Here is a 212,989-nt window from a genome sequence, read left to right as displayed (position 1 = left end):
GGAGATGGCGGAAGTGACGGAGAATGATGTGTTGGATACGTAGGCTGGTGGGATGAAATGTGAGGACAAGGGGGACCCTGTTGGGTCTGGGAGGGGTGGGGTTGAGAGCGGAGGTGTGGGAAATGGCAGAGATACGGGTGCGAGCTCTCTCGACCACAGTCGGGGAGAAGCCCCGGTTAGAAAAGAAGTTGGACATCTCAGATGTCCTGGAGTGGAAAGCCTCATCATGGGAGCTGATGCAGCGGAGGTGGACAAATTGAGAAAAAGGGATCGCGTCCTTGCAAGAGACAGGGTGGGAGGAGCTGTAATCGAGGTAGCTGTGGGTGTCAGTGGGTTTGTAGAAGATGTCGGTGGATGAGGAATCTCCTGAGATGAAGACAGAAAGATCGAGGAAGGAGAGAGGGAGGTGTCAGAGACAGTCCAAGTGAATTGGAGAGCAGGGTGAAAATTTGTGGCAACGTTTATGAAACTGTTGAGTTCCACACGGGTCTTTTCATCTCCATTTTTTTCCTCTCTCTCCTTCCCTTTGACCCATCCCCCGGTGGATCTGCTCTCCCCTCCTCCCCCGCACCTGCCTATCACTATCTCTCCCCTGTGTCTACCTATCACCACCCTGTGCCCACTCCACCTCCCCTCTTTTGTCCACCTATCACTGCTCTGCTTTTCCCTCCTATATATCGGGCTTCCCCTTTTCCTATCTTCGGTCCTGAAGAAGGGTCCTGACCCAAAATGTTGACCGCCTGCTTTTCTCCACGGATGCTGCCTGGCCTGCTGAGTTCCTCCAGCATCATCGTGTTTTTCAATCCTACTCTAATCCCATTTTTTATTCTCCCCACCTTCCCATCAACTCCCCCCACATTCTACCTGAAAATCCTGGAACTTCTCATGTGGCAACACCCCGGAAGTACCTTCGACAGGTGGACTCAATCAGGTCTTGGGGCACGTCAGGTGGGGAATCAAAGGCAAAAAACGAGCTGCTGGAGGAACGCAGCGGCTCAGGCAGCATCTGTGGAGGGAAATGGAGAGTTGACGTTTCCAGTCGAGACCCTTCATCTGGACTGAAGGAACGGAGGGGAGAGAGCCGGTATAAAGGGGTGACGGGGGAGGATTGGGGCAAGAGCTGGCAGGCCATAGGTGGATCCAGGTAAGGGGGTTGATTGGCAGATGGAGTCAGGTGGGGGAGGGAGGAAGGGTGGGGATAGAGACAAGAGGCTGGGAGGTGATAGGTGGAGGCAACAAAGGGCTGCAGGCGGTGGAATCTGATTGGAGAGGAAGGTGGAGCGTGGAGTAAAGTGATGGAGGTGGGGAGGGCAGAGGGCAACAGTGGGGGGGAGGGGACCCAGTGGGAGGAGTGTGTGGGTGATGGGCAGATGGGGTGGGTAGGGCAGGGGAAGAAACTGGGTGATGGAGGGTGGGGGGGTGGGGTTTGATAAGAAGGGGGTGTGAGGGAGGACCTGGGTAGATAAGGAGAGAAATGGATAGGGGGATTGCAGATTACCTGAAATTGGAGGTCAAGTTCATACCGTTGGTTTGTAGACGACCCGGGGGCGTTGGGGGGGGGGGGGGTTTGTGAGGTGCTGTTCCTCTAGTTTGCGTTTGGCTTCATCCAGGGAAGGAGTCCGAAGGCAGACAGCTCGGTGTAGGAATGGGGAGGCGAATTAAAATGGCCGGCAACTGGGAGATCAGGATGGCCACGGTGGACGGAGGGCAGGTGCTCGGCAAAGCAGTCATCCAGTCTGTGCTTCTCTCACTGACTGGAGGACACCATGCCCCACACGAGTGAATCTCCGAGGCAGGTCAGTGAGGGTTCAGCCGGGAGGGGGACTTCCTTCAGGAGAGCACCAGCGAAGACCAGTGGTATTTTCCCCTCAGTATAAAGGAACTCACTTTACACTGCAGGGTAAATAAAGTCCTTCTTAAGGTCTTTTACTGTTTCCACCCCTATCCTCGGCACAGTGGCGCAGCTAGCAGAGCCACTGCCTCAAAGCTCCGGAGACCCAGGTTCAATCCTGACCTCGTGTGCTGTCTGTGTGGAGTTCGCACGTTCTCCCTGTGACCGAGTGGGTTTTCTCTCGCGTTGCAAAGATGTGTAGGTTAGTGGGTTAAGTGGCTGCTGTAACTTGTCCCTAGTGTGTAGGTGAGGGGGAGAATCTGGGGGGGTAGTTGCTGAGAATGGGAGAAGAACTAAAATGGGATTAGTGTAAGTGGGTGTACGTGGGCTGAAGAGCCTGTTCCCGTCCTGTGTGACTCCAAGACTCTGACTCAACGACAAATTTTCCAAACTTCTCCAAGATGCCTTAATGTAAAATATCAGTTCATGGGTGCGTGGAGTTCACAGGTTTGGAACGGTGCAATCAGTATCATCTGGAAAAAGCAAGGATAGTTTGCAGTGAAGGCAGACGCATCAGCAGAGCTTTTGCAACAACCTATTTTAGGTGATTCCTGTGCTAAATATTTACTTCCTCTAGCCCTGTACTTGGTGTGTGGGCACCATCCAACGTCAATGCAGGGAGCGTCTGAAGGGACCTCTGCACTCTTCCAATTCCCATTTTAAGTGTCCCAGACAAGCTGAAGTACAGTAACCTTTCCAATAACATTTACTTTATTAAACGGGGTGCTTAAGTGATTTGCTGAAGCGTTGCCTGGCAACCTGTCTATCCGTGTGGCATAGAGGATCATTACCTTGTCAGTTCCAAAAAGAAACAGCCGTTCGCTGACAGCTTCTGGCCTTCCTCCTTGCTTGTGACTTTCCCTGGGAGATTTCAGTCTTCCTGTAGGATTTTGCTTTGATGGATTTTTATGGGACATGCCTCAATCATAACTTCATCATGAATGTTTAATGATACTTCATGTCTCACCCTCCTGTTTACTGCATTCTTTTATCATCGTAGGATAGCTCCAAGGGTGAATATTCCCTTTCCGATTCTTCCAGCACATTGCTGACCCTCTCCATGGGTTTCGGGTCTGTTAATCCTGGGAGGTGGGGAGTCCCAGACTCAGTGCCTCACTCTCAGCCAGCCGTGTCCCAGGGATCAATGGCTTCCAGTGGCTCGTGCAGATCCCACTGGACAGGGAGCAGTGACACAGCCTCCTCCTCCCATCCACCAATCAAATCAGTGGCTGTGATCTGCCCCCCACATCTGAAATATGCGTTAATACTTAATCCTGTAGCTGGATGTCAAAACTGGATGTTAGAACATAGAACATAGTACAGCCCAGAACAGGCCCTTCGGCCCACAATGTTGTGCCGACATAGCTAATCCCTCCTACCTACAGAATGCCCATATCGCTCCATCTTCCTCTCATTCATGTGCATGTTCTGGGGCATCTTTTGTTCCCTTCAAGTTGCTTCTCCCTGCCATCTCACCGGCTGAAATTTAAACAGCCGGAGAATGATTGTGGAGTGCTCATTGCCTCAACAGTGAGGGTTGACGTTCTCCACACATTTCCCATTGACTTTCTTCCATTGGTTTTCTGTCCATTTCCCTTTATATCCATCTGGTGAACACCTCTTCATCTTGCTTCTTCTTCCACCTGTTTCTCTGTCCAGTCTCTTGTCCAATTCAGTCACTGCTTCAGAGTGAACGTTACACTTACACCGTGCCTCAGATCATCTACCAGACCTCAGTAAGCATTCTGATAAATAATCTCGACTGTTCCATTTAAACATGTAACCAAGCTGAGTTGCTCGAGTATTGCCAATAGGCACATAAATAATTAGTCAAACTGCACAACATTACTCTTCAGACAACCTCGCCATTTCCAAATATTGCCTGTGCCAATACTTACAAGATGATACAAAAAAGGATCAGAATTGTATCATCTTATTAACGTTGGTCATTGATGTGGAGCCCTGCTCCAACACTGATCTTTGGGCTTCTGCCTCATTCTCAGAACTAACTTAAAAAGTGCAAAAAAAAGGTTTACAAGGATGTTGTCAGGACTCGAGGGACTGAGTTATGCACTCAACGATTCAGAAGCAGCTTCTTCCTCTCTGCTGTCAGATTCCTGAACGATCCATGAACCCATGAACACTACCTCATTACTCCTATTTTGCACTAGTTATTTTTTTGTAATTTGTAGTAATTTTATGTCTTTGCACTGTACTGCTGCCACAAAACAACAAATTTCACATCATATAAGTCAGTGATAATAAATTTGATTCTCATTCTGATTATAGGGAGAGGTTAGACAGGCTGGGCCTTTCCTCCTTGGTGCGAAGGACACTGAGGGGTGATCTCATAGAGGGAGATAAAATCAAGAGGGGCATAGATAGGGTGAGTGGTCTTTTTCCCAGGGTTGGGGAATCAAAAACCAGAGGGCATAGTTTAAGGTCAGAGGTGAAAGTTCAGTAAGAAGCTGAGGGACAACTTTTTACACAGCGGGTGGTAGGTACACAGGCCAGCTGCCAGGGGAGTGGGTGAGGCAGGCACCCCAGATACATTTGAGAAGTATGTGGACAGGTCTATGGATGACAAAGGGTTTAGAGGGATATGGGCCAAGTGCTGGGAAATGGGATTAGCTTGGATATACATCTGGTCGGCATGGACACGTATGGCCGTAGGGCCTTTTTCCCCTGCTGTACAACTGTATGACTAGTGCAACACACAAAGTGCTGGAGGAACTCAGCGGGTCAGGCAGCGTCCATGGAGGGAAATGGACGGTTGCCGTTTCAGGTCCGAACCATTAAATCCCGTCCATGATCCAGATTTCCACCATCTACAGCCTCTCCTGTCTCTGTGACTCCAATGCTCTTCATCGGCCACCTGACTGAGACGTGTTCGGGTTGTCCCTGGTCTGTGCTGTGTAGACCATGTGGACCCAGGTCCCTGCTCTTTCTCCGTCTCACCTGTTTCTTCTCTCTACTGGATATACTTGGAAACTAGACGGCTTAAATCTGCCAAACTTCTTTGGTATCTTCTTCCCTTTACCTTACCTCCCTGTGAGTCCCAGAATCGGCCTGCTGGAGGAACTCAGCAGTCGAGCAGCATCTGTGGGGGGAAAATGCTGCTCGACCCGCTGAGTTCCTCCAGCAGGTGTTTGTTGCTCCAGATTCCAGCGTCTGCAGCCTCCTGTGTCACCGGAGTCTCACCCTGTCCTGGCTACCTTTGTTACTCAACACTTGCATTTGGCTTCTGGCCTTCACTGGGGTCCATTGGTCCTTCAGAGCTTAATTATACCCCTCCGGGCAGCTCCTCCCACAGCTGGGAGAGCAGATGCCTCACAGTGCCAGAGGCCTAGGTTCAACCCTGGGTCTACGTGGCTTTCCCCCGGGTGCTCCATTTTCCTCCCACATCCCAATGACTGTAAGTTGCCCCTGGTGGTAGTAGGTGAGGGGTAGAATCTGGGGGAGTTGATGGAATGTGGGGAGAATGAGAAATGGGATTGATATAAATGGGTGGTTGATGGTCAGCACGGAGTCAGTGGGCCGAAGGGCCTGTCTCTGTGATGTAGCCCTCCATGACTCTCTGACTCCGTGGCTCCCAATACACATTGCCCAAACGTTCACTCTACTCAGAGTGTTCACATGTCGCAGTCTGTGTTGACTGCTTCCACACTCTGCCCTGCCTCCCAGCGTTCCTAGCCCCATGAATGCTCACTGATCCTGGCCCCACTGAGCCCTCACTGCCACACCCAGAAGGTCCAGCTTCAATCACCCACACCCTGGCCTCTCTGTTCCCTCCCAGGACATCTTCAAGAAGTGGTGCCTCAAGAAGACGGCATCCATCATTAAGGACCCTCACCTCAGTCCTACTCTCTACTCCCCCCTCACTCTCAACCTCCGGCTCCACACCAGCCCCTGCAGTTCCTCTGAAGCCCCCACTTCCCTTGACACCAGCTCCCAACAGTAGCTTCGAGTTGCAAACCACCATATGTTGTTTGCTATTCTCTTGCCTCCCCTTATACAGAACTTCACCACCACAGCAAGGGAACGTGCATGAGAGACGTACGCAGTGGGATGGAAGCAGAAATCAGAGACGAGTAGAGAAACATCGCCATAAATGAGGACACAAGAGACTGCAGATGCTGGAACCTGGAGCAACCAACAATCTGTTGGAGGAACTCAACAGGTCGAGCAGCATCTGTGAGAGGAAAGGAATTGTCGGTGTTTCAGGTCGAAACTCTGCATCAGGACTGAGGCCAGGACAGGGTGCAGGGTCTCGACCCGAAAAGTCAACACTTCCTTTCCCCCCACAGATGCTGCTCAACCAGCTGAGTTCCTCCAGCAGATTGTTGGTTGGCTCCATAAATGACATGTTTATCAACTGGACAAATACAGAGATTAAAATGCAAACAACTGCAGATGCTGCAAATCTGAAGTAAAACCAGAAATTACTGATGGCCTGCAATGTTAACTCTGTTTCCCTCTCCACAGATGCTGCCTGACCTGCTGAGTGATGCAATCACGAAGAAGGCACACCAGCAGTTCTACTTCAGTAGGAGTTTGAGGAGATTTGGTACGTCACGAAAGAATCCTGCAAATTTCTACAGATATACAATGGAGAGCATGCTGACTGGTTGCATCACTGCCTGGGATGGAGGCTCCAATGCATAAGATCGCAAGAGGCTGCAGAGGATTGTAGACTCAGCCAGCTCCATCATGAGCACAGCCCTCCCCGCCATCGAGGACATCTTCAAATCATCTCTCTTGTTTTGTCCGTGTTCAAGGAGGACTGAGCACCGATCCGCCAGCCTCGCCACCTCCTCTCTGTAAGCTGTTTCATCATTCCTGCTGATGAGGCCACCACTGTTGTATCATCAGCAAACTTGATGATATGGTTGGAGCTTGAGTTGGCAGAACAGTAATGGGTCAGCAGTGTGAACAGCAGAGGACTGAGCGCGCAGCCCTGGGGGGCTCCAGTGCTCAGCCTAGTGATTTTTGGGATGGTATTTCCAATACGAACTGACTGTGGCCTTTCAGAGAAGAAGTCCAGAATCCAATTGCAGGTGGAGGTGCTAAGGCCCAGTAGGTGTAGCTTCTTTATGAGGTTCTGTGGGATGATAGTGTTAAAGGCGGAGCTGAAGTCTATAAAGAGGATTCTAACATAAGTGTCCTTTTGGACTGGACAGAGTAGATGTGGTTAAGCTGTTTCCCTTGGTGGGTGAGTCCAGGACTAGAGGGCACAATCTTAGAATTAGAGGGTACAGGTTTAAAACAGAAATGAGGAGAAATTTCTTTAGCCAGAGGGTAGTGAAATTATGGAATTCTTTGCCACGTACAGCAGTGGAGGCCAGATCATTGGGGGTGTTTAAGGAGGAGATTGATAGGTATCTAATTAGTCAGGGTATCAAGGGATATGGGGATAAGGCCGGAAATTGGGGCTAGATAGGAATAGTTTTAGTTTAGCTCATGGAGCAGGCTCGATGGGCCGAATGGCCCACTTCTGCTCCTTTGTCTTGTGCTCTTGTGAAGAGGTGGTGCCTCAAGAAGGCGGCATCCATCACTAGGGACTCTCACCATCCGGGACATGCCCTCTTCTCGTTACTACCATCGGGGAGGAGTTACAGGAGCCTGAAGACCCACACTCAATGATTCAGGAGCAGCTTCTTCCCCTCCGCCATCAGATTCCCGAAGGGTCCACAAACCCACGAACATTACTTTGTTATTCCTATTTTTATGCTCTACTTATTTACTTTGTAATTTATAGTAATTTTATGTCTTGCACTGTATTGCTGCCGCAAAACAACAAATTTCACGTCATACAAGTCAGTAATAATAAACCTGACTCTGATTCTGAGAAATGTGGAGATCTAGTCACCTCCCAGGGACAAGTCCTGATGAAGGGTCTTGGCCCGATACGTCGACTGTTTATTTCTCTCCATAGATGCTGCCTGACCTGCTGAGTTCCCCCAGCATTTTGTGTGTGTTGCTCCAGATTCCAGCATCTGCAGAATCTGTTGTGTCTCTGTGTGTCCAGGGATTATTTTGTTTTATTTCTGCTCTGTCCACTCTTTAATTGACAAACGCAGGGGCCCGGAGCTGAGGCACTTCCCCAGCAGGTCAATTCTTCTCACATTGGCACTGGAGCATCAGATTCCCATCCCGGAATCCCGAGTCGATCCCACTGACGGAAGCATCAGCTGACCTGACAGTAGGTGTCAGTTGCAGTGAGGAACATTGAAGCCAATTCACTGAGCACTGGGTGGTCCCTGGGCAGTGGTGGTGGGGAGAGTGGGGTGGTGGGATGTGTGGGGCTTACTGTGGGTAGCTGCAGTGAATTGGAAGTAGTGAATGATTGGGTCAGGGCCGAGAGCAGGCGTCGGGGAAAGGACTCAGTCAGCAGCACAGGGGTGAGAAAATGCAGCAAGAACAAGGGAACACAAGAAAATAGAGCAGGAGAAGGCCACTTGGCCCCTCAAGCCTACCCCTGCCATTCAATAACTTCATGGCTGATCTGCCCCAGGCCTCCTCTCTTCTGTACCAGCTCCACACAGCCCTCAATTCCCTGCTCTTTCAAAAATGTATCTGTCTCCTCATTAAATACATCCACTGACCTCTCTCAACACCCATGGGGGCAGAGGATTCTAGATTCACCACCCCTGTGATAAGAAGTTCCTGTGCACCTCAGTTTTAACGACTGCCCCCTTCTCTTGCAACTATGTCCCCTCAGTCAAAACTCTCCCACTGGTGGAAACATCTTGACATCCACCCTGTCCTGGCCCCTTGGGATCTTACACATCTCAAGAAGATCACTTTCTAACTCCAAAGAATACAAATCTAACTTTTTTAGCTGCTTGTTATTGGACAACCCTCTCATCCCCGGAATTAGCCGAGTGAATCTCTCTGGACTGACACCAAACCCGTAATATCCTTACTTGAGTAGGGGGACCAGACTTTACACAGTGCTCTAGGTGTGGCCTCAACAACACCCTGTACAAATGGAACAACACCTCAGTATTTTTATCCCTAATCCCCTAGCAATAACGGACAATATGGCCTTTGCCTTCTTAATTACTTTTTGCACCTTCGTGCCAACTTTCTGTGTTTCCCGCACATAGACATCTGGATCCCTCTCCAGGGAATTAGTTCCGAAGTGGTGAAGCAATGGAAGACAGACAATGGGCTTGTAGAAGCTGATGCCATGATCCCAGGTAATGTTGCCCAGGAGAGTCTTTCTCCCAGGGTTGGAGAATCAAGAATTACAGGGCATGGTTTAAGGTTTAAGGTGAGAGAGGAAAGATTTAATAGGAACCTTGAGGGGCAACTTTTTACACAAAGGGTGGTATGTATGTGGAATGAGCTACCAGAGGAAGTGGTTGAGGCAGGTACAATAACAACTTTTAAAAGACACTTGGACAGGTACATGAATAGGGAAGGCTAAGAGGGATATGGGCCAAACGCAGGAAAATGAGACTAGCTTAGGTCAGCATCTTGGTCGGCATGGACTGGTTGGGCTGAAGGGCCTGTTTCCCTGCTCTATGACTCCATGAGAGGTAAGTAAATGGTTGGATCCACATTGGCAGGGAAGGGAATCTATCAGGCAAAGGCCGTCTCCAAATAGAACAACTCTAACCGCCTACCCTTGACATTCAACTTCATTCCTACCACCAACGGCTTGGAACAAAATATTCAATGGATGAGTCACATAACATAGTGTGACTACAAGAGTAGGTCAGAGACAGGGCACCCTGTGGTGAGTGACTCATCTCCTGACACCCAAAGTTTCTGTACCTTCTACAAGACACCGGCCGGGTGTGCGTTGGAGTAACCTCCATTTGTCTAGACGAGTGCGGTTGCAACAACTGTCAGGAAACAACGGCATCCTGGACAAAAGAGCCCACTTGACTAGAACCCTGTCAACCACCCTAAGCATTCACTCCCACCCCCAGTGGTACACCGTGGCTTCAGTGCCCCAAATCCTTGATCTCTACCACCAAGAAGGAGAAGGGAGCCAGGCACGTAGGAACATCATCAATGGCTTGTTCCCCTCCAAGGCCCGGGACAACCTTCCACTTCTGCAGCTTTCCATTGTTCATACTTCCCATTCTCCCAAACTCTGTACTTTCCACCTCAATGCATCTTGTGGTAACTTTCCCATCTACCAGTTTTCCCTCCTGAAATTTGATTCGAATCCATCCGATTATTCATCAACCCCTCTCTTTTATTGCCTTCATCACTTTGCATATTATTCCCCTTAGTTAAGTTCAAATATCCAAAGACATAAATAGCTGTCTTTGGATTTGGCACCAACCCCTGGACTGCATCACTTGCAAACCTTTAATCTGAAGCTTGCGCTTCTTTTCTGTAATCTCACTATTGACCATGGTACTGGCACTGGCTTAATGGAGTCTCTGAGTCGTAAGGTATTAGTGATTGCAATCAAGGGTCTTGAGCACAAAATCTCGACTAATGTTTCTGTGGAGTATTGAGGGCTGCACTGTTAAAACTCCTGTCTTTTGGATGACATGTAAACTGAAACTATCCGCCCTCTGGGTGGACATAGAAGGTCTGATGGAACTACTAAAAAGAACACGTCATTTCTCACCTAAATCTCAGCCAATACTTATCCCACACTGAATGAAGTAAAACAGATTGCCTGATCATTAGTCCATGGCTGACTATAGGCTTGAGCACAAATGTGTGGGTAAATTTCTAACGTTGCTCTGCAAATGTACAAATAATGATTATTTGGAACATCCTGATGTAAATGCTACTTTTTTGCAACTTTTTCTCTTTTTGCACTTTTCATTCCACTTCCTCTGACTCATTTGTTTCCACTTTTCTTTTTCCTTTCCTCCTAATTCACCTTTTATTCTCCCTCCTTCTCACCACATTAGTTTAAACCCCCAGTTAATAATCTACACGACTATCCCTGAGATCCTGATCTTCCACCTGTCTCCTAATTGTGAAATTCTCCCTGGGAAATCTAAGTTCTATTTCTTCCCGTGTTTCTAATTCCAACATAAGCCACGACTTTTGACCACTTCTTATTCTTTCTCCATTTTGTCCGTTCCCCTGTCCCCTGGAGTACAGCCCACCCAGTCATGAATGGAAGATCCAGCTCCAACCTCTGACTGTTGCTCTCAGGTATTTTACATCCTGTGATTTGCCCTTCATTTGATCATCAGGCTGTGGGTTTGTATATAGCTGCCATGTTCTTGCTGTCATAGATACCCACTGTTGTTAGTATTACTGCAGAGAGATTTCTACAGATTCGGATTAGTTTATTGTCTTATAAACCAGGGTGCAATGAAATTCCTTGCTTGCATGAAGCTCACAGAGTAAACAGTGTACAGGGTAATAATAAATATAACAGTAAGTACAACGATGAGAGCAAAACAATGGAATGGTGCAAAGTACAGTAGTGCAAACTGAGGTAGTGCAAAAAGAAATGTTAAAGTGATGATAACGGAAGAGGTATCTGACAGCAGTGGGGAAGAAGCTGTTCTTGAGTCTGGTTGTCTGGGCTTTCAAGCTCCTATATTTGCTCCCAGAAGGTAGAAGAGAGAAAAGGGAATGGCCGGGGTGGTGGGCATCCTCGTTGATACCGTTTGCCCTACTGAGGCAGCGCACAGTGAAGATGGACTGGACGGAAGGAGGTGACGAGCCTGTGACAGACTGAGCGGTGTTTACCTCTCTCTGCAGGTTCTGTTGGTGTCACTAGTCTCCTCTCCTTATCCAAAAGGTGCTCGCCCACCTCCCTTCTGCACCAACTCAATCCAATCCAATCCCCAATCCAACAACTGCCTGGCCTCCCAACTGCTCCTCAGCCTCAGAGGCCTGGAGCTTTCAGAGGCCTGTACCTTATCCCAGGTACACAAAGCTTCCAACATCTAGGTCAGCACGAAATGTCATGTGATCAGCTGTGCTCGGTATTAAAGTTTAATAAACTCAAACAACTTAAGCCATTCAGTTGTGAGCTGAAGCCACCTGCCACTCAGAGCCAAGCTTCACCTTCACACTGCCCTGACCTTCCCCACTTCTTTGCTCCTGCTGCTCTAATCTCTCGAGAATAAGTTCAATTTTATACCGTCTTAACTCACAAAGTAGCTGCCACAGGAAAAAATAGTCAATCAGAGAACAGCTAATCGTATCACTTAATCTGATCAAATAATTGTTTCCAGCTCAAAACAAGCCACAGGTAGAACATGAATCAGTCACAGAAGCAGGCAGCAGAATTGCTTGCCCAGCTGTCTCTGCTTGTCTCTGTGTTTGAACAGACCGGTTGGTACAACGTCCGTGGACTTTCCACATCACCCTACGGCTTTTACCTTTTCAAGTAAATTGAAAGTGGATTCTGACAGCGGATTCCAGATCATGACACTTGCTTCATAGAAAACATTCTTATCTCCTTATTCATTCTGTCTCCATTTCTGCTAAGTGTTTCCTCTGGTTAGTAACTGCCCTGCGAGTGAGAAGAGTTTCACTTTATTTACACCATCAAAAACCTTCAAACTTTGAACAAGTATTACATCCCCCACTTACCTCCTCTGTTCTAAGGAGAACTAACCCAGATTGTATAACTTCCCCCTGTCCTTGCTGAAACTTTGGGGAATTTCTACCAAACTTGGTCTTCCTTCTGAAAGTATTTTTATCTATTCATTTATTTTTGGGGACCTGGGTTTCGCTGGCAAGACCAGCATTTATTGCCTGTCCCTTATTGCCCCTGAGAAGGTGGGGGTGAGCTGTCTGCTTGAACCTCTGCAGCCCTTCTGGTGAAGGTGCCCCCACAGTGCAGTTAGGGAGGGAGTTCCGGGATTTAGGTGCAGTGACGGTGAAGGAAAGACAATGTAGAGATAATGCACCTCCTTATCATATTGTGTTTCACATGCACCTTGTGCATTCTCGTATCCTGAAGTATGTCATCGGGTGCTCCAGCTTTATGTTATAAAATCATATTGGGTTTTCACAGAGAAATTAATGGGTTAAATGACTGGGCAGAGTTTTGACAAATGGATTCTAACATAGGCAAATATGGAATCATTACAATTAGTGTCTGTGGGACCCATACCCCAGTCAGTTAATGTCTGTAGACCTTCACCCAGTGGGTCATTGTGTGGAACTGTACCCCAGGGAGAGTCAGTATCTGTGAGACCAATACCCTAGTGAGACTCAGTGTCTTTGGAATAGTACCCCTGGGAGAGTCAGTGTGTAGTGGACCCGTCTCTAAGGGAGAGTCCGTGTGTGTGGGGCCTGTCCCTAACGGGGAGCTGATGCGTATGGGACATGTCCCTAAGGGAGGGTCGGTGTGTGTGGGACGTGTCCCTAAGGGAGGGTCAGTGTGTGTGGGACCCTCCCTCAGGGAGAGTCCGTGTGTGGAGGGCCCGTCCCTAAGGGAGGGTCAGTGTGTGTGGGACCCGTCCCTAATGGAGGGTCGGTGTGTGTGGGACGTGTCCCTAAGGGAGGGTCAGTGTGTATGGGACGTGTCCCTAAGGGAGGGTCAGTGTATATGGGACCCACAACCCAGGGAGAGTCAGTGTGCATGGGACCCATCCCTAAGGAAGGGTCAGTGTGTATGGGACGTGTCCCTAAGGAAGGGTCAGTGTGTATGGGACCCACAAACCAGGGAGAGTCAGTGTGTGTGGGACCCATCCCTAAGGGAGAGTCGGTGTGTGTGGGGCCCGTCTCCAGTTATGTACGATTATGTGGGGTTTATGACTCCAATACTCAGGGAGGCAGTTACATTCTCAGCAGAATATAACCGACCCTTGCTGGTGAAGGTCCCTCCGACAATAGCAATAGCCAAGAGGGAGCAATGGATTCCAGGTAAGGACCAGCGATCCAGTACTGGGGGTCTGTGCCACAAATTGTAGCTCTGGGATACAGCGACGGAGAGTGAATGGAGAGAACGGGAGTGGACATTGGGGAAATTTGTCCAAACTGCGTGTCTGTGTGTGTGTGCATGTGCACGTACTGCACTATATAACAAAGAGGGATTCCACAATTAATAAATGTTAGCCTCACTTGTAACATATGTAGGTATAACACGGGTATTAAAGTTATCTCCCATCACCTAGGTTATGTAGAGGTTGCACGTTATTTGCAAATCAGAGTTGTCTACGGCTTGAGGGTGAATTTCCAATGCACTTCCCTGTAGCTGTGACACTTTACTCTGTACTCTGTTATTGTTTTTACCCTGTACTATCTCAATGCACTCTGTACTAACTCAATGTATCTGCACTGTGTAATGAACTGACCTGTACGATCGGTTTGTAAGACCAGTTTTTCACTGTACCTCGGTAAAAGTGACAATAATAAACCAATACCAAGTGTTTATATTCTCATGTTCCTGATGCCAATGTACTCCTTGGTGGGTTTGGAAGGTGCTATTGGAGTAGCCTTGGTGAGCGGCAGCAATGCATTGTAGATGGTACATAGTGCAGCCACTGTGTGTTGGCGGTGGAATTCCGGTGATTAGGGTGGTTGATGGGGTGCCGTTCAAGTGGGCTGCTTTGTGCTGGATGTTGTTGAGCTTGTTGAGAGTTGTTGGAGCTGTACTGATCCAGGCAGGCGGGGAGTATTCCCTCAGCCCCTGACTTGTACCTAGTACATGGTGCAACATTGTGCAATCATCAGCGAATTTCCCAACTTCTGACCTTATACTGGAAGGAAGATCATTGAGGAAGGAACTGGAGATGTTCGGTGCTGGGACACCACCCTGAAGAACTGCAGTGACGTCCTGGGGCCGGGATGATTAACTGCCAACGCCCACAATGATCTTCCTTTTCATGACGAATAACTCCAGCCACTGGAGTGCTTTTCTTTTGATGCCTATTGACATTTGTTTTACCAGGGTGATACCACGTGGTCAAACGCTGCCTTGGTGCCAAGAGCGCTCTGTCTCACCTCTCCTCTGGAATTCATTGCTTTGCTCCATGTTTGGAGCATAGCTGTGGTGAGGGCTGGAGCTGAGAAGTCCCGACACAGTCCAAGCTGAGCGCCAGTGAGCAGATTATTCATGATGATGTGCTGCACAGCATTGTTGGTGACACTTCCATCACTTTGCTGATGTTTGAGAGCAGGCAGACTGGCCAGTAATTACTGAATTGGATTTATCTTGCTTCTTCCAAACACAATGTACAGGCAGTTCTGCTATTACGTGATAGTTACATTCCTAAGAAACCTTGCGTTGTAGAAAGTCGCATTATAGCAGAACACCTGTAGTTGCACAGATTTAAACAGGTTTTCCCAGTTGCAAATGCACTATATCCAATGCAGCCTGTATAATGTTTCTACTGTTCCCTCATCCATCAACTGCCTTATAACCAATTTGCATTATGGAAACACATGTTGTAGCAGAACTACCTGTACTAACTGGATATTGTGGGGGATATGCCACTGTTGTAATTGTTGTAAATGAGCACAATAATACATCTGATGTGTAACTGATAACTTATAAAGGGCCTTGCTTTTGAGCTCCATCCTTCCGTGTAATAAAGCCAACAGTTTTCTTCCTTTGGACTGAGGAATCCTCCGGACACAAATTTCATTTTGCCTTACAGTTGCGCATTGAGGAGGATGGAATAATAGGAGGAAAAGTGATTGGTAATTCATTTATTATTGCCACATGCCTGAGACACAGCGAAGAGCTTTTGTCTGCGTGCCATCCAGACACATCATTCACTACAAAAGTACATCGAGGTAGTACAAAAGAAAAAAAAGACAGAATGCAGACTATAGTGTTACTGTTACAGAGAAAGTGCAGTGCAGGTTGAAAAGAGACCTGCAAGAATCGAATTATTTTTATGTAAACTACCCAAGTGGAATGTGGCATTGGAAGAACAACATCTCATATTCTACTTGGGTAGTCTACAACCCAGCAGTATGAACATTGAGTTTTCCAGTTTCAGGTAACCCACTCCACCGTGTTCCCCTCCCACACACACTCACCTATCCAACTAGTTTTATTCTCCCTTTGTTCACCACTCCCATCACCCCCTCCCCCCACCTGGGTCCATCTGCCCGTCACCCCCTCCCTATCTGGTTCCATCTATCACCTACTTGCGTCTATTCCCACCACCCCCTCCAATCCCCAGCCCACTGCTATATACTGGCAACTTTTCCTCTTCCCTCTCAGTCCTGATGCAAGGTCTCGACACGAAACGTCGACTTACACCATTTGCCTCCACAGACGCTGATTGACCCACTGGGTTCTTCCAGTGTTCTGTTTTTTTACTTAATACAACCAGGTCTCCCAAGCAGACAAAATCCTTGCTGAAGTACTGACGCGTGTCTGGGAAGTACTTGATGCATAGATTCATGCACTCTCCCCCATGATCTGGGGAGAGGTAAACATGCTGGGTCATTCAGAGATATCATGACTGTGACCATTTTCAAGAAAGTGATTACAGAGGGAACTCCATACTGTCTTACCTTAAATGGTCTTCTCAAACATTTCCTCCGAGACCAAAGAACTCCTTCCAGAATTGCCATTCATCAGGAGGCAGCAACTTCACAGCACAAGTGAAATGTATGGAACAGGTCAGCCACTGTACACGGCCAGTTTGATCTCTTAACTACCTCCTGTCAACTGAGATGGATTATAGAGGATCCTTCTCAGATGTAACTTCTCAGAGATACATCACCGTCCTCTGCAAAAAAAACCAAACTGCTGGAGGAACTCAGTGGGTCAGGCAGCATCTGTGGAGGGAAGTAGACGGTCGACATTTCGGGTCAAGACTCCTCATCACCACGACAACATGCAAGCTGCAATCTTCACTAACAGATCCATCACACTCCCATCACTGTGCAAACTGGACTGAACTGGACCATGTCATCGCACCAACCTTTTTCTCAGCTTCCCAGCTGTAGCATTTGCCTCACCTACAATAAGTACCCTGTGGGAGCACGGAACATCTCAAACTTCATCACCTCCACTCCACAACCAAAGTCACACCAACCTCGGTCATCGAGCTACACCACATGGACGACGCCTGTGTATCACCACACTTGGAGGACGAGCTCCAAACCATTGTTGATTCCTTCACCGGTGCGTACAAGGGAATGAGCCTTACGCTAAAGATCCAGAAGAGACTTACATTCACCACACTGTGCCCTGACCTTCAAAGCCCATATGGAGAAACCTGCTCACATTCCATATCTCAGGAGCATCCTCTCAGACACTGACGACTAAATCCACCGCTCTCTCATGCCCCAGCACAGACTTCATCCTCCTGAAGAAGAGTGAAGATCAAGACGCAGATGAGGCAATGAGCTCATGGTCCATCAGGTAACAGTGATCCCCAATCTCCTGGAGTGCATTGGAGATACGGATAACTTACAGGAGAAACTCAAAGCCCTGGAGAAGTACATCTAATGTTACCCCTACAAGATCCTCCAAATTCTCCGGTGGGTCAAGTGAACCAACGTCAATGTCATCTTGGGACCCTGATCCCACTTAACCGGCTCCAGTGGGTGGGTCACATTGTCTACGTGCCTGACATTAGATTTCCCGAACACTCAGCTCCAATCGTGATCGTGGGAAGAGATTCCCAGGAGGCAGAGGAAATTCTCAAAGCCTATCCTGCTGTATGCTTTAGAGACATGGATCGCCTACAGTAGGCAGCTCAAAGTACTGGGAAAGTGCCGTTAATGCAGTTACTGTAATATCCTCTATCTATTTGCAGAATAAGTGACAAAAGAAGACTTAGAAACAAAACTAATTTTAGAATCATTGAATGTGCCTCCCGTGAGATCCTGAACACTATTTTGAAATGTCTAGTCAAGCTTTACAGGTTTTTGTGGGGCTGTGAGGGGGTTAGACAGCTTAGTATGTTTTATTTTGGCCAACTGCTCTCTCCAGACCTATCTGGTATCAACAATCTTGCTATTACAGTTGACACATGCTAAAGAGGAACTCCCCCAGCTGTGACAGCTGTTTCAAAGTACAGCTGTCTATAGATCCCTATAAAGAAGTTGCCGATGCAGAAAATGAGACCTACATGTGCTGCTAACTGTATTCTATCCATCGATGCAACCTCTACTGATCCCTGGAGAAAGCGAGCAGATGCAACATGCATTGCTTGCCTAATCTGGCATAACCCAGTGATTGATAGCAGTGAGAGAGCCTACACTTTAACAAATGATCATCAGATGGCCTAAGGCACATCAGAGTTGTTAAGACCATGAGACGTACCGCAGGGTTGCTGTGAAAAGAATCCGAGGACGCAGTGTAACTTTTGGCGTGCGTTGCTGTTGTGGGAGTACTTGTGCTTAAAGTAATCCTGCTGGTGTTTATGTTCTTGGAGCTAGTTGTTGGGAGAGAGTTGGACTGAAACACAGGCTCATGCCTACCTGGGTGTAACTTGCACACTAGATTGAAAGAATTAGTGGGATGCCTACAAGGAAAGGAAGCTGTCACTGTCTTCTCACTTAAGGTTTAGAATCAAACCACTAGACTTCCATCAATGGGATGATTGCCATGAGTACAGAGGAAGCCTTCAGGTGTTGATTACTATGTTTTTGTGGTTACACCTTGGGTAACCCAGCAATGGATGAGATACAAGGTTCCCCAGCTGGTTTATCCTGTCCCTCAGTTGTTTTGCGCCTTTCTCATCTACATTTCCACGGTTGATTGTTGAACCTAAATTTTTGTTCTTGACTCCATTCTGGGCTCTGTCCCTCCTCCAGTTTGGATCTGCCTTTTTCGCCAACTTGCTCGTCAGAGGTGAGTTTTTTTCCTTCTTTATTCCATTCTGGATTTTTCTCGTCCACTGCGCTCTCCATTCCCTTCAGCTCGGTGCAGTGAAGCTCCGATAGTCCAGCAGTCTCAGGATGTTGGGTGGTGCTGGACTGGCAGATTTTCCAAACTATTGGATGTTATTCATATTAAACCCCCAATATATTTTCATATTGTTTTTTTTTAGATGTTACGTAGTGGTATAATAAATTTTTCAGTGAGCCTGTTGAGATTAAAGGAAATGCAGGAAATGGGGCCTTGGTGAGTTTAAAGGGTATTGGCTTATCATTGTCACTTGTACCGAGGTACAGTGAAAAACTTGTCTTGCATACTGATCGTACAGATCAATTCATTACACAGTGCATTGGGGTAGTACAGGGTAAAAACAATAACAGAATGCAGAGTAAAGTGTCACAGCTACAGGGAAGTGCATTGCAGGTAGACAATAAGATGCAAGGTCAAACAAGATAGATTGTGAGGTCAAGTGGGATAACCTGCAGATCTCAGATCAGGATTTCCGAACAATCAGGTAGCGGATTATCAGAACTTCACTGTGCCAGTACCCCCACCTTGTCTAAACTCATCTGTTCTGGAAACCTTTGCTGACCCTCTGTCACCTCCAGATCCGACTATTCTTCCTCACCCAGCCTCCAATGCAAGTGGCTCTGTGTAAAGAAACAGCTCAGGTTTTCAGGGTGTGCTTCTGTGGGAGAGTCACTAACTGTAGAACGAAGTCCATGGTGTTCCCAGTCATTTCATACAGTAAACCTCAGCTCCTCCACCTGCATCCTGACCCACACCAAGTCCCATTCACTTACAGCTCTGTGTACGTTGAACTAATTCACCTACCACTGTTTACATTCCACAACAGGGTGAGGTCAAATGCAAACCAGACGAACAGCACATCATATTCCACCTGGGCAATCTCCAGCCCAATGGCATGGACAGTGAATTCTCCAATCTCAGGTAACCTGCACCCCTTCTGTTCCTTCTTCTCTCCTTCTGAACCACCCAAGTCCTCTCACACACACTCTTTCCACCCCCAGCCCCCTGTAACCCAGTTTCTCCCCCCCCCCATTCCCCAGTTACTCCCCCCTGTTCCCCAGTTCCACCCGCCTGTCACCCACACACTGGGTCCCCTATCCCCTGCCCCTACTGTTCCTGTCCACCCGCCATCCTTCCCCCATCTGGTTCCACTTTTCTTATCAGATTTCACCATCTGCACCCCGGTGCTGTCTCCACCAATCACCTCCCAGCCTCTGTCACTGTCTCCACCCCTCCCTCCCCCACCTGGCTCCATCTGTCCATCATCCCCCTCCCCACTCGCATCCACCTATTGCTTACCAGCTTCTGCCTCACCCCTGCCCCTCACCGCTTTACGCTGGCTACCTCCCCTCTACACTCTCAGTCCTGACGTCGGGCCTCGACATGAGACGTCGACCATCCCTCTGCCTCCATAGATGCTGCCTGACCCACTGCGTTCCTCCAGCAACTCGTTGTTTTCATTCTCATCATTGTTTTTAAATCTATCCATAATCTTTCACATTCCTACCAGCAATCCCATCCTGCCCAGCCAACCCACCCCCCTATTCTGGCCAATCCCCTCCCCCTGTGATTTTCAGTCCTCTCAACTTAACCCTCACCACAGCTCTCTTCTCCTTTAACTCTCTGACCGAGGTTTTGGTCGCCTCTACTCAAGAATCTTGGTGTCAGATGTTCCCCGCTGCCACTCCTTTAGTTGACCTGAAACAGTTTTCTGTGCTAAAGGTGTTTTGTTGATTCAACTTGTTATTGCAATTTCTCTGTAATTTGCCTTAAAATCATAAACTGCTGGAAACCCTCAGAAGGTCAGGTAGGATCTGTGGAAAGAGAAACAGAGTCAACATTTTGAGTCCGAGACCATTCTCCTGACATTCCCTCCATGTCACAGAGCCATAGAGTTATACAGCACAGAAACAGGCCCTTTGGCCCGACTCTTCCATGCTGACCAACTTACCTACCTCAGCTAGTCCCTCTTTCCTGTGTTTGGCCCATATCCCTCTAAACCTTTCCTATCCGTGTCCCTCTATTTCCTTCAACTTTGCCCACCCCGCATATTCTTTCTTCTCCCCATTCCCATTGGGCAGAAGATACAAAAGCTTGAGAACATGTACCACCAGGCTCAAGGACAGCTTCTATACCACTGTTGTAAGACTCTTTAATGGACCTCTTATACGATTAAGATGAATTCCTGATCCCTCAATCTCTCTTATCATGGCTCTTGCACCTTATTGTCTACCTACACTGCATTTTCCCTGTAACTATAACACCATATTCTGCATTCTGTTATTGCATTTCCCTTTGTATTACCTTGATGTACTTATGTTTTGAAATAATCTGTATGGATGGTATTCAAAACAAAAGCTTTTCACTGTATCACATATCACAACATATTACCACTTGAGACTCTCTGCCGCTAAATCCTGCTTTGGATCTTCACAGCCTACAGCAGCACTCCGGCTCTTCCCAGCTCCTACGCCAGGCCTCTTCAAATTTTCTCCTGCTTTCGCTCCGGGTTCACTCCGTCTCATAATCCGCTCCGGGTTTTCCTCCGGTCCAAATCCGAGTTTTCAGCGCCCCAGCTCGGGTTTTACTCGGCCTTCGCTCCGTTCCGGGTTCCGTGGCGGGGTTTGCGCCGCTTCGCAGCCTGCTCCGAGTTTTGTTGGGCGCCGCTCCGGGTTTTGGCTGCGGCCTCGCCAGTGCATCAGTCCTTCGCCTCGGGGACTGCTCGGATCCGGGAGAGACGAGCGAAGCCGGGATCGGGCCCGAGCGCGGCCCCGCAGCGGCGCAGTCTGATCCGGCCCAGGGCCGGCTTCCCCAGCGAGGGGCCTCCAGCTCCCTCACACCCCACCATCTCCAGCCGCTGTCGGAGCCCACCCTCGGTGCCGGGGGTGGTGAGATGGCCGCGATCCGGTGAAGGCGGGGGGAGCCGCTCCGCTCCCGGGGCCTCAGCCCTGCCCCCGGGGCCTCCGCCGGGACCCGCGCCGCGTCGATGAGCCTGGAGCCTGGCTGCCGTCCCCGGGTAAGCAGCTTCCCCTTCTTGCCCCGGGGCCTGGGCCCCAGCTGACGGGAGGAATCCCTTTGTTCGAGGCCGGGGTGAGGGAGGGGAAGGGGGGGCCTGTCGGGCCCGATCCCCCCACTCTCTCCCTCCCCCCCCCGGGGGCTCAATTAACGGGCTGCCCCGGGGGAAGGTGGGGGGCAGTGTCGGTGACAGGTGGTTGGGAGTTCGGGGGGGCGGGTGGAAGATGTTGGGCCGTGAGGCGCCGAGCCGGATCTCGGCAGCCCCTGGAGCCGGCACATGGTGTGAGGTGAGAGCGGGCAGCAGCAGGAAGATGTTCGGGGTGAGGGACACCCCGACCCTCCCCAAATAAACCCCGGCTGCCCCGCCCGGCCGCTGGCCGGCTCCGGCTCCCAGACCCGGATTGGCTTGGCAGGAAGCATTGAACACCGAGCGGAGGCATTGTTGTGGTGCCCGAGCCCCAGCACTGGCACTCAGCGAGCAGACAGAGTCCCTTCTGTTAAATTGAGTCTCATTTATTGTCTGTTTGCTTATCCCTCCCTCTTTCCATGTTGCTTGGTGCCTTGGTGCACTTGGCTCAGTTACAGCACCCTCTGAGTCAGATGATTGTGATTCAAACCTTGCTCCAAGAGACCAGGGCAGACCGTCCAGTTTGGATTCTGTAGAAAGTGAACAAAATGTTAAGTGTTGAAGGTTCTTGCGCAGATGAATGTTTGAAGGTGAATCTTTTCCTCTTACCACTGTGATTTCTTTTTAAACTTGGTTTACAAATTGATTTTTACAAATGGGGCCAAGGGCCAAGTTAAAGGTTTTTGGTGGTTGGTGGGGGGGGGGGGGGGAGGTGTTCTGGACCTTGGGAATACTTAGGGATCTGCCTCAGTTTTAGGTTACGATGCCTCGTGTCAGCCTTGACTTGGTAATAACACCTTCACCTCTGTGTGAACATTAAGTTCAAGTTCTACTTCAGAGACTCCAGCACATAATCTTGGCTGTTATTCCACTTGCTGATGTTGACATTCAGATGAGATTTTAAACCAAGGCTTCACCTGCCTGCTAGGTGGGTGTAAACAAAAAAAATGTTCAGCATTGTTTTGAAGGCTTGAGGAATTCTACTGACCTCCGGGTAACACCTAATGATCTAGTTGCTGTAGGGATTTCTAAAAGTACTTTCTGACTGTAAAATGACCTGAGATTTTGAATGGATTGGATTGGTTTATTATTGTCACATGTACTGAGGTACAGTGAAAAGCTTTTGTTTGTGGCACTATTATAAATGTAAGCTTATTGTTAATGCAACATTTCCGGACTTAAGTGTCTCTTTAAATGCATTTTGCTGTATGCGGAATGTAATTTGCGAAGCATTTGTCAAAACATTTAAGGATTGGAGTTAACAGTAGCACTGTAGTCTTGTTGGTAGCAGATTGGATTAGAGGATGCCCCAGATTGGTTGATGTCATGCTAGAACTGAGTGATCCCACAAATCTGCCCACTGGACAGCTGTTGATGTGAGTCAGCCTCAGTACTCTCCACTTGTTCACTGGGTTTTTATCTGGACTAGTTAGAGAGCTTGTCTGTTGGCAGCAGTTCTTGTGGTGTCACCTATCTGGTAGTCTTCCATTTATAATCAAACATGAGGAATGTTTGCTAATTGAAGCTCTTTAGCAAATGCACAAAGTTAATATTATGCTCTAAATTTTTAGCATTTGGATAATCTATATGGAAAAGGGGAGGGAGTTTTAGTTGTCAATTTCCATTGATTACATCCAGAGGTTTTCATGCAGTTGATGTTTATGTTGTAGTTACTGATGGTGTTTTCTCACTTGGTAAACTTGCTTTGATTGTCAAGGTCATTAATCCATCATTGTTGATCTCATCACATGTCAGACACATGAAGTGTGTGTTGGTTGATTACCACATGAAAGCATTGAACCAATTGAAGACTGGGACTGCCTGTGTGACTTCAGTTAGGACGGTGCAGACTGGATTAAGGAGGATAGTTGGCAAACACTTTGGGCAGCCAGTGAGCTGTACCAGGAGTCCATGTCCCTGGTATTTGCTAAGGATGAGATGAGACTTTGCAGTGATTTCTCCTGAAGCCAAACAGCCAGTTACTGTGCATTGTTACTGATTATGGACATCTGCCATATGTGATGGCAAAAAGCAACAGTACATCAGGGGAGGGTCAATACTCAAAAAGGAAAGGGGTGTGATACAAAGCAAGGCAAGAAAAAATAACAAAAGGATCAAATGTGGATTTTAATAGATTACATTGACTGCATTTTTGCTGAATTACTCAAACTGAACTCCAATAAAGGATGTGTTACTGATGTCTTGCATGGCAGCTGCCTGAATGTGAAAATCACACTTGGGCTCATAAAAGCTTAGTGGTGGATGTTGAGAAAACAATGAAAAATATAATTGCAGGTAATCAAGCACCTGCTTTTCAAAAAAAAAGTTGGCATATCAGCATCCAGGAAATGGTACAGATTGCACCTGTGGGGTCAACAACATCACTTGCTGCTCACACTAAACACATTGTCCAGTAAATCAAACAAATCAGTGCATTTGATCCCTGCCCTGCCTAGCATTGTTGAGTGTTTTCATTGCGCTGGTTCTACTTCCTCAGTGCATCAAATTTAAAATCTTCGTACATATACGATATCCATGTTCCACCTGTCCCTGTAATCTTCAACTTTGCACCTTTGACTGGGCTCCCAACTTCTGATTTACTTTTTATGGCAGAACCTTCAGCTGTTTTAGCTGCACTGCAGACTGGTTAGGCTAACAATGGTGGAGCCAAACTTTGACACTGTGCTGGATAAAGTTGTAATTTGGAAAAATATAGGTAATAAATCTGTTATCATTTATTAAAAGCAAGGCTGCTTTACTAGATTGCATTCTTTGCTGAAGTAACGGAGAGAGTTGATGTGTATTTTGGACTTTCGAAAAGGAACTTGATGAAGTGCCAGCACGTAATAGACCTGTTAACAAAGGCCATGAAGGGGCAGTGGCAGCTGCGTCAAAACTGGGTTAAAGAACAGAGTGGTGGAAAACGGTTGGCTTTCAGTTTGGAGGTGGACAGTGGTGTTGCTCAGGAATTGATGCTGAAGCAGGAAATGTGGACATTCTCAGCGGGTCATGTCTAATCTCACAAAGAAGTCTGATGGACATCAGGTCTCAATTCTGATGGAAAGTCAACAATATGAAATGTTGAACAACACAAGATGCTGGAGGAACTCAGCGGGTCAGGCAGCATCTACAGAGGGAAAGGACAGTCGACGTTTAGGGTCGAGACCCTTCATCTGGACCCAATTGTCCGTTTCCCTTCACAGATACTGCCTGCCCTGCTGAGTTCCTCCAGCAATTTGTGTGTTGCTCCAGATTCCAGCACCTGCAGTCTCTTGTATCTCCATGTGAAATGCTGCCTTGGCCTTTGGGTAGTGTTTTGTTGGTAATCCATAATCCAGTATTTTGTGGTGTAGATTTCCAACTTTGCAGCATTTTCTTTTATATTTGTGACATGATGTTCAGAATTCAAACACTTTAAGCAGTGTCATACACTCCAGGAGCTCGTGGATTGCCTAAATGGATAAATATGTGCCATAATATGTAACGCAGAGAATTAAATGTGCATTCTTCCCACCCTGGTTTCTGTTGTTAATACGCCCTTCGCTTTCACCATTGGTGACGGTTGTCTTAATGGAATGGATTCTTGTAACTTTATGAAGTTCTGATCTCCTCCTCATTTTGAAGGATATTAAAATGTACAACAGGTGTATAAAGACGGTGCCCAAATTGAGAGGTTACGGGGGGAAAAAAATGATCTCTTTTCTCTTGAAAAGCTGAAACCTATTAGTCATCTTTAAGATTATGAACGAATTTATAAGGGTAGACAGTGATGTTTCCATCTATGGGGAAGGGCAAAACTCAGGGCTATAAATAGAAGGTTTAATAGAATAAATGCGAAAATCCAATTGGTAATTCAGGAAATACTTCCTTACTCGGAATTTCATACCACTGGTAGTTTTTGCATGGATACGTTTAAGGATTTATGTAAACAGGGAAAAAAGGAATGGATTCATGGAGTTAGATATAAGAAAGATGGGAGGAAATGTGTGTGGAGCAGAAATACTGGCATTTCCATTTGGATCAAATGGCTTGCTTTTCTTATTGTGCTATTTTGCTGTGAACTACTTGGCTTTTGGGAATCAAGGGAAGTGTCAGTTCTGTTTTTTTTCCCCCTCCCGTACACCCTGCCTTCCATTACTCTCACCCAGGAGAAAATGCTTACCCTATGAATGTCAAAAGGACCATTGTTTGTAACAGCACAGCAGTGTTTTTGTAGTCCATTTATTTCTGGATTGATCTTTGCTTTTTAACAAAAGCCAAGCAGACTCAGTTTGTTATGAAATAAAGCTACTGAAGTGGCTACCCATTAGAAACATTTATTTCCTCTTTTATATATAGATTTGAGATCACCGTTTAAATCCCCATAAACTGAGAGGGAGGATACCATCACTGAGCTTTAATGACTATGCCCATGTTACTGCTGTTACAGGAGCTGGGAAGTCTACGATAATAGTCCAAACTGTTTATTCAACTCGTTGTGGGGAAACACCTGCTCTTTGATTTGGAAAATATACCATCTGGGGAGCTGTGGCCTTGGACAATGTATTGTCATTCTGTGCTAAAGCCTGCATTTAAACCTGTTTTCCAACATGAATCACTGTTATGCATTGAAAGTGCTTGGAACATAAACATTGTGACTTGCATATAATAAGATGCATTTTCACCCTACCTGAATGTAAGAAGAAATGTAAATCATACAATTGTTTTTCTGGAGGAGATCATTTGACTCATTGAGCCCATGATGGCTTGGTGTGGAGGAAACAGTTCAGTCCCATTTCTCACTCTTTCCCTGTTGCCCTGTAAGTTACTTCCCATCTAATATCTTTTTCCCCTATGAAAACCCTAATTCACTCTGTTTCAGACAACAGATTCCACAAATTAACTGAAGTGATCATAACTAAGGTTTTAAATTTTTATTTCTTATCTAATATGTTTAGTATCACCCAATCAAGGTAACTTTCAAGCTTTTAATGAATCAACTGTTGAAGTAAAGGGACTAGGGGATATCACAGAATAAATGCTAGACTTCCATCTCTGGTACGTAATGTTCAAACTCGGTTTAAAATGATGAGCTTAATTTATCCTTTGTCTTCTGCTGAGCTATGAGGGTTTGGCGAAATGAGTTTGGCAGTCTCCCTGCATGCCTGCAGCTTCTACTGAGCTCTAATACGAGCTGATCCTAACAGCACTAAATGGGCATGTTCACTGAGTCTCTAGGGTGATCTGGGTGGGATATAAATAAAAGAACACCATTAGGTGTTTAGGCTGATGGACAATGTGAAGGCAGAGCTGATGGTGCTTTACCAGGCATTGGTTAACAGACAAACAATGAAGAGTAGGAATAAGTGAGCCATTTTGAGTTGGGAGGCTGCAACTAGTGTGGTGTCACAGGGATTGGTGCTGAAGCCCCAGCTGTTCTCAATCTATATTACTGATCTAGATGAGGGGATCAAGTTTAATCTGTCCAAGTTTGCTGAAAATACAAATACAAGTGGCAGTGTGGGTTGTGAGGATGGTGCAAAGAAGCATTGGGGGATGTAAAGAGCCTAATAAATGGGTAAGGAAATGACAGATAGAATACATAATGGAGAAAATAGACATGCATTTTTTTAAATGACAAGATTTGAAAGATGTTGGTGTTCACAGAGATCTGGGTGTCCTTGTACAGAAATCGCTGAAAATTACAGGTACAGGAAGCAATTGGGAAAGTAAATAGTATGTTGGACTTTATTGGAAGACATTGGAGGAGCTCAGCGGGTCAGGCAGTATCTGTGGAGGGAAATGGACAGTTGATGTTTCGGGTCGAGACCCTTCATCTGACCTTCATCCAGTCCAGATGAAGGGTCGCGACCCGAAAGTTGACTGTCCACTTCCAGTCCATGTGAAGGGTCACAACTGGAAATGTCAACTGTCCATTTCCCTCCACAGATGCTGCCATCTTGTTTGTTGCTTCAGATTCCAGCATCTGGTCTCTTATGTCTCCTTTATTGGAAGAGGATTTGAGTATGAGTAGATTTGTCTTGTTCAAATTATGTAGGGCCTTAGTGAGATCACAGCTGGAATATTGTATCCTGGTCTGGTTTCCCTACCTAAGAAAGTATATTTAAGTGATGGCAGGAGAGATTAAGCAGACTTGAAAGCTGAGAGATGATCTCATTGAAACATAGAAGATGATCTGTAACAAGTGGTGTACCACAGGATTGGTGCTGGGACCTTTGTCGTTTGTAATATACAAATGACTTGGGTGAGAACATAGGGGGTATGATTAGTAAGTTTGCAAATGACGCAAAAATTGGTCGAGTCAGATAGTGAAGAAGGTTGTTTAAAGATACAGCAGGGCATAGATCAGCTAGAGAGCCGGGCAGAGTGGTGGCAAAACAAGTGTGAGGTAATGCACTTTGGGAGGTCAAATTCTGGTAGGACATAGAATAAATGGTAGGGATCTTGGGAGCGTTGATGTACAGAGAAGTCTTGGGCTGCAAGTCCATACCTCCCTGAACGTGGGGACAGAGGTGGATAGGGTAGTAAGAAAATGGCATGTTTTTAAGAAAAGGCTGAGGCATTGTATAAGAGTTGGGTTGTCATGTTGTAGTTGACACAACGGTGGTAAGGCTGCACTTAGAGTATTGTGTATCGTTCTGGTTGCCACACTATGGGAACGATGTGATAGCAATAGATAGGGTGCATAAGAGATTCACCAGATTGACTGGAATGGAGGGCTGTAGTTAGGCTGGGTTTATTCTCACTGGAATGTAGGAGGCAGAGGGGTGACTTTATAGAGGTTCACAAAATCATGAGGATCAGAGATTGGATTGATGGTCAAAATCTTTTTCCCATGGCAGGGGAGTCTAAAACTAGAGGGCACAGGTTTAAGGTGAGAGGATAGATATTTAAAGGAGATCTGAGGGGTAAGTTTTTCATACAGAGGACAGTGAATATTTAGATTGAGCTGCCAGAGGAGGTGGTGGAGGCAGATACTATTACAGTGTTTCAAAGTCATTTGGACAGGGACTTAGATAGGAAAGGACTAGAGGGATACGGGCCTAATGCAGGCAAATTGGATTAGCGTAGATAAGCGTCACTATTGGCATGGACAAGGTGGGCTGTGAGAACCCACTTCTGTGCTGTACATTTTTGTAATTCTATGATTCTTCTGGGGCTGACAGACTAGATAAGGGATAATGTTTTCCCTGGTTGTCTAAAAACCAGTGACACAGTCTCAAAATGAGCTGTTTGTGACAGAGATGAGAAAAAAATCTCTTCACCCTGATGGTAGTGAATCTTCCCAAAATACTGTGGAGGCTCATTTTTGTAATATATTCAAAACAGAAATTGATAGATATTTGAAAACTAAGGGAATCAATGAATGCGAGGTTAATACAGGAAAGTGGTGCTGAGGTAAAAGATCATCCATGATCTTACTAAATGTCTCAGCAGTCATGAGGGGCAAAATAGCCTTAATATTGTATTTTTCAAGTGCTCTTCTGACTGTGTTCTTGCAACCATTGATGGCTGACTAACTGATATAAAGCTTGGACCATCAATGTAATTTTCAAACTCAACCTAAACACCCTCTCTTTTTTTATCCAGAGTACAGCTAATGCTGCATTGCTCAGTCTAAGCTATTGGTGACCTCACTTGAAGTGATATTCTGGTTAGTGAGTAAGTTAAGCATATAACCATACTCCATAATATTAGATGGAACCAGAGCACAAGAGGCTCTGGTTGAGCATAATCTGATTTAGACCAGTTGTGTTGAATAATATCTGTTTCTAGAATCTATGACGCTCTGTGTAATGGACTTGTCATTTGGTATTCAGCATCTGTTGTATCTTTATAGACTACCCCATGCCTTTTTCACTTCCTTTTTGGCAAATGTGACTCCATTCCCACTTTACATCTTTCCATCATATTTCATCTGCTATTCTACCTATTCCTGTATTTTGTCAATAATTACTGTCCTTGTGCTTCTGATTCCAGCGCCACTCCTGGTTTGGTAAATGCAAAGTTGACAAATTTGCATTGGGGTTTGGAATACAAATCATTAACGTAAATTACTAACTATAATAGTCCCAGCACAGATCCTAGAAGTATCTGTGACGGAGCAGACTCGATGGGCCAAATGGCCTACCTCTGCTCCTTTGTCTTGTGATCTAACTGGGTCAGACTCCTGTGTGGAAAAAGAATACCCATAATTTCCACCCTTCGTTCAGTTTTACCTTGAATCTTTGATGACTTAAACTTGGTATCTACTTACATGGAACTTTGTATAAATCGACATTCAACACTGTCTGAATCCATTTTGACTACTGTTTTAACATACAGTGTTTTGTGAACTAATCTGCTAGTCAGCATTTCAAGTATTCCATTATTTTACATGAGATGGAGGCAAAAACAATATTCTGATTTTTCTATCCATATCCTTTTATGTGCTCACCCCTGTAGTCTTCTATAATCGCCTGAGATTTTTGCAACCTTGATCTGGAATTCTAACCCTAAACTTTTACCCCTTTCTCCTCCTTTGAGATACTCTAATTATACCTCTGACTAAGCCTTTCATCAATAACTTGCAATCTCTTTCTAACTCCTCTGTAAAAACAAAAACTTTATACTTGTTAATGGCTTGGGATGATGCACCCAGTGCGCCAAGCTAAGGACTTGGAGTTCAATATGTAATGAATGCAAATTATTTTTGAGACACTAAGCTTCTGCATTTCTGGTCTCTAGGGCATCTAGGTGTCCTTTCCTCCACAATTGGCAGCTATGTTTCTTCAGCTGTTTAAATCCTTGGCTCTGTATTTCTTTCCCTAAAACTCTTCCACCTCTCTATCTCTATTTAGGTCAAATCGTAAAATCCAGCTCTGACCAAGCTTTTTGTCACTTGTTCCAACACCCTCGTCTGTATCACATTTTGTCTGATACATAGCACAGTACTGGCCCTTCAGCCCACGATGTGCCAACCAATATAAAACTACTCCACGATCAATTTAAATCTTCCCTCCTACACAGCCCATGACCCTCCATTTTTCTTGCATCCATGCACCTAGCTAAGTATTTTAAATGTCCCTATTGTATCAGCCTCTACCACCACCCCCGGCAGTGCGTTCCAGGCACCCACCACTCTCTGTGTGGGGGAAAAAAAACCTACCTTTGACATCTCCCCTAAACTTTCCTCCACTCAGCTTATACAGATAACACCCTTGTGAAACACCTTGGACTCTTTTACAGCATTAAAGCCACAATACAAACATGATGTTGAATAAATTCTATTTGGTAAATTGAACAATGTAAAATGACTGGATAATGTGTAATTTTTTTTTGTAGAGTCATAGATTTATACAGCACAAAACATCAGCCCAACCTGTCTGTGCCGACCAGGGTGCCTTCCTGAGCTAGTCCTGTTTGCCTGCATTTGGCCCATATCCCTCTAAACCTTTCCTATCCGTGAACCTATCCAAATGTCTTTTAAAAATTCTACCCACCTCTGCCACCTCGTTCCATATACCCCCCACGCTCTGTGTGGAAAAACTTTGCCTTTAGGGTCCCTTTTAAATTCTGCCCTCCCCCCCCCCACAAACCTATGCCCTCTAGTTTTAGACTCCCCTACCCTAGGAAAAAGACTTTGACCATCCCCCTTATCTATACTCCTCATGATTTTATATATCTGTATAAGGTCACCCCTCAGCCTCCTTCGCTCCAGGGAAACTAATCCCAGCCTATCCAGTCTCTCCTTATCTCGAACCCTCCAGTCCCGGCAACATCCTTGTGTTTTTGCTGGGGCATCTATTTTTGTTGCACAAATGTTTCGAAGTTTCGCAGAGTTGCACAAACCCACCCTCACATTCCCAACCAAATTAGTCCCTTCCTGATACGTGAACTGAGCAGATTTCTGGAATGAAATAGTTGTTTTGTTTTTGCTTGACTTGTAAGGCAGGGCAGGGCCTGCCAGATGAAAGAGAATGGGTGTCCCCTGGAGTTTTAGCTCAGTTCTAGATAGATTTATTGCCTTCATCCTATAACTATATGATTTCAGTTGAGTGAGAGGTGGGGGAGATTAAAGAGTGTCTGCAGACTTAACCCATCTTGCCCCTTATACCCAAAGACTCAAGGATGGTAACCACCTGTGCACTCTGCCCAACATCAAGAGATGTAACTGACTGTGTCAAATTTGTCTCTCTGTGATAAATGAGTACTATTTTCCTGGAATCTTGTGCAACTCTGTTTATTAACTTTTCTTTGATAACAATTGGTGCTCCACAAGTTGTCTTCCTGGCTTCCTTAAGTATCCCAGGCTGTAAACACAGGAGTTGTCCATTCCAGGAATGGGTTAGCGTCACTCTGTCCTGTACCAAATATTCCAGTAACTCTTCCCTTTCTTGGGTGTCTCATGCATTATAGGATTATCAGGTTAGTATTCATTGATGCAAGGAGTATGACCAGAAAAAACATTAATATGACTTATCAACAATTTTCCCATCTTTACAAATTTACTCTCGTTATTGTGTGACAAACTTATAGTAGTGAAAGGGACAATAATACTTAGGATATTGATTAAAATAAATGAGTTGCGTAGATCATGTAGAATACATTGGAGAATTGGACAGTTTGACCCACCTACTACATATTAGAGCTTATGCTGCACATGAGCTTCCTTCCACCCCTCTTCAGCTAACTTTATCACTGTTACCTTCTAATCCTTTCTTCCTTGTGCTTACCTGGCCTTCATCTAAATTCCTTTATATCATTCACCTTAATTATTCTTCATGCGCGAGTTCCACACACTGAACACTCTGAATTTCTCATTGGATTTATTGATGACTATCTTAAAAAATGCCAAAGTGGCAAAGACTGCAGATGCTGGAAGTCTGAAATTAAAAAGGGAAAATGGTGGAAATACTCGTGGAACTTCAGTGGGGGTGAGGAACAGCCCTCGTTTCAGGTTGATGACCTTTCATTGAATACTGACCTGCTAAGTATTACCAGCATTGTTTTTATTTTAAACAATCCCTGGTTTGGTCTCCTAACAAGTGGAAAGAGTATTTTCACATATATCCTCTTTCAGGGTCTTGAGGACTCCTCTCAATTTTTTTTTGTAGAGAGTCTCAGTCTGTTTGATCTTTTCTGGTATAATTCCTGTAACTCCTTGAATCTTATCCAGTATATTTCTAAATCCTTTTCATTACATGGAGACCAGAATAGTGTTCAATATTTTGTGCAGACTTGCCAAGATTCCATACACGTTTAACACATACCTCACTTTTTCAATTTTGTTTCTCTGGCAATGATCCCTTGTGCTCTGTTATCTTTAAAGGCCTTGCTGACCCATCTCTGCTTTTAGTGATTTTTGTCCTTTAAGATAAGCCAGTTTACACTTCAGCAAATTAATTTGGTAGCTAGATTCCCAACCTACAGGATTACTAATTAATCGTAATTTTTTTTTGAGTTGTCCTCGTTACTAACGGTACAGTAGCTACTACTCTCACCTAGCCCACAACTCTTTGGGCCTTGTGCATATTTTGAAACTATACCTCCCAATTCCCAAGTCTAACTCATTGATGTAAATGATGAACAGCAGTGGTCCCAGCACCAATCCTTTCGGATCTTCTCTTCCCATTTTTGGATGTCTGAATGACCACCCTGAGCCATATCTTTTTGTGTCTATAACAAGCTTGTTGTTCATTCTACTACGTGTCCCTTGATTGAAATTTATTATGAAATATGATATTGAAGTCATTGTGAAAATCCAAATATATTACATATTACTGCATTACCCGTACCTTTTCTTTCTACTTCAAAGAATTTGTTTGAGGTTGGCCTTGCAAAGCTTGACCTTTCCACTTGAAATTTTGCTGACTATTCATTATATTTTTGATTTCTAGATTAAAGGTTATAGCATACCACAATATTAAAACTTAGCTGGCATTTCGGTTTTGTCAGCTGAACTGAACCTGGAGAAATCCCATCTGCTGGTGGGAAGGTTGGGACACCAAACCTCATCATGGACTTCACTTGGCTCTCACATGAAAGCTGCTGTGTCAATGTGCAAAGAGCATGGAGTTTGACTGATGTCCTAGTTACATTCCTTGCTGACCAAAATCTTTGTTTATCCCAAAACAAGATTATGTGTGCAAAATGGCTGCTGCCATTGCTTACATAATAGTGACTACAATTCAAAAGTAATCCATCGGCCTCGAGAAGTACATGTTACTTCTGGTGGTAAGGCCACCTTGACAATACTTCTCTATCTAGAAGGGTTGTAAAATTCCAGCGTTTCCCATTCCATTGCTATTCTTATTGAAATTGAAGGTGGTGGAGCATTATCCCAACGTGATGTAAGGTTTCGGCCTGATATGTCGACAGTTCCTTCCACCCACCCCCCAAGATGCTGCTTGACCCGCTGAGTTCCTCCAGCAGATTGTTTGTTGCTCCACTCACCCAACTGGCTGCTGGTTAAGTGAATAGGTGACTGTTACAGGTGAAAGCTTAAAATTAGAAATGCAGGGACACACGATACTTTTTGATTAGCTTGCTTATCCTTTCACGTGTCTTGTTCCCCCTCTGACTCTCCCCTAAGGTTTTAGTGCAAATGCTGTAAAGTTTCTCTCTATTTCTTGCTTGATGGTGATCTGCCTAAAAAACAATGCACATGGATGGCTAAACAGTGCAGGTCAATTTGCACCTGAAGAGAAAAATAGGCAAATGATTTGCACCTTGATAAGAAGTAGAAGAGTCATACATAGAGTTATGCAACCTTTCAACCCAACTCGTCCATGTCTTTCTGAGCCAGTCCCATTTGCCTCATATCCCTCCAAACCTTTCCTGTCCATGTACCTGAACAAATGCCTTTCAAACATTGTAATTCTACCCACCTCTACCACTTCATTTGGTAGCTCATTCCATGTACGCACCACTCTCTGTCTGGAAAACTTGCCCCTCAGATCCCCTTTAAATCTTTCCCTTCTCACGTTAAACCTATGCTTTTTAGTTTTAAACTTCCCAACCCTGGGAAAAAGACTGACAATCCACCTTATCTATGCCCCTAATGACTTTAAAAACCTCTGTAAGGTCACCCCTCAGCTTCCTTTGCTCCAGGGAAAACAGTCCCAGCCTATCCAGTCTCTCCTTTAACTCAAACCCTTCAGTCCCGGCAACATCTTTGTGAATTTTTTCTGTACCCTCTCCAGCTTAATCACATCCTACCTGATCTGGGGGACCAGAACTGCACACAATACTCCAAGTGTAGTCTCACCAATGTCTTGTACAGCTATAACATGACATCCCAACACTTGTTCTCAATGCCTGTCCGATGAAGTCAAGCATGTCATATGCCTTCACTGCCTTATCTACCTGTGCTGCTACTGTGCGGGAACTATGTACCTGTACCCCTATGTCTCTCTCTGTTCTACAACACTCACCAGGGCCCTGTCATTCACTGTGTATGCCCTGCACTGGTTTAACTTCCCAAAATGCATCACCTCACACTTGTTTGAGTTGCATTCCATCTGCCATTCCTTGGCCCACTTTCCCACTTGATCTAGATCTTGTTGTAGGCTTAGGTGATCTTCACTGTCCTCCACGCCACCAATTTTGGTGTAACATCCGTAAACTTTCATGCCACCTTCATTCTTATCCAAATCTGACTAAGCAACCGTGGTCCCAGCACCGATCCCTGTGGCACACCATTGGTCACAGAAACAACCCTCCACTACCGCCCTCTGACTCCTTCCACCAAGCCAATTTTGCATCCACTTAGTTAACCTTCTGGACCAGCCAGTCATGTGGGACCTTGTCGATGGCCTTGCTAATGTCCGTGTAGACAATCTCTACTGCCCTGTCCTCCTCAATCCTCTTGGTCACCTCTCCAAAAAACTCCATCAAATTTATGAGATTATTTCCTGCACACAAAGCACTATCCCTAGTCACTCCTGGCATTTCCAAAAGTAGATAATTGTACTCAATGAAGACCATTTAGTGCATTGGTGAGGACAAGTCAGCACGTAAAACAGCAGGGAAAAGGCAGGAGTTCAAATCTTGTGTCTTTCAATAAAGAAGCAACAGATGACTTAAAATTGCCTAAGGGTGGGTTTTAAATGCTAGAGTAAGGGTTAATGTATTCTCTGTGGATTAGTTGAGCAAAGAATCAAATGAGAAAGGTGATGCCTAGACGATCACGAAGGAAGGATTTCAGATTTTCAGTGAGGTATTTTCCTCCAGGATTATTGGGCAGACTCTTGTACTGTTTAGTTTGCCATTGTGTTGTAAATGGGTTTTATCCTTTTTTAGTCAATAAAAGTAGAGCCTGTTCCAAGGTCATGAATTTATGACAATGCTTTCTTGGCCGAGTCCCTCACCTTGGCATTGCTAACTTGTTTTATTTGTACGAGATTCTGTTTAACTAAATTCTGTGGCATTGGCACCATTCATGGTAAACTTGCACTGGGTTAATTGGGATTACCTAGATCTGGAGTGACACAAATCTTTCTGTTCAGCCTGTCTGCTGGCTTCGGAGGTAATTATTGCTTTGATAATATGTTTGTGTCCATCAGTGTTTTCTTTTCTCCACCCTCAATTCACCTGTCATTGGTTGGTACTCACCAGCAGCTGGTAAATTATGCCTTTTCTGTCTCTTGGTGTCTGGTAGATTGGAAACATGTAATTTTTCTGTGTTATCAGTGCTTGTTGGCTCACTGGCAGTATTTTTTTTCACGCACCAACATTAAGTCTGTTTCTCATGCAATTTTTCTTACCTTTTCCAGGCGATGATGTACTCGCACCGAAGGAGAAGTTGTGAGGACACTGCAGTAAGAACCTAACACACCGGCACTAGTCCAGGCAACTGAGCAGAGAAAGGAATCTTTTCACAAGGAAGGTGAATCTAAGATGTCCTTAAGCAGCAGCAGTTCAGCTGGGAAAGGTGTGGATTCGAATGCTGTTGATGCCTATGACAGTGGGGATGAGTGGGATATCGGAGTTGGGAATTTAATCATTGACTTGGACGCAGACTTGGAAAAAGACCAGCAGAAAATGGAGATGTCTGGATCAAAAGACGGGAGCATCCCAGTGCCAAGCGCTGTGGCAGCTCTCCCAGAGAATATCAAGTTTGTCACTCCAGTTCAAGCACCTCAGACCAAGGAGAGCAAATCAAAGGCAAAAAGGAGCAAAAATGCAAAGGAAGGGAGTAAATCTGTGTCTGCTGCTTCTCTCTACACTGTGGGAGAGTCAGGAAATGGCAAGAAAGAAATGCAGGCGCGATCTGCTGATATAGCAAATCCCAGTGGACTGGGGTCATCCAACAGCACGTCCAAAGGATCTGAAAAAGGCCCAAAGACTGTTCGGAATGGAGCCGGATCGAAAAAGGAGAAAGAGGGTGGATCCAGCAAAAGCAAAAAAGATAAAAGTGAGAGCAGCGGAGGTGTGCAACCGCCTCCTGGGAGTGATCCCAGTGCTGCACAACAACTCGGGTTGGGGTCAGGGCCAAAGGGCAGCTCGTTTGAATGTGCTCAGAGCACAAGCTGCCCAGACGGGGCTACGGTTCAAGTGCTGGATTTAGGAAATGCACCACTGGATAGCAACAGCATTTCCAACCTGCTGGGAATTAAAACAGAAACAGAGGAGGTTGAAAGTGAGTGTCGACCACTGAAGAAGATCAAAACCGAGAAGGTAAGAACAGTGGCAGTTTTGTGTTCCCTTGTAAACCCAGGTCCAGTAGTGAGATTGGTGTTTGTTAATCAGACCTTGTGAGAAGAGATCTCTTGTGTTTCATGAAGTGACAAGTCAATTGATTCATCGTGTAAAAATCCAATAAATGACCTTCCTAACAATCTATTGAAGGATCAGGCACTCTTCAGCAGGATGGCTAGAAAGAATTATCAGTCCTTTTTATAGTTATTGTATTTTGTTGAGTTAATTTGCACATGTTTTGTTTGACTCTCTGTGCTCATGACATCATTAAGGGAATTGGCTAAGAGATAATCATTGGGGCTGTTGGTGCACAGGAGCTGAATTAATGTCAGTTGAGAGAACTCATTAACTAGATGGTGAGCATTTAGCTTGCTTGCATTGTATGCCAGAATGCCATTTACCTGCCCGGCTGACATCTGTATTGGACTATGCTCAAAGAGAAATAATTGGGAACTGATTGTATGTGGAGATAGATTTAAAAAGAGTGGTCTTGATGGTGAGCATTACTCTTTGTAAATGTTTAAAGCTTCAGCTAGCCTCGAGAGCCTGGGCCCCCACCATTGAAGTCGTGATTGACTGTAAGCCCACCAGATTCCCTCTAAATGAGGATGGTATACATCGTCTGCATTGAAGTCATTGGAAGCAAGGCAGCTGGAGATATTCAGTTTGATTAATTCACACAATCCTCCACTGATGGACTGTTGCATTGAGTCTGTTTTGGTATTGCCATTGTGATTTCTCAAAGGGGCTAGTGAGTTTTGGTTCATGAGGTTAGGTGGTTGTTCAGTTTTGTGCTCAAGAAAACTGTTGTCATATGCTTATGAATGTTCCCAATGTTCTGTGCCCAAAAAAAATGACAGATAAGTAGACAAATATGAACAAAAACTAATCCCATGAATGAATGTGGTGAGCTGACTTGATAGCAAATCCTGAGCTCTAGTTCTAAAAAGGTTGTGTTGAAGAGAAAGGACTTGAAAGCAAACTGACTCTTTATTTGTGATGGTGCACATCATGGTGTCAATATACAGCACTGTGTGCAGCACTTAGCCTTGTGTTCCCTTTCTAAACCAAAAAGAAAATACTGTCACTGCTAAAAAGCTGAAACCAAACACAAAATACCATAAATACTTGTTAGGTCAGGCAGTGGTCAGGCAATGTTTGTTGACAGAAACAAGAGTTAATGTTTTAGGTCAATGACCTTTGAATTCAGTCTTACTTTTGGTGAATATGTACAGCATTTCGAATCGGGAAGTGGTATCAGCAATTGCTTTACAGCAAAGGGCCAGAGTCAGGTTAAGAATTATTGGGACATAAACAGAGAAATAGAGTCAATATTTCAAGTCGGTATCCTTCCACCACTCCGTCCAGTCTCCCCTCTACCTTCTGCGCAGTTCCTGAGTGAAATTTCTTGGGCAGCTTTTAGCTTAGTGGAAATCGTCTTGCCTCTGGGTCAAGTCTTACTCCAGGATTTTATCTGGCATAAGACCTAAGCAGCCACTTCAGGGCAGACCTGGTAGAATGCTGTAATGTCAAGATAAGGCAACTTCTGGCTGAGACATTAAACTGAGATGGCATCTTTCCACTCAGTTAAGTGTGAAAGACCCAGTAGCAAGATTTAGAGCAGCACAGGGGTGCTTCCGGTGTCCCGGTCAGCATTCATTCTATTACTATTATTACCAAATACAATTCAGTTGTTTATTTATTCAGTAGGATTTCTAAGACCCCACTATGTGCATTGGTTTGTGTGTTTCCTTTCGTTACAGCAGATGCCACATTTTGAAGTGCTTCAATGCCTGTGCAGCCTAAGGCTCTAGAGATGCAAGTTCTTTTACATTACAACAAATTTGACAACTTGCCCCCTGACAGTAATTTTAAATTTCATATTATGACCTAGTCGTTGTTTTCTGCAGTGTCTGCGTTCTAGTTTCACTGAGTGCCTATAAACAAATGAAACCTCTGTCAAAACCTGTATGTTTGACTTGGGACCCTGGACACAGACCCCAGGAGCCCGTGAGTACTCTGGCCTCTTTTTGTAGGACCAACAGCTATATTTTGGGGTGTTTCAGGTTCCCCAGAGCGGATGAAATGGATTGGGTGTCAGATTGGATTTTGTATCACCTTTGACCAGACAAGATATCAGATTTTTATTGAGCAGCAGAGATTTAGGGAGGTCAATCTTCAGGCAGAGGATTGCCGCAAAACTCTCAATCCTCTACACCCAGGTCTATTTACCTCTCTGTATATTTACTGATGACAGAACATATTTTCAAAGTAATATTTGGGTGCCTATTTAGCACAGTGGGGAGTGCATGAATAATGTAGATGCCTCCAAATTGGAGACATAATGAGGAGAAACCAAATATTGCAAAGGCCTAAATGAGAGCAGCGTAGTGAAACGTGCTTGGATAAAGCCAGCTCTTAAATGTGTGGAGCATTGTGGTGAATAATAATCACGTCCACGTTAGTGCCTAGAGATCCAAATCTGAGCGCCGTGTGGGGGAAGGAGTTGGTATAACCATGGCAGGAGGGAATGGAGGGTTGGTTGGCCGAAGGAGAAACGATTTTTGAAGGCAAAATGTAGTATTTGAATTAGTGGAATTAAGCCCATGTTTCCAAGTTCTCAAATGACACGTGGATGGGTTTGGAGAGTTCATTGTTGCTGACATGAAAAATATGGTGTCTGAGTCATGACATATTTCACTGACAGCCTCCTATGGAAAGTCAGTGAGACAAGGGGAGACTTTTTCATTCTGCTTGGTTTCCAACAGTTTGGCAAAACACTTATTTAAAGAGGCACAAACTTGTCTACAAATGATAATTAAACAGCTTGTGCCGTTGGAGTGAAAAAAAATCGCCAGTTCTTATCACTACTCACTTGACAGCCCCCGTTGGATTAGAGTATTTGAAAAGAGGAAGACAGTCTGAATGCTAGAAGCAGGCTTGTTACGACAATGGTGAATGCATTAAAACAAACACCCAAAGCAAGTGTTTTGCTGTTGGCAAACAATGCTGAAACAAAATGATGCAGAATCAAGTCTTTTGGATCTAGCATGTTTGTTAACTGCCAAAAATGGTTTTATTTTCTGATAAGCAAAGAATTGGCTATCCATCAGCTCCCCATCTATCTAGCAGTGGTGCCAGAATGGAATGGAGAAATTGGTTTCAAGTCGAACCAGATTCCTAAACCAACAATGAATTGTAAATCAGTTTAAAGGGCAAAGCCCCTCATTGCTTTGCATACCATAATACTTGCAATGTTCACTGGAAAGTGATAAGAGCAGGAATATTTGTAAAGTATGTGTATTTCTAATACTGCATCACTTGTCAGCCACAGCAGTTTTTGTTCTGAAAAGGGCAGCATTCATTGCCCATTGCTAATGGTCAGCTTGGATGTGATGGGCTGAAGGTCCGGTTTCTGTGCTATGTAATTCTCTGACATATGGAAGTCACCACCTTGAAATGCAGCAGTTCTTCTGGTGAAGGTTAAGAGTAGAGAGGCTGTTGGGATCTTCTGTGGGAGTGGTGTTATGGTTCTGCTTTGGGAGTGGTGTCACGTAGATGTTTGGTTCTACTCTGTGGTGGTGTGTTGGCTGTGAGGACCTGCTCTGGGGACAGTTTTATGTTAGACTCAAGAATCTGCTCTAACCTTGGGTTGCAGATGCTGTTTCTAATTCAATGACAGCATTTTGAAACGTAGCTATCCTGGTTAATTGAAATGGTTGTGAATTTATGGGGTGTCAGTGAACCCTCTGTACAATATGCAAATTGGTTCCTATGGGAACATGTTTTATAAATATTGTTTTAAGAGAAATAAGCTCTTGTATATCGCTTGCCTTCTCCATGTCCATTCTCTTTCCTGAGATTTTGCTCTTCTCATCACAAACTAACCCTACATTGTCTTGGAGAACTACAACATTTTTTTAGTGCTCAGTTCAAATAAAGGGCAACATACTGGTATCGTCAATGATGAGTACATTTTTTGTTCCTGTACCTGTCAGGACATTGAACAGCTGTAGCACTGAGATTCTCAGACAGCTATTATGCTGTAGAATATGCAAGCTCTATCCCCTCCCCTCCTGAATGGATTTTTGTAGGTTCATATTTAACCAATTGAAATCTGACGGCAAGGAATCACTTCAGATTTCACCCCCACATCGGGGACTATTTTTGGGTCTATTATATATTGGTCCAGTTCCTGCCTTACTACATTTAGAGTCTCCTGGTGTTTGGGTTTCATTCTGCTTGAGGTATTTGACTCTCCAGTTAGGCAGGGCAGAGCAGGGTTGTGAGTTTGTGACAATGTCTTGTATGTACCCAGTTCTTCAATGCAGAAACATGTCCCTCTGCTTACAAGAAGTTAGCAAAAATCCTATTTATTTTTCCACAAGCTCCATGAATTTATTTAACCTGCTCTAATTTTAAGAATTAATCCTTTTAAAATAAATGGGTTAAGATAACACTTGTTGGGAAAAGTGGGTTTCTGCTTTTGTTTGTTAGTTGGTCTCTGAGAAGAAAAGGGAGGTTTAACCTAATCACATTTTCACTTGTTAGCTGTACTTATAAGTTTCCCTTGGGAAATGCTGGACAGTGATCAGGAGCAGGACTGTTTTGTGGGAACCAGCTTGAAAAATGTAGTTAGTTTCATTTTATTCAGAAGAAAAGCATGAGTGCATGTCTGAGATATCCAGGGGAGGTCCTTGTGGCCAGCATAGGTGCTGACATTGCCTCCACTGACTTGAATCTGAAACCTTTTCTGATGCAGCAAGGCTGTCTTTGCAGCTAGCTGCCAGCCATAAGCACAAATCCAAAAATGACTGTCTGGACATTTATCCTCACATTAGTATGCCCTTTCCAGTCTCATTATCTGGTGGCTGTTCACCATAGTGGCATGGTTGGTTTGAGGAGAAGCTGCCCTTTGATCTGATGGCAGCTGAGGCACAATTTAGCTGAAGGGCTGTTCAAAGGCACTTGTCCTCCCATGGAAGAAAAGAGAAAGGAAGGTATCCAGGGACTGGAAGTTTCAGAACTCGGAAGTAATCTGTGGAGACTACCAGACGGTGAATCAGACACCATTAGGTCATGAACTCTGGCCTGTAAGCTGCAGGAGCTCTTGTTACTCTGGGCATTGATGGATTGTTTCTGGCTCCCCATTGACTGCTGATTCCATTACCAGGGTTTATCTCTTTAAATAATGGTGCCAAGGTTACAACTGCTTTACACTGAGATGGGCCCAGAGAAATTAGATCTTTTTGACGTTGATCTGAATTATTTGCTCAGTCAGTGTAGGGATTGGCCATCCCCATATCCTTGTAGCCTGGAGCGCCAGACTGACAAGTAGCCTGGACACGGTCATTGTGGGAATAGTGGGATGTGAGAATTATGCTTTATACCGGTACCAGTTATAACTCAGTTGGTTTATCTAACCGGCACTGGAAGATTGGTGAATGAGTGCATCTGAATTAATCGGTTTGGGTGTACATTTTGCAGCGGAATCTCTCACATGGTTCTTGCTGCTCGTTGAGGTAATTCACTGGTTTAGCACTGCACGCAATTGATCTGTTTACTTCTGTGACTCCTGCGTTATTGGTGTCTCTAAGGGCATGAGGTGAGTTATGATGTCTGCTTGGGATCATTTAATACTTGGTCCTGACCTACAGTACAGCACTGAAAGTGTAAGCTCAGTCTTATCATTTTAGGTATCCACCTGCGAATGTGCAATGTGAAACTGACTCTTCTAGTTCCCTGATGTTTTGGGACTATAAGAATTCACTCTGATTCATACATTGGAGGGGGTATTGTAGTCTGTAAATCTGGGTATGTGATCTGTGTGACCTTGTACTGTTTCGGGATGATGTTTTGTCTCCTTGAATACTGCCTACCTTTTCTTATGTGTGATCTATCCACCTGCATCACGTCTCGGGAGAAGGGCAGCAGAAGGGTGAAACTTGCAGCCACGTGCTTAGGAACAGTACTTTGAAGCAAGTAAATGTGAAGACTGGATAGCGAGTCCCTGCTTCTCACCTGTAATATGGAACTAAAGGGAACTGCCAAAGAAGAAGAATGCAGATTGCCCATCCCATTTTCTCTGTGAAGCATTATTTCAGTAATAATTATAACTGCATCCCTGTGGCTAGATTGCAGAGCAATAAAACTTAACTGTAGCATGGGAGTAGATGCACATGTAGACCAGACCAAGTAGGGATACTAGGCACTCAGCCTTGCGTGTACAGAGCCTACTCTACTTGTGTCGCGATGTTTTTAAATGATTCCAATGTCCTGACCTCTGTCCTGCTTCCTGATGACACTCTGTGTCTCTGATCTCTTCCCCCCACCCCCCCTCCACCTCCCCCAACCATGCTGAGTAACCAGAAGGGCTAGAATTTGAACAACCAATGTGACACAGTTACCCAATATTCTGTATACTTTGTTTATCCCTTGGACCATTGCATTAATCTATCTTTTTTTTTGCTGCTTCCTCCAGGTTCACAATCCACACAAGTGGTGATTATTCTCAACAAGTAGAATGTTATCTATGAAGTTAATTCCCTTTCACTGGAGTTGAAAATGTAGTTGATTTATTTCTGTCAGGAATGAAATGGGCTCTCAGACTACCACAACATGTCATTCAACACAATTCTTTCCCTTTTTCAAAATTTGTTGTTTGTTTCATCTTTATCTTATTCCTGATCCATGTTTTTCCATTGGCACCATTGATTCTGAATCCTTAAACAAATCCCTTGTGTAATAAATTGAGGTTAATCTGGAACTATCTAAATTTCTATGGATTAACATTAAACTATAATATTAGTCCTCGTCCAAAAGCACACTCATCCCTCACAGATCCAGACTGGCTCCAGTTTGAGTACTGTACAAGATTGAGCCAGACAAGCCATTCCTATATTCTTGTCTCTGAGTTAGATCTTTAGAACATCATATAATTGAAGATGATGCTCTTGTATGTAACAAGATGTATTGCTGGTGATATCTTCTGTCTGCCAGCCTGTGGAGTTTCCTCGTTTTTCAGCCAATGTTCTTTCTATAATCATTTTCACCAAAAAGAATCCATGTATTTGGCCTATCATCGCAGAGGTCTTGGAATCCCTTGTATCACCACCTGCTCTTGAACCTTTCCAAAGTTTTTGTTCACATTTTTTAATATAAAACTTCATGAGTAAAGTATCTTTATTCTAGGATGAAGATCAAGAATGCTTAGTGCTGGCCATCTGGATGCTGCAGGTATGGTCTTGCCAGAGAACTACTGCCAAGATATTTTGCTTTGTGCATGTTAACGTTCACTTCTTACTTTCTTTTAATTCAGTCAGCTTTTTGCATTCTCTCTTTTTCCGAGGGTGCCTGACCCCTGCTACTTCCTTCCTCACTCTATGGTGAATTTGCAGGTTCCAGTTGTTCCTTGATAACTGGCATAAGAGAGAGTTCTCAGTGTGTGAGAAATGATGGGGAGAATTTACAAGCCAGTGTCATTGTCCAACATTCTTAAAAGGACTTCATCATCAGGATCATGCTGCTTTTGGACTTTGCATCAGTATGTTCTTCACAGCCACAATCACTGCCTCAACACTGGTTGGGAAGGACTCATTATAGTTTTCCATTTCATTTGACACTGTTTTCTGGCTGTCGTGATGCCTTTTCTAGACATAGCTTTTGTCAGTTAATTATCGATGCAGATCATTTTATTCCTCTTTGTAAAAGTGCTTATTGATTTCATCCCTTTCAGTTACAAAGTGCAGTAGTTGAATCATCATTGTATAAACCAGGAAAGAAATCAACTGTACAAGCTCAATCCAGGTTTAAGCTGAGCACAGATTTCACATCTGGTGATTATTTTGGGTCAGTGAAACAGTTTAGGGTGTCCTTTCCCTGAAGCTTGATGTTGCAAGGTCATTCTGGTTTTGAAATATTACTTGAGATCGAAAGTGGGAAGTACTAATGTTAGAGGGGAAACTGGCGTTCAAGGTGACTGCCTGCTTCACGGGACGGCAGGGCTACTGTCACTGCTTTTTTTTGTTTTCTTCTAGTTCTTGTCTCAGGTAAATTATTTACTATTGTGAGAGACAGATGTTTCGTGGGGCAATTGGTGAGGGTGAGGTGATTGGGTAGAGTGCCAACCTTCCAGGATTATCTTGGAATCTTCTAAAATTGAAAATTAATTTTCACTCTGAGCAGTTTTGACAAGTTTAAAAAGGGAAAAAAACAAATGCTTTATCAGTTGTAAAAATATTGGAGCTGGAGGACAAGGCCAAAGGATGAACCCAGTTGGTCTGTTCTCTTCCTACAGCTCCAATGGGGATAACTCAGTGGGTTCTGGAGGGTGGCCCAATGAATGAAACCTCCAGGAATGCACCCAGCCAGAATTGGCAACTCTGGTTGGGTTCTAAGAATGACTTGCCTGATTGACATCTTAATCAGTGTATGGGTTATGCTGAGCCCCAAGGAAGAACAACAGAGGAACGAAGAGAAATTCTTGTTTAAATGACGTAGAAGACCTCTCTTAGTAAGAGAGTAAGTAACAGGTTAGTAAGTTTGCGGATGACACCAAAATCGATGGTATAGTGGACAGTGAAGAAGGTTGTGTGAGGTTACAACAGGATCTAGATCAACTGAGGAAGTGGGCAAAGGAATTGCAGATGGAATTTAACTCAGACAAGTGCAAAGAGATGCATTTTGTGAAGTTAAATCAGGGCAGGACATACACGGTGAATGAAAGAGAACTGTAGTAGAACAGAGAGACCTAGAGGTACAAGTACATAGTTCCCTGAAAGTGGTAACACAGGTACACAGGGTGGTGGAGAAGGCGTATGGCATGCTTGCCTTCATCAGTCTGAGCATTGAGTACAAGAGTTCGAATGTCACGTTACAACTGTACAAGATGTTGGTGAGACAGCACTTGGAGTATTGCATGCAATTCTGGTCACCATGCTATATATAGGAAAGATGTGATTAAGCTAGAGAAGGTGCAGAAAACATTCACAAAGATGTTGGAGACACAAGAGACTGCAGATGCTGGAATATGGAGCAAAAAAAAACTGCTGGAGGAGCTCAGCAGGTCAAGCAGTATCTGTGTGGGGTAAAAGAATTGTCGATGTTTCAGGATGAGACCCTATTGGACTCGGGCAATTTTGCCCTCAGCTGAAACATTGAGCATGGGTTACTCAGCCATTGAAGCAGACTCCACAGTAGGTGGTGTAGATGTAAGCACCAAATGCAAAGCATGTCAAGTCCTGAAGTGGTGGAGCATGAACTTGCTTTGTTTTCATCCAAGGTTGTTTCCTGGTCACATCAGAAAAGTGTAGGGTGGGAGGGGGATGGTAATATTGAAGGTGGCTTTGTCACTTTGTTTATCTATCAATCTTTATTTGAAGAAGCTCATATTACCCTTGTGTGTACCCAGATGAAAGTTATGGTAGGCTTTATTTTTCTACTTAAAAGAATACATATCTATTCCCAAAAACTACCACCAATAACTAAAGGAGCATTTATTGACCGAGATGCTTAAAGTTAGGGAGCAGTGCATGATGAGGGTGGCACTTCAAGCGTTCACAGATAGGTATTTTCTGTTATATTTTACTCATTGGAGAGGTGTTCTGTTTGTAACCTGCACATTATGCTTTCCAAAGTTGATGGATTTGGACACAGTAGACAACAGATGTGATCAGTACAATGAAGGCCTGTGACGATCTCTGGAGTATTAGATGCCAAGTAGCCCTTGTCTGGCAGCTAATCCATTACTAACATGTGCAGCTCCACTGGTGTCAGCCGTTGTGTAACATTGGTTGGGGGTTAAAACCAAGGTCATAAATATAAGATGGTCACTAAAAGGAGTGGAAGAGAATATGCAGCTCACTTCCACAGGTGCATTTAAAGGAAAGCTTGATGGGTAAGATGATGGAGGAAATGTGTGTGGACTGCAAACAACAAGTTATTGCTCCCAGGATGAATAGCTTATTTTTGTGCTTTTATTTTATCCAATTCCTTGTAAATAGTCCAGCCACAGATTTGTTCAGGAGCTTGGTAACTACAGGATACCTCCTCTTCACAATTTCCAGTGCTTTGGTACTGCTGTGTCTGTGCACTGATAAGTCTTGTAATAGTGCTTGTAGGTTACTGTTCCACATTCCCATCGCACATTTTGCTGAGTAGTCCTTAAGTTTTCCTGCTTTTGATGGGCTGGAGCATTTGGTTAATTGTTGTCGTAATTGTCGTGGTATTTGATCACAAGAATAGTTAGGCACCCTCTAATCATTGCCTTGGCTGCCAATCTCTAACTCTGTTGTTTGCTGAGGGGCAGGATGCTGTGTGTTGTTCACTGGACGCTGTGTGATTTCGACCTTGATGTACTGCTGTTGTGAGAACTCTTATTAGCAGGTGCCCCTAGGGGACTTTGCTTTGTTCTGTCGCAAACACATTGGACTAATTGTTAAAAATGGTTGCTGGCGTTTCCTGCTATGTTGCTTTGCTCCTGATAGCATGCTTCATTACAGGTTAACTCTTTGGAGGCAGCACTGGCTTTGTGCCTATAACTGTTAATAATCCTTCAGCATTAGTGAGTGATGAAGCAGATGAGTGTAGCTGGCGCGACAGTCCTGCTAATGCTGTTGCATGGGTGACCAGTTCTGTCAGCAGTGTATCTGACCTTGAATTACTGTCTGCGATCTAAACAATTCGGCTTGTCCCCTAATGGGAAAATCGTTTTCTGTGGATGTACATAGACAAATGAGGGCTGATGGAAAGATCAAGATGCTTGTACATGTATTGCACCCATCAAGCTCTCAGAACTACTGGGTAGATGTCCTTGTTTTCGTACAATGTTCTCCTATTTCCTTTTGACCGAGGAGGCCATTCAGCCCATTGTGTCTGCTCCAGCTCTCAGCATACCCATTAATCCCATTGCCCACTTTTCTCCCTGTAGCCTCTCAGATGCCTATCAACTCTCCTCAATTTTCCTAGCACCTAACTATGCTCGGGACAATTTACAGTAGCCAGTTAACCGGCAAGTACGTCTGTGGCTCTGTTGTGCAAAATTTGTGACTTACTTTCTGTATCCTTCTGTTTGAAAATAATTTTGATCATTACTAGCTGGGCAAACATTCTGAGTACTGAGTATCTGGAACCTTGGTAAATAATGGAATTGACAGTGAGATTTAAGAGTTGTGAAAGCATCTGTAAAATGACTGGAGGGAGAATTAGAGCCAAGTTGGGCACGAAAGAGGTGGGGAGTGGAGACGAAAAAAAGGGAGTTATTAATGCAAATCTTTTAAGAATTTGCCATGTGCAGGTATAAAACCCATATACATTTTCTGGTGCAGTGAGGTTGATGGGCATTAGCTATTACGCTGTTGAAGAGGTCATTTAAGTATAAATTAAAACACCAGTGAAATTACTAGACAATTTGCCTGAAAGACCAATAAATTTGTAAAAATATTTGTGTGTGTGTGTGTGTGTGAAGGTAAGCTATGTGAGAGAAATGGTGCAGGGGCTTGTATCAGTCAGTAAATCCTGGAGTTTAGCACCATGTTGTTGATTTAGTACTCTGTAGTAATAATAGTAAATTTGGAGAATCTGCTATTTATTTTCTAGGGAATTTGGCCCACCATGTTGCAAACTAGTGTAGTACACACAAAGAAAGTGAAGATCTATTTTATAGGGCTGACATTGGCACTACCTTTTGGCTTAGATATGTGATTTCATGTGTGCAGCTGTGACTTAGTCAAGAATCAGAAAGTCACTCAGAAATTGATTGCTGTAATATGTATTTTCTCATTTATGGTGACTTTTGTTCAATATTTTACAGGGATGAGGGGCTTTAGTTACCAGATAAACTGGATAAAGATTTCTTGACACACAAATTCGGGAAGGGATCTGATAGAAGTATTTGAAATACTGAAGGGTATAGACTATGGTGAAAGAGTTGAGAACCAAGGGTCCTGGAGTGAAGCTGATTGGCAAAAGGAACTAAAGGGGAGACAAGGATAACACTTTTGCTGGCAGTGATTGGTTTGGGTCTGGAGTGCATAACTACAATTGCACCACTCAAAGGGAGCTGGCGAAAGTTTTGAAGTGTTATCGAGAGAGGGTAGTGGTGCGAGACTGGCTGGTTATTTAAAGCTGGAAGGGACTTAATGGGCTCAATGACCTCTTTCCGTGATGTAACAAGTTCTGTGATTCTGTAATATTCTCTCAAGTCTGATCCCCATCAACTTTTCCCTACTGGTAGGATGCAGGGAGATAGCACTTAACAAACCCAAGAACAATAGCATCTGACCTTCCTTCTACCCCCAAGTAAATTACAAACCAGCAATTTGAGCTAGGATTTAGATTGTGTTGTCTGAGGGTCCATCTGTGATAGTGGGAGTTTGTTAACCAGTCCATTGTTCCTCGAGTATTGTTCTCATTCCCTCTGGTTATATTGCAGCTCTGTGTGATTTACCTTGCTATCTATGAAAACACAGCGTGTGCTTGCAGTCCTGGCAAAACCACATTTAATGTACTGATTCTAGTTACCTTTAGTAGGTGAGGGCAGGGTAGGGTGATTGGAGTGGGGGTAGAGTGGTCAGAGATAGAAGAATTCTGAAGTTTAAAAGTGAGTCTAGTCCTGCAGTTGCATTTGAAAATAGAATTTGAGGGTTAAATCTTGTATTAAGTGGTAACTATCTGCTCTCTGTTAACTTAAGAAGGACTAATGGCGAGTCTGTGCCAGGGGTTAGGTTTGGAGATCAAAGGTGGAGTGTTGCAGTCTGCAGTTAATCTAGGGATTCGAGGGGGAGTAGTCTTCCTTTCCTCAGGGTAGAGTAAAGATCAGAGGCAGAGAAGTTCTGCCTAGTGTTATGTTTTGGATCAGAAATGGATGGAGAATTGGAGGAGGTAATGTAATTGACCCTTTGGATTGTAGATTAGTTGAAAAAAAAATTACACTTTAGTCTCTGAAGCCTGCATGTTTGAAGTAATAAATTTGAAATGTGCTAAGGTTGGAAGTTCCTTGGGCAAATTTCTGCATATTTGGGAAACATTTATAGCCTGTTTGTTGCAAATGAGCTTTATGGACAGAGTTTGCTTGGCATGATGGGGAGAGAGGAAGAGTGGATGGTGATTTTGTGTGTTTTTATTTAGATGTCAGCTTTGCCTGAATGGTATCACTCTCACCTCATCAGAAGGCCATGGGTTCAAGTCCCACTGCAGAGATTTGAATATATAATCTGGGTTGACATTTCAATACACCACTGAGGAGGTGTTGCACTGTTGTAAATGGTGTCTTTCAAATGAGATATAAAGCAGAGGCATTGTCTGCCCTTTACAATGGGTATAAAAGAACTGTTGAATTAAAAATGGAGTAGGAGAGTTGTTCTTGTGTTCAGGCTAATCCCTCAAACAAATCAGATTATCTAATCATTGCTGTTAGTGGAGTGCTTTGCTGTGTGTAAACAGGGTGGATATACATGCTCTGGAGAGGTTGAGTACTACATCTCTGTCAAACATAAGGCAATTCACAAGTAATGAAATAAAATGGGAAAATGCTGAAGTATTCAGCAGGTCAGATGGCATCTGTAGTGAGAGAAGTAGTTTACGTTTCAGGTCAGTGACCTGTCTTTGGTACTGGGAGAAGTTAGAAATGAAACGCAATTTAAATTAAGATGTGGTTGGAGAGAACAGGAGGGAAGGTCTGCGATAGGGTGGGATATCAGGAGAGATGTGCTCAAGTGGTTGTGGTGCCAGCTGAAAGACTGGTAAAGGCAATTGAATAACAAAAGGTCTGTCTGTGGGAGGAATAGATAGAAGACAAGACAAATAATATGTGAAATTGCCTGAAGAGGACATAGAAGAAAACAATGCTGGAACTGAGAGATTTTCTGAATTAGTTGAATTCATTGTTGAGTTTTGAAGGCTGTAATGTGCCTTGTTGGAGGATGAGATGCTGTTGCTGGTGATTTTGTTAAGATTGAATTATATCACTAGTTTACTGCTTCATCTTAAGAGTGCTTGGCTTTCTAGAAGGTGGAAGGGAGGTGGTGAAAAGGGCAGGTGTTGCATCTTCTGCAGTTGCATGGGGAGATGTCCTCTGCTATGATGCTAACAGCAGCCACGTCTACTCCCCTCCTGTTTTAGTATTCTGAAGGTCCATTCCCTGCCCTGCCCTGGGACTTTCTAACTACTTAATTAAACCCAGTCCCCTTCTTACAGAACCTTCCTGTGCAATTGCAGGAGTTGCAACAACTGCCCTATTACCTCCCCTGATCTTGCTGTCCAGGGAGCCAGACATACTTTCCAGGTGAAGCATCACTTGTGCCACTTCTTTGGTAGCCCTTTGGGATTAGAAATGACATGTGTACAGTTATGTGGGATCTGATATAACTGAGGAGGCCAATGTGAAAACCCCAGATGAGGGCAGGAGGCACTTGAAGGGGTGAGTGGGTGGGAATTTGGTGAGGTGTTCCACTTCTTAGCCATTCACATGGGGCCTTCTATGTGCTTCCGAATACTCCTCCTTCACTTTGAGTAGTCATGGGCCAGAGTTCCCTGGTGTCAGTGGGGGTGTTGCATTTTTTTTCAAGAAGGCTTTTAGGCCATCATTGATCTTTTCCTCTGTCTGCCTGGTAATATTTGTTCCATTACAGAGCTCAGACTAGAATGTTTATTCTTTGAATCTAGTGTCATGCATGTCAATGACATATCTCGCTCAGTGGAACCAATCAAGTCTAATTAGGCCTGAGGTTACCGGCCTAGGAGAGGAGACATGTTGATTTGCTTATCCTTCCAGTGAATTTGGAGGATTTTGTGGAGATAGTTCCAATAATTTCACTCCTCTCCTGTGCTGAATGATTATAAAATGACATAAAGCACTTTCACTGCTGGATTTTACTTCAAATTTTTGAGGCAACATTTTTATTATTATGGGTATCAAAGTGGGTAAAAAATATATGTAAAAAGAAAGCAATGGAAAAATCAGTGCAGAAAGATAAGTGTTTTATTGTGGTTTCAGAACATTGCAGATTGATTTTTATCCAATGCCTTTTTCAGAAAGTGTAGTTAAATGTTATGTAGGCAAATGTGTTACCTGATTTACAGACAAGAGCTGTTGCCACAATGGCACTGCAGGTAGTGCAGCAGCCTCAAGGCTTCAGCAAGCTGGTTCAATTCTGATCTCTGGTTCTCTCTGGGTGGAGTTTGCATGTTCTCTCTGTGACTGTGTGGGTTTCTTCTGGATGGTCCACATTCCAATGATGTATGGACTGGTGGGTTAAAGGATGACCGTAACCTATCCCAAGTGTAGGCAGATGCTAGGAGAATTGGGGGATGTTAATGAACATGAGAGAGAGAATAGGTTACATAGAAATTGATAGGAATGCTCTGAAAGCTGGCATTGATTTGATGGGCTGAATGACTTCCTATTTCATAAGGAAATATCAGATATGAGATCCACAAACAGAGAGAGGAGACAGCAGGGGTGTAGGCCAAAGCCTGCATACTCTGCCTCAAGCACCTGTTGCTTAAAAGTAGGATCTGCAATTTTAGGGCATAACTAAATGCATAAAGGTTTGCATCCAGTGGAAACTGTGTCAGCATTTAGCAAATACAGTTAGTGCAGACAGATATAAAATTGGAACATTTCCAAGGAACTGAAACTGAATGTGATGAACTGGAGAGAATTACAGTGAATTGGAAAATTATTTGTGATCTTCAGTAGTAAATTTATTTCGGCTAAGTGCTCTATCAGAAAGTATAATTTAATTGTTAGGCATAACTCAGGAATTCACATTTGAGATAACTTTGAAGAGGTAAACAGATTGCAAGCAAAAGCAAGCTACTTGAATGAATTTGAGTTTGGATAGGTGAGGGAGATGTGTGGGTCCATTATTTCTGTGCAGAGTAGTTTTGTGGGGAACGGGAGGGAAGTGTAGCCACGGTATTCCAATGTTCACTTTTGTGGAGCTGATATTATGGCTTGTAAAGCCCCCCAAAATTCTGCATTCATCCAGCTCTAATCTTTTGACTCATCCTGCCCCTCTTTTACACCACTATTGTCTTTGTCTGTTAGGGTTCTTAAGCCTTGAAGTTGTCTCCCTAACTTTAAACTTTTTCAGTCATAAAGCATGTAAATGCCCGCTGAGTTTGTGTCGACCATCAACCACCTATTTACACTAATCCTACATTAATCCCATTTTAAGTCTCCTCACATTCTTATCAACTCCTTCTCCACTACCCCTGCCCCGCACCCCCCCCCCCCCCAAACCCCCTGGCTCTACCACTTACATTAGGGGAGATTTACAGAAGCCATTTCAACAGAACAATTTGCACATCTTTGAGGTGTGGGAGGAAACAAGCCCACCCGGGGGAAACCCACACGGTCACAGGGAGAAAGTGCAAACTCCGCAAAGACAGCACCCGGGGTCAGGATTGAACCAAGTCTGGCACTGTGAGGCAGCAGATCTATAGCCGCACCATTGTGCCGCCCAATATGTCTACTTCTTTTGATCGCACTTTCAGTTACTCTTCTATCTCCTTAGTCCATGTTAGTTTCTATTTGTTGAGACTCTTGAAGTGTCTTCGAACTTCCAGTGTATTGAGAGTGCTATATATTTGTGGTCAAATTTAGACATCCAGTTCTTTGACAGTAAATATTGACAAGCTGTTGAGAGTTGGTGGGGCTGAGTGAGTTGGTGGTTCTTTAACCAACTGTATGATTGATCTCAGGATTTCCAGGTTAGTAACAATGAAACCGACTGATTTCTTTGTTCCCTGAAGGATCATGTTAGTTGCAAGTTCTCCAGTGTCAACTTTGTTGGATAAACTACTCAATGAACTATTGACAAAGACCAATCAAACCAAAGGCTTAGAATTTGTTTTAATTATTTAAATGAAGCAGATGAGGGAAATAAATTTCTTACCTCCTCCCAAGGAGGTTGGTCACAAATTAAATGAAGAATATAGTTGATAGGGTTGGCTGGAGTTGGTGAGAAAGAGAAGGAACATACCTGCATTGCAATAAAAAATTATTTTGTAACTACTAAAGAAGATAGTCAGAGATGTGAATCCTTAAGAACTAGGCCAGACTGAGAATAAACATAAACACTTAACTGTATTACTTCCCCCAAGTAATTGCCAGGGAAACAAATGAGTACCAAGCCCTCGCTAATTGGTGATAATTCAGATAGGATTAATGACTGACGTAAAGGAGATAGCAGTCCCAGACAGACTAAAGGGGACTGAAAGCAACTACATCCCTTGAGATGGGTGATAAGAATCTATAAGGAATAAGTAGTATCCTTGATGGGACATGTATGCTGTTTGAGGGAGTTAAAAGCTGGGCAAGTCCTACTTGGTTGGGGGGAAAAAAAAGTATCCATTTGTAAACGGTGACTGAACAGACCTTGGAAACTCTAGAAAACACAGTTTAATGTCATAACAGCCAAAATAATGGAGTTAACTAGCAGACAAAGTTTGAGGTACTTGTATAATTACCTATCTAGTAGCAGTTAGCCAACATTTATAAGGGCAAGTTTTGACTGTCACGATGGTATTTGCAGGAAGTAATATCCCATGTGCACTGAGAAAATTGTATTTAGACTGGTTCCATAGAAAACAGTGAAACCAGGAGTGAATAAGATTCTGAATGAAAAGGTTGGATTGGTCAGTATTTGCTCGGGGTAATATTATTGGGAAGGGAAGTGAGGCCTTATCCAGTGGCTAGAGTGTTCAACACAACTTAAAAACAGGCACTGCGGCATTTCAAGTCCATGCAGTGGATGGCATCAATGAAAGCCACGTACAGGCAATTACCACTCCTCGATGTGAAGTTTGGGACTTGGAACATTAGACCCGCTAAACACAACCCCAACAGTGACTTGAATTCGCTCAACTTTCATTGTCTGGTATCTCGGATACTTTAACATTGAGATCACTGCTATAAGAGAGATGCAATGTGCAGGAGATGGGCTGTTCAAAATAAACCAGGTGATGGGTACACCTTCTCCAGGGGCAAACTGAGGTGGAATGTTGTTCTCATGCAAGTGGTTTTACCTTAAAATATAAATGAGCTGGTCTGGTGTCTCAGCAGTTTCCTGTGGAATAGGTGAAGACGTCATAACCATCTGGCACACTGTAACACTGAACCATCACACTGTGATCATCAGCACATGTGCTGCAACCCTGCCAGCAATGGATATAAAAGGGAAAATGTTTTGGGCAGCATCAGTTCTGATGGAAGGTCATTGAACTGAAAGGTTAACTCTGTTTCTTTCTCCACTGATGCTGCCTGACCTGCTGAATAATTCCAGCATCTGCAATTTTTTACTTTTTGATTACTGCCACATAAGAGGAATTCTTTTCCGACCTTGAAGAAACCCTGGCCTATATCCCTAGAGAGACAAACTGGATCTTGGTCAGAAAGGATTCACACTTCTGGCAAAAAGAGAGTAGAGCAAGCTGACTCCAACTCATTGTCCTGTCAAAATGTTCGGTCATAAGCAACATCTCATTTTGCCAGAGAGATGAGCACAAGATCTCATGGCAACCTCTGAGCTAGAAACTGGTACCCATTGGATCATATCATCCCACATGCCATGGCTTTCATTTAGTGTTGACTTTTGGATTGAACACTGCCTATCCAGTCTCTTATCTTCATTGGCCTGGCCACAAAACAACAGAAGCAAGAGAAATGTTGCTGCAAGAAAATCTTGAGGTTTCAAGGACCTCATGAAGATAGCTCTTCTCAGACAGTGCCTTACAGAAAACCTGGTGACCCCCATCTACCAGGAACCTCAATGTCCACAGCGTTTAGATTGCCCTGAAATATCCACCATAATTTGTACCTGTGAAGAGGCTTCTCTACCTGAAAGCAAGAGGGCTGGTATGATAAGAATGACCAGGAGATCCTGGAGCTGATTAACCACTAACATAAATATTCCTGCATTAGAAGCTCCAATGCTCATCGAGAAAAGAAGGCCATATCTGGGAAGAGGAAGACATATCAGGAAACTTCATGTACATTGTAATCATGACCAACCTCAAGGAAGAAGACAAATCTGATTATGGTAAATACAGTAAGGTTTTCCTCCTATCTGCCATGGGAGAAAGTCGTAGCCTAGGTCCTCCTCAGCTGTCTCTTCTCAGTAGCAGAAGAGCTGCTCCCTGAATTTCCGTGCGGATCCCATCCACCTGGAGGCACATTGGACATTATCTTTGCCACATAACAATTTGAAGAGAAATGCAGGGAGCAGAATCAACCACTATACATGCCCTTTATTAATGTTGTGAAAGCCATTAATCGCGAGGGGCAGTTGGCTGCCTGAAAAATTACTTTTAAGTTTTATCATTGTTTCATTGTTGTATGGAGGCTATGATTTGAATTAATAAGTCAACAACAGACCTAATCTCAGTGCACACTGGTATCAAGCAAAGCTCCGTCATTACCTCAACACCTTCCCCAATGTTTCTCGTTACACTTCAGGATCTCAACTCAACCAGTGTCCCACTGGGGTGGAAATAATCTGCAGGACAAATGGGAAACTGTTCAACATATGTTACCTCCACTCCTGAACTGAGATCATTCTAACTTCAGTTATCAAATTGCACTGTGCACAGAGCACTTACTGATGCGTACACATAGAGCCCATGCACTGTCAACATTGACTCGTTCACTGAAGTGTAAGAGAGAGGGTCTTAGCATTTGCTCGACCAGTCTGTCCCTGCTAAACATCACCTCCCACCGAAAATTAAGATCCACGGTGAGACTCCTGGAAAATGTAGATCATTTTTCGCATCTCAGGAGCCAACTCTCAATGAAGGCAAATCTAGGAAATGAAATTCACCATTGCCATCAGTGCACAGGTCTCCTTTGGTGTTTTGAAGAAAGGAGCGTTTGAAGATCCAAGACCTCGAGCCTGGCACAAAGCCTTATGGTCTTCAAGGCAACAGTGATCTCTGCCCTCCTGTTTGCTTCTAAGTCGTGGTTTACCTACAGCAGGCACCTTGAAGCACTAGAGAGCAATCGCCATTGCTGCCTCCACAAAATTTACTGGGAGGATAAGCAAACCAATGTCTGCATCCTCTTCCAGGCCAGTGTCCCGAACATTGTAGCTCTAGTTACACTGAGTCAGTTTTGGTCAGGCTGCATCATTTACATGTCAATACAAAACTCCTGAAACAGACATCCTTTTCTGAGCTCTGTCATTCCAAGTGATTATTAGGTGGATAGAAGAAAAGATTCAAGGACGTTCTCAACATCTCACTGAGTCACAGGACTCCTTGATCCTTGATCCATGATCACTCAAAATGGAGAAGGAACATTTGGAAAGGCATTGAAAACCTCTGGTCCATTCAAAAGGAGCACACCACCTCCCAAACTACCAACCACCCACTAACGCGCAGCTCCTGTCCCACATGTGGCAGAGTCTGCAGGTCTCGCATTAGCCTCATCGATCACCTTGGAACCCACAGAACTGGTAGGAGCAAGTTATCCTTGATGCTATGGGACTGAAGAAGAGGGAAGTGCACTTGCTGAATGGAACCCTCCAGAAAGGGTGTTGGAACTTCTGTAGTATCACTATTGACCAGGTTCATGAGACTTTGCAAGTGATACCAAGCTTGGTTAGAGAGTGGAGGGCAGATGGGATTGGGAGGGGATCCCAAATAGGTAGCCAGAGTCTGTAATATAAAATACCAAATGTATAAATTGGTGGAGTAGTGCCAGGTGAACTTCAGTACACAAGTGGTATCAAAATAGCTGCTGGAAAAGTAGAAATAGGTCCAGGGATATTTCTGGACGTGGCACTCTATAATCTGTCACAGTAAGACAGCAGTAACCCAGCAAATAGTGTAGTTATTCAGTCATAGGAGAGCACAGACAGGAAGGAACCATTTGTACACCATCAGTTCAGACTAATATTGTGCAGAAAGAGGTAAGCATAGGACTAATCTGATTTCAGGAATCTAGTTTGCATGCCCAAATCAGACTCCCAAATCAGGCAACCTATTCCATCATGCAAAGAGATTACCAGGTGGACAGGGGAAACGATTCAAAGCCGCCTTGAAGAAATGTAGCATTCCTATAGATTCTTGTTAATTCATGGCTTATGACTACCCAAAGTGGCGAAGGAGTATTTGGGGTGGTATTGTGAGCTTGAGGCTGTGCATTGGGAGTACACGAAACGCTATGTAAGTGGCGATAGGAGTGCACCACTTCACGAGCTACCCGTACCCACTTTGGCTTCATCAGTCACCACAGAACCCACAAAGGGAGTTGAAAGCAAATCTTCCTCAATCCCAAGAGACACCTAAGAAGTATCTTGATTTTGCTCATACTTTCTTGGCATAAATGTCGTTGTTCCTTCAGTTTCTCCTTGTATCTCACTTATGATCTTCATATTTTCAGTCTATGCTATTTCAGTACCGTTCCTGAGGTAGTTAGCCACTATTATATGGAAAAGCGTAATCCACTTGCAACCTCAGGACACCCCTAATAATGTATTTTTTTGAAGTTCAGTTATTATTCCAAAGTAGGAAATGAGGCTGTAAATTTGTCTCGAGCAAATTCCTACAAACGGCAAGCACCAGGCAATCTCTGGTTACTGGTTGCGAGGTAAATGATTGTCTAGATACCTTATCAGTCTTCTCTGGTGCCATGATCTATTGACATCCATCTAAGAGGGCAGATGGGACATTGGTTTAATGATTTTCCTTAAAGATACACCTTTGACAACATAATACCTTTCATTCCTGTACTGGAGGGAGTGAAAGCCTAGATCATACACTCATGTTTCTTGATGGGACTTGAACTCAGAGTGTTATCAGTGAACCAAGATGGATAATTTTATGCAATTCTTTGCATGTTTTCATTTTAAATTACATCTCTTATTATTGTAACTCCCCAGACATTGCTCATGGATAGTCTACCATTTTGAATCATGATTGTGATGTTTATATAGGCTTGTTACTTCAGGAATTGGGAACTGGTCTCCACAGGCTCATCTTGCTCTTCAAATGTCCTTTTCAGATGTTAAGTTCAGTGAAAGGGTAGATATAACTGACTCTGGATCAGAAGGACATCATTACAGTTATCCTGTTATCAATCTAAGTGCGAAATGTCTGATTCAATAATGAACTGTTTTGTGACCCTGTGCAGAAACCAGTGCAGTCTGTGCTGGGACTTAAGTTCGGGTGCAGTAGCTCTAAGTGCATTGACAATGATGTGATGTTCATACTCTCCTTAGCAAATGTGGATTCTCAGTGGATGAAAAATAACACTTTAAGACCATGCATCTTATATGAAATATGAAAATTTAAGAATGATGTTGCAAAACAATAATGCAATAAAGTTTTGCTGGAACCTTAATGTGCGATATTATTTCCTGGTATTTGATATGAAGTTTATGCATGAAGTAGGTCATTCATGAATTCTTTACAGTACCTCCACAATGCTACTGATTGACTGGAAATTGGAAGCGCACATGTTGTTTTCAATGTGAAAGTTCTTTCCTTATGGTAATTCCCAGTGGAGTCATGGACACATACAGCATGAGAATGGGCCATTTGGCCCACCATGTCCACGCTGACCAATGGGGACCCATCCATAATTAATCCCATCTTCCAGTACTTGGCCCAGAGCATTCTATGCCTAAGGGATTCAAGTGCTCATCCAGACACTTCTTAAATAGTTCCTGATTCGATTTATTGCAAACAAGATGTCAGATTCAAAGGATGAATAACTAGCATTCTGGGACACCGCAGCGTGAATAACTTGACGGTTAAAATTAGATTACCAGTGGCAGTTTGTTTAAATGCAATAGTTTGTAGTTGATATAACTAAGGTCAAATATGCTGCACTCTGTAAAGAATCTGCTTTTATCTTAAAGTGCGATAATTTAAGACTGGGCTTATTTTCAACTAAGAAATGCAATGCAATGAAGACACTAAACTGTTGGCAAATGACTCACTTAATCTTTAAAATTGTTTTGCATCTGTTATCAAAGCACAAAATCTGTTGCAAGAGAGTTTATATCATACTAATGGGTCTGAATCTCTTAGTGAGTTCAATCACTGAGTTCAGCAAGGAGAGGAATGGAATGAGGAAGAGGGAGGAGCTGCACATTTCCAGTGAAAGAATCTGGAAATAAATCTGTGAAAACTCCCTATAGACCAAGAAATAAGTGTTGTGCTGAGGTTTCTGAAAAAATGTTCTTCTGCAGCTGAATAAATAACATTGTTACTTAACAAAATCTTTGCATGTGTATCCATGATGGAGCAGTTCCAATTGTCTTTCTACTTCATGTTCCCTGTTATTCAGGCCAAGAAATATTTAGTAGTTAAGTTTAGTCATTTCTTGTTTGTATTTGCCTTCTCCTCAACTTCTTGATTAAAAGCATAAATTTAGCACAAATAATAAGCATAGAAGCTTCAATAGTCAAATGTAAGATTATAATTTTGAAATTTTGAGATTCATTTTGATACATGTAATATGGTTCAGATGATGAGCATGTCAAACCCTTTTTCAGAAAATTCAGATTTCAGATTGCCTCGTGCTGGGTGTTTAACAATAACAAAGTATCCAGGTGACTTTCTCTGTCCTTGATGAATAATTTAATGTGGATTTTCCTTTTCAGTAGTTTCTAAGGGATGACTGGAACTTGTAATTCCATAAGAAATAGGAACAGGAGTAGGCCATTTAGTCCCTTGAGCTTGCGTTGCCATTAATAAGGTCAGGGTTGATCCAGCTTTCCTCAAGTCTACCTTCCTGTTTTATCTTAACAGCCCTTGATCCCCTTACTAATTTAAAGAATCTATTTATCCCAGATTTGACTATATATTGAGGGATTCAGCCTTCACAGTTTTCTGGATCAAACTGGTCCAAAAACTGTCAATCCTTTCAGAAAGGGTACTCTTCCCCATTTTAGTCTTAAATAGGTGCCCTCTTATTCTGAGGCGGTGCCCTCTGGCTCTCTATTCTGCCTTGAAAGGAAACATTCTCCCAGCATTTATCTGTGAAACCCCTGAAGAACATTACACGTTTCAATAACATTGCCTCTCACTCTTCAGAACTTTACAGACCCATCCTGTTCAATAAGATAGTCCCTCCTTTCCCAGATTATCCCAGTGAACCTTCCCTGAACTGCCTGCAAAAATCATGCATCATTCTTTAAATGAGGGAAATGAAACTGTACAAAGTACCTTGGATTTGGTCTCACTTGTACCTTACACAGATGTAGTAAGACTTACCTACTTTTATACTCCAACTCTCTTGAAATAAAAGCCAATTCCTAATTACCTGTTTGCAAGATTTGTGTTTCACATATAAGGTCCCTCGTATCCTTTTGTGTTGAAACATTTTTCCACATTATATTCCATTTGCCATCTTTTTGCCCACTCGCTTAACCTACCAGTATTTCTCTGTAAACTGTCTGCATGTAAACGACAATTCCTGGACTGCTTTGTAAATTGCCAGTTTTGTTATCATAAAAAATATTTAATTGTCAAACCATATGTGTTGGCAGTTATGGCTGCTATTTTGGGTCAATCCAACCAGCTGTGACTGGGAGCATTCTCATGCAACATGGTGCTTTCATTTTGTTTTTAATTTGGAACAAAAACATTGCAGCTTTTAGTAGTGTAGCAGCTTGTTATTGTTTGTATTTCAAATGTAAAGGTACAGTTTTGAAGGTTGACATTTTTCTTGAAAATTCTGTGACCCAAAATAGCACCTCATAACTTGCTTTATTTTTCTAATGTTTTCAGTTGCTGTCCTCTCTGACATTCCTTTTCTTCCCCAAGTCCTTGCATGTGCTGTTACCACAGAAATATGTGCCCAGCTTTCCTAGAATAAGAAAACCCTGCAATCAGGTTTATGTCCAGTTACAATGCCAAAAGAGCCAATCAAAGTTATAAATTGTCCTTTTTAATTGCACGAAAGGCAGATTTGCCCTGCTTATCTTTCTTGACCACAACTTTCCTTGTGAAACCCTCCACTGTTGAACAGCTTGGTGCTACAGCATTTACCTTGTTCCGTTAATTAGGCCTTGCTTGGTAATCGATAGATCCTCTGCATTGAGTTACAAAATTCAGAATATTCAAAATCCAGTGGTATAAAAGCCATAAGAATGCACAATGACTGGGTGGTCAGTGGGGATGAAAACAGGAATCCTCCAAGTTCATAGAGTTTGGTTCGACAAGTGGTTCAGGCCCTGACCATCAGTACAATGTGAACATTTGTCCATTGACGACAATATAGCCAACTACTGGTAAAACGTTTTCAGCATTTTCTATCTACTTAGTACTATTGCTGTCCAGGAGCTGAATGTTTTCCTGAATTGCCAGAGACTGAGGCATGAAACAACCCACCTTCCAAGGTGCAATGCCAGACACTCAAGTACCATCAATACCTCACGGCAGAGTACCACACACCCATTTGGAGTTAATCATTGTGTTGATGTGGTCGCAATATTCAGAGATGTGCATCATTTTGAGAACATTGACCAATCCATTTTCAGTAGCTCCCATTCCTAAGCTGCGCTATTCCCCATCATATTCGAGGTTGCAACTAGAAAGCTGCTGTATAAGATGCTTGGGACTGTGCAGATTTCTTGAATCCACCATCCCTTGCAGGTGTCTGCTCTCCTGATTGCTGCAATGACACTACATGGTGAAGTGGAGACTGGTGTCACCAGCAAATAAGTTCTTTGCCGTGATCGTGGAGTCTCCCCATCTTGTTTCAGAATGCCGTTCTTGCTATGGGTTTTACTGAATAGGTTCTGGGCAGGGCTTTACTGAATAGATCCTGTGTGTAGAGAATCTCTGCCATTGAGGTCATCTTGGCAAAATGCAAACAATATTGCACATGTCAATTGCTGTTTGTTGCTGAACTGCATATGGCTGTTGATCACGCTCAAACTGATCAAATTCCTTCCTTGCCCATCCTCACTTCAGGACTGTTACCAGCTATCCTTGGCTTCAACCTTTTATGTACGTGGTCCCATCATCTAAAAGTGGAATGGAAATTCCCATGTCGGCCAAATCTATATCCGGTACACTCTTGTAAATCCTCCACTTCCTCTAGATTTTATGTTGGTTGCCTGACCTCCACCATTGGATAGACAACAATCTCCTTAAATATACTTCAAAGACCAAAGACATTTCCTTTGATCTTCTCCACATACTCTGTGCCCTCTCCACCTGAGGGTAAACAAGACTCTTTAAAATAGTGTCAAATTTGAATCTGAGGTGAGTTTGAGTGTTACCTACATCATCACTAATACCACCTATTTCCAACCTTATAACAATCTCCTGCCTCATTGTTTCCTCTACAAACCTTCATCCATGCCTTGTCACCTTAAGACTTGACTATTCCAGCCCTCCCAGTCGGTCACCCACTTTTTTACTCTCTGTAAACTTGAACACATCTAAAACTGTGTTTCCTATGTCCAAGTTGTACCGTGTCCTGTTCCCATCACTCCTTTTGCCCTATTTTTTTTTTTGTTTTGGCATTTATCCCCAGGTCCCATTATGGGTGTTTTTTTCCCCTCATCTTTTTTGTTTTAAAATAACTTTATTAAAACATCACCACCAAAATCAAAATGTTGTTCAGGATGCACCCCTGAGCTCGCCGACATAGAGGCTCCTACTTTAGCAGTGCCTTGATATTAAAATTTTCATTCACATTTTCAAATTTCTCTGTAGCTTCCCTCCCAATCTCTGTAATGTGTTTCAGCTGTTTAACCCTCAAGGTAATTGTGCTGCTCCAATTCTTGATCATCCTTGAATCTGAGCACTGCATTGTTGGTTGCTTTGCCTTTGGTTGCCAAATCCTTGAGCTCTGGAATTTTCTCCCTCAACCTCATGACCTGGAGAGCTCTCTTTCTTTATCATTATTCTTTAACCTACCCATTTGTCTAAGCTTTTGGTTATCTAACTCTATTTGGCTGTCTGTTTGGCGTTGTTAATGCTCCTGTGAGTTAGAAGTTGAATTGTGTGGTGCCTTCACCATTTAGTGTCATTTGGAGAGGGGTGGGGATGAGGGCAAATCATTGGAAAAAATAACAAAGGAACAATCATGCAAAACTATTTTGTTACAAGTACTTCGATTACAGGAAATGATGTTCAAATGTTTTATTGTAAAAGTATTTTTTTTAAAGTTGTGTTGCCAACCTTTTAAAATGCTAGTTGCTGAACATCATGGAAAAGAAAAAGGCAGTTTAGGGTTTTCAATGAACATTTGGAGTTCCACTTTATTAAGGTTTACTATACTATCCATTTCATTGCTTCATGTGTCTTTAATAACTCTTTATTCTAGGTTTGTCCAAATTTTGTTCTTGGCTTGCATGTTTCCTGCTTTAGGTTTGATATTGCTGTTTTGAATACAAAATCTGAGCCAATTTAATGAAGTGTGATGTAAATGAAATATAGTGCATGTTTTTAAAAAGGGTATGACTCTTAAGTTTGTCGCCTCGTGTAACGCAACAGTCGAGACTTGTTTCTGTCTGAGTAATAAGCTTCTTTTAGATATGATTCTTCTGTTTCTGTTTGATCTCAGTTGTTTTCAGTTCTTGATCTGCTACCTCATTTAACCACCAACTGATCTGATCAGAGTTTTCAAATTTTTTTGTATATGGGGGTTGTAAATATTTGATTTGTCCCTTCTTAATTGCAAAAAAATTTATGACATCTGCAGGACAAACGTGCAGCATTTGGCCCAACAGGTCCATGCAAGTAGATACGGTCCTCAAAACCTACCTTCCTCCTTTTATTTATCACCATTGATGTATCCATATGTTTCTTCCACTGTCACATGCTTATCTCACTTCCTCTTACACCACATAAATATAACTAATGGATCTGATTGAAGTTCTACAGACCTACCACGTCTACTCATAAATGATGGTGGACAGCTAACAGCTAATGGGAGGACATCCACCTGCTTGATGGTAGGGCCTAACATGTGAGTGTTAAAAATGAGGCTGAAGCATTTGCAGCTATGTTCTGCCGAGTAGGTGATCTATCTCAGCTTCCTCTTGAGATCCTGACCCTCACAAAAGCCATTTTGATCCAATTAGGTGAATTCCAGAGGTAAGCTGAGAGTAGCTGCAATTGGCATTAAGGTACCATTTGATAGGGCTTGGTATCCAGGAGCCCTGGGAAAGTTAAAGTCAATGGCATTAAAGGGAACACATTCTGATGGTTGGAGTCATTCCTTGCACAATGGAAGTTGGTTGTGGTTATTCCAGACCCTGGACATCACTGCCGTAGTTCTCAGGGTAGTGTCCTAAGTCCAACCATTTTCAGCTCCTTCATCAATGACCTTCCTTCCATCATAACGTCAGAAGTGGGGAGGTCTGCTAATGATTGCATGATGTTCAATACCATTCGTAACTCTTCAGCAAATGATGCCATCCACACCTATATGTGCAGCAAGACTTGGACAATATTAAGGTCGTAGCCTTCCCACTATTGGCAAAGCACAAGTGATAGAGTACTCTTCACCTGCATGGATGCATCCAACTCCAGTAATCCTCAAGAAGCTTAATTCCAGGACAAAACATCTCTCTTGATTGGTACGATATCCAACATTTAAATTCTCCACCACTACAAACAGTGGCTACACTGTGTGTCATCTACTGTTCTTAAGCTAGTTTGCTCTGACACTATCTCCCAAAACCCCATACACCAAGAAGGGGTTCGGGTAATGGGAACACCACCACTCTCACATGTTCCCTCCAAGTCCTTCACCATCACAACTTGCAAATACATTGCCATTCCTTCATTGAGGCTGAGTCTAGGTCCTGAAGTATCCTCTCCAACAGGGCTGTGGGGAAAACCTTCATCAGAAGACCTTCAAGAAGGTGGCTCAAAGACTATTTGGGTTAGGCACTAAATGTTAGCCGTATCAGTGATATCCAGACTCCAATTAACTTGAAGTCAGAGATGTTGTCATGCTTTCTACCATTTCTGGTAAATAAAGACTCTTGAGCTTGGGCAATGCTGCAAGATTAATGTGAGGTGAGTGGGGTTGTGTCCATGGGTATTCTACCTCTTCCAACTGATGACCCAATTATACTCCTGAAGGATGCAACTCTCAGCGAATGCTGGACTCCAGAATGAAGGTCAAATTTTATAAGCAGCGTTCTGTTTTATTAATTTACATCAGATTAATTACATTAAAATAGGTTACAGTGGTGTTAGGATGACAGTTACGTCATCTTGCAATATGTCCTCAGACATGCTATAAAAATGTAAATCTTTTTATTTTATAGTGACTTGGTTTTAAAATTATTTGCAGGGCCCATTGCAGGGAAATTGTGGAGCGTATATTGAGAGTGAAAGTATATGAATGAGAAGTTTAGACTTACCAACTGGGTAAACAGGAAAGATGATGTGCAGGCAGCAGAGGTTTTGTAAAGGAGGAACCTTTGTGACCAAGGCAGGTGTGGTCAAGAGTTTAAACCACAGTAATCTCATTTTAGACTTTTTGATGAGCCTGGCTTTGTGGTGTCAGTGTAAAGGCTGACAGAGACCTAAAGTTTCACTAAATCTACTGCATTAGAAGACCAATTGAAATTACTTTGACCAAAGGGTTGGATACACTGGTAGTGATGGCATCCTGTGCCAATATTCTTCATAGATTGTTATGTGGAGACCCAGCTTGCACCCACCCTATGTCAGCAAGATGTGAATGGTATAGTTACAGTGAAGAAATGCTGTTATCCCAGAATGGCTAAAATACTGACTTCCTGTGTGCTTCACTTGAAATGTGTTCCAACAGCAGAACAGAAGCAACCCATGTGGCTTTTAAACTTAACCAAAAAAGCTATGTGCTGATGTTGTGTATTAAGCTGATCTTGATGGGGATCTGGCACTTAAGAGCAGTGCTGTGTAAACTTTGACATACTATTGGCCATCTTAAAGTAGGCTGCTGAATTCATGCCTTTTTTTTCACTTAATTTCATACAGGCATCCCTGCTGTTTGATCCCTGATTGAATGCAAGTGCTTTTTTAAAGTAATTTTATGGATAACCACCACTTTGGAAAGTGATGGTCATTACAATGACAGGGTCTGCACGATATTTAGCTGTAGTGTAGATCCTCTGTGTGTAAGGTAATCCTGCTATGGCTACAGGCGTCTGACTTTTTTGTCCCTCTTACCCATGTTGCTCTTTCATTACATGGAGGAAATCTGAATAATCTTGTATTTCATCTCTAATGACTTGATGTCATTTGGAGAGCCAACACCACAACCTGATATTGTGCGAGTACCTGTATCATTCTGTAGGGAGGTGTTTTCAGGCTGTTTGTTGAACAAAATGTTGTTCGGGTCATGATGTAGTGATTCTGTTAGGGGTTCACCAGTTAACACGTGGTGTCATTGTGCAAGTGCGATCATAATATGTGTTCTGTATTTGATAGCTGCCTTGTTAAATGCCACTAGTTCCCAGTTATTCTCAGTTGAACAGAGTGAATCACCTTTTCTGCCTAATATTGAAGAAATTTTTGTCATTTGTTGACCAATCACATCTGGCGACTGGGCTGATGTATTTGACTGTGCAGATATCCTCCAGTCTGCATTTTCATGGTTGCAGTTTTCTATGAGTTTTCACAAGTCTGTTGTAGGCGTTCTTCTTTACAAATACTTTTGCTTGTTGATTGCTGTGTAAATAAACTCTGCTTGTGGTAAAGTACATTGATACCATCAGTACCACCCACCCTACCTCCAGTTCTTAGGGTCAGGCAGTATTGTCCGTAGAGAGCACTGGCTGAAGATGCAGCTGAACTCATGGCTGTAAATCAGTTGTATTCTCCCCTTAGATCATGGGATTTATGCTCGGCGGTATCCCGTTGCATCTGTTCCTCTCCTGTTCAATACACTTTGCTTACAAGTGAATTTAATTATCATATTGCTTCTGCTGTAAATTAACTTTTTTTTAATTAACTTTTAAATTAACCTTTATTTACAGCGTGGTAACAGGCCCTTCCGGCCCAACGAGTCTGCGCCGCCCATTTTAAACCCCAAATTAACCTACCCGTACGTCTTTAGAATGTGGGAGGAAACCGGAGCACCCGGAGGAAACCCACGCAGACACGGGAGAACATACAAACTCCTTACAGCGACGGGAATCGAACCCTGATTGCTGGCGCTGTAATAGCGTTGCACTAACCGCTACACTATTGTGCCGCCCTAATTTTGGTTTCACTTCAAGTTGGCTTTCCATCTGCAGTGATTCTAAAGTCTTGATTATAATTTTGTAACAGTAGCTTAGTGGGAAGTTAAGTCGAAAGTACATGGCTTAGATTTGGCACAACTGGAGGTGAATTGTCAGTGTGATGTCAAAGTAGGTTTAAAAGGTGCTTGTGGGTTACCCTGACTTTCTGGGCTTTAGTTGAATCCTGCATATCTTACCAACCCCCATTTGCCTCAGCCCATCTTATTTGTGTTTATAGGGTAGAACCACCAAATGTTGTCCATTCTTCAGTATAATACAGAGTTTGGAGGCACTAGAGCAAATGCTGAAAGATTTATGATTTAATGCCAGTAAGTGATTGTGATCAGTAGCAAAGCTTGAACTGATTGGTGTTCTTTTTCCCTTGAAAAGGAGATCACTTGATAAAGGTCTTCAAGATCATGGAGCAGTCTTGTATTGTAGAAATATGTTTCCATTTCTGAGGGAGCTTAAAATTATGGGCCAAAAATCACTAATAAATCTATAAAGAAATTCAAGAGTAACTTCTTCATCAGAGTGTGGAACATGCCATGACGAGTCATTGCTGCCCTTTTTGTTTAGGTGCTTACTGTAGAGATGTGAGACTGTCGACAGTTAACACTGGGCCCATTTGGTGACTTTATTTGTGAATTACCACATTGGGTACTGTCAGGTACTTTAAAAGGCAGAAGTGCCCAGCTGAATGCATCTCATCCTGTACTTGATGGCCTGACAAAAAACAAGGGTGTTGTTCTTGGGCTACTAGAAATGCAGGGGCCACTGAGCTGGAAAGAAGGTATGCAGGTTTGAGCCTCTGATGGATCACTGATGAATTACAGTTAATTTGATTTTTTTCCTTGAGTTTGGGTTGAATTTGAGCTTTGGTCATGGTTTGAGAGGATAGCGGCTTGGGGTGGAGGTGATGGTGGAAGACCTGGTGTTGCTGCAGGTTCACCTGTGTCAGGGAAGTGGTAGGAGCAATGAAATGAAAAATGAGAATTTCTTTTTACTCAGGGCCTTCCTTCCCGTTTATTGGTCATAGAGGGGAATCTGTAAACTTCATGAGTGGGCATTCAAGCACCATCATGCTATCTGTCAGAAAATATTCTTAAAAGTGCGCAGCTAGCTTTAAATATTTGATGTCTTCTATTATATTTGTCTATTCATTTACTTTTGACAATTTTAAAGTATCTCTGGTGATGAGGCATTTCCTGATATGACTGGATTTCTGATTTGCAAGCTGTTAATTTGGTGCTCTATCAATGGCACTCTGCTTCTCTGCACTCCTTTGTCATTCTACCTTTGTGAACCCTGCATTGAGTGAAATTGGAGGTCAAGGACGAAGAGGCACATCTCTGGACTTGTGTCTCAGGTGCAATGATGCGAGTCATGAACAGAAGTACTTTGTAAACAGGAACTTGTGTTCCTGTATTGTCCTGTAATGTTCCTGTTTTCTTAAGGCTTTCGTTTGGCTCCATATTTGGCTTAGAATTTGTTCCTTGTGTTCTGAAAGACTTTTTTTTGTTGTCTGCAGCTATACTAGGGAAGATTGGGAAGAGAATAGAATGGCAAAGCAATAAAAACTCCGGACTAAATAATGGAGAAGGGTATTTCTTCTGTCAGTCTTACCGGTCACATTCTAACTTGCTCATCTGAATGCATCATATTTTTGCCCACACCTCCACATCTGACTTCAAATTCTGTGCCTTATCTAACAGATAGTGGAGGGAAGATCACTGGAAGCATTTAAAGCAGAGAGAGGTTTAGAATATTTAGAAGTTCGGGGAATTAAGGGCAGTGGGGAACTGGCACAAAAAAGTTGAGGCCTGGGGCAGATCAGCCATGAACATATTGAACAGCAGGGCAGGTCTGAGGAGGAAGGTAGCCTACTCCTGCTCATAATATTTTATGCACTTGTGTGTTTTTAGTACAGTTTTTGAGGATATTTATTTACTTTTACTTCATGATGATTTATGATCTCTCTCTCTCCCTCAATTGCTCTGACTAGCTTCAATGCAAATTTATATGCTCACCGTATCCATTTTGGGATATGCGTTTAAGTTTATTGTTGTCGTAGGCATACATATGCAGGGTATAAATGCCATGAAAATTAGCTTTTTGCAGCAGCAGCACAGTACAGTTCAAGATGAGGACAAACATAAGTTAGCATAAACAAAAATGAACATAAATTATACATAATACATAACTTACACTTTATATACATGATATATGACTAAGCAAAAAGATTTTGTACCGGCTAGATTATAGAAGTTCTAACAAAAATGTCACTGCTGGGAGTTAGAGGATAAACTCCATTCAAACATGATTCTGTATTGCACATCATTAACGTACTCGTTCTTTGTAAAGATGCTGTATTTTGCTGTTCTTTCATGCTTTACTTAACACCTTACTCTTCAAGTTTTGAATACTGGTTTTGGTGGTGAAAACTGACAGAACATGAGAAATAAAGCAGGAATAGGTAATTTATCCCCACGTGTCTGCTCTGCCATTCAATAAAGTCATACCTCATCTTTTACCCCAGAGCTACTACCTTGTAATAACTCTATATCCCTTGATTTGCTTAATATCCAAAAATCTATCCACCTCTGTCTTGAATATACTTAGCACTGAGCTCGCTTGAGTGGAGAATTCCAGGTAATGAAACCAAAGGGGAAATATTCTACCTGCAGCTGTTCTGTCACTCCCATAGAGACATCAGTGACATCACCTCTCATCTTTGAAAATAGAGAGAGTGTAGGTTGAGTCTGCTAAATCTTCTCTCCCATGACAACTCTTCAGCACCCCACCCCGCTCCCCATCCCAGGAATCAATCTGATTAACCTTCATTGCGCTCCCTCTATCACAAGAATATGTTTCCATAGGGAGACCATACCTGTACTCAATAGTCCAGGTGCAGTCTCACCAGGGCCTTGTATATTTGCTGTACAATGTTTTTACTCTTGTACACAAATCCCTTTGCAATAAATGAAAATCTGCAGATAAGAAACTGCAGATGCTGGAAATCTGAAATAAAAACAGAAGTGCAGGTTCCCATGAATCCTAACCTATTTCTCACCAGTTTAAAAAATTATTCTTCTTTTCTACTGGCATTTTCGAAACATAAAAAACCTACAGCACATACAGGCCATTCGGCCCACAAAGTTGTGCCGAACATGTCCCTACCTTAGAAATTACTAGGCTTACCCATAGCCCTCTATTTTTCTAAGCTCCATGTACCTATCCAAAAGTCTCTTAAAAGACTCTATCGTATCTGCCTCCACCACCGTTGCCGGCAGCCCATTCCACACACTCACCACTCTCCGAGAAAAAAACTTACCCCTGACATCTCCTCTGCACCTCTGTTTTTCCATAATATATTTCCATCTGCTGTGTTTTTGCTCATTCACTTACCTCTGTCACCTTGAAGCCCCACTGCATCCTCCTCCCAACTCAGTTTTGCACCATGAGCAAATGTAGATTATTGTGTCGATATAAATTATGAACTGATCCCCAGTGCTGCACCTCACTCACTTGTAGCCTCTGAACCCGAAAAATGACTGACTTATTCCTACATTCTATCTGTTACCCAGTCATAAATCCACTCCAGAATGTTTCTCCCCTATCCCATCTGTTCTAATTATTTTTAATGATCTCTTGTGTGGCACTTTATCAAAGGTCATCTGCAAACCCAGATACACCACATCTGTTGATTTACCTATATCTTTCCTGCTTGTTACAACCTTCAAACTTTTAACAGATTTGTCAAACACTATTTCCCTTTCATAAATTCATGTTGATTCTGCCCAGTCCTACAATTGTTTTCTGAGGGCTCTGTTACCACTTCCTTAATGACAGATTCTTGCACTTTCCCTACTGATGTCAAGCTGACTGGTCTATACTTCTGTTTCCTCCTCTCTTAAATAACAGGGTTATATTTGCTACCTTGCAGTCTGTGGGAACAATGCTGGAATCTGCTCCTGGGGATTTATCAACTTTCAGTCCCGTTAATTTCTCCAGTAACTTGTTTAAATGAATGTTAATTTCCTTCAACTCCTTATTCTCTGTAGACCTGTTGTTCTTCGTTACATATTTTTGTGTCTTCCTGTGAAGCTGGACACATGTTTGTTTAATTTCTCTGCCATTTTCATCTTCCCCAATATAATTTTATCTGTTTCTATCTTTAGGTAACTCGCCAACTTTGTTCTTTTCCTTTTTACATACCTACAGAATCTGTTACAATCATTCTTGGGTTTTTCATGAGGTTACTCTCACATTGTAACTTCCGCTTTTTTCAACGTCTTAGTCTTTTGAAATGTTCATGCATCTCAGGCTTACTGCCCTTTTTAGCCTTTCCTTTGATCTACTGTTATCTTTAACTTCTGTTGATAGTCATAGTTGGACTACTTCTCGTGCTGGGTTTTTGTGCCTGTAAGGGAAATTTATTTGCTGTAAGTTATGTACTAATTCTTTAAATGTTGGCCAATATTGATCGCTGTCTGATCTGTTAGTTTCCCATTCTGCCAAAGCCAGTCCACTCCTCATAACTTGGTGGTTGCATTGTTTACATTTAAGACCCTGATTTTGGATTGAATTAAATTACTTTCAGCTTTTTTGATATAAAATGCTATGATACTGTGATCATTTTTCCCAGAAAGTCCCTTAATTATGTGGTTAGTAATCAACCCTTTTTCATTGCACCCTTTCTCATAGCTTATTCCCTGGTTGGTTCATTAAGATACCAATTAAAACACCATCTTGAGTTTGCTCCACAAATTCAGTCTCACATTATTACTGTGAATTTTATTTTCTCAGGTTGTATAAAGAATATTGTGTTACCTTTTGTTATCATCAGACTCTAATTTACGTACTTAAACTGCCCTGCATTACCCCTGTTGGGAGTTTGCAGTCAGGAATGTTTTCTGCCTCTTACTATTTCTTAGCTCCCATTCAAAGTGATTGTCCAAGGTCCAGATGTCTCTCTCTGTCTTGCCTTTGTCTCCTCCTTTATAGTAAAGACTATCTTGCTCCTTTTCTGACTTGTTCATCTCTTCTAAAATTTAGGTATCCTGAAATACTTATTTTGTAACCACGTGTCTCTAACATCTATTTATTATCCGTTTCAACCATCAGTTTTGGTTCTTTGCAGATAACCCTGCCAGTTGTAGATGATCAGATTTTAGGAGGGAGAAGAGCTGATCCATATACTTATTGCTTTATCGCTTGCATTCTGCTTCTCCACAGTGGCCTGACTGAAAACAGGAACGTTGTATGACTCCATGACTCTAGGAACTCTGTACATAGGTGATCACGAGCTGCAAACTCCAGCCTACCACTGCATCGAAAATAAAGTAAAAAGGCGCAGATGTTGGAAGTTTGAAATAAAAGCAAAAATATCTGGAAATACTCAGCAGGTCATGCAGTATCAGTGGAAAGAGAAACAGATCATATTTCACGTCGATGACCTTTCAACAGAATTGAGAAAACTTGAAGAATATTTCATTTCTAAGTTGCAGAGAAGGGGAAGGAGCAGAGAGGACAAAGAGAATGTGTGATAAGGTGGAGATCAAGGGAGACAGAATGACACCAGTGGTGTTGGTGCTGACTGAGGGTGAAAGCTTGTTGATCATAACTGATCGAGTTGGAGGACATACAAATAGAAGGAGCTGATTGAAAACTGCAGGGGAGAAAAATTGCTGGAACTGTAGGTAGACCTTGGAGAAGTATGTGTTTGCAGTCTTTTACAAACTCCATTGTACTACTTACAGTTCCAGTTTTGTTTCTCCTACCTCTTTTTTTTATTACCCTTGTGTTGCAGCATGGAACGTTCTTCCAGAAATACAGATTTCATTGCCACCTGCTCACCCACAAATCGATTATACATTCTGAAATGATCTGCTGTTTCAGGAAAGCTTTTCAGAGGTAGAACTCTTTCTTTGAGAGCAGAGTTTCAGGACCATTAACCATGGTCGTTTGTGATGAAAGATCATTGACCTAAAGTGTTCATTGTGATTCTCTCTCCACAGGTGCTAACTGACAGGCTGAGTATTTATGTTTTTATTAGTTAAACCTGCTTGAAATCAGCTCTGGCATTCAGTTGCAAAGTGATGGCAGACCTTTGTGCACTTTGAGGCCCTGGGGCATGTGTGTTAATGGAGATGTTGTAACCTTGGGCAATCTGCTCCACTCAACCTTAACTCAGCACCATCTATCAACTGAAATGCAGGGAGCTGCAGATGTTAGATTCTCTTGTTGAGAGCTTAGTTAAATTCTCCTGTTGAGCTCAGTAAATAAATGCAGTGAATGTTGGAGATCAGTGCTCTTCCAAAGAATAATTATCCAATATTTATACCAGAACATGATCATACAAGTGAAGGGAAATTGGAATAGAGGAAAACCTGAGGAACAATTGCCTACCAGGTTTCTTTTGAAAGTCAGTATTTTTCCTGTGTGTTTTTTTTGTCATGTAAGCCTCAGTCTTTATTTGTTTGCTTTGTCTTTTGGGCTGCTTCATTCCTAAACCCCTTCCTCTTTGGCATTTGCCCCATTACCCATCCACCGCTGCTTGCCTTCTACTGCCTAAAGCAGCTGAAGTGAGACAACTGAACTGGGAGGCAGAGACAGAGTTTGACAAGACTCCAATAACCTAATTCAGCACAGCTGGACCCAACTAACCACGTGACTAGCTGCTTGGATGACCATAGGAACCTAGTCTCAACCGATCACACAGGGGGTTTTTACCACATAATAGATGAATTATGTTTCAAAAGACTAAGATGTTGAAATGTTTTCATGAATGAAAGGAAATGATAGCAGCACATTCATGGTTCCTGGTAGCTATTTTAATGCCTCAAACCCTGCAGGAGGTTATTTTCACAAACACCAATTTGAAGTTAAGATTTTCAACGGTGAGCGTATAATTTGAGCCTATCCAGTCATCAATGCTCGAATTGCCATCGCTATATCAAATTGATAATATTTTCTGCTTCTGAAACTCTTACTGTGAGTTATCATAATTAATATTTTAAATGTTAGGCTATTTTGCTAAATTCCTCTGATTACAATTTGGAGGCAGCACAGGGTATACAGAAGGGTATCATCACCCTGTGCAGCAGTATGCACTTCCACACTGAGCTCTTCAGTTATGGAGTCTTGCAGCGCCGAAACGTTGGCATACCCATGCCACCCTTTTTCATTTGGATTCGGGGAGCACGGTATTTAGTAGCCTGCTTCTGTGTTGTTGATTTTTTTTGCTCATCCTGTTTTGCCTCCGAGTCTGCTTTCAATCAGTAGATAAGCCTAAAAGTCCAGGAGCTCTCTCCCACAATCTGCACCAGTGCGCCAGGGCACTCAAGGTGCTAGAAGTTGAACTAATAATCCTGTATAAACACAGTTGTCAAACAAAAGCTATCTTGTGTATGTTGCCCTGGACAAACGTTAAGTGCTGTGATGAAGTTTTATGGCAGTTTTGTGTGTGAGATTCTGCAGTTGTCTTATAATGAGATAAGAGTATTGCAGCCAGCTTGAGGCAACTTCGCTCTCTTTTATGGATCTGAGGTACTGCAGAGTATAGGTGAGGAGGGGATAATGGAAGGTTTAGGATGACTCCCGGAGATTCGGGGCAACATTGACCATGAACGAAGCATTATTTCTCTCCACCAGCCGATGTTGGCATTTAATTTTGTCCATCCATTTTCTTTCTTAGCTGCTTAGAGCTGTATGGGAAAAATATGTTTGTGATTGTAAATGTATGACTCCTGCTGAAGTAGAAGTTGTTCAGTGCTTTTAAGTCGATATTTTTTGGCTGTAATTTATTTTTTCCTATCAATTGCGTGTCATCACGATTTGGTCTGTCATTGATTCGTGTTGTTCCAGATAAACTGGAAAATGTGTCAGTCCGAGATGAAAGCTGCCTCTTTGTAGTCATGCTGCAGCCTTCCTGTAAATGGTTACAAATGTAACACTGTTGGAATTCACTAAAGGTGCCACTAAAAAACACTGTAGCTGTGGCAGGTTTACATTGTTTGAAAGCTCCTGGAGTGATGAAAAGTTCTTCACTCCAGGAGATTATCCAGCTTTATTTTCCCCTCTCTGCATCCTACTATAACCTTTTCAAATATTTGTCCAGTTCCATTTTGAGTGATTATTTAAATTTTTAAAGAAATTTTTTTACAGCGTGATAACAGGCCCTTCTGGCCCAACGAGTCCGCACCGCCCATTTTAAACCCAAATTAACCTACCCGTACGTCTTTGCCATGTGGGAGGAAACCGGAGCACCCAGAGGAAACCCACGCAGACACGGGAGAACGTACAAACTCCTTACAGACAGCGATGGGAATCGAACCCCGATCACTGGTGCTGTAATAGTGTCGCGCTAACCACTACGCCGTGCCACTTGAGCCTGTGACCAATATACTATTACTAAAGTATAACTGGTTATGATGATCTTCCCTGTGGGGGCATATACACTCCAAACTTAAATTTAAAATCTGATTTTGTCATCTGGTTGCAGCTGACCAAATTTTTTTTTTTGAAAGCTGGTTCCCTGTTATAACCAAGTACCATGACAGCGCATGGCTGCAAAGTTTTAGCAGGGCTGTTGGCTTCCAAAGCTGTGGAATCTGGCTGTAATACTTGACCAAAAATATGGAATGTTAGCACGCACTTCAAGGTCATTCAGCCTATTATATCTGTGCTGGTGTATGGTCGAGCTTCCCCATTAATCCTACTCCTCTGCCATGCATATTTTGTTTCCTTCCAAGTTTTATTTTCTAGTTCTCTTTTGAAAGTTATTAGTGGATCTATTTTGTTCACCCTTTCAGGCAGTGTAGTCTGGAACACAGCAATTTGATATGTAAAGAAAAAAACCTCTCTTCTCAAACCATCTCTGGTATCTGCATAGTCCTGGTACTGGCCTTCAGTCACTGGGAGCAGTTTCTCTTTCTTTCTATATTTCTAACTCATTATTTTTAACCACTTCTTTCAAATCTCCTCTTCATCTCAGCTTTAATAAGAACCCCAACCTGTCCAATCTGACCACATAATTGAAATCTGTCTTTCCTAGTACCGTTCTAGGAGATCTCTTAAGCAACCTCCTTAAGTTCTTAACATCTGTCGAAAATTATGGTGCAAGGAATTGAACACAATACTCTGGCCTAACTGGTTTGTAAACATTTAGCGTAGCTTGCTTGTTTTTGTACTTCTGCCTATGAATAATGATCCCTTTTGTTAATCATTGCAAGGATTTCAGTTTTTCTTTTTGACAGCTTTCATAACTTGTCCTACCACCTGTAGGCATTCTATTCTGTGCACCATTATGGCAAGGGATTGTCAGGTGAAAAGGTTCAAGGATGTTCTCAAAACCACCTTGAGAAAGTGTAACATCCTCACCAGCTCATCATGACCACTCACAATTGAGAAAGAGCCTCAAGTCCATCGTAGGGGGCACACAGCTCAGTGGAAAAAGAGCACCACCTCTCAAATTACCCACTTGTTTGCCCCATCTAGCACCTCTTGCTCCACCTGCAGTTAAGTCTGCAATTCTTACATTGGCCTCATCAGTTACTGCGGAACTGGAGTGGAATCCTCGGGGACTGCCTAAGAGAAAGAGAGAAGCCATAAATACACATCAACATCTATGGCCATCTTCCCATGTGCCTGTATGACTCTCACCATTGGTGTGTTATTCCTCCAGCTGCCCATTGACTTGAATTCTGTTGCGGTCCTTGAGGCTGTGTATGGTCAGATGCAGTTTTGATGGTTGTGGCTGTTGGATGATTGATCTCCGGTCCCAAGAGTTCCTCAGGGCAGCGTCCTGGGCCCAACCATCAGTTGCTTCAATGACTTTCAATCATAATGTCAGAAGTGGGGATGTGTGATGATTACAAAATCTTCAATTATATTCACAAGTCTTCAGAAAGTGAGGCAGCCGTGACTTCATGCAGCAAGACCCAGGCAATGTTCAGGAGCAGGCTGATAAAAGGCAAGTGACTTTTGCACCAAAGAAGTGCCAGGCAATGACTACATCCAATAACCGAGAGTCTAACTATCTAACTTTGAGATTAAATGGCATTGAAATCCCCAAGTCTCTCACCATCCACATCTGGGAGAGGCTGCCATTGACCAGACCTCAGCTGGATTAGCTACATAAGTACACGTTGACTCTGCAGGTCAAATGCTGGGTACTTCGTGGCGTGACTCACCTCCTGATGCCCTGCAGCCTTTCTGCCATCTGTACAGCATGTCAGGAGCATGATGGAATACTCTGCATGCATGGATGAGTGCAGCTCAAACAACACTCAAGCAGCTTGACATCATTCAGAACAAAGCAACTTGCTTGACCACCCCATCCAGCAAGCTGAATGTTTACTTCCCACACTACTGAGCACCATGGTTGCAGTGTCTATCATCCACAAAATGCACTCTCGTTACTTGTCCAGGTTACTCTGACAGCACCTCCCAAACCTGTGACCTCTTCCACTCAGGCTTCTGAGGCATAAAAACACCTGCAAGTTCCCCACCACATTCGCCTGGGCTTGGAAACGTATCACCTTCCTTCTTCGTCGCTGCATTTAAATTGTGTTGTCCCACCAACACACCCCCACACAGCATGCTTCACTAATGTTGAACACGAGCGGACAGTCAAGAAATCAACTATCCCCACTTCTGACTTTAGAAAGTCATTGATAAAGCAACAGAAGGAGGTTCTGCAACATGTCCTATCATTAGGACCTCTAGCAATCAGAAGCTCCACAACTTGGATACATGAAACTATAGGATTGCTATAAAAACTGAAGGCCTTCGTGGGAGGAAATTTTGCCCTCTACCAGGTTGAGCTAATGTTTGACCCTTGCTTCCTGTATAGGGGGGAGGAAGGTGAGGTATGCTCCTAGAAAATGACTTCTATTGCCATTTTCCATAACGTGAAGCCATTCATCTGCACATGTGTTAAGAAATACAAGCTGAACAAAATAATTGTTTATTTATTTGCTTTATTTGCATAAATTCCATGAGAGCAAATTTTATTCTTTGTCTCACATTTTTGGGTAGTGATCTGTGAATTTTGTAAGGCTGAATTTCTGTAACCCAGATGGCTGTAATGTGGGGGTTGTCTGTAGTTGACTCTTTAGTGCCCTCTGAAATGGTCTAGTAAGACATTCAGTTGTTAAAACAGAATAAGAATTAAATAAGACAGATCATCTGGCATCAATTTAGACACTGACTTCAAATAGGGCAAAAATTCCTTCTAGCCTAGTCTTTTAATCCCATGAAAACTCATAGGATCCAATCAAACATGGGCAAGGGTACCTCCTCCTGATTACTGTTTGCCATCCTTCCTCAGCTGAGGCCCATGAGAAGGTGGAATGAGGCTGTGTGGCTCCTTTTTGACAGGCACAGATGTGATGAGGAGGAAGGCCACCCGTGCCCTAAGTTTTCAGTGACTTTGTGCTCTGCTTTAACCATGTCTACCACCGCCCTGTATTTGACTGTTAAATACTTATCGCACTCACTATGTTGAGGCTGGTGTAGAAATGCAAATCGTTATTTGCCCTTGACAAAATGATTAATGGCCATTTGAATCTCTGTTGTCTACCCATGGATTGGTTTATGTGGAATATTTATTGCTCCATCTGATTCTATTGCTTACAAAGGATTAAGCTATTGTAGTTAGACTGCTGAGAAAACCATTTTAACAAATAAGGCCTTGGAACTGGAGGCTGCAGAGGAGAGAGAAATATGACATTACTGTCAGTCTCCCTCATTCTCTGGTTTCTATGCTGACTGGTGCACAGGAGAGTTGAACTCTTGCAGTACTAAGTGAGGAGGAGAGTTGTTGGGATTTGAATTTTAATCTCAAGTCACTAAACATCCAGAGCCTTACTCGCCAAGCTTCCTCTGAGCCCAGCTCAGCTCAGCTCAGCCCAGCCAGCCTCTGATATAACAACAGGAGGCTTTGCTTGCTGATTTCATCATGTGGGGTGGTGTGTTTTGAACTTGGTTCTGGTCCTCATGCTGTGTTTGAGCCATCCATACATGTTATAGTACGGGACCCTCTATAAGACTCTGGTTTGCACAACGGCGTATAAGAACTTTGGCTGCTGCTGAACATGTTTATACAATTAGTGTAACACACTGAGTTCTGTATCTTCTTCGTCCAACTTGGTTTTGCACTAACTCTGCACTAAATTTGTATTCTGTATATACTGTTTTTTGCACTATTTGTACTTGCACATTTTTTTTGTCTGCATTTATGGTATGCCTTCTGTTTTATGTATGTCCTCTGTTGTGTGAGTCTGGAGGGGGGGAGGTGGGGGGGGGGAAACGACATTTCGTTCCTCCATGTGTTTTTATAGCATGTGGGTGAATGACAATAAAGTAATTAGAACTTGAAGACAGAGAAAGAAAACAAACCTGCATTTCTGCAACAATTTTCACACACTTGTGATATCCCAAACATTTTTTGAATTGTATGAACAGTTGTCTTGCAACAACCAGTCAACGTACAAAACTGTAGAAGTTGTCCAGGCTCCTAAATCCATTTGACGCATGGAATGTGTGTTAATTTTTCATTGAAGCAATCCAGGGCAACTTTTTATCCTGCCTTCTCCCCCCATATGCTTGTATTGCTTCCTTTTCCCCATCTTGCTTAACCTAGCAGAGAGCTATCTGTTCCCAATTGGAGAGAGGGAGTGTGCCTTTTACTTTGATACTCCACCGCATTGGTGTCTTTTTGCCCTTCTCAGAATTGGCCCTCGCCACTCTTTTCAAAGCAGACTCTTCTCCATGTGGGTAGTGAGGAGGGAAGCTTGAATTTCTAAGTTGGGCAATAATGACTCTTTCAGATTTTTGGTACTGTTGCCTTTTTCTTCAGATTTAGTGTCTATGGATGCCAGACTTGAAACGTTGCTGGTAGATGTGGTCAAAGGGCTAGTTTATGAAGGAAGATCATCTGCATTGTAGCAGCTGATTGATTGGTAATGGAAAGGTGTGAGAGGGGCAAGAGAAGCATGAAACAGAAGAAATTGTGAGCACCATGGGTACCTAACGGGAGCTTAACTAATGATGCTATCATCCTACTGCCGCATTCCAAAGGGCAGATCAAGAAAATTGATTCAAAAGAAAAATAAAACTGCTATCTTTCTACACCACTCCATGCCCATTCTTGAGACAGGGAGTGAATTTGACTATTACGCAATTAGTTGATCACTGTTTGAGATCTGTTGGGCCTAAGCAAACAAGAAGACACCAGCACACAACCTCTATTGTCCTACTGGGCTGAGCTGAGCCAGGTTTTGGGGGGGGGGGGGAGCTTGGTGATGGTGGTGGTAGGTAGACTGGTTGTAAGGAGCAAGGTTTGGTCCTGTTGAAATTTTTTTTGCTGCTTGATTTTAAGAGGTGAAATTGAAAAGAAAACAAAAGATGTAAAAGGAAGGTGGGGAAGGGTCAGTAGAGGATGGGAAGCAGAGAGCACTTCCATTAATGGTGACAGATAAAAGAAAAGAATCTGAAAGGATGGAGAAAAATATTTAATAGAAACCCCTCCTCCCCCTGTCAAGTCTGTGGCTTTTTCTGAGGGGCTGGGGAAGCAGAATTTAAGTGTCTAGGCCAGCGTCTTGGGAATCAGTCTGAGGGCTTTTGAAGTGCATTGACGGCAACTCAAAGAAAATTACTCTTGACCCTGTGTGTTGCACTCTGACAGAAGACTACACATCATGCCTCTATTAAACAAATCTCTGTGTCTGCAAGAGCTATGATGAACAGAATGCGGTTTGACCTTGCATCACAGAGAGCAGGGAATTGAGCACGTTCCCTAGAGAGGAATCTTTGTTATCTCTTAATAAGTGTGTTTTCTTGTTTGCTGATGATCAAAAATAGGAAAATAAAAGTCCATGTCACATCTGCTGGGATAGGCTTGTGCAGGGAACATTTTGCTTTGCTGTTTGCAGTATATTGAGCCACAGTTTGAAACTTCATCAAGGCTTTGGGTCCAAAAAAAAGATTGGAAGGTAAGATTTTCAGAGAGACAGTATTAATGTAGAACTGTTCACCAAATGGGACATTTGAGACAGGATCAAATGAGGGGGTGATAGTGAAGAACTTGTTGGGATCACAAAGGCAAGAGAGAGGATTTGAAGGAGAACATCAGAGGGTAGAATCTTCCAACAGCATTATCCAAGTTCTTCAGTGTGTCAATGAGTTTTGTAGAGATCATGCTTTCGATTTAGTTTGACGAATTTACTGCAATAGCAATGATGGGAGGTCAAATTAGCTCAGGTTCCCATTGTTGCGACTACAGAAGCTCTGATGATGAGTGTTATAGGCTAGACGGAGGTGTCCAATCCCTTCTCAGCAGTGCACATTTTGTCATGCTGAATGTCACACAAAATATTAAATCCATATTTCCATTAATCTCTCTGAATAGCATCAAAGGTTAGATACAGTCTTATTATTCTGATTTAGGATATGTTCATTAATGGGACAATAGTCACAAAATTTCAGCAGAGACGAGACTGAATCAAGAGGCTGTAGGCTGGACCACTGGATATTAGATGACTCAAGGGCCAAGCGTGGAACTGGGAGCAGCTGTTTTATGAGCAATTCAAGGGTTGTCACTTTCAAGGTACATTGATCCATGTCGGACTCTGCCTTAACGAGAGAAAATCAGAGGGATGGCACGTGGATGCCCAGTTCTCAGTTGATAGGGCATTGGTTCACCCATAGGATTCCCCAGCCACACATCAGGACACATCATGAATAGCTGGAATGTCCAGATTTTGTTGTCTTGTTGTCCTGATTTAATCCAGTATGCTTCCAGCCTAATGACTTCCACGTATGAAGAGCAAGCAGTTTGATTTCCAAAAATTTTTCTTCAAATTTGTAGTGAACTTAAGCCTATTGACTTTACACCAAATCCTTCTGCCCATTAATGCTTCCTTGACTTGTGGAAAATGCTTGACTTAAAATATCAGAACTGAGCTGTGGTGATTTTTCTTTGCCTCACCCTGTCCCAGAGCAATCTGAGTGTAACCAATAAAATGGTCTGTTTTTATGGTCTCTCAATAAGCTATGATTTTTTTACTATTCTGGTGATCACTGGTCTAGGCCAATGTGCTTGGAAGTAGGTGGAAGGACTTTATTGATTGCAAATAAGTGTACTCCATTGCTGCATTTAAGTTGGTTTTAATTGTAGTATCAATGAAGATCTTAGATTGTAGACAATATGTGATTTATATCTGGGCTGACATATTAAACCATGCTAAATGATGTTGCGAAATGAAGTTGAAATATTTAAATTGTACCCTAGCATTGGACTTTAACAAAGGTTTCTGGTGTAGCAATTAGCTGCACACTTGGTTGCAGCTTTAAACTATCCCTTTGTTTGTTCCATGCATGGTATTTGCATTTACAGTAAACATCATGGGGAGGATTCACATGTGATTGATATTTGCTTCACTTAAAATTAAACACTGTCATGGTAAACCTGTTAACAATATGATGTCTTACATTGAATCTACAGCATAGAGTTGAGTGATTTAGCTGCACTGATCTATGCGAGATCTATAAGAACCTTTTCCTATTCTAATTGCCTACATATACGCTATCTTCCCTTCTCCCTCACATATGCATCAAACCCCCTCTAAAAACAAATAAATCCTTTCTGCTTCATGTGGTGGCAAATTCTATGTTTTTGCCACATTGTAAGTTCATTAACCTTCAATTCTTTATTCAATGTTTCTGACTGCATTGTATTTACTGTCCTTGCACTAGACTTAGAAGAAACATATTGGCCCAGTCATCATCATTATTAGCCATTGTCTTCAGTTTATTATAGAGTCATAGAGTGGTACAATGCAGAAACAGGCCCTTGGGCCCACCACATCCATTCCAACCCCTTTTTCCCTCTACACTACTCCCATTTGCCCACATTAGGTCCATACCCTTATGTGCCTTGCCTATTCAAGTGCCTGTCTAAATATTTATTAAACGTAGTCTTTGTACTTGATTCCACCACCTCCTCTGGCAGCACATTCCAGACATCAACCATTCTCAGTGTTTAAAGTAAAAACTTTTCCCCTCACATTCCCTTTAAAACTGCTTCCTCACAACTTAAACATATGTCTTCTTGTTTTGATACCCCTACCGTGGGAAGAAGATTCTGACTACCTATCCTATCTATTCCTTTTATAATGTTATATGCCTCTATCAGGTCACCCTCATCCTCTTTTGCTCCAGGGAAAACAAGTCTAGCCTATCCAATGTCTCTCTATAACTACAATCCATGCAACTTCCTGGTGAACCGCCTCTGCACTCTCTAGTGCAACCGCATCCTGCCTAGAATGTGGCGACCAGAACTGCAACCAGTGTTTTGTGAAGTTGCAATGTAACATCCCATGTTTGTATTCTATGCCCTGACTATGAAGGCAAGCATGCCATATGCTTCCTTCATCACCCTATCCACCTGTTTTGCAACTTTCAGGGAACTATGGACTTGAACCCCAAAGTCCCTCTTTTTATCAACATTCCTTCGTGCCCTACCATTCACTGTGTATGTCTGACCTCTATTTAACTTCCCAAAGTGCAACACTTCACACTTGTTGGGATTAAATTCCATCTGCCAACACATTGCCCAATGGGACTGCTGGGAATGGGAAAGGAACACAGGGAGTGGGTTATGTGAAATTGGAAAATTCAATGTTCATACCACTGGGCTGTAGGCTACCCAAATGGAATATGAGATGTGTTTGTGTTTGGCCTCCCCACAGCAGTGGAGAAGGCCGAGGACAGACAGGTCAGTGTGGGAATGGGAAGACAAGTTAAAACAACATGCAACCAAAAGCTCAAGATGACACCCGTCCACCCAGGATTTCTTTCCCTTTATACACCTTTGCCATTCCTCCGTCATCTCCCTCCCCCACCAGGTTCCATCTGCCCATCACCCACATATCTATCTACCTGGCTTTCTTCCCCTTTGGTTCACCTTTCCTATCCTCTGTCCCACCTGGCTCCATCTGTCTATCCAGACCTCCCCCCCCCATCTCGTTCCACATCACCTACCAGCCACCTCCTCACCCCTCCCTCTTAGAAAACTAAATTTCTGCTGCTCTGATAACCATTTCTTTCACCCTAAACTGCAGCTATGACCAATAACCTATCTCTACCCCCTCAAAAAAAAAATTATGAGTGTTCGTATATTTTGCTTTATATTTTCTAAGACAAAACCTTTCATGTGGGATTCTGTTTCTAATTACTTGAAGAAATCACAATATGTACAGTGGATAGCTAGTGGGAGGAAGGGCAGCAGGGTGGGTGGTGATGATGGGGGACATTAGAGTGTGGGGAGCTGGGGACTTCATTGCAGAAGTCACAAAGTACTTGGTGAAATTAGCTAAAAATATCCCAAAGGTTTGGCAGCATCCATGGAAAAGAAACAGCAAAAGTTTCCCATTAGTAATTTTTCTGTGAAGGGTTTCATTCTGTGCTGTTTGAAGCTATACCTTTACCTAGGAAGATGCAGATCATTCAATAGGATAGTTGGTGTTATTAATGAAATTTAGTTAAATTTCTAATTGTGCAGATTGCTTTGTCTCTTCAATGCTACCCCTTGTTCCTTGCTGCCCAGTGGTCCTGCAGAGGGCCTACTGTCTCTAAGGTCTGCTGTGTTTATTTTGAACGTGGCTGTAGAAGATTAGGGGCTCTGACTAATGAGCCCATCATGTGGTCCTTGTGTTTGTACCAGCCAGCTCCCCAAGGCATGTTATTGAAGGCTCTTCTATACTCCGAGACTATGAGGTAATTGTTCCACTTCCCCTTCTGTATTCTCTCCAACCTTCCTCTATTCCAGTTCTCACAGCAGAAACCAAAAGATGATTGGCCATCTTGCATACTTATCAAATGTTCTGGCTGTATAGTTTGCTTTCCAATAGTCACTCAAATAGTTTCTGATGTTTTGTCAGTTATGACAGGCAGGGAGTCGTAAGATCTCACACCCATCCGAAGTACGCAATTCCATCTATTTTGTTATCATGCTCGTTGCTCTGTGCTCAGTGGAATAAGTCTGAAAGAACAGAAACTAACGCTGTGCGTAAGAATAACTATAGTGACCTAAATCTTGCGGCCAAGTCTGCTCCTTCACTCAATACTCTGTTGTGTGCTCAGATTGTGAACGGGATCTCTGGCATTGCGGAGCAAAAACAGCTGAGAGATACAATGTGCCATTAAGAGTATTGGATGTATGTATTTCAGATCTATTGGTGGGGAGAGAGAGGCAGAATATGGCTTCAGGCAAATGGTTGTGCAGAGCTCTGGGTCTCAACCGAGCCAATGACAAATGGGTCAGCGGGTAGGAAGGAAGGAGATGGCAAGGGGAATCTATGAGCTGCAGTTTATCTCAAATAACTCTTGATTGAGGGACATCCCTTGCTAGTTGTTGTCTTAGGTAGTCCCTCGGGCCAAGGATGACTTGCTTCCACTCTGGTTCTGTGGGTTCTAAGATGGCTGCTGAGGTCAGTGAGGAACCTGCAAACTGTACTATAGTTGGGATGGGGGGGTGCTTGGTATGGAGGAAGAGCAGGTAGTGTTAGAAATGATCCTTTTGCTTTTGATATTTTTGCAGTTAGGTCCCCAGCTCCCCGCATGCTTATGTCTTCCATCATCTGTTTTCACGGGATGTTCCTGATGAAGGGACTTGGTGCTCTCGGTGCAAAGCTGGATGTTCCTCCATTTTGAGAGTTTGAGGCAGGCATTTTTGATGAGTCACTGAGGGTGTTACAATTTTCCAAGGAGACTTTGAGGAAATATTGAATCATTTCCTTTGTCTTCCTGGTAATTTTTTTTTTACTGTGTTAGAGCTCTGGGTAGAGTGCCTGTTTCAGAAGTCTGGTGTTGGGCACGTGAGCATTGTAGCCCACCCACTGGGACAGGTAGAGTGTAATCAGAGCCTTAGTGCTGGAGTCTTTGGCTGGGAGGGGTCCTGATGTTGGTTTGCTCATCCTGCCAGTGCTTATGAAGGATTTTGCAGAGACAACGTTGGTGGTACCTGTCCAGTGCTTTGAAGGGTTTACTGTAGTTAGCCCATAAATCTGAGGCTTACAGGAGGGCAGGAGTCACTGCTGCCCAGGAGGCCATGAGCTTGGTGCCAGATTTGAGGCATTGGCCATCTGAGGGAAAAGTGTGTTTGAAGATCAAAGGCTGTACAGGTGCACTAGAAGCAGTGGTGAATTTTATCATTTATGTTTGGCTTCACTGCAAGGTGGCACCTGTAATATGGGAAGTGATCCACCTTCTGCAGGGTTTCATTGTGGACTTTTATTGTTGGAGGGCAGTGTTGTTCAGTGGGGGTAAGTTGGCAGAGGGTTTGTTTTGTGAGTATAAGCCCCATTTTCCCATAGGTTCAATGAATGAGTAAATCATAGAACTTGGTCTCCAAACATGCACATTGTCTGCATGTAAGAGCTCAGTGACAGAGTTGCCTTGGTTGTGGAGTGGAAGTGTTATAGATTGAACAATTTCCCATTCGCCCTGCAGAAGGAAGTCCTTTGGAGATGAAGAGCAATGTTGGACAAGGAGGATTGAGGAAAGTGTTGGGGTGACGACAGAGTCTTGTTTGAATGGAAGTGAATGTCTGCAGGCAGTCAAATTTGAGAAGAGTCATGATTGATGATCCTCCATACATTTTATTTGCGTTTTTTTATGGTGAAAATCATTTTTATTCTGCTTCTAAATGGATGAAACCCACACAGCGCTTCAGGGAACAGCTCTTTGGCTGTGGGAGAATCCTTGTAATGACTTTCCCCTCTGTAGTTACCATAGATTTGTCTTGTTTCTTGAATATACTGCAGGCACAACAACTCTTGTCTCCTGGGATGTCCCCTATCCTCAGATTTGGCAGAGGATGGTGTGAGTATGTGTCTCACTGTTATGGTTCCACAGAGTTGCCTCATTGCTCCAGAGACTCAGGTGTGATCCTGACCTCGGCTACTGTCTGTGCAGAGTTAGCATTTTCTCTTCATGACAATGTGAGTTTCCCCTGGATGCTCTAATTTCTTCCCACATCCCATAGATGTGCTGGTAGGTTAATTGGATACTTTAAATTACCCCCTTAGTGTTGATGGGCAAGTTTGAGAGAATAAGTTGCAAGTATAGGAAAATAAGGAGGGATGGGATTACTCCCCTGGGAACTGGCACAGATTCGATGGCCTGAATGGCCTTCAGTGTTGTTATAAGATGAGAAGTTTTTGAACTTCAGCAGGGATATCAATTGGCCTTTGCAACTTCTTGTTGGATGGGATGGGGTGGGGGTGAGACTGCATCAGATCACGTGCTGAGAGATGGCATTATCTTGGCTGAGGAGTTCCTCAAAGTGAACCTTTTGAGCTGCAGGGACTGCCTCTCTGTCCTTGATAACCTCTGTTCTGATCTTGACCCTTGACAGGCTGGGCCCTTGGTCATTTGAGCCGTATGTGGTCCTGAGCGCTGAAGAATCCACACGTTGTACTTAGAAATGAGTTGTTGGATCTCCTGTGTTCTTTCTGCCCACCTTGGCCTTTTAGTGCCAGTTGAGTTGTTTTTTTCCCCCCCTCTCTTTAGGCATGGAAGAGTTTCCAAAGCAAGAGCACCTTGCATCTGTGGTTAATTAATTTCTACAACTCTTTGTTCCCATTAGGGGATAAGAATTAAGAGCAGGAATAGGCCACCTGGGCTTTCAAGCGTTCTTTGTCATTCATCAAAATCATTGCTGGTCTTCTACCTTGGGGCCTTTTTCTTGCCATATCCCTATATCCCTTAATATCTTGTCAGCCTTTGTCTGCAATGAACTTTAATGACTGAGCCTCCACAGTGCTCCAGAGAATTCCAAATAAAAACAGAAAACGCTGCAAACACTCAGCATGTGTGGAGAGAGAAACAAATGTAGTGCTTCAGGTCCAGGACCCTTTGCTAGAACTGGAAAAGAGAGAAAGCAAGTTGGTTTTAAGTTTCAGGGGTGGGGGGGGGGTGTGGGATGTTGGGGTTTCATGGGGGACAGAGGGGAACAACTTCTCCTCCTCTGCCCTCAGATTTCTGAACGGTCCATGAACCCATGAACACTACCTCATTATTCCTCTTTTGCACTATTTATTTATTTTTTTGTAACTTTTAGTAATTTTTATGTCTTTGTGTCTTGCACTGTACTGCTGCCACAAATCAACAAATTTCACGACATATGTCAGTGATAATAAACCTGATTCTGATTCTGAATGAATAGGACAAAAGGAGTCTCTCTGACAAGTGTGACCAAATGGATCAAGGTTAAAGGCAGGTTATGTATCTTTGTCTGTGTTATGTTGCAAATAGCAGGGCTGTGGAGCATGCCCAGCTGCTCAGGCTATACAATGGAAGGAGAAAAAACTGTGCCAGATAGATGACTGGCAGAAATAGACAGTTCTGATGCATACAAAAATTTTTTTAGGTCAGATTGGGCATCTGCATTGGTTGGGGCACGGATTCTACACTAGAAACAGTGCAGTGTAGAATCAGTGCCCCAAGTGAGCTAGAGGGCTCACTTGTTTTATTGGTGGAGTTGCTGAGGTGCCACACTGGCTTATTCTTGATGGCAAAACCCATCCCATATCGACAACATTCTACTTGCAGTTTGCCCTTTGAGAAGGAGGCATGGCCAATACTCTGTGCTCTGAGTTGGCTATCTCCTGCTTATTGTGTCTCACTCAGGCTGATGATGTCAGTCTCAGAGCATCTGAGGCCCCAAGCTATGAAAGCAGAGTGACACTTAGGTCTGTTGTTTTTGGGATTGTCCATGAGGGTCCTGATGTACCAAGTGCTGAACTTCATATTGAAAAATGGAAGTTGCTTGTGCATGAATTCTTTGAATGTTAAGGTTGCTGTTCCACACAAGCTATCACATAGGATTGACGACAAGGTCTTGATCCAATGGCAAAGCAGTCCAAGGTGACTGGAGCCCAGTCTCTACTGCACAGGGATTAATACTTACACTTTGATGTGTGCATGAATACTATAGTGCCAGGTTTAGGTTCATTGTTAAGAGGTGCAACTCCTCTAAACCTTAATCTGCGCAAGAGTAAGACAGTCACCATGCTCTTCCAGATGTATTTATAGAAATGCATAGTCTTCAGATCCCACATAGGTGTTTGGCAAATGAAAACAAGAGATTGCATTTATATAATCTTTATCACAATCACAGGAATCTCTCAGTGCTGTATTGCCAAGAAAGTAATTTTTGAAAAGAAGACAATTTTGAAGGTAGGATTGAACAGAGGTAATCAAAATGCTGCCAGCGCACAGAAATAAAGCACTGATAGCTCATGTGCCTGGTGTCACAAACAGTGCAAGGTGAGGGTTTAACGCAGTCAAATCCATAATGAAGCTGCATCTACTCTACTGTTCTGATGGAACTCCCAGGACGCCACTGCCAAGTGGTCCAGTGGGATTTGATTTGTTTCCCAAACTAGTTATTGTCTTGGAGTGAGACTCTCATGCTGAATCGATAATTGTTTTTACTCCAGTCGTTGTTGCCCTGTAGGGTCTGGGCTAAAACTATCAGGATTCATTTTATAACCAGCTGAGAAAACTTCAGCCCAGCTGTCTATATGGTGTTCGAATCCAGGTCACATAGTAAACAGCAGTTGCCAAATGTAGTATTATCAATCCCTCCAAAGGTAGTTGCCCATTAGCTGTCACAGGGATTTACCCAAAAAAGGATCTGTATTTTAGTGTTCAGTAGTACCATTGCTGATCTTCATACAGACCTGCATGGTGTGAGAACGGTAGTGAGGCTGATTGGGAATGAGGGGGAGTTCTCAAGCTTGGCATAAAACAACATCCTGACACACAGTGGAAGTTGCAGACGGTTTCTGTGAGTGGTATGTAGGTTGAAGGGTTAGGATTTAGAGTTTGAGTTTTATTGGGGAAGACCACACACCACAGACAGTTGTTTCAAAGTGAGACGTTGCCCATTTTGACCTAGATTTACCATTACATTGTTATTGGAAAGCATCATTAAGTGTGTTGATTAGAGGATTTGGGCTCTGTCTTGCCGTAGTTACCTAATTTTTCAAAGAATGTAGTTGAGTTAGTGTAACGTCAATGTGCGTAAATCTAAATAAGTGTGACATGGTTGTGAAAACTGGTGCTTAAGGAACTGTACAGGTAAAAACTGTGAGCAAGCTGAGCTTGCGAGAGAGGGGCTGTATCTTTGGCACTGCATATCTATAGGATGCTGAAATGTTTGAATACAGTCTTAGTTGTGTGTGTGTGTGTGTGTGTGTGTGTGTGTGTGTACTTGTACTTACAGAGGTGTTATACCCAGAAAGCACTTTCCTGTGGCTACGTGTAGCAGAATCAAGTTAGTGGGAATTAGTATACTGAAGTTGATATGGTTTTATAAATGTTTCACTCTCTAGAAAGATTACGGCTGCTGGGGGAGCTGGCTGGAGCAGGTGCCAGTTGGTACAATATGCAGGCTCTTCCTGTTCTAACAGACATGCGTGGCCCAATTTGTATCCCTAGGTGAATAACTCTGCTGATTGCAAAAAATGCAGCCCAGCAAATTGGAAGGGGAGGAGTCTACTGTTTCCCATTTGTCTGTCCAACTGACAGCTGGCCTCCTTCTGTAATTGTCATGCAGGTCAGGCTGCTGTTCCAAATGCTTGTATGTAAGGGGTTCCTCTTATTTTTGCAATTGTGTATGTGGTTACTGAAATGCTGGCTTGCCAGAGGCTTGCTCTAAGCTCCTGAGCTAATCTTGTTTAATACTTTGATCAATGCGTCTTGAGCATGTCTGGAAGTGGTTCAGGTTTCACTGAAGGCTGAAGTTGCTGGGAAGCATTATATTCTACTGTCTTCAGTTCTGAGAAATGGGTCTATTAAGTGAATCCCTGATGGAGGATTGAAGCTGTAATGTTGCTCATCTCTAAGTATCTCAAGCCCTCCACAGGCTTGAAAGAGAGCTGTGCTTTTAGTTCTCAGTACAGAAGCATCTTTGTGCTCTGCCCTTTCTTTCCAGTTAACAACAATGTCACTCCCAACTGATTTTTATCATTCTTTTTCCCCTTGAGAAGAATATTACAATGCAGCTTGACTGAAGGCTGTATATTGGCGCAAATTCAAACTAAGTATTAGTTTACAAGGTTGCACCAGTTCCATTATCTCTTTGGGGTGTGATGTTCTAACACATCACATGGTCTAGCTATTCATGGACCCATGGGAAAGAGAGGAAGTGGAGGATCAACATTGGGAGGTGAGTCAGCACTGGACAGGTTGCAGCTAACAACTTCTTAATCTTCTTGGCATAATCTTCTTATCAAAGTGCTCTGTCTTTCATCCCACCTGTACATTAATCAAAACCAATGTAAACTACATTCAGCTATACTAATAGATCATTTTGCAGAACAGGCTCTTGGCCACATTTCCACTCAAGTTGCCCACATGACCTTATAGGTAATCATCCAAGTATTGACATTACAACTAGGTACTGTTGGAAACTTGTAAGCAGGATATCCTGCCAGTCTAATTAAAAAAAGAGCTGCTATTGCACTGATCTATGCAGACATCTCACCATATTTCATAGATTCATAGAGTTACACAACATGGAAACAGGCCATTTGGCTCAACTAATCCATGCTGACCAAGATGCTTATCTTGTACCATGTTCCTGTCCAAATGTCTTTTAAACATTGTTATTGTACCTGCCTCTACCATCTCCTCTGGTGGCTCAGTCCATATAGTCATCACAACTAATGTATCATTCCCAAATCAGAATCACACCCCACAAGCATGCTTGGGATGGTTGAAGGCAGGTTTCATTCCTTCTCTACTCCTTGAATCTTGGCTACTTGGAGTGATGCTGGGGAAAACTTTCTTTATGTTCCTCTAACTAGTGGCCAGCAGATGGATGAAAGCGGTATAATGAGGGAGGCTGGAGAAGCATTGTCAAAGTGCGAAATAACTTCAAGGCTTAAGTTAGTGGAAGAGTGCCAGGTGAATTTTAATAAGGTGCTGCTGAAGTACTGCACATAGGAAAAAAAACTATGCACAGGAAGACAGATATTCACAAAGCAGGGCAAGGGTTAGAAATGGTCATTATATAAACAGCAGTGTTCCATTGGAATATCATTGTGCAGAGTAACCATGAGACTAATATCTGGTTTCAGGCACCTCCATCCAAGGAGGAAAATGTTCCTTCAGTCCTCATACTTCAACATAGGCACATCTGTTTTGTCTACTGCCCCTGAAGTAATGTTTTCCATTTTTCTCTTTCATGAAAGGGCTTTCTTTAGTTTCAAGTCCCAAAGAACTTTGTATCCAATAAATTTCTATTGAAATGCAGTTAACGTAAGGGCAGCCAATTTTGGGCATGGGTTTTTCTGAAAGCAGGATTATGATCATCTGTTTCTGCTGATACTGTTGGTTGTGGGATAAATCTTAGCCTGGACACTACTCTGAGAGGGTAGGCTGGGCCCTTCGTTTATGTATCATCAAAAGGTAGCCTGGAGATGACTTGATCCCATGACTTTTTGACTGAGAACTAAGAGTAATACCACTCTGGCAAAGCATAACATCGCATAGCATAATCATCAATTGGATACCTTATTGGGTAGTGACTGATTCTTGTATAAACGTAATCTGGCACGAGAGAAATCCATGAATTGTATTGGGGATCTGCCAGCAATGCTGTCATTTAGGGTAAGGTAGCAGAAACAACATATGTATAAAGCCTTGGGTTTGCCTTCTTTGCAAACCCCATAGGAAGCTGTCGGTAACATACTGGAGGCAGAATGAGTGGCTATGTTTTGTGATCTGAAAGACAGCTCACTAACAAATTCTCTATTGTTCACCTTTTGATCTATTTTTTGTGGAAATTATTTGCTTGCTTTGTTGCTTTTCCTCTTCACGGCCATTCTCCAGCTGATGAATGCACAATGCTTCATATTAAAGGAAATCCAATTACTTCTGACAGTGCTCTTTGAATATGATCATTTATTAAAAAGCCATAAGCCTCTGAGAGCATTAATGATGATGAGCAAGCATACAGCAGAGGGACTGTTATTTTTAATAACACTCAGGCAGCTGCCCAGCATTGAATTTACTGATAGAGGCTGGGAAATGAGTGTAGCATCAAAGACTGGCATCAGCAATGTTGTCTTGGAAATCGTCTGTAGTTACTATGCTTGGATGACTGAGTGAACCTCCGTAGAACACTGCTCAAGATGACTGTCACTGTGATTCAGGAGACGTCCATTGTGTTTTCTCCATGTAAAGTATGCACACAAATCTGAAACCCCTGGTTGTGCATTTTTTCTTTGTCAGCCATGAATGAGCCAATTTCCACAGCTGTCTTTTCACCACTTCCAGTTGATGCCCTTGGTATGATGTGAAGTTGAATGTTGAGCAGAGAATTATTTTATCTAAGCAATGTGGGTTGAAGACACTTCTAGCATTTTCTTCACCTTGCTTAATCACAGGACTTCTGTGGAACAGTTTAGATGTATGTTAAATGCTCAGGAAGCCTTGTGTGAAATTAACTACTGGAAGAACTCTGCAGGTCAAGCAGCATTTGTGGAGGCAAAGGGATGGTCAATGTTAAAAGTTTAGACCCTGCACCAGGACTGAGAGTGTAGAGGGAAGATGGCCGGTATATAGAAGTGAGAGGGAGGGGTGAGATAAGAGGCTGGTGGGTAATGGCTGCTACCAGATGAGGTGGGGATGGGGCAGGATGATGGACAGATGGAGGGGGGTGGTGGGAATGCTGAAACAGAGGCTGGTAGGTGATAGATGCAGACATTTGGGGAAAGGGAAGGGTAGAGACAGGCTGGTAGGTGAAAGGTGGAACCAGATAAGGGAGAGATGATGGGCAGATAGAATGACATGGAGGAAGGGATAGGAAAGGAGAACCAAGGGAGAAGAAACCAAGGCAGATAGATATACAAGTGATGGGCAGATGGAACCAGATGGCAGAGGGTGAGGGTCTAGAAAAGTCTAGGAGGTGCAACACTTGCCCCTCCATCACCTTCCTCATGACCATCCAGGGACCTAAACAGTCCTTCCAGGTGATGCAGAGATTCATGTGCCTCTCTTCCAACCTGGTCCTCTGCATTCGGTGCTCATGATATGGCCTCCTGTACATCGGCAAGACCAAGCTTAGATGTTGACCCCTCCCTTTACTTCCACAGATGCAGCTTGACCCCCTAAGTTCTTCTAGCAGTTTATTTTTTTTGCTCCAGATTCCAGCATCTGCAGTCTCTTGTGTCTCCAAGCCTTGTATGAAATTACATTCAAGTATTCTATATTTTGATTTGTTTCATTTCTGTTCATTCATCCACAAAAGGTTGTCAGTCTGCATTTCTGTCATGGTGGAGAGGAATTTTTGTTCAGATGCACTTCTTACAACAATATTGCAGTGTTTGTATAATGAGACTGTTTTAGACATCCAGTGGCTGTGCATTGACAAAGAACTCTTCTACAAAATAGAATGGGATAACATTCCACTGGTGTGTTGGAAAGGTTATTTTTCTACTTTCCTAATGATTTTGTCTGTAGCCATTGTATAATGATCTACCGTGAAGATTTTTTAATTTTTGCAGTATGATTAATCATATTTATAGGTCCTGTAAAGCTTCTCCATTAATGCAGTGCAATAACCTGCGTTATTATCCCAATACCGTACTAAAGTAAATAATATATAGGGCACTTCACATTGAACCATTTTGAAATAGAATGTAATGTGTTGTTTTGCAGCTGCATTAGCCAAATCTGATAAAACAACAAGGAGATAAGCGAGCAGTTGATTTGGTGATGTGGTTGTGGAAGCCATGTTGAAAACACAGGCAACTCTCCTGTTCTTTAAATAGTGTCATAAGATGTATAACATCTAGTTGGAGATAGTGCCCGAAACTGTGCAACCCTCTTTCAAATGATCACTGAACTGTCCCTAAATGATGGGCTCAAACCATTATGAGCAAAGTAATTTATTGTCTGCCAAGTAAGAAATGCTAAGCAAGCCCAGGTGCTATATAAATGAAAATCTATTCTCCTGATAATTATCCAGTGGATCATCCTGAAGATTGACCTTGTGGGGATGTTAAAGAGTGCTTCCCTGAAATGTTACCGCTCCATACTTGAACTAACTTCCCCAGTACACTCACTATCTTAGCTGGTACTTGCTTGAGTTTCTGGGGAACTGCAGCTGTGGAACTGTCTTTATGCCTTGAGAGAAATTGATCAAAGAGACTTTTTTTTTATTAAGGGCAATTCTGAAGAGAGGTGTATGAGCTAAGCAGTAAGCCCCTGGTGCTAAGGTAAGTTTGGCTGATTAATTGTGGAAGATAGTTCAGTCACAAGGCTTGCTATAGGGGGAGGGAAGCAAGTGCTAGTCCAGCCAGCTGTGAGCAGTAACTTGTTTCTCATTGCCCAGAATTTTTTGGCTCTAGGCTGAATGAGCTTCTGAACCTGAAGCGCTATGGATAAATGAATGGATCAACACTGGGTAGTTGAGTCAAAAACACCAGTAGGTCCAGAATTGTGCCAAACCATTGGCATCGCAATCAGTTCTGAAGAGTGAAGTAAGGGCAAAAAGTCTACCAATGAAGATCATTGATAGTTCCCTGGGATTAATAATCTTTACCTGTTCACCTCTTAACTTCCGAACATCTCTGTGACAGTGAGCACAGAGGCATTGAAGCTCACAACACCAACTTGGCCGGCTGGTTCTATCGCATTCCTGTTGAAGCAATCCAAAGCCACTCGCCCTGAACTGTTCTCTCCTCATTGCCCCTTAACCACATGTCACTATCCATTTATCAATCTCTTGCTCTGTTTATCTCTCATTCTCCAGATCATTTTCTTTGCTTTTTTAAAAAAAAATTAAAATTGCAAGAATTTCTTCCTGGACCACTCCTTGCAGCCAAACATTCCAAGCTGTGGTAAACTCTTTTTATAAAGATGAATCTCACCATTGCTCTCCTCACTAATTGACAATTTAAAATTGATGTATGTCCTACGAAAGAGGACATCTTTTGAAGATTTTAGATTAATCCTGAGACTGAATTCTAGCTGTCCTTTTCTCCATGATGTTGGTAATTTCAAATTGGTTGCATATAATCTATTGAAAGATGTTGAGATCTCATAAGTCATTTGAGCAGCGTTCAAGTGGTTTGTCGACATCATACCGATTGTGAAACGAACCCCCACCCCTCCCTCCCTCTGACCTCAATTGTATGATATGCTTCCAAGGGATAGGTTGAAGATTTCTGGAGTTTGATTAACATCATGTTCCTCTGATTGAATCGCCACTTTAACGGCTGACTTTTATTTCACCGTATTTTACTGTACGTATGTTACAGGGGGCCGGCAGCTTGTGTTGAGACTAAGAGTTTTTAACTCAGTGCCGCGCACTATCGGAGAGATTTAGCACAGGACTATACACTGCTCATTATGAATGCACAGAATATGAAAATGCTGCTGCAAATGGTTTGCAGCTTTGAATTTGATAGTCTAAGCTGGTCACAGCCAAGATCCACCACAGAGGAGACAAAAATGATGTTTAGCAACATGCTGTGACTTTGGCTATGGGATGTAATTGATCACAAGTCACAGAATCATCTAGCCTTTGCAGTAACTGTTATATATTGATTATGAATAACATTGGGTGATGGCCAGGAACCTTTGATAGGTTATGCTTCACAGCAGGACATTGAATGGCTGTGTGGCTGGAATATAATGAGATTTGCCCTCATTCCAATTCTGTATTGGGGCAATTTATTTAGAAAACATTGAGTTTCTGTCTGGCTGGGCTGGGGCCAGTGCCAAAGGCTAACAGGGTTTTATTGAATAATTAACATGACTAAAGTTTTAGTTATTTATCTAAGTAGAACACCAATCTGGTGAGTTTTTTTTGTTAAACTTCATAATTTAAAAGCCTGTTTTATTGACCTGTTCTTTCACAAACTAGCTCCAAAAGCTCATTGTGGAACTGGGGCTCCATGCTTTTGGTTCTGACATAACATATAATAGTGATGAATATGTTGCAGTAAATTGCTATGGGCTACATCCAAGTGGTTCCTTCAGTTGAAAATGATTTTGTAGAATTGTGGATAATAGCATGTTGCTCCTTTCTAAGGGTCACAGTTACAATTCACTTCACTAATAGAGGACATTAGTAGAGCAATGTACAATACTTTTGGCCCATACAGAGAGTGTTTATTAACCATTGTACATACATTGTCTGTGTGTCTGCCTGCATGTGGGTGTGTGTAGTGCCGGATCTTAAAGAGTGGAATTCAAAGCGAATTCCCTTTGGCCCACCCTGTCCATGCTAACCGAGTACTCATCTTATACTAATCTCAATTTAAATACCAGCACTTGGTCTGTAGCCTTGGTCTGTATGCCTTGGCTATTCAAGTGCTCATCGAGATACTTGTGTAGTGTGAGGGTCCCTGTCTCCACTACCTCTCAGGCCTTCTGTAAACTTCTCCCATACCCTCTAAAAAGCCCATCTCTTTGACCAGGTATGTGGTCTCCTATCCTAATGTTTTCCTATAGGGCTTAAGAAATTTTGGGAAAGTTCCTTAAAGTGCATTGGCATATTTTACTGCATTAAAGGTACTATATAACTGTAAACTATTGCTAGACGAGGCTTGGCTATCGCACGTTTATGTTGTTGGTGAAACTTGTATTTTATTGCAAGTAAAATGCTTCATTGTTAGAAGTGGTTAAAACATAAGATCTGGACCTCAGCTCCACTTTTCCTCCTGTTCTCTTTAACCCCGACTCCCTTAAAAATCTATACCTCAGCCTTGAATATATTCAGTGGAACAGCTTAAGATTTTAATCCTCAAAATGCCTTTTGGAAATACATTGCATATACTGGTTCCCCTTTATCCACCTGCTTGTTACGTCCTCAAAGATGCTAAATTTGTCAAATACCATTTCCCTTTCATGGCGTTTTTTGACTGCTGGATTGTGTTATTATTTTCTAAATGTGGTCTATGTCTGTTGGGGATACCCTGGGCTGTGTCTTTTTCTATTTTCCATGGACTGTGCAGATCTGTCTTACCTGTTCCTGTAACCAGTGAACTTAGTCTTATAATGCATGCCTAGCCTGGCTATAACTGCAGCATTAATACTATGTGTGCGTGTAAATCCAGTTCTGTACTGGGATTCAGTGAAGTAACCATAATGTTTAAAGTTACACTTCCTGTAGCTACTAGGTTGGTTTGGGTGGTTTTGTGAAATATAGTTAGACGTTTAATGCTAATCTGTGGGTTGGTATATTTGTATGTTTCTATTTCTCTGAGTTAGTTATTGAAAAGTTGCCTCAGGATGCATTGCTCAAAAGTGGGCTGCTCTTGCTTACAGAGTCTACATCTTCATTGACAGTTCATCAGTCCAGCACTACTTTTTAAGAGATTGTATTTTTTATCAGCTAGGTGGAAGGAGTCCGAGGTACTGGAGGGTTGTTTTTCAGATTGGAGACCTGTGACCAGCGGTATGCCACAGAGATTGGTGCTGGGTCCTCTGTTATTCATCATCTCTATTAATAATTTGGATGAGAATGTTGTCAGCATGGTTCATAAGTTTGCAGATGACACCAAAATTGGTGGTGTAGTGGACAGTGAAGAAGGTTGTCTGAGATTACAACAGGATCTTGTTCAACTGGGATAGTGGGCCAAGAAATGGAAAATGGAATTTAACTCGGACAAGTGTGAAGCATTTTGGTAAATTAAACCAGGGTAGAGACCTAGAGTAAAACACAGGAGCAGGCCCATGATGTCTGTGCCAAACACAATGCCAAATTAAACTAAATCTCTTTTGCCTCCACATGATCCATATCCCTCTATCCCTGCATATTCATATGTGTATCTAAAAGCCTTTTAAACGCCACTATTGTATGTGCTTTCACCACTACCCCTGGCAGCCTGTAAAAACAAATACTTGACCCACACATTTCCTTTAAGCTTCTCCCTCTCACCTTAAACGCGTGTCCTCTATCAAGTATTTGACATTTCTGCCCTGAGAAAAAGATTCTGACTGTCTACCCTATCAATGCCTCTCATAATTTTATAAACTTCTCTCAGGTCACCCCTCAGCCGATGACACTCCAGGGAAAACAACCCAAGTTTGTCCAACCTCCTTTTATTTTATAGCTCATACTTTCTAATCCAGGCAGCATCCTGGTAAACCTCTTCTGTACCCTTTTCAAAGCCTCCATATCTTTCCTGTAATGGAGTGATCAGAATTGCATACAGTACTCCAAGTTTGGCCTAATCAAAGTTTTATACAGCTGCAATATGACTTCCTTACTCTTGTACTCAGTGCCCCAATCAGTGAAGGCAGGCATGCCATATGCTGCCTTTACCACCCACAGTAAATAGCAGGGCCCTGGAGAGTGTTGTAGAACCAATGGGGACAAGTACATGTTTCCCTGAAAGTGGTCACACAGGTAGACAAGATGGTTAAGAAGGCGTTTAGCATGCCTGCCTTCATCAGTCAGGGCATTGAGTACAAGGGTTGGGATGTCAGGTTACAATTATACAGACACTTGGAGCATTGTGTGGTCGAGCTATAGGAAGGATGACATTACGCTGGAAAGGGTGCAGAAAAAATTCACAAGGATGTTACTGGGACAGGAGAGCATGAATTGTAAGGAGAGACTTGATAGGCTGGGGCTTTTTTTCTCTGGAGTGAAAGGTGTATAAAATCATGAGGGGCATAGATAAGATGTATGGTCACAGTCTTTTTTCCAGGGTAGGGGAGTCTAAAACTAGAGGGCACAGATTTAAGATGAGAGGGGAAAGAGTTAAAGGGGACCTGAGGAGCAATTTTTTCAGACAGAAGGTGGTGGGTACGTGGAACAAACTGCCAGAGGAAATGTAGACATGGGTACAGTTACAATATTTAACAGACATTTGGACAGGTACATGGATAGGAAAGGTTTAGAGGGAAAAGGGCCAAATACAAATTAGACTAGCTCAGGTAGACAACTTGGTCGGCATGGTTGAGTTGGGCTAAAGGATCTGTTTCTGTGCTGTATGACTCTGATTCTCATGTAATCATTGGGCACAGATGTGCATTGCACCCAATAACACTCTTTGTATGATATTCATCAGGCAAATCCCACAATGACTGACTTAAAAACTTATTTCAATGTCTCAAACCCCCAAATTTCTATAGTTGCATATCCTCCACCTTGGTTCTAGGTTGTATCAAGTTGCTGAAGTTTTGTTGCTGCGATAGGACCTGCCAATGAGTTGGGGATGGTGTGTATGTCTGGCCCCTCAGCAGGCAATTGCTTGTAAAATGAAATCAATATATAGAAAATAGTGTCTAAGAAGCAGAGGAGACAGAATTTATGACAGAAACTGCAGCAGCTTTTCCAAATAAATGCAGGGAAATATCTTCATAAAGTACCTTGAGTAGAAAATAGTTACATACAAAATTATGTATATAAACTCCATTTCAGTCATTTATAATAAATTAGGCACAGGTTTTATTGGCCAAGTGTCTCTATGTTGTCTGGGAATATCGTTATCACAATTTTCAGCCTTCTAAAGCAAAATACAGCTTGCATATATTTGGCAGGTGAGGCCTAGTTGCCTATTGCAGCCCAAAAGCAAATGTATGTCATTAAAAGACCTTCAACTCAGAATAAAGTATCATCTCTTGGTCTTGTTTGGTCTATCACCTGATTACTCAAGTTACTTGGTGACTAGTCCAGGAGCTGCACCATCAAAACCAATTTGGACTTGCAGTGCAAGTAGAAATTGCTCTTTCCTGGAAAGTCGCATTGTTTCTGGTGTTCAGTCTTCAAAATTAGTTGAGGCCAATCTGCACCTCAGCTCTAGAAATCCACCTTGTATTGGTAAAAGAGGGTTGGGATTTATTGACTCGATATAAAGGTTGGTGAATGCACAGCCCTGGCAAATGAATGTGCACAACAAGGGTTTAGATGAAAAGCAACAATCCCAAGACTCAGCTGGCAGTCAGGATGGAAATCAGCCTCTTGAGACTTTATCCTTGTGTAGACAAAGTAGTGAATTAGCTTTAAAGTGCTGGTAAAGTGGGTGAGGTGTGATATCTGTGCAAAGCCCCATGGACACCCTCAGCTCTCTTGTACTCAAAGGAACATGCAGACCCACAAGCAAATAGTGTGGAGGAATACTCTCCAAAAGTGCAGCTCCAACAATGTAAAACAAGGCACGTCTGACACCCCATTCAGCACCCTAAACATTCATTCTCTCCACCACTGTGGCTGCTCTGTGTTTCATCTACAAATTTCAGTGTAGTTACTTCCCTAGGATACTCAGACAGCACCTCCCAAAACTGTGAGGACAAGAGTAATGAGTGCATAAGACCACTACTTGCAGATTCCCCTTCAAGTCGTATACCATCTTGATTTGGAAATATATTGCCATTCGTACATTGTCACTGGGTCTCAATCCTGGAACTCGCTCCCCAGTGGGAAGGACTGCAGACGATTCAAGAAGGCGGTTCACTGCCATCTTCTCGAGGATAATTCAGGATGGGTAACAAATGTTGGCCTTGCCAGCAACATCCAATGCCAAGGAAAATAGCAATATTATGATTAAATAATCCAGGTTACCAGACCACTGAGGACTATTGCTGTGACAGCCCAGGTCTGATGGCCAAAAGGCATGGATCTGCTTCCTGCGTTTCAGCAGTCCAAATGTGCAAAGTCAGGTCGGTGCACATGGTTCCCTCCTGATCAGGAAGCGGGTAGGGGCACCTGCGGACATGGGCCACAATTCACTGGGATGCTGAGCTTCATGAAGAGGTTGGCATTGCTCCAGAGACCTCTGCTAGACTGGCATCAGTTTGATTTAAAGATGGGCAAATGGGCTTCCTCGCTCATTTGCCTGTCTTCTGATAATAAAAGCCTTCAAGTTCTGGGAGTAAATGCCAGCAGTCCGTTGGAAAAAATGCTCCTTTGTACGTGAAAATAAAAGAATGGCAGGTATATCGCAAATTATTTTGCTTAAATGCAAGACATCACAAGGAAACTACAATTAATATAACAAACTAAGATAACAGCACTAAAGAATGAAAATTCCCCAATACCAATTGGTTTTCAGTTCTGGGTTTCAAAGGAAATGAGCAAGAATAGTGTAAGAATATTAGGACATCTGCAAAGTTCTCTCAATTCTCCTGACCTTACAATCTCAATGATTGTTTTGCATATCTCCCTTTCCAACACCACTTTGAACTTTATCACATTTTGATTGCTGTTGGTTAAATGTTTGCACACTTAAGGACTGTTAACTCAATCTGGCTCGTTACTTGTTACAAAATCTAATGCAGCATTGTTTTTTGCATGTAGGACATTTGTTGCAAAAGTCATTCTGAACAGATTTGCTAACTTACTGTGTACAGTTTATCACAATTTATATGAAAGTTAAAATTCCATTGCAACTTCTCTGCCTTTTGATTGTCCATGTCCTCTGCATGTGCCCTCTCTTTTACAGCTGATATAAGGCAACTTATTTCTTTAAAATTGTGGCCGTGATGTCTTCTGTACACCTTGTTTGTTTCTTCCCTCATCCAGTATTATTCCCATTGGCTTTCTCCCTGTCCTTAAAAAGGTTAGATTTTCTTACAAGCAAATTCTGCAGTGGAATGCAGTACACTATTACTATAGTACACTATATAGTATATTGAATTGACTTTGAGTATTTACTGATACCAGTGCCATGGATACATTTGTGGTTTTGTGTTCATGTATATTCCCATGAGATACAAACATCAACTTCTGGATGGTGCCACAATTTGAAATAATATTGAAATACTTCTTACCCCACTTGCTGCCTGACCTGCTGAGTACTTCAAGGATTTTCAGTTACCATTGTGTTCTAGATTTCAGTACATTTTGTAGTTTTCCTTGTAACTGATGTAGTTGATTGATTTTGCTACTTTCCCTTCAAACAGAAGGTCCACAATGTTCTCGATGGGTTGAGCATGCACCTGCGGTGTGATTTAAAATGGTATTTATAAAACAGACATTGAAGGAAATGGCACTGTCAGACTGAACCTATTTTAACATGTTGTAGGTGCAAACAGAGTAATTCTCCTTCCTTGGTGTTCCATATCTCCTACTGCCCTTTTCTGGTGGTGAAGACTTCCTTGCACACAGCTTTCTTCTTCTGCTGCATTTTCAAAATCTATTGCTGACACCGACCCTGCTCGTCCAAATTGCCCTCGGGGATTTCGTCCAAGTTCATGGTTGACTCTAGATGGTGAATGTTTGAAGGCTAGGGTGGTTGTACGTCATCATTGTATCTGAGTTTGATGTTGTGTCGCTTTCCTGTGTGACACAATTAGATTGCAGTCAGGAATGGAAACTTTTCCAGGAAAAAAAACACTTGGATTAATCGCAGTTAAGATCTGTAAACTTTGTACAACATTAATTTGCTTTTAAATTTTGTAAAAAAAAAACAGGCCCATTATCTGACTCAGTTCAGCAGTAACATTCATGGCACATTTACCAAGAGACACATTTTGCTGAAGAACTTCTTAGAATGGGTGTATCAGAGCCTGAACAGGGAGTGTCCTTTGAACCCAGCACATCCCAGGGGCAATCAAAAATGTAGCAAATCTAAATCATGTACAAGGGTTGTGTGGGCAACTGAGTGACTGGCTGTATATGTGCACAAAACACAAGGAGTGCAAGGGCTCCACAGCTTAGCAGTAGCCCTGGGCATTGTACAGGTATTGCAATTCTGGGATGATTAGCTATTTTGATAGTGTTTACCTGAACACACCTGCTCTATTATAGTGAGTTCAGCTGCCTGTGCTATTTCATTCAGCATTTCCTAAACATTAGAAGTGCTATCCAGGTGCCTCAACTGGTTAACAGAGAGTGATCGAGTTGATTCCTGAGTTTTAATCAGCCGACCTCAATCTGAGTGGAGGCTGGTGAAGGCAGTCCAATTTTGTGATGCATTTTTGCAAACAAGTAGTTAGACAAAATCTATCTCCTTTCGCATATAGTGAGATGACCAAGGGGTTAACCTGGTTCCCACTGAGGAGATGAAGGGAATGAATCATGAAGTTAATGATTGCCATTGTTTTAAGATTTGATACTCTTTTGCAACTTATCAATTTTACTTTGTGAAATTTTATATCCATCAAGATGAGGGGTATCAAATTGAATAGGATTAAATTTTCCTATTTCTTGCACCCAGTGTTGCCAAGAAAAGCGGACAAAAAAAAGGAGAGACTTGTATTAATATATGTTACCCTTCTTTTCCCTCTTGAAAATGTTCCAAAGTGCTTTTCAGTCAATGAAGTACTTTAAAAGTGTTTGACCCCTGTTGTAATGTAAGGAATGTTGTAGCCAGTATATACAGAGTGAGCTTCTATGAGGAGCGAACTGATAACTGGATAATCTGTTTTAATGATGTTGATTTATACTGTTAGGAACTTGGAAATAATTCCTTTAAATCAATGCCAATGGGCACTTAGAGTTGACAGGGCTTCGGCTTGAAGTCTCCCCCAAAAGACGTTGCAGCGTTCCCTCATACTGCACAGAAGGATTTATAGTTGTCAGTCTGGAGTGAAAACCTCAGGATGGGTACAAAGTAAACCTCTACCCCCTCCCCACCCACTGTTCCCATTTGTCCACCATCCCCCCCACCCCCCTTATCTGGTTCCACTCTTCACCTTTCTTTCTTATCAGATTCCACAATCTGCAGTCCTTAGTTGCCTGCAATTATCACCTCCCAGTCTCTGACTCCATCTCTACGCCTCCGTCCCCCACCTGACTGTCAATCAACCTCTCTTCACCTGGATCCACCTGTCTCTCCAGCCAGTTCTTGGCCCAGCCCTCCCCCTCACCTCTTTATATCGGCCATCTCCCCTCTTTCAGTCTAGATCCGAAACCTCAACTGTCCATTTCCTTCCACAGATGCTGCCCGACTTGTTGAGTTCCTCCAGCAGCTGTTTACTTTTTGCTCCCTCTGCCCTACCTTGTCCTGCATGGAATGGGGGAAATTGTACGTACTTAGTGCTCTGCTTGGAGTGACCACAAACTCTCAGCTGATCTCTTATAAACAGAGCTCCTGATAGACTTCAGTCTTGACATTCATTGATATAAAATGTTGAGAGGGATTTGCTTGGAGGAAGAGGGAGGTGATTCATTGCAATCAAACCATCTAATCAACTGGCAGACGGTTTGTAAAATTAGCTGAAATTTACAGAACAGAAATGCATCATTCAATCTAGCAACAGTTTTAGCTACACAGTGTTCTACATGAGTCGTTTCCTCCTCCTTACCCAACCTAACACGTCCTTCTCATCAACCGTCATTTGAACAAGATTTGTGAATAACTTTTGACTGCCTGAAGTAGGAATACAGTGTTCTTTTGCATTGGAGACTCAACACTTTACAGATTGACAGATTGGCTCTGTTTGCCATTGAATTCAAAAAGTGGGGTCCTTTCCTTTCCTACCAACTGAGGGCAACCCCAGGGGGTTGCATTCCTGGAAAATGGCAATCTTCCATAATGCAAAGTTGTGTCATCTGCGCATACGTCAAGAAATGCGTTGGAAAAAATTGTTTATTTGTTTACTAATTTTACATACATTCCATGAGAGTGAGCTTTATTCTGTATCTCAGATTTTTGTGTAGTGATTTGTGAATTCTGTAAGGACAAATTTCTGTTACCCAAATGGCTGAAATGCAGGGGTCGCCTGTATTGGTCTTTATGGTAACAAGATGACATAAGTTGTATGAGTAGAATGAATTATCCTTGGAGCAGATGTTGTTAATTAGATGTGCTCAAAACCATAAGTGGTTTTGTTAGAGTAGAAGATAACTTATTTATAGTCACAGAGGACTTGTATTGAAGGTGATTGACAAAAGATCCAGCGTAACTGTGATCAGTGGTGCACCACCTGAATAACTGGAAGCAGATTGAACAGGGGTCTTGTAAATGGGAATTGGATAAATACTGGAAAGGGGAAAAGTTACAAGGCTAAGAATGAAGAGCAGGAGAGTGGGATTAATTAGCTGGCTCAGACTTGGCAGAGGCACTAAGGGCTGAAAGGCTTCCTTCATTGCCGAATTGTATGATTCTGTGTTCTGGTAATCCGGTGCTCTGCACTTCTACTGAGGGCCTGTAACTGAGCAGGCAGGACTGGGGTTTTGGCATACCAGTTAACTGCTGTCCTCCCACTAATTCTTATGCATCTATTTGGCTTAGTTCACCACCTTCCTTGGCTTTGTTACACCACTGACATTTAACAACCATCCAAACAGTTGTACTTTCTTGACCCTCATCTATAGCATTTTTATAACCAAGAAATGCAAGTGTCAAAGAGAATGCCAAAAAAAAAACTAGTCTCCTTATAAATGTTTTCATTGGATTTTTCTCAGCCATGTTCAGGAGATGACTCCTCAATTCCTGAACAATAGAGCAATGCTGGGTGTGTGCTACAAGTCTTCTGTAGCCATCTGAGGAAAGGATGGAGCAGCCTTCAAATGTCCTTATGAACTTTGTTATTTCCTCCTCCTCCTCCTCCTCCTCCTCCCCCCCCCCACCCCCATAAAGAATTTGGTAGTGATCGACGAAACCTTCCCATTATGAAACCAAATATCATCGAGGTTAGAATTCAAAGTTCCAGCCTCCTTGTGTGTGTGTCCTGGGTTCTTTTGCTGTACTCCCACCCTGAAGCTGTGGTCCAATGGCAATCTTTCAAGGTTATTTCTTAGCTGGCAGCTCTTGGGATGAAGGAAAGTTATTTTATTTGCAGCTGTTGGAATTTAAGGTGCCAAACTGAATGGAATTGAAGGTTTTAAAACACATTGATTCCTTGTATGTAATGTGAGTTTAACTTTCTTCTCTTTACAGATGGACTCTCCTGCCTCCACCCCAGCCCCTCCACCCCTTCATCTCCTGCCTGCCGTCAACAGTGGTGTAGCATCTCCTGTGGAGCAGATCATGGTCCGCACACGATCGATTGCAGTCAATACCTGTGATGTCGGACTTGCGACTGAGCCTGAGTGCTTAGGACCTTGTGAGCCAGGGACAAGTGTCAATCTCGAAGGGATTGTCTGGCAGGAAACGGAGGACGGTAAGAAAATTATGTGCATTAGCTTGGCATTTTGAGCTTTTGGTTTATTGAAGACATCTGCAATGTCTGATCTATGGGGTGTGGTGGGAATCCTTCGACGTCTACTGCATACTTCTGGCATTTTGTGGAAGGAAAATGTTCCCAACACATTCATCCTCTTCAAAGCCAGGCGTCCCAACATTTATCAAGCAAAGAAGACTTTGCTGCTTCTGCACATGTGCAGGATGAAAAATAGCCACCTCCTGAAGGATATACAGTGGCATGCAAAAGTTTGGGCACCCCAGTTAAAATTTCTGTTACTGTGAATAGTTAAGTGAGTAGAAGATGAACTGATCTCCAAAAGTCATAAAGTTAAAGATGAAACATTCTTTTCAAAATTTTAAGCAAGATTAGTGTATTATTTTTGTTTTGCACAATTTTAGAGTGAAAAAGAGGGAAGGAGCACCATGGAAAAGTTTGGGCACCCCAAGAGATTTGAGCTCTCAGATAACTTTTACCAAGGTCTCAGACCTTCATTAGCTTGTTAGGGCTATGGCTTGTTCACAGTCATCGTTAGGAAAGGCCAGGTGATGCAAATTTCAAAGCTTGAAAAATACCCTGACTCCTCAAACCTTGTTCCAGCAATCAGCAGCCATGGGCTCCTCTAAGCAGTTGCCCAGCACTTTGAAAATTAAAATAAATGATGCCCACAAAGCAGGAGAAGGCTGTAAGAAGATAGCAAAGTGTTTTCAGGTAGCCGTTTCCTCAGTTCGTAATGTAATTAAGAAATGGCAGTTAACAGGAACGGTGGAGGTCAAGTTGAGGTCTGGAAGACCAAGAAAACTTTGAGAGAACTGCTCGTAGGATTGCTAGAAAGGCAAATCAAAACCCCCGTTTGATTGCAAAAGACCTTCAGGAAGATTTAGCAGACTCTTGAGTGGTGGTGCACTGTTCTACTGTGCAGCGACACCTGCACAAGTATGACCTTCATGGAAGAGTCATCAGAAGAAAACCTTTCCTGCGTCCTCACCACAAAATTCAGCGTCAGAAACTTGCAAAGGAACATCTAAACAAGCCTGATGCATTTTGGAAACAGGTCCTGTGGACTGATGAAGTTAAAATAGAACTTTTTGGCCACAATGAGCAAAGGTATGTTTGGAGAAAAAAGGGTGCGGAATTTCATGAAAAGAACACCTCTCCAACTGTTAAGCACGAGGGTGGATCGATCATGCTTTGGGCTTGTGTTGCAGCCGGTGGCACAGGGAACATTTCACTGGTAGAGGGAAGAATGAATTCAATTAAATACCAGCAAATTCTGGAAAGAAACATCAGACCGTCTGTAAAAAAAAAAGCTGAAGATGAAAAGAGGATGGCTTGTACAGCAGGATAACGATGCTAAACACACCTCAAAATCCATAATGGACTACCTCAAGAGGCACAAGCCGAAGGTTTTGCCATGGCCTTCACAGTCCCCCAACCTAAACATCATCGAAAATCTGTAGACAGACCTCAAAAGAGCAGTGCATTGCAAGACGGCCCAAGAATCTCACAGATCTAGAAGCCTTTTGCAAGGAAGAATAGGCAAAAATCCCCCGAACAAGAATTGAAAGACTCTTAGCTGGCTACAGAAAGCGTTTACAAGCTGTGATACTTGCCAAAGGGGGTGTTACTAAGTACTGACCATGCAGGGTGCCCAAACTTTTGCTTCGGGCCCTTTTCCTTTTTTGTTATTTTGCAACTGTAAAAGATGGAAATAAAAAAGTAATCTTGCTTAAAATATTAAAGAAATGTGTTGTCTTTAACTTTATGCCTTTTGGAAATCAGGTCATCTTTTACTTGCTTAGCTTTTCACAGTAACAGAAATTTTGACCAGAGGTGCCCAAACTTTTGCATGCCACTGTATGTGGGAAGGTGGCCTAAGCCAAAAGCCAGTAGGGCACCTGATGCTTTGCTTTAAGGATATTAGTGACGGGAATGTGGAAGCCTTCAATACACCCAAGACTAGTGGTAGACTAGTGCTAATAACAGAAGCAAATGGTATCATTGGCTATGGGTAAGGGTATGACACCATGATGTTTGGTGGTTGCAACAGTTTCATACTAGATGCCAGCATCCTAAGCAAACCCACAGAACTGTAGATTGCCCAATATCATTAGCTAATGTTAACTCTTTCAGTTGTGGTACATGTGGCAGGCTCTGTCTTTCTAGAATCAGCTTATTTAGTTATCTTGGGTGTTATATGGCTTTGCTGAAGTTTTAATAGCTGCCTATCTATCATCCTGCATATGTGGAAGGATGCCAACTAATGGCAATTAATCTGTGGCTCAGGCAGAGTTTGAATCTTGTTCCTCAACAGCTGCTGAAGTAAATGAACACTGGTGAAAACCTACTAATGAAGATAAAAACTAAAATGCATTTAAGTTGTAATTCAACAAATGGATTAATATAATATTTTTTCACAACCTCTGATCCAACCTCTGGATGCAAAACAGTTTTTCACTGTATCTCGGTACATGTGACAATAATAAACCAATTATCGTAATGCAGTTTTCAACTATTTGTGTTTTCTTTAAATCGTTACAATGCCGGGAGCCTGGCAGCTGATTTATGTGCATCAGAGTCCCACTATCAGCAATATAATGGTGACCAGTTAATCTGATTTATTGGTTAAGGAGGGATTATTGGTTACAACTTTGGAGAGAACTTCCTTGGTTGCCTACAAAGTTATGCCATGATTGATTTGTTCCCACACTTGCTGCAAAGGACAAACTATTGGAGAAACTCAGTGGGCCGAGCAGCATCTACAGAGGCAAAGGGAAAGTTGACGTTTTGGGTCGAGGTTCTGCATCAGGACCTGATGCAGGATCACAACCCAAAACATTAACAATCTCTTAGCCTCCACAGATGCTGCTCGACCCACTAAGTTCCTCCAGTAGTTTGTTTTTTGCTCCAGATTAACAACATCTACTGTCTCGTGTCTCCATGCTGCAAAGGATGATTCGAGCTCGCAGATTTGAGCTCAGCAACTGTAGGCGAATGGTTCTTGCATGACCTTCCCCCTATTCCCCATCACTCTTCTCCTATTTGCAAGTGAAAAGTGGGAAATTTGAAAGGAACATTCCCTCTCTTGACATTTCCTCGTCAACATCCCCTCTAAGCTATTGGTTTTAGGAGAATACTACTGTAGGAAGTTGATTGGGGCAACTACAAATGTTCGAGGGATTATGTGGCTGGGACTAAAGCACTGACCTGAGTTGATGTGTGATGTTATTTGTAATGTTTATATATTTATTACTAGAACCATAAATTAGTTTACTTATTTCAGTTATGTATGTTGGAGTTGGTAGTACAAGATGAAAATTGGGGGAAATTGGTGTTAATAACCTGAGCATTATGAATGATAAAGATGGACGGAAACAGCTCTAGTCACTTCTGTTTGTCTCTTGCTTGGTCCTATATAATTCTACATTGAACCAGAGAATCATAGAACCATTCCATTAAAATGTCTAGCTAGCTGATTGAAGGAATATAAAACACATAGGATGACTAGAAGATGGTATTGAGTGCAGATATCTTCCTCTGAAGTATTCAGGGTGCAACCCAGTGACAGGTCACATGTCCTTATTAAGGGAGATGCCACCTTTAAGGTTCAGTTGTTATTTGGCAGAGAGAATATTAATCTTTGGTTTTGTGACAAACGAGGATTGATCCTAACCCAGGTTTGGTCCGAGTGGAGTTCTGCTTCAATGGACCCATGCTCTAGTAAGGATTTAAAAACTTAAGAGTGCAGGAGAGATGTACCAAAACGCTGTAATATCAGGGCTGAGAAACTACTTTAATGCAGGGAGGTGAAGGGTGGGATTGTTTTCTTCAGAGCAGCGAATGTTAACCAAAGATTTAAGTGGTGTTCAATATTGATAGTTTTATTGATAGTTCAATATTGATTGCTTTTCCCTTGTACTTCCTGAATACACTGAGGTGATGAAATGATCTGTATGGATGGCATGCAAAACAAAATTTTTCACTGTACCTCCGTACATGTGGCAATGATAAACCAATTAATTAATTGATGAGTAAATCATTCCCTCAAGCAAGGATAAACTGGTTCTACTCATGGTCGTAGATTTAAGTTTATTGACAAAGGCATCAGTGAGGAAATGGCGAACTTTTTCAATGCAACAAATTGTGATCTTGAATGCACTGCCTGAGAAGGCTGGTGGAAGGGGATTCAGTAATAACATTCCAAAGACCTTGCTAAATAAAACTGAAATATTTGCAAACGTTGAGAAAGTGTAGGGGGAATGCTAGCTTGGGAAAGCTTCTATAAATGTGATGATCTGAATAGCCTTCTGCACTGATAGCTTCTGTGAGCAAACTGTTCCTCGCTTGGAGTGGATGGAAACCAAATTTGGTTTTTTTTTTGCATGACACACTTTTAGAGATCTAATGAATGTCTGGGGTTATGTGGTGCAACTCTGAATGGGAATGTGGCATTGTCTTGCAAATTATAATACTCTGCAAGTAGACAGAAGTAGAAGATGGAGCTTGCATTGTATTCCATGCCTTTGCTATTTTTGGTTAGTATTTGACTTTGGTGCACTCTTTCTAACAGGTACAATTTGGTTAAAATGGGTCATTCTCTGTGAGACTGAATAAGAATCAGCAGAGTTTCAGGAGGGAGCCAATGGAGATTAATGAGTGGGCTGAAGTAGTTTTGTGTTTTGGTTTTCACTGTGATAATTTTCATTTGCTTGCAGTATTTGGAATGTAGTTCTCTTACTGGTTAGGTTCCTCAGGTTCAGGCTTGTTCCAGAATTTCCTTAAAAATGTCCTTAAATGGTAACAGACGTCAGCAAGTCTCTTGATTCAGTGGCAAATAAAAGCTCTGAGCCACACAGAATTTACAGAAAACAATGACCAGACAAGCTGAGGTTCTTCTTGTGGAATATAGGCCAATCTGTTAAAAATTACTCTGAATTAGGATGAGTTTTGATTAAGTAAACTGGGGGAAAAATATCTCTGTCCATTTACTTAATAAGATTAAGTAAATGGCTTAATTACAAAACAAGGTAACATGCCTGAATGACTACTGACTGGTGGCTCTGATGTCCACCATCATGAAGTGCTTCAAGAGGCTGGTCATGGCATGCATTAACTCCAGCCTCCCGGAAAACCTTGATCCACTGCAATTTGTCTACTGCCGGAACAGGTCTACAGTGGACACCATCTCCCAGGCCCTACATTCATCTCTGAAGCATCTGAACAGTAAAACACCCACGTTAGACTATTGTTTATTGACTACAGCTCTGCCTTCAATGCTATAATTCCAAGCAAACTCATCATCACAACTCCGAGGCTGGGACTGAACACCTCCTTCTACAACCGGATTCTTGACTGTCTGACCAACAGACGGCAATCAGTGAGGATAGGCAGCAATACCTCCAGCATGATTATTCTCAACACTGGTGCCCCACAAGTCTGCGTCCTCAGTCCTCTACTCTTGTAGCAGTTAGCGTAACGCTATCACAGCACCAGCGACCTGGGTTCAATTCCGGCCGCTGTCTGTAAGGAGTTTGTACGTTCTTTCCCGTGTCTGCATGGGTTTCCTCTGGGTGCTCTGGTTTCCTCCACATTCCAAAGATGTTCGGGTTAGGAAGTTGTGGGCATGCTATGTTGGCGCTGGAAGCATGGTGACACTTGCGGGCTGCCCCCAGAACACTCTACGCAAAAGGTGCATTTCACTGTGTTTTGATGTACGTGTGACTAATAAAGATATTTTATCTCATCTTATTTTAAAATCATTGAGAAAATTGTTCTTAAGTTGTCAGAAAATAGATGTTACCAGTTGATAGAGGCCAAATCTATGTGTGTTTAAAGGCAAGTGGATCAGGACTTAAGCAGGCCAGAATTTGCTAGTGTGAGGATGGGCAGGGGATAGGAACTGAAGGAGAACTCTTTCAGGGATCCATCATACAGTACGATGGGCTGAATGGCCACCACCTCAGCTGTGAAGTTATAGTCTATGAAAGGCTAGAAAAGAGCAGTCAGACTATACTGATGGGGGAGGGGATGGTGGTGGAGGGAGGTCTTGTAGAGAGAAGGTATTTTGAGGATGTCCTAATGCCTTGGCAAGAAAGGCAGAGAAATTTGATGCTTTAATCTACTCCCTAAATTGTGAACTACTCGGGACCTTTCTTCATTGAGTAACAGTTTGTTGATGGATGCTTTCTTAATTCACTGGTGGTTGTGTGTCATCAGCTTCTCTAAACTATCTGGAGAGCTCCTTGATCATTGTAATATTGGAACAGGGTTGTAAACCTCTCCCACTTCCTGGGATTGGCTAATCCTACAATACAACAAGAACTGCTATCTACTTGAGAGGGAGATAAACATAATGAAGGAAGTGAAAAGAATTTTTAAAAAATTCATTCTTGGGTCTGGTTCTTCCTTATAAGTTATTGCAAGGCCTTAGTTGTGTTTGAGAATGTGGCAAAAAACCTTGGTTTTGAACTGCTTTATGTGGTAACCATGAGCTTGGTTCCCATGGAAAGTGTGAGTTTGAAATTACTCGGTTAACAATCAGAGGAGGGAGTTCCATGATGGTAGCGAAAGGGGAACATGATGAAATTTTGCATTGACAAAAGAGAACATTAGTTCCTCCACTACTTAAATTATTTCTTGTCTGTCTGGGGTGACCAAGGCTTGCAGCTCCACTGTGTCTCAACTTATGATGCTGCTCCTATTCTTGTTGATGGGTATTTTCAGATCCATGATGTGCTTCAAAAGTGCCCAAGGTTTAGTCGATCATTCTTGTATAATTTATGTTCTGTGTGTTGTCTGTACCTACGTGCCTGTGATGCTGCTGCAAGCAAGTTTTTCATTGTACCTGCTGACATGTGCACAGTGAAACAGCAGTAGCATTGGTATCTGGGCTTGATCCCGACTTCCGGTGCTGTCTGTGTGGAGCTTGCATGTTCTCCCTGTGACAACATGTGTTTTCTCCAGGTGTTCCATCTTCCCCCCCACCACCATACCAAAGACACACTGATTGGTAGGTTAATTGGCCACTGTTATTGTCCAATATAGTTGGGCGACTGGGGAATCGGGCAGGGGAGGGAAGGAGTGGGACCAGTGACTCGATGGAGATGCAAGAGGGAGAATGGAATTAGTGTAAGATTGGTGGAGATGGATCCCTGACTTTGGAGTAGACATGGTTGACCCAAGGGTGTTTCCATATGTATGACTCTTAACCCTTTCCTCTCCAGAAATGTGTTACGTTACACTCTGGGTATCCCATGCATTAAAAGTGAAATAGCTCCAAACGGCCAAGATTAATATTTTCAGGATAATATATTTTCTGATTCTGTGGCTAGAGTGTCAGAAATTTGGAACGGCAGGTATAATGCTGGGTGCAATGCCAATGGGATAATCTCAGGATTTCCAGAGATTGACTTTAATTAAATATACTATGAATTTCCAGGTCACATTGGACTTGCTACAAAATAGTTCACCAAACTTTGTTAGATGGGGGGGGGGAGGGGGTGTGGAAATTGTGTGATTGTGTGCGGGTCATGACCGGGCAACTTGAACCCTTCGTGTCAGAAATGTGGCTGCTAAGTTCCCACCAGGCAGAAGATGCCCACAGCCCCCAGCAGCCACTAAATCTTTTCTGCCAGTCTCCCAAACTCTCATTCATATGTACTGCTCTACTTAAGTCAAGGAGGGGGAGGACCTATATTAGTGGTTGATAAATAAAAGGGATGCAACTACTTAAAGCTTGTCAGAATTATTTTTTTGTCTTTCAAAATGCAGTAAAGGGTAAATGACATGATTGGAAAACCCTATTAAGTCAAATATTTCGGAGTAAGACTGAAGCTCCTGTTGCATGGAGGTTGCTTATTGCCTTTCTGCATCACATGGCAAATATGAGCATTATTTCATTTGGTTTTGAGGACCATTTACACGAGCTGGAGTGGTAGAGAATTTGACCTTCACTGCCTGAGGTGCTCTCCAGATAATGCAAGTTGACTCCTTGCGACAAGCAGCACAGATTGTCAACATGCCTGTCTGCTGACTTGAAGCTTAGAGCCATGATGTGCTGGAGTATGCAGATACAGTAGCTAGAATGTGGTGACTCCTCAGATCTTTGACTTTATGATCTCCCAGGCATGACTTCTTTTATCTTGTATCACAATTGCAGTATTTCAAAACTAGCTCCTGTTCATTGGAGAACTTTGACAGATGAGTTTTGTTCTCTGATCTCCCATGAAAGTTTGTACATAAGAGTATCTTTGTCACATCCCCCTCCCCCCTCATTTTTTAATCTCTTCCTGTTCTGTTGAAGTCATTAATGCTTCATTTGAATTGATTTTTCTGTGAATTAGAATTCTTTTAAGTGGGGCGGATAAACATTTATTAAAAAGAAGCTGTAAAAATGATGTACAAAAACTGTAGACTGCTGGGCTTGGTGCAACCAGAATTGTGGCTGAACTTTCAATCTGCTAAGGGAAGTAACAGACCACTAAGTGCAGTTTGCCTCGCTGGGGAAGTGAAATTAATGCACAGTGCTTCAAATATCAGGGCACGCTGACAGCCAGGACTAGTGTTAGTAATTTGAGCACTCATACCAAGATAAGATTACCACATTCACAGCAAGCTCCAAACATTGCACTCAGACTTGGAAAACCTTAGTCATCCACTTGAGCCTGTGTTTTGTTTCCAACTGTGGTGTGAGTTGTGAGTGCATGTGGTAACACTCACCTCAAAGCCCTGGAATGGCTCACACCAACGACTGGAGACTTTTCACATGGGCTTCATTTGAGTAAATTGGACTTGGCAGATTTAAACAGCTGGATTTGCTTATGCCTTTCTGTAGTGTTTGGTTTTCAGACCATCGAGAATGTGTCAAGATGATCTCCCCTCTTTCAACTTGTTCCTTTCTCTGTTCACTTACCTCACCCCAGTTCAGAGATAAACATGTTGAAATCGGGCACATTACATGTGTCACTTTATCCTTTGACCTTGGTTTGACACTACCGGTTAAAGTGCTAAACAGAAAGTTACAATATACAGTATCGTAGTTACTTCCTACCACACAAAGAGCCTAGTAAACAGCACCATCTAGTCTCCCTTCCTCGAGGAGGCTCCAGTGCACACCACCACCCAGTATGCTCCCTTGCAGAGATTTCATTTTACAGAACCATCCAATTCTCCCTCGTTAGTGTTTAAAAGACAGCACTACCTGCCCTTACAAATAGTTTGACACACAATTCTGTTGAATCTCTTTCCATGCATAGAGTTAAGGTGAATTGGGAAACCTTGAAATACTCTTTAAAATGAAAGCTACTCAACCTCTTGACAAAGTCAAAACAAATTAGTCAAAACTAGCAGCTCCCCCTTTTTTTCATTGGTCCAACCTCACCTGCTATAGATTCATTATTCTGTGTACATAACATGCTCAGGCATTGTCTTGTACATGACACAGACCAAATGTGAGGCCTCATTTATTCACTGTAGAATGTCCTGAGAGATGTGACAACTATTAATAATAATTATTATTGCTATTGATGTAATTCCAGTCTGCAATCTTGAAGCTATTATTAATTTTGACAGATCTTTGTTGCTGCCTTCTCTTGATGGAACGTTCTGACCTTGCTTTCCTGTAAACGCTGAAATTAATTGCAGATTATTTCCTTGAAACCGTTTACGGTTCTGTTTTTGTTTAATGATAATGTCGCTGGCTTTATTTTCTTAACTCACCTCTATAATTGGATCCTAAGTGGTCATCAGATGCTTGTCTAGTCCCAGATCTTTGGCATTGCTGCTCCATTACAACCCAAGGAGGCATGCAAGCTTCCTATTATCTATCACCAACACTCCCATTTAGAAAAATGATCTTCGCTCTGTGGCTCTGACTTTAAATAGCAACTCTTCTTACTTTCCACTGACCCACAGGAACACTAGAAAGCCACAAAGGCAGAGAGGTAGGCATGTTTATAACTTTGAACTTGGTTGGCCATTCTGTGAATCTTGGCTGAGCTTTGCTATCTTCATGTCCCCATCTTCCACGCATAACCTTTAACGACCTGTAGTTATCAAAAAAAAAATTCTCTCAGATCTATAAGTTGCAATTAATCTACCCCTTGTGAAAGAGGGTTCTAAACTTGTACCATCACTTATGTTTCTCCTGAAACACATGGCTTCAAATTTTGGACAACTGGACCATTTTGGACTTCCCATTCACCAGAAGTAGTTTCTCCCCATAATCTACCCTATAAGTCGTCTGTTGATAGTTTGGAAGACAATTACCCTTTAACCTTCCAGATTCTAAGGAATCCTTCTCAATTTTGCATAATTCCTTGTCATTTAACTTATGAAATTCAGGAATCATTCTGGCAAATCTATGCTCCCTACAATGCAGAGACCACAACTGCTCATGGGATTCCTGGTCCATGTTAACCAAGGCTTTTTATAGCTGCAATTAATTCTATTCACTTGTACTCCATGCCTATCGTTATAAAGGCTAACAATCCATCAGCCTGTTTGGTATTTTCGACATCTGTCCATGACATTTTAGAGACTGTGTAATGAACTCCTAAGTGTCTTCTCATTTTTCACCATTCAGCAAGTACAGTAAAACTCTGATAATCCGGCACTCTCAGTACTTTGTCCCAGACAAACAAATTTTCTGGACTATTGGATGTTAGTCTTAATAATTGATCACATTTTTTCCCACTTTCTTTTTTACATGCACACAGTAGTGTAAAAATTTTTCAGTGAACCCAGTATGTTTAAGGATAGTGGGAAATAGAATCCATGACTTCCAGCTTGTCAAAATAAGCTGAAACATGTAAGCACTCCTGACCCTGGCTGCAAACTACCATGTTCTGGTGTCTCATTGCTGACCCCCACCCCGGCTCCAGCCACGTATCCAGCTCGCACTGTGGACTAATGAGTGAGCCAGATGCCAAACCATCAGGATTTCCTTTGGCAGAGTTTTACTATATCCTGTTCTGTCTAGTTAAGGTCCAAACCTCACATTTGTCAACACTGAATTCCTTTTGCCACACTTTTGTCTTTCACTTAATCTGTTAATATCTGTTAGTAATTTATTGTGGATACAACTATGGAGCAGTAGTCTGGTACCAGATGTTATCCAGAATCCTGACTAACATGCCAGCAAAGAAACTCTGAAATTTAAATCAGTTCATTAAGTAATCAGACATTTTAATAAACACTAGTCTTAATAATGGTGACTGTAGAAACTACCAAATTATGGTAAAAGAATTGAATGTTATTCAGAGAAGGAAATCTATTGTCCTTACTCAACTAGTCTATATGATTCCAGGTCCAAAACAATGAAATGGCTTAATGGCAGGTAGTGAGTAAGTGAGTATTAAGGAAAAACCCATTTGACCTAGTCCTCCCCAGCTGACCTGTGCATGCGTCCATGGCAGTGTTGGTGGGAGTGACCAACCTACAGTCATCATGGAGACAAAGTCTTGTCTTCACACCTCCAAGATGTTACGTGTACTCGCGTTGTCGTCGTGACTATCCCTCGAGGTCGAGGATGATGGTCTTCATTCCGTTGATCTATTTATGGCTCTCAAGTGGCTTTTGAGTCCTGTTCTTGACTAGGAGCTTCCAGCCATCCCATTGCCTGCTCCCGTTGCCCTCACCCGATCGCCAAAAGACTTGAGAAATAACCCACAGAGCGAAGATGCCTGTGCGTGTATTTGTTTAACGTGTACTTGATGTTGCACTACAAAAAGCACACGATACTTCACAAATCAACCAACTGATTCCAATGGCATGGAAACCACGACGATTGGAGCTGATGGATTTGTTGCAGCCTTCACAGCCATTGAGCTCAAAGTAACTTCATCCGCCTGTTCCACTGCTGAGGTCTTAGTTGGATTGTTCTTTGTCAGGGACCTCACCATCGACCTTACCGCCATGGGTGACCCTACCAGGAGCATAGCTCCAGACGGCATCGCTCTCAGGATCTCAGGACCACACAAGCTCCTCCACCACGACAAGGTGACAATCCCAGGAGAGGTGGTACTTCCAGCAGGCTAAATGGGAAAGACTCAGAACAGATCTAGCAGGCACAAACAGGGACAGCGGCAACAGCAATTAATTTTAACCATAGTCTTATAACCTCATTGGCCTGGCATATTCCCCATTATCATTACAGCCAAGCCAGGGCAACAGCCCTGCTTCAATGAGAGGGGCAGCAGTAGGAGTACCTAAAATTTATCTCCCTTCCTTGTAAATCTGGTATAAGCTGCTCTTTACAAATCCCGACTGACTTTGACTAAAAATTTTGATGTTGTTCAGTCACTCATTTGTTGACTTAAATAACTTCATGATAGCAGATTTTAGGTTAACCTAATTTTCCCTAACCAGTGAAGTTACATAACTTTCCTATCTAAAGGAATTTCCTGTATTATTTTAGCCCTGAGGATACTGATTGACTACTTTTCACCAGTATTGGATTGGAGCATGTGAATAGCATACTGGCCATCTTTGAATAAAGGGCAGGGACTCATCAAAATTAGTGCACAAAAAAAAAGTAAATTTAAAAAAAGAAATTTCTTTTAATATCCAAAGGTGGAAAACATCGGACCTGAGAGTTTGTCACCCTTTGATGCATTGATTTTTTAAAAAAATTTCCTCCTTTTGAGATACTCAATGAACTTGATCATATTATGTTTGCTCTTGATAAATAATTGTGCAATGTTTAGCTAGTAACTAAATATGACTCGTTATTCATCCCTCAATTCAATATAATCCACTCTTTTGATTGTAAGATGCAGAAAGCTATCCTGAACTATCCCAGGAAATCATTCAGCTCGTCTTCTTATCTCAATGAAAGTTAATATCTCCCATTAAGGACTTTTGATCCATTCTTTTTCTATTTACTAAATTTATATATTCTGACCCTTCACAGTGGTTCCTGAGGGATGTATACATAACTCCCATGGAAGTCTTGTCTTTTTCCACTTCCTAATTCTGTTTAATGTTCATTGTATCTTTTCTCATCAATGATATCATTCTACCCATGATAATTTAATGCTTTTCCAAACCCTTTTAGCATTGTTCCTTCTTTGCCAAAGACACTGTGATTCGGTATATTTAGTTGTCAGTCTTAATGTTATTCCAACTGTTTCTCAGTAATGCCTGCCACGTTATACTCTCCAAGCTTAGTTTACTGCCTGCAATTCATTAAGTGTTTTCCTTGTATTCCATTTGTATAAGGGGCATTAAATTGGGCCACACTCTCAAACCTGTATATTTTTCTCCTAAGCTTTTATTGGGGAAAAACCATGCATTGGTTATAATGGCTGTGCAAGCAATCTAGATAACCAATTGAAGAACTGGAGATGTGAATTTAAAAACTGCACCATTCCTGGGGAATTTAAATTAAATACTATATTTTAAAATGCTGTTTTATGCAATGAAGTGCAAGGGCTGCTAGATTATCATGCATTCCATCTGTTTCACTAATGTCCTCTAGGGCAAAGGCTCTGCCATCCTTACCTGGTCTGGGTGCTTGTGATTCCAGATACACAACGGTGTGGTTGAAACGGCCAGCAAATCATTAATGGTAATTTGATCTGGGCAATTAATGTTGGACTTGCCAATGACATCCATAATGTGGTGAAATAAGAAAAAAATGTTTTGCACCACCTTTCTTATTTCCTTCTATGGATTTAATTTTATACTCTTCAGTTTTCCCTTTTCCTGCAGTGCCTGAAACGCAATTTCTGAATACAGTTAGTCTAATATCTCTGTTTAGTTATCATCCTTGGTTTTTTTAAACCCCTTTTGAAAGCAAATTTCTCCTTAACTCTGCAGCTTTTGCAGATCTACTGGAGGAACTCAGCGGGTCAAGCAGTATCTATGGAGGCAAAGGGATAGTCAATGTTTCAGGTCGAGACCCTGCACTGATGCTGCTTGACCTGCTGAGTTCCTCCAGCAGTTTGTTTTCCTCTGCTCCAGATTCCAGCATCTGCATCCTCTTATGTCTCCTCTTGCAGATCTATGTGTCCTCTCCTGAGAGTTCGGCATTCCTTTAACATCTCATGCACGTTGTTCCCCTTGTGCTCTGGAATCCAACTTCTTGTTTTCTTCTGAACTTATCCTTGAAGTTCACCTCTAGCCAATTACTGACTGTAATGAATTCAGCTTGTTCCTTCTACTCCATTTGTATAAAAAATTGGTTTAAATATGCACCAGATTTTAATAGCTGGGACTCGTCTTGGCCCTTGCATTTTATTTGTATACTTTCACTGCACTTTCTCTGTAGCTACAACACTATATTCTGCATTCTGCTTTTCATTTTACTACCTTGATGTACTTTTGTATGGCATACTCTGACTGGAAGGCACGTAAACAAAAGCAGTTCACTGTATCTAGGTACATGTGACAATAATAAAAGCAATACCAATACTGCACTGCTGATTTTTGGCGTAACTACATCTGGCTAGTTGATGCAAACCTGTTTCCATGATATCACATATTGCTAGATACCCAGTTATGTTTCAGCCATCTGCACGGCTTACAGCAGTCCTTGACCTATACTTCCTCTGGTAAAGGCCTTGCAGGCAATTGTTGAATCTGCTGCCTGATTGCACTGATGTGTTTGCTGTCTGCTTTTGGGTTACTTCCTCTTTGTGGTTTTGATAGCTATCTCACTTCCAGAGAAGAGTGGCAGAGGTTTGAAGATAAGCCAGTGGCTGTTACTGCTGTGGGAAGCAAGCCTTTTCGGTTAAGAAAGGTGGGGAGGGTAGAACATCATCAGGGTCACAGCTCTGTTAACTTGTTTACATGAATTCTTGTAGTTTTCCTTGCTGACTGTCCACTTGAATGTGGTTTGTATGAGTGCTCTTTGCTCTTCCCAAAGTCCGACAGGTAGTCTTGCCCTTCTCCAACAGTCTCCGGAGAATGTTGTGCTGCTCCAATTCCGGCTTCTTTCACACCCTGGTTTCCTTCATTGTACTGTTACTGACCTTGCCACCTTGGCCCTCAGCTGTCCCCTGAATCTCTCTGCCCCTCTAACTCCTCTAAATCACTCCTTAAAATGTATCTCTTTTGACCAAACGTTCAGGTGACAGCCTTGTATGTGGTGCAGTGTCAAATTTTGTCTGAATACATTGAATACCATATTAAAGAGCAGCTTGCTTGAGTCCTGTTGCAGGATCTCAACCTGAAACATCAGCACATCAACTCCCCCACCCCGTGCCCCCGCCCACAGATACTGCTCGACTTCTAGCACATTACTTGTTGCTCCAGCTTGCTTTTGTTGTTTCTGAGTACCTGTGGGAAATGAGTTCTCATCTTTGGACATTAAGGAGACTGAGGGATGAATGGATGAGATGAGAAAGTGGAGCTGAGAGAGTGAATGAACATGACCTTACTGAATTATGATGTGCTGTATGGCTAGGCAGGCTCGTGTTCTTAAATTAGCAGAATTTTGGGGCATTATCTCAGATGTCGCTTTTACACAGCTTAGAGGGAATGACTTGCATCGCAAATGGCAGAGTTTGGACGCGAGTCGTAACCGAATGTGAAAATTTTGCACTTCTCAGAGCATCCTGAAAAAGTGTCTGATGTCTTAAGGCAAGAGTATCAAAGCTTTTGCTCTGCCTTTTGCCCTTCATATTTCTAATTAGTATTTATCCACCAATGAGCAAGCAGCTCTGAGTTTCTGAATCCTCAAAATTTCAAGGACAAATCAATGTAAAAATGAGTTTAAACAGGACTGAAATACTTGGAGACGTAAGAAAGGTTGCAAATGCTGGAAATCTGGAACAACACACAAAATGACGGGGGAACTCAGTGGGTCAGGCAGCATCTATGGAGGGAAATGGACAGTTGATGTTTTGGGTTGAGATGGAATGCACTGTCTGGGGTGGTGGTGGAGGCAGGTATATTGGTCAAATTCAAGAGATTGTTAGATGAGCATATGGAGGAATTTAAAATAGGGGGATATGTGGGAGGAAGAGGTTAGATAGTCTTAGGTGAGGTTTAAAGGTCGGCACAACATTGTGGGCTGAAGGGCCTGTATTGTGCTGTACTGTTCTATGGTTCCATGGAGATTTGAAACATCGACTGTCCATTTCCCTCCATAGATGCTTCCTGACCCATTGAGTTCCTTCAGCATTTTGTGTGTTGCTGAAATACTTGGACTTGAAAGATTGGATTTCCTGAGCAGCTGACATTCTCCTGCTAGTGTTGCCTTCACTTTTAATTATTCCCACAGCACTGGTTGAGATCACAACACGTTTCCTCCAATCCCAGAGCAGGCTTTCTTGTCAGTTGGTGAATAGGCTCTGGCCGCAAATACGGGGATGTACATCCCCATACATAAAGCAATTTCTCCATCTCTGTCTAAAGTTTGATTGTGGTCCTTTGTTTGAGACTGTAGCTATGGAAAACAGTATTGCTGCATCTGTCACGGAATGCCCTCTCCGAATCTGGTATGTCGCAATGAAATCATTTCTCATTCTTCTAAATTGCAATGAGGTGACCTAATTTCTTACCATAGGATAGCGCTGTCATCTCTGGGACTATCTAATGAAACCTTTCTATTGTTTTCAAGGCATGCTTCTCCCTCCCTAAGCACACTAAAACAGCACACAGTATTCCAGGTGTGGTCACGCCAAAGTTTCATTCAATTGATATTAAGACCTGTACTACGCTCTATTTGCAATGAAAGCAAATATACCATTTGCTGTATCTGCTTGTTAACTTCTTGCATTTCATGTACGAGGATGCCTAAGTCCCTGTGAATATTAGCTTCTTGTTGTTTGCAAAATATGCTTTTTTTCTGTACCGCATTTCCCTGCGTTATACTGTTGGCCACCTCCTCGTCAGTTAGTTAACCTGTCTGTGTCTCTTTGCAGATCTCCTCCTCCTCACAGCTTACACTCTTACCTAACTTTACATCATCAACAAGCTTGGATATATCAAACATGGTGTCTTGATCTAAGTTGTTGACATAATTTGTAAATAGCCCCAGCACCATTCCAAGTAGGAATAAGTAGTCTGAAAACTCGAAAGGAAGCTTTTTATTCAAGTTTGTTTTTTCTTCCTTGATTGATTCCCTATCCATGCTAATCTACTTCCCTGAATGTTATGAGTCCTTATTTTGTATTACAACCTTTTGTGTGATGCCTTTACAATAATAAACCAAAAAGATAATGAATACCTTTTGAAAATCCAAATAAATTATTTTCATGCCTCATTGAGCTTACTTCTTCCTAGCTTTGTTCCACACCTTCTCCCCAGTCCAGACCCTTCACACCTACATTTGTAACATCTCTGATGCCCTCCACCCACCCACAGTCTCCAGTTCCCTAATCCCAACTTGCACATCTTTGCCGTGGATATACAATCTCTTTACACCTCCATCCTCATCAGGAGGGTGAAGAGGTCCCTTGCTTCTTCCTTAAGAAGTTCAACCAGTTCCCCTCCACTAGTACTCATTCAACCTGGCTGAACTTGTCCTCACATTAAATAACTTTTCCTTCAATTCCACTCACTTTCTAAGATAAGAGAAGAAAAGATATCATTATTGGTCGCATGTACATCGAAGCACACAGTGGAATGCATCTTAGCGTAGAGTGTTCAGTGGGCAGCCCGCAAGTGTCGCCACGCTTCCGGCGCCAACATAGCATGCCCAAAATTTCCTAACCCGTACGTCTTTGGAATGTGTGAGGAAACTGGAGCACCCGGAGGAAACCCACGCAGACACGGGGAGAACGTACAAACTCCTCACAGACAGCAGCTGGAATTGAACCTGGGTCACTGGTGCTGTAATAGCGTTTACGCTAACTGCTACACTATCATGCCTGCCCTCAAAGGTGTAGCTATGGGAACTTGCACGGGGCCAAGCTCTGCCTGACTTTTTGTGGCATACGTCCGACAGTCTTTCTTTACTCGTACTGGAGACCCCCCTCCCTGAACCCTTTTTACTGTACGTCAGCCTGCATTGATGCTGCTTCCTGCACTCCTATAAAACTCAAAGATTTCAATACTTTTGTTACCAATTTTCATCCTGCTCTCACTTTCACATCCATCCCCAATTCTTCCCTTCCCTTTTTGGATCTCTTTATCTCCATCTTTAGGGGTACATTAGTGATAACATCCATTAAAAGCCCATATCTTTCTCGACTATATTTCCTCCCATCCTCCCTGCTTCAAGGATTCCATTCCACTCTCCCTGTCCCTCTGTCATTTCAGTCCTGATGACAGCACTCTCCACACAGATGACTCTGAGTCGGCTTTCTTTCTTCCTGACTCATGGCATCCCATCTGCTATAGTTGATAAAGCTCTTGACCATACCTCTTCTATTTCCACACCTCTGCTGTCACCCACTTCTCCTAGATAGAGCCAACATAGAGTACCCCTGGACCTTGCTTTGCATCCCACCAGCACTCGCATTCAACAAATCTTTCATCACAATTTTGGCCATCTTCAATGGGTTTCCACTAGCAGACACCTCTTCCCTTCCTTCTCTCCCCTTCCAACATTCCAAAGGGACCATTCCCTTTGTGACTTCCTCATCTGCACTTCCATCTTCACCAGCCACTCCTCAAATCATTGCACTTTCCAATGCAACTGCAGGAGATGCAGCACCTGCCCTTTTATCTCCCTTCCCCAACCCCCACTGTCATCCAGGGATTCACTTGCACTTCTTCCAGTCTACTGTCCTGCATTCAGTCCTCTCACTGTGGTCCTCTCTATGTTGAAGGCAGACCCCGAGCTTCTTGTTGCCTGCCACTTTAAATCTCCATTCCACTCCAATATGACCTCTGTGGGTTTCTACTGCACTGTTATACCAAGGCCTAATGAAAGCTTGAACAGCACCTTATCTTCCATCTGGGCGCACTGCAGCCTTCTGAACTCAATTTTAACTTCAACAGCTTTACATAACTCACTTTGGTTGTATAAGAACTCGCTGGTGTTGTAGATCATCCATCTATTATTTTAACTCGACTTTTGTCTCTACATTAACACTGCAGGATCTGTTGGGCATTCCCTATAATTCTACATTTTGTCACTTTCAAGTTCCTTTGTTTGTTTTCTCACCCTAACCAGATTAGTTCATCCACACTTTATCCCCACAGCAACCTTGGTCCCTCTCCATATTCCCTTTGTCCTATCCACCCCCCCCCCCCCCCCCCAACCTGCTCTGCAACTTGAAATTAACTGTTTTCTCTCTTTCCCAGTTCTGAGGAAGGGACTTCAACTTGAAACGTTCGTTCTGTTTCCTTTTTCACAAATGCCGCCTGACTTTATGAGTATTTCCAGCATTTTCTGTTTTTATTTCAGATTTCTAAGCATCTGCTTGTTTTTGATTTTCATTGTATATCTATTGATTCCCCTTTTATCCCTCTCATTTAACTCTCCTTCAAAATGATTAATTGGATCTGGATTTATCATGCTTGATTTCCTTTCATTAAACCACATTGACTGTGCCTCATAAAACTTTCTAAGTAACGTGTTACCACTTCCTTATTAACAGATTCTGGCATTTTCCCAATAACAGATTGAGGCTAATGATTATTTGTCCTCATCCCCCTCCACACCTTTCTTCATAGTGGTGTACATGTTTTCCCTTCTACCCCACAGGCCTATTGAAGAATCCAGAGAATTTCAGTGGATCACAAGTATCTTTTAGAACTCAAGGGAGGCATTTAACTGCTTTCAGTCCCATTTAATCTCCTTGTAATAATGGAATTCCACCTTCCCAAGACCCTTGGATTCCACTGTTCCTGATATATTATTTGCATCCTCTGCTGTGAAGGGATAAAACCTTTAACTTCTCAGTTGTTTCCTGTTCATAGGACGTCAGCTTCACCGATAAGGCCAACATTCATTGTCTATTACTAATTACCCTTGAGGAGGTGGGAGTGAGCTTGGACACTGCAGCCTGTGTTATGACCGAACTTCCAGAGTGCTGTTTTTCTGGCAATTTGATACAACAGTGTAGTAGGCCATCTCAGAAGACCGTTTAGGATCAACCACAGTGCTGTGGGTCTGAGGTCACACAGGCTAGCCCAGACCTTGAGGAGGTTAGTCATCACATTTGATGATGATCACCATTTCCGATACTGTTTCTTTAAATAAATTTGTTTAATTAACTGAATTATTATTTACCAAGCTGCAGTGAAGGGTTTAGAATTCATGTCTCCAATACTTTGGTCCCTGCTTCAGGATGCCGCAGTGCTGTTTATAGGCGTTTTGGGTTGCCTTTTATGTTACCCACTAATCTTGTGTTCATACATTCTTCTTATCCTCATTTCCTTTTTTTCAGTTCCATCCTATACTTTTTACATACCTACTTGCCCACTTATTCTCCATATAATTACTCCTGTCTGAGCCATGCTTGCTCCCAATCCAACACGCTCATTTATATCATCTGTTTTCGCGTTTTTTAAAAGTTTACTCATTCTGTTTTCTCTCTTTCAGTTTTGGTTCACCTTTGCCAGCCCTCTCAATAGTTTTTCTAATTTAGCCCCAAATTGATCACTTTCCCTCAGACTTTTTTTATTTGGAATATAAATTTATTAGAATTCTGAAATATTTCTTTGAATGTTAAACTGTTAACCCATTATAAATTTTTCAACCCATCTTTAGCACACATTGAACGTGTTTGGACAGATTCCTGGATAGAAAGATTTAGAGGGATATGGGCCAAATACGGGCAAATGGGACTAGCTCAGGAAGGCAACTTGATCGGCATGGACGAGTTGGGCCAAAGGGCCTGTTTCCATGCTGTGTGACTCTGACAGATGGATTTATTTAGGTTTTGATTCTAGTTTTGTATTTGCATACTTTACTCTTGTACTCTCTGTACCATTCTATCATATTATGATTACTTTTCCCTGGAGAGTGCATATTGGGTTCCTTGTACAAGAAGGATTCTAAAATAATCTGTCCCTGTGGTGAATTCCATAACTTAAATCCTAGAAGACACTGATACCTATGCACTTGATGAACTTGATCTCTAAACTACTTAATTGAATGCAAATAAAGCCCCCTTTGATTATTGCATTCTTCCAGATATAAGTGCCACTTTCAATCACCCTGGATAACTACCGTTATTGTTCCTTTCTTTTCCTTGCTCCCACCCTTGCACCCACCCCATTTTGTCCCTATCACCATGCATGGGATTTAGTTGAGATAAATCAACCACATAGATAAAACAAGAGCATGAATTTGTAAAGAATCTTCAAATATGGGTAAGTTCCGAAGTACTTCACAGGAGCATAATTTGTCAAAAATTGAAATATTAAGGGAGATGACTGAATGTTGTTCTAAAAAATGTGGGTGAGGAGGGTGTAAAGAGATGGAGCTGCTTATGAAGGCTGTTGGAGAATGGAGATAATTGAGTTTGGGAGGGTAAAGGGTTGGTTGTGTGAAACAAAAGCACTTTATGACAATTTGAGAGCCATTTCTGGGATAATCCTAATGAGCTGATTCAATTTTTACTTTGAGGTCTATTGTTATCCTGCTGTCAATCACTCAACAAAATTCCACTGTGGATGTTGTCTGAACCCCATGTGGCACATGGCATCCTGTCTTTTGGCATAAGGACAGGAAGTGTTGGCAAGGAGCATTCTTTGTGCAGTGCGGAATGTACCACCCCAAGGAGTGCCTGTGCGCTTCAATAAGTAAACACTGGCATGGTCCTGAGCAATGTAAACCCCGATGACAGTTAATGATGGGGCAAGGAAGGAGGAATGCTGCTCACTGACTCCTGGGTTCCTGTTGTTAGACCTCTGAATCCCCTACGTCTTGTAATCAGCAAAATAAATTTCTGACTTAGACAAACCTGGATTCTGGGAACTGTTTACATTCCATTGTATTTTCCTCCAGGAATTCTGAATGTGTTTTAACTGGAATTGCCAATTGTGGATCGAACCAGCCAGCCTGATCTGTCCAACTTGCACTCTGAAGTCTAATCCGTTCATCTGTTCCTGTTTGTGATGTTGAAATCTTTGCTCATCTTTGCTGCTTTTCTTGGCCAGATTATGGGGGTGGATGGAGAGTGGAAAGTATACGTAGGATCAATTTCAGATATGGGGGTATTTCAAGCTGAACTGGTCCTGATTAGCTTGTAATGTTGACAGGATCCTAATGGGCCTGTTTTGGTGTTCTGTGTGGTTTACAATGAGCATTCTAATATTTGACAGTGAGGTCTGTGCTGAACTTCAGATTGCAAACCTCTGCTTTCTCACAACCCCCAGGTGGGGTTTTGCAATAGTCTGACAGCCTCAGTCAGTTTCCAACTCTTCACTCCAGATATTTCACTATTTTTACATTCTCAAATTGACATTGTAGGAGTTGAACTGATTTTTCTCTGGATTATTTGGTTAATGATTTTTTTTCTCTGTCCGGGAATCTAACTAGTGCACTGTACATGCTGCATGTGATAGGTACTTGTCCAATGAGCACCGATTTAGGAAGCAGTCTCAGAATAAGACAGTGGTTTTGTTGGCTTTCTTGGGAGCTAACCCTGTGGCCAGATCATTTTTTCCTCAAAATAAATCTCTTTCCAACTTTGAAACTCATTCAACCCACACCATGCAAAGTTTGATTGTGATTTGGTGATGAACCTTGTTTGGATAATTGCTCCTGTGAAGCCCCTTGGGACACTTCATTGCATGAGGTGTTACAGCAATTTATTGTATGTGCATAATGTACATGGGTTTCCGGCAATAGTTCTTCAACTCGCCCCACGTAAAATAGTAAACTCCCTTTTAAGCCTTCTGGTTGACCGAGTCCCTGTTGCAACCATTTTAAATTATAGAAAATCAAAGAAACAGCAGATGCTGGAAATCTAAAATAGAAACAGAAGATACTGTAAATGCTCAGCAGGTTAGGCCACATCTGCGGGAAGTGAAGTAGAGTCAACATTTCAAGTCCAAAATGTTTTATCAGTTTGCAGTCTGCTTTAGCGCACATCTAAACTGACAAAAGATCTTCGACCTGAAACGTTAACTGTTTCTCTTCCGCAGATGCTGCCTGACATGAGTATTTGCAGCATTTCCTGTAAATATAGGAAAGCTTTGAACGTGGAACAGTACAGCACAGGAACAGGCCCTTTGGCCCACAGTGTCCTATGCCAACCATGATGCCAAATGAAACTAATCTCATCTGCCTGCTTATGACTTTGGCAGCTGCTTAATCCCTCATGATCTGATTATTATAGCAACTTGAGCAGAAATCTTGGGACCAGGCTTCTTGCCTGCTCTCTTGAGCTGCTCTCGTAGTGATGGTCCATTTGGATTCCAGGAAATCTTTGCAGCTGCTGACTCCCAGAATTTCCCCCTGTTATTCTCTTATTTGAGGGGTAAAAACAGCCAAACCCATGATCTGTCATTGTTGCTGGAATCGGTGAGCTGGATCATCGTGGGGAACTCATTCACTGCTGAAGAGATATGAAGCGCGGAGTCCACTCATAGAGTCATGCAGCATGGAAACAGGCCCTTCAGCCCAACCGGTCCATGCTGACCAAAATGCCCCATCCAAGCAAGTCCCATATATATAACTCCATGTATATCGACTGAATCTCTGAAGCTTTTGTCACACAAGATTTATATTGCTGTGTTCTCTCCTATGGTCACTGCTGGTCATCAGTTAGGAGTTTGCATATCGATGATTGCTTTGCAGTGTTTACAAATGTTTCAAGTGCTATGAGGCATTCTGGTTTAATGTGCTTTTTTTTTTACCCCCATGAACAAACTGAGAAATTCTGGAGGGAGCAAATGTTTTCAGCACCTTTTCTTCTCCACCTTCTGTCCTTCCCCTGTTTCTGTCCCCCCACCCCCACATCCACTTCCACCCTCCTCTGCCTCCCCCAGCCCTCCTCCCATGCACCATTCCCCCTTTCCTTCCATGCACCCTCTTCTGCCCCCTCCCCTGCTACTCTGTCCCCTTGGTCAACAGCTGTGATCCCTCTACTCTGCCTGATCCCTTCACTAATGCCAAACTGGCCCCACCTCTCTTCACCCTCCCAGCCACCTTCCCCATCATTGGGTATCCCATCTCCCAATCTGCCCACCCTTCCATCCATCTCTTTATCATCCCTAGCACCCTAAACCCCCTTTACTACCCTGAGCCTTAGAAACCTGTCAACAATCTATTAGCCAATGCTCTTGAAAAGTTTTGGATGTACGCCTTTGAAAATTTGATAATTGCACCAGTAAGGAAGGCAACTGCATAACCATTAGGAATGGGAGCCTTGTCTATTCTTCATGCCTTTAGTTCTTGGACACTGGATAAACTTCTGAATTAAAATAAGGACACAATGTAATTCAGGGCATGACAGCAGTAGCCAGTCTGTCCAGGACCTAATAGAGTAGGTTAGGGAACTGTAAATTCGCCATTGGCTAAGCAATTTAAATCAGGTTGGAACAAAGATAAATTTTGTTATTGAATCATGAGACCTCATCAGGATATCCTCATTGGCAAGCTTTATGATGCCGAGATTGGATTGCACATGACGTTAATGTGTTGAAATTGATTTGAAAGTTCTTATCCATTTGATGGGAAAAGCACACCACATCACTCTCAAATTTCAAGGAGGCTGACAGATATCGCACAGTTAGGTTCCAGATGTAATCTCAAACATCTGGCAAGTTGCCTCTGGGACAGCAACATGGTCTGGAATTCAATTTGGGTTGAGAGTCTGACTCCATTTCCTCCCCATATCTTTTGATGGCCTCAACTTGCAGTTCTTTGAAATTCTCGCTGAAGAAATGCTTTCCCAACACATGGCAATGTACTTGGCACATCAGCAAACAACGTCTTCAAATATCATTTTCTTTTGCTGTCCTAGTTTGCCTTATGTGTCAAGTATGTGAGTTTTCCTGTTCATGGTCACAAAGGAATGCAAAATTAATCTTGTAATTATGTGAATGTTCTTGTAACTTATTTAATTGGCATTTTGTGTGCCTGGCTTACAAACTGAACCGTTTAAGAGTGAGGAGCACAAAGGTTAGTGGGAAACTATTGAGAGGTTAAATTCTAATGTGTTTGCTTTTTGGGGGAGAAGAGCTAAATTATCTTTTGCAACAAGACTCTGGAGCTGGTCGCAATTATTTTTCTCAAGTCAGCAGTATAGTTTTGGCTGTAGCAAAGTAACAACAGTTTTAAACTTGAACGATTGAATGAGATTTATTGTCACCATTAGTAAAGTTGAGTGGAAGTGAAGTTTTCCATGAGATTTTGGCCTGGACCATCTGTCACTACAGGATTAGTGGATATATATCATTTAAAATCCCAGCCACAGGACAGTCTCCCCCTCCAATCAAATCTTTCAACATTCGTTCTCTTCCCCCCCTCCCCCTCCTCCCTCCTCCCCCACTCCCTCCCCCCCCTCCTTTAAATATAACAGACACATGGAGGAGTGAGATGCTGTAGAAAAAATAATGATTTGGGATATGTTGCTCAGTGAAAATCTTGGCATCGGGACTGGTGTTCGTCCCTTCTTGAATCCTGTTGTTCAGATGTTGCCATCACTGTTATTTGAAGTTAGGGCTTTGTTGTGTGGGATTCTGAGTGAGGAGCTGATAATGTGTGGGGTGGGAGAGTTGATGTGGCTGTCTCAGGGCTTGTGTGGAGTATGGACAACTTTGGGCATTTGTTCTACCACTTCCCTCCATGGAATCTTTTGCACTCTATAATGTAGCACTATGCAAGTCCTTGAGAAGGAGAAGTTATCAGGAGCTCTTATGTAAACAGAGATGAGAGAGAGAAAACACTGAGAATTGAGTTCTTTAATTACCAAGAAATATGCTCGGGTAGATAACACAACTTTGACAATTTGCATTAATATAGCACCTTTACAATAATAAAATGTCCCAGGGTTCTAAACAGGAGCTTTATCAAAAAGACTTTTCACACTGCGTCTCCTGCAGAAAAGAGGAGTGTTTTAAGAATTTTTAAGGAGGAAAGAGAAGTTGGGAATCAGAGTAGAGAAAATGTTTCCACTCATCAGGTGTTTTATGTCTATGGCCAAATATAAAACTTATGACGATGGTGAACCTGTGGAATTCTCAACCACGGTAGGCAGTGCAGGCCAAGTCATTAAATATGGTAGGTATATTTCTTAATTCTAAAGAGATCAAGGGATATGGGGAAAAGTCCAGAATACAATATTGAAGAGGATCATCCATAATTGTGTTGAATGGTGGAGCAGGCAAAATGGCCTACTACTCTTTTCTGTGTTTCTATGAAGGAATTCTGGAGAACCTTAGACAGAAAGTGATATTCAAGTGGAAGTCATATTGACATGGCACATCTGAGGAACTGGATAGATATGGGAAGCTGTAGAGCTAAATAATGGAGAAAGAGAAGATGCTTAGGTTAACGGGCATGGAAGGAGACTCGGGCAGTGTGTAACACCAGAATGGACACATTAAGCCCAATTACCTGTTTCTATGCTATAAAACTCCACAATTACTTTGAGCTTTCTGCAATAAATGACAAAACAAAACTAATAACAGCAGTGGCAAAACCTTTGCTAGAATATGTCGAGAAAACACTTTCAATCAGCTGATAGACCCTTTGGGACTTTCATGTTTGCATGCACGTGCACAGGAATGTGGAAGTTGTTCTCGGTTCCATCGAATGGCATCAGCAGACACCAGCTGCTTCGCCGAGATTTCCCCCACTAACTCTGTCTGTCTTTACTAGTGTGGGTCACACACATCCACGCCTGTGGATGAAAGTAGTGGAACTCAGCTTGTAACATTGCATCTATAGTGAAGGCACGTGATCGTAGAGGCAGAGACAGAGGAAAGCTACCAGGACAAGCTCACATTAGCTGTGCATATGCATGAGCATCTGGGTACAAGTGTCTAAAATAGAAGAGTTATTGAGTCAAAGAGATAAACACGGAAACCAAGTCGCATTTACGCTAATCCAATTTTAGTGGACAGACACCCATTTACACTAATCCAATCTTAATCCCTTTTTATTCTCCCCAAACCACCCCCCCCTCCCCATTTCTACCACTACCACTCTCCCCCACATAAGGGGAAATTACAGTGGACAATTAACCTACCAACCTGCTCGTCTTTGGGATGTGGGAGGAAACTGGAGCACCCATATGTGTGAAACCCATACGTCACAGGGAGAACGTGCAAATCGCCCCCCCCCCCCCCCCCCCCCCCCCCCCCCCCCCCCCACAAACAGCGCCTGAGGTCAGAATTGAATCTGATCCTCTGGTGCTGTGAGGCAGTGGCTTTACCAGCTGTTCCACCCCCAATCAGTCAATCAATGGTCTATACAATTATACTAACAATTGGCATAGAGTCATAAAGCAAAGAAACAGGCCCTTCAGCCCACTTAGTCCATACTAACCATCAAGTATCCCATCTGTAGTAATCCCATTTACCTGCTCAATATCCATAGCCTTTTATGCCTCGACATCTCAAGTGCTTGTCTAGATGGATGCTGTGAGAGTACCTTACACCACCACCCATACAAGCAGCATGGTCCAGGTTCCAGCCATTCTCTGGGTGAAAAAGTTCTTCCTCAAATCCCCTCTTAAACTCTTACCTCTCACCCTAAATCTACATCCTCTATGCAGATGTTTCTTACTATCTACCATATCCATGCCCCACATAATTTTGTATACCTGTGTTAGTACCCCTCTCAGCCTCCTTTATTTCCAAGAAGAACAAATCCAGCCCCTCCTGTCTCTCTTTGTAACTGCAATGCTCCATCCCAGGTAACGTCCTGGTGAACCTGCTTTCTACTCACTCCAGTGCAATCACGTCCTCACTATAGCGTGGCAACCAGAACTGCACGTAGTTGTCTAGCTGTGGCCCAACCAATGTTTGGGTTACCATAACTTACCAGCTCTTGTATTCTGTGGCCTAGCTAATGAAGGCAAATATCCCATAAGCCTTTTCCCACACCATATCTACCTGTACTGCCACCTTTGGGGATCCTTGGACTTGTACACCAAGGTTCCTCTCTTCCATACTAGTCCCTAGGGCCTTACCATTCATTGTATATGTCCTACCCTTATTAGTGGTTCCAAAGACCATCACTTTGCACTTATCCAGATTAAATTGCGTCTGCCATTGCTCTGCCCATTTTACCGACTGACTGATATCATCCTGTAGTCTGTGGATATCTTCACTATCGATGTGCTGTTCAATCGACAGTATAGACCCACCAGAGGTTGTTATACAAGAGTGTATGTTGAATCATGGAATATTACAGTAAGGACGTGACTGACTCTCAGTGCCCACTCCTGGTAGAGTAACCCTGCACTATTGTTCCTGCAGGGAGGGTCAGACTGACAATCCAAGTTACTTCTATGAGCTACTCATGGGGAAAAGTGTTCAGTACAGAACCAAACACTTGTATTTAGTCACTTACTGTAAGACACAAATTCTAAAGTTAATTAGTGGTCTAGTTTGTGTTCATATTGCTACCAAACAACAAACTGATAACTGTTTAATTTAAATGCAACCCCTTTGTGGAATTTGCATCAGATTATTTTCAAAGGCCTTGTACATCAGTCAATACTCAATAGCAGTCTGGGCTTTTGATCCCACTGGCACCTCATCATGGAATTTAATATGTCTGCTGTTTTAACGATTAAATAATCAGGAGTATACCTAGAGAGAGGATATGATTACTTCTGTTTTTTAAACTTCCTTCAGTTTTCTTCCCTTCCTCTTGTATTAAGGCACTTGTATGTAAATTTATTCTTTATAAATGTGTATCCAGTTCTTTCATCTTGAGGTAGGATTAACTTCCTGTTCATGGAAATCTATTCCATATATGCAATTATAAATTTGAACCATTAACTTACCCTTTTATTTCTGTCAGAACCTGTATAAAATTTCTCTGTACTGTGAACATGTTTGGAGGTACAGTGTCTAATTTTCATTAATCTAAAGGTGAATCAAGTTAAAGTGAATCAAGTTCAGATGTTCTGATCAGTAATTCTGAGGCTGAATTGGCATCAAGGCTCTGAAAGAAAACATTGCATGAAAGAGTACTTGAGCTGCTAACCTTTCCCACCCCCGGTGCTCACCATTAATTTATTTAATATGTTTTGCCAAGTCACTGATAGCAAAGAGACCACCACCATCATCTATATGAATTTCAAATTCAAGCTCTGGAAAAAAAAACCGAGCTTGCAAAATGTCAGCATACCTTGTATATTGTACACACCGTCTCTCCTTAAGACTTAAGCTTGTACGTTTACTGAATTTAATCTAGTGAGTTTACATAGGTTTGGAGATCACTAAATAGTCAAAGGACTGCTGCTGGAGTTTACCGAAATGAAACCAGGCAACTTCCCAAAGTTTTTTTAAAAATTAATTTTCGACCTCTTATCGTTGTTGAACTGGGTGGTTTGCCATTCCAGAGGGCATTTAAAAGACTGCCTTTTTGGTGAGTCTGGAGTTGCTTATAGGCCAGATTGGGTAAGTGTGGCAGATTTTCTTCCCTAAAAGTCATTAGTGAACTGGATGGTATTTTACTACAATCCAATAGTTTAGTTGTCAACATTAGTAATGACTAGATTTTATATTTCCAGATTAGTAACTGAATTTAAATTCCACAGCTACCTTGTGGGATTTGAACTCTGGTCTCTGGATCATTAGTTCAAGTCTCTGGATTATACTCATACTTAATCACTACATCAGTGTAAGCTTCCCCACTAGCAAACTTTTCACCTGTGGAGACAACAATCTACCTGGATCTTGTCACCATGTCAGAGATTACAGGGGAGATCAGGAAGAAACATCTGGTAGGGCCAAATGTGGCTTGATTGGCCATAGGTTGTGGATTGCTGAAATAGAGGCAATTTCATCAGCCCCATTCCCCCACTCTTTCCCCACAGCTCTGCAAGTTATTCTCTCTTCAGCATTTATAAGATATCTTTATTAGTCACATGTACATTGAAACACAGTGAAATGCATCTTTTCTGTAGTGTTCTGGGGGCAGCCCGCAAGTGTCGCCATGCTTCCAGCACCAACATAGCATGCCCACAACTTCCTAACCCGTATGTCTTTGGAATGTGGGAGGAAACCGGAGCACCCGGAGGAAACCCATGCAGACATAGGGAGAACGTACAAACTCCTTACAGACAACAGTGGGAATTGAACCCGGGTTGCTGGTGCTGTAAAGCGTTAAGCTAACTGCTACACTACCGTGCCTATCTAATTCTTGTTTGAAAGGGCTGATTACTTTTGTTTCCAACATCCATTACAGACACCGAATATAGCCAGTCTTTTTTTTAAAAGTAGTTCTCCTCTTGTTCCCCACCACCACCCCCCACCCCCCCCCACCCCCCGTCCTCATTGTATCTTTTGCCCAACATTTTAAATCTGAACCATCACTGGTGGGATCAGCGCTGTCTGCCCTGCTGAGTGCTTGCAGCATTTTCCTGTTTTATATCAGTGTGGTCAGCTAGCTTGATTGACAGGACTTATCTAGTCATCTCCTCTCTGCCTGACTACAGCCTGGCGTTATCACTGTATGTGATTTTTTTTTGTTCATATGGTATATGTTCCAAACTGCTTACGCTGACCATATCAAAGTGTCCCACAGTACTACATGATACTTGTTCTTCCTCATGTTATAATAGTAACTACATTTCTACAGTTCTTTATTGGCTCTGACATGCCTTGGATATCCGCAAGTCCTGAAAAGCATGTCATTAATGCAAGTTTATTTTCCCTCCTGTGTGCTGTTTGACAGCTGCTGGTTGCAGTCTCTTTGTAACGTTAACCTTCAAGTGAACTATCTAATTCACTGCTGTTTGAATCTCTGGATTGCAAACATATTTAAATTGAGCAATATCATCCACCTGGAAATTGCATTGGAATAAAGCTGCAGCTCTAGAGGCACGGTAGTCGGGTGAGTAGACTGGGTCTCACAAAGCAGACCCTTAGTGGAACCAGCAAGGGGCTATGGTGCCCGCCCTTGATGCCAGCTACATGAAGTGGAAGACTGCCCATTATTGGTACGTGTCTCCATATGACTGGCTTGCTCTCAGCTGCTTTGTGCTGACAGGGATGTGGGGCCAGAGCTTCGACTGTGCTGTAAATTTCTCTGATGCAGTGAGCTGCAAGCTGAAGGCTTGCCAAGGGACCATTTTACTTGTCTGTTAGAAACCTTGAACAGTCTCACCCCGGGCAGGCTGCTCTGTGCTGTGCTAAGCTGCTTCTGATGGTGTTGTTGCAAGGGCTTGCCACCTCTGCAAGAGAAATGAGTTCATTCCTAGCATCCGTCGTAATGAAACATTTATGAGGAAGTAGGGCAATTGAGCTGGGGCCATGCTGTGCAAACACAGCCTGCCAGAGCAGAGTTTTGTTAAAGCTAAGCAGATTGTGGCTGGGTTCCCATCTTTGCACAGACATGGCTTTGTGTGGAAGGAGCCCGAAGGCTGACTGCACCCTCACATTCCGCCTTTATTCTTCTCATTCGTTCAGACATGAATCCGATTACTGGAGCTGCCGGGTGGCTTCGCCTGTGTCAGGTCGTTTCAGCTGCAAAAACTCCCTGCCTTCTGTGGGAGACTGGAACAAAGGAAGGTGTTAGTCTGGAATTTTTGGGATGTCATTCCGGTTGATTTATCTGCTTGCTGTTCTCACTGGCTATTTACATTCTTTCCCTGAACTGCACTCCACTTTATGATTTATAGTCAGGATGCATTCCTCCCTTCCCCTCGTGTCTTTTATCTCCATGCTTTATTTTCTTCTTTTCCTGCGGTCCCTGAGGTGCTTCTACTCCTTGACTAAGATGCCAGTGAGCAACTAGACAGTTAAAAGCTCAGCTGTTGACCCTTCTGAGAGGTTGACACTGAGGCCTTTTTAATCTTTCTCTTGAACATGCTACGAAAAAGTGCCTCTCTCACCTCTGCCCCTCCATCAGGTACTGTAGCCCCCCGTGGCTGCCATTCAAGGGCAATTCTCAGCTGTGCCTCTTGACAAGTTTTTTTGATCGAGGGAGTTTCAGCTAAGTTACGTCCTCTCCTCTCTAATGCTCCATTAGAGTGATTACAGCAGGAATTACTGGTTAATGTTCTTGTGACACATCTTGGCTAATCCAATCCAATTGTAGCATCCCAGTGTGACTGAAAAACAAAATAACTACAGATGCTGGAAATCTGAAGCAAAAACAGAAAATGCTGGAAATACTCAGCAGGTCAGGCAGCGTCTATGGAAAGAGAAACAGACAGCATTTAAAGTTGAAGACTTTGTTTGCTTCCTTTTCTAGTTCTGACAAAAAGTGACCAAGGTCAGCTAGCACAGACAGGGATTAAAGTCAGATCCCTTCTGCCTATTACGATTCAGTAAAACTGGGAATCTTATCATGCAACAAAGAACAGTAAAGTTTTACATTTTGTTCTAGATCTTGGAAGTAAAAGCACGTTACGGGTCCGAGTCCATAGGACGCTCAAAGCGGCGGCGCAGGTCGACTCTGTGGTTAAGAAGGTTGTATGGTGTATTGTCCTTCATCAATCGGGGAATTGAATTTAGGAGCTGTGAGGTATTGTTGCAGCTATATAGGTCCCTGGTCAGACCCCACTTGGAGTATTGTGCTCAGTTCTGGTCGCCTCACTACAGGAAAGATGTGGAAGCCATAGAGAGGGTGCAGAGGAGATTTACAAGGATGCTGCCTGGAATGCAGAGTATGCCTTATGAAAGCAGGTTGAGGGAACTCAGCCTTTTCTCCTTGGAGAGATGGAGGATGAGGGGGGACCTGATAGAGGCGTATAAGATGATGAGAGGTATTGATCGTGTAGATAGTCAGAGGCTTTTCCCCAGGGCTGAATTAGTGGCCACAAGAGGACATAGGTTTAAGATGCTGGGGAGTAGATATAGAGGAGATGTCAGGGGTAAGTTTTTTTACTCAGAGAGTGGTGAGTGCATGGAATGGGCTGCCGGAAATGGTGGTGGAGGCTGATACGATAGGGTCGTTCAAGAGACTGTTAGATAGGTATATGGAGTTGAGTAAATAGAGGGCTATGGGTAAGCCTAGTAACTTCTAGGGTAGGGATGTGTTCGGCACAGCTTGTGGGCCGAAGGGCCTGAATTGTGCTGTAATTGTTCTATGTTACTCTTAAATGTTGCTCAACATGCTCGTTAGGAGATTGTAATGCTAATGTGTGTTTTGTTTGGTTAATTTAATTTTATCATAATATGCAAGGATAAGATATTCAAAGTTACACATGCACATATCTGATTCTTAACTATTGCTGAATGTGTATAGTACTGTTCGCCTCTACCAGGAGAGGTTCTTTAACCTGCTACAGCAAATACACTGGCATGGAGTTAATCTGTGGTTACTTAAGTAGGAATAGGCTTTTTACTTTGATCAGGGCTAATATCTTACCTTAGCACCATTTTCCAGTATTAACTTTGTGCCTTGATTTCCTAAGTTCAACTTTGAGTGTCCACACAATGTGTGAACTTGGTTTGAGCTTAATTATTGCATTGGATTGTATAACGGCCTTGATATTGTATATTTCTGAGCCTGGTTGATATCCTTGTGTTACAGGTTTTGAGTGGTGCCTACAGGATAGAGGACCACACAACACATGCCAAATGATTGATGAGCACAGCTCAAACTGAATGAGTCCTTGTGCAGTTTGAAAGCTTCATGTGTTGTGAAATCAATCTGAGAGCACTTTTTAAAAGTGGAACTGCTAGATAATATATTGGGGCTTTGTTAACTAGATCAAACAAGACCTGAATCTAAAACTGTACCCTCTCCATCACTGAGTGCATCCTAAGTGAATTGTTAGTGAAATCAAGGTGCAGTCTGGTCCTTTGAAAGCTTTCAAACCATATGTCTGTGCAAAATGTTGGTGCTATTCATGATAATGATGTAACTGACTTCTGTTATCTGTATATTTTGCCTGTACTTTCTTCAATACCACCTACGTATCCTCACTTCCAACTGATAGTTTGGTTTGGGAGATCCTAAATTAATCTGCTGTAGTGAAATGAGATGAGTCTATCCTAGTCCTGGTGGCTTTAAGGGAGAATAATGAGTATGAAATCCTGCTTTAGGAAGGGAATGTTGACCAGTGTTCCTCTTTCTCTTCCACCACCTCCCCCCCACCCCAACCTTCTGTGTACAGGTACAAGGTACATCTGGGATATTGGGTGAGGACAGTTTGGGCTTGGCTATGAGGTGCTGCTGTTGACTAACCTACCAATGCTTGCTCACACATGAAGAGTACCTACCGTGGAAGTACCAGAGGGAAAGGAGTCCATGGTTTCAGAAAACCTGGATGGAGATGGCCAGGGATGAGGGTAGCAACTGGCAGAAAACTAAAGGGCAGAAAATGATTGTACTTTCAATGGAACTGAATCTATTGCAAAGCCATTAAAAGGTAACTTGAAGCAGCCTATTTCAAATGTCAACAGTATTATCCAGAGAAGAGAAAATTGACCTGGAATCTCTTGGATTGCAGTAATGCTGAAATTGACACCATTTGCTAAAGTCAATTTTGTTCACAGGAGTTTCACCAGAATACTAAACATGTGTAGAATGAGCACATGTTCTGTGGCTGATGCCATGACCATCTTGCTGTCTCGAGCCTTTCCACTTTCTTTTCTGTGTTATTGCAGAGCAGGGGTATGTTTAGGGAAAACTAATTCTGGGTTCTCGATCCTGAGTGGGTGGAAGGGCAGGAGGGGTGGCGTGCTGCAGGTTAGGATAGGCTGTCTTCTGAGACGATGGTATGTTAGTGAGACGCAGTGCAGCCCTCAGCAAGAGAACTGGAGAAGATTCCTGTCAAGTTTCAACACTCCATGGTTCAACAGTGTCAGGTGGGACGAGCTCTGCCTAAGTTTGGGGGCATGAATCTCCAGACAGAAGTGCAGCAATCTCATGAGCAGAATCTTGACAAGGGTGTGGCTCTGGGTGCTGAAGCAGATTAAGCAGCGTCTGTAGAGGAAGAGGTTATTGTAACGACTATCATTTATTGAATATTTCATTACATTATATAAAAGGCACAGTTTTCCTGGATATTATAGATAACAGTCAGACTTCTTCTGGATGTATCTTAAAAACAAATTATGTAGGGAATCTGTGTGCACTGATTTGGTTCATGAATGCTGCACAAATTCACTGTTATGTCATTGTATTACAAAGGGTTCCTGAAATTCCAGGCTATTGTGTAACGGGAGGCTTGTCTGTAAAACAGACCCTGAGCAGGGATTTTATCTATAGGGAAGGAAAGGGAAGTAATCTGCTTTTTAAGTGCTGGTTCTGCTCAAACACTCAACTGCTGGTAAAACTACTCCAGCATGACCTCTGGCAGCCAGCCAAGCCTCTCGGTGTAAAGGGTGGGGGGTGGGGGGGAGGTTAGGTTTCAGGAAACCCTGATTCTTCTCATTCCTAATGAAAAGTGAATTTGTTGCGCAGATTGCGAGTTAACATTCCATTCCAATTAGACACACATTACCTCAGTATGGATTGGATTACAGAGTGGGTGTGTGGACGTGTCTCTCTTTGCTCACATGCTCAACACAAGTACACACTCGTTCACATACATACTCTGGAACATTTGTCTTTGGCTGATCCAGGGACCCCTCAGGATGCAGCATGCAGCCAGACTTGTGCACAGCTGCAACACCAAGTAAACATTCGCAGCTCTTGAGTTGGAAAAGAATGAAGCCCAGGCTCTCCAGACATCGGTGCATGTGCAGATGGACTCAAGTGTTCTACTGATAATTCCTTCTCCTCACCCTAGAGCCGCCCATGTAGAGTGACCTTTGAGCTGTTGCAGATGCTGGAATCTGGAGCAATAAATATTCTGCTGGAGGAACTCAGTGGGTTGAGCAGCATCAGTGGAGGGAAAGGAATTGTCGACGTTTCAGGTCGATACCCTGCATCAGGACTAAGAGTGGAAGAGGCAGGATGGCCAGTATAAAGGGGAGAGGGGTGTGGTGAGACAGAGACCAGTAGGTGATTGGAGGACTGAGGAGGGGTGAAGGATGACAGGCAAACAGAGCCAGGTAGCGGAAGGGGAGTGGTGGAGTTGGGAGACAGGAAGGTGGGTGACAGGTGGAGGGAGGGGGAGGGGGAGAGAGTGAGGATGAAGACAGCTAGGAGGGTGATAAGGAGCAACACAAAGGCTACCAGTGCTGATTCTGATAAGTAAGGAAGGTGATAAATGGGAACCATTAGGGGAGAGGTGAAGGGAAGATGGAACCTTGAGTTATGGAAAGGAAAGTGACCAAGAACTACAACTCCCTCAATCCCTTTCATTTGGGCCAGCAACCAGCTGTTCCTACAATGCCTAAGCATTTCTTTACCTATTGTTTTCTACCTCAAACAGCAACAGTTCATTGGTAGCTCTGGCTCACCAGTGGGAGTGGGTTTCATTTCCCTCGGATACACCTGTGTGTCTTACTTACCCGGGGCACAGTACCTTATCAGAGACTTGTCCCAAGGATGTTTGCTGATCTACAGTGACCCAGAGATCACCACGTTATTGGAGCCTCAACAACGTGCATAAGCTACCAAGTCTCTGATTGAAATTTGCAGTTCCCACTTGAAGCAAAGTAATTGACAGGGCTTTGGGAATGAGACCTCCTGGATTGCTGGACAAAGGACTGGTACAGTCAATGGGCCAAATGGCCTCCTGTGATGTAACAGTTCTTTTGTTGCCAGGTATGTCAAGTGTCAACAGAGGAAAAGGTAGTTTCTCAGCTGACACACAGAGAAAATGTTCTACTAGAATTGGCACTGGGATCATTCCCTGTTCTGTGTCCAAACAACTTGGACTTGAGCATCAGAACAACAATATCACAATGTGTGCACTATGCTCAGTTACAGTTTATGATGTAGAAGACTGTGAGCGAATACAAGAAGTTACTAACTTGCAGAATTGGTGTGCAGATGCAGATGAATTTCACCGGAGGTAATTGAGGAGGTATACTTTGTAAGAGGAATAAGGAAGCCACACGCTTCTTGGAAATTAAGTATAAAATTTTTTTTGGTTACCCTGGCAGTAGAGGTAGTTTCACAATGGCAAAACATTGCATATCCTTAGCCCCTGCCAATCCTCCCCTACTACTTTCATACTGCCAAAGTAACCAAGAAACTTTGATAACTATTTTCCAAGAAGCACATGGCTTCCTTATTGCCCTTCATTGTTTTGATTATTCTATCAGTAATTTTGTTAATGTTCTTAGCCTGATAGCACCATAAAAATAGGCACATTGCATTCTCATGGATGACTTCATTCTGATCCTTGATGCAAGTGTAGCTGTGTTTGTTGTTGCCAGCCATTAAAGGTTGATTCATACTTTGCTGCAAACTGGAGTGAAGTAAAAGTGTGTTGTGTCCTCTGGAAATGTGGTAATTGTCTGCTGGAGTATATTTGATGTCTGGGTGAGCGCTACTTTCCCAAGGTTTATTCACCTGGATCCAGTCCAGATCAGCAGCCAATTTCAATGATGTAATCAACCATAAATGGCACCAATTAATTGTCTGTTCAGGAGTGCAGATGTCGAGAAGAAAATTCCGGAAGTTCAAGAGAACAGCTTGAGATGCCGGCTGTGCCTGACCATCATGCTGGGTCAGAGCTCGGTGCTGCCAGTAGAGTAGGCGGCTAAAGTTATTCATAGGGAGATACAATGCAGAAACAGGCCCTTTGGCCCACTGACTTAATGCTAACCCTATTAAGCATCCAATTTGACATTAGCCTACCCTAAGCCATTTTTATTCTCCACATGTTCCCAACAAACTCCCCACCCTCCCTTCCCAGATTCTACACTCACTTACACACTAGGGGCAATTAACAGTTGCCAATTAACTTACCAACTGGCACATTTTTTGGGATTGTGGTGAAAACCCACTGGGAGAACGTGCAAACTCCACACACAAGCACCGGAGGTCAGGATTGAATCCAGTCACTGGTGCTGTGAGGCAGTGGCTCTGTTAACGGCACTACTATGCCAACTCCTGCTGCCGTTGTGTTGCAGTTTCTTCCTTTCTGTTAGAGTGATGTCTGTGATCTGCTGAGTATTAAATGGATTAAATGATGATTGTTGAGTGAAGATTTGAATTCTAGTTTTTGCTGATGTCTCTACTCTCTGTCCCCGGCACTATAGAACAGCTTGCCTTTGTATTGCACCTTTAATGTAGGGAAGCATACATTAATGCGGCAAACATTTGACACTAAGTCAAAAACAATGAGGGTTGGGGGTATTTAGGACAGTGGGGGTCCTGATGGAGGAGAGAGAATTGAAGATTTGGGAAGTTGATGACAACTTGGGTGGCGAGTGTGGAGGATGCGTGAAATGCCAGCGTTGGAGAAAAGCGCAGTTCTCTGAGATTTAGGGAAACAGTGCAGAGACAGAGAAGTGAGGTTGGGTTAGGCTGAGCCTTCCAAATAGGCCGAAGTCGGCATGGTTTCCCTAAGGGGAGATCTTGCCTGACAAATCTGTTGGAACTCTTTGAGGAAGTAACAGGCAGGATAAACAAAGGAGAGTCAGTGGATGTTGTTTACTTGGATTTTCAGAAGGCCGCTGACAAGGTGCCACACCTTGCTAAACAAGATAGGAGCCCATGGTGTTACAGGAAAGGTACCAGCATGGATAGAAGATTGGCTGACTGGCAGAAGGCAAAGAGTGGCAATAAAGGGGGCCTTTTCTGGTTGGCTGCCGGTGACTAGTGGTATTCTGCAGGGGTCAGTGTTGGGTCCACTACTTTTCAAGTTATATGACCTGGCTGATGAAATTGAGGGCTTTGTGGCCAAGTTGCAGATGATACAACGATAGGTGGAAAGGCAGGGTACTGTTGAGGAAACAGGGAGTCTGCAGAAGGACTTGGACAGGCTGGGAGAATGGTCAAAGAAGTGGCAGATGGAATACAGTGTAGGGAAGTGTACGGTCATGCACTTTGGTAGAAGGAGTAAAGGCATAGACTATTTTCTAAACGGGGAGTGAATTCAGAAATCAGAGGTGCAAAGGGACTTTGGTGTCCTAGTGCAGGATTCCCTAAAAGGTTAACTTGCAGGTCGAGTCGGTAGTAAAGAAGACAAATGCAATGTTAGCATTCATTTTAAGAGGATTAGAATATAAAAGCAAGGATGTAATGCTGAGTCTTTATAAGGTGTTGGTCAGACCACATTCGGAGTATTGTGAGCAGTTTTGGGCCCCATATCTCGGGAAGGATGTGCTGGCATTGGTGAGGGTCCAGAGGAGGTTTACAAGAATGATCCTGGGAATGAAAGGGTTAATGTATGAGGAGTGTTTGATGGTTCTGAGCCTGTACTCATTGGAGTTTAGAAGGATGAGGGGGTTCTCATTGAAACCTGCCGAATATTGAAAGGCCTGGATAGAGTGGACGTGGAGAGGATGTTTCCAGTAGTGGGAGAGTCTACGACCAGAGGGCACAGCCTCAGAATAGAAGGACATCCCTTTAGAACAGGGATGAGGAGGAATTTCTTTAGCCAGTGGGTGGTGAATCTGTGGAATTCATTGCCACAGGCTGCTGTGGAGGCCAAGTCATTGGGTATATTTAAAGCGGAGGTTGATAGGTTCTTGATTAGTGAGGGCGTCAAAGGTTACAGGGAGAAAGCAGGAGAATGGGGTTGAGAGGGAAAAATCAGCCATGATCGAATGGTGGAGCAGACTCAAGGGGGCTGAATGGTCTAATTCTGCTCCTATGTCTTATGGTCTTAGATGAGGATTGTGATTCAGTACTAGGATCACTGGTTTGCTCTGGGCTCTTCCAACTGGGCAAACCCTACTGTAATATTTCAATAGCAGAGATGTGTCCTACTTCATCTATATACAAGTGCACAAGCAGAAATTGTGTATTTCAGGTCAGCCTCCATTTCCTGTGCAGAACCTTATCGAGGCCATGATGGAAACCATGGTACTCAAGGAGAAACCATGCCTGCTGATTGAAAGTATCCAGTCAGTAATAGGCATGGGAACTTGTGGAAAGACTTAGCTTCTGCGAAATGGAGGCAACCAGTTTGGAACTGGCCAAGATATGAGGAGCTTAAGTCCCTGCTGATTCAGCAGCGATTTCATTGCCAAAGTTCAATGTCGTGTATAAAACTCAGGAGTTTCTCGAGAATTGTGAATGTTGAGCAATGCGCGAGAATATGTTCATTGAGAGGGGAGGAGAGAATTCAGAGTGACGTTGGCTGGGGGAAGGGAGCCTTGCATGAGGTTTTTTTAAACTGCCTGTGTGTTGGCAGGGAGGAGGAAGAGACGGGAAGTGTCCTTTTATTTTGGCCTTTCTCCCTGTGTGAAAGGGCAGGCTAGTGAGCTCATCTAATGGAATTCCTCTGACTGGGTATTGCGTGCCCCCTACAGGCTAGTTAAAGTATTGTGGATGCTGGTTGAGACATTGGCACTTCCTTTGGGTCCACAGTACCTGTTTATGAGATATGGACGATGCCTAACCTGGTTTGGTGATTAAAATTGTCTGTTTATTTTAACCATAAGTTACTGTGAACTCTGTACCCATGAATGTAGACATTGCCCTCCCTGCTGATCCTATTCACCTCTTAGATCAACCTCCAGAACTAACAGAAAACTCCGCAAGGATCAAAAGTCTTCTATACCTGCAGCACGCATTATTTGTACTGCTAGCCAACAAAATGGAAAACAGTCACTTAGCATCTTGACTCATGTCCCAATTTATCTTTTGACATACGTTTGTAGTGTTGGTGGGAGCACATGGTATGAGGTTGACTAAGGCTTCGCTGAATGCTGAAGCATGAGAGAAGGGTTCATGCTTGGACCTATTTGGCCCTTCACCAGAAGAGGAATGGAACTGAGCTTTGGTTTCTGAGACCGTTTGTGGTAATTTCCATTAGAATTAGATGTAATCCTGAAAAGGACAATTTTGCAAGGATATGGGACAAATTTGGTCACTTTTGCAAAGAGATAGTAATGTCACCTCTACTGTAAAATTCAGTGTGCCCCGGAGTTGAGTTGTAAGGCAACCTGACCAAATTTCTAGCACAACAAGGTACATGGTGTGTTTAATTACCTTATCTATATCCTGCTCTGCAAGAGTCAGGTGGAGATTATTGCAATAACAATACAAACACTAGGAAATATTCTGGCCATTGCTTTATTAGTTGGGCTGCTGCCATGTTTCAGGAGTTTATTTGAAAGGGCTGGCACCATTGCTTTTCTGCTTCATGTGATGCCACTGACCCTGGGTGGTTAGGTTACAGTGGAGCTCAGATTCCGTGTATTTTTCATTTAGAAACAGAAATTTGACATGTCCTCTTGTAAAAAGAGTTTCACAAAGGAACTCCATAGAACAGTGGTAGCATTGTGCTTGGGTCAGTGTGATGCCTCCTTTGTTTACCCAGTCTGGCAGTGAGTTCAATCTGTTCCCTGGAGTGCTGCCAATCATTACTCCTGTCAATGTAGTCATCTTTGGCTTCAGATTTGTGTCCAGTAACTGACCTCTGTTTAAGCAGTATCTCTGACCACAGCAATCTGCAGGAGTCTGCCTGTTCTCCTTTTGCTTTGCGCTAGTCATTTTCCTATTAAAATATTAACCTAGTGATCAGCTGTGCTGTTCTGTGGTTAACTGTACCTGTCAGTATTGATGTACCCTTGAGGGTTAGATGCAAAACTGTACTGAGCCTCCAGGGCAGAGGAGGAAGTATTGGACTATTAAACACGTACGCATTGCAGGATTCATTCCTACAGCATCTGCACTGAAATCATTCAACTGCTCAGTTCATTTTAACTTTGGATCCTGCAGGATACACTCTGATAATATCCAGCAGGTACACAGGATTTGCTTGGGGTGGCATATTAATTAATGCAGAGGTTGTTCAGTGATTTGAATATTTCAATGTCTACTTATTTCTCCCCTCTTCCCCCCCCCCCCCCCCCCCCGGCAGGTGTCCTGGTAGTCAATGTGACCTGGCGAAACAAGACGTATGTTGGAACCCTTTTGGACTGCACAAGACATGACTGGGCACCACCAAGGTGAGCAAAGGATTTTGAGGAAATCTGTATTGTGGCGATATCACTGGCTGTACATAGCAGGCATCAGTCATGTTTCTTTGTACCTTTTTTTTTAGCTCATCTAAATAGCAGGATAGATGTGGATAAAAAAAAAACACCTGTTTTAGTTTAACAATCCATTAAAACATCCACAGTCTTCTCGCAATCACATCCAAATGTTGCTTTATGTGTCACTTGGTTTGCCTTCATTATCCTGGCCCACTGTATGGATTGGTACCGTGTGTGAAGCCTCAGCCTTCATTCAACAAAATCAAAGTTGTTCTGTGACGTAACTACCTATATCCATACTTACCCTATATTTTCCTTGTGTAACTTTGGTTAACAAGGCTTCATTGGATGGCACGCAATCAAAAGTTTTTCATTGTATCTTGGTACATGTGACAGTAATAACTAATACCATATTTTGAATTAACAATTATCCTAGCATTAACTTTGATTTTGCAAAAGCAAATAACAGAGTTCTACCACTCTTACAAATGTTTCTGAACCTCCCTGAAAGGACTGGCTCTAATTTCTAGTTCCACCAACCCTCTGAGTTCAGAATCAGGTTTATTAACACTGACATATGTCATGAAATTTGTTGTTTTTGAAGCAGCAGTACAGTGCAAAACATAAAACTTGCTGTAAGTTCTCCCTACTATCTTGAAGTTTTCTGTCAAATTCCTGGATATACAGCCCCACCTGTCGTTCCTGCTAATTTAGCCCTTGGAGTTGAATTGTACTTCTCTTCATGATATGCAGTGTCCAAAACTGAACGTAGTACTCCAGGCATGAGCTTCATAGGGTTTTGTAATACTGATGCATAATTTAAACCGCAACCCACAAAACTCTCAGTATAAAGGCGAGCATTCCATTGGGCATTTGATTATTTTCGGTACCTGCCCTATTCATGACATTCTAATGATCTGTGTGTACAGGCCACCTAATTTCACTGTGTATTGGGCTTACTTCTTTTTGAACTATCCACTAATTTGAACTGAACAATATAAATCATATGCCAAAGTACAGTGACAGTAGTTTTTTTGAGTTATGAAATATCTGAAATAAGGCACTTTGAATTAAGAGTAGACAGTCAATAAATAATTTTTTCTGCACATTATCGGAGCGGGGAGCCAAGCCACTGCAATGAAGTGCAAGAGCAGAGAATGTTAGTATGTCTGTTCCTCTAAATAGCTTATTTTAATCTTTAATTCTCTTAGCTCTGTCTTGAGCTTGTGTGGCAGCTGTTTTATCCATTGTGGGATAATTAACTTTGAAACTATTTTGACACTGAAGAGTTTAAGTTAGCGCAAGAACATGACACCAGTAGACATTACAAAAGAGTGACAGGACATGACGAAGCATCAGTGATCCTTTGTTCTGAGTGCTTCTGAACTCACCAGCTTTATTGTGGGGTAGTGCCTTGCAGGCACCAGATGATGATCGGTAGTAAGATGCGTGTGTTCCTTTTGCATTGTTTGATCAGGTGTGGGAGATCTGGAACCAGGTCACTGGCATACTTGGTGAATGGATGAAAGTATCACCGTTTTTTAAAAAAAAGAGAGAAAAGTCTTAAAGACAAAAATATGTTTCTCACTTCATTTCTCAATGACACGCCTGCTCTACATCACTCATTAGAACCTCCATTATTTCTTCAGTGGGTCATGCCTAAGATTTGTAAGCTACCAGTGAGAATAGCAACTGCATATCACGTTCTATCCACGCCACACCATAACTCATTATGATTCATTCTAGTTTTCATGTCTTTGATACTCCAAATCTGTTTTGAACTTGCTATATCTTAATTTCCTGTGTACATTGGATTGCATAGGTGGTGGTGTCCTCTGCTAGGTACTTGATTATCTGTTAAATTCAGGTAAAAATATCCTTTCACCGAGGAACCTATGGAGTGCTGTCTTCATTTCCCCACAGTAGATGACTCTTATTTATGTTTCCTAGGTTTTGTGAATCGCCAACAAGTGACCTTGAGATGAGAGGAAACAACCGAGGGAGGGGGAAACGAGTGCGCCCCAGTACAAACGCTCCAGTGATTGAGGCCACCGTGGTTCCAGATACCAAGGTCATCAACAAGACCCGGGCATGTACGAGCAGCAAGGGACGTCGGGGCAGCCAGAATTCCTCTGACAGACGTACCCCCACGAATACCGTTGAAGACGTCAAGGCAAGTCCTTCAGCAGGAAACAAGCGTAAAAACAAGCCTGCTCCAGATTTGGATTTGACCTCGAGCTCCGAGGATTCAAAGGGAGGGAAAAGGATGCGCTCCAACTCGCGCGGAGCTGCAACCCCGACCCCCGTCATGGTGGTGAAGCCTGAGGCGTCTGTGCCCGAGCATAACTGTCCATCACCTGTCCTTATTGACTGCCCCCACCCCAACTGCAACAAGAAATACAAACACATCAATGGGCTTCGGTACCACCAGGCCCATGCACATACAGACAGTGACGGTAAGATCGAGGGTGACATTGACAGTGAGGAGAAGAACTCTGATGGCGAGGAGTGCACCCAACATCCGTCACTGAGTCAGGATTCTAGTAGCTGCAATGGTTCCTCCAGCTCCCACACGTTCTGTCAGTTGAAGGGCTCCATGTCCCCAGCGCGATCTGTCACTCCAAAAGGCAGGAGGGAAGGCAGCATGGAGGCCACAGCCCTTCCTCTGCTGTGAAGCTTGGAACTGGGAAGAGCTCCAGTAAAAGAAAGCCTCGTCAGAGGCTGACGCCGAGTCTGGTGGGTTGTACAATGTCGACTGTTCGGAAGAAGGACTTGCAGTTGCCAGCCCGAGTGATGACACAGGAAACGATGGCGATGACTCCACGGAGAAGAAATCTGTCTTGGAAAAGGATAAAGCCAAGAAATCAAGCAGTTCAAAATCAGAAAAGCTCCCCCTTAAAAACAAAGTCAGCCAGGCCCATTGTCCCTGCCATGACACCAGCGCAGATGTATAGTTTCTCCACTGCCACTTTCACTGCATCAGGCTCAGGGCCAGCTCCTGGTCTGGCTACCACCGTCGTTCAGGCAATGTCCAAGAGCCCGCCACTCAAACCCATTCAACCCAAACCCACCGTCATGGGGAGCCGTCCACGGTGAACCCAGCACTCACACCCTTAAAGGAGAAGAAGAAAAAGGAGAAGAAGAAGAAGGATGCCAAGGAGGCAGTGAGTCCCAAGCCACTGGGCAAAGTGGGGAAGCCGGAAGATAGCAAAAGCCCTTTTCGAGATTCCACTGCTGATTCTGCGCCCAAAAGCGAGGGGCTCTTGAATGGCTCTTCCGAGTCGCACGAAAGCCGCTTGGCAAGTATCAAAGCTGAAGCGGACAAGATCTACAGCTTCACCGACAACGCGCCGAGCCCATCCATTGGTACGGCCAGCAGGTTGGAAGGCACTGGCCTGGTCACGCCTATAACACCCTTGCACGTGGTGACACAGAATGGAGCTGACAGCTCCTCGGTGAAGACCAACAGTCCAGCGTATTCTGATATCTCCGATGCAGGAGAAGATGGAGAGGGGAAAGGAGATGGAACAAAAGTCAAAACGTCATCTCCAGACCAGATGGCCAAGGAAAGTGCCAAGAAAGCCTTATTTTCTTCCTCCTCCTCCTCCTCTTGTCCTCAAGAACTCAACCACCTTTAAATAAAGAAACCCACTCCCCTTACTATCAAGGTTATGACACGTACTATTCTCCCAACTACGCCCACTCGAGCCCTGGAGGTGCCAGTGGTGGTTCAACGGCAGGAGGCCATTCAGTCAAAATCAAGAAGGAAGTGGATGAGGAGGGTGTGGAAGTGAGGGTCAAAGTTGAAAGCACAGACGATAAGAAGACTGAAATGAGCAGTGCTGGCCACCATCCTTCAGTGATACAGCAGAGGTCGCAAATGTACATGCAGCCTCTATATTACGGCCAGTATGCCTACGTGCCCAGTATGGGTACAGTGATCAGGGATACCACAGTCACATGATGAGTACAAATCCAGGGTACAGGCAGCAGTATGAGAAAATGTGCGAGGAGCAGCATAAACAGAGGCAAGAGCAGAACCGGGGGAAACACACCAGCAACGATCCTGACAAGAAGCAAGAGCACAGCGTGAAAGACCGAGAACGGGAAGAGTGGAAGCAGAAGGCTCCTGCCTCTGCCACCCTCTCTAAAGCACCTAGCTTGACAGACCTTGCAAAACCTGTGCCTAATAAGCCCAAGGACTCAACAGACTCTATAAAATATGGCATAATGGCAAAAGCGGATGATGCCTCCAAGTTGCAGTCACAGCAGGCAGAAGGATTAAAGATGAAATTAACTGAGGGGAGTCACCTTGGGAGGAGTTGTGTGAAACAAAACAGGTCTGGAGTCGAGCAAACACTCTGGAATGGATCCAGGGCTATGGTATAGACAGGTAAGATCCAAACTTAATCTGAAAAGTCATATCAGGTTTTCTGCATTACCAGGCTGCATCTTTTTAAACAAGGATATTAATTTAGCTCTGTGTTGACCCCGTCTGGATTATAGTGTGGTGATATCACCTCATACTTGACTGAAGGGCAATTAATCATGATGGGTGCTGGAAACAGTACAATATTAACAAAGACTGAACTGACACACAAATAGGAAAGCAATTTGCTTTAGCAGTGTTTTTCACATTTGACGATGGTCCAAAGTGCTTGGTAACCAGAGAATTACTTTGTGAAATAGAGTCACTGCTAGACAGAACTGATGACCAATTTGCACACAGGAAGATTTTGTTTTTTTGGATGGCTAGAAGTTAAATGTTGACCATGAATCAACGAACTTCCTGCTTTTGGACGAATGCTTTTGATTCTTTTACATCCACCTGGGTAAGTGGGAGAGGCTTCAGTTTACTGTCTTGGTTGGAAAAACAGCACACTTGACAGTGTAGCACTAGTGTAACCCTGCACTAGTGTTAAGCTGAAGGCCACATCCACCAACTCAGGAAAAAGGGTTCCTTGCAGAGCTATGACATCAATAAAATAAATATTTGTTCCATTTAAGTTCTAAGGATTGGTGTTGCGAAGGGGAAGAAGAGCCATATACGTAAGTATTAATGATCTGGAGGTTCTTTATCACGATACTGAATAATCAGCTTCTAATTTGAAAACTTCAACTCATTAACAATCGTAGTTTATTAGAGGTCAGGAAGTCAGCGTGAGTGTGATTTGAACATCAAATTCTTATTTTGATTGGTTTGTTTGGAAAGTTATGTTTCCTGGTTGTGTAACATTCTGCACATCATCAGATGTTGGAGACCATGTGTCATGCTTGAAGAAAGCTTTCTAAAAACCAAAGTCCCACTACAATAACTCTGATTTGTAAATCTGGACTCTCGTATTTGAGACCATCAGGTTTATGTGGAGTTTTTGGCCTTTGTTGAAGAAGTTGACTGAGGTACAAACAATTAACCCTACTCCTTCAGTAAAAAGGACCAGTCAGGAGTTGCACAGCCCTGAGCAGTTCTCATTCCAATGTTCCATCTGTGGAAACCCCTGGCACCATTAAGGCCACTGGATCATGGTGAGCAGAGGAAATGTGGTATTTTTCACTGTTACACGTTTTTATTCAGTTAATGACATGCCACAACTAGTTTTACAACATTGAAGCTGCTTCCAAGCAAATGCTTATTTTAAAAATCAACCTCACTTAAGGCTTCAGCTGAACATCTTCAGATTTTGAGAGTGAACACAGCTTCAGGTTGTCTCAACTTTCCAAAGGGAAAACTATAGGACGTCAGATGTTTACTTAATGTCAAGTGCCAACACAACCATCACTTTCTTAGGAGTGATTGTACTGTTATTGTTATTGCTTTGGCCAACACCTTCAAAATTCGTTGACAGTCAGCTTGAACTACACGGCCATTTATACAGACTCGAGTTAAAAAGCTTATATGATATTTTAACTAGTTATCTGGTGGTATTGTTCATTGTGGATCGTGTGTACAGTTCATCTGTTTGCCCCGTTCTGCAACTTGAGCAATACCAGCTCCTGTTTACACTTGGCATTCCAATTCTAATATTAAAATGTGACCAAAACTTGGAACAATTGGATAGAAGGTACATGCATTACACAATGTTCGTAATCTAATATAGGTATTTTTCATATCTGACTGAGCACCTTGGGTAATTTGACAAATTAGAAGGTACAACAGAGAAGTCTGATCTTTAAGAAAAACATTTGTGATACTGAAATGCAGAGAAGACTAATTGCTTAATTGACTGATCTTGCATGTGGAAGGATGGAACCTCTTTATTGGGAGAGGAAAGAAATCAGCCAGGGTTCACACCGCCCTTATCGTCAGCCAGTGACTTCAGGCTGAAGTTAATGAGTGCAGGAATTGGATGAGGGTAAGATTCATTGCTGCTTGGATGCTTCATTATATCACACAAGAGTGTCAGGTCCACACCATTGCTGGAGCTCGGGTACATGAAGTGTTGAGGTGAGATGGTACTTGACAATCTCCTCGTCACATCATGCTGTAAAGTATTGTTGGTTTTAGGGGAATTACAAGGTTGCAGAAGGGGACAGGGAATAACATCACTACCCAACCTTCGACTTCTAGGATTTTCATTTCATATTTATTCATATATTACATTATCTTAGCTTTTTTACCTGTAGTGTAGAACCTTTAATTTGTCTGAATTTGTGTTCAAGTGTGATTTTATGCTCTTTTCACTTGAAAACTTTGGCGAAAAATTCTTAGATACTATATTGTTTTGAGTGATATTAGAATATTAATGGGATTTCCAGTCAGGTCTCAGCCCAAGTTCCGGTTGTAACATTGCCTGAGATGATGCGAGAACTTTGCTAATTGTGACGGCCACAGCTCCAACACCCAATAAAGAGAGGACACAGATGGTTGACTGAAACCACAGTCAGGGGTGCCTTATTATGCAAGTTGTTCTATCTGCATCTCTTCCCATTTTCATTAGCAGTGTCTAAGGTGCATTAGTGTTTTAGTGAACGTAATGACTGTTGGAGAGGGAACGCACAGAAACTTCCTTTTGTGGACATTGTGCTATAACGAGGCTGCCAATTTTGCCAGTGATTAGGATTACAGAGTGGCTCAAATGTTGATATCTTTGTGTTGGATTAAACCAAAGAGACATACAGTGATGTACAGTAGGCTGCGGTCAAATGCTTTAGCAGGAATTTTTATTCTCTGTGACAGATAAACTGCTCTGTTCTAAGCACTGCTATGTTTCCAGGTTAATTAGAAAATGCAGCTGAGGTTAAGTCACCTTTTCTGAACAATGGCAGAATTTAGATTTGCTACTGGTGCAGATTCTCAGATTTCTTTATAGATCAGTATTTATATGGGAGAAGTCGTTAGTAAAGCTTCTTGAGAAGGTCTCTTTTCAGTTATTTTATTTTCCAAACAGGATAGCCACCAAACTTTGTCATGTGGAACAGAAACAAAGCTGTAGCATTGACTGGCTTCATTGTTTCCTAAAGCAGTGGCTTTTGAACATTTTGCCCTTCAGATCCCCTGGTTCTTCAGAAGATCAGACTGCATTGGGCAGGATCATTGAGATTAGGAGCTTTCAGAAAAGATAAAGTTTCTTCAAGACAAGGAGGTGGGCTGATGATGTCAGGATGGGCATTTCTGGTTTAAACTAGAAGCCAATCCAGAAGACCAGACAAGTTGATCACCTTCCATGAAATTTGAACCTTGATGTTGGTAAAACCAATATCACATGATTTCCATTCAACTCATAATGTCCAAGTGCCTCACCAGCACCTTGGATGGTTTGATAAAGGCTGCCTTTCCCTTACTAAGTCTGCCATGAGACTGCTCTCAACGTCCCTTCCACAAATTGAATTAGAATTCCTTAGCACAGCTGAGACCCACACAAATGATCTTTTAAACATGTGAAATGGCTGCCAAGATATCCCCTAAGTACTCCAAACCCAGAGTTGAAGCTTCCAGGAAAAACTTCAACCACTACAGTTTCAGACAAGAAATGTATATCTGCAATATATTTTCACCTTTGAATGCTTAATGAAGGTGATTGAAGCAGTGACTAGAAGTTTTAAAGGGAACCTGGATATGTATTTGAAAGGTTTGCATAGGCAGGAATGAGATGGAATAGATGGAACTGGCACAAAGGGCTGAAATGCCTCATTCTGTGGTACTTCAGTGAACCCATCACCAACAAGATTTTATTGGACACTTTTTTTTTCCTGATATCCTTACCCAAGGTGGGTGAAATGGAACTGATGAGCCACGAGTTAGTTGGAAGATGAAACAGGATAGAGGAACTGAATGTTCTTCTCCTGCTCCCATGTTTCAAGATTGTATAAGGATCTAAATTTAGAGGCAAGGTTGTCACTTACTAATCTTTTTGGCAATCTACTGGCGCAAAGATTAAGTTCTAATCTTGAATTTCCGTTTTGCTCCCAGTTTACTCTTGCCTCCTGTTTTCTGCCGTATAAGAGATACTCATAAATAGATTATGTCTTGAATTTCTAACTCCCTCAAAGAAAGGTTTGTAGTATCTGGTCACATCCTTGGGGAACTTTATAGCCAATGAAGTACAAGTGTTGTCACTGTTGTAATGTTGGGAATAGTAATTGTTGACCTGCACACACTAATTGCTCACAAACAGCCTCATGATGATGTCCAAGTAAACTCTTTCAGAGCTTTTGCTTGAGGGATAAATATCGGCAAGGACGTTGAGGGAGCACTCTGATGGTTTTGTTCAAATAGTGAATATGGGATTTCATGTACTTGCCTGAGAGGGTACACAAAGCCTTGGTTTAGCATCTGACCTGGACGATGATACTCCATAAGTCACAGCTTTCCTTCAGCAATATACTGGAGTCTTTGGTATGGAACCTGAATGCTTCTGATAGACTGGAAGTGTTGCCACTGAACTGTGTTCAAATGCAGTTCATTCCACCAGGTCCTGTGACAAATATAATTCAGGGACTCTCCAACTGAATATCAGTTTTGTTTCCCAACTGATGGGAAGAGTTCATTGGTGAGGCAGAAAGAGAAATAATGTTCTAGCTGCAGATGGAACTGATTGACTGTGGTCACAGTTAACTGGTGTATTGACTGTTTTATTCTCCCACGTGTGTCTTGGTGTCTAACTTCTGTATTTTTGCTGGCTATCGAGCTTTCTTGCTTTAAGCAGTTGTTGTGCCACACACTCTCTTGGCAGGTCAAATGCATGTGCATATTACTGTGAGGTTGTTTTTCTTTTATCATTGTTGTTAAATGTTAAATTGAAGTTATCCGTTAGTATTTACTTGATAACCAATATTACTGTAAACATCACCTGATCACTACTATGTTGCAGCTTGCTGTGCACAAATTGGATGGCTCAATTCCTATATTGCAGTAGTGATTGAACTGCAGAAAGGAAAAGATCTAACTGACTGTACATCACTTTACATTCACCCGTCATATAAGACTGCATTAAAAAGTCTCTTTTTCCCCTTTCCTCAACCTTGATGAAAAAGGTCCTTGATCGAATCTGTGGAAAGTAAGAATTTCTGTGTGTATATTATACAGAGAAAAGTGTGGTGTTGGTGTGCCCTTAAATGGAAAATCCCTCGATATCAAAACTTCAAGTTAAATGAAGACTAAAGAATGCCCATACTGTATACAGATGATCTTGGTTTGCAGACTCCTGGCTGCTCCACCCGTGGCGTGTAATCTATCTTTTTTTGTATTTATAGCAAACTACAGAGATAGAACCTGATCCTAGCTCACTTACTCAGTACTGCAGTTCATTACATCTTGTGCCGAGACACGGCAGTGACTTTAATTCTTCATCACTAAGGGGATTATCAAGATGCCAGCTAATTCATTCCTGGAGAGAGGTGAGAGGCCGCTCTCTGCAGCCCATACGGGAAATCCTAAAGCATTTGTGTTAGTTGCATATAAGCTCTATGTGGTGAGAAGCGCCCTTTTCAGCACACACGTAGAGCTATGTGTGTCTTGGTGTTGGGTTTCTTGGTGCATTGGGAATTCTACATAATTGAACTTTCACTTTATTCTTGTCTTCATTGTGGCATGGAAGTGTTTGCACAAAGAAGCATTAATGGTCCATTTCAGGGCAGTAACTGACAATCTGCCTGCAGTGAAATCAAATGTTCGCTTTTATGTGAATTAAAAACTGCACAGTAGGAGACCGTTAAATGAAGCCTAACAATACAGCCGGCTGGAGAGCTGAGAACAGGACACCTGGAAATACTCAAAGGCACAGACCATACAGAAGCCAAAGGCATTTTATACATGTTTATGTAACTGGGCAAGAGTGGAAAATGGAATTCATTCTGTTGGAGAGGAGGAATTTTGATAAATTAGTTTTGCATTTTCTGGTTCTGTGTAAGATTTCTCTATCCTAAACTCAAGCCATATTGAGAAAAAACCTTTGAAATAGAATGTAGAGGTAATGACACTCTGGATCACTACTGGAGATCCAGGTTAGTGTTGATAGCCTTTAAATGCAAATTTCAATTTATTGCACCATTGTGCATTTCAATAGATGACACACAAATAACCTGACCCTACAGCTTCCAAGTCCTTTCCTGTTCTGCTACATAGAATCCAGGTTTGTCTTAACACACACAGTTAATGATTCATCTAATAAATAGAGCAGTGCTATTCCCAGTAATGGACATATTTACCTGGAATCGTAATGAACAGAGCAGTGTTAGCATTATCAATCCCATAATCGTGCACTGTTTCTGCTTCAAATTCAATTCATTATCACACAACAAAGGAATGGAGAGAATTTCAAATAAATGGTTTTCTAAGACACAAGCTGATAGACAATGTATATTACTGAAAAATAGGCTGTTAACTATCTGTTTTAAATTGGTAGCTGTTTAAGAATGATTTACCTTGGTTTAAATAACGGTTGTGGAAAACATTCTTTCACTCTTCCTTATATGTTACAGTGGGAGCTCAGTCAATCTGAGCTCTGTAGGACAGGTTGGTCACAGATTTGAACTCCAATCTGTGCTGATTACAGCTGGGACAGTGGTGTGAGTTGCTACAGTGAGGCATAGCATTCCTAAGTCTGTCGAGAAAGCAGCTGAGGTCCCTGCCCTTGATCACCTGCTGATAATCTGCTGGAGAAGGGGGCCCATTGTTTAAGGACCGGCTTAGTCCATAGTCAACCAGCTGACAGTTAAGAGATCACATTGTAAATAATATCTTAGGCATGGAACCGGAATGTAGAGTGCCCAGTTGGTGTGGAGCTGCATTCTGGCCTGATTAATCTCTTCAGAGCAGAGGGTGAAAAAGTAGTGAGACAGAGAAAAAAATCGTACACCATTGCTGCTTACCCCATGGCCTTTAACTCTTGACCTCACAATCTACCTCGTCATGGCCCCTGCACCTTACTGTCTGCCTGCACTGCACTTTACTTTCTCTGTAACTGTAACACTATATTCTGCATTCTGTTATTGCTTTTCCCTTGTACTAACTCGATGTACTTATGTTTTGAAATGATTTGTATGGATGGCATACAAAACTAAGTTTTTCACTGTATCTCAGTACATGTGACTAACAAACCAATTCCAGTTCCAAGTTAAAAGGTGCTGGCTGATGCCAAGGAAGCAGAAGCTACAGTAAGCAGAGGGGAGGTACAGTGGCAGCACAGTGATGCAGCAGTAACTGCAGATTCAGGTGCTGCCTATGTGGAGTTTGCACGTTCATAGAATCAAAGAACAGTACAGCACAATACAGGCCCTTCGGCCCACAATGTTGTGCCGACCTTTAAAGCTCGCCTAAGACCATCTAACCCCTTCCTCCCACATATCCCTCTATTTTAAATTCCTCCATATGCTTATCTAGCAATTTCTTGAATTTGACCAATGTACCTGCCTCCACCACCATCCCAGGCAGCACATTCCATGCCCCAACCACAATCTGGGTAAAAAAAAACCTTCCTCTGATATCTCCCTTGAACTTTCCGCCTATTACTTTAAAGCCATGCCCTCTTGTATTGAGCATTGGTGCCCTGGGAAAGGGGCGCTGGCTGTCCACTCTATCTATTCCTCTTAATATTTGTACACCTCTATCATGTCTCCTCTCATCCTCCTTCTCTCCAAAGAGTAAAGCCCTAGCTCCCTTAGTCTCTCCTCATAATGCATACTCTCTAAACCAAATTCTCTAAAGCTAAACCTAATTGCCCAGGTTTCACTTTGGGTCCTCCAGTGTCCTCTCTCATCCTAAAGGTGTGCTGGTAGGCAACTGTAAATCACCCCTAGTGTAGGTTAATGGCAAAAAGAATCAGAGGGGTTGCTACCTTTTGAGAGAGGAAGGAAACATCCGCTCATGTCATCTTTGCTCAGTGTTCTGATTAAAACAACGTCAAAGCCTAGGAACAGGTGTCATTCTGACTCCTTAATGGGATTGATTGGTGGGAATGGACAGGTTAAAGGAGCAGAGAGAAACACAGTGAGGAGAGGAAATAGCCATTCCATGTAAACTTTCAAGTCTGTTTGGAAATTGACATAATCTTTCTTTAATTCTCTGCTAAGAATAAGAATCGGATTTCACTGACACCATAATGACTAGTATCAGGGTCATTACAATCCCCTGAATTGCCCCCGGGAGTAGAATTAACAGTTGAGCTGCATTCAGAATTTAGATAATCTGTATCGACCCATAAAACTGACTGTCAACTCACTGACTGGTATATTACACAACAATTTCCTTTTCCTCTCCCGTTATGAATAACTGGTGAAAGTGGTTTAGCTTCCTGCAGGGCCTTCAGAAGATGCCTTCCTAACCCCCTGCCTCAGGTCTTGGGAATACCAGAGATATTCTGCCATGAGCTGTCATTAAATTCACTTTGGAACACCTTTCCACCTTGAGCGAGTCAGCCCCCTCAGGATGCATCTCGCCAACTGAGCGCTGCCAGTGAGGGCAGCGTGTCGTGAACAGGAAGCAGCTGTGGAACCAATGATACCTAACAATTTATTGCGGTGCTTCCGTAATGTTCAGGCGCGGCTTGATTGTGGACAGCACACGGCAACAGATGGGAGCAGCTGTTCTCCATCATGCTCAATTATAGCTGCCTCTGCAGCGATTTCCAGCATAAATTAGACTACCTTATGGAGTGATTACTCCACAGAACAAGATCGTTTCAATCCTTTCTCAAAGTGCTGCTTTCAAAGTGAAATCTGAGCTGTATGGTTTCCCTGAAACTCCAGCAATGTTACATTCCTACTCTGAGCTGATTTACTTCCCTCGTAGCAACTCCACACACAGGACTATTAGAATTGTTCATTTCTCCTCTTTACCCCTTCTCCCACCCCACTCCCTCACCGCCCTGCTGTCTGTTGCTCAGTTATCAGTAACATGTGATGCGTGGTTTTCTGCTCTCAGGAATGCACAGACAATGATCCCAGCCATAATTCCAAAAGCCTCTGGATAAGGGAGCATGTTCTTTCAAGGCAGAGGGTGTCTGAAGGCAGAGGGTGTCAGAAGACAGGAACTTTGCAGGTGTGCTGGCTGGTTGCCCCTACCACTCCGAGTATAGGTTACGGTGCCCATCTCCTGCCTACCATCAGAAATATGTCTCTGAATGCAGGTGGGATTGGATGGAGCTGTCAGGTCTATGCATTTTCTCTCCTCATCCTGGTCAGAACAGTCCCTTGTCTGCTCTGCACTTAAATCAGACTGGATGATTCCCCTTCCAGTATTATGCTGGGGCTCTCCTGCTTACCAGTCTCACCCCCACTGTTTTGCAAGCCCATTAAAGGGAGTCATGGAGACAGAGTTTAGATCAGACAGTCCAAAGCTGGGACGTGTGACCCTCCCTCACCCCTTCACCCCCTTGGTTGGGGTAGGGCACAAAAAAATTACAGGGAATCAGTAAAGCTTTAATAATGTTGAGGTCATTTAGTTAGAAAGTTCATAAAAATTATAATTTGTATGTACTCAGCATGTTACTTGCTCCAGGAATTGTAGAGGGAACCCCAGCTATGTAAAAGGAGAGACCCACAACGTTGTCAGACATTTGTGGGTATTTTACCGAGTGTGGGGCTTTCATAGAGCCGAACAGCACAGGAACTGGCCCTTTTGGCCCATCGCATCTATGCCGGACTTCTTGCCCTCTGCACTACTCCCATTTGCCTGCATGGTCTGTATCCTTCTGTGCCTTGTCTATTTAAGTGCTTGTCTAACTGCCTCCTAAACGTAGTGATTGTATCTGATTCCACCACCTCCTCTGGCAACAAGTTCCAGATATCAACCACTCAGATCCCCTGTAAAAACTTCTTAACCTATGCCCTTTTGTTTCGATACCCCCACTGTGGGGAAAAGATCCTGACCACTTATCCTATATATGCCGCTTATAAATTTTACACACCTCTATCAGGTCACCCTTTAACCCCCTTCATTACAGGGAAAGCAAACCCAGCTTTTCCAATCTCTCCCCGTAACTAAAGTCCTCCAATCCAGGCAACATCCTGGTGAATCTCCAGTGCAACCTCACCTTTCCTATATTGTGGCAACTAGACCACAACACAATACTCCAAGTGCAATCTAACCAGTGTGTCCCAGCTTTTATGTTCTGTGCCCCGATTTATGAAGGCAAGCAGATCATACACCTTATTCACCACCCAATTTGCCTGTGTTGCCACTTTCAGGGAACTGTGGCCTTGAACTACAAGGTTCATCAATATTCCTGAGTACCCTACCATTTTCTGTATATATTCTATCCCTATTTGACTTCCCAAAATGCATCACAAACTACCTGTTCATTCAGAAAGGTTGGTAAGCACTACTTCAGAGGGAGAAATTCCTACATTAGAACAGTAACTGCACTTCAGTGAAACGTGTACTTCATTGACCATAAAGCTCTTGGGATTAACTAGTTTGCCCAGCCTTTCTCCATACCATTTTGCCACACTACAGTCAGGCTACAGTTAGGCTGCTTTGCCAGAAAAATTCTGCCATAAGAATTTCAGCCCCCACTGCCCACTAGCCCCCAACCTTGTTGGTTATGTGTCTCACGTGGCTTTCCTTTGCTTGGGAGTTTACTGTGTGACGTGATTAAGGGCCCTCAATTTGCAGAGGATCACTGCTTTAAGCTTGATGTGAGTGTATTGCTGTGGCCCAGAACATTAAAAAAACCTCCTTCCCCAAACAGTCATATCTTGATTAATTTTGAAAGCTTCATCTGGCTAGGTTGAACTAAACCAACTGCCCCGTTACAAGGTTATTCAGAAAAGAGTGGGTGCTTAGCTTATGGACTTGGGTTAACACTTTAGCAGTTCCATAAACAGTAGCTAAAGCTGTCATATATACCTCGCATTTTGACTAAGAGGATGTTATAATAGATTCTCATCTTGCCAATGCTTGCTACAAATGCCAATATATTTCAGAAATCCCTGAAGTTTTTTGTGTTTGCTTCTCTTGGCTTAACTTGGTCCTGGGCAGTGTGCACAGGCTCTTGGCATTTATGTCTGATTGCAGATTTTGGTATTGGTTTAACAGAAGTGAGTAACTCAAGACTGTACTTTGCAGGAATCTGAAAGCAGATTGTGGTCTTACGTGTATCCTAACAAATACTCCGAGCAGCAAAAGGCAGAAGAGGAAAGGTGGAAAGAAGCAGAGCGAGACCGGAAATTTAAAGATGAAAGCTCATCTCGAATAAGAAGCAAAGAGGTAGCAGTCAAAGAAGAAGGTAAAGACAGCATGTGCTTGGAGTCCCGTTCAGCCTCACTGGAAGAATGTCGATCTGTTGGAAAAGATCCCAGATCAGGACTTCACATTCCTGTGTCCTCCTCAATGGTTCAACACCCATCTTACATGCCATACGTTCATGGCTACCCTTATGGAAAGCCATACGAAGCTCCTCACCCGGGATTCCGAGGGGTGACACCAATGATGATGCAGAATTATCCAGGTAAGGTCATGGGCTCATTTGTCACATCAGGCATTTGGATGAACCACCAAGTCAGGAACAGATTATTAAAACCCGAGAATAATAGATCCTCGTGTCACCACTCACCCACATAGTAGTATCATTCCACAAACAGTCTGCTGGGTTGAGCAGCACCTGCGGGAGGAAAGGAATTGTTGATGTCTCGGGTCGAAACCCTGCATCATGACTAAGAGGGGAGACGGCCAGTATAAAGAGGAGAGCGAGTGGTGAGACGGGAGCTTGAGGTGATTGGTGGACTGAGGAGGGGTGAAAGATGACAACTTTGATAAAGTTTAAGTGAAAGGGGAACGAAAGCTATTTCATGAATAAGTGGTTTAACGAGATTGAGTGAGAAACTGATTCAGAAAGTAAGCATCTGCTACAGAAAGTATGTGCATTGTGTTTTGACTAGGCTGTTCTCTGTAGGCTTTAGATCAATCCAGGAACACGCCATCTACATGACAGGACCTAAATGCAGTCAGTTGTATTGTAAAAGACCAATGGAAACTCAGTTAAAATATTCAAACAATAAACCTTCCTTTCCTTTCCCAGGAGGGAAAGTATAATGGTTTGTGTGAGGAAAGGGTACTGCTGGTCACTCTGAACAGTGAAATTGTCCGGGTTGACTGTCAGGAGGTAGAACTTTAATGCCCTGCTCATTTTAGATCCAAACTGTGCTTTGTTTACAAGTAATTTGGGACAACATTTGTTCTTCAGGATCATACCTGTCCTCGGGATTCTCTTTCTCACCGTATGCAAACAAGGTTCCAGGACATGATGACAGCGATCGGGCTCACGGGAGTCCCGGTGTGGGCAGCAAGTCGAGCTCTGAATCAATGGCCCTAGATATCTTGCAGCAACATGCCAGTCAGTACAAGAGCAGGTCACCAACGGTAAGTAGGCAAGGCTGTTGCCACAGCTAACATCACCTTGGTCTCTGGACGATATCGTACCAGTAAGCACAGTCCCATCATTTAGTTCCATTTTCTTAACTGGATAAGTTGACACCCACCAAACCATTGACAGGAAAGAACTGTGTGCTCTTCTGTAGATGATTACTGCTGTTGACAAGTATAATGGTTGGTTCATCATAGAATCCTTTTCCATTAACTCTGTTGCTTGAGTGTAATCAATGACCTTTGATCATGCGATCTGATCAATGCCTTTGCTGCCGATTCCACCAAACATTCAACAAGCTCTGTCGTTGCTTTCATGGTGTTGTGGCTGACTCACAGCTTGATGTTCCCTCTGCTCCTTTCGGCTCTTGACGAATGGTTTCTTTATTTTTCATTGCCTAACCATTGTCTGTCATCTCTTACCCTTGAACACTCCAACATGAGTCCTTGTTCAACAGTTAATCTCAAGTACCACTCCTACAGCTCCTCCAATTCTAAAACTGCTTCAAAAAAGATTAATGCCCTCTGGTGCCTCATACTTCACCATTCAGCAATTCTCATTGTCTATGAAGCTCAAAGTTGTCTGACATTTCTCTGACAACTCTTCTAACATCTCTTTCATGCTTAGGACAAAATGCAAGAATGAGCTTGTCATCTGATTCCTTTCTTACCTCTAAACTTGTACCAACACCTCTGTCATCTCTCATACCTCCCTATTTCAAATAAAATTATCGGAAATTTTTTTCACCCTCACCCCCTCCCTGCTGCTGTGCTCACACCCACACAACACTCTCCCTCCACTCTCCATGATGACGTTTGAGTTATTGTTTGGCCTTTAGGCCATATCCCTTGGTGGTGTCAGTGGTGGTGGTGTCCTTACCCCTCTTTCACTCCTCCTGAAGCCCACACCCATGGGGAGCCTCAGGATCCGAGGGCACAGCCTCAGAATAAAGGGACCTCCCTTTAGAAGAGATGAGGAGGATCTCTTCAGCCAGAGGGTGGTGAATCTGTGGAATTCGTTGCCACAGAGTCATTGGGTGTATTTTAAGGCAGAGATTGATGGGTTCTTCATTGATAAGGGGGTTAAGGGTTACAGGGAGAAGGTGGCAAAATGGGGTTGAGAAAAAAATCAGCCATGATAGAATGGCAGAGCAGACTCAATAGGCTGAATGGCCTAATTCTGTTCCTATATCTTATTCAGTACCAACCAATAATTATTTCCTTGTATCTCACAAACTCCATTCAATTTTTATTTTGATCCTTCACCCATGTGTCGTGGTTAGAAAAAATTCTGTGTGTTCATCAGAGTCTGTTCACTGCGTTGGTATTATAATCTGGAAATGTAATTCTTTTTCCAATTTATTTACTGATGTGATGGTGGCATCTTGCTCCAAGCTCTGATAGGGAACCCATCTGTCTCCCAGCCTCTGTAATGCAGGCTTTTTGGTGAAAAGGTATTGTTGATTCGTGCTCAAATTATCAATCTCCAAAACGTTAGCAGTGATAAAGTGTAGGATGCGTAATCTGCCTGTGTAAAATCCACAGTTTTTTTTATCAGTCAGAGAAGTTGCTTTTCCCTGAAGATTTTTCAAATATCCAATGATTTTTTTAAAAAGCGCCAAGATCTCATCCTTGCTGTTACTCTCAACCTGTCATTAGTTCAGCCCTCATGCTGTGAGACTACAAGGTAGCGGATTGGAATTGAAATCATTATAGCAGGTCTAAGAAAGGTAAAGTGTTTGGCTAATGCTGGGAGCTGTGGGGAGGGAAGATTTGCGCCACAATGTGGGAGTGTGTCCCCATTATAACATGAGGAATACAAGACACAGCAGCAACCACTTCAGAAGCCACACCCCCCGCCTCAGCCCCCCAAGCTCCAGGACTGCATGGACTATTGCATACTTTTAACCCTTTGTGAGTGGTAATATTGCAGCCATACTAAATCATAAATTATATGAAATGATAAAATGTTCTACTATTTTATTTGGTTATCCTTCAATTAAACTCTCACACCTTTGAGTCTTGGAGAGATACAGCACAACAACAGACCCTGTGGCCCACTGTCCGCACCAACCATCAACTACATATTGAAACAAATCCCACATTACTCCCTTTTTCTTATTCTCCCCACGTTCTCATCAACTCCCCCCAGAATCTAGCACTCACCTGCACACCAGGGGCAATTTGATGTGGCCAATTAACCTCTTTGGGATGTGGGAGGAAACCAGAGGAAACCCAGAGGGAGAAAGTACAAGCTCCACACAGACAGCACCCGAGGTCGGGATTGAACCCAGGTCGCTGATGCTGTAAGACAGCAGCTCTACTATTTGCTGCCCATCTTGGGGATCTGAGGTTTGAACCCAGCTTTAACCAATCTAGAACAGTACCAAAGGCCATCATATTCAAAAATAATTTCCAGCGGAGGTATATGCACTGACTACGGTGTTTTTGAAGGACAACAATTCAGAATGCACTCATGAAATTTTAGAATGTCAGTATTTTTAAGCCACCATTTTGTTTTAGACATGTGCTGTACAGTTGAAAAATACAGCTGACTCCTCTGCCAGCTGTGATGATTCAAGAGGGAACCCATTTGCATTATGTCGACCCGCTCTATAGCTCCACAATACTATTATAATAAAAACAGATGTTGTAAATATTCAGCAGGTCAAGCAATATCTGCGAAGGGAGAAATATCAGTCATTTCAGGTTGATATTCTTCCATCAGAGATCATCATCCTGAAACATTAAATGCATTTTCCCCTCCTGACCTGCTGATTATTCCCAGCAATTGTTTTATTTCAGGATTGCAGCATCTGCAGTATTTTTATTTTGGGCAGTCCTCTATTAAAATGGTTCACTCAGCTGCCCCAATAAATTGCTTGCTCTCATGAAGCTGAGGTTAAAGTATGTTATTGTGACTTTAGCAATACCAGATCATACTACACCAGAGCTGGAGGGTCCTGATAGAGATGAGAATCATCTGAAAAATATGCTTCTAAATACAAATTAGAAGAGAGATTTGGGGCTGTGCAACTGTGAGGTGCACTGAACTCTCTGATCTGTTCGTCCATATTTGGTGATGGCTGCTGTGGAACCTTGCCTGGTGTGCACAGTCTGTTGGTAGTTGGTAAGATGCACACACTCACCTTGCAGAGAAGAAAATACATGACTTCAGTGCCTTACCCCGTCCTTGGGTCAACTCAGTGGCCTTCCCAACTAATTAATTGTGAAGTGTGCTCATTGTTTGCATCTTGGCAAGTGTGGTTGCTTGTTTGCAAACAGCAGGAATTCAAAAGCAACAGCTCAGGTGATTGATGGGTCAAGCCTGTTTATTCAGCAGGGTACAAAGCAAACCTCCTGCTCTACTTCAAATGGCTGTAAAAGATCTTTTGTGCCCACGTTGACAGGTAGTTCAACCTTCGTTCAAAAGGCAACACCTCTGATGGTACAGCACTCCCTTAATACAGCACTGGATTGTTTGGACTGGAGTTTAACCCTGGGCTACTCAACCTGAGGTATAAGTGCTGAATCTTGGCCAATTTGTGTGTGATAGTACCATTCCTCTTTCCAATATAGACGAGCGAGAAGCCGCCTCATGAAAGGGAACGAGGAGAACGAGACATCGATAAAGAAAGGCCCCGTTCTTCCCCATCCCAGCGACAGATTGCCTCGCATCACCATCTTGGAATGGGGTACCCATTGCTTCCAGGGCAATATGACCTCCCGTATGCAACAGGTAGGACCAAGGAGACACGTTGGCATTTAATGTGAAATCATTCGACCGGTTTCAGTAATTCTCAGACTTGCATACATGTGAGGTGTTGTACACAGAGCAGAAAGTTCATGGAGTGAGCGACTTTGCTGCACTTCCCACCTCACGTCAGCTGGGGGTTCGGTCCTGCTGCTGCACACGCCATGCATTACCTTGAGGTGAAGTTCCTGAAGTAAGCGTGGTGTAACAATGCCATTCTACGGCACAATTGTATTGCATATATTGTCATAGTTTGCTGTAATGCAATACATGGAAGAATTTCTCTCTGCGATTTTTGTACAATTCAAAATGAATGTGAAGTGCTTTGAAATTTTATTAAAGAAAGGCACAAGTTGCACGTTTGCAATAACTTGTTACCCTAGTCATTTCCACATTGAAGACAGCCCTAAATAAATAAAGTATTATAATCCGTGGCACAAGTAGGGTAGTGCCATCGTAATCCATTATCCACTGCCCACTTTCTGTGCCTGGACACCTGGGCAAAATGTGTGGCTTAGATGACGTTCATTTCAGGACCGAGGTGAAATGATGGGTGTTAAACATCTGCTAAAGTCAAAGTCAAGTTTATTGTCATGTGCACAAGTACGTGTATGCACAGGTGCAATGAAAAACTTACCTGCAGCAGCAGCATCACAGGCACATAGCAACACATAAACAGCATTCACAAGAAAAAACAAAAATTAAACATAATTTTTTACAAGACAGAACACAATTGGAACAAAAAAAGTCCATTTTAGTGCAAAGTGATCAAAGTGGTCATAGAGTTGCTAAACTGTAGTATCGGTTGGTTCAAGAACCGAATGGTTGAAGGGAAGTAGCTGTTCCTGAACCTGGGGGTGTGGGATTTCAGGCTTCTGTACCTTCTGCCCCATGGTAGCTGCGAGAAGATGGCATGGCCTGGATGATGAAGATCTTTGATGATGGATGTTGCCGCCTTGAGGCAGTGCCTCCTGTGGATACTGCTGATGGTGGGGAGGGATGTGCCCGTGATGTATTGGGCTGAGTCCACTACCCTCTGCAGTTTATGTTCCTGTGCATTCATATTGCCATACCAGAGCATGATGCAACCAGTCAGGATACTTTCAACAGTATACATCTGTAGAAGTTTGTTAGAGTGCTCGGTGACAAGCTGAACCTTCTAAGAAAGTAAAGACACTGACACGCCTTCCTTGTGATTGCATCTACGTGCTGGGCCCAGGACAGGCCATCTGATATGTTAACGCCCAGGAATTTAAAGCTGCTGACTCTCTCCACCACCACTGCATTTAAACTTAAATGTGTGTAGACAATGTACTGGGACATTATGTCACTGGGTGAGTTGTGTAACATATTTCACTAGATCCTTCCTGACACCTGGTCCTTGTGCATGAGGTCTTCAGAGAGAAGTTAATCGAGGTGAATGTCTTGTTTCGTCAGACCTGGATTTTTTTCCTTTCACTAGCTACTGGGTGGGAGTGGGATGGTGGGGCTAGTGGTTAGTAGTCAAGAGTGCATGGGTTAGGCGAGGAAATGCTCCTGCCAGCCATACTGTTGTGTTATCCTCTCTCCTAATCCCATGACTCTCCACTTTGCAGGCCTCTCCTCCCCAGCCATTGTTGCAAGCCAACAGGCTGCAGCACAAGCCTCGGTGTCCACCCTGTTCCCACCAACCAGAAGGTGAGAATGGTAAGGGAAATCTTGTACTCTTCTTTCTCTTTGTATGTTTACTGAATGCATGTGGGAAAACATACAGGATGGTGAATAAGCTTAGCTGCTGAAGAAACCAATCGCTGAGTGGGAATATGACCTAATGGAAGTATTTGAACGTATCAGAAAAAGTGTTGGGTGGTTGGAATTTGGGTGGCACAGTGGCATGGGTAGTAGTGCTACTGCCACACAGTGCCAGAGATCTGGGATCAATCCTGACCTTTGCTGCTGTCTGTATGGAGTTTGCATGTTCTCCCTGTGACTGCATGGGTTTCCTCCAGGTGCTCTAGTTTCCTCCGACATCCTAAAGATGTGCAGGCTGGTAGGTTAATTGGCAGCTGTGAATTGTGTGTGGGTGAGGGGTAAAATCTGGGGGAAGTTGATGAGAATGTGGGGAGAATATATGGAATCAATGTAGTAGTAGTGTAAATGAGCGGTTGATGGTACGTGTGGACTCAGTGGGCTGAATGGCCTGTTTCTGTGCTATATTTCTCTAGGACTATAAATGTTAAGTTGCTGAGAAGTGGCAGGAAGGAAATATGGGAGGAGTGGTAGCACTATTGACGAAGTTAGCTATTGTAGCTCTGGAGAGAGTAAATGTCCTTGAGGGGAGAGAGGTTGGTTAGAATTCAGAGAGCTTTTATGCCACTTGGGATATTCTAAAGACCACCAATCGGATAAGGAGATGGTACTTTCAGTTCAGATATGTTCCACTGAGATGTGTAAGAACTGCAGAGTGACGAAATTGGGGAATTTCATTTACCCCAATGTTCAGTGGGATTATGTTGAGATAGTTTTAGTATTACGGTAAAGAAGGGGAGGAATTTTTGCAATGTGTTCAGGTGATCTTCCTGCATCAGTGTGGTTAAAGGCAAAGAGTAAAGAAGCATTGCTGTATCTGGTTCTGGGAATGAGTCGGGAGAGTACTGGGGCAACAGAAAATTTGTATTAATAATTTTAGGTTAGTAATGGAGAAGGCTAAAGAGCAGCCTAGAGTAGAATTTTGGTCTTAAAGGAGGGCTGACTTCAATGGAATGAGAGCAGATTAGGTCTGAATGAAGTGGAACCAAGTAAAGATTGGCAGGTCAGATTGTGCCAGTAACTTTGAGGAGTTGTAGGTACAGACTGGGTGGGAAGGAAAGAGAGATGAGGCAATTCTGTACAGGGCTGAGGAGATGGAGAATATGATGAACCAAGAAGAAAAGGGGAGAATGAAGTATTTTGGAGGAATAATTCAAGTGAGACAGAGATCGGAGAGGTGAAAGCAAATATAAGAAAGGCGAACAGAATATGAGAAGGAAATCGGTCAATATTTTTTGGGGATGTAAATAATGAGCTAAAGTCAAAGACGGAGTCAAAGACTTGTCTGTAGTATAATTATTACTTTCATTGGTTTTTTACCAAGGGAGAGGATGCTGCCAAATTCTCAGAAGTGGAGGTGGTGCAGTGACGCATGGAATAGAAACTGATGTGGAGCTATCATAGAGCTATGCTGAAAACAAATCTTGCCTAGTTTAGTTAGGAATGGTGCAGGAGGTTGCAGGTGGAATTGTTGTGACCCTCCAATCCTCCCTTGACACAAGGGAGGTGCCAGAAGTGTGACAGTCATGGTTAAGAATAGGTGTAAGGACATGCCCAGTAACTATAGTCCAACCTGGGTTGTGGGGAAGTTTCTGAAGACCTTACAGTTGAGGAAAAGATTAATAGGCATGTGGGGAAGATTGCGTTAATAAAGGAAAGCAAGTTTGTTAAAGATAAGTTGTCTTTGAATTTTTTTGATGAAGTAGCTGGAAGGTTGATGAAGGGATGTTGTGTATGGATATTTAGAAGATGTTTGACACAGAAGGCTGAATAACAAAATTGAGATCCGTGGATGGAGCAATGTTGGCAGCAAGGATGAGAGATTGAAGATGAGAAGAAAATCGGAAAGGAGTGGACGGATGTGGTGGGCTGAAGGACCTTTTTCTGTGTTGTATGACTCTTAAGTAGACCACTCGGCCCCTCGAGCTTTTCATTGTTACCATTGGCTGAAGGACAGAACACTCCTGTAGTTAACACTCCTTTCTCAGACAGGATGGTGGTAGCCACTGAAGTTTCTCAAGGCCTTGGCTGGGACCACTGGTTTCTAATGCACATTAATGACTGTGTAGGCTAACATTTCAAGATTTGCAGATAACACCAAACTGAAATATAGTAAACAGTGAGGATAGTAAAAGGCTTAAGAAGACAGAAATAGATTTTCAGTAGGGCAAGCAAACAACAGATGGAATTTAATACCAAGAGATGCGAAGTGATACATTTTGGCAGAAAGGAGGAGGCGAGGCAGTATTTACTAAGTGGCACAGTTCTAAAGAGTGTGTGGGAGCGGAGGGAGCTGAGTGTATCTGTGCACAAACTGAAGGTGGCAAAGTCTGTTGAAGGAGCAGGAGTAAGTGGGCTTGGGCTACGTAACTGGAGCTGGAGAGTATAAAAGCAGGGAGGTTATGTTGGACATATATTAGAAAAAAACCCTAACTGGTTGACAGCTGGAGAAGTGTGTCTGGTTTTTGGTCACCGTGCTAAAGAAGTGAAGGTCCGAGAGAGGTTGCAAGAGAGTGGTTCTGCGGGCAAGGGATTTCGGCTGCATTAGATTGGAGAAACTGTTTATGGTGGAGCAAAGGTTGAGAGAGTGTTTGATAGAGGTGTTTCTCTGGATTACAACCTTAGTGGTGTTGTATCAATGAACCCAAGTGCAATGTCCTCTGGAGACCAACACCTCTTGGCAGGGTTACTTGGACAGTCAAAGGGAAGGTACCAGATAGATAGCATTCCAAGTCTCAATAACTCAACAGCAATGGAGGTGGATGAAGCGGGCTCACTTCTCAACAGCTGCAACAGCAGAAGGGGCTGTAACAGAGGATGATTCTCTGGTTACCACAGTGTACCCTTGCTCCCAGAGTTGGATTCATCTTCCACCAAGGCCCATGGGGATGTCGGCGTGCAGTGGTTTTGCTGTGCTGAAAGAACTCGCAGTCAGGCTCTTTCCAAATGGCCAATTCCCCTCCTCCACACCACAACAGACATATTGACAATGGGGATGGGTGGCATGATCATTGGGAGTGTCCAGTCACAAGTTCACACGTGAGGTCTTCATATGATGGTCATCTTGCTCTAGGGAGTGAGACAGACGTGGAACAGCTGCACGTGTGTCTGAGATCTCTCCTGAAAATGTCCTCTACTCCATGTGGGGAAGTGATGAGGGAAGGTGTCTAGACACGGGCTGCCTCACATCCCCAGCTGGGTACCCGTCTGGATCTGCCAGATCACTCCCAAACAACAGCCTGAAACACATCACCTTCACATCCTGGAACATTGGACTCTTAGGGATAATCCGAGCAGCAGCTGACCCGAGGGAGGGATGTCAATAGGTGCATGAGAACAGGGCACAACATCGATAATGCTGCTGTCAGTAAGGTGAGGTGTGCTGGTGACAACTGACTGAAAAGACAGGGGCCACTCCAACTGGGGAGGAAAATCTTCACGTGAGGAGCACGCTCATGGCGTTGGTTTTGCCATCAAGAACTCTCCACAGCAAGAAGTTATCAACTGGGTTAATGAACTTTCATGACTCTTGCACTCAAGTCGACCAATCAACTGCATACAACGGTGCCGGTTCATTTGGTGCGACTCTTGATTCAATGGAAGAACAAAAAGAATAATTGTAAGCCAGTATCGATGAAGTTCTCATTTCCGTCCCTGAGGAAGACAAAAATCATTCTTTTTGGAGACTACAGTGCAAGAGTCGGTAAGGACACAGACCTCTGGACCGGCACTATGGGCAAAGAGGGGGTGAGAGAGGCCAACACCCTCCCTCCCTCCTCACCAGAAGTGCTGAATGTAACCCTGTGATTTCCAACACAATTTTTAAGGAATGTGACAAAGACACAGACAAGTTGTGTATAGACTTGGGTTCAAACACACCAGCACTTGCAAGTCTACATCGTCATGAGGAGTTGGGATCTGAAAGACCTTTGCCTCACCAGAGGTCTGAGGGGTGCCAGTGACTGCTGCACTGATTATCAGCTCTGACCATCTATCATGTTCTTCCAATGGGGTCCCAATACAGTGCATAAAAATCAAAAGACTTCAGAGGTGATATAACACCCGACTGCTGCAGAGTCCCTGGAAGTGCAAAGAAACACAGCAGAGTGCAGCCAAGGAATGCTCCCTCCAGCTGACCGATAACGAAGACGGCAACGCTCAGGACCAGCGCAAGGCCCTGAGAGCTGCAGCTGGGCTTCATCCCCAAACAACAGGGTAGGGTTGCCAGACACGAAAAGCAGATCAAGAACTTGCTCAGAACAAAAGAGGAAACCTACTGCGGTCGGGAAGACAACCGTGAACATACCAGGCCCACCAACAAGTCAAGGCACAAACGTGAAAGGAGATTTTGGGAAGTCACAAACAACAGGTAGAGTGAATAGGTGAGGGGACAGCCAAGGTATGCAGAGCCTCTTCGATGTTGTTGCTAAGGCCACCTATTATCCATGCTCTCATGGACAACCCGCTTGTGAACCCAGGGTGATGCCAGCCTCCTCGAGGACAAGGTCCATCAAAGCCCAATGAGAGGAGCACTTCCAGACGGCACAAATCCATCCCACAAGCCCAACAAAAATAATCTACCCACCCACTGCTCACTCCCTACTTACCCCACCATATCTGCTGGTGGGTTTAGTTGTGCCACCAAAGAGTTTAAAACAAGGCTGTGGTCTGGTGTTCCAGCAGAGATCCTTGACCCTGGAGGACAGCCTTTGACCAGCAGACTCCACTGCCTCAGTTATGATCTGGATCCATGAAGAAATTCCTACTGATTGGAGAAATGCTAAACTGTCAGTGTTTGAAGAAGGGAGACAGTGGGAGCCATTGTGGCTTCTCTCTCCTCCACTGCCGGGAAATCCTTTGAGTTCTTGTGAACAGACTCCTTCCCCTTTCTGAAGAAGTCCTACCTCCGTCACCGTGTGGGTTCAGACCCTCAGGGAAACTACCAACATGTTCTTCACCGCCAGACATATCCTAGGGAAATGTTTAGAACAACATTGGGTGCTGTTTGCGGTTTCCACTGATCACTTTGAGACCTTTGCTTGTTACCACCAATGTGGCAGTTGGTGCTTGCATTTGATTGCCAAAAGTTTGTCAACATCACACAGCTCCGACATAATCACATCAGCCCACAGTCCTTGTGGCATTGTATCAGAGATGGACCCCTCTGGCCATCAATACAGGAATCAAGCAAAGCTGCATCGTCGCCACAACCTTGGTCTTCCACTTCTCTACAGCCTCCCCATTCCACCTCGGACACCACCTCCTCTACTGGGTACCGAATGGATGGGAAAGTTATCAGTCAGGCATGTTTGTGAGTTACTGCCTTCAATAAAAGGAAATTGTTTAGTAACTTGAGTGTGCTGATGACTGTGCCATTGTAAGACACAGGAACACGTCAGGATCTTCGTAAATTTCCTCCAGATGCAGGCACTGGGACTGGGCTTCAGTACTGTGAGAGGCATCACATCACCCTGTCCCTGACAGTCCCCACCTTCACCCTCCATGTGTCACCTGGTCCCTGACACCCTCACCGTGTGTCACCCAGTCCCTGGCAACCCCACCCTCACCGTGTGTCACCCAGTCCCTGATGCCCCCACCCTCACCATGTGTCACCCAGTCCCGGACACCCCCACCCTCCCCCTCACAGTGTGTCACCCAGTCCCTGACACACCCACCCTCACAGTGTGTCACCCAGTCCCTGACGCGCCCACTCTCATTGTGTGTCACCCAGTCCCTGACATCCTCACCCCCACCCTCACCGTGTGTCACCCTGTCCCGGACGCCCCCACCCTCACCATGTGTCAACCCAGTCCCGGACACCCCCACCCTCCCCCTCACAGTGTGTCACCCAGATCCCTGACACACCCACCCTCACAGTGTGGTCACCCAGTCCCTGACGCGCCCACTCTCATTGTGTGTCACCCAGTCCTGACATCCTCACCCCCACCCTCACCGTGTGTCACCCAGTCCCGGACACCCCCGCCCTCACCACATGTCAGAGTTGATGCTCGAACATTAGAAAACATGGATCTCTTCACTTTCTGGGTAGTTTTTCCCCTGAGACACCAATATTGACCAAGAGATACAGCGCAGGATCCAGTGTGTCTTCGGTGGCCCAACCTCACTGTGTACAATGGAAGCACACGGCAAATCATGCCGTATACGTGGGGAGAGAAACAGAGGCATGTCTAAGGCTGGTGAGTTTACTTCAGAATGTACAGTGCTGTGGTCATACCAACCCTTCACTTTAGCTGTGATACCTGAAATTGCAGCAAAATCATTGAAAGACTTTGGAACAGGATCTTCAGTTGTTCCATTGGATCATCAGAATCAAAGAAGAACTACCGTCGATGCTCACAACATCACTGCTGGGTCCGTGGTTATTCAGTGCCTCCCCAACGGGTTCTCCGTTCTGTGTTCATTCAAGGTCAAAAAACTCACAGGGGTGAGAGGGAAGTAATAAAGGTGCTATGGAAGCATCCCTGCAGAAGTTTGGAATAGCAATGAGAGTGGGAAGTTCAAGAATGGAGAACCACTCTCGTGGCCATGTCTGTCTGACGGATCGTCCCTCTTCAAAGAACTTCACCTCTTCTAAGTTACCCAACCATGAGGAATGAGAAAGCAAAGGGAAAAGAAACATGGCCGAGGCTGATAGGTCACTGTGGTGCCCACATGCAACCCTTTTTCTGGAAGAGGACAATATGGAAGAGAAGCTCCTCATTCCCTGAGAGTTTTGCTGACTGACAAGGTGGTGATGGGTTTAGATAGGATTGGTAGAGAGAAGCTGCTCCCCTTAGGGATCAGATGCACAGACTTAAGGTGACAGGCAAAAGACTCAAAGGGGATTAGAGGAAAATTTCTGGGTTCTAACTCGGTACTCGTATTGTAGTGGGGTCACAGTCAGTCCAGGGCTTTTCACAAGAGAGTTGTATTGGCACCTGGGTACGAAACAGTTTGCGGAGCTGTAATAGGAATGGCTCTTGCCCTGCAAGGGGTGAGCAAAGATGCAATGGGCCAAATGGTTTCCTCCTACACTATAACAATTCTACAGTCCCATAAATTTGGTGTCTGTTATCATGACGTATTGTTGAATTTACTTCATCTCCAGGAGTAATACAGAGAGTTGGAAAATGGGAATCAATTTAAATTACTTTGTGCCTGTTTTATTTTAAACTTCCTCACAAAAGGAGATCTCATTTCACATCACGTGCGAGGGTGTGGTGTCAGTGATGAATAGTTACACCTACCCTTGTTATAGTGCAGGAATGAGGTGTGAATTTGTGCTGTGCCACTCAGAGCCTGTAAAGTGCTCAGGGATGCATGAGGGACTATTTCTGTCATGTGGTTGCTGTTGTAATGAAAGCAGCGTAGGTGCTAATTTGCACAGAACAAAATCCCAGAAAGAGTGATAATGGCCAAATCGACTGTTTTACAGAGAGTTGAAGGATTAATGTTGACCATGATATCACTGAGAATGGCCCTAATCAAACAATGCCATGGAAGTGTACATCTCAACTCCATGATTGCCCATCCTAATTTCCCCAGAACTATTCCATACTTTCCATCATTCCTTACAACACAAGAGGAAGTTCTTCAGCTCATCAAGTCCCTGCCATCTCGCAGAACCATGCCATTCCCCCACCAATTTTCCCTGTAACTATTCTCCCCATATTGCCATCAACTCCTCCCAGCTTCTACCAATACCCACATTAGGGGCAATCTACGGCAGCTAATTAACCTATCAACCCACACATCTTTAGCATGTGGGAGGAAACCAGAGCACAGGGTGGTGAAGAAGGCATTTGGCACAGTGGCCTTCATCAGTCAGGGCACAGGGTAGAGGATTTGGGATGCTATGTTGCAGTTGTACAAGATGTTGGTGGGGGCTGCACCTGGAGAACTGTGTCCAGTTTTGGTCACCCTGTTATAGGAAAGACGTCATTTAAACTGGAAAGAGTGCAGAGAAGATTTACGAGGATGTTGCCAGGACTGGAGGGCCTGAGTTATAGGGAGAGGTTGGGTAGGATCGGACTTTATTCCTTGGAGCATAGGAGACTGAGGGGTGACCTTATAGAGGTGTATAAAATCTTGAGGGGCAGAGATAAAGTGGATGGTCACAATCTTTTCCCCAGGGAAGGGGAACTTAAAAACTAAAGGGCATAGGTTTAAGGTGAGAGGGGAGAGATTTAAAAGGGACCTGAGGGGAAACTTCTTCATGCAGAGGGTGGTGAGTATATGGAACAAGCTGCCAGAGGATGTGGTTGAGGCAGGTACAATAACAACATTCAAAAGACACTTGGACAGGTTCATGGATAGGGGAAGGGTTTAGAGGGATATGGGCCAAACATGGGCACATGGACTAGCTCAGGTGGGTACCATGGTTGGCATGGATGAGTTGGGCTGAAGGGCGGGTATCCATGCTGTATGACACCTGGTGGAAGTCCATGTGATTACAGAAAGAACATGCAACCTTCACACAGACAGCAGCGGAGGTCAGGATCAAACCTGGGTCTCTGGTGCTGTGAGGCAGCGACTCTGCTATCAGTGTCACTATGCTGCCCATTGTAAGATGCACTGTAAATGGATACACCCCAAAGGCACATTATTTCTTTAAACTAAAAGCTGCAGAGATGGCTGGTTTCTTACACTGTGCGTTTTCTGTTGCAGGGTGTAAGAGGGTGTGATCACTTTGTTCAAAGTCATGTGACTGGATCACGTGAGGACGCTCAGCATTTTTTTAGACATCAGTTCAATGGTGTTCCTGGTTCCTGCCATGAAGTCAGGCAGACTATTGTAATGTTTCTCCTGCGGACTCAGACGTTTGTATTGGAGACCTGATGCCTATTACGTACGTGTCTCAGAGGCAATGAGCAGGAACAGCCTGCCTTTCTCGCAGTGTAAATATCTTGTAGAATATGTCCCACCCCTAAATGAAAAAAGTTTCCAATATTGACTGTACATTGCTATTGTTGAGCTCACTGCATTATAAGGACTGAAGGGCACTGTAAAACTGGTCCCTACATGGTAATTCTGACTTGTTCCCTTGCATGCTCTCCAGTGGCCCGGCCTGAATTGGACGTGGCTATCTCATGTGACTCTGTCATTGTTGACATCCTGAACCAAGTGGGCAAGTTGTCTTTAAGTGAATGGAGGAAGTCATTGGGCAACATTGGTGCTTTTAACCTGCCTTCTAACCCCCAGTACAACTTTAATTGCAAACCCTGTCCAGGAGCCACCAGTATGTCAAGTAATAAGTGTTTTCACTGTAACTCACATATCGCAGCTGGCTCACTCCAGTGGGGCATAGACTCTTCATGTTAGTTTGACACCACAATAGGTTTAACACGTGCTCAGCAGACCTTGGACTACTGGACAATGCTGCCGTCTGCTCAGAGTTGGTTAGATATATCAACATTGCGGACAAAGCTGTTCAGAATGAAGGCTGATAGTGCTGGGGAGTAGACCTTCAGATCCCTGGTGTCAGCACCAAGCACTTCTGGTTTAACTGTAGCACATCAAGGCCAATGGAGTAGAGTAGCTCCCACTGCACCAGAAGGATATTTTATCCATTGCTCACATCAGCATTCCATGCACCTTGCCCTTTCCAGCTCGCTCAGGATTATGGTCAACTTGAGCCAGACCCCTACTCAACAGAGGGAAGATTTTGGGTCATCAGCGTGAGCTGTGTTTGCATTCATATCTCTGAGGTAACTGGCCAATGATACACCAGCCAGTTCCACTCTAATCGTTCATGAACCACGCACACAAGGAGCATGTGGCTCTACCTCTGCCTAACCTGGCGTATGAATGACCTATTCACGTGTAGAGGGTGGCAGGGGAATAGTTGGATCCAGGCTGTGCTCAGCGCAGCTGTGGTCTGAAAGGAGAAAAACTGCTTCCAAATGCCCTTCCCCCTCCCTCCCTCCCCCCCCCCCGCCCCGTGCACACATACACCCACACTTGCACACATACACAATCTGAACACAGATCATTCTGTCTCGAGCACCAAGCACAATGGGTGATCCTAGCACTGAGGATCTAAAAGCCTGGCTCCAGGTGAAGGCACTTAAAGATATACTGTTCTTTGTTTGAAACTTTTTATTGAGTTAGTGCAGTAGCACCCAGATCTTGCTTCCCTATCAACCAGCGACAGATCTATCACAATCATCAGGAGCCGTTGATTCCCTTGTAAACACATTGCGTATGAAGGACGTGCTTACTGCACACAGAGAGGCAGAATCAGCAGCCCAAGTCCTTCAGAAATGTAAATAGGATATTTTATAAGTTAAGAGCAGGACCAGAAAATGACGTTAAGACTGTTCTTCTGCACTTAGCATTAAGATCAACAGCTCCAGCTCGAACCAGATCCCCTACTCAACAGGTTGGAGATTTCTGGTCATCGGTTTGGGCTGAGTTTGCATCCCAGAGGTGACTGGCCAATTAAACAGCTGTAAACCACTCATCTCCCTTTCCCATTCCCTCCCAAACTCGTCAACTCAACAAAGCTGGAAGTACTCTGTCAGTTCTCCAGGGGAGGCGTTTGAAGCTGATGATGAGATTCTGTCGTTTATCTCACTCCCCTGTCCTTGGACAGTCACAAGTCCTGACAGATATTTGGTCCGCTTGAACTGGCTGTCGTATGAAGCCCTCCCTCTCTGATGAGAATACAAGGAAGCTCTAAGCCATGTTTGTCATTCGGTGGAGGACGAGCGGTCCAGTGAGTAAGGTGGTCCAAACCAGACTGGTTTTCACTATGATGAACTCCACCTCTGTGTGTCTGTAAACTGACCAGTGTTCTGTACAGAGCAGGCTGGGTCAGCTCATCATCACTGCAGGATTTTCTCCACCTCAAACATCTCTTATCCAGTGTCTGAATGGGCTTCTTTTCAAATTCTCAAGCATGTAATTACTGTGAGCTCTTGGAGTGAGCCACTGTAAAACTTGAGGTACAGTTTATTCAGAATGCTGAATCCTCCACTAAAACAACCGGGGTAAATTATTTTCCCTTCTGCACTATTCCAAGAGCAGCACTGATGGACGGGGCCGGCTGTGGCTGCACGATGTTGAATCCCTGTGCACCCTCCTGAGCAGCTGCCTCCCGTCAGTGCTGCATTGGCATTGACAGACTGCACCTTCCATCTGCTGCAGTCTACAATTCGCACTTCACCCAGGGCTGCCAGCTTGTTGGGCCGCAGGGAAGGGACTAACCTTTGGCCGTAGATTCCTAACGAACAGTTCGGGGTGGAGGTGAGCTTTGCTGAAACGCTGATGGATGTTTTAGATTTGATCGTTAAGGTTTTCCCCGGAGTGGTGAAGTGTGGGCTCTGAGACTGGCTCCAGGACGTGTCCAGCCCAGTTCAGGCATGGCTGTGGGAATGAATCGGGGCATATTCAAAGCTGCCGGAGTGTGTTCCACTGCATATAAAAGGGACACAGCAACTCAGTCTGCGTCATCACTTGGTAATAGAGAGTTAAATGCTCCACAGAGGTTAGCAAACTGCATCACAGGCTTTTTTTAGACCAGTTTTTACTGTTACTGGATGGGTTCTCAGTGGTTTCCCCTCACTGTGATCCTCTTGTCAACCTAGGCTTTCTGGCAGCCTTTATTTCCTGGTCCTTTGAGGCACCCGCCCAGCTCTCTCCCACAAGTCCTTGCCCTCCTCCTCTAGCAGTATGTGTTGTCCCCACCCCTCATATGCAGAACCTCTTCACTGTTGCTAGGTGCTGTTTGCTGTAAATATTGTACAGAGAAACTATTGTAAAATGTTTAGTTTTTTTTAAAATGAAAAATGTCCAAGATTCTGGTTTCTAGAGTTTTTTTTGTTTGTGGGTGAATTTGTTTCCAAAACCCTAATTATGTGATATTGACCTTTCTTGAACACTGCTGTTAGGTACTGGTGAATCCGACAGTGTACCTGGGTTACCCCTTTTGGAATGACTGGTTTCAGTGCTGAGTTAGGATTAGAGACCCGGATGATTCCAGAGTGCCTGGCTGTGCCCTCGTCACACCTCTTGTACAAAATACCCTGCCTCTCACTCTCCCTCAGAGTTAAATTCCAGAACAGCCTGTTGTATCAACTCACTTCCTGGGTTATTTCTGAAAATCAAAGCGCCACAAACTTGCCTCGGCTTCCGACCCCTTCTGGCAATCACCTCACTCTCTCACAGTTGAACAAAACACAAATCCAGCCCAGCAAGAGTGGTTAAATCCCTCTGCTGCCCTGTTAACAAATAATCAGTGGGGGGAACACAGTGCCACTTCAATCTGTCTCCTGATTACTGAGCTGTCCTCAGATCTGCTCCTCCTGATCAGTGAGCTGTCCACCTTAAATCTACTACTGATCAGTGAGCTGTCCACCTTAAATCTGTCCCTCCTGACCAGTGAACGCTCCACCTTAAATCTGTCCCTCCTGATCAGTGAGCTGTCTACCTTAAATCTGTCCCTCCTGATCGGTGAGCTGTCCACCTTAAATCTGTCTCCTGACCAGTGAATGCTCCACCTTAAATCTGTCCCTCCTGATCGGTGAGCTGTCCACCTTAAATCTGTCTCTCCTGACCAGTGAACGCTCCACCTTAAATCTGTCCCTCCTGATCGGTGAGCTGTCCACCTTAAATCTGTCTCTCCTGACCAGTGAACGCTCGACCTTAAATCTGTCCCTCCTGATCGGTGAGCTGTCCACCTTAAATCTGTCTCTCCTGACCAGTGAACGCTCCACCTTAAACCCAGCATGAACTGAAACGGAAACAAGCAGCAGAAATGGTTCTGGGAGTCCCGTCCCTGTGCTGCAGATCAGCCCTGGTGCCTCTGCCCGTGCAGAGCTCTGGCTGCTTGGTGCTGGTGCTTGCCCAGGACAGCAGCTGGTTGCTGAAACAGCCCAGGAGTAGCTGGACGTGTGTGGCATGCCTCAGATTTGGAACTTGCATTCCACGGGTGTAAGAGAAATGCAGGGTGTGTGATGGGGACAGACTGTTGACAATCACCCGACACCACTGTGGTGTACACCACACACTCAGGATTGTCCACTCCTGTCAGCATTCTTCTGTGGGTGGCAGAGGTCCCGTTCCACTTTCCACCAGGCCTGCCTGTCCCTGGGACACGAGGCAGACAGTTGTTCCACAACACACAGCAGACACCCCCCTTCCAGCATTCATCGGGGTTTTCAATGGTAAAGGGAACGCTGACAGGCAGCTACAGACTTGGACTCCTGGAATGATCTGAGCTCTGAATGAAATGCAACCAAATTCACCGAAAGCTGCAGCTCAATCCCACCCGAAAACAGCCGTCTAAAGCTCACCCATTGCCATCTGATGGCATATCAGGTATTCTGCCCTCCACCCTTCGTGTGCATTGGGAACTGATTCTGCTTGGGGTTACCAAGCCTGACCTGTCGGTGACTTGTTGCCGTCAGTCAGCAGACGGGTCACCCGACCCACTGTGGAGCAAATCTGTGGTGAATGCTGTGATTCCATTGGCTGTTCCGCTGTTCTGCCGATCTCTCAGTTCCTCCAAGGTGCCAGGACGTTCTCCATCTGGGCCGGTCCATGTCCAGAGCCTGGGTCCTGGCAGAGAGGCAGCTCCCTGCCTCGCTGGCAGTTTCCTGCCACCACACCAGCTCTGGCCCCCATCCTTTCACAAATCACTGGGGTGCCCCGACCCACCCGGTCACCACAGAGGGGAAGGCTGTCTGTTCTCTGTCGCTCACTTGTCCTGAACTGTTGTATAGTTTCTTGAAACCAGCCCCTTCCACCCCCGTGATGTAGCTGTGCGTCAGACTGACGGAGCCTCACGGTACTTGAAGTGTAGACGTTTACAACATATTTTTGTTGCTGAGTTGGATTGGTTTCTTGATAAGTGAAATGGAAGCTCTTACTGGTGTATCTCATGTAAAGTGTATATTAAGGAGTTCTTTTTTTATACAGTACTGTACCTTGCCTTGTGCATTTAGGCAAAAAAAGTAATAAATCTTTTTATGAGACAATCACAATCCTTGTCTGGTCTCTTTCCTCTGAGGATCAGTGGATGCTTACAGAGCTGGCGTGAAATTCAGCTAGCTGGACGTTGGAGGGATCCACCTGCCTCTCACTGCGCAAAGAAGGTTATGAGGAACATCTGTTAAACTCTTGCCATTAGTTTCACCACCTCTGCTCTGCCACATTAATTCAGTCGTAAGCTCAAGAAACATTCAGCACAGCAAGGGCGGTCAAAGCCATCTCACCAAATGAAGCCTGTGGAAACTTCCAAAGTAGGAATTGTACAGGGAGGCCTCAACAAGGGATGGCCAATTGCAGCAGGTTTCTGAAATCTCATTACCATTCACGCATCCAGCCCTAGACAGGGTGGTGAAGAAGGTGTTTGACATGCTGGCTTTCATCTGTCAGTACACTGAATACAGGAATTGGGAGGTTATGTTGCAGTTGTAGAAGATGTTGGTGAGGCTGCACTTGGAGAGTTATGTACAATTTTGGTCACCCTGTTAGGAAAGACATTACTAAACTGGAAAGAGTGTAAAGATTTATGAGAATGTTGCCAAGACTTGAGGGACTGAGTTATAGGGAGAGGTTGGACAGGCTAGGACTTTATTACTTGGGAGGCTAAGGTTATACACCTTATAAAATCACATGGGGCATTGATAGGGTGAATGCACACAGTCTTTTTCCCAGGGAAAGGAAATCAAAAACGAGAGGTCATAGGTTTAAGTTGAGAGGGGAAGATTTAAAAGGGACCTGAGGGGCAACTTCTGCAGAGAGTGGTGAGTATATGGAACGAGCTGCCAGAGGAAGTGGTTGAGGCAGGTACAATAGTAAGACTTAAGAGAGATTTGGACATGTTCATAGATAGGAAACGTTTAGAGGGATAAGGGCCAAACGCAGGCAAATGGGACTAACTTAGATAGGCATCTTGGTCAGCATAGACCAGTTGGGCCAAAGGGCCTGTTTCCATGCTGTGTGACTCTATGATTACCTCATCATGGCCAACCTCTCGTTATCCAGTACAGAAGTTCATCGTCTTTTAAATGTTTGAACAACAAAGCTCTTTAAAATAAATTAGGAAGATGGGATTAATACAGGTGAGTTAGTATGGATGTGGTGGTCTGAATGGCTTGTTTCCCATGCTGTATGGTCTATGACTCCGAATTCCTTATGAACAATGAAAAACAAGATGCTGGAGGAACTCAGCAGGCCAGGCAGCATCCGTGGAGGAAAAGCAGGCGGTCAACGTTTCAGGTCAGGACCCTTCTTCAGGACTGAAGATAGGAAAAGGGGAAGCCCGATATATAGGAGGGGAAAGCAGAGCAGTGATAGGTGGACAAAAGAGGGGAGGCAGAGTGGTGATAGGGAGATTGCAGGGGAGAGGAGAGCAGATCCACCAGGGGATGGGTCAGAGGTAAGGAGAAAGAGGGGAAAAAAAGATAGAAAAAGAGGCTAGGAAAGGGAAGGAGCACGGTGGTGGGGGGGGGGGGCGGTGGTGGTGGGGGGGTGGGTGTGGGGAAGGGGGGGTGGGGATTACCTAAAGTGGGAGAATTCAATGTTCATGCCGTTAGGCGCAAGGTTCCAAGACCAGGAAATGAGGTGCTGTTCCTCCAGTTTGCGCTTGGAATTCTCCTGACAGTGGAGGAGGCCGAGGACTGACATATCAGTGATAGTGTGGGAGGGGGAGTTGAAGTGACTGGCAACAGGGAGATGCAGATCGCGGTTACGGACAGAGCGCAGGTGTTCTGTGAAACAAATCACCTAGTCTGCGTTTGGTCTCACCGATGTAGAGGAGGCCACACTTGCAGCACCGAATGCAGTAGATGATATTAAGGGAGGTGCAGGTGAACTCTCTGTCTCACCTGAAAGGACTGTTTTGGGTCCCTGGATGGAGGTGATGGAGGTGGTGCAGGGACAGGTGTTTCACCTATGGCGGGGGCAGTGGAAAGTTCCTGGGGTGGGAGGAGTGAACCAGGGAGTCACGGAGAGAGCAGTCCCTGCGAAAGGCAGAAAGGGGCGGGGAGGGGAAGATACGCTTGGTGGTGGGGTCCTGTTGGAGATGGCGGAAGTGACGGAGAATGATGTGTTGGATACGTAGGCTGGTGGGATGAAATGTGAGGACAAGGGGGACCCTGTTGGGTCTGGGAGGGGTGGGGTTGAGAGCGGAGGTGTGGGAAATGGCAGAGATACGGGTGCGAGCTATCTCGACCACAGTCGGGGAGAAGCCCCGTTAGAAAAGAAGTTGGACATCTCAGATGTCATGGAGTGGAAAGCCTCATCATGGGAGCTGATGCAGCGGAGGTGGACAAATTGAGAAAAAAGGGATCGCGTCCTTGCAAGAGACAGGGTGGGAGGAGCTGTAATCGAGGTAGCTGTGGGCGTTCAGTGGGTTGTAGAAGATTCAGTGGATAAGGAATCTCCTGAGATGAAGACGAAAGATCGAGGAAGGAGAGAGGGAGGTGTCCAGAGACGTCCAAGTGAATTGAAGAGGCGGGGTGAAAATTAGTGGCGACATTTATGAAACTGTTGAGTTCCACATCGGGTACCAAAAGGTGGCACCAATGCAGTCGTCAATATAGCGGAGAAAGAGTTGAGGAATGGGGCTGGAGTAGGCTTGGAACAGAGACCATGCAAGTGCCCATAGCTACGCCCTTGGTCTGTGGAAAGTGAGAGGAATCAAAAGTGAACTTGTTAAAGGTGAAGGAGAAGTTCAGCCAGGTGGAGGAGAGTGTTGGTGGAAGGGGACTGGGCTCTGTCTCTGGTCGAGAAGGAAGCAGAGGGCCGTGAAGCGTCATGATGGGGAAATGGCGGTATATAGGGACTGGACGTCCATGGTGAAGATGAGTTGTGCGTGCTGGAGAACTTAAAGCTATTGGAAGAGTTTGAGAGTGTGTGATGTGTCACAGACGTAGGTGGGAAGGGATTGGACTGGGGGGACAGGATAGTGTCCAGGTACGAGCATAACCTTGAATTCTCCCACTTTAAGTAATCCCACCGCCTGACCACTGCTTCTTCTCTTCTTCCCTTTCCCAGCCTCTCTCTCCTTTTCTACCTTTTATTTTCCTCTCTCTCCTTACCTTTGACCCATCCCCTGCCTATCACCGTCTTTTCCCTGCATCTACCTATCGCCACCGACTGTGCCCACCCCGCCTCCCCTCTTTTGTCCACCTATCACTGCTCTGCTTTCCCCTCCTATATATCGGGCTTCCCCTTTTCCTATCTTCAGTCCTGAAGAAGGGTCCTGACCCGAAACGTTGACCGCCTGCTTTCTCCACGGATGCTGCCTGGCCCGCTGAGTTTCCTCCAGCATCACCGTGTTTTTCATCTCGATTCCAGCATCTGCAGTCCTTTGTTTCTCTCCTCATTGGAAGATTTTATGAAATTCATGTAAGGAATTCAGAAAGTCAAAACAAATGACAGGATTGTAATTTCTGAATTTTGAACCTGCTGACAAAGCTCAGATTTAGAACACAGAACAGTACAGCACAGGAACAGGCCCTTCGGCCCACCATGTCTGTGCTGAACACGATGCCAAATTAAACTAATCCCTTCTGCCTGCACCTGATCCATATCCCTCCATTCCTGCATGTTCATCTAAAGGCTTCTTAAATGCCACTGTTGTACCTGCTTCCACCTCTGCCCTGGCAGCCTGTGTGTAAACAAAATTACCTTCAAGCCGTCCCCCTCTCACCTCAAAGAACTTCATTACATGAGACTCAGCTGGCGAGAGTCAGCCTGTGTCTACCCCGCTTGGTCCGCTGACTGTCCAGAAACTAGTGGATCAACAAGCTTCAATTCAGCAAACTGTGTCCCAGAATGACACAGCACCGACAGAGGGACCATCCATTCTCTGAAAGAACAACCCAATTCCCTGCCTTGACAAGTTTTTATCTGTTCTGTTTTGAAGGTCGTTGCTGAACCTGCACATTTTGGACAGTGCAGTCACAATGACACTGGCTTGTGTAAACAATTCTCACTTCCCCCATGAAAGTTTCCTTCAGTTCGTGGTTACTGACACCTCTGCAAGTGGAAACCTGAAGCCAGTGGTAAAATATCAGAGTCATTATTCATAAATGCTTTGTTTCAAAAGCAAGAAGGTGAACTTTGCATCTGTTACTGGTATAACCACAGGCTAGTCAATGAGAAGAAACCACCTATTTCCTCAGGAATCCTGGAGCTGTCTCTGAGTTTACAGCCCAGCTTGACACTGTGGATGATATTGAGGCTTCGGTAAGTGTCACAAGATAGATGCTCCATTTCAAAACACCCCAAGCCACACATAGCTGTGTCTCCACACACTGCGGTTCTGCAAGTCCTCTTTCCCCTCCCCACCACTTTATTTTGATGTTTCAAATTGGTAGATTGGTTTCTTCTTGTCATATGTACTGAGATACAGTGAAAAACATTGTTTTGCATGCCATCCATACAGATCATTTCATTTTACAGTGCATTGAGGCAGTACAAGGGAAAACAATAACAGAATGCAGAATAAAGTGTTACAGTTACAGAGAAGGTGCAGTGTAGGCAGACAATAAGGTACAAGGCCATAACAAGGTAGGTTGTGAGGTCAAGAGTCCATCTTATTGTACTAGGGAACCGTTCAATAGTCTTAGTGAGATAGAGGCTGTCCTTGAGCCTGGTGGTATGTGCCCTCAGACTCCTGTATCTTCTGCCTGATGGGAGGGGGGAGAAGAGAGAATGTCCATGGTGGGTTGATTATTTGGCTGCTTTACTGAGGCAAGCGGGAAGTGTAGACAGAGTCCATGGAGGCGAGGCTGGTTGCCATGATGTCCACAACTCTGAGGTTTCTTGTGGTCCCGGGCAGAGCAGTTGCCATACCAAGCCGTGATGCATCCGGATAGGATACTTTCTTTGGTGCATCTATAAAAGTTGGTGAGGGTCAAAGGGGAAAAAACCCGTCATGAATGACCTCAGAGACTAGGCACACATGTGCAGCGTTCCCACCACAAATGTTGCAAATGGCTTTGATCTTTTCTAATACATTCTGTTATTGAAGATTGAAAGCCTCATCCCATTAAACCATTTCATACAATTCAAAAAATGTTGTATTACAGGAGGATCTTGGAATCATCAAATTGTTAAAGTACAGGAGGCAATTTGGCCCATCGAGTCCCCGAGGATAGTAAGCCACTGTAATAAGTTACAGGAGCAAGCAACTGTAGATGCAGGAAGTCTGAAACAGAAAGTGCAGATGTGTAATGTGTGTATAACGTAGCCTGTTGATTTAAATCCCTGCGTGCAGTTCCTGGTCAATGAAAATCAAAAAAACTGCTGGAAATCAGAAACAGAAAATGCTGGAAACACTCAGCAGGTCAGGCAGCATCTGTGGAGAGCGAGAACAGAGTCAATGTTTTGGGTCAAAGACCCTTGGTTAGAACTGCAACCTGCAGCATTAACTCTGTTTCGCTCATCCACAGATGCTGCCTGACCTGCTGAGTGTTTTGCAGCATTTGCTGCTTTTATTTAATAAATCCCGGTCAGTCCTGGTCCTCAGGCTGGGGTGTTGGTGGGGGTGGGTGGGGAGAATTCCATGAGGAATCTTTCATATTTTTCCCACTAGGGCTTGGGCATTAGCCTGTTTTATTGGAGACACAAGAGACTGCAGATTATGGAATCTGGATCAAAAAACAATCTGCTGGAGTAACTCAGCGAGTCAGGCAGCATCTGTGGAGGGAAATGGACAGTCGACGTGTTAGGTTGAGACTGAGGGGAGATGGCCAGTCTAAAGAGGTGGTGGGAGGCGATAGGTGGATCCAGTCAGTTCTCATACAGTTGCTTGGGCTTCAGACAGGTGAAGAATAAGCCACTGTATTGTGAAGGGTCATTGCTGTCACGTGACACCATTAACCACTTGGTTGAAAGTCACATCACTGTCAATCAAGGTCTGGCTCCACCCACCCATTAGTGCACACACTTGACCATTCGCCTCTGTAAACACCTTTGTACCTGGCCCTGAGCCATTGGCTTGTTTGAAATTGCCTGGGCTGGACCACCCAGCCCTCCAGCACTATAAAGAATGCCACGCATGTGTGGTTCTCTCTCTTTTGATTGCTCCAGGAATCATGAAACAACGCTGGAGAGGACCATCGGTAAGACGGTGGCACTTCTACAAGGGTTAGGAGAGTCCTAAGTAGATTCCCGTAGTGTATAGCCGATGCTTGCACTGAGTCGAGGGGTGGCAGGCACCGTATTGTTTCTTCCTTGATTTGTTTGTACCCAGTTTGTTCTGTGTGTGTGTGTGTACGCGCATCTCACCCTTGTTGGCAATGTACCCCACGTTCACAATCACTTGTGTGTGTGTGTTTATGAGTGCGTTCGTTCCCGTTCATCCTGTCCCGCGTTTGTCTTTGTGATAAGTCATTTAACTCCAAAGACTGTGTCCAGAGTCTTGCCCTTTGAGACCTTATGAACTTGTCTTACAACAGCCACAGCATACACGGGCAGATGTTGCTTACACCCAACCCACTCATTCAGTTCAACAGGCTACTGGTTGAAAGTGATTGGTCTGCTCAATATGACGGGAGTTCTGACAACTGAAGGGAAGAAGTACAAGAGCTGAAATCCGCTCAAACCTTGCAACGCTACAGTGCGATCAGAGCAGAAAATGCTGCTCTGTCACAGACCCAAAACGAAAGACCGCAGCATCCCACTCGTGGCCAGCAGTTCCCAGTACAGATGCAGCCCTTCAAACATCCCCTTGCAGATAAATCCCAGCCCTTTCCAGACACTCTGTGAGTCCCAATCCCAGTCTGTAACTGGACTCTGCCGGGAGACCAGTCTTAATGGGATTCCCCAGACCTGGAATCAGGATTGGACACACAGATACTTCACTGGGGGGGGGGGGGGTTTGAAGACTGAGGAACGTGGTTTTTGTTTTAATTATTTTTAAATTTATGTTTCTGTTCATTTCCAAGAATTAATGTTTTTAGTTAATTCTATCTTCTTATTTTTCAATTTTAATGGATTTTTAATTATTTACATTGCTTTTAACAGTTTTTAAATATCTGGATATCAGAGACGTTTAAAAGTTGTGAAAAGTCTGACAGGCTTTGACACTGGGCCAGGTTCAGGCCCCGCCTCCTTGTCCGTCAAAGGCTGTTGGGGCATTCTGGGGCGGGGCTTAGCACTGACAATCTCCCTGCCTGACTCCTGAGTGTAGGGGGGTCAGCCAGGCCAGCCCTCCGCATCTGGCCCCGGTTAGTACCGGAGGATGGGGAATGTGGATGGTGACTGTGGCGGTGCGTGGACCAGATTCAGCACCTCCTGGACTGTTAACTCTCCACAGATGCTGCCTGACCAGCACGTCCTCCTTTTATTTCGGATTTCCATCTTCTGCAGAACTTTGTTCTTGCAGCATGAACACGGGACCACTTTGTGTTTACAGGCGCAGCCTCCTGCAGCAGTGAGGAGAAGACACGAGAGTAACTGAAGCAAATTTCAGTGACTCTTCCAAAGAAATATATGTTTCTATTCTTTCCAAGAATTAATGTTTTTAGTTAATTCTATTTTTTATTTTTCAATTTTAATGAATTTTTAATTATTTACATTTCTTTTAACAGTTTTAAATATCTGGATATTAACGACTTCATGAAATGACACTCACACCTTTCCAAGGTACACTGGCCCCACCTGCTGGCTGCTTCAATGATACAATTGGATGTCCCCCAATTGAGGTGGACACCACACTGAACCAATTTGGTAGACCAGGTAATTCAGGAGGCTTTTGATGGATGTTTATGACATCCTAAATATAGGGGACTGGTAAAACTGGGAAGGGTTATACTCAAAGCCAATATTATTAACTCTTTTTTTCTTTTAGAAATCTTCATGAAACTCTTACAAAAAGCAAGGATTCAGAATCTTACATTTTATAACCATGAGAGTCGAATACAAAGTCTCAGCAATAATAAATCTCCAGTTATTATTTGACAAGCTACAGTTGCAATGTAAATCAATAAAGTGCAGATGCTGGAAATCTGAAATAAAAACAGAAAATGCTGGAAACACTCAGCAGGTCAGGCAGCATCTGTGGGAAGAGAAACAGAGTTAACGATTCAGATTACAAACCCTTCATCAGAACTGTGGTAGGATCTTCAATCTGAATCATTAACTCTGTTTCTCTTCCCACAGATGCTGCCTGACCTGCTGAATGTTTTCACATTTTCTGTTTTTATTGCAGTTGTAAGTTGTTCATTTTTTATTAACTTTTCTGGTATTGGTTTATTATTGTCACATGTACTGAGATAGAGGTGAAAAACTTTAGTTTGCATGCCATCTAGGCAGATCATGCCATTCGTAAGTACATCGAGGTGGTAAAAAGAAAACAATGCAGAATGTAGTGTTACAGTCACAGAGAAGGTGCAGTGCAGGCAGACAAATAAAGTGCAAGGGCCAGAGAGAGGTAGATCGAGAGATGAAAGGTCGTATCCTCTCCAGCTTTGTCATAATTTTATCCACCTTAATTAAATCTCCCTTCAGTCTCCTCTGTTGCAAAGAACACAACCCCAAGCTGCACAGGTGCTCCTTGGTACCAACACCCTCACTGACCTCGGCACCCTTCTGTGCTGTTCCTACTGATCCCTCATGCTCCGACCAGGCAGTTCTCCTCCGGTAGAGGTCGGATTATTGAACAGAGATGTCCCCACTGGTCATGGCATCAGTGTAATCCCACCAGGACACCAGCCGAAAGTCATGAGGGGTTTGCTGGTGCACGGCAGATTTGACCAGGACACCATGGAATCTGCAAAAGTGGAGAACGGGCAGGGAGCCCAGGTGGGAAGTGCCTTGACTTAGGACGGCTGAGGTAGGCCAAATGGTCTCAGATTAGGAGACAAGACCCAGAGTCTCTGCTCAGCAGTGAGGAGCTCACATTGATGGGGGATGATCATGGCCAAGGGCAGGGCTGCTGGTCGGGATCTGATGGTTGGCATCTGCTGGTTGGGGGCTGCTGGTCAGGATCTGCTGGTGTGGGGCCTCTGGTCGGGATCTGCTGGTTGGAATCTGCTTGTCAGGGGCTGCTGGTCGGGATCTGCTGGTCAGAGGTTGCTGGTCGGGACATGCTGGTCAGGATCTGCTGGTTGCCAGCTCCTGATGAACCACCTCTATGACAAGAGGAGGAACACCCAGCAAGAGGCCGGGCATCGGGTGTTGCGATCCCAGGACACAGCTACTGGAGAGGTGTACAGGTGGAGTGAAGAGTCAGGCAGAGCTGCTGTTGCCTGGTCAGAAAGTAAGTAAGATTTGGATTGAGAAGTGTGTGGGTCCCGCACATCCCTGGGATCACCCTGTGCAGCAACACAACACCCCACCCCCCCACCAGCTGGTCCCCAAGTCTGCAGCCGTCGGCTAAAAACAAAAGGTACCTCACAGAGACTAATCCCATTTAGAAACAAAATTCACTGCAGGCAATGTTTTTAGCGGCAAATGGAAATCAAATCACCGCAGAAAGTCTGCAGTAAAATCGGAAAACGCCGCAAACACTCAGCAGGTCGGTCAGTGTCTGTGAGGAGAGAAGCCGTTCATGTGTCATGTGACTTGGATGTCATTGGCTAACCAGTGTTACGTGACCCTCAAGGTCACATGATAGCCAGGGTGGTTGGACCCCAGTGGTGAATCCTGTGCCTTGGCTCCGCAGCACCGGGATGGACAAACAAACCCCCAGACTGGATGTCCATTCCTCACCTGTAGGTCCCCAACCTCCCAAACCCAACCTCTCCTCGTAAACCCCACCCCTCCTAAACCCCGCCCATCCTCCTGCTAGACCCCGCCCCTCCTCCCAAACCCCACCCCTTCTCCTAAACCCCACCCATCCTCCCGCTAAACCCTGCCCCTCCTCCCAAACCCCACCCCTTCTCCTAAACCCCACCCATCCTCCTAAACCCCACCCATCCTCCCGCTAAACCCCGCCCCCTTCCAAAACCCACCCCACTAAACCCCATCCCTCCTCCGCTAAACCCCGTCCCTCCTCCCAAACCCCTCCCTTCCCACTAAACACTGCCACACCTCCAAATCCCCTCCCCCTCAATCCCCTCCCAAACCCCAGTCACCATGCACAAATCCTGCCCCACCACCCAACCCACCCTCAACACCTCCCAAACACCCCTCCCTCAAACTTCCCGCTGCCGGGAACATTCCCTGGGATTCCTCCCGGACCATTATCCCCTCCATTCCCTCCTATTGTACTTGAGTCATCCGTCTGACCCTCAGTCCCCCCTCCTCCATCCTGAACACCCCGGTACGGCAGTGACTACAGTGAAAACCCAACCGCAGGAGGAACTCAGTGGGTCAGGCGGCATCGGTGGAGGGAGATGGACAGTTGACGTTTCAGGTTGAGACCCTTCATCTGGACTGAGGGGAGATACCAGTATAAAGAGGTGAGGGGAAGGGGTGAGGCAAGAGCTGGCAGGTGATAGGTGGATCCAGGTGAGGAGGGGTGATAGGCAGAGGGAGGAGGGGAGGGTGGGAGGTGAGAGATGGAGGTGACAAAGGGCTATGGGTGGTGGGATCTGATAGGAGAGGAAGGTGGACCATGGGACCAAGTGAGGGAGGTGGGGAGGGCAGTGGGGAACAGTGGGGGAAGGGGACCCAGTGGGAGGAGTGTGTGGGTGATGGGCAGACAGGGTGATTGGGGCTTGGGTGGGTGTCGGAGGGACTGGGTAGGCCAGGAGGGGAGGGAGAAGGGACAGAGGGGGGAGCAGGTTACCTGAAGTTGGAAAATTGAATGTTCACACCGTTGGGTGTGGATCACTGGGGGTGGGGGGGGGGGTGGCCAGATGTGACCACAGCTGCACAGACCACAGGCTGCTCTGCACCAACTCCGGCACTCTGACCTCCGGCTCCAACCCATCCCCACCACTTGCCCCTGAGTCAGTTTGACATAAGTGCTGAGGAAATCAGGGTGAGGTGTTTCACCGGCCGCCGGGACCTTTCTGCTCCCAGCTACGGGTCAGAATCAACCGGGGCACTCGTCCGGTGTCTCTGGGACCTTGAACTCCAGCCTCACTGTGGAACAGGCGTGGGGTTGACACCAGAACTCCTCCACCCCCCCCCCCCCCCCCCCCCCCCCACCGGCTGGAAATTAAGGGCTGATTTTAACCCAGGCAACACATAGTTGAAACAACAGCGACCTCTGACCCACCTGTTGGAGCTTTGACCCGTTCCTTCAGCAGGGGAGAGGGGCAGACGCTCGATGGAGACCTGAAACAACACAGGAGGGCACTCAACCCATCGAGTCCATTCCTGGCCCATGGGGGAGTCAACCCCACTCTTCCCATTACCTCTGTGTACTCCCCTCTGCCCCACGACATCCTCTCTTGCACAAACCCCTCACCTTCCCCTTGATGTAACGCACAATCTGCCGGAGGAAGTCAGCGTTTTGGGTCCTGATCCAGGGTTTCGACCCAAAACATCGACAATTGCCCCTAAACACTCCTCGAGCCGCTGAGGTGTTCCAGGAGATTGTTTGTTGCTCCAGATTCTGCCGTCTCTTGTGTCTACGACTGCCCCTTTGATTATTTTTACCAGCCATCTACACACCAGGGGCAATTTACAGCGGCCAATCCACCTACCGGCTCGCACGTGTTTGGGATGTGGGGGGGGGGGGGGAAGCTACGGGAAAACCACCCGGCCCCAGGGAGAACCTCGGGCTCGAACCTCGGTCACTCTGAGGCAGCAGCACCACTTGCTGAACGGAGCCCACCTTAAAGAGGGAGATGGCGCCCCTCCCCACCCCTTCCCCACTGTAACCCCCACAGGGGTCACTGGTGGGTCAGCAGCTGGAATGGATTCTGGGCTGTGGGGGGTGGGGGGTGGGGGTGGGTGGGGGGGGGGGGGTGTGGGGTGGGGTTTGGGGTGCGGGGTGTGATGTGGGGTGAGGAGGTGTGGGGTGTGGGACGGGGTGTGGGTGGGGAGGGGTGTGGGGGGTGTGGGGTGGGGTGGGTGGGTGTGGGGGGGTGTGTGGGGGGTGGGTGGGTGTGGGGTGGGGTGGGTGGGTGTGGGGTGGGGTGTGGGGGGTGTGGGGGGTGTGGGGTGGGGTGGGTGGGTGTGGGGTGGGGTGTGGGGTGTGGGGTGGGGTGTGGGGGGTGTTGGGTGGGGTGTGGGGTGTGGGGGGGGGTGTGGGGGGTGTGGTGGGGACTGGGGTGGGTGGGTGGGGGGTGTGGGTTGTGGGGTGGGGTGGGTGGGTGTGGGGTGTGGGGGGTGGTGGGTGGGGTGTGGGGTGGGTGTGGGGGGTGGGGGGTGGGGTGGGTGGGTGTGGGGTGTGGGGTGGGGTGAGGAGGGGTGTTGTGTGAGTGGGGTGGGGTGTGGGGTGTGGGGTGGGTGTGGGGTGTGGGGTAGGGTGAGGAGGGGTGTTGTGTGAGTGGGGTGGGGTGGGTTGGGTGTGGGGTGGGGTTTGGGGTGCGGGGTGTGATGTGGGGTGAGGAGGTGTGGGGTGTGGGACGGGGTGTGGGTGGGGAGGGGTAGGGAGGGGTGGGGAGGGATGAAGAGTGGGCCCTGCTCCGGGAGTTATTTCCACACTCCGTCTGGTGCAATGGCTGAGTTGATGAACTCTTTGCTTTTGCAACACAGGACTTTTTCCTTCTCACGATCTGGTTTCAAGGTACGACTCAGATCCATTCTTGAAGTTCGCTTCATCACTGGACATGGGTTCAGTGGGAGAAGTCTCGCTCGAGCTGGCTCCCATCACTGGGGACTAGGAGTGGGTGTGGAAGACACAATCCAAAGCCAATCCCTCCCTGTGCTTGAGGGATGTCAATCCTCCGTCCCAGCCACTCCGGAGAGTTGGATGAATTACACAACCCTCCGATGATGAGTATGCCACCATCATGGACCTTATCAGCAAATGTGCTGAGGACTGTGTACCAAAGAGTACAATCCGGGTGTTCCCAAACCGGAAACCATAGATGAACCGGGAGATCCACTCCCTACTGAAGTCGATGACTGCTGCATTCCAATCAGGTGACCCTGACCTCTACAAGGAATCGAGATACGACCTCCGAAAAGCTATCAGGAATGCTGAGAGACAATACTGGTTCAAAATCAAGTCGCAGACCAGCCGTCAGTTGTGGCAGGAGGGCTTACATGCTGTAACAGGCTACAAACAAAAAGTCGGGCAGCATAGTCAACAATAGCACATCCCTTAATGCATTCCATGCACATTTTGAACAGAAGGGAAGTGGATTGTCAACACCCACCCTGATTGCTTCCGATGCAAATTAACCCATGGTCACCACTGAGGACATAAGATCAGTCTTCCAGAGAGTGAACCAGAGGAAAGCACCTGGCCCGGATGGTGTCCCGGGCCACGTGCTCAGATCTTGTGCTGATCAGCTGGCGGGGGTATTTGCAGATATATTTAACCTCTCCCTGCTTCAATCTGAGGTTCCCACCTGTTTTAAGAAGACCACTATCATCCCAGTACCAAAGAGAAACAAGGTCACGTGCCTTAATGACTACCGTCCAGTGGCTTTGACATCCACCATCATGAAGTGCTTCGAGAGGCTGGTCATGGCTCACATTAACTCCAGCCTCCCAGACAACCTCGACCCACTGCAATTCGCCTACCGCTGAAACAGTGGATGCCATCTCTGGAGCATCTGGACAGTAAAGACACCTAAGTTAGACTATTGTTTATTGACTTACAGCTCCGCCTTCAATACTGTAATTCCAAGCAAACTCATCACCAAACTCTGAGACCTGGGACTCAACACCTCCCTCTGCAACTGGATCCTTGACTTCCTGACCAACAGACCGCAATGAGTGAGGACAGGCAGCAATACCTCCAGCAACTTGTTCCCCACAACTGCGTCCTCAGCCCTCTACTCTACTCCCTGTACACTCATGACTGTGTGGCCAGATTCTGCTCTAACTCCATCTACAAGTTTGCAGATGATACCACCGTAGTAGGTCGTATCTCAAATAACAATAAATCGGAGTACAGGAAGGAGATAGAGAGCTTAGTGGAATGGTGTCATGACAACAACATTTCCCTCAATGTCAGCAAAATAAAAGAGCTGGTCATTGACTTCAGGAAAGGGGGCGGTGTACATGCACCTGTCTACATCAATGGTGCTGAGGTCAAGAGGGTTGAGAGCTTCAAGTTCCTAGGAGTGATCATCACCAATAGCCTGTCCTGGTCCAACAACGTAGACGCTACGGCCAAGAAAGCTCACCAGCGCCTCTACTTCCTCAGGAGGATAAAGAAATTTGGTCTGTCCCCTTTGACACTCACCAGCTTTTATCGATGCACCATAGAAAACATCCCATCTGGATGCATCACGGCTTGGTACAGCAACTGCTCTGCCCAGGACCGCAAGAAACTGCAGAAGGTTGTGGACACAGCCCAGCACATCACGGAAACCAGTCTCCCCTCCATGGAATCTGTCTATATCTGTCTATGCAGCCAGCATAATCAAAGACCCCACCCACCCGGGTCATTCTCTCTTCTCCCCTCTCTCATCAGGCAGAAGATACAGGAGCCTGAGGGCACATACCACCAGGCTCAAGGACAGCTTCTATCCCACCGTGATAAGACTATTGAACAGTTCCATTACACGACGAGATGGACTCTTGACCTCACAATCTACCTTGTTGTGACCCTGCACCTTATTGTCTACCTGCAATGCACTTCCCTGTAGCTGTGACACTTTACTCTGTATTCTGTTATTGTTTTTACCCTGTACTGCCTCAATGGATTGTGTAATGAATTGATCTGTACGAACAGTATGCAAGACAAGTTTTTCACTGCACCTTGGTACAAGTGAAAATAATAAACCAGTTCCAATCCCAGTCTGATTTGGAACTCATCATTATCTTCCTTGCTGATTATTTCAGCTCCTCAGACCCCTCCCTTCCATGCCTCTGGCCCCAAGGGTCTGACAAATCAAAACCTGAACCTGGTGCCAGCTCTGTAATGGGACACATCCAAACCACCCAAATCCACGGGGTTAAAATCGGCTGGGCTCCCCCCCTCCCCTTGTTGCACTGACCCCACCCAGAGGGTATAACAGAAAGAGCACACACTAACTCCCAGGCAGGATTCCCTGCTCTTGCCAAAAACACTTTGTGTGGAAAATGTCCTTCCCAATTTCACATGGTTGGGGCGGTTAACTTTAAGATTGAAGGAGCTGCCATAATGGTGGAATCTCAGCACTCCTGACCCGAGGAGAGGGCGGATTGGGAATGGGGTACCCCAAGGCTGGTTGGTCACTGTCAGGCCCTGCTGGGTGCGTGGACCGTGAGACCCTCAGCTCCCAGCCCTCATGGACCGGCTGGTGGGACCTGTCACCAGCGGGGATTCCTGGGGAAAGATTGGGAGCTGAGGGAAGGCAAGACCTGGGGGAGGAGGTCTGCGGGAGGGGATCCTGGGCGGGGATGGCGAGCGTCTGGAACCAGAGGAGGGGGAGCCGGGTGGGGAGGGGGAGGTGGTGGGAGGGTGAGTCGGAGAAGAGTTGGGGCGATGGGGGAAGGGATGCTGGGGGTGGGGATTCGGGGTGAGGGGGAGGAGGTGATGGGAGTGGATGCAGGAAGCCCCCCCCCCACTTTCCTTGATCCAACATTAAATCCACAAGTGGAGCAAGTCCTCGTTCAAGTCGTGGTGGGGCTCTGATGTGTCATTTGCTGCCCTCTGGTGGCTGTTGTGTCTGACTGTGGTTGGAGGGGACAGGAGGGGAGGGGGAGGGGAGGGGAGGGGAGGGAGAGAGGGGAGAGGAGGGGTGGGGAGGGAGGGGAGGGGAGGGGAGGGGAGGGAGAGAGGGGAGAGGAGGGGTGGGGAGGGAGGGGAGGGGAGGGGAGGGGAGGAGGAGGAGGCAGATGAAATTATGGGGGTGAGGTTAAAATGGTGAAAGGAGTTATCAGCAGGGAGGGAAATGAACTCTTTCCTCAGTGTTAGGGATTATTCCAGAGTTGTGGAATGATGTGGACAACAGGCATGAATACAAACGCGAACCAGTCTTCAAAAAAGCTGCTTCAGCGTAAATTGCAAGCGGGAATCAGTTTGAAATGTGAAGGACAGACCGGGTCACGGATGGTTCAGGGTCACGGATGGTTCAGGGTCACAGATGGTTCAGGGTCACGGATGGGACAGGATCACGGATGGTTCAGGGTCAGAGGGATATGGGCCAAACCCAGGTAAGTGGGACCGGCTCACATCAGCAGCTTGGTCAGCATGGGTGAATTGGGCCGCAGGGCCTGTTTCTGTGCTGTCTAACCCTGGGACAGGCAGTCCACGGTGCACGGACTGCTCAAGAGAAATGGTTAGTCAACTGATGTGAGCGTGAGACATACTTGCTTGCAGCAGCCAAACGTAAGACAATGCGGTCTGTTAAGTGGGGGACAACCAACCAGGCAGCACAGTTACGTTGCATCATTGTGACAGAGCTCAAGGAGATTTCCAGAATGGCACTTCACACATGGTCAGAGGTACATTTGTTCTGTCAACAATTGGCTCCCAGAGACTCATCCGGCACCACAAGAATGTCAGGTCTCCAGGTTCTCTGTCCTCAGCAGATTTTGCACCATCCATGTGAATTACTTTGTCACGGCAAAGGTGTTTGAACATTCAGAGGTGTCTTGTCCACGATGCTGAGCACCCATTGGAGATATGTAATTCACAGGAAACATATGTCAACACAAATCAATGAAGTAAACGATGCCATTGTAGCCATTGAAATGTTATTGAATCACCTGCTGGTAACATTGTTTTAAAGAATGTGAAAACTTGATGTAGTCTGAGTTCAGGGGTGTCCTACTGACCTGCTTGAATAAAGAATAAACTCAGACTCCAGTGATCCAGATCACACTCTGCTGAATCTTAGGCATCTGGGTGTAGGGATCTCAGGGTGTGGGGATCTCGGTGTAGTGATCTCAGAGTTTGAGGAACAGGGCGTGGGGATCTCTCGGTGTGGGGATCTCTGGTTGTGGGGACCTCAGGGTGTGGGGATGTCAGGGTGTGGGGACCTCAGTGTGTGGGGATCTCGGTGTGGGGATCTCTGGGTGTGGGGATATCTGGGTTTGGGGATCGCATTGAATCTTAGAGTAAGACAAGATGTAAACAGCACCTTCTGCCCAACACGTCCCTGCCAACCAGGGTTCCCAGCTCAGCTTGTCCAATTTGCCCAAGTTTGGATCAATTTCCAATCCATGGACTTATCCAAATGTCATTTGAATGTTGTCATTGTTCCAGCCTCTGCCACTTCCTCTGCCAGAGGCTTTCCCCTCTCACCTTTAACCGTGCCCTCTGGTTCTTAGTTCCACATGTCCTTAATATTAACACGATCAGTAGTTACTGAAACAAGAACCAGACGGATTTACTGTGCCTCTCCCCAACAGTTTGAAGCTGCCACCAGCAGAGGGAAGAGCTTCCCTGCTTTGCCCACACCCTGAACACGTTCAACACGCCACCAAGATCTCCCAGAAACATTTCACACTCTGAGGCTGGACATTGCATTCCCAACCTTCCTCCCTGCCCTCTGGAAATTCTCGGAACCTGAGTAAATGATGCAGATTGGAGCTCGTTGTTGAAGCTCATCGTTCCTGTCACACATCATTAACCATGGCAGAAATATCGACAGAGAAAGTGTTTTTATCTTCAGAATTCTTAAACAACATTCCAGTTACAAGTGAGGCTCACAGTTCAAAGCCAGCAATGTAAATGTGCAGTGAAGCCTGCGACCAATCCGCACTTCAATTATCTGTTCTCATTCCATCTCTGCAATGTTTTTTTGATCAGATTTTATGATCGTGGGAACTGAACTTTCCTTGTGATGTGCTTGGGACTGGAATGAGGGAGCTGGTGGTTTCACATACGTCAGCATTGCACTATCTTGGATATCAGCCACATCGTGACTGAAGCTCTCTCATGACCCAGAGCCAGGCCACGTCACTGACAGGCAAAGAGCAGACAGAGTGAGCGACGGGTTCACCAGCCTGGGCTTGCGATCAGGCAACATAAGGGCGTTGGACTGGAAACAGATGGAGTGGGGTTGGATCTCACCTGAAATGGGAGGAAAGTTCAGAAGGAGCAAGTTGTAACAAAGCGGATAGTGTGGTAAAGAAAGTGTATGGCACACCTGCCTTCATTGGTCGGGGCACTGAGTTATAAAAGTTGGCAGGTCATGTTGCACTTGTTTAAAACTTTGGTTAGGCTGCAGTATCTGGCCGCCCCATTACAGGAAGGATGTGGTGGCTTTGGAGAGAGAGCAGAAGAATTTCACCAGGATGCTGCCTGGATTAGAGGGTATTAACTAGATGTTTACTGAGGTAAACAACTCCTCAGTGTTTATTGAGGAGAAAATCACGGTCGCTCAAGAGATAAGGGAAGCAAGTGGAGATGTTTTGGAGAACATTCGTATTACCAGGGAGGATGTATTTGCAGCTTTACAGTGTAGTAAGGTGGATAAATCCCCAGGGCCTGACCAAGTGCGTCCTCGGACTTTGTGGGAGGCTGGAGAAGAAGTTGCGGAGGCCCCTGCGGAGATATTTGCTTCATCATTAGTGACTGGTGAAGTTCCCAAAGACTGGAAGGTGGCTAATGTTGTTCCATTGTTTAAGAAGGGTGGCAAGGACAAGCCAGGGAACTACAGGCTGGTCAGCCTGACGTCAGTAGTGGGGAAAGTTACTGGAGGAGATTCTGAGGGACAGGATCTACCTGATTAGGAGGTGTCAACATGGCTTTGTGTGTGGGAAGTCATGCTTAACGAGCCTTCTAGAGTTTTTTGAAGAGGTAACCAAAAGGGTAGATGAGGGTAGGGCAGTGGATGCTGTCTATTTGGACTTTAGCAAGGCCTTTGACAAGGTCCCACATGGTAGGCTACTCTGGAAGGTTAGGTTCCATGGAATCCAGGGAGAGCTAGTTAGGTGATTCAAAGTTGGCTCGGAGGTAGGAAGCAGAGGGTGGTGGTTGAAGGTTGTTTCTTGGAATGGAGGCCGGTGACTAGTGGTGTGCTGCAGGGGTTGGTGTGTGGACCCTTGTTATTTGTTACTTATATAAATGATTTGGATGCAAATGGCTTGATCAGTAAATTTGTGGATGGCACAAGGTTAGGAGGTGTTGATAGTGAAGGAGGTTATCGTAGATTACAGGAGGATCTTGATCAGTTAGGGAAGTGGGCCGAGGAGTGGCAAATGGATTTCAATACAGGTAAGTGTGAGGTGATGCATTTTGGAAAGTCAAACCAGCATAGGATTTATACTGTGAATGGTGGGGCACTGGGGAGTGTAATATTTTCCATAATTCCCAGCTCTGAGGAAGGGCCTTTGGCTTGAAATGTTAGCTCTGGTTCTCTATCCACAAATGCTGCCTGACCCACTGAGTGTTTCCAGCATTTTCTGTTTAATGTGATGTGACCAGGGGCTTTGTGGATGCCAGGCTTCTTGGTGGGCAGGGGCCACTTACAAGGTGGAGGTGAGGGTTTCTGTGAGACAGGGGTGCTAATGTCGTAGAGAGGGAACCGCCTGCTCCAGATGTCTCCTGGCAGGGGAGACGAAGGGTTGAGCAAACTGCGGTTTAATGGGAATGGGCTTCAGAATCCGCTCTATGGGAATCCATCCCTTTGGCCAGAAGATGTATTCCTCAGAGACTTGGAACGATGAGGTTGTTGAGTAACTGGCTCCAGGTGGAACCCGGAAGACACTTCACCAGCAACAGGTAAACAGACAATCGGAAATTTTGTTGCTCATTCCCTGTTCTCCTTTGTTCGACCCGAGGACACAGGCGGAGCTTCAATCCCTTGTAGAACGATCAGTGAGACAGGAAGTGAAGCGACAAAGAGCTTGGGGACAACTCAACCAGCCACTCACCACCAACGCTCAGTCATTGTTTATCTTCTCCTGCTATCAACACCTCAGAAGAACAGCCATTATCCCTTCCAAAAATATTTTCCCTCTCGAGATGTGTGCATCACTGTTGCCCCCGAGCATGATTAAGAAAGCGGTGCCGACTTTTATGAATCGCTTTCAGCTGTGATCTCCAATGGGAGTTGAACGTTAATGGGCTTTGTCATCACGTTGTCACTAATTACAACACAGAACAAGGCCTTTCAGCCCACTGCGTTCCTGCCAGCACCCAGGGGAGCGATCCTGTCGGTCCCACCTGCCTTTTGATACCCTGTACCTCTGCACCTTATTCTCTGTCACGTGCCCAGTGACCTGCCCTCTGATTCTTTGGGCCATTAGCCCACACTGGGGGTGACCTACAGCAACCCGCACGTCTTTGGGATGTAGGAGGAAATCGGAGCACCCGGGGGAAACCCACACAGTCGCGGGGAGAACGTGCAAACTCCACACAGACAGCACCGGTGGTCAGGATCGAGCCCAGGTCTCTGGAGCCGTAAGGCAATGGCACTCATCACCACATTACTGTTGCCTCCCACCCTCCGCCCCCCATCTTTCCCTGAGGGAGGTGGGGCCACCATATCCCACTTTCCCTCACGGTCCGGCTCCTCGGAATCACTGTGACATCCCCAACGCATGTTGGCCGCACCCTCCAACACCGCACGACACCTCGAGGCACCTCCTGGGACCACAGCGGGTCCCAAGCACACACCGAACCCACATCTGGAGAGTCAGCAAAGGTTTGGGAATGCCACAGTGTGGCGAAGTGGGAGAGGGACAGGGAGGGAGTTCCTCGTGTGGGGGACACATGGTTTGAAACGTGGGGAACACTCAGCAGGTCAAGCAGTGTCTGTGGAATGTTTCTGATCAATGGCACTTTGCTGGAAAGAAGGAAAGCAACTTGCAGGGGGGAGGGGGTGGTGAAGGAGGGATGTGTAACAGAGGGACTATCTCTGAGGGGGTGAGACCAGGGTTGCTGTGGTGATGAGCTGTTGTTGAAGCTGTCTGGCTGATGCTACAATGAGGGTGGTTAGAGAGAGAGGGAACCCACAAACAAAGGTTAGGAAATGCCCAGAGGGCAGAGTCAGTGAGAAACTGACTGACAACCCAGGCTGGTCCTGGTACAAATGTACAAATGGGGCAAGTCCCCCCTCCACCCCCACCCCCCAGATCTTCTCCCTGACGGCAGAACAGAACCTCTGGGAGGGAACGTTGGTCTTAATGACACCTGGCGGTCCCTACAGATCCTAAACCACCTTGGCATAGACTCAGACAGCACAGAAACAAGCTCTTCGGCCCGTCAAATCCGTGCCGATGATCAGGCTCACTGTGCCTGACGACAGGTGACCTAGTCCCACAGCTACACCCAAGGCGGTATCACCGCCCAAACAGAGGTGAAGGAAGACATGAGGCACTCTCTCCCTCGAAACAAAATAGCTCGATGGGTGACTGAAAACCTCATCAATGGATCACTGCTGGTGAGAAGCGGAGATAGGGCAGGTGAAGGGAGTGAGTGAGGAATCAGGTGTCAGCTCACTGAATGGTAGAACAGGAATGAGGAGCCATTGAACCCACTTCTGATTCAATCTTCCTAACAGCTGATTTGCATTGCATTTGAATTTAAGCAAAGCTCCAGCACTCTGCGTGTATAAGCGTCTTTTTATATTTGAATGCAAATGCAAGATGTGGGCAGATTTCTGTGCCAGTGGATCCTCTGCAGACTAGCGTTGGGCGAGACTGCACCATCCCCCCAATACTTGTTCTTAATCTCTCTCGCTGCACGTTACACCTCACCTCCAACAAGCTTTCTGCTGGAGTGGGACTAATCCATGGGACGGATGGGAAACAATTTCACCGACCACCTCCCATCCAGAGTCAAGGTCACCCCACTTTACAGCACGCGGGCCACACTTGGGTTAGGGCGTAACTGGAGGCCGAGCTCTGAGATGTTGCAGGCTCCTTCACTGAAACAGAGCCAGAATCAGATTTATTATCACTGACACATCATGTGAAATGTCTTGTTTTGCAGTAGCAGTACAGTGCAAAGACGTAAAACTTACAAATTACAAAAATAAATAAATAGAGCAAAAAAAAAGGAATAACGAGGTAGTGTTCATTGGGTCATGGACCGTTCAGGGATCTGATGGTGGAGGGGAAGAAGCTGAGTTTGGGTCTGAGGGGATGGGTCTTGCACTTAACTAAGGTCCTCCACCACACCGCCTCCTCGAGTAACACCACCCTCCTACAAAAGTCCTCAGTGAGACCCCAGTAAACATGGACCACTTCCCATATTTTGGAGGAGCGAGGAAGTTCACCACTGCCTTCGGCGCACCAGTGCGGCCTTTGGCTGTCGGAGAAGAGGAGTGTCTGAAGGTCACACTTTCAGACGCAGCACTCTCATGGACTACTGGGCCACGGCGGTCTCTGCTGTCCTGTGCACTGGATTACCTCCAGCAGGCTGCTCACGGCACTGGAGAGATACCAGCAAGGCTGTCTCAACAAAGCCCTGCTGATCCACTGGAAGGATAAGCGGACCGACATCAGTGTCCCCTCCCAGGCCAACATCCCCAGCACCGAGGCCCCAGTTACACTCAGTCAGCCACACTAGACAGGCCACGTCACTCACATGCTCGACACCGGGTTCCTGAGACAGACAGAGGAGACACAAGAGGCTGCAGATGTTGGAATCTGGAGCAACAAACAATCTGCTGGAGGTACTCAGTGGGTCGAGCAGCGTCTGTGGGAGCAAAGGAATTGTTGATGTTTTGGGTCCTGATGCAGGATTTTGACCCGAAACGTCGACGGTTCCTTTCCTCCCACAGGTGCTGCAATAACTCGACCTGCTGAGTTCCTCCAGCAGATGGCTGTTGCTCCTGAGACAGACACTCTGTCCTGAGCTCTGAGATGGGATGAGATTATGAGGCAGGCAGAGGAAAAGATTCAAGGATGTTTTGAGCTCAATCCTCCTTGACTGAATGTAACATCTCCTGGGAATCTCACCCACGGCTTCAGGATGCACTGTGAACATCATGTTAGTGCACCTGGAGCACCCAGAGGCCCAATGTGAAGAGTGGAAGGGAAACTTCACCTCCCAAATAGCCAGGCTTCCTGGCTTTGGGAATGGTGACCCTCAGAACTGTGCATCACTTGCCTCACTGCATGTTTCTGAAGATTAGTGCTCTGTCCTCACTGAGTTTGAGAGCAGTGTCCCCAGTGTGAGTGCAGGTGAGTTGGACATAGGCCTGAACTTACAGCAGGACGTACAGCCAACAGTCTACAGATGTTCAAGTCTACTTATTCAGTCTGTTTAAACAATTCAAAAGCAGAGGTCCCACAGGTAGAGCATAAAGCACCTGTGACTGAAACCACAGCATCGTCTCTCGGCCATTTGTCCAGTGGGGAAGGGAGTTGCTGGCCTGCCAGTTATATACAGGAATCCCACTGCAGTGACGGGGAACTACCCAACCGTTCTGAGGCAGGGTCCATGACCCAAAACATTGACTGGTTTCTCTCTCCACAGATGCTGCTTGACCGGCTGAGTTCTTCCAGCGTTTCTGGGTTTGTTTCAGATTCCAGCATCTGCAGTTTTATTTGTTTTCCAATTAGCGAACTGGGTTGGTTTGGGCGGGGAGAAGGACAATTTCACCGGGACTGTTGGACATGGTGGTTCTCTCACTGATCTAATGGTGGGATCATAGGAGATCAAATCCCAAGTAGGCCTGGGATAAGTAAACACTACAGTCAGTGGTGGGCGACCACGTGGTTCAGGGGTGTAAGGAAGGGCATCTCCTGTCATTGTTCTCACCATCCTATATGTGACTCCAGACCCACAGGAATCCCTCTAAAGTGAACCAACTTCATGCTGAGTCCAAGGACCATTAGGGATGGTCAATGAGACTGGCTGTGTCAATGGTGACCAAAGGTCACTGGCACAGCAATCAATAAAGAGACAGCCCCCTGGGCATCAGGTGACTGAATGCAGGGGCGGTGGGATGCACCCACTGTTGAATCAGTGCTGCCTGCACCCCCTGACATTGACACACTTCAGATTAGGTAATTGGTATTGGTTTGGTTTATTATTATTGTCACTTGTACCGAGGTACAGTGAAAAACTTGTCTTACAAACCGATCGTACAGATCAATTTATTACACAGTGCAGTTACATTGAGTTAGTACAGAGTGCATTGAGGTAGTACAGGTAAAAACAATAACAGAACAGTACAAAGTGTCACAGCTACAGGGAAGTGCATTGCAGGTAGACAATAAGGTGCAAGGTCACAACAAGGTAGATCGTGAGGTCAGAGTCCATCTCATTGTATAAGGGAACCGTTCAATACTCTTATCACAGTGGGGTAGAAGCTGTCCTTAAGTCTGGTGGTACGTGCCCTCAGGCTCCTGTATCTTCTACCTGATGGAAGAGGAGAGAAGAGAGAATGTCCCGGGTGGGTGGGGTCTTTGATTATGCTGGCTGCTACACCAAGACAACGAGAGGTAAAGACAGAGTTCAAGGAGGGGAGGCTGGTGTCTGTGATGCGCTGGGCTGTGTCCACAACTCTCTGCAGCTTCTTGCAGTCTTGGGCAGAGCAGTTGCCATACCAAGCCGTGATACATCCAGATAGGATAGGATAGGATAGGAATTACAAGAAGATATTTACCAATAGGGGATGTGTTCGCTGAAATTTAGAAGGTTAGTGAATGATTTGCTTGAACCCTTCTCAAGATGTTATGGGGAACTGACGGGGCACATGGAGAGCACATGTGTATGGTTACTGGGTCTGAGAATTAGAGCCAGTTCTCCCACTGTAATACTTGGAATATTGCTTGGTACCTCTATGAGAGATGTAAGCCTCGATCACCTCTGTGCGTGTACAGATGTACAGTGGAAAGCATTCTGACTGGTTTCATCACAGCCTGGTGTGGAAATTCCAATGCACAGGAATGCAAGAGGCTACAGAGAGTGGTGGACTCAGCCAATTCCATCACGGGTACTGCTCTCCCCACCATCAAGGACATCTACAAGAAGTGATGTCTCAGGAAGGCGACATCCATCATCAGGGACCCCCACCATCCAGTCCATGCCCTCTTCTCGATGCTACCATCGGGCAGGAGGTATAGGAGCCTGAAGACCCACAGCTCAAGGTTCAACAACAGCTTCTATCCCACTGCCGTCAGGGTCAATAACCCACCTGAAAAACCTGAACACTACCTTGGGCTATGCTTCTTTTTTCTCTCAACTTGCACTAGTGTCTTTATGTTTATCTTGTCATATAAGTTATGTATAATTTATGTTAATTTAAGTTTCTGTTAACTTATGTTTGTACTGTACTGTGCTGCTGCTGCAAAAAGCTAATTTTCATGGCACTTATACCCTGGGTATGTCTGCCCATGACAACAAACTTGAACTTGACGAAGATTCCAGAAAGTCTGTCTCTCTGTGGTGATGTGTCCCTGTCTGCCTCAGGAGGCAAACAAAAATTGCTGCTTGTGAGGTCTTCTGTTTCTTGGAGCACTTTTGAGTTTCTCTGTGAGTTCTTCTCTTTAATGGAGTACTCTGTTAGGTTAAATTAACCACTATCCACCAATATCTAAGAGAGAGAGAGAGAGAGAGAGAAAGAGAGAGATACTGAGACGTGGTGTCAGAAATGATGCTGTGTCTGAACCGCTGGGTGTGATCTCTCCCAATCACAACCGTACATGGGTGTCGACCAGTGTGATTCAATCAGGAGAGTCCACAACGTAAGGAATAATGGTGCTGGAATCTGGGTGATTAACCTGTCTAAAGAACATAGTCATAGAGTCACACGGCATGGAAACAGGCCCTCCGGCCCAACTCATCCATGCTGTCTGTGTTGCCCAGCGAGCTAGTCTCATCTACCAGCATTTGGCCCCACAGCCCTCTAAACCTCTCCTATCAATGTACTTATCTTGGTGGCTTTTAAATGTTAAAGTGCCCGCCTCAACTACTATTTCTAGCAGCTCATTCCAAATACGCACCACCCTTTGTGTGAAGAAGCTGCCCCTGTGGCCGTTCCCCTGAATAACAGGTATACCGCTTTGGAT

General features: G+C 44.2%; 1 protein-coding gene across 1 annotated transcript; it reads left to right on the top strand.

Moving 5' to 3' along the window:
- The first annotated feature begins 21,541 nt into the window (after positions 1 to 21,541).
- On the top strand, positions 21,542 to 181,915 carry LOC127585219 (zinc finger protein 609-like). Its single transcript, XM_052042489.1, is given in 17 exon segments — positions 21,542 to 21,681; positions 36,564 to 37,467; positions 108,545 to 108,767; positions 150,653 to 150,740; positions 152,718 to 153,415; positions 153,418 to 153,452; positions 153,455 to 153,669; positions 153,671 to 153,840; positions 153,843 to 154,357; positions 154,396 to 154,690; positions 154,693 to 155,098; positions 155,100 to 155,160; positions 166,273 to 166,654; positions 167,390 to 167,565; positions 171,148 to 171,307; positions 172,918 to 172,999; positions 181,778 to 181,915. Coding segments are annotated over 16 exon segments (4,293 nt in total). The 5' UTR covers positions 21,542 to 21,681; positions 36,564 to 36,687; the 3' UTR covers positions 181,785 to 181,915.
- The last annotated feature ends 31,074 nt before the right edge of the window (positions 181,916 to 212,989 follow it).

This window comes from Pristis pectinata, chromosome 32 (assembly GCF_009764475.1).
Source record: "Pristis pectinata isolate sPriPec2 chromosome 32, sPriPec2.1.pri, whole genome shotgun sequence".
NCBI lineage: Eukaryota > Metazoa > Chordata > Chondrichthyes > Rhinopristiformes > Pristidae > Pristis > Pristis pectinata.
The sequence above is the reverse complement of the archived record's forward strand: the minus strand, read 5'-3'. Positions and strand labels throughout refer to the sequence as shown.